Raw genomic sequence first — 288,358 nt, 5'->3', positions numbered from 1 at the left:
TGGATCTGGAGCCTTTTGTCACTCAATATCCTGCCGAGTGGACAGGTATTTTGTGTCCGAAACAGCACTAGTGCTCTTTCCAAGTAGTAGGTTTAGCATATAAAATGCTGGAAACAAAGTAAAACCTTCTGCAAGAAAGACTGGTTATTGCTCTTCCTTAACTTTTGACTGTGGCTTTGTCACTATTTGTGTACAGTAAATAGTGTAAAAAGTGGATTTGTCTACATTTCACTAATTCTGATGTAAAACTTCCATTTTATAGAAACTCATGGGAAAAGATATTCATTGTTAACTTAAAAACTAGCTGTGAAAAGAACACTTTCCACAAAAAATATTTTCAAACTCACACAAAGATCTCTTTTCAAAAAGAGTCTTAACTTGGAATTCCCTAGGCTCAATTGCCCCAGCTGAGAAGTGTTTCCTTGAGGTGTGAAGATTTCTGATCTGATGGCTCCAAACAGGAAACAAGGAAGCTTTGGGAATCCTATTGACCCCGGCTTTGAATAGCTCCCATAGCAAGGTTATTTCAGAGCTGCAGACCCTGAATGCCCTGCAATATCCTTTGCCTGCCGCACAGAGACTCACCAGCACCATTAGAGCAGAGGTCTATATTTAAAAAGGAAAAACAAAATGAAAACAAATCAAAACAAACAAACAAAAAAGTAAGCTTGTAGTCTTTCCTTCTTTAACTGGTTATTAGGGTGGGGTAAACGGTGATGGGGATTATTTATGTAAATTCCTTTTAGATTCCTGGCTTTACATCCAGAACCATGAATGACGACGAAGTGGCTCCTAATCAGTCACTAGGCAAGGTTTGTTATTAGACAAACTGTGGGAAAGGTAAACTTTAGAAAAGGTAAGTACCTGAGAAAGAAGGAAAGCTAGCAAATAGAAAAAAAAATCCAGTTTCCCAATGAAATAGTCACTTAAATGACATGAAATTGATTCTTTTTTCCCCCCTGGAATTGTGCAGCTTTTTCCTGGCATACATAATAAGGGCATGAAAGCATATTTCAGTTTGGTTTTATCTTTTTTTTATCTTTTTTTTTTTTTTTTCCCATGGGGATTGTGTTTACTCTGTAGTTTTCAACCTGAGTTATCAAGTGGCTGACCTAAATATTAACAATCATGCTTCCCCTTCAGAGCTTTGTGAGTTACTGGGCAATTCCTGTGTGTATGGGGTACATCTGTGTGTGGTGCTTTCCAGAAGTGGAGGGAATCATATCTGAAGCACTTGAGTGATTTGGGTTGTGTTTGCCCGGGCAGGCACACACAGGCATGAGGTCTCTGCCTCCACTCAGCACCATCCTGAGAAGATCCACAAGGTTGTGGTTGTGTTGTGTCAGCAGAATTTTATCACAGCTGGCTCCCAGACAGGCTGCTGATACCTATTTTGGCATCCCTGCTCAGAGCTGCAGGGGACGGTGTAAATAGGGTATGAATTCCCAAGACCTGTCAAAAGTGAGATTTAAATTCACAGATGGTTAAATCTAAAAGACATCTTTCCCTTAAACCCTTCTCCAGACTTTTTTTCCCCATTCCTCTCTTTATAGCTAGTGAATTTCCACCTCTAAAACCTTTAAAAGGAAAACAAAACAAGTTCGTAATGCAAAAATTTTTCATATAGACTCCTTTCTGTCTTTCTTCACTTATAAATGAGAAAGATGACAAAAATTTCTATCTGCCCCATGAAGCTGTGGTCTAGGTAAGCTATGTGCTTTTTACACAGAGGAAGTGTAGATGTAATAGGGCAAAAATACTTCTTTTAACATTTGATACTCTGTTTACCAACATACACTTCCTTCTCAAAATCTCTTCTAATTTGAGAAAGGAAGGAGAACAAATGTAAATGTACTTGAAATAAAACCTTCTCATTGCACTCCTAAAGTAAGTGCAAATGTACACAAGGCTTGTTTAGCTTGCAGCAGAGAGGGAACATTTGGAAATAACCCCTCAAGATGGCAAATACATTTTGGTTTGCATTTTGCCTCCCTCTTCATGTGCAAATGTGATCATTAAAATGGGTATTTTACTCCACTATAGGCAATGAGAACATGGTCAGCTAGGACTGCCCTTTCCAGGAGCAGCTATTCTTTTTTGAAAATGGATGTTTTGTCCCTCTTCTATGAACATTGGACTGAGTTCTAAAACATGCTGGCTTTCCCACCTCACCATACCCCAAAAATCCCTGTGCCCAGGTAAATGAAGGACCACTGCAGCAGAATAAGTAACTGTTAGATGCATCAGTCAAGGATGAGGCATGAGGTAACGTCAAGTGCTTCATGCAGCTTGAATCTATCCTTACAGCTAAAATCAGATCTGAGGTAATCTTATGCATGGCTTTAAAAGGCACTCAGGGATACAATTATTTAACCCTTCAAAATAGAGACTGTGTAAAGATAATATGTCCTAAAATTAGAAAATCTACTCAGAAACAGTCAATCTGTGAACAAAGTCATATTTTCTCACTTCCTAGCAACAAGAATTAATTGCAAATTACAGCTTTTTTTCACTGTTCTGTTGAAGCAGTTATCCCCTGCCATCAGCTCTCAGGGCTTCTTCCCACGGGCCTCCGCTCCCAGTAAGCCACTTCTCCATGGTTTTCTGCTGGTCCCAGTCCAGATAGCAGATGCCTGTGCAAATGCTATCAGCTGTACCAGTAACCTTTCCTATGTTGCTCCAACCGTCCCAGGCTTCCAGTTTCCCTCACCTCACCTTGGAAATGAGCGTGCATCTCTCACCCCACTAGAGGGGAGGGGGTGATCTGCTCTCAGGGGTTTCCACATGCTTTCAGTCACAGGGCATCCATTACTGTTCTATCAAGTGATCCACCACCAGAGCTCCTCCAGCCCCTGGCTTCTGCCTTTGCAGTTTAAGCTATGTAATAACTTAGGTGTTTTGCTTAGAAAATGAAAATACTACCCTTGCAGTTTCAATTATACAATGAGTGTTGAGGCTAACATTGGCACTCCACACTACTTAAAGGTAATGCATGCCACTTTCAGGAGCAGAATTTTCTTATTCCCACCAGTTGTTAAAAAATATTTTGTTGCATATTGTTCAACCAACAGAAGAGCAAAGATTCTTGCCAACCTTTTAAAGGAAGGCTTTAGTGTGAGAGGCGCATTAGATAAATACCTTCTTTGTATGGTGAAAATTGTTATTAGATATCCCTGTTTGAGGGAGTCACCATTCCCAGTATTTGGTGTTACATCATGGTTGGGTCAGTGACCTTTTCAACTTGGCTGGAAATCCACTGAGAAACAGCTGTGGTGTTTTTTTCTCTTGAAATGCAAAAAGGAAATTCCTTGCCTTAATGTCTAGCATTGTTAGCATCACTGCAGTAAACTTCTGGGGGACTCTGTAGAACACTCAGTGTTGTTTTTTAACTGTGAAATGCTGATTTGTTTGTCATTTATTGGGGTTACCCCAGGGTGAGCCAACACAGTTTAGTCTTGAGTCACTTTGGTCCTCGTCCCTATAAAAACGTTGCAGACCTTTAAAACTGCAATGGGAAACAGATTACCCAGAGACGTATTTTACTCTCAGATGCTAAAGAGGTTTGAGCAGAAGCAACTGATCATGGGATTTGGATACTGCAATTATTCTGTTCTCATGCTACCTCTGATAAAACGTGCTAATGTCAATCACTGAAATACCAGGGAAATGTCTACCATTTTCCAGGTAAAAAAGTTAAGAGTGTATGCCAGAGTGAATGGGCAAAACACTAAATGGGAGAAACATGAAATACAAGTTCCCAGAGTGGGACTGAAGACAACCGGGGATTTAGAGGAATTATGGAATGAACGATGCAACTGCACTTCTAGCAGTAATGTTTGCAATGGCCAGATTATCATAATGTTCAGTGATAAGCAACTTCACTCTGCTGAAGTCAAAATCTTTTTAGAATTTACTCCAGTGGCAGAAATAGCTTATGACAGGTAATTTGAAAAATTCCCACCAAGACTTTACTGGAATCAGTGATTATCCTATGGACCTGAATGGCAATGCGTATTTTATTTGTCACAGTGGAATGAAAAGCTCAGGTCCATGTTTCTTTTAACCTTGCCCATGCAAATACTTGCTCCTTACATACCCCTGTTGCCTGGGGAATAACCACTAGGAGTAGCACCTGGACTCCTGAAAGACAGAGGCAGAGGGGAGTGGAAACAGTCAGAAAGCCTCGAGAGGAGCTCAGGGTTGTGGAATAGTGCTGGAAAATGGAGCTTGCTCTGGGGTTGCCTCCCCTCAGCTTCCTAGGTCAAGTGAGTGAGCTGCAGGATGGGCTGATTACACTGGGAGGGAAAAAGGCTTTTCATCACTTCACGTGTAGGTGAATCAAAATCAGGGAAATTCATAGAAACTCCAGTTGTGTGTGTCAGAAGGTAGGGAGCCCATAAAATGCAAATTATCTGTTGCTTCCACTCCTCTCTCACCACCCAGCTTCTTGCATATCGGCATACGTGGCCTTGTCTCTCATTTCTGCATCTCTGCCATTGGTCTCCCAGTTTCTGCACCTGCACAATTCCTCTTTGCAGTATAAAACCTTGGCCACTTTGCACTAAATACTGCTACATGCACAATAATCCTGTGACTCTGGAGCTGTGAAAATGACATCCTTCCCATCAATCCTGTGTGAGGTTGTTCACAGACCCCACAGTCTTGCTTCTGCTGGGGGACTAAGACCTTCCCTCCTGTTTTTGAGGAACTGAGAAGGGAATTTCTCATCCTCATGAGGAAACTAGCACCACAGTCTAAAACATCATGGGGGAGGCAAGATAGGGTTTGTCAACACATCAGAATTGCTTAATTTGTGTTGACTGTTCTTTCTCTTACAGTATTCCTTCAGGAAAAAGGCTGTCACACTATGTTACTTTGTCTATGCCACTCTGTGGGGTGCCTCTGCTAATTCAGACAATTTCAAAAGAACTGTGAAATAGGGATGAAAATTCTGTTTTTCAAGGAAAGAAAAGCCTCACTAGGAATCATTTTAGAAAACAAGTGACACAATAAGGATATAAGGTTTGCAAACGACTTGGATATAAATAAGGCAGTCCAAGTGAGACAAGTCTGTGAGGAGCTTCTGCTGAAGTAAAGAAAGCTAGGTGGCTTTGTGGTAGATTAAATTCCTTACAGACAAAGGCAAATTAATGCAAGTTGGAAGGAAAAAATCAGAATGACATATTGCTTGGCTCTAAATTAATCATAGCCATGCAGCAAAAAAAAAAGTCACAACAGACATATTAGCCAAACCATATGCTCTGAGAGCCACAAAATGTTGGCAAACTGATAGAATGTAGGAGGAAAAAGATAGAAAACAATATTGAAAACAATATAATATAATTATCTAAGCCAGTGACAAGTCCTCTCTGTTTCTTCTAGGCCAACCAGCTTGAAAACAGTACTGCAGATATACTAAGGGTCCAGGGAAATACATGAAAAAAATTATTAGAGGAATGGAAATGTGGTGTGAGCTTGTTATGTAAGGAGAGTGTGGAAAGAGTAGAGATGGTTAGATTAGAGAGGAGAAAGAAGCGACAGCATGACGGAAGTGTACAAAATAATTAGTGCTGTAAGGAAGATTGCCTTCCCCACAAAACAAAAGCACCAGGACATGCAACAGAATAACAAGACATTTACAACCAGTAAAACAACCCATTTATATGGTGTTTCATGGGTGACTTAGACATCTACATGAGCAATGGCAACAGAAAGATTTTGTTGGAAAAGAAAATAAATAGGAAAAGACACCTGTGTGATTTCAGTCAAAACAAAACTACAGTGTTAAAGAGCCATTTACCCCTATGGGCAGGTTACGCTCTTAATATCTTTCATGAACCCTTTTTCTGGGAAGAATTTAGGCAAACTTTGAAGCAGAGTACTGTGATCAATATCTCATATCTGCTCTCACTCTGAAAGCAGCTGTATTCTGGCTTTGTGCTGTGGTGGGGACTTGCAAGACCTGCACCGCATATAAGCAACTTAATTAAGGCACTGGCAGGATCTGAGGTACCAAGGTGCCATATCTGAGGCTCCCATGGCACAAACACTTGTGGAGGTGATAATGAAGCCAGTGCTGTCTGGAGTATTTGGTCTCAGTGTGCCTGTCCCTTTTGTCATAATTCTTGATAGGCAGCCCATGCAGCATAGGCAATAGCTTTAGTCTCCAACATTTTCACATCTGTGGTGGCCCATGAAGCAACAAGGCATCCAAAAGCTTGGGACAGGGGAGGCACGTCTGCACAAGCTGGGTGCATGGTAGCCTTATCTAGACTTGGCTGCATAGGGAGTTGTGTGGGTGAAGTACTCCACTGAGAGCAGACATCTGTGGAGATGCATCCACAGAGTTTTCTGTGTGAGTAAGGACAAAAATTTCTAGCAGATGTGGTGCAGCGAGTGATTGTTCGGGATCACTTTACCATGTCTGACATCTTAATATAAACTACACACATTTGTTTACATTAAAAACGCAGAATTATTTCTTGATGACGTGCTGGTGGAGTAATTTTATTCAATAATTAGTGATGATGGCTGTCTTTTGTCTTGCTCCACACAGGAAGTTGAACAGTTGCTTGTCAGTCTTATTGTCTCCTTTTCTAGGTTCAGCTATATGCTAATTGGAATGACATGGAAGATTTTTCCCCTGCAAAATAATATTTTGGGGGATGTTTCCATGAAATTTCTCTGTGAAACATGCCAGACTAAATTGTTCTCCAGGGTATTTCTGTGGTTTAAAGGAGAATAAATCCAAGCCCTTGGCTGGATGGAGATGCAGCATTTTACTCCAATTCCAACTCAAATCAGTGAGTGTTTCCTGTGTTCCCATTAGCTGGCTGTGCCACATTAATGTGCTCAGAGTAGGCAGTTTCATTTTCACTTCAACATGGAAATCATATTTCAAAAATAGTAAATTTTGCCAGAGAAATGGAACAATATTTCTATGGGGTCTATGGACTGCTATATGTTGCATTTTATTGCATGGCTCAATAACTATATTGCATTTTGTTTTGTATGGCCTATTCAAATTGCCACCTTGCAGAAATGTTTTCTCAAAGGTCAGCCTTTCAGAAGAGAAACTCGTGAGCCACTTGCTCAACCCTGTGGGCAAGCAAGCCCAGAGATGCCTGCATGTGTAGTGGTGATGAAGCTGCTGAATTTGTGAGCATTCATTAAATGGTTGGGATTAGAAAGGACCCTTGGAGATCATGTAGTACAACCCCAGTACTAAAACAGGGCCATTGACAGCAAGTTGCCATGGCAAGCATTTTTAGCTGAGCCTATTGTGATAGGTCCAGGAGAAATTCTTTAAAAGGGCAGGATCAGACAAGACAGAGGGAAGCAGATTTTTGCAATAAAGATGGTGAAACACAGGAAAGATTTCCAATTGGTGCCCAAACGTTACTGGAAACGTTCAAGGTCAGGATGGATGGGGCTCTGAGCCACCTGATCTAGTTGAGAGTGTCCCAGCTCATTGCAGGTGCTTGGACTAGTTGACCTTTAAAGGTGCATTTCAGCCCACCCCATTCTATGATTCTGAGTCAAGTTTTGAACACTGTCAGAGATGGAAATCTGTTCTAGTGTTTCATGACGTTAGAGTAATAGTTTTTTCTTCTCTTACAACAAAATTTTCTGCCTTTTGGCTTCTCACTTGGCACCACTGATAAGAGTCTGGCTTCATCTCCTTTACTCCCCTCATCAGATGATTATTGATATTGATAAGGCACCTCCTGAGCTTTTCCTCCTCCAGGCTGAACAATCCTATGACTCCTAGCGTCCCTTTGTAAGATACTCCTGTCCCTTAACCACTTGAATGATCCTTGGCTGAACCTGCTTCAGCAGTTCCATGTCTCTCTGATCCTGGGGAGCCCAGAACCCAGCACAGTACTCAGGGAATTGTGCAGCAGCAGGGAAGGATTACATCCCTCAACCTAATCATTCTCCTAATGCAGGCCAGCATGCTGCTGGTCTTTTTATGCTACAACCATGCAATGATGGCTACTGGGCAACATTTTGTCCCCAAGAATTCCCAGGGTCTTTTCTGCACAGCTGCCTTTCGTCTGGCCATCCCCAGTGTGCACCAGTACTTGGAGTTATTCTTCCTTTGGTTCAGGACTTGAGACTTCCCCTTGACGAAATTCATGAAGCTTCTGTTTGTTTCTCCAGCCTGTCAAGGTTTGTCTGAATGGTAGCACAACCCTCTGGTGTACCAGCCACTGCTTCCAGTGTTCCTGTAGCTGTACTGATGTCTAGTTGTTTTTACAAATCCAGGTGACAAAGGTGAAGAAAGAAATCTTTTCAGGGGCTGATCCAGAAGGCCAAGACAGTCTTCATTACCTCACTAACTTTTAACCCTCTGAAACTACCTGAGGAATCCTGGTGGTAATGAAAACTGAGGTGATTTTACTATTTCCTCCTGCTAGGCCAGGCTTTTAGGTTTTCTTTTCAAACTGATGCTCAATTTTTCCTTTTGCCTCCTGTATCTTAAACTCCGGTTGTTTGCAGCTGCATAGAGGACTTCATAAAGAAAGACACTGGGTAAAACCCTTTTCATTATTAGGCACCCTCGTCTATAGTACTGTTGAGCTCAATGGCTTTCTTCCAGGACTTTGCCTAACCTTTACAATTTTCATGGAGGACCTGAAGAATTACTGTCATTCCAATTTAGGTTTCCCACACATTTCTAGTATGCAGGGGAACCACTTAATTGGAAACACCTTCTGTCTCCCTACAACAAAAGATTTCCTGGCTTGGAAAAAGTCTTCTTCATCAAAAACAAAGCAGGCAATTGCTGCAACAGTGCTTGCTTTAACAGATTATTTAATGAATTTGATTAGATTGAGGTGGGTGTGCAACTTTCTGACAAAGCAGAGAGAGAACCAAATTAAAATTTTACTGTGTGAAATAATACTCAAAAATGTCTAGCTCTCTCCAGACTCTATTAGCTATCAGGTAAACTGAGCAAAAGCTTTGTTTGAAGTCAAGAAAAGAGCTGGAATTCTTACCTTTCTCTCCATCTCTCCCTTTCTCTGCACACATACACCAAGAACAAAGTTTAATAGATAGCATATGCAGTTAGCCAAGGCTTTGTTCTTGCCTCAGCAGAGTCAAGGCACTGCCAACTCTCACTGTGTTTCAGTGTGTCTCCCTGTGCTTGGCTTGGGTTTCCCTCAATTTGAAGCAGTCTCATAGAAAATTCTGATGATTCACGGTGCATTTAAATGGAAAATTCGAACCATCACTCAGAGATTGTGTTTTTCAAATCTGACTCCTTTCAGTGACCAGAATTTGGCTGGTTTGCCTGTGGTCAGATAACAGCAGATAAAAGACGATTTAGCCTCCTCTCCATCTCTGTGCAAAACCTTAAGCAACTAGAAAGTAACAGGTCTCATGAAATGAATGAGTGAGATGTAGAATGCTATGTTTTTGTTTCTTGTTGCTGTTTTTTGTATTTAGTGTTTTTTTAACAATACACCAGTATGGAAGACATTGGACATGCTATCAAGCTTACATTGTTGAAAAGGGGCCTACTCTGTGGTCTTAGAAAGGTATTAGGTATGTGAATAGATATGGTGCCCTTCCCTCAATGGCTGGGTAATTCTTTAACCTGACCCCTCCAGGCAATTTCCCAGATGAAAAAATCTCTTATTTTTCTGTATTTGGCCTGTTTAAATTTGTTACTATCTTCTTTTTTCTTTTTTCATTTTTTTCTTTCTCCTTTGATTCTCCCTGCTTAATTGATGGATTTCACAGGCTTTTGGATCTATGCCTCTTACTAGAGTTGAGATTGATTAAGTCATCACATATTGATAAACCTTCATGAAATACTGTGGAAAACGTGAAGGTCAGGTTGTTGGGATAGGCTGGTCCTGAAAATCTAACAGTCTTCTTTTTATCTCCTCAGTGCAGTCAAGAAGGATTTCTGCCAGCTTTGGTTAGCTGACGAGCATTTTTTATATCAGATGTTTCCTACCTGGTGGTAAGCAATGCTGCAAGGTTCTTGCTCTTTGTGAAATCTGTTCAAGACAGGCTGAGAAAGGTTTTGCCTTGAATCTGATTAATGGAATATGTTTGAAAAGCCTCCAATAAACCTTTATCATTGTGAGTTGTAGCTGGCACATCAAATGGGTGTGATCTTACACATAGGCATGTCTGATGGCTTGTGAAATGCCCTGCTGGAATAGAAGGGTCTTGAAACAATGTTAAGGAAGTACAGCTGACAGGAGCTGAGAAAAGAAGACAGATTGAAGGCTGGGGTTGGCATCCCATCCCCAAGACATCACATTACCCTATAAAATATAACAAATATGAGAGGTCTGAGTAAGGGAATCTCTGATTACTTTTTGTGTCCTAGGCTTCCACTCTCACCATGCTCATTTTTATAAAACCCAAAGTACAAGCCAGCCAAATAAAAGTTACTAACTACCAGTTCCTGAGGACTGTGATCTGAAGTCCTTATTTCTGCCATGAACCTCCTCATATAACCCCATGAAGCGTTGGGTAACAGATACCAACTTTCAGCAGACAAGAGTACTTTGTGACGCCTGTGACAGAGCAGCTGAGCTTGATGCTCTCTGTTAATTAGGACAACTCATAACCCCCTGAGCTGAGATTCTTTCCAACCGCTCAGAGGAAGGTCTTGGGGCACATAAGCCACTTCTCACTCTTCTTTCTGGGTGGCCCTGGGTAACAGTGTTCTCTCCTCTCTCACCCTCCCTTTGTACTTGGATTTCACCACCTGCTTCGATTTCCCACATCACTTCATCAACAATGTGCACTTCATCAACACAGTGCAGCAGAAACTGCTGCTACAGGTAATGAGTCTGCAGTGTGGATCACAGGGCAGCCTTGTGCAAGGTGTTAGTTCCATACAAAGAAAAATACTGTGATCCAAAGATAAGGATGGGTTTGCTGCCACTTCCAGAAAACCATCAGACTTGTGGCAGCAGCTCTAGTAGACTAAGAAAGTCAAGTTTACTTCTGTCCATGAACCAGATTATGACCAGAATAAGATCCCCTTGTGTGTGGCCCTGTGTGAACACCTGGTTTTGAGTGCCATGTTCTGAGTTTTTCCAACAAAGCAAGAGTCACACCTTTGACTCTTGCTGGAGAGAGTCACAGCACATGTTATTGTGGCATAGAAATGATTCATTGCCTTTGTGCCACAGCAAGCACGTGTGAGGAAACTTAATAAATATCCCCCATTCAGCCAAGATAATGGAGAGAATTAAGTTGGTTGGCACTTGGATCAAAGCTCATTAGCCTTGCATCTAACACTTGACAACCAGAGATAATATCAGAAAGGGGTTTTTCTTATGCCATTTTCTCCATGTGTTGCAGGGATTGTTCATGTGTAATGAGATCATATCTTAGTGAAGAATGAGAAATAGCATTTTTGCCGGTTGTCAAAACCCATCTGAACATGAAGTTTATTTTAACAAATTTTTTTGCTATGAGCTCATATTAAATCTCAGCAAGTTTATCCATCTCTAAGTTAGTTATATGGTCATTACATGGAAAATCCCCTTCAGATAAAGCAAAACATTTTCATCATCTAGTTACACAAGTATCAGGTCACAGCAATTACGTGCAAATGTCATATATCTACCATGGCACCACAGCCTTACCATGTGCATGTTCTGCACAAATAATGAGCAGCTTATTCTGCACAATAATGTAGCAGATGTGACATTGCATCAAACGGACGAAGGAGGTGGACAAGCCTAGAAAATGAGCTGACACTTCTCAAAGTCTTTGTCAGAGTGCTCCCATTCTGATAAACATCCCAAGTGACTCCTTCCCCCTGACTGACTTTCACAAGCACCAAAAAAAACAGCACAACAGAGTATCCTCTGCAAACCTCTTGCAGTGTGTTTGACTATCTCCACCACACTGATCTTCAGTCTTTTTCTGTGGATTCCCAGCACACCTCCTGTGAGAGGATGGAGTAAGTGAGACACACCTGCTGCAGCACTTTAGCTATCAAGCCTTTCCATTCCAGCCTTGCAGCCAAACCACTTATACACACCTAATAATTTTCCTTTTCAGCTACTGCAGTCTACCTCACAAGACTTCTTTCTCCCTTTGCTGGGCCAGTGGGATGTTTCTGCCAAAGCCATCTTTCTCATTCTGACCGTGGCAACTGCTTCTCTGTATGTTGGCCTGTTTCCCTAGTGGTCTCTAAAGAGTTCTGATATCCTAGTCTGGAAGGTCTGTTGTGCAGCTCTTCTTGCGAAATCTAAATTTTCTTCTCTACGCCGTTAGTTCCACTCAGTCATACTGGCTACCTCCCTTGTTTCACAAAACCGTACATCCCCTCTTTCTCTGTCCTCACCAAAGCTGCTCCCACAACCACCTCCTTCTGTCACTTTTGGCAGCCAAGGCTATGAAGAAAAAAAATGAGAAGAGCCATTCATATGCCTTGCAATTGCTATTCTTCTTGTTGTCACCTTTGTGATTTCTCTTTCCCATCTAGTCTGCCCATCTAGTGGCCTTAACTTGCTTAACTAGCATATATGCTAGACACATTCATTTATCTGAGAATATAGACAATATTCTCTAGTCTGCTGCATTCACTGGCCAAAGACTCCCACAGGAGAATTCCTACAGCATTATTCTCTTATGGGACAAAGCTCCACCATTAGAGAAGAATTATGTTTATGGTGGGACTCAGAAATATGCAGGAGCTTCTTTAAAACTATATTAAAGTCATGTTAGCTGAAAAGCCAAAGAAAATGGTAAAACAGACTAATTTAAAGAAAATCCACTGTTATAGCAGTGTATCAGAAAATATCTTCTTTTCTGTCTGTGGAAATTAATCTTGGCCTTTCTTTCTGGAGCAATTTAAAAAGCAAATATGGGCTAATAAGTATTGCCATCTAGATCCACTGTGTGAGTATGCTGAACTCCAGTAAAGATGGGTCTTTGACAGAAGAATTTGACCGTGCCAACTGACCAGCAGTAAAACCAGTATGCTCACAATTCTATTGCTATTTGACTGCAGCCCTCTTTAGAAAAATTAGCACAAGCAGTGCCAACAGAAAGTGAGGGAACAGTGAGTGCACTGTGCAGCCACAGTGAAAGCCAATGTTCTCATCATGCTGACCATAATCAAGGCCATCAGTCACTTCCCGAATGTAGTCTTCCTGGCTCCAGCCACATCCATATTTACCAGATCAGTCAAAATCTCCCTTTTATTTCCTTCCTTCTCCTTCAGTGGCTTGAAGAAAACAAAACAAAAGAGCAGCCAAAATCTAATAATTTAGAAAATAAATTTTTATTCACTCCACACGATGAGATCACTCTGAGAGAGCTGTTCCAGTCTCCTGGTTGAAGATCCTGAGAGACAGGTCAGGAACTTTATAATTCAGTTCATTCGTTCACCACTGTAAAACACATCCATTTCACAGATTTCCTCTTGGTGTGTTTGTCTGCTATGACAGAGGATGGGAATGTAGACACCTGCATTAAGTGTGTAATTTACCTAACCACCTCAATGGTTAGTGCACCTAATCCTGTCTAGAACTTGATACTGAAAAGCAAGCTAAGGAGGTTAAGAGAACTCCAGAGCAAGAAGTGCATGGAATCCCATGTATTGGTCACAGCACACATTCCAAGAAGGCTACCATCACACAAGGACTGAAGTACAGTGGACATGCTGTAAAAAGAGTTGTTGTGTGCTGGAAGGTGGATGGTCTCTCTCCCTAAACAGAAGAACAACCTTGCATGAGGAGGTGGCAATAACACAGCCTTTCCAGAATATTCCTTTTTTTTTTTTTTCAACATCACTTTTATATTAACTCAGGAAACCTCCTAGATCCTCGTCTAAACAGATGACCACAAGTCCACTTCTGTTTTCTGCAGGGTCATTCTCAGCAACTTCACAGGGCCAGGTTCCTTAAAAGCATCATGAGCATGAATCTGAGCCTTTACCTGTCCCACACAATATCAAGAGTTTCTCACATTTAAGGTGTTAGTTTCACTACCCCAAAATACTTGCAGCAACATAAAAAGTGTATTGCTATAGCATTTTTCATATGTAAATACATATTTAAATACTTCTCATCCTTTAATTATACATATTGAAACTTATTTTCCATTTCAGACCCTCAGGCTTTTCAAACCAGCCTTGCTACTCTATGTTGTCTCTTCCCAAGCCATGCATTTTGGTATCTGATAATCTTCTGGGTGGTCTCAGGTAAGCTGCTCTTTCTTTGTATGAATTTGCCTCTCCATCTCTAAGCTATACTAATAATATTTATCAGATTCACTGTGCTTCTTTTTCTCAAAGCATGGAGGACATGCAAAGGGCTATGTTTAAATAAAAAGCTGCTACCTTTACACAAGCAATATTGTTCAAATTCTGTCATCAGAGCTGATTTTTGGGGGATTATCAGAACCTAAACCTGTTCAAATACCTTCATATTATTTCTATTTTTGTGCAACACACTTTTTTTCCCATTAGCAGCAAGTTCTAAAACAGAGTTAGATATCTACTTGTTGGTGGTTGGCAGGAGTTCAGCATTCCAATGTAAACTGATCTTTTTTTGTCTGCCAATAATGCAATATTAACAAATTTGTCTTGATATTTATCTGTTGTTATGTCTGTTGTTAGACTGTATGAAGAAAACAAAACTTGGAACATTGCAGCAACCATTGTTTTAAGATATCTGATATGGCACTGAAGACTTTCCTCCAGGGATTACCAGTTTCATGGCAATGGAGAATTATATAATGTAAGAAACTCTCTTGCATGTTTTCTATCACTGGCCATTTCAAAATGCATCTTCTTTCACAGTCCCAAGAGCTCAAATTTCATTTCTGCTGATTGGAAACTCAGCTTTGTCTTGTTAATTCTGGTAGGTTTAACAAGAAATGAAGGGCTAGCTGAACTGTCTGGTTAGAAATCTATGTCATATCCAATATTTAAATTTTCACGGGAAGAGTATTTTAGGGGTTGTCTTTTAGCAACCACAGTATCAAGTTTCCACATATCAGTGCTGGACAAAAAGCATGAAGAATGTCATGGTTTGTCCAACCACATGCTTACTGCTAAGAAAGACCCCAGGAGAATTATGAATGGTCAGTTAGGTTAGGCTAAAAAGAAGCTGACTAAAATGAGCCTTTGTGAATTTTCACAGTCAAATAACATACATTTCATCTGAGAAAATATGCTGCAATACTTTTCTCAATTTAATGTTAGGTAACAAACTAAACTTTTTCTAAAAATGCAAACTAGTAATTCTCAGTCAGATAATTGAGAGTCAGGATCTTATCCAAGATAACTAAAAACCAGGCTTAGTTGAAGGCAGTGGATTTATAGAAAATTCTTGAACTAGGATTTCAGAATTCAATGTTCTTCCAGGATATCCAATTCCACTCTTCAGGAGTAATTGCAGCTTTCTTTCTTACCTTTTTATTTTGCTGCCAAGCATTTGTTTGTGGCAGGATCCTACATGGTTTGCAAAAACAATAAGGGTGAGAAGAAAAGCACACAAAAGGAAAGGATGACAGAGCACCAATTTATTAGCTACAACTGGATCAGATCAGTGGGCTGGAACTGAAAAGAAGTTGTGATTTTTATCCAGATTGATGACTATTTTGATTGTAGTATTTATTGATGATCGGCAGAGAGTTAGTAATGGTTGTAACAGATGTGGCCTCCCCAGTGCTGCACAAAGGAGACCTCTTGCCTAAGCAGGAATAGTAATTATTTCCTGTTTTTCAAAACCTGCAGCCTGCAATTGAGTTGTCACAGTCTCCCAGACACTGCTCCAGGCACTGCAGATGGTACCAGCTGACACACTTTGGGCACAACATTTACAAGCATGAGGAAACCACATGATTTTAGCTCCTCTCCTGATGCCTAATGCATGACAGGGAGTCAAAGAGAGATAGTTGCCTTTCAGGAGGGAATATGGGCTCCATGGAGCTGCAATGGGATTGAGGAGAATGTTCAAGTGAGAACACATCTGAAAGAAATTGCTAGCATGCAGTACAGCAGGGAGCAATCAGCTTCTGTAACAAAACACTTGTTTCCACACTGAAGTATCCAAATTGTTTTTATATGAGACCCAAGTCAATACTATTGAAGACCTTTTCTGTTTATTTTCAGTCCCTCATCTATTGGATTTGCTGAAGAACATTGCTTAAGTTGAGAGTGAATGCATTAACAAATACATCTAGCAGCCCATTACAAATTATCTGTATGCAACGGGATTAATAGGTTTGTGCAGCTGAGAAAAAGAAAACGATTTCAAATGTTCACTTGGAATTTACAACATTTTGGGTTTAGATAATTCACTTTGAGGCAATTGGTTTCCTAAGTCTGACAGTAACATAAATCACAGCTTGGAGCTCACTGCAAGTAAAATTCAGTCAGTTTACTGAAAAATAACAAATACAGTAAGTGTGATAGTGTACGATCTTCAAAAACAACATCTTCAAAGTAATTTACAGTAGTGAGAAATTAACAGCTGGTGCTGAACTTCTGACAGCAGCCATGAAGACTACATGAAGAGAAGCCGAAAGTAAAAAGACTCCATGAAAGTGTACTTCACCTTACTCATTGTCCACAAACTATTTGGAAGCCATATCAAATCAAGTCATTTATTCAAAATTGCGTACATTACTTCTGGGAGATTGTTCTGTTTTTATACAAACTTTGTGTGAACAGTTCACTGCAACAGAAATCAAAGATATCAAAATGTGAAAAATGCACTGCGCTACTTATTTACACTTACACTTGTTTGGAGAAATGATTGTTTGACAAAAGCATATGACAGCTTCTCTTAACACTGAGTTCAGATCCTGACATCACTGTGATATAAATAATACACAAATAAACCAGGCACATGCATTTTGTAGTTTCTGTGAACTGAAGTATTCAAATGGAAGCGGCAACCAAAGGTCTTACACCTCTATGTAATCTTAATTGATATTCAATGTCTTGCAAGCTTTTCCATGTACAAAATTAGAATTAATGCTTGTTACTGATGAGTTTTCAGATGTTAAATATAAAAGGAAAGCAAACTTGGAAAAGTGAGGACCTTAACCAAGTTAGCCATCACTTCTCTGTGCCGCTTCCCACTTTCCTGGTTTTATCCTGTGTTTTCAGTCCTCTTTGAGCCAGTCAGTGTGACTAATAGACTCCCTTGATACCTCCATCCCATCTACATATTCCAATGCATGCCCTACTAGAATTTAATGAAAATTCAAGAGGAATTGTAAGAAGTACTATAAAAAACCTTGTGTCATGTTTCATATTGTCTTGCATTCTTACTAATCTAATGTAAATTAAAAGGATGTCCTGTATACAAAATCTGTGTTGGATCAGTTTATCAAAGAAGTTAATTAGAAATGAATGGAAGTAGAAAATCAACATAATTGACATACACATGGATAAGACACTGTATTACTGAGAAAACTGAGAAAACCTAAGACAGACAAAGCACCTTTATGATTAAATTTGACCCTTTTTTTCACACTTCAAGCTTCAAGCTCCAGATTCTGCTTTCCAGCTGGACTGTAAGAGATCCCTGAGTCAAAGAACCTGCTCAGGACCAGGGTCCAAGTCTCCTGACAGGAGTCTATGCCCTAGGCCACCAGGGACCCCACCTTCTCTGTTGCAATTGTTCTGCTCTGTATAAAGAGCTACTTGCTCCTATATAAATAGGTTGAGTGCTTAAACTGCTGCCTTACTGATAGCAGGAGCCTCTTTCAGAACAGACATTTAAAGAGCAGTTTAACAAAATTGTTTTTCACCATATTCTCATGATCGAAACCCCTCCCCCTCCCAAACCCCCCCCCCCAAAAAAAAAAAAAAAAAACAAAACCTAAACAAAACCACAAAAAAACCCCACCTAACCAAAAATACCCTTACATCAGGTCTCTTCACCCCATGTAGAGTCATACACAGACTAATTTTACATCCTCTTCTATCTTGCTGAATATGATATGCATTCATACTGGTATGAAAGGAGGCTATCCAGAACTTCCATTTGCATTTGTAGTGGGAATTTTAGTTAGCCCAAAGTGAATTGCTCAAATAGATAGCAGGGTTTTATCTCAGTCAAGCTCTGCATGTGAAAGATCACTGTGAGACCCATAATGATCACATACTCCTAAATCTGAGGTTCAGGCTCCAGTAAAAAGTCATTTTCTTTCAAAATATGAAGAACAAACAGTGTTTCCTTACAGTTCACATGGAAAAAATCTAGCACTTTAATCCATATGTGTGCCCTTTTTGAATGCAACTATGTCCATCATTTTAAAAGACTTTGCTTCTTTGCAAATAGTTAATCCATGCCTTTATATCTGGATAATCCTATCTTTCCATAGGCCTAGAAGATACATTTTCCTGGACTACATGCCTGTTCCTTCACACTCAGGTAAGACAATATGTTGAAATGCAGAATGATAAGTAATGGTATGGCTTTGTATGAAATGTGAATTTTAAGTTCTGTATTTTACTCTGTCAAGCAGTCCTGACAAAACAACACCACAGCAGGAGAGACAGGATCTGTGGTTCCCATTTTCCAGCTCTTTGTTGTAGCCATAAATCTCAGTGTGATACTGAAGTCACTTTACATCTCAGGTGGGAATTTAGTACTTGTTTTTTAATGTCCTTTTGTCCATACTGCATATTCTATGACTTTAGGAGCCCTGTCACAGATACGTGATAATTTGATTAAATTAAAATACACAGATGGTGCAGGAAGACTTTCCTGGAAGTAGTTAAGCAAAAAGCTCCGTTCTCCTGCAGAGGAAAACAGGGTGCAGCACAATCTTCACAGAGTTTTGGTGCAAGAACCAGCTGGGGAGGTTGAATCTCCTGAGCCAGAGGCTCAGGTCCTCAGAGGTCTTCCCATGAAGAGGTGCGACTAAACCAGACAGATCCACAGACCTGGAAGAGTTGAAATTGAGCCTGACATCATTGCTCGAAATAGAAAGCACTTCCCAGGAAGTTCTTTTTTTCTCAGCAATGCAACGTTTTAAAATGAGAATTGACTTGTGTTAAGAAGGAAAAGGATGCCTTTTCTGAGCCCACAAGGAGTCTGTTAGGTACACTATCTATCTAGATTGAGGTAGCTGGCTTAGGAAGGGGTCAGGCCATGAGAAACTCAGACTTGAATTTGAGAATTTGATGCTTCAGATAGTTTTATGGACCAATAGCAATGTTTTAAGTTCAGGACTAAAGTGAGCTGTTCATACCCTGTACCCTGTACTCTCCAAAACTGCCAGGTTCTGACTTCTAGGAAAAGAGAGTCTTTTGACAGAGATACTGTCACTATCTGAAAAGCAGAGAGGGTGCATTTTGGAAAGTTCTTAGTAATTTTCCTTGGGATTTCATAATATTAATGTGCAGATAATTGTACAGTCCTGAGATGGGTTTTCAGGAGTGACTTGGGCAGGGCCTCAGGTAAAAATCTGGTGATAGGGCTCACAGTGCATAGAGGAACAAGCTGTTTGGCAAGAAAAATGTTTAATCTTTTTGCAAGCTGCTTCACCATTGTAGCTTCTCACAATGAGTGAGGACACTCATTGTTCTCTACTTAAAGAAAAATAAATTTGCTGTCTCATGACTGATGTTGTTTCTAGGACCTGCTGGGTTTTTATAGTGCACATTGAGGAGGGAGACATATTTCAGGATCAGAGTTCCTCACTACCAATTTTTGGGTTTCACATCAGTCCATTTCAAGTCTTCTGTGCTGATGTAATGAGTTCACCTTGTGTCCTGTATTTGATAGCATACTACAAACATTTCTGGGAGAAAACCAGAAAGGGAAAAAATTGAACAAAACCCATATCAGCGGAAGAACATGGGAACATACAGAAGCTTCACACTGTCTTGTGCTAGGAGCTTGCTCTCATGGTGCTTCCCTGCCAGCCAGCATCACTTAGCAGAAAGATAAAGGATGAAGTCTGAAAGGCTCCCACCTCATGCTCTCTCACAGGCCATGGAAACGATCTGTTGAGAAAGAATGATTTTCTGTACAAGGGACTCTAGCTCCTGTCCTCTGAGGAAGCTGAAATAAATTTGTGGGAAATGGTCAGTGCCTTGTGGTGCCTAGTGGGACACTTTTTATGAAGTGGCTGCTTTAATGAGCACCCCCAGGAATTAGCTGTTCTGTTAATGCACTGCTAATGGATTAGTCCATTCAAAACAACTTGAGTGGGCAGAGGGTGCTGTGAAATGTAACATTGCAGTATGAAAGACAAGATTATCTAGAATATCAGCACAAGGGATATGGCTAGTTTGTGGGTAGAGACATTTGAACAAATTGTGGGGAAAAAGGGACTTCATGAACAGAGCATCAGAACAACCCCCACTAACTGCCAGTGTGGGGGGTTTTATCCACAGTGAACAACAGATAATTGAAGGTTGTTTATCGTTCAGTAGAAGAGCAGCATGCCTCTCTTGTGAATGAAGAATAAGAGCTAATAACAAAAGCAATTACACCTGGCCAGTAAATGTGTTCACCTTCTAACTCACCCTGCAATGACTCATTCATGTGCCTACATCTAGCGTTTTTACCAAAAGCCCTTCAGCTTGCTTTAACTCATCTGTTTCAATTCCTGCTAGTGTTGAAGGCTGTTTCCCATGTCAAATGTTCAACTGTAGAGTGTCACTGTTGTAGCCCTCAGTAGTGTCAGCATGGAGTCAGCTCCAGTGATGCCATTCTGAGACCCTGCAGTGTTAAGTGTATTCAGTAATTTCTAATTTTCTCACCTGTCCCTTTTTATAAATGCTTCCTTTATCTTTTTTACAGCTTTCTCCTACTGATTCTTCTTTTCTTAAGGAAGAAAATGAACATAAATGAAAAATAACCTTGGAGAAACCTTCTACTGAACTTACTCTTGCAAACTGAACAGAATTATTTCTTGGCATACCATCATTGAGACTACCAATGATATATTCTATCTATGATTAGATAGAAATAGCTGCTTAAATGGTACCCAAGATCCAGTTGCTGTTGGAAATGTAACACCATAAATGATCTTAACATAACATCAGAACACAAACCCGTGTCTCTTTGATTAGTTTTCAGGCACTGCCACCTGAAATATGGACCATATCACATATCGTCTGTTTCCAAATCTAACTACCAGCTGTAACTGAAAGTTTGCTTAGGTACCAAACAATATTTTATCTTCCTGAAGAGATTCAATAAGTTCAAAGTAATGGGAAATAACAAGAGATCTGCCCATTCCACCTGGATCCAATTGTTTCTAATCAATTGTTTTGAGTGGAAATTGCTGAGTTACTGGAATTTGATATGAGATGACTAATGTCCTTTAGATAGACTCAAGTTCTGACTCTGGGGACAGAGATCTGTTGAAGTAAGGTCTGACATTTTGCCCTGAAAGTGTAAAAGAGTTTTTGAAATTACAAATGCTTTTATTTGAAATGTTCTCGGCTTCCTCAGCACAGATGGGTCCCACTAAGAACAGAGCCAAAGCAGACTGCTGGTGTAACTCATCTTTTTTTAATACAAATCCAGATGACTTTTCATTTTCCCTTCACTCACCAAGTTTTCTGTCAGCCAGCATGGTTTCTGCAGTTGCTTGGTGTGGCTGCTGAAACTGGAGTGACTAGGAGCAAGCCTTTCCCATTTTCTAATTTACAGACGATATCCCTTTGAACACATGAACTCCAGCAGGAGAAGCCCAAGAAGTGCTTTTTGTGAAAGAGCCTTCACTGTTGAATTCACAGTTTCCTGCTCAGCCTCAGCCCTCACCAGTTGTGATTCCAGGAGCTGGGAAAAGAACATGACCCCAGGAGAAGAGGAGGGCAAAGTCCACTGCCTTTTCCACTACAATCAGAGTGAAAGGCAAGAGATGAAACAAACTTTGCTTCACCAAGTGTGTAGCTCAGATAAAAACTCTCCCCAGGAGACTGAAAGCAGCAGTATACAGTGCTCAGTGAAACTTAAAAGGTTTTCTTGTACAGCTTGACTGTTTTACTATCGTGCAGCCAAATTTTAAGTATCTCTTGAGCATAGAGAATAGGCTGGATAGTGCATGCACAGAATCCTACCTCTGTAAGGGCTTCTATCTTCTGTTGCAAAAGGAAACATCACAGTAATATCCTTGCATGTCTGGGTTTCAAATTTCAGACATAGCCACTTTTCAGAAAAAGATAAGTAAAAAAAAAAAATTTTAACTCCTCTCTCTCCCACTACCTACCCGTAAAAGAATTCGCTTGGAGCTTTGTGAAAATCATCATGCTTTTACATTTGTTCTAGTCATTCACTCCTAGGGAATAGAACACTTTATCACAGGTCAGACCCCATTTTTTCTGGAGTTCATGCTCTGTCTGCCATAACTGCCAATGACTGGGTCAAAATGCTGTGTATTGGCTGTTCACAGAAGTCAGAGTATTCTCTTCCTGCCTTTTGAAGGCTTTTTAAGCAGCCTGAACATTAGCCTTGTGACATCTGAGCCTTGTGATATGTTATTTTAACAAATGTTTTTCAAGGGCTTTAAATTCCTCAGGGCTGTACATCCCATCTGCAGTCACACATCTTCTCTTTACAACCTGACCTCTGTTCCCATTTCTGCCTGCTGGTTGCCACACCCTGCAGCAACTGGAAGTCACTGGCCCCTCTCTTTGTGCCCATCCAACAAGCTGATACCATTAAATAAACCCTCAACGTTTCAGCCCATGCAAGCTGGATTAACACAAGCCCACTACTTGTGTCAAGTCCCATGCACAGGGGAGTTCCTGTGAGCAGAGCTGATCCTGCAGCCTGGCCAGCTGCCCTGAGAAGGGGAGGAGAAGGGGGGAACCCAGGGTTTGATGTCCCTTGGTCAGCCTCCTGCTCCTCCCACACGCTCCAGGGAGGGGTGCCTGACGTAGAGTCTCTGCTCAAACACCTAGCATACGTGGGCTTGTGTAGGGGAGGCTAAATAACAAATTATGCCTTCTCTGGTTTCATTTTTGCTAGTATCCTTTCACATGGAAACTAAAGAGGACTGCAGATTGTGGTCAAATAGCAGCAAAGCCTGCCCTTTTATGAGTGCCAATCCCTCCCTGTGCAGTCCTCTCAGTTTTCCTTATCTAAATCCTCTCTGTAACTTTTCAGTGCCCAGCCCAGTCCCCACTACAATTTTTCATACCCTACAGAGCAATTATAACTTCTAATAATTACAGCTGTGTGAGTAATTTTCCCCTAAGGCAGGCAGAAAGCAAGGATGGCAGCTCACCAGCAATCTGTGTGAAAGAATTCTGTATACTGTGCAAAACACATTAGTAAGTTCAGGGTTACACCTGGGAGAGAAATTTGTTTTCTGTTGGAGAACACTTTCATCCTTACAACATGCGCAGAATGCAAGATGATTTATATCTGTGGTAGATCCAAATATTTGCAAATACAGACACATTCATATTCATATCCCTACAAATATTCTTAGTTCACCTTCCATCAAACCAATACAATGGAAGTAAAATAATGCACATACCCATATAATGGGTAAATATAATGTACAAAAGCTCCACAGGGGCTGACTGTGGTATCTCAATTCTCTTCAAGGCTGGGTGTGCACAGTTTTGGGGATGTTCTCCCCAGAGAGCTCCATTTCAATGCAGTAACTCTTTGTGTACACAAGAGATATTATTCAACACACAAAAACTGAATGTTGATCCCGTTCACGCACAGCACGTAGACCCTGTTAACTCTGTGCAGAAGCAGTGTGGACAGGAAGTGCAAGCAAAAACAAGTCCATGCACAGAGATTGAGAGATGATAGATCCTGTTTATGCAGTGTCAGAGTCATTCTCTTTGAGGATGTCTGCCACTTTGCCAGTTGTTTTTAGAGCTACTCTTGTGTTTTAGGTCTTAAATCTAAAGTAATTGGTAAAGCCTATAAAAAGACAAAATTAAATATGTCCTTCACAATACAGATGAAAATGAAGCTGTGCCTAGCAGGGCAAGTTTTATTTTCTGCAAATGCTGCATGGACAGGTCATATAGCAGTCATTTGAGATAATATGAAGGTACCTTCTTCTATTGAGGCTATAGAGCAAATTGGGTTTCTATATCCTGAAAATCTGTGCCACTTATTTCATGCTGTATATTATTGTATTTGGCATAATATTGCCCTGAAATGGGCAGTTAATTACACAACTTCCTGTTTTAAATTCCACAGTAACTCTTGTCCTACCAAAAGTGGATTGCTTTTAGTGGAATTCTGCCCCTTTTTGGTGGTGTGTTGTTGTGTATGTTCCATTCCCATCCTTGCTACTCATGTTCTGCATCAAGAGACTACAAGCTCATGGGGTGAAATTCAGCCTGTGATAAAGCAAGTGGCAGGCCTCCCAGGCATCCAGGAAAGCTGTGTCCCCACCAGGGCTGCTGCATTCCCACCACACACTTCTGCTAATGAAGCAGCGCAACTAATTGCACTGGAAGGGAAACCCTAAAACAGTCACATCGTTTTTCCTCAAAGCAAATAGGCCTGGTTACATCCTTTGATTCTCACAGCCTCTCCTGCACTTTTAACCTCTGGCTGTAGTCATGCAACATCCATCAGGAGATGCCTCCCCCAGGACAACACTGGAGCAGCTAACAACCCTCTACTCAACCACTGCCTAAACTCACAACAGGTGAAGAGAAACCCTACTGTGGAATATGTGAAGGATGCAGGTCTGACAGCACAAACTTCACTGTCACCTTTTTTTTGTTGTTGTTCCTGTCTGCTTTTATGCTGGATAGTTCTCTTTTCACATGGGGGTAATGCCTGTGGGCATAATCTGACAGGCTTGGAAATTCAAAATATGCCTCCAATAAATTTTCTGCAGGGTTCATGTTCTTTGTTTTCCTGATTGGTTTAATGTGCTTTTGTTGTGAATTTCAAATGCTTTTTGTAGGAAGCACAGTAGGTACCATGCATAAGACTAAAGGCAGATGGATTTCTTAGTGAAATATTACAAATACAAATGTGAAAAGCACATGTATGTATGCATATATAGACACATATTTATATGGTACAAGATAGACTATTCTATTTATCATAGAAACCTAATACAATAAGATTGTAAGTGTAGATCATTTACAAGCATAAACACATTGTGTGCTTAAAAATTTTTACTTACATACTTTGTCCTTTCCTCTGGAAAATACTGTTTGAAAAATTCCCTGCCACTGTAAAACATCTGCTTCAAAGCTTTTTCACAAGCAGATTTTTGTAGCTTTATTATGTTAAACATAAAAAATAATGATACCTTCTTTTTTAAGGCTTTCTTTTTCCCAGAAAACAGAAGGAAAAAGGAAGGGGTATTATTATCTTTCCAATTAAAACATTTTATGCTCTATATTTGAAATACTCTACCTCATAGGAGCTCCTCTCCTTCATAACTGATACTGCTAGTCAGACAAGGTATCTTCTGCATGACAGAATTGAAAATTGCTCTAGCAAGATCCCTTAGTGGAAGGAATATGCTGTGAAACCTTAAGATATGAAATAGAAGTAAGACCAGAAGGGAAATGTTTAGCAGTCAATACAGCAATTATAAAGAAAGAGTTTGAGGAATGTCTCATAAACATCAGTACTCCAGAAAGTGTGGCAACCCATCCTAAGAAGTAGTTGTCTCAGGGACAGCACCAGAAAATGTGGCCGTGCCTTCAGGCGTTCATTTGCCTAGTTTTGGGTCAATAAAATACTGTAAGCATCGTTCAAGGACCACCATCTCTCTTTGTTACAACACTTGACCAAAAAAATACTCAGATTTGAAGAGAAAACACCACTGAGGATCTTGAGGGCTGCTCAACACACACTCTACACAGTGTGGGAACAGCTGCTCTAAGGCAACCAAACACTCAGCTGCCACAGTATTTGATTCACCTGCTACCTGAATACTGTGAAAAGTAAAATAAAGCCTCCCTAAGGGCTGTTCCCCCTGGAGACCCACAGTTATTTTACTTACTACAGGCTATGGGCAATTATGTGGGAGTATTAGAGATAATAAACCCACAGTGCCTATCTCTCCTACTGCAAGCACAGCAGTATTATAAGTGGCATTTGAGAGGGGAAAAGCCACCATACCACCACCCATTTGTGTGGGAAAGGAGCTGCCAAGGGCTGGTCATTACTAGACAAAATTTGATGTATTTACAGTGAAGCCTTCACCATACTCATTCCGGTATAAACAGATCAAAGCAAAGGGTATTATTATATATTTGTGTAGCCCCGACAGTGTGTTAGGCACTTGATTTGCCGTCTGAGGCTGTTCCCTTTGCTGTGATATTTCAGGCAGGATTTCCCATTCATCACACTGATCCCACTATGGGGCTGGAGCACAAGGTCAGCTATCATTGGCTCTGTCAGGCTCAAAGGCTGCAGTGCTCTGGTAATTAAAGCTGTTAGATGGGAGGGCCTCTTTTCCTGCTATTTGATGTAGGGTAGGTGCAGATTAAAGATTTATGGTTTTAATTCAAATACACGACTTGTCTTGGCAACTTAATTGTGTTTGCAGAGAAGTTCTGGACCCTTTCCCTTGCCAAGTCATTACAGAAAGGCCTCACATCTTGGATCTACCAGGAAGCTGTTCGGATTAAAGAAATAACCAAAGAGACTCAGCATTAGTGCTGATAGAAGCAATAAATGTTTGCTTGTCCTTCTGCTTGTAGTAAATATGTTGCTTTAAATAGTACACTTAATACTTTGAGACTGAAGTAGGTATATGTTTTCCTTTCTTTCCTGTGTCTGTATTCATCTCTCTAATCAGAATTTTCTTTTTATAGCACCCCTTATTAAAATCAGTTACTAGTAAAGTGAACAGCTAGACAGAACAGGATTCTAAAACTAGATAACCGTTTCTTTAATAAAAATGTGATTATAAATGACAAAGTATGGTTTGATTCTGTGAGCAAAATTGCTTCTACAGTTGTTTTATTAGATAAAGTCATTGCAACACATTGATAAATATGTTTATCAAAAATATATTCCTTGTACTCATCTACTAAGTAGTAAACACCAGGACCACGTAGAAATTTCCCTAAAAGTCAGAAATCACTCAAGACACCCAGCCAGTGCGTGCAGCTTGGTGTGTAGTGTTTGAGTTCACACAGATTGCTTTGATCATCATCCTTGGCTCCTGGCAGCAGCTGCCAACAGATACAGGCTACTGCACTCTGCACGTTTCTGCCAGCAGATCATGGAATAAATCCCAATAGATGAGGTAGGGAATCCCTTGGCACAGAAGCACCTCTCTTCTACGTCTGTTTCTGGGAGAGGTGATAGATGGACAGATGGCTGGAGACAACACACCTTGTCCATTGTTTGATTCACTTGTTTCTGCAGTGGATCTGGGGCCTCACTCCAGCTCTGTTTGGAGTAACTCTTCGTGCAAACTAGCCCTTTAAAACCAAGGTAACTCAGCTTGTTGAATTTTTTTTTTTAAGAGAGCATCCTAAAAAAGGCTAGGCTTCTCCATTTATGCGGCTGTCATTACAGAGCATCTGAGGATTTGACAAGCATTGCTGCAATTTTCCTGATAAAAAGAGCTGAAACACAGACTTAAAGACCAGCATTGAAAAAGGCATTTCAGCCCCCAAAGTGGCAGATAGTTTCCTGGTGATCCAGAAGTCTCTGGCCAGGCATTTTTCTCAAGCATAGGTGAGTATCTTCAAGCTCATAAAAGCCTTCAGAATGTTGCTATCCAGAGTCCTGTGGGAAGCAGAACAAGAAATTTAATCCCAATTTCGTGAGTTGCCAATATCCAGCATTTTCTCCACATACACACACTGCCAGCAAGGTGCAGCTCGGGGCACAGGGTGCACTCCCTTCCTTGCAGGTGGTCTCCAAAAGGAAAAGCAGAGGCAGCAAGGTGATGCACATGCTGCTGAGAGGAAGCACAAATGAGGGATCCAGAGAGGAGAGGAAATGTCACCTCCCCAGGACCCCCAGCTCCCACCGCATTTGGGCAGTGGTGCTTCACCTCTGATCCCAGCAGGCCAGTGCCTGTGGTAAACATTTAAGCAGCATGGAGGAAGGCCAGGCAACACATGCAGGCAGCTGGAAAAGCTGAGAGCAACTGGACTTACTCTGGGGACGAGGGTTGTTTGTCAGGGTTTCCTTTGGGCAGTTTTTCCAGCAAGCACCATGACTGTGCAGCCTGAGCCTGGTCTTGAGTTCTTGGCTGAGGCCCCGTCCCGCGGCCGTCTCCCACTCCACGAGGCCTTCCCTAAGCCGCTCCCACCCACCCCAGGGCAACCTGCACCCCAGGCAGAGCTGAGCCACAAGAATCCTTGGCACCAACACCCAAAGGCCACCAGGCAGACTGGTGGATGCCCTCATAAGGGTTAGCAGAAGCTGCAAGGGCAGAAATGTTATTTGTTGGAGTGGGACTGTGCACCCCAGCAGAAGAAAGACGTGCCCTCTTTCTTGCCAAATCTGTGAATAATTCTCTCTTGTAGCCTCTGCAACAGATGCACCTCATCACTTTTAGCAGATGGTGGTCCAAACTTCTCCATACATATCTAGATTCAGGCTGTGTATTGATGGAACAAGGCGGGGGGTTTCAATAAAGAAGTGGTTTTACCTCAAGGCCAAGCACATACCCAACAGGTTGCCATGTCACCTCCGCAGGATGCAGCCTGAGGAGAAGATTTATTCACTTTTTGCAAAAAAAAAGGGCAGGTCTTTATTAAGAGGCCTACCAGCTCAATGTAATCTGGGTCAAGGCCATCCAGCAGTGTTTACATCAGAAAAAAACACTGGATCTACTTTTGTGGGTTTTTTTTAACCTCATCACTTCCTTTTAATTTGTACACCCATAGATCTTACATCCTAGCTGGGTCCAGAACCCAACTTTCTTCTTTCTGCATTTGCTTAGTATTCCTAACAATCTGGCAGCACACACTGATTGTACACACATGGTTGCAGGATATGACTTTTTAAAGCAGGGAGCTTTACAGCCCTCGGTTTTAGTGTGTATTTACTGCAATTTAACAGCAGAGCAGAGATGCTTATGTCACCACGTGCCAATGCTTCTGCTTCGGAGAGCACTGCAGAAACAAGTGAGAGCCATCCAAGAAAAGATTTGGCCTGTGTGTTTAAAAGGGACTCCAATTCCTTTAATGAGACAGCACTGACAGAACAAGAAGCACATTACCAGAGTAAAGGGGAGAAATGTCTGTAGGAGATTAAAATTTTTATGGGTTTGAAAGTTTTCTCATTAGAGGGATTTGTGCTTTCTGCAGCAGGAAAGGAGGACTGGGAAGGCAACTTTTCAGCACCTCTGAAAACCTGAACAATTTTTCTTTAAATACCTGAAAGTAGATTTAGGAGCTTAACACTAGCCATTGAGATTTGTAGATGCTGGCCAGTAATAATGACAGATTTTCCCAACTGAATCTTAAATCTATCTCCCTTTGTTATAACCTCATAAAATGACAAGCATGACAGATAGTCCTTTAGCACATCCCTTTGTGTTTCTGTAGTCAGTTGTCATCTATCTGTTATTCTCCACATCATTTATTGTATGTGTATCCCTCTCCTGAGCTCCAGAGGTCCCAGACAATTCTAGCTCCACAGATGTGTGATTTTGGCAGGATGTCTCAGCTGCTGTTCCTCAGAAATAATCCTGCCCTGGCACAGCAATGAAATGGTGTAGCAGATCCTTTCTAATTAGCTGTGAATGTTGAAGGAAGAAGCCCTTCCACGGTGTTGCCATTGCAGTGAAGGACTCTGCTCTCTGGAAGATGTCAGGTGAAAAAATCATACTGAATCAGATACAAATAATGCAGAGATATGTTTGGAAAGTGAATACAATTTCGGATTACTAATATGCATCTTGACTGCTCTTTAGCAGAGTACACTAATATGAATTCTGAGCTGCCATAACAAGGCTATTATCAACTTCAAACCTATTAATTTGAAGCTACCTCAGACTCACTGCACCATCCCTCTCTTCTTGTCTAAATAACTTTTCAAAAAGCATGGTATCACACTCTCTTTGTTTCATCTGCTTGGATCAAATACATGCCCAAAAGTGCCACAGCACATCAATAAACCTTCAAAGCTCTTTAGTTGAATAGTTTAACAATCAGAGTCCCTGGAGCCCTGTGACAGTAGCAAGCAGCAGAAAACCATGAGCTAAAGATGAGAACGTTTTTGACATTGTCACAGCATGTATCTTTACATATACCCTTGTATATCTTTCTGAATTTCCCACACACTCTGAATCAGGGCAGCCATCTGCATCTTGAAAGAATAGAAAATAATACACCAGAAGACAAAATGAAATAGTACAATAATACTGCTGTCAAGAATGTTTTTCTACCAGACTGTATCTAAATCAGGTCTGACTTTGTTTGTACGGACAGCTGATTTCTTTGTTGGAGATATGGCAATTCTCACATTATTGAGCACTATCATTTAAAATACAATTTTGATTAATATCAGTCAAAAATTAAATATTGAGATAGTTCAGTTCCTTCCTTCAAATCACCTGGGGAAGTCACAGACAGCATGTATAAACTCTTGGAATGGAAAATGATAAAATACCCCAGAGCATCATTATTCCTCACTACTTCCTGAAATCAGTTCCTCAAATCCTCCAAACTAAAAACCCTGTGGATTTATGATTTACTGAGAGGTCCATGGGTTTCTCAGACCGTTTACCCAGTTTTGTGAGGAAGTGAGGGATTAGAGGGAACTACACAAACAGGTCAGCCAAGGTTCATGTCTTGACTTAACTGTAAGTTGATGGTGACATTTTCCAGGTATTTATGGGGAGTTCATCTTGGGAGATGCTCATTTTATAGACACAATGTGGAAGTTTCTGAAGCAAGTATGGCCAGTGCCATGTGCATTCTTGCAGAGTAGCAAAACACTTCTGCCCCACCAGCTTTTTCAAAGATATCTGAAACATGGAGGAGGGACACTGTGCTCTGTAAGTTAGAGAAGATGAAGCTGAGATGTGCCCTTATCCCAGGTTCCCAAAGTGATGCAAGAAGGCAGTGAAAGTCTGTTTCTTTCCTCTCCACACCAGGAAACTGTGGAGATTCTTGCTAGCAGGAGGTGGGCTACACCTCTGTAGAGTCAGCCCTGAGGCAGGGAAGCCCAGAGCCTTAACACTTTTGATAAGGGAGGTCTGTGTCTTCAATGCTGGTACAGTTCCTTATAAAGACCTGGAAAGCATTAATAATGTCTTCTGCTGCCAGACAGTGTCAGAGTAAATATTAAGGTTTCTATCAGCAGCAGTGCAGGTAAGTACATTTGCCTACATGCAAATGGTATGCTTGCAACTGTAAACCTTTTGCTATTCTTTAAAAGGCCAAATGGTCAGTTTACGCAATTATCTACTTGCTCCTAATAAAAAGCCAGAAGTGTGCGTGTTGGTTTAAAAGTAGTTTTTAAAAAGATCAGGCCTGTGCCTTCCAGTCCAGATTGGACATAACACAGCAAAAGGGATGGTAATAACCCAGTTGTGAGTGAGGGCTGGGGAGGTGAGGACTAGAAGAGTGAGAGATCACTCAAGACCCTTTTAGCATATACTGGTTTCCATTCTCAGGAGTCATTTTGAGTAGATGTTTAAATGAAGAGATTTTAAGCAGGACAGTGCTATGTGGGCATGAATTAGCTCACCATTAGTTGGAAAATTATTGTCACAGTTGTAGCAGATGCTGGATTTCAGTGCATTCAGATATAATATTCTTTGAAAGATAGGATCAGTTTTCCTTTGATGAACACGTTATTGGTGCTTACTACAGCTGTTCATAAGTGTTTCCAAAAACACTCATGCCAGCCCTCACTTTGCTATCATTCTCTTTCACAGTGTTGAGAAAAATCATGCAGGCAGATTTTCAGATTATCATTGCTCTATTTCTCTGTAGTCTGCACCCACAGAGGATGTGCCTCTCTCAGCTGTTGGGTAACAGTAAGTTCTTTGAGGAAATCTCACAGATATTTGGTATACCTGGGAGCACTATGGGATGCAGACTCAGCTGACCCTGGAGGTTTTACTCTTCAATACATAGAAAGATACAGTCCTCCAGATTCCTGTGATTTTTATTGCAATATCTATAGGTATACCTCTGTAATCTAAATGTAAACTCTGTTGAGTGAGTGATGCTGAAAGGAATCCATTCTTGTTTATCTGTTAAAACAAGGAAGATTTTGTACTGATGTGAGCCCAGGAATGTCCTACAGTTGGCGATACTCAAAGTGACAGCAAAGCACAGAGTTTACTATTCAGCACAGGGAGCACCAGTATACAAAGGAGGAAATGCTACTGTCTAACAATTATAGGTTAGCTCTTCTCAGTTGGACATGCCTGCAGCAATACTATATTCTCTCTCTCTTTCAAAGAACTTTTAATTTTCTTTTTCCTTTTCACATGTGTCTGGCAATTTTATAACTTTGAGAAAAGGAGCAAAATGGTTTTATTTTAATAAGTGTCTGGAGAGTTATTGAATTATTCTGACCATAACCTGCTGCTGCATTGTTGTGCAAGAACAAAATTTTAAAATGTGGATGTTAGCACTGGGGTGCTCAAATCCTCAGTCAGGGCAACAGCATTTCAGAAAAGAAAAGATCTATTAAAAAAAAAGTGATTTGTACAAGCATGACATTGTCTTAAGTTACAGTATCTGTTTAATTGAATCAGTTCAGTTGAAACCTTTTGAAGTCTGGAAATGACTATCATAAATTCTTCACTGTAGTTAGGACAGTATAGCCATAACAGGTTTTGGAAACCTTTCCTAGTCCTCCTGTTATCTTCCTTTCTCCTTTTGGGTCAAAAACCAAAAGGCAGAAACAGTATCATTGAATTTTTTTTTTTCCAATGACTACACTGCAAAAGAGAGATGTCTCTAGCCAGAATAAACTGCAGTGCCAGTGTGAAATTCTGTTACCCACCTAGATAGTCAGCTCTTTGCAAAGGCTGTGGCTGTAAAATGCAAAAGGTGTGCTTGCCTTTCACACACCAAGATGCTATACTTCATTTTCCTGTACAGTACTTCTTCCCAACTTCTTTTCTGCATATACTCAGCATCAAAAAGCCCTTAACAGTTTGCAGAAACGGAGTGCAGGAACTCAATGCACTGTGCTTCCAAGAGAACACAGGGTTGTCTCATTCCCCAATCCTGTCTGTTTCAGCGTATGCTCCAATTCTAAGACATAAGGTCTACCAAAAGAGAATAAGGTGGAAATCTCAGAGAGCTGCTCAGAGAGCTCAGAGAGCTACTAACTACAGTGTTGTGTCTCTGAGGAGGGTGGAAATGTTCAAGGACTCAGTCAGAAATGGATCCTGCCCATCAACACAAGGACCATGTACTGTGGGATACTGTGCCAGTGACATGTGGGAATTTCTTGGCCGGCTTTGTTTGTACTGCTGTCTCCAGGTAAAGAGATCTGCACCTGGGATCCACCAGGGGGTCTGATTGAAGGGTGCTTATCTTTAAAATCAATGGAAATCTGGAAAGTACAATCAATGGAGTCTTAAATGCTGTCATCTTGTCTTGAGCAGTGTGTCTAAACTGAACCAGGATCATTTTAACTTCTGTAAATTCAGAAATATGCCTTGCTAGGAGTATCTGGAGGTTTTGTATCTAATGAGCCATAAGGAAGACATTTCTAGCCTTAATCATGGTGGAGAAGCAATAAGAAAAACAATTTAATAACAGAGATTCTCTGCATCCTATAGATCTTCTGGACCCAAACAAATGGTGCTGAGGCTTAATTACCTTCTCACCTGAAGTTTGTCAGGGTTCAGATGGGTGGATTTGAGGCAAAGCATTTACAAAAGAGCTTTGCTGGTCCACACAAGGGGCATTTGCCAAAAGGATTATTGGAGATATATATATTCACCTGCCTGGGGGTAAGGAAATATTGTGAACTTAAATACTCTCTTTCTGGTTGGGCTTCTGCAAGGGTCAGCTTGCAAAGCTAATGCCTTCAGTTTTTCAAACCTTTTGTCATTATAATGAAATCTAGTTTCAAGAGGAGATTCAAATGGTTGACGATTTTTTTAAAATGGGTTTATCTGGGAAAAGTATGCTTTCATTTTAGTTATGGCAGGAAATACTTTTTTCTACATGAGCTTCTGGCTCTGTGGGCTACGACTCTCTGGGCTGAGCATAAGCAAGGATCTTTTGTTACTTTTAAACTGTCAGGAGTTCCTCCCATCTGGCAATCAGTAAAGTGCAGAACAAAGGGGTGTTTCCAACAAACGCCAGATTAAGCAAAAGCTTTTAGGTTTCTGACCAACTTTGAGCCTGCATAATAAAGCAAAAGGAATGGATGAAAAAAAAATAAACATGTGAAGAGCTGTGCTGCATAAACACTTTGTTGTTGATGTGCATTCCACTGCTGGAGTTAGGGCTATTTTAACTTTTTCTGATGCAATTAAAATTTAATATCCAGGCTTCATGTGCCAGCTGATAAATGATAGGGGACAAATTAAAGCCAATTTTGTTTGTTTGAAACAGCACTGTATCAGGAGTCTGTCAATTAGTTGCCAGTAGAGAACATAGTCATTATATGAGTACCTTTTGGCTATAAAAATTGTCCAGATAGTCTATAAGAAATCTGGGTTTAGAGAATTGGTGGTAGGAGGCTGATTTCAAAGTTCATTAGGCTGAAACTTGGCAGACCAATTCTCAGACCAGATGTGCACCTTTTATTTAAAAAAAAAAAAAATTGTATTAATCTTTTCAAGCACCTTTGATCTACAACTTGGCAAATAGTTCACAGTTTTCGAAGTTTCATGTGGATGCTTTTATTCCAAACTTTAGGTTAACAATGGTTTCCTTGAAAAAAAGAACCACTACCACCACAAAAAAAAAGACTCTATCATAGGCAAAGCCTTCAAGATAGCTGTACTGGACTCCTAAATGTTCCCCCTTCCCCCTCCTCAAATATTGCTTACAAATGGCAGATAACAAAAATGTATTAACGTGCCTAGTAGACTTGTTGCCATGTTTCAGTGCCAAATTAAAACCACGCCACCCAATAACAAACCTTGACCTGCAGTGTAATTGCTCCATTTTTCATGGTTTCCTTCTCTGTCCTAGCCATTTCAAATTGCACTGACCTGCCACCCACTATTTCAGACAAGTTACCAGCCAGGAGTCCAGCTTTTAAATGAAACAGAGTTTTAACTTCAAAATGGCATGAGGAATTTAACTGCTTCAAGATGTACCATGTATTGCTAACCAGAGCCTGGAGTGCTACCTAATACATGACATCCCCATGGAAATGCCAGCAAATGCTACTGCAGTACAGAAATAGCAGAAGCTGACTATAGTAAGAGGGGGAATGAAGCTGGGGGGGGGGAAGATTAGAGATGTTCTACTGGTGAGCTTCAATGCTGAGAGTTTTCCAAACAGGTCTGCAAATACAGCTAGATTTTTACTGAATCATGTCAGATACCCATAGGATTTTGAAGACTGAACAGTATAATTGTCAACACAAAGTAAAAAGGTGCTGGATAATTAAAATCTAGTTTTATTGGACAGCTAGTCTTTTAAAGCAGCAGTGAGTAAGCCTCAGCAGAGACAAAATTTCATGCCACCTTCTGAAACCACAGATTTTCTACAGTCCTTGTGATAGTTTTGGAAATCCCTCTTTGTGCTGAGACCTGGATAAAAGAAGAGGTGCTGCAAACATTCTCCAGAGGATCCTAGCTCCTTCAGATACACAACTGTCCAATTTTTAGTTCCAGTAGTGCTTAGGATATTCTCACCCATGTCAGGATACCTTGAAAATACAATGTTTTTCCATCCTCTGCAGGCATCTTGGGGCAAAGATTTGTGCCATAGAAGCCATCTGGGCATCCTAGGCACAAGAATATTTAACTCCATCATGTACGAGAAACAAGGAGAGCCTGTGGCAGAGGAAAATGCTGGCTGGCCCCAAATACTCTCTAATGCAGACACAGCACATGCTTAGACAGGTTTAGTGCAGACCAAAAATATGGTCTGGCCTTAACAGCAAACCAGCAGTGCCACTCTGGCCAGCCCAAGCATCTTGGGTTGCAATATATAACCAAAAGCATGTATTCTATTCCCAATCTGTTGAAACCAGTTGAAGAGGTGTTTTTTTCTTTTAACTCCAGGGGGGAGAGGGTAAGTGTCAACTGTTAATTGGCAGCTGTTAAAACCAGGTGGGGCAGTGTTTCTTTATCTCTTCCACCACCCATCCTCCCTCCAGGGGATATCTGCAGTTAATGGGCCACCAAGGCTCACTGCATGACTGGTAAAATTACATCATCCCATGGGGAGATGCTCCACCCAGGGAGAGGAGACAAGCTTTCCTACCTGGATAAAACTTGGGATTCAGAACAACAGGACAGTCTGTTTGCACTGGATTCCCAGAGGAAGACCAGACCCATCTCACCACCACTGGACCCTTCTACAGGATCATCTCTGCTCCAACAGAACCACATCTGTGACTCCAGGAGGACTCAGTTGGACTCCTACCAATGCCCTGACCAATAGAGTGTCAGGTCATGTTCTGACTTTGTCAGTGTTTTTCTAGGATTTTTTGTTTGTTTGTTTTCTTCGCTTGGTTTTTAGTGGGTTTTTTTTGTTTGTTTTTTGGGGTTTTTTGGGGGTTTTTTTGTTTGTTTGTTTGTTTGTGTTTGGGTTTTTTTTGTTGTTTTTTACTACTGCATTTGTATTTTTAATATTCTTGGTTAAGAACTATTATTCCTATTCCCATATCTTTGCCTGAAAGCCCCTAAATGCAAAATTATAATAATTCAGAGGGAGAGGGTTTACATTCTCCATTCCAAGAGAAGCTCCACCCTTCCCTGGCAGACACCTGTCTTTCCAATCCAAGGAAGGCTGCTGCCCTGCCTCAGAAGAGGATGTGTGACTGTGGGATGCTAAGGATTCTCTTTAATTCAGACTGCCTGGGCTGGGAGGCTGAGCTCATGTGGCCTCATCAGAGTTCTTAGGGCCTCCTCAGAGCTGGTGGTGGCATGAGAATGGACATTGGCTCTCTGAGCAGTGCAGCTCTCTCGGTTCTTGTGCTATCCTAAGGTAGAACACCATCATTTGTGAGGAAAGGCACCTGTTACTCCTAGCTGAGGTCTGTTTGGCTGAGCCAGAGACTCTTGACTTCAAAGAGGGGCCAGGTTTCTGCATGTCAGGCTCCTCATCATTGTTTCGTGATTAACAGTGTTAATAAGGCAGGTGTTTTAAACTGCCTGGTCAGTGTTTTGTCCCTGGAGAGGTGTAATCCAGTGGAGTGGGAGAAGGATGTTCATGTAGTAAATCTTTTACTATTTAAATAGGAAACATTTTTTATGGGGGATATGAGCAGCGTTTAAAAACTGCAGAGCTAAACACTCCAGGGATCAGATGTAAATGAAGGTTAAGCCTCATGAAGGCTTCTACCTTGGCTTTTTATTGGAATTTCTACAGTGACAGAGGCCTTTATGTTTTATAACCTTGACCATATGGTTATGTGGCCTGGGAGATGAGGGTTTGGTGAAGGGCAAGACAAAGCAAGGTGGGAAGGAAGTTTGGTGTTCTTGCTGCAGTGGAACACATTCAGCTTTCCTGTTCTGTAGGTGTGTCCTAGACTACAGCACATGGCTACCAATTCCACAGGAATTTATGGGGAAATCACATGGGCATCGTTAAATCATTTAGTCTAAACTTTGAAGGTGAAAAGTAATCAGCTGATTAAGGACAACCTGAAGCTACTTGATAACTGAGGAGCTGGAATTGCCTTTCATTACCAAGCTAGAACAGCCTCTATCTCCTGAGTGCAGGGAAAAGGTAAGTGGGGAATTTTTCTGGTTTTCTGGGGTTTTTTCAATAGGGCAGCTGCTTATGTTCTTCTCATTATACAAGACACAGCTGCACAAAACAAGAGGTTCAAGACCTTCTGCAAAGAGCTCTATTAGTTCTGAGCTGAAATTGAACCATGCTAATTTTAAAGCATTGCAGTATAGCCATTTTATTTCCTCCAGCTGTGGGTCTTGAATTTTAGCTAGAAAGAGGGGACAGAAAGACATGGTGAAAGAAGAACTGGAAAAAAAATATAACATACTAGAATTATAAGCATTTTTTAAAGTATTGTACTGCCTCCCCCTGGAAATGGGCACAATCCTTCGTGTACTCTTAATATTTAGGATTCACAATTCAAGAGTTCCTTTTCCACATGAGAAACTTATTAGTGTGTCAGAAAATGTAGAGAGTGTCTAGAGTATCCTTACAGACTGCATGAAGTAAGTCCTGCTATTCCAGTTCTTTTCATCATAGGCATCAGTGGGAAACCTTTACAAAGACACAAAAGGGATTTGGGTACTTACCTCCTACCCAGTGCTTAAATCCCCTCCGTGCCAACGGAGATCCCTCCTTAGACAAATAACCAAAGAACTCTGAAGAATGTGAAGTTGGACTTATGATACTGGAAATTCTCAACAAAATCAAAGCACAAGTACTGAATTTAAAGTTCACCTCTGGATTCTCTCAAAAAGCCTCACTGCTAGAGGTTAGGAGGTTTCTTTAACAATCAGCCCAAAAATTAAGATAGGAAAAAACTCAAGGATTGATTGGCGGTGCCCATATGTTTGCTGTCATTTGATTTGGTGATATTTATAAAATGCTACAGAAACTGAGTATTCCTAAAGTATCAGTTCACGCATTGCAGGAAGTCAACATCATTTCATCCTACAGTGAAAAGAAAATGTTTCTGTTTCTTTACATCTGTAATGAGATGTGATGCATGCTGCACAAGCATTTAAAAGCTAAATGAACTTTGAGGACAAGCTTTGTATTTCTGCTTTTTACCGTCTAGAAAAAATAAATGCAGTTTAATGCATTGCACTTAAATGTTACTTGAGTTTTCACTCTGTTGTTTTTTGAAGCAGTGAGGGTATCTCAGTCACTGCACATTGTCAGTGTACAGCTTAGATAGCTCTAGGGAATTTGGAAATGAGTCATTATTAGCAGTGAAATTGTCAAATGGCTTTGTAAGTGGTAGTGCTTTGATTTTGCCAGGGCAGACACTTACTGTCTGTATGCTGACTGGAGAGTAAATACTTATATAGGGAATACTAATATGAATATGGCAAGCATTACTGAGTAACTTCTGGAAGTCACAGAAGGGTGGGCCTCTCTAAAAAGGAGGAGAGTTAATTGCCTCGCCTTTTAGAAGCCAGAGCTATAGTATTTCTCTCTGACCTGCAGATTTCTGCCAGTCTGTCTACAATACTGCAATGCCAAACCACTAGCAGCTCATTATATTCCTACCAGCAAAGTCTGATCTGGCAACTTGGTGCTTTAGTAGCCAATATTAACTTTTTATCCTAAGCAAAATTATTTGTAACAGGAGTGTTCCTGACACATTAGAAATTTCACTAAGAAGTTAAAATAAGTCCAAGAAAGTGGATTTTGGCTGTCATTTGACAAAGCACACACATGCATATGTCCTTTCAAATGAGCAAATGTCATCACTTTCAAAGGACAAACATGTCTTCTCCTCATTAGCATTTAGATTACCACCTGATTACAGTTGGGTTTTGTCCCAAGTGTTGTAAAACTGCTTGAGCGTCTGCCCTAAAATCTTCTGCCGTGGAGAGGTCCTGGACAGTAAACCCCATGATTTGTGCTGTGTGAAAACTGTGAGAATGCCTGGATCCACTCCTTCCTCTGGAGACTGACTGAGTTGTGCAGTGCACAGTCTCACAAAGGAAGATGAACATCACTAGCCTCCAACATGCCAGTGGATAACTTCAGGATCTGGTGCCAGCAACTGGATTACCCTTGGGAACAGCACACTTCTAAGAAAAGAAATAATTTGTAGAGACATTGCTATGTCTGTAGTACTTTGGCAGTACTAAAAAATTAGTACTACTAGTTTTTCTTGTAGTGAAAATTATTTTAAAAGAAATTTTATTTGGGTCTCCTGAGCCTTCTCAAAGACTTTAATGATCAGCTGGCCTCTGTGTTGTCCAGTTCCTGGGGTAGGGATATACCCCTTACTTAGTAAACTTGGTGGAACAGTAACAACTCCAACAGTACTATAGGAAAAAAAGGTTAAAAATTGTGATTATACAATTTGATCTGAATTCCAAGAAAAGAAGAACATCTCAGATGCTAGTAAAGAAACACTGAGTCCCGGAACTCAGTGCCCTGTATCCTTTATCTAGCCAAATTCCAACTTGCTGCCTTTTAAAATCTTCTGATCCTACCCCACCACATGTATTTTTGAACCTGGTATAAACAAATTTCAAATAATGTTGAGTTGTTTCATATTACGCCAAAATGCCCATGGAGAAAGGCCTCTGCAATGCACCTGCAGGCTGACAGTTGTCATTCCAGTCACAAAGCAATAGTTGTTTGAACTGTTTTTAAACTGAACTGTGAAAGTCCCTGAGTACTTGGTCTAGCAAAACACTACTGTGACAGTAGAATCCTTGCTCTTCATGAAGCTGAAGCAGTTCTCCTTCCTTTAGTAAAAACATGTAGGTAAAAGGGTCAACTATGTTCTTCAGGACACACAAGAGGGATCAGATTCATAAAATCATAGAAAAGTTTGTGTTGGAAGGGACCATAATGATCATTTTGTTTCAAACCCTCTGCCATGAGCAGGGGCACCTTCTAATAGACCAGGTTCCCCAGGGCCTGATTCAACCTCATTATGTATATCACATAAAAAAAAATTTAAAGCAGAAATGTTCCTTTATTTTGATTAGCCGTTCCACCTCAAAGTAAATTACATAATACAACCTTTGGGAAGAAAATAATTCCTGAGAATAAATGAAGGCCCAGCTTTCTAGACCATAGAAATCACACCGAGATCTGTTAAATTGCAAACCAGGCATTTAAGAAGTTCCTCAGAGGCTTCTGAAAGACAGAAGAGATTTGATTATCTTCAAGCAAAAGTTTTTAGGTTAAACAATAAGTAATATTAATAAGACTGTGATATATTATCTAAAATTAGGCACTTCTTATCTCACTTATTTCCTCTGGTTTTCATAAGTGCATCAAGTAAATACCTACTGGACAAGGAACAGATTGACATGACACAAATCACAAACAACACAGTTTCTTAAGAGGCTTTGTTAAGGGCAAGGAGAAGTTTTTGTTCTATTCATCGAAATGCATTTATGCAAGAGCTTGCTGGGTTATGTTAGCAACCTAAAGCTGTCCTTCCAAATCAGTTTGCTTCTGGATTTTAATCACTAAACGTAAATGAGCTATTCTAGTTACCAGCAGGGAAACAGTTGCCAATCATAGTAGAGAAGAAAGAAGACCAACTACAAGGCATGAAATTAAATTTTCCGGCTAGTAGCCAGTAATTGATACCATAATGTGACCTTTGCCTAAAAAAAGCCAATTTAGAGTTCTGTGGAACCACAACTAGGGCAGGACAGAGCCTGTGACCATCAGCACACTTGCTCAGCAAAGAAACTACTGACAGTACTTTCCACCTCCACTGCCATGTAGTTCTGTGTCTTTGTAACCTGCATGAAATGAGAGGCTAATCTGATGCAGACAGCATCCCAAGAGTATTTATACAGATCTAATTTAATAATTAGTTTATAATGTTGCAAAATAAGAGTACAGAAGTTTTGCATACAGATGACAAGAAACTGACTGTTTTCTTTGCTGCCAGGATTATGTGTGTGCCATTAAGCAATGATTTTTTTACCAACCTTATGGCTGAAAACCTGATTAAGAACCTGTTTCAGTAATGCTCATTATACCCCCTTCAGAAATCAAGCAAAGCTTCTCCCAGGAAGACTCTGTACACCCCTTTGCTGGGCTCTCAGTGACCCCATAGCAACAGAAGGAAGTGATTCTCACAAGATCCACCATCAGCCTCAAGCCCTGGCTCCTGAGTGAGGCTCACAGCTGGCCCAGCCATCCCAAGCAAAAGGACCAGGCATTGCTGGATGACAATTTACCTCAGCTGCACGTTCAGGCAGCCTCCAGAGGTGCCCTTATAACAATTTCCAGACAGAGAATCAAGTCACCAGACTCTCAAAATAAGCCCCTTATCTAAATGAATGAAACACAGAGGGATCAGTCTTATTCCACCCACTGAAGCCAACAAATGCTCCTTCCAAGAACTTCAGATGAGGACCAACAGTCATCTGCTACCAATGAAATCAAGAGACGTTTTGCCACCAACACCATGCTGCCCAGTTCAGGCTGCAAAACTGAGAACATACATAAGGGAGTTGTTGTAAAATGGCTTTCTTTCACACTTTGCAAAATGCAGCAGATGCTTAAAAAGGAGTCCTCATACCCATATTACTGAGGGATTTTCTCCAGCACACTTCCCCCCCCCCCTTAAAATTAATAGGAATACTTGTGTGTTTAAAAGTGAGCAGGAATTACCAAATTCTCTGGAAGAGACCCAGTCCCAGTTCACTGGAGCTTCTACACAGAGAGCACTGTAGTACTGAATATCAAACCTGCTGCTGACATTCCTACTGCTCTGCTGCAAGATTAGCAATGCATTCTCTTGTGCCTCTATAGTTTGAACCTTTGCACTGAATTAAAAACTATCAGGCCCAAGAAATGCTGAAAATGTTATCAGCTGGAAGAAACCAGATACATATCATTTAGAAATGCTTCTCCAACCCCAGTTGTTTCCCAGGTTATTTCTTCTTACAAATATGCATCCATAATCAGACATGAAATTCTAGCTATTTGATTAGAAATGCCTTCTATGCTTGGGCTTATTAGAATACAAAAGCAAGTGCAGAAACAGGAAGAGATTTTTTTTTTTTTTTAATCCCCACACAATTAGATTTAGCTCTCTCAGCCATGTCATTTTATGATTGCAGAAAACTGGAAAATTGTGGGTCTCTATTCAATTTAGATTGCAATCAGATATTAATTTTAGATTTCAATTAATATTATAATTTTGGTGGGGAAAAAAAGGGCACAATAGCAAAGAGAGGAATGAGCTACAAATCTCTCCATACGGAATGAAATTAAGGTCGATATTCAGAAAGGCAGGGATTAATAAAAACCCCGTGCTTCTCATTATGACCACTGAATTCCAGGGAAGAGCAATGAAGCAGGAGATGTCCTTTTCACTTTTGCTTAGACTGCTACAAAAAAAACTTTCTAGGTGTGTCTCATCTCACCTTCCTACAAATGACAGCAACGGCTATGATGTATTTCTCCAACATGCTGGTAGCACCAGCAAAGAAAAGCTGAGACTTGGCTGGCAGTCCTACTCTCATAGCCAGACCTCACTCTCAGCCTGCTGTCACTCAGTTATATGACTCTAGCAGAGAGGGCTCAAGTGTCTCTGTACCACACACAAAAGCTCGAATTTGCTGCTTTAGGAGAAGGTTGAAATTACTTCCTGGCACAGGATATGTGTGACATGTTCCCTTCCACTGCTGCACCCACCCACCCACCTGCACCCACACACACACTCACACACCCCAGTCCTTGTTTCCCTCCTGGCACAGAGCAAATCTTCTGCCACATCCCCTCTACTGGAGTGATCCATCTTCCCTTGCTAGGACAGGTCCCAGCACCTCTCCTGCAGCCTCTACTCAGGTGCCTTCTGCACCTACTCTTCTGGCCCAACCAGCTCTGCAATACCTCTTGGCTAAATAGCTAAATCCATGGAAAAGTGGCAACTGAGTCGTCAGCATGTAAAATCAAACAAGCTACTGCTTATGCTTGGCTTTCAGGTTGATTGTGGTCTTCTGCTTGTTCAAGAACTTCCAGTAGACTGGAAGCCAACTTATAGGGCTAATGGAAAATAGAAGTTTTGGGGGCCTGTGTACAAAGTAATAAACATTTTCCCTGCTTTTAACAGTCAAAGGGTCATAAAAAAAGATCTGTGAAACAAACTCAGGATATGTCTAGAATGAGAATTTTGTGCCAATAGTTGAAATTATAATGTGGGAAACATCCCAGGGACTAGACAGATGTTTAAAAGCACAGAATAGCTTTTAACTAATAGCTTAGTCTTATTAATGTGCTGTCCTGAAGCCAGAAACATCTGGGCATTATGGTCTGCTATTTGTCCTTGACTATCAATATTCAGTGTAGGTGAGGTAAAATACCCCCATTTTTAATAAAATAGCCAGCAGAGGTGATACCATGGCACTGCCTGCTGAGGCACTTTCTAGCATGGAGGCAGAGGCCAGGCATTGAGAGATGTAGGAATAGGGTAAAAAGCTAGCTTGCCATTTCTTCTAAGTGCAGCTAACAAGCAATTTGCAAATTCCCATATGGAGCTATTTTGAGAATGAGAAGTTCCTTTAACACAACAGTCTGTTCTGAGGGTGAAAAAGAAATGCACCTGTAATAACAAGGGATTTGTCCCATGAGAATCAGTAAAGAAAATATGTAAACAATCCAAGAATAGATAGATTTGATACACAAGTAAAATTATCTTTCACTAACCAATAGAATAATTAAAAAGAAAGCTATTCACCAATTAGAAGTTACCCTCGAGGTTTGTAAAAACTGTATAAAAGACAGCATGCTGCCATAATTAAGAGCCTTCTGAAAACTTGATACAGTGTCATTCTTTATGTTGTGACTGTCTCTATGACAAGGGAGACTGAGGCCACACTGTGCCTGGGAGCAGGGGTGGATGCCTGCATCAGAAAAATGGAGATCGTGCTTCAACACCAGCTCTGGTGAGGAGGCTGTTAGGGCAGCAATGTCCCACAGTGATAAAGCCTTCCCAAACGCAGGGTTTGTCTTCTGAACTCTGGACTGATAGAAGACCTGAGCACCAGCTCAGCACATGCCATGCTGCCCTGTGCTCACTCTGTCCATTTACTCTCTGTTTCAGAGTCACTTGCTAATGAAGGAAAAGGGAGTTGCTCCTTGGAGAGGTTTGGTTATAGGGACTAAAAATATGCTTTCTGCTTTCACCTCCTCTGCCAGCATTCCCTTCCATCCCTTGCCTGCTGGTTTGGGTTGTGGGAGGGGGTTTTTTTGTCAAGCCATGACATTTCAGTGCTAATCCCTATGAAGGATAAGAAGAGACAACTCATCTCCTGAATTTACTTATCATCAGTTAGATAGCTGCCTCATGAAAAGAAATTCAACAAATTAATTATTTCTGTCCTAATTAAGTCCTTTTTCAGTTGAGTTAAAGGCAGCACATCCTTGGTCAGACTTTGGTAGCCCTGACCTTTTCAAGGTGCCTTGTTGTGGAGATTGACAGCTAGCCCAGGGCAAAAAACTCTCTGCATAGTCAGGCTGGGACCTTCCCAGAGCAGCACAATGAGGATTTCAATAGCCAATCAATAAGACAGACATCAAAATCAACATTAAGGGCTCTCATAGGGAACATAATTAATTTTATGATAACATCTATGAACTAGGAGCAGAGTATCATTAAGGGATGACGTTGTGCTCAGAGATTTTGGTGAAAGCAATTATCTAGCTGTATGGAGGTTATTGTTCTGCCTACATCAAAAATTGAGGGAAATAAAATGTAAAAACAACAGAGTTCCTTTATAAGCAGCAATATAGGCTGTGTGTATCACAGCTCAATGCTTATATTTGTGTGACCATGTGAAGCTTGGTGTAAATTTTTTGAGATTTTCCTGCCTAGTGATTTGCATTTGGTTCACCGTTACAAGTCTATACTGAGCTAGGAGTTAGCATTTTTTTAACTACTCCATAAGGAGGGGTGATATTTCGTAAGTGTAAAAAATAGGCTTGATTTTTCTCATAGTTATGGCTGAAATTAATATTCTATACAAAATGCCACTGATGTCTGTATGTGTTTTATTATTTCTTTATAAGCATAATTGGGAATAAACATACACATTTTTGTACCCATGTAGTATTTTGTGAAATAAACAACACTTTTAACCTCAAAGAATGTTTTGATCTACACCAGCCAGGAAAAGTTTTATTTGGATAAAATCCAGATGTGGTTCTGGACTTCACAGCTGTCGCTGTTTCCTATAGCTGTCGCTATTTTCGCAAACCAAAATACCAGGTTTTAAATGATCTTACATACATAACAATATGCCTGGGTCAGGGTCAGAAATTCCTGAACTTATGGCTTCAGTTTAATCTTTTTTATGTCTCTCAGACAGAGACCAAAACAGAAAGAGGTGTAAGGGATTTTCTTCTTCTCAGGGTGGCAAGAGTCACAAACTTGAAAATTTTCCATGGTGTTTTTATTTTTGGATGAAATCTGGCAATACAGATTTTGAAACTTTGGCAAAATTAGGTCCTAGTCTCAGTTCAGATGTGAAGTCTAAACTCCAGTGACTTTACACAGACTGATCCTTTCCAGTCCTGTTTTAGTACATTACTCCATCCAATCACACAGACTTCTGTGATATTCATCAGTCCTCTCATTTTTCTCTTTAACCATCTATTTTCTTTTTTTAACTATCTATTTCAGCCATTTCAGAATACCATCTGAACCTGTTTTACTCTGAAACCTCAGGCAGGTTTTCTTTTCTCATTGTAGCATCATGGATTTTTTTTCTTTTATCTTATTGATGATAAGTCACCAATTTTTTTAATGATGTTTTTGTGTCATGGTGGCCCTCTTAATAATCTCTTTACTTGTTGATAGAAAAAGAATTGGCAGAAGGTATGATACCTCAGTTGAGGTTTTCTGATAAGAAACGGCCCAGTTCTGACCTGTGACATACCTGAGGGGGGAAAATGTGGAAACAACAGAATTGAAAAAGCATTTTACACTGTTAGAAAATAATAATAATAATAAAGCCTATATCTATACTTTTTAGGATTATAACTTGTTGCTTGTGTGTAACTTTTAGCAAGAAATAGAAATTATCCGAATATAGGCAGCAGATAGTCTTAAATTACTAGAGTACTGCAAGAAGCAAAATCTGCAGGGCACCATCTGTACCATTTCTATTGTTCGCCTGATGAGAATCTTAAAAGCAGCCTTTTTACAAAGAACTACTGTGCCGTCTTAATTACAAGTCTAGAAAAAAAGCCTAAGAAAATCTCTGGCAGCACCTACACTGACAGGAAATTCAAACCTCTTCAATCACATAAACCAACGGAGCTGCTGAAACTGAGCTCAATCGGAGCAGGACTTTGTTTTGATGTGTATGAGATGAGCCTGAGGCTGGAGGTGACTGTGTCAAATGAATGAAAGAGAAGGAGCAGGAGGAGGGCGAGGATGAATAGAGCACCAGAACACGTGGTTTTCTGGGAGTGTATGGTGGGTATTTCCATGCCCAGCTTGAAGACTCCCTACTCCGCCTGCAAACTTGCTAAAGCCGTTTGCCCTTGGGCATGATGCCAATCCCAAACAGACTAGCTGGGATTTTCCCTGCAGGAAATCAGCATTTCCTGATGCCTTTTGGGGCAGACCACGCTCACAGTGCTGGTTTGAATTCTTCTTTCCAGTCTGTGCCAGCTTTTTACGGAGACTGACACTGTCATTTTATTCCCTTTACACGTTTTCCCTCCTTGACACATGGTGCTCTTTCCCCTCAAACTGTAAGTCAACTGTACAAATTCTCTAGGACAATTTTTAAAACCTGCATATTTTTTTTACCTACTTGTATATTTATTGTTCCTGATCTCATTTGCATTCATGCATATACACACAGATTCATCAGTTTTAGAACTGCTATTAACATCGGCTTAAAGTGAATTCTGTTAGACCGACAAAACATAGCCCATTTTGATCTGCCAAGTTTAAATCAGTAATATCTATTCAACTGAAAGCAGTTACTGCAGGGTAACACAACAGGGTCGAAAAAAACCCGCTTACATATTGGATAAGCTAAGGTTACTTGGGATCGAGACACCTGGAAAATAAAAAGGTGCAGAAATCCAATTTGCCTTCCTGAGCAGAAGGGGAGGGGAAAAAAAAAAATAACCAAACCCAAAACCAACCACCAACACACCACGTAAACAGCTAACTTCCCCATCACTGTGCTCTTCAGTCCTTTGCTCACACTGAGGGATTTCACTCAGGTATTTTCTGAGTCTATTTAATTTTCTATAGCCATTGTTTTATTGATATTGCATTTGCATGCTCTGCTTTCTCTTCTAGTGGGTTATTCTTCACAGCTCAAACAAATAGCTGTAAGACTTTGTTTCTGAAATGACAAATCTCTTTTCATTTCATAAAGATTTCTTGGCAAGCACTGAGCATTTTCCTTCCTCACTAATAAAGAAACTACATAGTTCTTTTCCTCCTGACAGAGAATGACATCAGGAGGCCTATTTGAGCTGAATTAGTAATCTTAGCTAGTGACTGACTGCAAAATGAGGAAAACCTTGCACAAGCAGGCTTCCCAAAATGTTCTTTCTATGCTGCTTACTATGCAAGAGCCAGCAGCAGAGTTCTTCACCAAAGCCCCATCAGACCTCTGGAAGGGACACAATTGTGATGACCTGTGGGCCATTCCTTCTCCTAAATAACCAGTTAAGCTTTCTAGGGCAAGAAGGGAGATGCGCATGGAAAAGCAGCTCAGCTTGCACCTTTAGCCATCCGAAATTTGAGGAAAGATTCAACGGCAGGGTCTTATAGCTGGAATGGTTGCTTCCTTTTAGGAAACAGCTGAGCTTGTAATACTGAAGGAGGTCTGCTGAATTTACCACTTAAATTATTACTAGTAAAACTACACAAAACGAAGCATTGCTCCTTCTGCATATAGATGACACTGAAACGCTATCACAGCAGTTGTAATATCAGCTTCCAGAAAATCATGGTTGCAAACCATTGTGCAACCAGATCCTACAGACCAGGATAAATTAAGAGCTAATTTCAGTGTTATCTGAATGCACAAATAGTCCCTTTGACTGTAGAGTGAAAATACTGCTCTTGACTTGGTTGAAACCAATGAACTTGCATTTCTATAACCAAGAAATACAGCCCTTGACCCTTTTTTCTGCTTGGAGCCAAGTGCTATTCTGCTCTCTTCTGCTACTTGCCACTGTAGGTTCTTTTCTCCAGCCTTGAGTGGGCTGGGTTGTCCCTATAGGGATAGTGATAAGCATCAAATTCAGGTAAGAGTTTGTCAAGCTTCTTTCAGGCTCCTTTATCTCGGCTGCCGTTTTCTCAGTGCCCTAAATTGACTCTACCCTGTCTCAATGTTCCCTGAAGGAGCAATCAGCCCTCAGCACTGCCAGTGACTGACAACCCTTGCTATTCTGCAGCTCTCATGCGTTCTTTCCCGCTGTTTGCTAATGGCTGTCTTTTCCAAGTGCTTCAAAAGCAGAATAGCACATGCTTGACAGTTCAGTTTGTATATGTCTTTAATTAAATCTTCCTGTTCTGTCAAACTAATCTCACACTTTCTGCGCCCTGCAGATTAGTTTGCTGTTCATTTCTCCAGCTCTCTGATGAGAAAGGCTTTTTCAGTTCTGTGATATTGCTTTCATGGCTAATTTACTCTGTTAGAATAGGAATTTTATGAATCTACTCACATTGCAAATCCTCTCCATCGTGTTCTTAAGGATTTCCAAACTTCTAAGAAATGAAACTTTTAGAAAGGAATGAAGTTCCTTTCTCTCACTCAATTTCATGAATGTTACCATTTGCTATCGCATAGTTGATGGTGCGTTTATGCAGCAGTAATAAGTATTTATAAGGACATCCATAATTCTATAAGCATTAGCCAAAGGATCAGTGTGGGGAATATGAGGATGGGAGTATATTCACCTACTTCTTGGATTACCCCTCACAGTTCATAAAACACTTGGTGTCCACACCAAAACTTCAGTGGGAGCAGAGGGTCAGTTCTGTAGCCAATAAAAGCAGATGGAGCTCATGTCGATTACAATTCTTTTATTTGTGTGCAGTAGCTGGGACTAGATTATGAGTCAGAAAAATGTTGCTCCACACTGTGTTTTCCGAAACAAACAAAAAAAGAGAGTGTTGTGGGGTTCAACCTGAATCCTTGACTTGACATCGATTTAGTCCCACATATCACTGTATGATTGGCCCAGCAGAGTGTAAGATTAAATGCTATTTGGGATCAGAATGACCTGCCAGAGGCAGGAAAAGGTAGGAATCTCTTGAAACACTTACAGAGAGTCATTTCTCTCTTATGGAAGTGCTGATGGTTTAGCTCAACCACACCCATGCTCCAGCAGCTGTCACTGGTCCACAACATGAGGCAGAGATATAGCTCAGATTTTGTCATCCCTTCCAAAATTGTGACAGAAATCCCCTTACATTTTACCTATGTGTTTGGGAATCAATGGGCAACATCTCATAGAAAGTTGAGGCATTCAGGCAAATTGGTATTTGGGTATGTGACTGTGAAACTAGTGATTCATCACAGTATAGAAATTCTTTTAAGTGTGCTTACTACCTGTTAAGAGCACTTTATTGATGCAAATCTGAAAGTTTGTTCAAAACAGTGACAAGGAGTATATGACTTTGGGCACAACTGAGGCGAGGTCAACACGGAGAAAAACTCCCTGGCAGACCAGAGACATGGAAAGAAGAGATGTTTATATGGGATCCTCAGCTACACTCTGTCACCAGCACTGTGGTGCCTGTAAACCTTCTCAATGAGTTACGCTGTAGCACAACATCCCACTTTATTTTGGTGAGGGTTTTGCACCAGCCCCTGAGCAGCTTGCCCTTCGAATACTGCCACTTGTCCCAGCTGGGCTTCCATGGAGAACTTTCATTTCTGCAGTTCAGCTGGTACAAACTGAAGGGGTAAACTGGATCCCAGTGGGAGACTGAGGGTGGAAGGTCCTTCTGGCCCTTGAGAATGCAGTGCTGTAGAAGGGTAAGACCAAATTATTCATTGTCGTAAAAGCTGCCTCAGATGTCAGTGGTGCAGGTCAAGACCTGCTGTTAACAACCTCCTCTGCATCCAGGCAAACCAGCAGATGTAAAGAATTCCTGGGCAGCAGAAACCAGTCAAGTGATCATGGCTATACAGACACTGTGTTTTCTGCAGGCTTCTCCTGCCCTACAGCCATCTGTGGTTACATCCAGCGTAGGAACTGGCTTTGCACTAGAGAAGTTGACATTGGGTTTGTGGGATAAAATGGTAGTTATGCGTTATAAGGTAGTGCAAGTTTTTCTTCTTGTCTACTGCCCTCAAACATCAAACAGTAGAAGCAGAAACCCTTGATACATCACTCTATGTCATAGAAGAGTTAAGAGCAGTGTCAGAGGCCAGCAGGGTCTGGATAAAACTCAAGATTTTCAGCAGATGAGGGAATCGTAGTAACCTAGAGAATGGCTCCAGAGGTCCCTCCTGCCTATGGCAGGGGTTGCCTCAGCCTGTTCTGGTGGGAACCCATGCAGAGCACTGCATTTACTCCTCAGCTTCGTGAGCTCTTACTGCTGAAGAAACAGCCTTTATGAAGCTACAGGCTTCATTTCTATTCCTGGACATGAGTGCTCCCTCTCAGCAGTACTTATTTATGGGCTGAATTGCTGCTGAGGCTATAAAGGTTCAAGGGTTTGGCTGCTTTGTGTGGCTCAGCTGAGAATGAAGTGGCAGCTTTTGCAGCCCCACAATGGCCATTTTCTTCCAGTCAGGGTGCAAACGCCAGCTGAGGCCTGGCACCTTGTTGTATTGTGTGAAGACTGGATAGAGTTTTCTCAATTAGCTTTGAATTAACTGCCTGATATCATTATGAGTTCCCCGAGGATGGGTGTGAGGCTGTTCTCAAAAAGGTCTGTAGGCAGCTCGTCTGTGTGTCCACTATCTGAGCACTCACCAGACTGCACCTGCCATTTCTCATCCCTAGGTTTAAAGCTTTAATTAGGAACCTCCTGTGTGTCTGGCCTTCACCAGCACCATCTGGTATGCTGCAGAAAGTATGCTCTGTTTTACTTCTTGGCAAGTCCTAAGCAAGTAATTTGTGTGTGTGTTAGAGGCAGGGTCTGTAGGGGGTTAAGATGGAGTTAAATATTTCCAAAGCTTTTTAGACTGGAAAGAATCTAAAGGGAAAATGAAACCTGCATCCAAGTTTGGGTTAGCACTGAGAATATTTGTGAATGTGAAGCTTTATACAAACGTTTTCATTGTTGAGACTTCTGCATATGGACTGTGCTGCAGCATGCTGAAGCATGAACAGGTTTACTACTTCCCAAGCCAGAATTAGAAATACTTCTTATTTATGGCTTTGCTTTTCAGTGTGCATCCTCACCAAGATTCAACATTTTATTTCCTCAAATTCACAGCCACATATTTGAATTTTATTACAAACTAGGGCACGTTTGGTTAAATGCAAATCCTTGAACTCTCTCTGATGCAATTTTGCAATACCCTGCACTCTGGAATGTCTGTAATTTTTCCATATTTATACATACATCATTCATTTCTCTCCCTCTTTCTTGCAGACTGTGAAGATGTAGACTGTAACTCTAAATAACCAGTTGTAGCTACTGAGACATAACTAACACTGATCAATGTATCTGTGAAAGAAGAATATACACCACACTGTCCAAAGCCAATGAGAAAGTGGTTGCCTGCCCTATCTGTCAGTCCAAGAGATGACATTTTCCAGGGTATGTCTTGGAACCATTTCATGAGATGGGGAATCCCACAAACTAATTTGTATTTGCAGTGCCTCTTCATCTAATAATCTGCTGCTGAGATGTACTGCAATTCATCTCAACAGCCTTGCATACCATAAAAAAGTCAAGAGGAATGGGACAAAAGTGTGTCCCAACCAGGTCTGGCTGCTGGGAGGTTAGCAGCACAATGAACAACACTGTCCACGAGACATTTTTTCAGTGCTGCAAAATACACCAGAAGAAAATCTGGAGTTTTATCAACTCAGTTCTCCTTCAACAAAAGCAGCATGGGTCCAGCTAGAAAGATAAAGAAAATACAATTAGGAGAAATGAAGTTTAATGTTACCCTACCAACTGTAATTTTAAAGATGGATGAAGGACACAGAGCCTTGGAAAATTAAGTAGCACTTGAAAGGAACAGTGGCAAATACAGACCTGGTTGGATTAAGTTTCTTTACAATTGCCGGAAGTACTTTCTTAGGTGTCTCTTCTTGAGGTTTATTTTGGACCATTATCTCTTCTTCACAGGGTTAGTGAAGACAGCTTTTGGATATGTCAGCTTTGACAAAAAGTGGCCAAAAACTTCTATTTACTTGTAGCCATTCTGAAGGGTACCAGCAGTGCAAGTAGAAGTGTGCAGGCTAAACTGCAACTGAACACCAGTTTCTCTCTCAAACCTCCTTCCGACCTAGTGTTTAAGCCTGGTTTTTCTAACATCAGCTGCGACACTGCTGTAGTGCCACATTTTGTGCTGGAATTGCCTGCACTTTCATGATTAAAGGATTTTATATGGAAAAGAACTGCATGTTTGATAGCCTAACGTGTGCTAAAATGTCACTAACGTTCAATTTGGGTTGAATTCTGGATGCAAATTCCAGTCAGCGCTTATCCCGTGGGAATCGCTGCACTCAACCCTGAGGATTTAAATCGCCAGGTGATAAGAAACGCCGCACAACCTTTAGCACTGAGGAAACCAAAACACACCGAGCCATTATTCTTTGCTGTTGCACAAAGAGGGGAAGGAGCTGCTCCATTCCCATCCTTTATTTGATTTGCCGGTATTCCCCCGGGGGAGCTTGGAGGGGGGCATTGCAGACACACGTGAGAATGGCACTCTTGCCTTAAGTCTCCAAATTTTACCTTCAGTCTCTCCTGGCCAGAGCGTTTGGACGGAGGCAGAAGCTCCCGCGAAGACCCATCAGGATCTGGTGGAAGCCTGCTGGCTCTGTCAAAATCCGTCCCTAATTGCAGGCAGTGAATGGTCTGGCAAAACTGCTCCCTTCTCTTCCTCTGGAAACTCTCACGCCTTTGAATTGTCTGGACGCAATTACAGGTCAAAGTCTTTGTGACCAGCCCTGACATTACGGTTTCAGCGGCATTTTGCCTGGGGGCATTAGCACGTCCTCCTCCGAAGTCGAGCTGAGAGGACCTTTATTAGCCCCTAACTGTTTTGTTAATCTGGTGAATGGCCCTCTAGGAAACAACAAAGAAAATGCTTATTAATGGTGAACATTTCATCCATTATAAAACACCATGCCTCCAAAGAGATCAGAAAATGACGAAATTTATAAGGAAATGTTACTTTGACCATAACCATCAGTCTTAATGATGTACCGTAGCACAAACTTCGTTGGATCTTTAGAAAAGGTCAAGACCTGCAGCTCACAGATCCATGGTAAAAAGCAGTGGCAGCAAAATAGTTATTTAAGTGAGGATTTTTGTCAAAAAATAACATTTACTGCTATATTTGGCTAGAATACAGCACAGAAATATTGCTCTGAGTGATAAGCGAGCAAAGAACTGGATTTTAAGTCACTGATACCATGACATGGTGTCTTAAATACTTTTAAAAATACCTAAAATGTACTAATGTAATCTAAAAGCTCTTTTTCTTCTTGGAACTAGAGTCATTTTTTGGAACTCAAGAGGCACTTACAATGCTACTCCTATTCCAGTAGGAACAAGTAAAAATTCTCCCTACCTCCTAATCCACTATATAATTTCTCACATCTGATTTATCACATCCTAACATAATGACTCAGCTGCGTTTCTTTCATACACTGTCCTATTCACTCACAAGAGAAAGAGGAAGCAATGTACGTGCTGTGCAGAGACCTCCTTCAGTTACAGCCGCAGAGTAATTAACATTACCTCATTAACTTTTGTGGTTCCTTGAAAGCAAAAAAATCCAGATTTTCCTCCCTCCATCTGCCACTATTATTCAGCACAGACGGTTGGGTGCGAAGTGAGCCGCTTTAATTTGAACAAAATCTTCAGGGCAGAAATCCATGACTGCTAAAATGACTGTTCAGACTGTCTTACTGCTCCCAGACTGAATGACTTGGAAGCCAAAAATTCATTTGTACACTGGTAATAAGACATGGGACTATTTAATTCTCCGTGGTTTCTCTTTTTTTTTTTTTTTTCTTCTTCTTTATCTTTTCTTTTTTTCCTTCTTTTTCTTTTTCCTTTTCTTTTTCTTTTTCTTTTTCTTTTTCCTTTTCTTTTCTTTTTCTTTTTTCCCCTTTGCTTCTTTTTATTTTTTTGTCTTTATCTTTTTTCTTTATCTTTTTCCTTTTCCTTTTTTTCTTTCCCTCCTTCTCTTTTCCTTTCTCTTTTTCATGGTAGCACAAGTGAAACACTTTTGCAAAACCCTAGAAGAGACCAGGCACAGATTGTATCATAGATGGCTGGGAGGATGCATCACACCCCTCCCACACCTGAATCCTGAGCTACAGGTCTTTGGTAGGTGGAAACAGGGGCGTGCAGGGGATGCAATGGACACAGCCAAGAAACGGAGACTTTCAACCTCTCTATATTTATATTTATTTATTTATTACAGGGAATCAGGGACGTCTGAGCTTTTTGAACAGGATCGTCTGCCAGTACCAGGGCTGAAAGGGGAGATGTGTATGTCTCAGCTGAAGGAATGATCGGGCATCAACCAGTGCCTGCTGACCACTGCAGGAAATCCAGGGTATGACTGCACTGCTCCAGGAGCTGGGAATCTAGCACTTAAGCCCTTCCAGTGCCAGTGCTGATGTAACCCGACGGCAGAAATAACATTTAACAGACACTGGCCCAGGTTTAGAAAGCCCTTCAAGATATGCTTCTGTATGGGACTTTTGTTTTTACGGCCCTTCAGCAGGTTAAACATGTATGAGATCACTGTAAATGAAACAACAGGGCATTACAATATATTTCACCCTCTGTCTCCACATTTCTTGATTTACATTGAATTCACTCCAAGTAAGGTATGGCAGCACAGTGAGTTAGGAAAACACTCAGCATATGCATTCCTAGATAAATTTATTATCAACATTCTCAATGGTCTCAGTGCAAGTCTTTAGGTCATTGTCTAGAGACTTTCCCTGGAACGTCAAATAAAATGGTAACACTGTTCCTCAAATGGGACATTTCATTAGGAGTAAAGTTGGTGCTTTTCTGACCTTGGTATGCCACTGGATACAGCTGTTTTAGGTAACCATTGAAACTCTGGATCCTTCCTAACAAGCAGACAAATGCAGCAAACACCCCACGGGAATAAATGTCCCCTGCACAGTAAGGATCAATACCTAAATCTTTATGTGCCAGTTTCTGATGACGAGTGGTGCCTTTGGAATACACAGTTGTCTTATTGGCTATACTGCTAAAAAAATCTATCTGAGGGAAAGTTCAGACCCACTCTTTTACTCCAGTAGAACTTTAACCATGATCAGTTAATTTAGAATGCCGTTCAATATGGCATATAAGCTACCACTTCATTAAAACAAAGATGTACTGCCATTGTTTTTAAAGATTTGGGATAGAGCTCAGGCAAAATAGACCTAATGAAAGTACTCCTTTGAAGAAGTATCAGAATAATTATTCCAGAAAAAAAATTAGACGAGGTTCAATGAAAAATCAAACAGAGAAAATCATATCTATTTCTACCATTCAAAAAGAAATTGTATTGTTACATGTCTGAATTGTAGTTAATTTCCAGAGTTTTTGAGTTTAAAAAAGCAGCTATCATCCTTGATTGGAAAGATTAGACTCCAATCTAGCAGAACATTACTATGGTGACAACTGCTAAAGGAAATATTGTGATAGACAGCTAGATAATTTTTAAAAAGTGAACAAAATTTAACCTTGCTGGGAGTGGGAATAGCCATAGTGACTTAATAGATTACTACTGTTTTCAAGGCTGAAATGTTGACCTAGTGAGTGAAAACTGTCAAAGACTGAATGTCTGTTTGCTGCTTATCTTCCATCATGGTAAGTGATGATCTTCCATCATTTCCATGATTTGCTGCTTATCTTCCACTATGAAAGTAGTATTAAAAAAAAAATCAAATAATTAAAACAAACAAACAAAAAAATTCAATAATAACGAAATGCTTTCTCACACATTCAGTCTGCTGAGAAGCTCTTAAGGATTGCTATAGCCATATTGGGATTCTTCTGTAACATCATTCTCAACACCATTCCTGGGGGAAATGCAGATGAAATTACTCCGTAAGTCCTTCTGAATCTTTCCGAACTGCAGCTTTCTGGATGGTTGTGGTTAAGGAATGGTATTCCCAAATTTAGTGCTCCCAGCAAAACTGTGTTCGAACTCACTTCTCCTCGACCTCTAGATGGAAGCACAATAGGCAAAGATGATGTGTTGAGATAAGAACAATTTACCAGAAGCAGTAATGAGATAAAAAACAGTAGCAGCAACAATACCAAATAACAAAAGAGCACAAAGAGAGGGTGATTTATATGCAAAATGCTCACCAAGGCCAGGACAATGAAACAATGGTGGAGAGACCTTCTGCCTCCTTTCCTCCAACCGAAAAGGAATACCCTTTTTCTAGGATTGGAGAGTCCCTTTCCCTGCCCCTTACAATATAAGATAACTTGCTCCTGCCCACTCCCACTGATCTGGTCCAGAGTGAGGATATGTATATAGACATAGATAGCACCTTTCAACAACTTATCCTGTCGTAACTCTTAATACATCAATTAAGTGTAGCAGAATACTCAGTATCAGTTGGTATCTCAAGACAGCAGGGCTCACAGCTCCTTTATTTATTTTATTTACACAATTAAAAGTTTGGATGTGAGTGAGAAACCAGCAGCACAGCAGCAGCATTGTACATGGCAGAAGACATGCAACTAATAAATCTGTCTGAAAGTGAAGAGGTATCAGCATTTGCTATCAAAACCAGAATTCACAAGAAGATCATTACAATTCAAACAGCTATTTGACCTGACTTTTTGAAAGACCAGAATAAAGTAGTCTGATTGAATTCCCCAGGGAATCTGGTGTTCAACTGGGAGAGGCTTTAGATTTGTTAACTGTCTATACACTGGCAAGTGCTTAAACTGGAGTAATAAGGTTTGAATTCACAGGGTCAGCAGGCCAACTCAGGGTGTATTTTTAAAAGAAAAGCTTGCTTTATAAAGCAACCTATAAAACTCAGAAACTAAGGTGGTATCTGCTCCATTTTTTTCACAAAAGGCCTCGCAGAGTAGCAGCAAAATGCCTTATTTCTTTGTTTGGGTTAATTTGAAAATGTATTTGATTGTAAAAGCATCCTTGGAGGACTGCCATAAGGTACAGCAGTCACATGCAACTCTTTTGGGCTGGATTTGCGTAAGATCCCTAAGAAATATTCCACTGAAACTGAAACCAAACCTGCTGTATGAGGAAGACAAGCACACATTCTCACCTACAGGTAAGTTGGTGGTACCAGACAGAGCAAGTTCTTGTGTGGATGTGATTTATAAAAAAGAACCACTAGTTCTGATTTATTTTTTTTTTTCATTTTCTTTTCCTTTTTGTTATAATAATTCATCGAGTGAGTAGTGAAGTGTCAGTGGAGATTTGTCTTTTAGGACATCTCAGTCTGGTTACAAGTGTAATTACATGGACATTAAATTCTTAATCATCTATGACTTTTCCTCACGTGTTTGAAACATTAATCCCTGGTTTGTTTCCTTATGAGTTACACAGTAACCTTTTATGCAACCCCCTCTAGCCTGATCACATAGGTCCAGTAGGAGTCAAAAACATCTTTAGATTACCATGGAGCAAGCTTTATCTTTGCACCTAAACTGTAAATGTCACAAAGCTTGTATAAATCAAATAAACTACAGCACATTGTCAGTATTTAGGTTTGTACTGCTGCTCTCACTCTTACAGGCTTGCAAAGAATATTTCAGTCTCACAGACTCAGTCAGCAGTTAAAATAAACAGCATTAACAAATCATTACAAATTTGTAATGGAAAGTAAAAAGCAAAATAAATATACATTTGTCATCTTAGAAAATGTTTGTTTAAATTTCCCAACAGCATTTGATACGTTGTGATCACTTACATCACTCATTTCAGGCCCTAATGCATATTTAGCTGCACTGCAAAGACTGTGGAAGTAAATGAACAGTATACATTCAAAATTTTACCTCTACACCAGAACTTGTGGAAACAATACCATGAGAAGCCTGCATGTGTGATCTGAGGGTCTGTGCAGGTGAAGATCAGAAAATAGAAATAGACATAGGTACCCTCTTCTCCGTTAAACTCTCTATAAAAACATACCATAATATTTTCTCACATTTACCTAGCTTATATTACTGTACAAGAACCAAGTATAAGACAGTTCACTTATCTTAATGCAAGGGTTTATCCTATCCTCACAGCTGAATCAGATCCTTAACAGGCCTTGTGTGCAACTGGAAAGGGTTACCATACCCAGATAAAATTTCTGCACAATAACAGGTTCTAGTAACTCTGCAGCACAAATCCATCATATGGAACAAACTATGCCTGAAAACACAAATCTTAAGACCTTCATTTTTATTTATTCTGCAAAGTATAGCTAGAATCTAAACAACTATAAAGGGCTGTTTTTCAAAGAAATTTTTAGCAGTTAAGTCCAACTCCAGTAAAATGTTGCTCAGTGGCTCAAGACAATCCTTTTCCTTCCTTGCCCTTAGAAGATAACTTCTATTAATCATCAAACTGCATTCACCTTAGGAATTATCATAGTTTAGCTGTGTGTGAGCTCATTTGAAAGGTGCAGTTACTACCTGCTAGCCGTAACAGTTTTACCGAAAGCTACAAAGAGTGGAAGAATTTTTATTGCATTTTTTGTCAGTGAAAAAAATTAAATCCAAAGTAAATAGGGGCATGGGATTCCCAGGGTTAACTCACTTTTTATCAATAATTTTTTCATTTGCAATCAATGGCTAATTCTGACAATGATGTTAATGACTCCTTTTCATAGCTAACTTTTTTGAAAATTGTGTATAAAGGGTATACTTTCTTCAGCTATTTTTCAAATCTCTCCCTGTGGGTATAATTGATTAAGCTGCCTCTCAGTTAAGCTCTGTATTCATAAGAAAGAATAACCTCTTGTCATGAAACATAAAAGTACTCAGTGTTCCTCCTCCTTGGGTAAACAAGCATCTCATGCCTTTAGAGTAATCCAAAGCCCAAGGCAAGGCAGGTGAACTTGCTTCAATGTAGTTTCTATTCTAACCACAGTGCATCCTCCTCATCTTCCTGAGGCAGAAGGATGGGGTGTTCTTTGCATTAGATGTCAGAGCAGAATTTTGTCAACCAGAGTCATGAGGAGGTAAAGCAAAGGGTGTTGGCTTGACACCGAGTTATGATTTTCAATCATTATCTTCAAAGCAGGCAGCATCTTGTCACCAGCTGCCTGTTTTACCTGCTAATTAAGGTAAGACACCTTCACTTTGATGTATTGGGTTGGCCAGCAGCATAGCTTCTTCACAGTGTTGCTCACAGTATGAGGAAATGTATCATTCAAAGCTACGCAGTGTTTATTAATAGAACAAAGGAAAACACACCCATGTCTCACTTCTTCATGTACCCAAAGCATTGCTGTGGAATGCTGACCTATAAACTGGCTTTTAAATAGTAAAAATCACCTGATCTTGGGGATAGGGAAATGTCACAGTAAGTTAGGAGCCATTACTTCTCATGACCCTATCTCCCCTCACCCCACATGGAAATATTGTCACTTCCAGTACCACAAGGATGAAGACCTCACTGAATTAGTCCAAGAAATGTCCCAAAATGTCAAAGCTGCTACCAGATCATCCTTGTGTGTTTTTCCAGATGCAACTGCTGCTGCAGGGCTGCAGTTAAGATCACAGCACAGATCACATCTCAAGTGATCTGCCATTATCCCATGTGAGCTGCTGGTTGCTCTGCACTTTCCTGGGCTGGTGACACAGGCACATGTGTAAGACTTAAGGATGGCAATTTCAAGTGAAAATTCCCAGGTATGTTAGTAATAATACTTAATATTTGGAACCTCATTTGTACAGGCTTCAGCAGATAATTGTACCCAACTATGTAAATCTTTTGTGCACAACTGGTGTTGTCTCTTACAGGCATGCCCCTCTATTGAAATAGAACTTCCACAGAATTGAGGAATGACATTATTAATACAGAATAAGATTATTTTCTGAACTATCTCTTATATGTTGGGGGTTTTTCCCACTATAACCACATCCTGTAGCCAATAAAAAATATTCCAGGTTATGACATGGATTTTTGTGTTTAGAGGATACCACAAGTCAGCAGTGTTTAGGATTTGGGGAAACCGAAGCTTCATCTGTGACTAATCCTACAGATTTACACCAGTGAGAAGAGCCTGGTCCATTCTCTTGACATCTTCCTTTCAGATACTTACAGACATTGGTCGTGTCCCCTCTCAGTCATCTGTTCCTGAGGGTGAATAGGACCAATTCCCACAGCCCTTTTGTGAGAGAAATGCTCAAGTCGCTTAGGCAGCTTTGTTGCCTTCCTGGACCTGCTCCAGGAGCTCCATGTCTCCTGAGGAGACATGGAACTGGACACAGCACTCCAGATGTAGCCTCACCAGGGCTGAGTGGAGGGATAGGATCACCTTCCATGACTTGCTGGCACTGCTCTTCCTAATGCCCCCCAGGACACCATTTCTTGGCCACCAGGACACTCTGCTGGCGCATGGACAGCTTGTTGTCCACCAGGACCCCCAGGTCCTTCTCTGCAGAGCTGCTCCCCAGCAGGGCAGCCCAAGGTGCCTGAGGTTGTTCCTTCCCAGAAGCAGGACCCTGCATTTGCCTTTGTTGACTTTCAGGTGGTTCTTCTCTGCCCATCTCTCCAACCTGCTGAGGTCCTTCTGAGCACTCCAGGGTATTGGCTACCCCTCTCAGATTTATGCCCTCAGTGAATTTGCTGAGGAGACACCTGTCCCTTCTCACACGTCATGAATTAACAAGTTAAATAGTTCTGGGCCACAATGATGTTTGCTTTCTTCCAGCCCTCAGCACCTCTCCTGATCTCCATGACCTTTTAAGGAGGAACAGGAGTGGCCTTGCAGTGGTGTCCACCAGCTCTCTGAGCACTTGTGGATGCATCCACTCAGGGCCCAAGGACTTGTTGAGTGTCAGGTTTGCCTAGGTGGCTTCTAAACTAATCCTCCTTGACCAAGGGAAAGTCTTTCTTCCAACATTCCTTTACCCTGGACTCCTGGGTCAGAGAATACTGAGGGCTGGTCTGTCTTTCCTGTCAGTAAAGACAAGGAAAGCAAAGAAACAGCTCCTGCCTCCTCTGTGTTCTCTGTTACCAGGATTACCTCTTCTTTTAGTAATGGGCCCATAGTTTCCCTTTTGTTATTGATATATTTGAAAATGCCCTTTATTTATCCTTGACATCCTTGACCAGATTTAATTTCAGATGGGCCTTAGCCTTTCTAATTTCATTTCTACTTATTCTGATCATCTGTCTATATTCACTCCAAGTGTCTAACCATGCTTCCACCTCCTGTGTATTTCTTGCTTATACTTGAGTAATCAGAGTTCTTTATTCACACAGGGGAGGTTTCTGGCCCTCTTGGCCTGATTTCTTTCTCATTGGGAGGCATTGTTCTGGGGCACAGAGGAAGTGATTCCGGAATTTTGACCAACGCTCTTGGACACCTCTGGCCTGAAGAGTCTATTCCCATGGGATTCTTTCAAGAAGACCCCTAAGGAGCCAAAAGTTAGCTCTCCTGAAGCCTGTAGTTGTAATCTTGCTCACTGTCCTGGTGCCTCTTCATTTCATACTGCACTCTACCATCTCATGGTCCTTATTGTCAAGGCTGACCCCAGCACTCATTGTTTGAGTCACTGGGAGCAGGAGTTCATTGTAAGAGCAAACCACAGTGGACATCCCAGTGGGTATAAAATCCCATCTTTATCTGCATTTCTGCAGAACAACATATCTGTGTTTTAACTGAGGAAAAAAATCAATTTCACTGAAAGCAGTTTGTGTAGTGAATTTCAGGTTTTTTTACATCATCCTATTTGTAAAAGTGCCAGCACCATTGTTGTTGCTGCTCTTACTAGCTAGAAACACTCCTCACAGGCAAAAAAAAAAAAAAAAAAGAAAAAAAAGAAAAAGGTGTGAGATACTCCATGAACTTTATTGTAAATGGATGGACTGGAAGAAGCAGGACACTCTGAAACTCTCATCTTGCAATTGAGGCTGCGTGTAGCAGGGTGGCAATCCTGTGTGCAATTGGGCTGTGAGAGACAAACTTCAGTTCTGTCTAAAGAAACTCACTAAAGGCAAGAGCTCTCACCAGTGTGTCAGGTCACTAGACTAATAACAAGCAAACTTTCTGGATTGAAAAAAAAGTAGAAAAATCCTGCATAAGGAAAGCTGAGTTCTGCAGATAAACATTCCTGTCTAGGAGCCACAGCAGACTGTGTGGTGTTTACCTGACTTCAGATGTGCACATGGGTACAAAGAGACTCTAGCTCCTCTCAGTTAGATTTCACTGTCCTCTGATTTATTGTTGGATTTTTTTTTAATCACACTTTGATCTTCATTTGAGGGCTCATAAATTGCAGTTAGAGCACTCTCACTGGCCTAATATTTTAGGATGGTGACTGCAGAAATAAGTCAATATTTCTTCTTTCAATAATTTACACACTGCCATGCTTCAGAAACTGTGACAAAATTACAGCCAATCCCTGTGATCCTGCTCCTGATAAACTCTGCAGGTCAGTGCCAAAATTAATGCAACCCATTCATTTGGTTCAATTTCTCTTTCAATATGGGCTCTTAGTTTCTTATTGGTCTTCTCTGAAATTAAGCCCTTGACCAGCGAGTAAAGGCAGATCCTCAGCACTGTATCATCAGCTCTTTCCCCAGGACTCACCCCTGTGCCTGTCCTTTCCTCTGTTGGGTGACAGGGTGGCAGCAGATTGGTGCCAGTGCCTGTCCCTTTGATGATCATCACAGGTCTTGAGTCACATGCCCCATTCTGTGACATCACCCATCTCAAAGCTATGGGGACATGCGCAATGACAGGAGCGTTTAATAGCCTTCTTTTTCATACCACACACTGGTGTCACCATCACCACCCCTTCAGCATTTCTACTCTTAGAAAGGAAACCCACCATCTCTCAATGGCTGTAAAAGTTTTAAGATGCTGAAGGCAGATGCCTCATGACTATTCACAGCTGCAGGATGTTGTTTGCTCTTCTTGTGGCCCTCAGTCTTTGCAGGTGCTAAGAACCAAGTGAAAGGCCCTTCACATGGGTAGGGACAATCCCAAACACAAATATATGTTGAATGGAGACTAGATAGAGAGCAGGCTTGAGAAGAAGGACCTGAGTCTTCTGGTTGACAAGAAACTCACCATGACCCTGAAACATGCACTCACAGCCCAGAAAGCCAAACATGTCCTGGGCTGCATCCAGAGCAGTGTGGACAGCAGGGCCAGGGAGGGGATTCTGCCCCTCTGCTCTGCTCTGCTGAGACCCCACCTGCAGTGCTGCATCAGCTCTGGGGTCTCCAACAAAGGAAGGCCATGGATTTATTGGAGTGAGTCAAGAGGACAGTCATGATGATCAGAGAGATGGGACATCTCTCCTAGGAGGATGGGCTGAGACAGTTGAGGTTGCTCAGCCCTAAGAACAGAAAGATTTGGTGAGACTTTACAATACCTTCTAGCACTTCAAGGGAGCTGGAGAAGAACTTTTTACAAGGGCAGGTATTGATAAGATAACTGGAAATTATTTTAGATTATCTTTTTGAAGCAAACTCTTTATTGAAAGGGTAGTGAGGCACTGAAGGTGTTGGCCAGAGAAGTCATGGATGCCCCATCCCTAGAAGTGTTCAGTGCCAGGTTGGATGGGGCTCTGGGCAACCTGGTCTAGTGGAAGGTATGGGAGGGAGTTAAAAGGAGATGATTTTTAAAGTCTCTTCCAACACAAATCACTCTATGATTCTATAACCCTATTACTTCCCCAGCCACTCCAGGGTTGGACCAGAAGCAGAAGTGGCACAGACACATCCCAGTGGGATGCTGGGTTTGGGTGCCAGAATGACTGCCTTGTTTAGCCGTAAGAAAAACCAAGGATTTCTAGACTATGATTGAGGGTTTAAAAAAGGAGCTGATTTTAGCTGGATAACCTTGATTTTGCATCACATTACTGGGATAATGTAAAGATCTCCATTCTTAAATCCTGAAGCAAATGCCTGAAGGACAGCCTCTGTTACCAACAAAGCTGAGGAAAATAAAGAACATGTTAAAAGCTCTTTATGTTCAAATGATTCTCAAAACAGGCTATTTTAATACGAGCCTCAGAGACTACTAGAACAACCTAGAGGATAATCAAATATGTTGTCTCTGCCCCTGTCAACAGGAAAACAATTTCTTGTGAGTTAAAATGATATGTACATGGTGCTTTAACCACTGCCATTACCAAGCACTACCATACAGAGATGCCCCTCCCTGCAGGGGAACATCAGCAAGCAGCCACAGCTCTGCCAAGATGGAGGAGCTCCAGATGAGGAAACCATTATCTGGTGTTTGTATTGGATCTGGTCATCTGAAAAGGGAGAGGAGCCCAGCATTTCATTTTCTTGACGTTCTGGGGAGAAGATATGAGGAAAAAAATATGGACAGACAGAACTAAAGTCTCCCTCAAATCTCCCAACTGTAACATTTGACAGGAGGGGTAATGCAAGAGAAGAGCAATCAGGAACCAAGAGTCCCTGGAGCTGAGTTATAAAATGTCTTGGCTTCAAGTGCTCCCACCTCCCACACTGGGCATAAAGGTGGGACACCGGCCAGGAGCTGTTTGTGCAGGAACAGAGTGGCAGAGAATTCAAACTTACCTACTCAGTGATTTGTAGGGCTTCTGACAATCCTAAAGGTGCTGCGTTTTGAACAGACTGTTCAGACAGCACTGCACCTGACCTTTCCATACTCATGCTTTCCATGCTTGGGCTTTGCTGTCATGACTTTGATCCTCCCTCATACTCTGTCATGCAACAGCATGTTTTCTTTCACAATCCACACATGGAAAAAAACATGGAAAGGTGACCCCGTCTCCATGCTTGCACTTCTTTACTTGATGTTGGTACTTTGGCACATGTGCAGTGTTTGGTCTGAAAGAAAAACCCAGACGAAAGGAGACAGAAACCATGGAGTTATAATTCTTTCAATTTCCATAACCAGCTGTGCCAGTGGCCTTCAAAGTGCATGTGAATGAGATTCAGAGATTTGCTGCTGTACATCCACTCTTCTGCCAGTCAGCATTACTCTGCTATCAATATTCCGCAGGCGTCTGCCCTTGGCTTTTGTCTGTGTTTGCCTGCATTGAATGTCACCACCCCCTTCCCTGGGTATGGCCGTAGTCAATTAAAATTATGCAAAGCAAATGTCAGCTCACACAGCAGCAAGCTCTGAAAAATGCAGTCTCTACACTTGCCTCTTAGCAGTAGGAAGATCACAACTCTTTGGTGTTTGATTCTGATCTCACGCTTGTTCACTGCTAATGGAATTTCCTTGACTTCAAAGCAGACTCAATTTGCACGGGAGTGAGATCCTTGCTCGTCCCCAAGAGTGTAAACTGCTCTCAGGCAGTCATACATGCTGGTCTGGGAGAGTAATAATCACTCGAGTGCAGAGTTCTCCTACTCCTTTCATAGCTGACATCCCACTGAAGACTTGTTAACAGCAGTGAGTGCATGTGAATCCTTCATTTTCCAGTGTCGAATCTCCCATCAACACAAGTGGGATTAACCAGTCAGGCCCATCATATCTGACCAGGATGTCAGATTTTAGACCTTGCCTCAATGTAGTGAGCTCATCTAAGGAGGGGTTAACAATCACTAGTATATTAATAATCTTGATGAGATTCATCTGAGAATACACAAAAAGCTGGCTGATGTCATCACAAGGTCTTTCTCAATAATTTTTGAATGTTCCTGAGAAAATGGAGAGATTTAAGTCAACTGGAAGCTGGTTAATATTGTACCAATTTTTGAGAGGAGTCACCCTGAAACTACAGGCTTGTCAGTCTCACTTCAGTGACTGGTAGAAGTACAGAGAAGATTATTCTGGAGGTATTGAAGAACACCCGAAGAGCAAGTCATCAGTCACAGCCAGCACAGCTTCATGAGGGAAGGGTCTTGCTTGCTGAATCTGATTTCCTCTTATGACTGGGTAATCCACCTAGCTGATCAAGGGAACTCAGTTGATGTAATATATTTGGATGCCAGTAAAGCTTTCAAATACTATCTCTAACAGGATCCTTCTAGATACTTCATCCATGGAAGTGAACAGCTGGAGGATTGGACACAAAGGGTTGCAGTGAATGGCATGATGTAAGAGTGATGACTTGTCACTATTGGGGTTCCACAAGCGTCCTTCAGGAGCAGAATAAAATAGTAGCAAAACAGAAAGAATAGAAAGTGTGCACAATTTTCTGTCTGGGTGTTGGGGGGTTGGGTTTCTTTCCTTTTTACTTGTGGAGTTTTTTCCCACTGAGTTGTTGGGAAGCACTGATGGCTGGGTACTTGAGACAACAGGGAGGTGGCCAAGTCTCAGGGGATGAGGCTGGGGCAGCTGCTAGCTGTCTCTCACTCTTGGTTTTTGGAATAAGACAGTTGGAGCTGGTGCTTGGGAAGGAAATTCATTGCTGCTGCCAGAGCCCAGCCCAGAGCTGTTTCTTCTGGAGCGGGGTGAGCCTCTGCTTGTGAGAACAGCCACTGAACTTAGACCTTATTAACATCCACCTAACTAAAGAGGGACTTTTCACCATCTGCTCGGGTGCCTGGGATCCTGAGCTTGCCCCTCTCTGCCCTGCTGGGAGCCAGGCTGCTGCTGTCCTGCCCCTTCTGCTCCTTCAGCACTGCTCTGAGCTTTCATTGCACAGCAGCCCCGCACCCTCGGCCTGCCGAGACCACCAGCCACAACTCTGGAGCTCCTGATACATCTTGTCCACCAGCCTGGGATTTTTGCTCATTCCTGCCATTGGTGCTCGCAGGAGTCGTGCACGGGTGCCGGGATCAGCTGCCCCAGGGGTTTGTGAAGCAAAGCCTCTCCTCCATTGTCACTAGACAGACACTAAAGAACTACACTCACACCGTTAGGTTGTCAGAGCAGAAAAAGAGAGCTTTGTTATTTTGACTTCGCTATATATAATTTTTGGAGTTTGATCAGGGATTGAGCGAGGAGGTTGACATCTCTCCGACCCCACCGGTCAAACCAGATATCTATCAGTTGTCCTTCCTCAGAGAGGAATGCAAAAACATCTACTGTGTTTATGTTACAATGTGCAAGAACTCCAGTACAAAAATGTAAACATCAGAAGGCTGAAAAGATCGGGGTGATGCTCCATCCCTCCCCATCTGGGCGGAGCCGCCATTACCACATGCTCCCTGAGCCTGCCCCACAGCGCCCCTGCAGCCGCGGGGGAATCATCGCACCTGCCCCGCCTGCTGGGAGCCAGCAGCGCCCCTGCTGGCTGTGCCCGGAACTGCACCAAAGGGGAAAGCGCCTGGGGCCAAGAAGGCCGGGACTGGATTCCTGGTGCCATAGTTGGTGTTGGTTGTTTGCATGATATCTTTCCTCATGACGAAGAAAGACATAAAAAAATAAGCCAAATCTTAATGAGATTGATTATTCTACAAGTTAGGAGATTCCCGCATCAAAATATTTGTTTTTTTACATAAAATGCCCTCTAGCAATAAATGCTGACTAAAATGAGGCATTAGAATATCTGTTTGAGACAACAGTCAAGATCAAGCCTGATGGCTGGAGATTTGCATCAATACCATCCAAGTAAAAAGCAACATGACAGCATCTCAGCAAGCTATAGGAACATGACAGTAAAGGACATCAGAGATGGTTTGTGAGGCTTCAAACTGCCATCATGACCAGATGAGTTTTCAGGCAGCTCCAGACCCCAGATCAAAACACAAAGAAACCCTTTTCCTTAGGGTGAGGGTCTACCTTGTGTTTTTGCAGACATCCACCAGACAGGAGTATGCTGTGTTTCCTCAGCACAGCTGATGAGCTGCCGGTTCACACCCTTACATCACAGTGACTTGTTGCCCCTCCAAGAGCTACTTCTGAGTGTGAACTGCAAAATAAGGAAGGCTGTTTGCCGACCACATGAGAGCGTACCAACATTTTCATGTCTTTCCGAAACATAAGCAATTGTTTGAGGAGAAAGGACAGTTGTTAATGTTCCTTATGGACAGAAGATGACAGGAGTGCTCAGGATTTGATGAACTCTCCACTCAGCCTCTGCCAAGAGTGCTCAAGGCTCCATGGTCTCACTTCTTCCCAAAGCTTCTGGCTTTGAGGGCAATACTGTACAGGCTTCATCACTTGGTAAGCCTTCAGCCTGAGAGACACATTTGTCCATTTACTCTACTTGAGAGCTGCATATTTCTCTGGCACTGCAGCTGGCACCGGTGTGGGAAAATGAAGAATTGATATATTTGTTCTGGCTGAAGAGCAGGAAGAAAATGCATGATAGTCAGCGGGGGACAGCCAGCACAGTACTAACTGCAGTGTATTCTGCTGGTTTTTCCAAACTGGATTAAGCTGCTTGGCAGAAAATATCAGGCTAAACTCCATGCATATTACAGAATATGTATAATTACATGCATTAAGATACATGCATTAAGATATATTCAGATTACAAGGCATGGCAGTGAAGATGCACCAGATCAACACAACTGTAGGAATACTTATTAGAATTTTAAATTCCCACTTTCACCTTTAACATACTAATTGTCCCCTACATACCTCATGCCAAGATCCTAAAAAAAGCACATTAAGCAATTCACTTCCCATTTTGTCAGACACTCTTAGTCTCCCAAATTATCTAGGTTTGATAAATCCTAAGGATATAATTTTCTTCATTTTTCCACAGTGTTTTACCCACCAAAAAGGACTAAAATTTGGATTTCTGCATTGCTGCTGCTGCATTGTATCCTGAAGCCTCATCCAGAACTACAGTGTACTGAAGCCTCATCTCTATGTTGCTGCATAGTACAGTGAGTACTTTCTTTAGACTGAGGACCCCAGAAACCCCAAGGAATGTATGGATTACCTCTACAGACCCTGCAGAAGGCAACTAAGGAAAGTAGGACCATGTCAGCAGGCTAAAGTTTACTATATATGCATTCGTGCAATCACTAAAACCAAACTAAACAAAACTAAACAAAAACACCAAAAACAAACCCCTCCCAACAACCTCGCTAAACCAACCCTAACAACTGCTATAGCCTAAATATAACTATGATGACCTGTTTCGCCTGAGTGTGCATGTATCTAGGATTTTACCTCCAAAGAGGAAATCATGTTTTTCATGTAAGACAGAGATGGTAAGGTTTCCTATTTGTGCACTCTTTAAGGTTGACAATCTAAAATAATCTAAATAATGATAATCTAAATAACCATTAATAATCTAAAAGCAATGTCAGAAATTAGTTCAGTATAAACTACGCTGGATCAAGGACTCTGTGAGTTTTGATGACTCTTCTCTAATTTGAGGATTTTCAAGGTTGAGAAAACTGTGTGTGACCCAGTGCCCCAGAGAGGAGCACATGCTAAGAGGTGTACATGACCACTGGGAGCTGAGCTAGGTGTTGGAATGGCATGAGTGGTTTGAGTGGCACTAGCCCCACACGAAACTGTATTCCTCAAGAAGATAACAATTTGGAAATGGACATATTTTCAGGCTCCATTATTTCTCTTCAGCTCAGCCTCTGCTCCATTCTGACTACAGCGAAGCATATAGAGTCTGAGCAGGCATCCATCATGGAAAGGAATGCCCCTGCTTTTTAGGGACTCATCTTTGCCTCTGTTTTCCTCTTCTGCATTGCTGCCTCCAGCTCCCTCCTACTGTCCTGCAGCACTCCCCTCTCCATCAGCAGAGCGCTCAGCAGCTGGGCTTGTAATCAGTCTGAAGTGACACAGTGTTTACCAGAGAGTTAAAAATAGAAAGATGACTGTTTTGGGGGGGGTTTTTTGGGTTTGGTTTTTTTATTATTATTTTTTTTATTTCCTCAGCAGTCTATACCTGCAAAAATGAAGTGGCTGGTACTTATGTTCCTGTGCATAAGTAGGTAATGTGCCAGGCAGGTAATCCCTGAGACCACGTTTTCTTTCTTAGCCTGCCTGTTAAAATGGATCAAGCAGCCCCTGGTAAGACTGGTAAGGTTGCAGAGTAGATATAAATTTGGGAGATGCAGGAAGGAAAGGACAAGCTGGAGTTCATGCCTCCCTTTGTTTAAATCTCAATACAGAGGAGCCACATGCAAATACCTCAAAGTATGCCAAGTGTGAGCAACTATTTAGCATCAGCTAATGCTCTATTATTACTGAATGAGTAACAGCACACTATCAGGAAGTTATTCATGTTAGGTGGTGGGTGGCAGAAAGCCATTGCATGTTTTGTTATTATTATGACCTTGTGTGGAAAAACTTCACCTTTAACCTTACAGAAGTATATTGTTTTGCCCCAAGATACTCAGGCGTTACTGGCACGCTTCATTTGTACTATGGTCCTTTTGACTTCCCTTCCTCCTCTCCTCTGGCATGTTTTTTGACATGCCTGATGATAGAGATGTGGTGGGGTATAGTGTAAGGGAGGATGCAATGAGGGTCTCACACTCTCAGACTGTGTAATCTTTCTGTCCAAATCAGTATGCTGCCACTTAGTCAACCTTAGGTATGACAACCAGCCTCTGGCCCCTTTGTAGCCTGCTCTGCTCAGCTCTCTGGAGATTTTGGAGTTTGGCACTTGTGTCCCAGCCCCTCACTACTGCTGCAGCTGCCTGAACTGTAAGTTGCAATCACCACAAGTAGGAGGACTCAGAGGGTATAGGCATGTAGAATTGAATCAATCCAAAGGTTTGTAGTTTTGTACACATTGTACCAATTGGTTTTTTTTTTCCTGCCATTTGGTCTTGCAACAAGATGAGGCTCTCAAATGAGGTAATGCACATGGAAGGCATTAATAATACATTGTGACAGGTATAGTAAATTAATTTGGAGACTACCATAAACAGTGTGAGAACACAGATCTTATTGCAGTTTCTTCTGTGGAAAGATGGCAAAAATATCTCTTTTCTAGTAATTTAAGAGACCACAGTTGCTTCCAAAATACTTTGATGAAAACTTCAGCTTCTTAGACAAGAGAGACTCCTCTTGACTGGCCAGAGTCCAGGAGAGCTTTAGCAATTTAAACCAGCTGAAACCATGGCCCATAACATTGTGTTTACACCCTCAGCCCTAGAGAACATTTAAACAGGACAGATCCAAGTTTCTACAGCCAGTGGAAAGACTAACAATAATTTCAGAGCTAAAGTGAGCCATTAGCCAAGCTTTTAGATGAAATGGAGGCATATATGAAAAGAAGTCAGATTTACAGTTCTGAAAGAACAGTTTTCAGAAAGTGAACTGATCAGTGAGTCCAGTGAGTCCAAAGAGTTGTAAGGTACCTCAGCTGAAGGAGACCTATAATTTATATTCAATAAAAGCTGCAGCGATTCTCTGGAATTCACTTCAGAAGAAAAGGAGGAAAACTTGTAGGAAGGGGCTGTAGACCAAAATGGATCCTTAGAAAGTCCAGCACAGTTAATCAGCAAAGAAAACTTAGTTTCAGAGGCCAGGAAGTACAGGGCTGGGATAAACATCGCCAAAAGTCAAACCAATTTAGAAGTTTGCAGAGGAAATTAAATAGTAACAATAAAAGGAAATCATAAAAAGTTATTTAGCTATCAAAATAAAAATATTTTAGACAAGAAAAGAAGTGATGTTTTTATCCTGAGAGGATTAATGCTGGCATAGGTGTGTGAAAACATTAAGTGAAGCTCAGCTTTGGTTTTTTGTAAGAACATTAAACTCTGGAGAAAAGGAGGACAGATATGGGATGAGTGTCAGGAAATTGAAAATACTTCCTCAGGGGAGATACAAAATTCTGAGAGCAGGATGTGCTCAGCCAGCAGAGATCCCTCACTACAGGACACTGGAAGACCTGGCAGCCAGTCTATGTAATTTTGTCAAGCTGTGCAGGAGAGGGATCCACATGACTTGGGAACAGTAAATATAGTAACCATAATTAAGAAAGCAAACTTGCATCTAAAGGCCTGTTAGCTTGATTGTAATAGTATGCAAGAGTACATGAAGGATTTTAAATGAAAGGAATAATTAATGATATGATGATTAATGAAAAATAAAAGAAAGGACACAACAGCCTGAGACTGCCAGCTGGAGGGTACTAGGGCAGCCTAAAGCTTCTGCTTACGAGAGTGCTGACTGATTGCTTTAAGAAAGGTAATTGAAGCCAAGTGAAGCTGTAGAAACATCTGAGAAGCACTTGTGATATGAGAAATCACTAGGTAGAATGGAGAATAAAAAAAAGGAAAAACACGCAAACCATAATAAGGAAGTCAGAAATGGCTCTAAAGGGAGATGACAAGCAGTTGCATTAAAGGACAACCTGTAGCTTTTTCTGGGAACCAGAATCCTTTCACAGCTGTCTCCATAAAGGATTTTGGTTGAAGAAGTAGGTGTGTGTTAATGAAATTTGCCCTTTAGACATTTGCAGGAGACAGCATGGCACAGAATGGCATCTGAACATGGTACAGGCAAAACCAGATAACCCACAGATCTGGAAAAACAGTGCAGTGTGAAGCTTGACACTAATTTCAAGACATGTCTTAAACATCTAACAGGAGGATTTCTGCAGTAGCCTGGGAATTTTCTACAATATCTCTCCAAGAATCTGGGAGAGTGAAAGAGAAGGAGAAAGGGTAATTTTAGTCATTTATAGGAGTAACTATGAGAGCCCAGGGTGATAGGGCTGCACAAAATACAAATGTCTTCACAGACATCTTTAGGGAAAGTACTTCCAGTAGACATAGAGAAGTGTTCACCGTTTTGCACAGCACATTAACTAGAATATCAAGAACAAGGCAAAAAACTCACATCCTGGAGAAAGAAGTTCATACAGCAGAGGTAAGATGAAAAATTTTACTCTGTGCAAAGACTCTCAGAGAGTTCAATGTGTTTAGCAAACCAAGAGCTCTAATGTGATTGAAATACTGAAGAACTGGTTGAGTGTAAGGCCCCAGTGTTCATTTTAGGTTGATAAAACAGCTATACTTGCTTTCATGCCTTCCTACAGACCAGCCCTTATCTTCTAGTCCTAGTTTCCTCAGAAATCTCTGAGGTGGTAGTGACCTGAGGGAAGGTGTACACCTGCTGGTGCTTGTCTCTGTCTCTGGTAAGGGACCTCCTGTTCTCTACAGGAGAGTAGAGAGTCCAGAGTTTGGACTTCCTCACTTATCACACCTGGAGAGGTATGAAGAGACACCATTAAGATAAAAAGCAGCAGTAATCAGAGAAGTTGGTTTGAAATCTAATCTGTCATCCTATCTGGATTTAGGAACCTAAAACAATCCAGTGGGTACAGGTAATAGAGGTCTGTCTGTAGGAGATACGACTCCTACATAGAAGGCTAGATCCTAAGTTGTGCTTTTTTAGTCAAAGAATATGAGGAGGAAGATCCTAGTGAGCTTTTTTCCCCTAAAGTAGCCATCCAGGCAAAGGGTGAAGAGGGCTGAGTACGCTCCTCAGCCTAGAAAGCTCAGTCCTCTATTAGTCTAACATTTCATGAGAGTTCTAACCCAAAAACTGTAGGTGAATCTGAGATAGTAGGTGAATCTGAGATAGTTCATGGAGATAGTTCACCTTTGGTGTTCAAGTCATGTCACTTAGCATCTGTAAACTGAATCTTTGTGAGGCTGTGGAGGAAGAAAGCCAGAGGAAATGAGCTTATTAAAAGGGACTGTCTGAGAAGATAGATAGGCAGGGCAAAGAACAGGAGCCTTGTTCCCTTGAGGAACTGGAATAGTTAATTAAAAGGAACAGTTAGCTTTTTCTGGGGACAGGAATGCAGTCTGTCATGTGGCCCACGTTACAAACAGATAATAATTTCTCAGAAGACCTGGAATGGAAATACCTGTGTCCTTGTGCATAGAATAGCATGACAATGTGAGGCTTGGACCACATCCTCAAAGGACTTACGAGTAAAGACACAGAGGTAGTGAATCCTAGACACACATGGGTGTTGAAATAGATGCCCATCTGTCCATTTCATCTGTCCATCACTTGGGTTAGCTCTTTGGGTGAAATTCCTCACACCTGATCACCATGGGGCGTCAAGTCAAAGCCAGTTCTCCAGGTATCTCCGCAGCCAGTGAAAGGAGGTGGGTGGTTCAGCATTCCAGGTAGAGCAGGATGAGTGTCCCATACTGAGACCAACCTGTTGTCTTCACAGGTACCCCTGCTGGTTACAGGTAGAGCTGGACAGCCAGCTGAGATGACAAACCCTGTGTCTGAGAGCTACCACCAAGGTGGGACAAATCCCACCCTGTGCACCTTCACACACAAAGATCCCCGTCACAGGAGCTTGGGCTCCTTGAGGGTTCAGATGCTTTTGGGGATTGCATCTGGAAAAAGGCAAGACAGAGAACAAAGATCAGTTTGCTTGTGAGAGATTTCAGGCCAAGCAGCTGTGGATCAAAGAGTTTAATAGCACCATTGGCAAAAACGATAGATTTTTGCGTGTTCGGCAAACCTAATCTCTTTATTTAACTTGGAAAGCTTACAAGCTCTCCTGGTGTAGCTGGTGGAGCTTGTAAGCTCTGTGACCAGATTAAGCCAATGAGTGCCAAGTAGTTCAGATGTTCCTTTCCATCCTTCAACCTTTAAAACATTAAAAAAAAAAAAAAAAAAAAAAAAAAAAAAAAAAAAAAAAAAGTAAACAACTACCATTAAGAGTGAAAAACAGAGCTTTCAAATCCCAGGAAATCTCAAGAATCAGAGAGCCCATTGCAGAAATAATTTTGTCCAATTTATCTTCCTCTCTGTGAGATGTCTTTATCATCAAATGTAGCAAGATTGTTACTGTTTTACAGCTGGCAACATACATTTAAGAAATATCATTCCTGTTTCAGGGCTTGATTTCTTATCCTCATTTTTTTCGTTGACTTCAATGCTTCACTTTTCATTATCCTCCCATTAGGAAATGACAAAGTGATTACAAAAGCCAGTCTGATGCAGGAGTTCACTTAAAATACACCTACTCATTTTCCTGTTTGCATTTGTGTAACAGGGCTCAGCAGGTGTAGATAAACAAAGAGGAGTCCTGCAGATCAAGGAATAAATCAAATATAAAGAAATAAGCAGGTAAGCAGATCTAACTCCTTAAAGTCAAATAATTCTGAGTTCTTTGGGTACAAACATGGTTTAGAAAATGCTGAAGTACATTAACAAGGAAAATGTTAAGAGGGAATATTATGTGGCTGTTCCACCTACTGTGCATCCAGAGTAGAAAGCAGTAGAAAGCTTTTGAGCACAGAGCTGGATTGAAAAAACTCGCCTCAGAACAATTCACAGGGAAAAGCAGTATCAAAGCCCTGGGTGTGCTCAAGGTAGAAATTCTTGTACCACGTTCAGAGGTTGCACACTGTGGGAGCCTGACCCAACCACCAGGATGGGAAGAGACTAGTGACAATCTTTTCTGTGTGGGCACAGAAGTAGCCAGCACTGCAAAGGTGCCATCAGAAAACAAATAAGTGTCTCTCACCTTTCCTTCTTTAACTTTTCACCCTCATGAGGGTTGTTTGAAGCAACGGAGTTCTTGTGCCTCCTGTGACCCTTGTGCCAAGGTGAAGTTCTTGCTACAAGAACAACACCCTGAAACACCTCTGGTATTTATGACACAATGCTTAACTTAATGGGGCCCAGGGCCATGGCAGTTTCACAAATACCTGATTTTTTTTTTTTTTTTTTTTTTTTTTTTTTTTTTTTTTTTTAGAAGAGATAGTAAGTGTTGGATTCCAGGAGTCAAGATAGGTGAATATTCTCTGGAAGTGCAAATGTGACTGTCAAACCAAGAAGCTCGTGAGAGATGAGCCATGGTCTTAGTGCTGTGACTTTTAGCTTCTATCTGGAGTAAAATATGAGGAGGAGGAGTAAAATCCCATTAGGCATATCAGGCTCTGTGAGCCATGCTTAGTTAATTACTGAGTCAGGGCATTTGAATATGAATCTAGCTATGCATCATCTTTTCCATAAAGATTCCAGAAAAGATTCTAAGTAGGACTTGGGTTTGATTTTTCCTTAAAAAGTCTTGCTCTTTGGCTTCACTATCAAAGCACTGTTTTGAAGTTATTCTACCATTTTTTTTCATTTTTACCTATGTATACACATGCATATACATTCTTTTTCTCCCTTTTTTTAAAGAACTGCCTTCTTTTAATACCTAGAAATCAGAATGTACACCTGAATATGACAGGTCACAATTGAGGAGCTTGAAAACTGGTTACTTTTATCATTATTTCCTCCTGAGAAAGCTTGATTTTACTACTTTTGTCTTGGATTGTCTGAGCTTTTCCATTCATTGCCCATTGAAATTATATCTGACAAAGGGACAGAAAGTTTAGTTCCTAGTTTTGATAAAATCAGTAACTACTTATAGAAGAAGATTAATTTCTTCAGTAAAGGCATGTTTTAGGGCTACCAATTCCTCCACCAGCCATCCTGGTACTCCCTTGAACACCTTTCTGCTGGTGGGGTGTAGCAAGGAGTTGAAAAGAGAGGACTGGGGAGTGAGTGGGTGGAGAACAGAAGAAGAAACTGGAGTCTTTTGAGGGACCATGACTGTGAGGTACTGGTAGTATTGCTCTGAGGTAAGGGTAGGCTGTTCTCGTATGCTGAAACTTAGAAACATACCAGAGCCTAAACCCATTGTAAACATGAAAAGAAAATGGTACCATACTCCCTTCAAAGATGACATTAGTGTACCTAAACAGTTCCCAGACACACTTTCTATTCCACAAAAAAACTCCCATGTACATCACTATTAGTGGGAACAGAGCAAGAATGAACCACTTGGAAGAGATATTTTTCTATTTCTGAATGGAGAGGAATTTTGCTTTATATGTGTCTTCTTGGCTGGCCAAATTACATAATAGTGTCTGCTGCCTGCGGCTAAACTTGGAGTTCACTTATATGCAGGCCAGCAATCTCTCTCTTTTCAATGTATTTCTGCAGTGGAAGAATAATACAATCCTCACTTCAGCTGACTTCAGCTCTTTTTATAATGAAATGTAGTACAAGTGGGGGTTTTGCCCTTCTTTTGAAACAGGAGGCAAGAGGACATTGCTGATTGGTAGATCAGCTCCAGATCGAGTCTTTCACAAACAGGACAACCCAATGCCAGCAAGATAACATTACTTCAGGTTTGGTGGTTTTTGGGGGGTTTTTTTGGTTGGTTTTTTTTTTTGTGTGTGTGTGTGTGTGTGTGTGTGTGTGAAAGTGGACGCACTAACTCTTGCTGTCTCTGATTGACAGGCTTAAGTCTTTGCTGTTGCCACTCATGATAAGCTCTGATACCTGTCTATATATCAGCTTCAGCACTGGGGCTCTGCCTGCATCAACACAAAGCTATTCTACTCACTATCATTTGGATCCTAGGCCCTTTTTCTCTTAATGATTCTAGCACAATCTTCAGTTTTATTTTCTCCCAGGACAACATTTTTTCTGTGGAGACCTATAACACCCCTGCACAACCACAGGGGGAAACTGGAAACCATCTGTAGCATCTTCAGCGACAACAGTAATGCTGACAATAGGTGCCATTATTGGGCATTGAGCTGTCCCTACACAGTGACCCTGGGTGAAGAAAGTGCAGTGATTTAATCACAATGCCACTATCACCACTCGTTCCCTTTCTGCTATCTGTCCACTCTGCTACAGTTTCATTATGACTCAGAATACCATCAAAGGCAAGTTCATAATCTGCCGTGTCTGAATTAGTGGCAGCACTGTAACAAGTTGTTTTATTGTTACTAGTGGCTAACACTTTGCCACTTTTGTTCCCAGCAATGTCTTTACATCGGCTCCCAGGAAAATACCTTCCTGCAGCACCTCAGGGTACCCAGCATACACATGTCTGGCTGTTCCTTGCATGCTGCATCCTGCCAAGTACATACATTCCCAGTCTTGAGTCAGGCCTCAACACCGTGTGAGAGTCTCTTGAAAAACAGCAGTAATTCGTGATAGTTTTATTCTTGAGGAACTCTTGGGGAGCTACAGCTTGCAACTTGTTTTATAGAAATGTAGGAAGTGTTGTTCTTATGTTCCTGTGAATCAGGCTGTCCCATCCCCATAGGAGTCCCACTGCTTTAATTGCAGCCTGCTTTGGGTCTCAGCTGAAGGCAACAGAGAAGAGCAGAAATCTCCTGCAGCACTTTTTACCCTGACTGGCTCTGAGAACGAAGGCAAGTGAGATGATATAGTTAATCTTTACCAGGGAAGGCTAGAGAGGGGACCCTGAGCTATCTAGCTCTCAGCTAAAGCTGCCTTGGCAACAGTTTAATGGGCAGTGGCCTGTACTTGAAGGACTTCAAGAAGAGATGTAATCAACCATTCACTATCTTTCTTCTTTCCATTAAGTTCAAAGTACTATATAATCACTTCAATTTTCTTTCAGTGGTGATAAGGCTCAAGCATAAACCACAAAGCCTGAACTCTCAGTCAGCCTCCGTGTTTTATCCTGGATTTATCATCAACTATCATCAGATTCTGTCTTTCTGTCTGACCCCATATGGAAACTGGCCTCCAAGGAGGGTCAAGTATTCACTTTCATACTCCTCTGTGCTGAAATGCTTTTCCTGGCAAGATTAGATAGAGCAATTCCTTTTCATTTCAGGCTATCCCAAGTAGATGCTTTATAAAAAATCTACTTTAAAGCAATTATTTTTCTCATTTGCTATAGGTTTATAGAGTGAGAGGGTCAAGCTATTTTTATAGTCACTATGCCAGAAACAAAGTCCAATAATTTATTCTGCTTGTGGGGGAAGAAAAAAAAAAAAAAAAAAGAAAAAAAAAAAAAGAAAAGAAAAGAAAAAAAAAAAAGGTTTTATCTTAAAAAGGCCTTTAGAGGATTTTGTCAAAGACTCTTTTCCCATTCACCACCTGGTCAGAATTTTCAATATGAGTCAGACACAAATCCAGTTAGAGCATTTAAAGTTGTAGTTTAAATAAGCATAAATTAAGTAAAATTTGCATTTCTTTCTACATTTTACATTGATCAGCCATTGATGAAACACAGAGGCAATGCTAGCAGCAGAGGCTGGGATTTTCCCTTCCCTGAGTCCTCAGCAAACAACCCTTCTCTTGCTCACCAGGAGAGGCTCCTAGGTATTCCTTGCAGCTGCATCAGGCACAGCGGAGAGTAATGTGTCATTGGCTTTCCTATAGCCTAGAGTGAGAGCACCAGCTGGGACAGTCTCCTGAGGCATGGAAAATGAAGGTTTCTACCTCTGTGAAGAAATTATTAAACATCTCCCTTCCTGCATGAATTCTCTTGCCACTTGGCTCTCAGTGAGCTTGTAATTTAAAAGTAGAATCACACTTAGGGATGGTTTCTGAAATGTGCCTGAAAGCCTGGGGCACCACCACCTTGCAGGGACCTGTGCGCAAGGAGATGCTCAGCCTGCCCAGGCTGTGACTGCTGCACCTCCCAGCTGCTGCCCCAGAGGTGTGCAGAGCTGCAGCTCCTCCCCCCCAAGACCCAAGTGAGAGTTTGAGGCCATGCAGGTAGGTGTTGGAATTCTATAAACCGAGAATTTTGGGGTTTAGTATCTAGTAATATATGTGAAGCAATATGGAGGATTTAAGGCATTGTCTGAGTCCTTCCTCTTCATGATCTTCTTCATGGTTTTGGGTGTTTTTTTCTTATTGGGTGAAAGGATCTGCATTGTGGACCTTGGGTGGTCAATTATTGGGTCAAAAGTATAAATAATATAGGTGTCATCTTTTTATTGGGTGATTAGGACTTAAATAACCTTGGAAAGAAAGAGAGGCATCGTCATTTCCTACCTTGCTAGCTAGAACTCACAACTTGTGAGACTGTATTTAAATAAGAATTAATAAACATCTGAGTCCGAACATGAAACTGCATCCCATGCATTAATCCCAGCTCTAACACGAAGAAAAGAAGATAAAAACCTCAAAGACAGTTGTTGGGGCTCGTCCTTCTCACGTAACCAGACAAACAGTCACCTGCTGTGGTACACAGCCCATGTCATCAGCTTGACAGTAATGCTGCACCACTCTGAATGGTGCTGCTGTTCTGCCTTACTTTGCTGCAGCTCAGCTCACAGAAGGGATTTCCACGTTCCTGTATCTCTGATACAATGCCTCTGATGTCCAAATGTAGTCCCATTGCCACTTTAACTCAAAAATTCTCTCTGCACTGCCTGAACTGTAGCCGATGTGAAGACTGACACATGCAGCACACTGCTGCCTTGCACACACCTTGCCTCCTTGCTTGGGGGAAATTTCTGAACCCCAAGGCCACGTCCACACCTTTGGTGTAAGGGGGCATTGCAAAGGGACTGCCTTGGGCAGCAAGGGGCACATATTTACTGGGGAGTGGAACAGCAGGGTGAAACCCTCTGCTCTGAAACCCATTGTAAAATGCCTGTCGTAGGGGTGACTTTGTGATGCTTGTATCCCCAGCTGTCTGTTCCCTTTGTGCTGTATGTTGAGTTCTGTGCCTTTGAGACTGGTTTTGAGGGCAAAGCAAGAAGAAGAAGCATGCAGTTTGTTTTGAAAGCAGCGTTCACTCCTCTGCGTTACTTCTCCAGGACTGTGTTTGGCTGAGGCACAGACAGAAGCAGGACAGAGATCTGCTTGGCTCCTAGTTAGTTTAGCTAGCTGGGGCAGAGAAGCTTTCTGGATTGTTCTTCTCCCTTTTTCTTGGGATTGTTTAAACCTGCGCCAGACTGGAAAACCCAGAGGAGCATTGAGAGCTGGCACCTGTGGCCTACCAGGGCCTGGACCTCTGAAAGGACTGATAAGAGACTGAGCTACTCCCATGGCAAGAACTTTCTGAATTTACCATCTCACTTCAGAGCAATGAAAAAATTTATTGTTCCATATTGTTCATTCTTTATGCTTGTGAGCACTTTGTTTGTTGAATAAATAGTCTTTTCCACTTTTCTCCAAGGAAGTGTTTTTCCCCGACCAGCTGAGGGGAGAGGCCGTTTGGGTATGCTCCCCAGAGGGACCCTATTCAGGGGTTTTCTTCCAAATTTTCCCTAAACCAGGACACAGTCATAGCTCTGGAAAGAAATCAGTCACAGGGCAAGAATCACCAGCATCCTTGCACACCTGCTCACATGTATCTGCATAGATACACACGTGCATTTCTTCCTGTGCACAGGGAACTGTAATCCAGTACACAGCTGGTGAACCCCACTGGATAAATTACACCCCAAAAATGAAGTACAGCACATATCTTATATGAGTGTCTTGATCCTGTCGAGAATGAGGGATCTTACTTCTGTGTAACAACAGGACAAGACACAGCAAGGACACTGATCACTTGCAACCTGCTTTGAAGCAGTGAAATTCAATATTACAGATATGGGTGGTAACTTCCCCCATTGTTAAGATTACCAGATATTTTACATTGTAAGATCCTCTTTTCAATTCCTTGTGCACTGAATGCTGACTTTCTGGATTGACATTTATGTATGCCAGATGTTTGCATCAGGTTTCTGCAGTATTGGTTTCAGCAGTAATGGTTTCTGCAGTTGTATAAATTGCAGAAAGCTGTAGTATGGGCACTTAAAATTACGTGACTAGGTGTGCTCATTTCAGCTGGGGTAGAGCTAATTTTCTTCACAGTTGCTAGTGCAGGGCTGTGTTTTGGATTTGTGCTGAACTCAGGGTTGATAACACAGAGATGTTTTTGCAGTTGCTGGGCAGGGCCTGCACAGAGCCAAGGCCTTTTCTGCTTTTGGTACTGCCACACTGGGGAGGGGACTGGGGGTGCCTGGGAGGAGACACAGCCAGGACAGGTGACCCCAACTGACCAAAGGAATATTCCAGACCATAAGGCACCAAGCTCAGTGCATAAAGTGGGGAGAAGAAGGAGTAAGGGGGGGAAATTTGGAGCAATGGTGCTTGGCTTCCCAAATCACCATCATCTGTGACGGGGCCCTGCTGTCTTGGCTGAACACCTGCCTGCTCATGGGAAGGAGTGAATTAATTTTTTGTTTTGCTTTGCCTGTGTGTGGCCTTTGCTTTCCCTGTTAAACTGCCTTTTTCTCAACCCATGAGTTCCCCAGCTTTTAACCTTTTAATTCTCTACCAAGTCTTACTGGTGGAGGAGTGAGTGACAGACAGTGTGGCACTTGTTTGCTAGCTGGGGTTAAACCATGACACTAGGGAAGATATCTTACTTTGCATTTGTTGAAAAAGTCTTTCTGAGCCCTTTGCTTTAAGCAACCAAAGTGTTGTAACTTTTAGACAAGATTTGACAGGGTGAATTATATTGGGTTTTTCCTACACTTCTACCTTTATGGGAAATTGTTCCCAAATTTGTCCAGTTTGTAAGTTGACAAAAGCCATCCCTACCAAATGGAGGCCTTAATTTTATTTATTTACTGTGAAGTTCTGAAGACTACTTATGCAAAAACTGTCCTGCACACACCATGGTGTGCTCGCACTTGAGCTCTTGGGTCCCATGGCTGGCTGGCTGACAAACTGCAGTGGGAGAACGAAGCTCTCCTTTTCCCGGCCGTGACCACAGACTCAGAACCCTGAACATTAGATAGAAGCAAAAAAACCCACCAAAACAACAAAATAAAACAAAACAGAAACCCCCAAAACTCTCTACACAGATGCTTAGCACCTGCCTTCGCCTTATTTGGGATGAAAGGGATGAGACCAAAGAACCTTTTAAGGCTGAAGTTGGAGGAAAGTATTAGTGTCCACAGTAATAAAAGATACCACAGATCTTGGTGGAGATACCACACACTCTTGCTCGTGTGGAATCTCACTCACCTGCATCTTAAGCCTTTCTTTGTCCATTCAATGGATAAAAAAATACCGTGTATTTTTCTTATACTTAAGCATCTTTCTTTAAATTAGACCCTAAATGTATTAAGGGGAAGTTGGTAAATATTTGTTCTCACACCAATGCTGACTTTTAAAGCTGCTTTTCTTTCTTAGGTAAGAAGCTACATTTCTTGGATGCATTTGTAGGTTGCAGAGATATTGGTAGACTGATGAAGGACAGAGCCAGCATGAGGACCTCAAAAAAAGAGACTGGAATTTCAGTGTGGGGAAAAACTGGAGATGAGGTGAGTGGCTCATGATCTAAGCCCTGAGCTGGAATTGTTCACTGTTCATCATTTATTGGCTAAAAAAAAAAAAAATAAAAAAAAAAAATCATCTTTTGTGTAGGGGGACCAAATAAAAACAGCCTAATGCAAAAAGCAGGGGACTGTAAGGAGCATTCTTTTGTCCATCAGAGCAACAACTACAACAGGGTACAAACCTCAGGTACATTGTAACAATTCGGTTTTTGCAACAGTATCTAACTTGCACATTTCACCCTCAAGGGTGAAACATTTGTTGTTCCAATAACAACACAGGAAGTCTGTAGTAGACAGTCTAGTAGCCCATATACTCAAAACTATGTCTCTAAACTCAGGGCATAGTTCTGATTCTACTAATTCTGTACTTCAACTTCCCCACTCTAAGATGGAGATAACTCTTACTGTTATCCTGCAGAGTGGGAGAATATAATCATTATTGTTTGCAAAGCATTCAGTCTTCATAATGGTACGCACCACAGAAAAGCCTATAAAGAAGTTAATAACTTCATTCTTGCAGCAGAATTTATAGGGATGAGTAATAAATAAAGTGTAAAACCTCATATTAAATAGCAAGACTGGAATAAAACACTGAATAATTGCTCACTAAGGGGACTCATCTACCCTGTGCATTTAATGAGGCATAGGCATATGGGAAAATTAATAGAGGATGTTCTCAAAATTGTGCATGCCACATAAGTTAAATGAGCAACAGAAATTAGAGCACACAGGCAATCTTCATTCTGGCATTTTGTGCCTTTGGTTTAATTGATAGAACAATCTTAATAAAGTGCTTTAGCATGGTTGCTTGTCTGTGCCTGTGTTGTGACACAAACATAGACGAAAAAGGGTACCCATAAATTTATCATATTATTTGCACAACCTCAGCATTGCTGGCTCTGTATTCTTCTGGAAAGTTTTATACAGGGTTGTTCTATAGGGCAATTCAGGTTTCCAATGCACTGTGTAAGTGTTCAGGTGCTTATTGTACAGAAACAAACATGTGACAAACTGGGTCTCAGCTTGATCAGCAAATAATAAGGAAAAGCTGTAAAGCTGTAGGTTTCATTGAAGCTCTCTCACAACAAGACATTGGACCACAACGTATTTCGCAAAAGCTAAAAAAAATATGATGTTAAAATTAGCATTTTATCAGTACCTGCTGAGCCAGTAACTTTCCCAACACCAGCCCCTGTCTTTGCCTACACAGGATTTGCTGGTGGTGACATTGGCAGGTGCCCACCCAGCTAGAAATGACCAGTCATTTTTTCTCCTCTCTGATTATGGAACTGACACTGGAAATAGGATTTCTTACCTAGGAAAGACATTTTCAGCTGCTTTCTCTGGGTGAAAAACCTGTGAAGGAGTGAGTGATGGAAGTAATTGATCTCTCTGTTCCCGCTTTGCTCAGGTGTGGAGGCACAGATGGGCATAAGTGCTGAGGTGTGACATCTCCTCCAGCCAGCACTAGCACAGAGAGCAGAACAGATTAGAACTATGGGACAGAGTGATCTGCTGGCTGCTGAGATTCACAATATGTAGGAAATGCCCTATTCCCGTTTGGTGTCTCTTGAGTATCACCGATCTAAAGAGAGCTATTAAGTCTAAAACCACAATGCAACTTGGTCTTCCATTTCCACTGCTTCCCAGTTCAGCCTCATCCTCAGGACTACACTTTTTAGTATCATGGGAAAGCAGCTTGTTAACAATAATGGCAACCTGTAACTCAGGCAGTATGCTGTAATTAAATGATGACTCTTTCCTCTGCTGCAAAAAAGGGCTGACAACTTTGGCAGAGCTCAAAGAGGAGGATACTAGCCCTCTGCACTGCACAGCCTGGACTTCAGGACCTCAGGAGCAGGGATGTGGACACAGTTGCCAGAGTATACAACCCTAGCTCAGGTTTCCAAGGCAATATCCGGAGCTTAAATGTGCTGATGTCACAAAATAAAGGTCCTGAGCAAACTAGTGTGATGGTACAGATGCAACATTATGTTTAAGGTAATTTGTAACAGATTTCCTTTATTGTTGTTCTTTCCATTGTTTTTTCTCCTTCTGTTCTGGAATAAATATTTCATGTTGCTTCTTTGTTTTCATTCCGAATTTTACAGTTTCTTTTCTTTTCTTTTCTTTTCTTTTCTTTTCTTTTCTTTTCTTTTCTTTTCTTTTCTTTTCTTTTCTTTTCTTTTCTTTTCTTTTCTTTTCTTTTCTTTTCTTTTCTTTTCTTTTCTTTTCTTTTCTTTTCTTTTCTTTTCTTTTCTTTTCTTTTCTTTTCTTTTCTCTCTGGTTGTTGACGTCATTGAACTTCCTGCTCTGTTGCAACTTATTAAATTTTCTTTTGTTTTCCTGTCTTTTACAGGGCTGCTTGCATGGTTTCCTCTCTCTCTCTCTGGAGATCATGCTTTCAAGTAATACATTTCATGTGGCTCTCACACTGTTTCCCTTTTTTTTTTTTTTTTTTTTTTTTACCCAGGAGATAAAGAAAACTAGATCTGGAAAACAAAGAAAACATCTGAAGTGATAAATAAATGTGGGGAAGGGCCTCATCCCCCCTGGAGCAACAGCATCACTTCCCAGGAACTCCTGGGCAGGTCCTTCAGGACCAACACAGGAGACAAGGCATTTATAGCTAGCATCACTCTCTACTTAATTTATGAGTTGATGGTTGTGGGCTCTTAGTTTATTTCTGAACTAGTTCTTTCAGATTTCTCAGTAATTTATGTTGCAACAACAAAAATTTCCTTTCATGGTACCCCATAAATTTACTAATGACACTTCAGCTTTTGAAAGCTGAGACCACAAAATGCTCCCAGCGATATAATTCAGTGCCAAACTCCTAACTTCTTGACAGTTTTTTGAGACTTACACGGACAATTTTAATTGTTTAGCCTGGCTGACCAAGTCCTGGATGAAAGAAGAAAACTCCCTTTTAGAGATATTTGAAACTTCAGCTGAGGGCTGCTGGTTGTACCAAGATGCATGACAAAGCTCTGTGCTTTTGTGGGCCTCTACTCAGTCCTTTTTCATCTCGCCACCTTAAGAGCAGCAGGCTATTGTTTATACAACATGACTTCGTGTTGTCTCCCTTTGCCTCATGTTGAGGCCATTCTTTACAGCTGCCAATCAGTATGACAAAGCCTCCCTGACACGAAGCAATGTACCAGCTCTGCAACACAGAAGATGTGAGGGAAATAAATCTCTGCACTTCCTGGTCCAATCAGGAGTGTGAGAGATACATAAAGATATGGCAGGCTTTGTATGAGATCTCCACACTGCATGCAGTGTCTAATAAAATATGAAACACTTAATTACAGTGAGTAATTCTACTCATTTCTTCAGGACCTCTAAAGCTGTGGTAATTTGATGAGGGAGGATTTGACAAATGATGCATAAGAGCAGAAATGATGAAACACACTGCATGAAAAAAATCTCCTACCTTAACAAGGGCACTGCAGTACTTTTAAAAGAAACCTCAAATTTTCACCCAAAATTAAAGGCATTTTCTTTAAAAAGAGTGACATGGCTTTGGATCAAATGCCAACAGCAAATGCCACTGCTTACACTAACAGGCTTCTTAATGGATATATTATTTTTCAATATTAAAACAGTGGCAAAACTGGTGGGATGTGAACTCTGTGTTTAATCAAAACTATTATTCATTCCAAAGTCTTCTACAGTCAGCCTCACTAAATTCTCTCTAAGCCCTGCTCATGCCTTTAAACCATCAGGGTAACAACAAATGCAAGTTACTGTTCTATCACCTAACACTGTATTTCAAAAGGCATGAAAAGAAGGATAGGAACTAAAGAATAGGAACTAAATAACCAACCTGTCTGGATATTTTGCAGAAGAGCTGCCTCCCTTGCCAGGGCTCTTGTTGGAACCCTGGAAATTGAGACTTTTGGACTTCCTGTGTTGTTAGGCACTGACCCTCAAGAAAACACTGCATTTGACCTGAGGCCATGGAAAAGGCTCCCAAAATTAACTGATAGCACTGAGATTGTGGATGTGTAGTCTGAATAGAATTGTGTGATCTCACTGGGTGAAAAACTAGAGTTTAAGATTTTAGTATATAGTAATATATATGGGGCAAGATGGAGACTTTAGGGTGGAGGTTAGCTGTTCTTTTTCACCTTCTTCTTTCTTCTTCATGGGTTTGGGTGGTTTTCTGTAATTGGTCGACAGGGTCCACATTGCTGACTTCAACTGGTTAGTTATTTGGTTTAAAGTAAAAATAACTTAGGTGGCATTTCACAATTGGAAAGATTGTCCTTGAGAAGACCTGGTAGAGATAGAGAGGTACTCCATTTTGCACCTTGTTAACTGGAGGTATTGCAGAACTCACAGCTTGTGAGACTGTAATATAGGTAAGAATTAATAAACATCCAAGTCTGGATGCAAGCTTTGTCTCTCAGGCTATTAATCCCGACCTTGGCAGAAAATGAAGCCAGAACCATCACAGGCTCTGAGAATGGTCTGGAGGGCTATGACCCATGGGGGACATGCAAGGCCACCATGCAATCCTTTGCAGAGGATCCACACTGATGTGGCAGCTCTGAGGACATGGCACCAAGAGGATGGGAGGCAAGGGAGTCATGGAGGATGTCTGCACTGCATCCACTTCTCTCCTTTGATAAGCTTTGCTTTTTGGCCTCCTCTCTGGCAAAAAAAATGCTAACTGAAGACAGCTGCTGCAGTCAAGGGACAGCACAGTCAATTTCTTCACAAGTGACTACTAGACTCACACATATTAGTCTAACATTTGGCACACAGTGGTGTGGAAGGGCAAAAAACACAAGCAGCTACAATTTCTTGCAAATGCCAGTTTGTTTATTCAAATGGAGAATTTTAAATGGGGAGTTGTACATGCTCCTGAAGTAGCCACTTCTATAAATGAGGCCAGTAATAACTCAGCTTTGCAAGCAATGATCCACCTGTGATGGCATCTGTCCAAATGTCCTTACTGCTCATCACCTAGGTTCTAGGAGATCCAATCCCTGTTTCCCAGGGTTTCTGATAGCATCTGAGTCCAGCCATGTCTAGGTACCTTCCTTTTAACCCTGGGGCCTCTGGTATACAAACTCTGCCAAACACTCATATTCCTAATCTCTCTTTCTCACATGCAGTCCTGGCTCTTGAGCATAAGCTCATCCTCTCACACTAGGCTGAATCTTCTGCCCTAAAAAATACATTTGTGAGGCCTGGGACAGGGAGAAGGAAGCAGACATGAAGATATAAATAGCCTTTCCAGTGACTGTGCAAATATACGTCTTAGGTTGCAATGCAAGATGTATTCTGTTCCCATCTGTTGAAACCATCTGGGGAGGTGTTTCTTTATCTCTTGTATAACTCATTCCTCATAACTCCATAAGGGGGCGGGTGTCTTCTGTTAATTGGCAGCTGTTAAAACCAGGTGGGGCATGTTCTTTATCTCTTCCACCACCCATCCTCCCTCCAGGGGGTATCTGCTCTTAATGGGCCATCGAGGCTCACTGAATGACTGATAAAATTACATCATCCCATTGGGAGATGCTCCACCCAGGGGGAGGAGCCAAGCATTCCTACTTGGTTAAAACCTGGAATTCAGAACAGCAGGACAGCCTGGATTCCCAGAGGAAGACTGGACCCATCTCGCCATCACTGTACTCTTCTACAGGATCATCTCTGCTCCAAGAGAACCACATCTGTCACTCAAGGAGGACTTAATTGGACTGCTTCCAACACCCTGACCAACAGGGTGCCAAGTCATGTTCTGACTCTCTGTTTTTGTTTTTTGTTCATTTGCTTTTTTGTACTACTACATTTTTAATATTCCTAGTAAAGAACTGTTATTACTATTCCCATATCTTTGCCTGAAAGCCCCTTAATTTCAAAATTATAATAATTCAGAGGGAGGAGGTTTACGTTCTCCATTCCAAGGGAAACTCTGGCTTTTCCCTGGCAGACACCTGTCTTTCCCAACTAAGACAATATACTATTACATTTTCTTATAAAATAAAACACTAAAGATCAGATATCGTTACAAAAAGCAGTGTAACCCTTAAGTGAAAAATCCCCCAAACCAGCTACCCTCTCCTCTGAGATCCCTGGAACTTCTCCAGCTTAGGAGGATAGCCAAATCTGAGTTGTATGGTCACCAAGCCCATGCCTAACTATGTCCCCAGCTTCCCCTCTGTCTTTAGTTTCCCCTGTGCTCCTCACACTGATATTTTTAGTTGTCTCCCTTTGTCTCAAAGCTGGTAATTTTTTATTTTCTCCATTCCTTCAGACAACATGAAGGCCACTTCACCCCAGTTTTTGTAAAACACCATCCCCAAGCTCTTCCTCTCCTGTAGGTGAGAGTTCACACCACCACCTTTGTCCTGGTTAAGACCCGGGCCAGCTTGTGTGTCTGCATGGGTTGTTCAAAACACCGTAAATGCAAAATACAACAATTCCAGGTGTAAAAATCGTATTGCAGTGTCAGGATCCACCAGGAAAAAGGGGGTTCCCCAAATGCCCACAGCAGTGTTGGCATGTTCATTTTTTCATAGAAGATCATTGACTCAAGCAGGGGTGGGATTTATCAGCCTGTCTTTTTCATTTTCCTCCTGCGTGGGACTTACGCAACCTATCTGATATAAATAAAAGGCAAATAAATAAAGAAAATTATACCAGGGTTCTACATCACAGGCAGTTCTACAGCTGGTTGACCAAAAGATGTTATTCCAGGGACTTGAATTTGTAATCTATTGAAAAATAGTTGATGTCACTGCAATGTTTGCATCAGCTATTTTAATGTATTTTTTAAAATGAAACCAGGAACATTTTAAAAGTGATTTTTCAGATCGTATCGGGTGAATTTTTGATTAGTGAATATGCATTTCATTTTTATGTAATGAGAATCAAAAGACATGGAAAAACAAGAATAAAAATTAAAAAGCAGAACAAAAATAAGTAAAGGGAAAGCTTTTGACTTTTCCTTGATTAAGGTGAGATATTTTTAACCCATGCCTGTGGGTATAATATAAGCCTCTCCATAGGCTAGGCTTTTTGGGAATAAATGTCAGTGAAAAGCAACTTGCATTTTACCTGAATGTAGGTCAACAAACTTTCTCACTGTGAGTTTGTCTCACAGATTAGATACACACACTTCAACTGCAAAATTAATATTACTCTATGGTTATTTGTCATCTGTGAATATTGTAGCACTTGTAAGTTGCAATCCTCAAACAAGAGCCTTGTGGGGGACACAGCTAGCACACACAACTTTATGACAAAAACCTGGTAATCCAAATAAGAAAACAAGAGACAAAAGACATGGAGATAAGTGCTGGCTGCAGATGCTGCTGCAGTGGAGCAGCATCATGCACAGTTTTAAAGAGCTCTCTAAAATTTTAGCTTGGACTGAAGGAGGTAACTCTGCAGCACAGACATAGGTCAGGAAACATTGCAGAGCTGACAGGGTTAAATTTTTGATCCTGGCCATGCATGCTCAGAGATAAGAGCTGTGGAGAGACAAGAAGGCAGACAACAGCAGAGCTATATGGAGTGCTGCAGAGAGCTGATGAAGCAGCAGGATATACCTCACCAGGTAATTAGAGAATGACAAATTGCAAGGTAATCAGAGGAGGATGTTCTAGTTCCATCATTAATGTTGAGATATTTTTTAAATGAAAAAACTTTGGTTTAATGGTTTATAAAGCAGTTTGTTCTGAGAGTGACCCACTCCCAGAGCTCTATGCCAGAAGGTGGTACCATCAAATTCTTTCACATGAGTTTCACAGCAATTACAAAACAGAGAATAACCTGCAGAGAGTGGTTGTTTTTTAACATTACTTCTTGAACCAGTTACAATTGCAGAACATACTTTCTCAAATGGGTTTTGCTGTGGCTTAATTCTAAAACAGAGCATCTAAGCCACACACCTATTTGCCACCATGAAATTCTCTTTCTGAGTCCTATAATGCTCTACTTTCATCCAAACATTCCAAGTTTTGTGCAAGGTTATCAACAGGTTTCAGGGTGTTGTGATTCTGTAATTTGAAAAGTTGAGTGCTTGGTATTTGTTAGTCATGGGTTACACTGAGCTAAATTTGCCTTACCACAAGGAATCCACATAGCCAGACAATTTCCTCCCATCTTTCCATCACATGCCTAGGCAGGCACCCAGTTTTGGAAGATGCTGAATTAGTCATGTGACAATGCCTTTGGCTATTAGGAAATAACTCTCACATCTGTTTTCTTGGCATCAGACAAAAAAATGCACTTACACATCAGAAACTTGGCTCTTAGGTGTGTACAGTGTTTAAATCTAACCACTGCTGTTGAGGCAGTTTTTTAATGCTACTCTTCCTTCAGCTTTGTGTTCCAGCTGTGTTTTTCTCTAGTGGAAGGAAGCCTCACTCTCAACACTAGGGCCTGCTCTTATTGAAGTCAGAAAGGAAGATGCCATTACCCTGGGCTAGAATGTCAAAGGATATAAATCAGCATAACTCCTGTCTCCACTACAAGGGAGATATGCCAATGCCCACGGGTTGTAGATCTGCCCTTGCAGGTTCACACACTATCTGCTCTGTAGTGTGTTGATAACCCGGATTCAGAATGGGAAGAGACAAAGATGCTTTCTGAGGTGATGAGCACTATGTGGCATGGCTATATTTACCTCGCAGTGCTAGACAAGCTGCAAGTTGCTGGAAAGGAAGTGATGTCATCTGGGAGTAAAAATCTGTACAAACTTGCCAGCTCTCTACCATATCAGAGGTAAGGGCTTACATTTCTCTTTCAAGTTTGTTCACTCAATGACAAGCCAATGTTGGAAGACTTCAAAGTCTTCTCTCTCTTCTTTTTTTTTTTTTTTTTTTTTTTTTTTTTTTTTTTTTTTTTTTTTTTTTTTGTGAGGATCAGCAGTTTCTCAGCTTGGGGTGGGATGAGTAATCAAAGCTTTGTAAGCATGCCATGGCATTTACAGGGGATATAATTAATACAGAAATAATACTTTTTTAATATATATATATATATCCATAGATGTAATTTCTGAGCTTTCTGCAGTCCATACATAATGAAAGCAAAGAATTAATGTAAAACATCTCCATGTTTTACAGCTAAAGTTTACTCTTCCCAGAAGTGTAAATCTCTGTATGGTACAGCCAGAAGAATGAATCACATATTGATAACTAAGAATTACTGCATGTCTAAGTCCTAATGAACGACCAATGAATGAAGCAAACTCTACACCTGGCCCCAAAAATCTTCCTGCCTGCTCCAGTAGCATATCTGCAATATCATTTCTAATTTTATAATACATGCAATAGACACTAGGGTGAGTTAATCCAGCACAACAGAGAAAAACAGTGTTAGAACACCTTTCCCTCACACCCAGTGTTTGGAGTTTTTTCATTCTGCTTACTTCATGCCAGATGGCAGCCTTTGCATTTCCCTCATGATAGTTCTTACTTTTCCATGTCAGTAAATGCCAGCAGTGGCAAGATAGAAAATATTACCCTTTCAGAAGCGGTTTTCCAACTTATTTTCCCAGTCCAAATTGGGCAACCACCATTTTAAGAACCATATTATGTTGCGCATCCAGTAATCAAATGCAAAAACCAGTGAATATCTGTAGACTTGTTACTTTTTTTTTTTCTTTATTTCCCCTCAAGCATAGTACATGTAGTGAAAATAAATTATTTCAGACTGTCCCTAAGAAAACTGAAGAGAGTTTTTCAGAGGTAAGGACTCATGTCCTGGTCTGTTATGTTGATTTAAAATTGTGCAGAAAACTACAAGAGACTTTTCCCCCTAACTGAGTCTCTCTCAAATTTTTCAAGATTTCAAGACCATTTTCTCAATCTATACATGTTCTTTGGGAGTTCTTGTTTGGAAGGCAATGCAGGGATTCAGTCCCAGCTCCAAACATGCACAGAGAAGGACATTTCCTCAGGTAGAAACAAATCTGGCCTAGTTTGAGGAGCTGACTAGCTGACTGACTTGCAAAACCAGGACCTCAAAGACCCAACTCAAAGCTTGATCACTTCCTTTTAGGCAATGGCAAAGGCTTGGTCCCCATGGAAATGAGTGGCAATGTTTCTGCTGACAATCTGTTTTAGGCCAGAAGAATCATAACTGGCTCTTCATTTTCTAGGCCATCAATCAAATACAAACACTAAGCCATTTTGCCATGCTGTCACAAGAGGGGGAAAACTGATAAATTAATTTTAAAAGTGTTCATGCATGTGGAAAGAAAATGCTGAGGTGCAGGGCATGCATCTCTAAGCAGATGGGTCAGAAAATGTTCAAACTCTGCCAATACACCCCAGAACTTTTGACTCAGCTTCTGTGTGTGGAAAACCTTTGTATGGACAAAGGGGAATTGATTTCTGGAAGAAACAGGCCTCTGAAATATCAAGGATCATTTCTAAGAGTCTCCTTCATCTCAGGAGCACCAGGAATTCCAAGTATCAGGAAAGCAAGAGTACCAGAAGTGATGCCCGGAAGGTCCCAAGGTCATCAAATTACTGTTAGTATTTTCCAGGATTTTTAAGCCTCTAAAGAGACCTGATGATGGGGGCAAGCTGGTGCTAGCCTTCTTTCTTTCCACGGCACTCATTTGTAGGAGTGTGCCAGGCTCTGCTTTAGGAAACTGAAATGATCCCACAGCCAGGTGGTCTCAGCCCCAAGCAGAACCACAGCCTCACATCCTGGCTGATTATGTGATCCTGGACCACAAGCTTACTCAGTTTATCCCTGAACTCATGCAGATTTACAGCTCTCAATCTGAGCCTGCCCTGCTGCTTTTCAGCAGACCTCAGAGAACCAAGGACCCATCTACTCTCCATGAAGAAAGGATTTTTAAGCTGCTGTTCACTTCCTTGTGGCAAGGCTGCTGCAACACACCTGGCACACCCTTCCCTGGGCTTTCAATATGAAGGAACAGCTCTGAGTCTTCAAGGCACAGAAATGCCCATGTTGCAATTCTGCACGAGGAAGATGTGGGGATGGGACCCTAACAGGGCAGAAATACCCTGTTTGCAGCATCCCATTTTAGAGCTTGGGGGTGTGTGTGTAGGAGGGGGTGTGTGGGCTTCTTTTGCACCAAGGAACAGATAGACTGATGAAAAGGCACCCTCATGTCCCTTACTCCTGCCCTTCTAGCTATTAGATGGAGGCATGCTGCAACTCTAAAAATCAAGCAATTAATCACATTCCTTAAACATTGTCAACAGGGGCTTGTTTCTGATTAAACCGTCTGAAAGCTGATCTCCTGACAGTCTCCAGAGGAAAATAAAGAAGAAAAGTATTTGTTTCTAGAGAGTTCAAAGGCAACAAAAGTAAAAACTGGTGAAATAGAAGCAATTATGGTTGGTTTTTTTTTCTGCAGCCTGAGTTAAATTCACCAAGGGACACCCTACGGAGGGAAAGCACTATGGCAGAGACACTAGTTTGCTATTTCATGTCTCCCACATGAGGTTACAGGAGGTAGCTTGAGAAGTGCCAAACTATTGAACAAATGTGTCACTCTCCAGAGATGTAGACAGGCATGAACTCACAGAGGTCAAAGATAGAGCTACAGGTTTACACCAGCATAAATCAAGACTGGTCCCATATCTGCTCAGTGAAATATGGTCAGACAAGGAAATACAGAGGTGGAGAAAGAGGAGGGAGTGGAGAGAGACAGAGGCGGGGTGGGGAGAGAGAGAGAGAAAGCACCACATATGAATTTTCATACCTTCACTGTCAGCAGGTCCAGCTGACCAGTACAATGCTGATCTAAATCAGCAGAAGGGAGAATGCTTATAGTCAGAAGGATTAGCTTTCTTTTGCAAATATCAGGCTTAAACCCTTGCAGCTAGTGGAAGTACAAGAGGTTTACTGTTGGCCGCGTTTTCTTCTGATTTTTGTCTTGTTGTCCTATGTATTTTCTCTCTCTATTAGTAAAATGCACCCGTTTGTGTGAAAGGACACAGATGCAGGACATTGAATTCATCGTTTTCCAGAGTGTACCTTATCTCCGTGCTTCCCCAAAAATTGCTAATCTAGCATGCCAAAAAGCTAGACTGTGATCAGGCAGATAGGAGAGTCTTGGAAAATCCATGTTGAAGATTTCCTGTCTGTTAGCCCTTCAATGGCCTCAAGAACTTCATTACAACTTTCCCAGGCCATTGCTTTTACAGCATTCATGGCCTCCCAGTGGCTCTGTGCTAGGAAATGTTGGCTGCATTGCTCTGTGAGGAATAGGACCAGACCTTTGAGATCAGCCATGGGTGCTGAAAACCTTGTCACCACCTGCCTTAGGCAAACAGTTCTTGTTCAGCTCTCAAGCATACAGTGAAAATGAGTTTCCCTTACTCCTGCAGTTGCACGCAGTTTGGTTTTGCAGCAAGACATCTATGTCTACAACCTGCAACCCAAGGAAAGATTAATCATACACCCCATTTCCCATAGACAGCTAGAACTGGTGAGAGAAGAGTTGCACAAGGAATGGCCAGAATGAGGTAGACCCCATCCTTCCTGACTCTCTACAACGACAGAAAGTCAGGAAGCATGATATCCCATACTTCCCTCCAGCACATGGACAGCTGAATGTTACACCACCACTAAACCACTTCCCATTTTCTCTCTTTCTCACATCTTAACCCACTTGGACTCCAAGGGGAGAGGCACACAGTTATGTAGGCCAGACTCCCAAGAATCTTTTAAGTTTGTAATTGCTTTTGTTTTCCAATTAATTTTCCTGGCTATCAAAAGGGAAAGTCACCCAGATACTGATACTAGAATATCAAAAGAAGTGGTAAGAAACTGAACAAATGGGTACATCATCCTCAGATATGCCAGAAGCCAGACATACTCCCATTACCCCTTGCTCTTTTTTTTAATAAGGTTGAAAAAACCACAACTTTCATGATTAATGAGAAAAAACATATTGAAAATGCCAAATAATACCTCATCTCAGGCCAGTGCAGCCTTGACATCTGACTCTTCATACCGAAGAATAATAGAGGTGACTTTATTGTCCAAAAAGTAGCTACCAATTGCTCACTGTCTGTCAAACAGCTCATCATCTCCTCCTTGCCATGATCTGTTAATCTGCTGCATCCATTCCTAAAGCCTATCCTTAAGACATCAGCTAAGAACAGGGCAGTACTCTAATGCAGGGGTCTTCTCTTGCATGCCCTGAGCCTCAGCACCATCTCCTAATGCTAAACCCCAGTGCAGAGGGTGCACACTGTGGTGGGAGGAGTCTGAAAATCTTCTCCCCATACCCACAATGCAGGATCAGACATTCCTTTTGCTAGGTGCTAGGTCCAGCTGTCAAGATTTGTCTTTCTGAACTGGCCAAATTCTTTAACCTCCTTGAAGAACTAATCCCTCACACGCACTGGCCAGCTGGTCATTAAATAACATGACTTCATCCCCTTCTGGCAGCTCCGTATGGGAGCTAGGGATCTCTATGCTGCTCCTGGGAGGCAGAAACTCACCCCTGAGCTGTGGCTGCAGCCAGCAGTCCCAGGCAGCCCCATTGAGGACAATGGAAGAAGGACGAAATGCCCCTACTGTCTTTGTCGCCCCTATGTCACCCCTTTGTCACATGTATAGTCTGCAATGGCTTTTGCACTAGTGCTCCTGTCCCTGGGTAGATAAAGGGATAACTGTGTATCTGGCTGACACTTACCCTAAAGCTCACAAGGGTATTTGAACTGGGCTCGTTAAAGCCAGTGTGACTCTTCCCCTTTGTTTGATCAGATTTCTTAAAAATCTTAAAGAAAACCCTACATAACCTCAAACTATATGTTAGTGCAAGTGAAAGGACTGGAAATTCAACACTCTGTTTTGAAGATAGTTAGTAGGATTTAAATGATAAAAAAAAAGAGACACAAATTGCTTTGAGTATATACCATAGCTGGCATGCAAAAATGCCTGTTTAGATCACAGGTTTTCGGGAATAAAGTCTATGTTAGCTAAGATTTTATTCTGTGAAACAATGCAGACTGATGTTTATCATGTCACAAATGCTAGGTTGCCTTAGATATTATTTCTAGATAGCATGCAAAGCCAAGGCTTGTGTTCTTGAGACCAAAAAGGATGTCTTAAGAGAAAACATTCCAGTCCATGTCCTGAATCAACTGCCCTCAGAAGACTAGCAAAACTGAAGGTGGAAAAAATATATCATCCAGAGAAGCAAATCTCCTTCTTGGCATTATATTTAAGGTAACACAGTTACATATTGTCCCCAACAGAGAACAGTGAGTGCATAATAAAATCCAGGAAAAAGAATGGTGACCACTAGGATTGTATTGATAGAAAATAGTATTCTGTGTAGTTGTAGAGGATGTAATTAGAAATGAGAGTAAAGACTTACCTATTCACAGTAGTAAATGTATGTTAAACGCCTTCTAAATCATTATCAGTTAGGGAGGTAGTAAACCCCCAAAATGGAACTTTAAGGCTGTAATGGAGCAATACAGATAATAAAGCTTTGATATGATGATACATGGCATGGGACAGACTAAATTTAATAGCAATTCCCACAAAATCAGAGAGTAATCTTAGTGGAAGGAGTTCTCTAGAAGCACTTGATCCAATCTCCTCCTCAAAGTGTGGCTAATTCCAGGTTAAGTCCTGCTACCCAGGATCTCAGCTGCAGATATTTTGAAATTATCCAGTGATAGAGATGGCACCACCTTTCTGTACAAGCTGTTTCAGCATGTGTTCTCCACCTTGGTGAAGTTTTTCTTTTAAATACAGTAGGAATTCTCCTTGCTGTTGGTTTCTTAACTTCTTTTCCTCTTGTTAGAGCCGGGATTAATACATCGGAGTCACAGTTTCATGTTTGGACTCAGTTGTTTATTAATTCTTATCTATAGCACAGCCTCACGAGTCATGAGTTCTAACTAGCAAGGTAGAAGATGGAAGCGTCTCTAACTCTTTCCAAGGTTATTTAAGCATAAACTATCCAATAATGAGATGACACCTATATTATTTATATTTTTGACCCAGTAATTGACCACACAAGACCTGCAATGCAGACCTTTTTCACCCAATTAGAAAAAAACACCAAAACCAAAAAGAAGGTGGTGGAGGACTTAGATAACACCCAAAATCCTCCATATTGCCCCATATATATAACTATAAAATCTTAATTTCTAAGTTTTTCACCCTGTGATATCACACAGTCCTATTCAAACTACACACCCACAACCCCAGCGCTATCACTCAATTTCAGAAGCCTGTTCAACTGCCCCAAGTCAAATGCAGTGCCCACCTGAGGGTCATTGCTGGGTCAGCCCCCAGCACAGAAAGCCCTCAGCTCTCAGCTTACAGAATTCCAACAGCTCGCTGCTGTTCCCATCTGCTGTCTCCTATCCTTCCACTGGGCAGCTCTGAAAGAAGTCTAGGTCCCCCTCCTCTTTATTTCCCATTAGGCAGGTGAAGACAGCAGCAAGATCCCAGCCCAGTTCTGTCCTCCATGGAACAAGCCATCAGGTTTACCTTAGACTCCTCTCGTACATCACCCACTGCATCCTTCCCTGGACTCCTGAACTCCAGTTTCCAGTAATTATCTTGTGCTGGGTCCCCTAACTGGACACAGTATCTTAAAATAGCCTCACGTGTATCAAATGGAGCAAAATAATTGCTTCCTTCGACCTCCTGGCTGCACCACTGGGGCCCACCACTCCTTTTCTGGGTTTCCAGGTCCCTTGGGTCTGGATCTCTCAGATTTCTGCTGCTATTCAGTAATATTCCAGCACAGATGCAAGGCTTTGAATTTTTCTTTACTGAAAAATACCCCATCCATTCTGATTTTAGGAGTAACATGAGAAGTCATGTCCAAAGCCTTGACAAGTAAGTCCAGTCATAAATTTAGTAATAAGTGCCAGGGAAAGAAATTAAGGCATAAATACAGAACATGAATTCCTGCCCTATTTAACAGTTTTAGCACCAAACTACTTCTGAGACATCCCTGGGCTTTTTTTACATATAAGATGCAAAATGCCTTGCCAGTATTCAAGCTCTATTTAAGTCAGTTAGTTTGGATACCACAAACATTGCAGACAGAGCTGTAGGGCACTCACTACAGCTCACTCTCCCTGCCAAGGCACATAGGGCTCATAGGCTGTCACAGCTAAAATTTGTCTCGTTTCCCAGCTACCTGTGTTATCTGAAGGTTTCTAATAATTTAAAAGGTGTTGGCTGGTATAGGTATATTCCAAGGACCTTCAGATACAGATAATTTCAAGAGTTATCATTCAATTACTGTTTAATTACAGAAGACAGACAAATAAGGACCTCAGGGAAAATACAGACTAGTCTGAAGGCCAGGAAGGAAGAGGAGTATATTAGCGTGATCTAATAATGAAGTCTAGGAAGGCTTTCCTGAAAATATTATAAAAATATAATAACATCCCACTGTGCATTCCTAATGGAAGGGGAAAATAGTTCTTTACAGAAAAGATGGCAAGTACCTGTAAGATCAGCCAACAACATACAAAACCCCAGAGTCAAGGAACAGGGACCAGGGCAAAATTTTGTTTGGACATTTACCTAAAACTGAGAAAACATCTAAATTATCATTGAAATAAAGTAGGTGGTAACTAAATACATGTGTTCATAATCTAATCACATTAGGAAAGCCTGGAGTAGGAACGTATACTCTGGATGAAACTGTTCTGCATGTCCAAAGAGACAAGTCTCACATGTACTTATAGAGAGGGTACACATTTCATTTGCTTCAAAGTTCAGAGCTGGGTCAGAGACAAGTGTAAATTTGCTTGAACTAAATTCACTTGGATTTCATCACAAATCTGGGGATATTCTTCCTAGATGGTTCATTTATCTTCTTACTTTCCTAGTGACATGGTAACTGAATCAATACCTCCAGTCTATTCCAGTCCTTTGTATTTAAAAGGATGTCTATGTTTAATTTAAGCATGTTCATTTGAACAAAAGCACCCAGACATTTCTGTGGATTTTTCAACTTTCTCTCAAACATTTTTTTTTCACATTGTGGATTAGACTATACTTTTCTTTCTGAAAAAAAAAAAAAAAAAAAAAAAAAAAGTTCTCTAAATAAAAGCAAGAACAAGCGAGCCTCTCATTAGCAAAAGAAAAACAGAAATAAATCCAGACTCATTCAAAAAGCAGGCTGCAATCTTTTTTAATTACTTCCATAACCCTAAGCAAGCCACATTTCCCAAGAGAGCATATGAGATAATCCTTAAACATTAAGAAATGTGAGGAAAATGCGGCAGATTTAGCAGGCAAATTAGAGAGAGAGAGAGGATTGAGCACCTGGGAAAGAAACATGCTTCAGCATTCATTATACTGACTATTCTTTCTCACAATCTGGAGAAAAACATCTCTTTTCATTCCACAGTCACACAAGGAATTTAGAGAGTTTTACACTGCAAATAATTTTATTTAAAAAAAAAAAAAAAAAAAAAGTCTTTCAAGACCCTAACTGCTACATAAGCATCAGGCTGAGGTATGAAAGTTCGCCAAGAGTGCCTAGAAAGTGATTTTTTAAAATAGGATCCACGATGGTAACCATCCTACAGAAATATTTCATTTAATAGAACTCAGCAAGTTATTAACCTTGCTTTTGCCCTCTACATATTTAGATGAAATTGCCTGATTTTGTCTTACTACTAGGACTGGTAGGAACCCATCTTCTAATCATAAAAGGCTGGAAACTTGTCCTCCTAAAACAGGGAGCTGTTGGGCTTCTACAAAATTTCACTTGGAAGCACTGTGATGACTTTTCTTCCACTGTAAAAATGTGTGCAGTTTTGAGAGATTGATTTATTTTCAATTGAATACTCATAGAAAACACTGTGAGCACTTTTTGCATTTCTTTTTCTAGCGCTGTGATTCCAGTGCCACCAGGTAGTCACACAACAACTGTGGCTCCTCTGAGGTAATGTATTCCCACTTCTAAAAGCTCAAAAGAAAAAGTTCATACAGTATTTTTTCATGGGATAAGTTATCAACCTTTTTCCTCTCTTGTTTTTGGACGAGGCTTTGAAAAATTTGGGATCTCCACATCCCTATGCAAAGATGGAGAGAGAACAGGAGTGGCTGTGGAAGAGTAAGTGCCCACCACCATATTCACCACTCTCCTTGGAAGGTGTTGCTCCCATGTATGATCCTTTACATCCCAAAAAACATTCCCTGAGAAGCTCAGGGGGTGTGCTGAAGCACTCGTAAATAACTGGGCATTACTCCCTCATCATCAGGCAAAGCAGAGAAGATTTAACATTGTCTTAAAGGTTTCAAGCCCTGCTACAACAACAGCAAGTGCTTACTGAGCACAGGGAAAGTGATTTGAAATTTTATTTCACTGCTGCCTTTGAGCTCAGCAGCTCAGACTTCCAAAAACTAGAAAGGAGGCCTAACTTTACATATACACTCTTAAAATAATCTATCCCCTCTCTTTGCCTGCATAAAATTGTGTATGCATAAAAATACCCCTCAAAGCGGCAGTATGTTTTAACTTTATAGAATAATGTTAGAATATACTCTTTAATCCTAATCTGTTTCAGAGATGATGTGGCTCTTTTGAATTCCTAAATCTTGTACAAACAAGGAAGGAAGTTTGTATCATTGGTTCTGGCATTCTCATACTAAACATAGTGACTCAGCCAAATGATGATTTTGATGAACCCTTTTTTCAGTTGGTTTTTTTTGTTTATTTTGTATTTTTTTAGTATGTGTAGAGGCACCGCTTTTCATATACCACTAACTCATTTTACCTGAAAAGCTGTCACACAAATTAAGGTGGGTATATCTCCCTTCCCTTGTTTCTCACCCTGCACACATGCCCATTAATTACAAGGATAAAGCCCAAATGACACCACATACTCCAGAGCATCTGCTCAGGCCTTAATTAATCCAACCTTTACACAGTCCCCATGGCAACAGTGCTCAATAGACTACCCTGATTTGGAATATTCAATAGAGCATTTTACATTCCATATTTTATTTAAATTGTGGCTGCAGAACTACTCCTGTGCCAGCAAACTAGAGTCAGTGCTGATGTGAACAGAATGAGTCCTTGCTCAGCTTGACCCCTCCTCATCCATTACCTCATTAAAATGTGTAATAGCATTTGAGCTAAGTCACATTAAAGCAAACACTCCTTTTCAAAGCTTAGAAAGAAGTCCATTACCACTTTTTTTTAAATTGAAAAAACAAAATTCAGGCTTCATAAAATGAATAGGAATATTTTGCAGTGCAGCACCTGCAACTCATATCATGAAGGTGATTATGAAAATATTAGTAGCAAATACGAATTTCTTCGGTGTATTTCTTATCTCACTAGTCCTCTTATCTTATCAGCTTAGGCTCCAAACACATGTTCTGGCAAAGTGTGATCCCCATCATTTAGATGTTAATAGAGCCTGGAGAAAAAGAGGTCGTTTCAGCTAATGGAAGAGCTGTTTATTTCAGTTATTCTGTGGGCAAGGGGCCCCCATTCTCAGTTTTCTTTTGTACCCAATTATGTAGAAGAAGGCACTGGATTGGATTTCTCCACCATGACAGTGCCAGGACTTCCTGCCAGGAATTAAAACTTTGTCTCAGCCCCCACCTAGGGAAGGTAGCTCTGATGGCTAAAGCTCAGTTGCAAACCATCATCCACAAGCCATCTTTTCCCACAGCCAGCAAAGCACTGGGAGGCTGTTTGGATAAAGCCTCTTAAATTCCTGCCTCAAAGCAGGGAACCCTGCTATCTCAGCTGTTTTCCACCTCACACATGCCCAGCTAGCCCTTTCCTCAGGGACAGCTGTGGGAAGGGACCAGCATATGACCCCTGTGCCTGTAGGCCAGGCTCCCCTGGAGGAGCTAGGGGACATTAAAAAAAGCCCCCAAAAAAACACTAAAAAAAAGCCCTGCCAAAACAAAAAACCAACCAACCAGCAAAAACCTCCATAAAACCCCATGACAATTGACTCAAGCAGGGATTTTTATAAATTTAGTGGATGGGAAGGAGGCAGGAGCAGGCAACTTTAGTTTGTGACTGTGCACGAGTGACAACTGGATGGATGGAATGTTGGTTGGGAAAACCTCTGAGTGTTTGCATCTCTTGCACTTCCATATCTGTCCTCTGGGTATTAAATTACAGCTTTAATCACTGACAGCATAGAGAGTTTAAAAGAATTATTTTGCTATTGTATGCAGACAAGTTGGTCTGAAACTATGCACAAATTAAATGTTAATCTGAGTCCAGGCATAATCTAATTATTGTTTCCTTTTGAAGTAAGAGGAACAATATTTACTGAGTAAATTATGGACGTCTAAAGGTAAAGCTTGCTTTGAAGATTAAACAACACACATGTTGTTAATTATTATAACCATACTTGACCCTTGTTACTTTGCAAAAATTTGAACACATTTTGAATTTTCACGGGGACGTTTTGTTTTAGAAGGCAGCACTACATATCCTTGACAATTGCCTTTTATTACATGGCAACATGAAAGAGAATACTAAATATATGAGAGGTTGAGTGTGTGATATATGTAGTGAGTGCATAGTTTCTCTGAAATACAGAGTAAAATCCCTCTTTTAGCACAGAGGGGCTGCTGGCGGCATGGGGTAGCCATCCTCACCAGCATGGGCCACATCTGTGGGCTCCCCACACCCTAACACCTCTGTCCCTGGGGAGACAAAGCCAGACCAGATGCCTGCTGCCAAGGGCCCAGAGCATCCCAATTTTGTGCTGGGGAGGCCATTGTGACACAGCAGCAGAAGAGAAAGGCACGACCATCTCCAGATTAGACAATGTAATCTCATTTTCCTTCTCTGCCCACTGTGGGTTCTCGATCCATGAAAACACTTCCTGATAACTGGAAAATTTTATACCCCAGTCCATCTTATTCAGCTTTACTTTCATCACTAGAGCTATCCAGTAGTTTAATTATACACTAAACATACATTAGCAAAAGGCCTAATCAAACAGTAAGGCATTATTGTCACAATAATGTAATTTCACAGAATACCTATATAGATATTTTTGTCAGTGACTCCCTGAATGCTGTACAAAAGAAACAGTTTCCACTCTTGCTTGTGCTGCTTATTTATATCCTCACTTATTTTTGAGTGCCTATCACTTTGTCTGACAGTTCACAATGTAAGTTTGCATGGAAGTGAAGCATTTTCTCTGAATCTGTCAACCTTGGATCCAGGTCTGCACATTCCAAATATATGACATCTCTTTTATGTTCAGCTATGTTCTATAATTACCCCAGAACTGCTGATGGTAGTGGCAGAAATAATAGGTTGGAAACATCTGACCTATGTTTAGGGAAATGTTTCTGCTTCTCAGAAGGCATTTGTGAAATTAAGTGGTGAGCATAGTTGACTTCCATCTAATTGAAATTGTTAATGGAAGGACTGCATTGTGATGAATTTCAGTAGTCCAGGTGTTCTGAAGTTCAAATTTCCTAGAAAGAAGAATATTTTGAGTTTGGTGTCTGCAAATCCATGCTGTTACACATGAACAGTGTCCTTTAGAAGTATGTTGGAAGTATGCCATTCCATGGGGCTTTTAGAGACTCCAACAGTCTTGCCTGTAGGACAAGCAGAAGTAATCAACCATTTACCAATAAACTAAACTTCTCCCTCACAGTTTGGTGGTTCTATATCTTGTCCTTGAAACTTGTTATCCCAATCCCTTTGAAGAGTTAGGCTGTAAATTAAATGAGAACAGCTGGAGTCAGGATTAGAAATTGAACTTCTGCTGTGCAAATTGTGATTCCCAGTGGAACAGCTGATGCACCCCACCTTCTGTCAATAATTACTTTGTGTGGAATATCCTTTCAGAATGTATTTTACATGCCAAGAGAGGTTTCCCAAGGCTGCAAGCCATCTCTCACAGCCTGCACAAGCCCTCAAGGTGGGCACTGAAGGGATAGGAGGCAGGCAGGGGGGCGATCTGAGCGATGCACAGGCTACCCCAGGGCCCCACCACACTCTGCTGTGTGGCAAAGCAGGATTGAATATGCAGCCAATGCTCCCAGAAATCAGTTTCAGTGACACCAAATGTCTTGGTCCCACAGCCAGGTTTGGTTTTCCAGATTACCAAGCTACCAGCACCATTGAACTGATAATATCCATGTACAAACCCCAGAGCTGGGACCCTTCCTTCAGCATCCAGCGCTCCTCTCAGGGGCCATCCAAAAAATATCCTTGTAGCTTACCTGGAACATTATCAGGCACTTTCTGAGGGAATCATCCACTCACCATCCAGAGATCAGCCACAAGCACATTATGCCTCCTAAACCCTGAAGTTTCACTTCATGGTAACAAGTTCTGCACTGCCAGACACAGAAAATACCAACCACACCCTCTAGTCTGGAGATGTAGATGTTTACTGAGAACTTTAAGGAAAATTATTGTAGCAAATCTCCCCAAAGAAAGCCTTGTCATCAGCTGGAAGGTAGTCAGATGTATTTAAGACATCTTCCACAGCAATAGGATTTCCTACAGGCTCATGACTTACAGCCCAGACATTTTGCACAACTGTAGTCTAAATATCAAATGCAAGTCAGCTGAGGCAAGGACGTCATTTCTGTGGTAGGATAGCATTTTCAGGCCATCTGGAAGAAGGAAGGGAATCTTACTCACAGACACAGCTCTGTGCCAGTTTTCTCTTCATAGGACATCTGGGGGTCAGCGCCAGATCTCAGAGTAAATCATTAGTTCGATGAGTGCCTCAAAGGAAATCACAACTAAGCTTTGTATCCTCCAAATCCTACCTTTACATGCAGCATTGTCACTGTCCAGCCTAGACAAGCTGGTTTTATACTACACAAGGATCAGGCACTTGGAGATAATTTATGAGGTCTGTGCCACCTTGTCAGTTTACTTGGTGTCCGAACGTGAGTTTAAAATCAGATCAAATCTGGTCATGTGGGACTTTGTGAAGGAAAGTAGCATCAGCAGAGAGGCAATTTCACTCTTAATGTTTTCCCTTTCACTGACAGTTTGAGTATGTCACTGTGAAAACTTGCTCCTGATTTAAAAGCTGGGAAGGAACACCAGAGGATAAGGATAGTTACCCTCCAGTGACTGAAAGTTTAGGAGATGCTTAGTCAGTGCTATTAAAAGGTATTTTTGTCCACCTGGCTGCTTTGTGTCTGGAACTGACCTATAAAAGCTTGTTACAGAATTCATTGCTAGGACAGCTGTGTTCATGTAGGAAATGGGGACAGTTTTCATTTCAGATGAGACATTACCAACTTTAACCAGGAGCAACACCAATTTCTCACATTTCTTGCACTACTCAGAAGGAGCTCAAGTGGGTTCACAGCTTGGCCTTGAGAATCTTCCATGAGCTGGACCCAGGGAACACAGTCATCCTGTTCATCCATCTTCACAAGCTGTCTTCAGTCCATGCAATTGTTTATCCCTGTCCACCTTTGTTACCAGCAGTGGTAACCTGGGTGAGTGGAAGGTTCATGGCGCTGCACAGTTCTTGCAGTATGACTTGGCAGTTTTACAGAAATCTGGTAAGAAATTTCCCTCGGGTCTCTTAAGCTGCCACAGGCTTTATCTGAACTTACATGCTTCACTGCCCCTTCCGTGCATACTTGGGTACTTGCTCTCTCTGGCACTGGAATTAAAAAATGTGGGATCTAACTTCTCAAATTATCAGTCAATCAATAAGTAGTATGATAAATAGACTTTTTTCCTCTGAATTGACTTTTTTTCTCTGAAGCTTTTTCCATGAAGGAGTTTAGAAACACCTACTTAGAGTGCACACTCTTTCAGCCTTTTCTACACCCAGAGCAACTTTTTTATGTTTCTTTTCTCTTCTCCTGGTCTCCACCCAGGATATTTCAAGACTCAAATTCAGAATTTGGTGGTGCTGTAGACCTCTCTGTGGCAGAGCCTTTCCATGTAAGAGGCAGCAACATCCTGATCTGAGCCTGAGATGGAGTGAGGAGAAGAGGAAGAAACTTCAGCACAGATGATCCACGGAATAAAAAAACATAGCTCTCTGAGAATCTGGGAGCCAACTACCGACCTGAATTGAGCTGCTTCCAACACTGCTCTGCATGTCAGGGAAAAACACTGACATTCCCAGGTCATCCCAGGAGTTACTTGGGTCATTTCCCCCCCACAGCCTGCAGAAGCCTTGCAAGCTCTTCCACAATCTGTGTAGCCTTTGATGAGCTCCTCATAGAAGTCCAGTAGATCATTGCCTGATTCACTTTTTCAGAGCAAAGGGCTGGACTGATGACAACACTTCAGAATAATGCCAGCCTCACTTTAGGATAATGCCTCAAAGGTTATCCTTTGAGGGTTTTCCTTTATGTTGAAGAAATGAAGCATTTTTTGACATCTGCCTGCCAAAGGGAGCCCTTTTCACAAAATTCAAGCCACTGAATTCAGGCCATCTTCATGGAATTATCTCACTATTTTGCAGCAAAACAGAAAAATCTTTTTGGAGGTTAGCACGTACCTTATGACTAAGATTATCAAGAACACTCATAGCTGTTTCTGCAGTGCTTCTACATACAAATATTTACTAGGGATGAGAAAACAACAAATGCATCCATTTGCCTTGGAAAAATGGCAGAAATCAACTGGCACATTCTGAAGTTCCACAGTTCTGTAAAAGCAGACATCCAACCTGTTTCAGTATGCTAATGCTCCACGACCTGTGCTGTTTCTACTTCTTTAAATAAACTGGGCACAGTGAAGGCTTTGGATGGGAAGGATTTGGGGCTGGAACTCTCATCAAACAGAATATTCATTAGAAGGTATCCAAACAGTCACACTATTTCCCCATTTTGTCAGCAAACGCACAAGGAAAACTGCTCCATCTGCAACTCTCCATTGCTCTCAAAATTCAGCCTGAGCAAGTTGTACATCACTTACCACAACACAAATGCTTTTTCTTTGAATGAACACCATCACACTGCAAAAATGTTTTTAGCAGCAATATGGCACATTACAAAATTGGCACCTACTTGATTAAGATGCAGCAAAAAAAAATTGTACTGACTTTTTTGAACTAAGTGGGTGGCATATGAATTAATGCAGCTAACAGGACTCTCCAAGTAAAATGATTTGTATTCCTTACATGGAACATTAACCTACATTTTTTTCAATCATTTTAGTAAACAAACTTTGGGGAGTCTTGCTGATAGCCTAATCAGTATTTAATTTAGTAATTTGAAAATAACATGGATGACCTTTGTGAAAAATCTCTTAGAAATGCAGCTGTGTTGTTTACCTTAATACTCAAACAGCATTCAAGTGAAGAATTTGGTCCCTTTTGGCCTCATTCTACAAATGATTGAATGCACAGATCCAAGTGTCTGGATCCACACTGTAAGCTCAAGCTCCTAATGAATTTCTTCTCTACCATTACTGTAGACTTGCTGAAGAAAAGATTAATTGCAAGATTTCCTTAAAAGTCTTTTAAAGTTGCTTGATATGCCAACTTTACTAGCATACAACATTAAGGAGGGAATGCTGGAAAATTGAAGGCATTACAGCAAAGAAATCCCTACTTTGTTAAAAGATGGAGAAAAAAAATTAAGAGAAGATAAAACAAACAGAAAGCTCATCCTGGTGCCATGGATATTTGTAGTACAGCAACTGTTCCTTTAATTTAAACACTGAAGTTAAACACTTACTAAATCAGATTCTCAGCTTTCAGAGTCAAGATGCTTTGAGAAGCATAGCAAAAAGAAAACACAATACACAGGATAAGTGAAAAATAACAGGCTTTGCAAACAAGCCAGCTTCAAAATAACATTAATAAGGTGAAGAGAATTTCTGAATATATTTTTCTAATTAAAAAAGAAGATGCAGCATTAATACATTCCTGATGATAACTGAAAACACAGACTGCTGAAATAGCTGAGTCTCACAGGGGCTGTGTTTAAATTCTGCTAAGTATTAAGAAATGCCTAAATAATGGATAGAGAACAGGGGTGCGTAATACATCTTATTATAAAGAGCACCTGCCGAGACCATACTGGCCTATACTTTAAACATTTTCTACAATTAAAATACCTAAATCTAGAGGCCACCTGTTTCCTGCCTTTGCCTTTCTGAAATGCCAGAAGTTTTACTGTAAACACAGGTGAGCAAAATAAGATGCTGCCTGACTTTTAAGGGACTTAAAGGAATTTACACAACAGCTGAAGTCTGGGCCAGCCAATTTTCAGCTCCCAGCCCCTCAATTAAAGCTGATGAGAGAAGCAGTATCCTCTCTTCCTCTCCCGGTGGCAAGATGCTTGTGTGGGAATTCCCACACCAAACTGGGACAGCAGCTATCCATCCAGCAGCTTGGATCTGACAATAACCAATACCAGATGTTTCAGCCAAGGCATAATGAAATGCAGAGAGAGCAACTGTGGAGGAAACTGCTCATTTTTTCCCAGTTTCCCATGGGTCTCCAGGCAAGGCACATATCCTGGGACATACAGCATCTGAAGAAATTTGTCTGGCTCCTTAGAAATTTGCCAAAAAAGCTGTTCGGGTGGCTACCCTGAATTCATTGTTGACTCACTGTCTTTACTGCAAGGCCCTTAAGAGAAGTTGGATCCACATTTTAATTTTAGTCTAACTGTGAGAAGTAAAGAAGGCTAAACAATTCTGGAAATTCTTAGAATATTTTTTTCTCTTATAAAGAGATATACTTTTGAAGTGCTGTCATGTTAGCAGGAGTCTTGAAGGCTGGACATAGACACTGGAAACCACACCTGCAGGCCCAGGCTTCCCCTGATGGCATTTGCACATTATCATTTATACAGCAACAGATGTCCTGCTCATCATGCCAGGTGCTTGGTTGTTTGCCCAAGATATCAATTGAACAACTACTCTGGAGTCCAGTAAGATGCAGCTCAGAAAGCTCTGCTTTAGGGTGTGCCCCATAGCACCCAAGAGCCTGGAAGAAAATCCTCCTCAGTCAGGAAACCCATGCTAGTAAATGCACTTACCTAAAACTCTGGCGCCTTGCAAAAGGTGTTGCCCAAAATAAGGGTAAGGGTAAAATGGAAACCATTGGCACCTGGGACTTACCCAGACAATTGGGTGGGAGCAATTCTGCGCTCCTTTGCTCCTTGAGGTGGGCAGATGTGAGGCAGCTGAAACTCCCAGGGGTCTGAGCCCAGACGATCAGATCCCTTTGAGTTTCCTCAGGGCTTTGCCCCGCTGGCGACTTGATAGAGAGAGGGATCCTCGATCCAGTTGTCCAGAAATGGAATTTAATAATCCCAAAATAACAAATAATAAGGTGTCTACAATTTACGGAGTGGACTAACAAAGGGCACTAACAAGGGGCAAAAGCCAAAGCCCAGGGTCAGACAGTGGTATTTACGCTGCCCGGTGTGGGGAGGAGTTCAACCTGTGGTAACACAAAGTACGAGGAACCTTCTAGCAACGATTTGCACGCTTGAACTGAGGGACCATGTGAGTGAGCCTTTTTCTTGCTGGGCTTAGAAAGGTGTTTCCCAGGGCACCGATCAGGGGTTTTCTTCCTCCCCCGGGAAATCACTCCTGTAGGCAGGCCTGATTCAGGAGCTGTGCAGCTGCATTCCTGCTGCACCTCTGCCATTCCTGCTGCACCTCTGCCAGTGCCATCAGCCATGCCAAGTGACGACAGGCACATCCTTGGTTTTGCCAGCTGAAATACACAGCTTTGGCTACACTGGGCCAGAAACACACATCTGCAGCAGAGCTCAGTGCAAACAAGGTCTGGACACTTCCCCCCCACCTCCCCCCTTCCTGTTTTCTTATTTATTTGGAGGATCTCACAATGAATCAAAGTTACAGTTTTGCAGAAATGTGCAGGACATTTATTCATTTTCACAGAAGTGTACAAATTTTTCAGAAAGACAAAAAGGCACAAAAAGGTACAAAACAGGTTTCTTCCTGCGTAACACACAGACAATCCCGTTAATCTGAAAGCAGAAAGCTATCTGACTTCTACACAGGAAAGCAGTGGAGTTTCGGAAGAGTTCAGCTAGCTGAAGCCTACTATTTATCCCCTTTCTTTACTTTTCTTTTTACTAGTGAGATGGATTCATCTGGTAAATTTTAAAGTGTAAGGACACTTACTGAAATGAGGAACACTTATAATACAATAACTGATTTAGTGCATCTCTGCACAGAAACTGGCAGTAGTATCAAAATGATAAAAGGCTTTGGGACATGAAAAAAAACCCACTTACAGTTAAGTAATTATGCTCAGACCATAAAAGACATCCCCTTCTGAGCAGTTCCTGAGCTAGAAGATAAGGAAAATGACCCAACAGCTAAGGGTATATAGCACATTTCAGCGAAGACTAGAGCCATCATTCTTATATTGCTGTCTTCTCATGTTATATCACAACTATTAGAAGGTTACTGATACACACTCTGAAATCTCAAGTAGCAGACCCATCTCTCTCAGCTCATCCTTGTAAAGGGAGGACTCGAGAAAATCAACACTAACTTTCACAGTCCTTGGTGGTACCTTTACAATTTCAAAATGCTAGGTTCTCCCCTGCTACTCGCTGCTTCTTGCAAAGCATTTGAAATCATGTCATAAATTAAAGATTACCCAACAAAGGCTTCAAAATAACCTACTTGCTATATTTATCATGGGGAAAAATTTGCATTTACTATTAAATACTACCCTAAGAGCCAGATGGTCATACAGAATGACTACAGAGATTTAGAAAAGCAAACACAGTTACCTTTCCAAAGTGCTACTGAGATTAGAAAACAAGTTATCAGAGGTAAACAATCTTTTCTTCTACTCTGGCTCCATTTTCTGCATCCTGCAGGCTCTCAAGCTGGTGGTTCAGCAGCAGTTCATCTACCTGTGGTGACTGGATGGATCCCTGGTTTGGAATGCTTGTCTGGAGACCCTGGGTCTGTGGTGCATTCAGATCTGTAACACACAAGAGAAGAACATGTGACAATGCTTTTTCTGCTGTACCCATGCCATCAGAAAGAGCAAATTCTGATTTTTTCATTAGCACCTTTTTCTAGTTTGCTGCATCTGTCTAGAAAGGAAAACACTACTCCAGAACAAATTATACTACAGCCTGATGAGAGGTACCTTACCCAAAGTTAGTGAAATCTATTCAAGTAATAATAATAAATGTGTAGTCATTTACTAAACAGACACACAATAATGAAAAGATACAAGCAAGGTCAGAACTGAGCTGGAGGGAAACACACAGCATATAATCAGAACCTTTGTTAGTAATAATACAGTTGTAACATTAATACAGTTTTCATCATTACACAGAATTTTATTTGTAAACCTTCCTTTTATGGATGCAAAAGAATTAAGTGAGCAGAGTTAAAAGTCTACATGGCTGGCATTTGCATTTAGCTTTTTCTACCAAGTTTACCTGTGTTTATTTGCACAAACTGCCTATTCTATTTTGATCCTTTTGGTATGACGTGGAGAGAAACACTTGCATCCAAACAATAGAACATTATTTCACAATGATCTTGTTATCTTTCCAATTTTCTCCCACAAATGCAGAATTGTTTTGCAGCATTGCACAATAAGCATTTCTATGATGATCCATATATAGCTTAAAAACCCAAAACAATACGACTACAGTTGGGTTTTATCCCTAGTCAGCATTCTGTAGCACTTTGGGCCCTCAGGAACTGCATCTCAGTAGTTGGCTTTTCTGCATCTGTATTCCTTCAAAGCAACTTTACCATAGAAAAAAGCTGCATGACAAAGAATGCATATCCTCATGCATAGCGATGAAAAAGATCTGTAATGGATATGCTACAATATTTTTCACTGTAATTTTAGCCTGACCAACTTCTCTATTACATCAGGAAAGTTTAATTTTCATTCTTCTCTCTCAAAAAAGGACTCTGCAGAAAGAAAGGGAGCTTGGAACTCCTTGTACAGCATGGTAATGCTAGAGGCATGCAAACCGAGAACTGGGGTTCTTTGAGCCTTGATCATTCATGCAGAGCTGAAGAGACATTTCATGCTTGCTCCGGTCCCTATTTCTCACGTGTGTGTGCAATGGAAATCTATTATGAAGGGTCTATTTGGGTTCTTACACGCCATGTCACTTAACTGGTGGCAATCCGTAGTGACACCTGCCCACATTTAGCATTCCCCAAATATATGTGGCTTTCATCAGACTTGTTCACTGAGGCAGGAGTTCAAGGCAAAACAAGCTTTCTGGCACCCTGAAAAGCCTAGGCTCTCTGGCTGCTCCCTGGCATGGGGTGTGTGGAGCAGCGTGGGGTGATTATGCCATGGGCATGTGGGAACACATTATATCACAGCCTCTGCCCTTCAGCATCTTCTCCTCTTTGATATTCACACAGCTGGGGGGAGCAAACAGGCTTTGGAGCTGCAGCTCCCAGCATGAGCCACATGCATCTTATTCTTGCTGCCAAGACTGCAGGGTCAATGGCAGGAGCAAGGTATTTATAAATGAGCTTAGTCATAGTGGGATGACACAAAATGTTACAGAAATTAGTCAGTTGTCTTTCTTTTACTGTTTTATACTGGATTAAGTTTCAGCCTTGATGAAAATCCAGAGTAAGTCTTGATTGCAAGTGATTTATTTGCAATATGTAACACAGCAGGACTTGACTCCCTAACTTAGTCAAACAGTCCTGATTTTTTGAAGATGATGTCAGCATTTATTTCTTTTTGATGGTCATGTTAGAAAAACAATGCAATTTGCAGCCCACAGAAGAAAGCAAAAATATATCTGTCTGTCTTTATGAAAACTGGATACATTTGGGTTGTTTATTTACTAAAAAGAGCCCTACGAGCAGAAGTTCCTCAACTTCTGAACACTTACATTTTGGGATAATGTTACCTACATTAATATTCCTTTTAAGTCCTGTGAGTCTATTCACATTCCCCAAGTCATGTGCATAAGAATACCAGGGAGTAATCACTTATTTGAAAGATCTCTTTCCAAAGTTTATGAAGTACATAATTTGAGAAGCCTAATTACAAATTTGAAAATACACAGAAAAGAAAGAGAAACACCTTACATGCATTTATTTTCCACCATCAAAACTAAACAGTAATTGCTTCACCAATTAAAAAAGTAGCTGTTTCCAAACCATTTCTCATTAACTGTTACAACTATAAGCAGCAGACCTGAGCAGTGGAAACTGTCAGCATTCTGGAAAAACAAATCAGATCCTGTCACTATCAAAATAAATGATTTATCACTGATTTAGCTGCCTTCCCCCCCCCCCCCCCCCCGCCTGATCTTTTTCCTAAATACATTGACTCTGGAAAACCTGAACAGCAGGAGAGCATCCAGGAGGTATAGAGCACAGCTGCTGCTGGGGTGGTGAGTGGCTTCAGGCGGGAAAAGTTGAGTTTAATCCAACTGAGGAGAGAAGGGGCTGGCTTTGGTTTCACTTCAGGTGGCACTGAACACAGACTCTGCCTAATAAAAGCTCGATGTGTCCCCAAGGCCAACATACTCAGCCTGCCATCGGGGAGGGTGGCTGCTGTTTCCCTGCCCAGTACCATACTGGAAGCAGCTGAGCCTGGAGACCAGCTGGTGTCACAGGCGGCAGCAGCGTGGAGTGCCCTGAGAGCACATGCATGTCAAGTGTGGAAGAAGTGCTAGAAATGGTAACAACAGTTTCAGGTGAAGGAAGAGTGAGAAAAGTGGACTGAACTGCCAGTCAGCCTCGGTTCCTGTAACATAAAACAGTGACAGCAGCCAAGAAGCCTCCCCTGAGCTCTCTGGTACAGCATGGGGAAACTGAGTTGCCCTGGTCACCAAGCAGGAGAAAGGTGAGAGAAACCTTCCTCCTGAAACACCCTACCAAAACAAGGAGGAAACTTCTGAAACCAGACTTGAAAACATCAGCTGCTGCCTACTAAAGAGCTCTCAGAGCTGAGGATGCTCAATAAAAACAAAAAAAGGAAATCAAACTGATTTTTTGTGTGGACAGAAAGGCAAAGGGGCTGCTAGCAGAAAGTGATATCCAAGAAGATCTTCCATGCTCCCCTGGCTCCTGGGGCACCCATGGGATCTTCCCAGCCCGTTTCCAGGCCTATTCTCTGCTACACTGAGGCAAACATCAGAATTCATTATGGATCAGGAGTCAGGTAAATACAGAGTACTGGCCTTTTAGGAGCTTCCATCAATGTGATTGTAATTCATCTATCAACATCAGCCATAAAATGAGTTCTGTGTTACCTCCTTTGTTTAAATTCAGCATTTACTTATCCTTTTCTCTGCTCCCCTCCCAGCTACCGACAGATGACGTCCGGCAGGCTGTGTTTGGCTCAACAGCACACCCACCAGACCAACCCCCGGCAGAAGCTGGGTACAGCCCCTGCCCACACCCTTCCTACCCGGGCTGGGCTCTGCCTGCTGCCTTGCTCCACACCCTCGCAGAGAGGACAAACAAAAGGACTGTAATCTGGCCACAGCCATTCACTTGCTCATTTACACTGTTTTTCTCTCATAGTTAGATAAATACTCCCTGACTATTTCCAAAGTTTTAACAAAATTGAGCTGTAGCTCAGATTCTTCCACAGTCTGCTCTGACACAGCTTTCTGCTCCCTCTCACTTTTGCACTGGCCAAGAGCTGCCAGCATCCCTCCATGCCCTGGACCCCAAAATTTATGTGCAAACTGTAACCCCTTTTACCTGTTTCTCACTTACATAAAATATATTTCCCCTACAATATTCCAAGTAACTCTTTCCCACAGAACAAGCCAGATCTGCAGCTGCATCACAGATATCCAAGGTAAAAGTGAACAGTAGGCCAGAGGAATCCACTCTTTCAAAGCTGGGCTGGTCAAACACCCAAGGCAAAAAAGGGTGTGCTTGAGACTGGTGACCAAATGTCAGGTAATCTGTGACAGCACTTCAGCCTTTTGGGGACCTGTTGCCTGTGCCACATCTCAGTATTAAATACTCCTTAAGTACATCTTTTACTCCTTTTAATCTCAGCTGAGACCATTTCATTAAATAAAGAAATGCCAGGCATTCCCAGCAATCTTCCCCACCAATTTCATTGCAAAAGGAGTTAGAGGCTGTTTCTAACAAATTCTGGATCCAATCACAAATTGTCTCACTCACACAAACAATTCTCACTCACACTGTCAAATTCAACACAAAAAACAATTTAAATTTTTTCCCCATTTTCCTTGAATTTAGGTCTGGTACCATGAGGACTGCAGCATCAGGAAACTGCAGGGAAGCACTCTACTCTTTCCATACTTTTTCAGACCACCTCAATATAACAACGGCAGATGGCAGGCCTGTCGGATGTGGGATCAGTTCTCGTGAGAGTTCATAAGGGCACCTCATTTTTCCAAACAGGGTCTGGGTCCAAACTCTGAGAAACGACAGCTCCTGGCTAAAAACATGGTGCTGTTGTACAGGAAAAGGAAAAAAAAATCCCATTCTGCATGCTAACTACCCTACCTTTTCCACAGCACTAAGAGACAGGATTAGTACTATCTCACAAACTGCTGACAAGGTGAAGGACAAAGGAATGGTATTTGCAAGGATCTGAAATCAATACATATAAAAAACAAACACAGCCCATGTACCTGGGGGGGTGGGGGATACAAAAGCCAAGTAAACAACTCATTAGTCACACTGATTCTCACCTCCTGTCTGTTGTCATAGGATGTAAGAACTTCCACATCAAATAAATGCCACAGATCTTCTCCTGCACCTCCTTCACCTCTCCTCTCTCTCCCCCAGGATCAGAGCTCTTGATGTTAAGGCTAGAGTGCCCACAGTGAAGATTACGGGAAGGACAGGAGAACCAAGGCACAAAGAAACACTCCGGGCAAAAAACCCTCTCATTTCTCTGTGTTTTGAACAGAAAGCCCTTAGTGTTACTCCTTCAACTCTGACCCTGGTTTCACAGCATCACAGGATAATTCAAGTTGGAAGGGATCTCAGAAGGCCTTGGATTCAAACTCCTCCGCAAAGCTGGGTTAGCTCTGAGGTCAGGCAGGCTAGATACTTTTTTACTTCTTGATCCTTTCTAAAGAGGACGAAAAGAAAAAGAAAAAGAAAAAGAAAAAGAGAAAGAGAAAGAGAAAGAGAAAGAGAAAGAGAAAGAGAAAGAGAAAGAGAAAGAAAAAGAAAAAGAAAAAGAAAAAGAAAAAGAAAAAGAAAAAGAAAAAGAAAAAGAAAAAGAAAAAGAAAAAGAAAAAGAAAAAGAAAAAGAAAAAGAAAAAGAAAAAGAGTTGAAAAAAACAAGGGGAAGGGGGTGGAAGGAACACACCGCATGGATTTTGCAGACAATTACCTTGCTGTGACTTTCGAAATCTGTCACATTGACCCTCTTTAAAAAATAAAGCCACATTAAATGATGAGTGATTTATGCCACTTTTAGCGATAAATATGTTGAAGAGTCGCAAAAGCACTAACCTTCTGAAATAATAGAGTTGGGTTTTGGTTTTACATGTACTTATAACAACTGGTACCAAGTTCATTTGGACTGACAGCTGACACATCAGCTTCAGGCCACAGCTATTTGAAATGGCAGAGCTGCTCTATTTAATCCCCACACTGGCACTCATGCATAATGCAAAGCACAAGCAGACACCTAAAAACCAGTGCTAAGTCTGCCGGGTCTGGGATATTCAAAGGAATTCAAGGGTAACAGGCTCTCATTTGCCATCACAGTTCAACAGCAAACGGCAGCCTAACTCCCTTGGGCTCCACTGAAAAACCCACTGGCAAATCCCACGGCACCTCTTTGTCTCTAATGATGCTCCCAGTGGTTTCCATGCAGATTCATTAGCAACAGAAAGCAGATTCCCCAGGGAATTCCAAGCACCTCAGCCTCTTTCCCTTTCCTCACCATGAAAGGCACCATGACCAGTTTTGATTGCTTTTTTTAAATGCCTACTAAGACCTTCCCAAATTGCAATGGATCTTCCATACTGCAGGTTCAGTTGTTTAAAGTTGGTGGAAGAAAGGGAACACCATGCAGTGGTACCGGGTGCCTGGAACGCCAGGGCATCACCCTGGAACAACCAAAATACTGCTGCTACCAATTCAGAACAGATGACTTGCTATAGAAAATTCATGTGTAAGCCTTGAAGATTTGAGGACAATTCCCAGCATTTTCACTGGCATTTGAGATCCCCCATACCATCAACAAACCAGGCCCTTCACACCTCAATAAAGCTGATTTCATAGCAGGAACCTAATTTGGTATTGGGTCTCAAAAAAGCACTGGGAAAAAATATTTTGACCCTAAAGCTACCAAGGAAAGAGTAGCCTAGTCCATTTCCCAGCTGACTGAATAAGGCAAGAAAATCGGTCTGGGAATTGTAATGCTGTTATTTACTTTTGACCAGCCCAACCATGTGAAAAAGCAGCAGTTGCATTTCTTAGGCAAACAAGCACCTTCACAAATAAGAGATCTTTACACAAAAAAAGCAGATGAGGAATTATTTCAGAAGAGATCCTACATCAGTTAGAGTTAGCAGCTTTTGGCACATGTTTTGTTACAAGACAGAGAACAGAAAGAATTCAAAGTCTATGATGAATAAGGTCTGCAACATAATTCTTCTCTACATCTCTATGCTGTATTTTTGATGGTGGTAAAATTACTGGGATTGCCATCATTCTGCATGTTTCTGCTCTTTGAGTAGTTGCTGGCTTAGGCAAAACAATGCAGTTCTGTTTTCAGGTTTTGCCCCATAAGTATTCAGAGAAGTTTGGTCTAGGCAATTTGGACCTCATTCTTGGTGCAAGAAACACAAAACACACCTTTATTCCACTAAAACAGCATTTATCATAAGGTTCCAACTCATACTCCAGGTTTTGGAGTAATGTGATGATGCAGTAATTCTTCTTTTATTAAAGAAAACACAGTAAAATCCAGTAAACACACTATTTCTAACACTGGTGTTTACCAAAGAAAAGATTTTAAAACTAACAGAAGCTCAGATACTGACAGTGTCACTTTGACATCAAATTCATAGCATGCTGATTAAAATTGATTATGTTGATTGAAATTTTAACCTAGTTACATGGCTATGTTATCAGCTGTATTGGTTTTTAAAGCACACGGGTTCTGAGCTATTTTTGGCATGCTGTTTTTCTAATGCATATCAATAAGAGAGACTTAAAAATAGGTCTGACTTGAAATCATAATTTGTCTGTGCATTAAATACCTACAGTCTCACCTTGGCAGGGCAGACTGCCTGACAGCTGTCTGCTTCTGCTTAATACTAATTTATTTAAGTATGAATAACCTATTACATTGTCTTTGTGCTAAGCTTTGAAGCTCTAGATGGTCAATTACAGACAAACATGTGGTCCAACAGGTATTCTGCTAACAATGAACACATGTTTTATTGACCTACTTCTTTTTCCAGCTCATTAAACACAGCTGCACTCAAATGATCAAGAGGAAAAAGAACCATAAAACCCCAAGAACTCTCTTCCTACACAGGATCATAAGGAACGTGACCAGCTGCTGCTCCGGGGCCACTGCCCCACCCAGGGCAGCAGCACACCCACACAGAGCACCTCTCCAGGGGTAGGGCAACTCTGCCCACTGACAGCAGGGGTGGGGAAGCATGGAAAATGCCCACAGCCTCCTCTTCCATGTGTCCAGTGTGAACAAAGTGGGCTGCAACCATTTCCTCCCAGCCCATCATCTGCTGGAGCCATTCGTCCAGCAGGCTGAAGTTGAAACAAACTGCCATCGGTAGGAAACGCTCCTGCTGGAATGTTTGATGGAGAAACAGTAAGCCCATAAAGTTACAGACCCAAACAGCAATTCCAAAGACTTGAGGGACAATGAACCAGCTCCCATTTCTGCTGCCAGCCAGCACATCCCCAAGCTTTGTTCACTCACTTTCCCAATTTGCACCCTGAAGATAATGCACTGCAGTGAGGCTTTATCTCCTTCGCTCCCAAAAAAAGAAAAACAGCTAGCATTAACCCTGAAAAAACAGTCTCTGGAACATGAAGTCATTCCCTTTGAAACAAAAGGGGACATTTACACAACAAAACTCTTCTTCTGAGCTGTTACCACAGACAGATGTTAGTGTGTTGATTAACTCTGCCTCATATTTTATGGGTGCTCTTTGGTTGCGGGTTGTTTTGTTGGGGATTTTTTTTTTTCACTTTGAAATAAACATGAAATCAAAGACCTTGGCAAAGAATCAATTTAGTCCCCAGTGTTTGACCAGTCTTTCAGGTGCAACATAAAGAAGTGTTCTCTGGACTTTGGCAAACATTTTTGTAAGTAGCAGAAGGGTGCAGCTCTGTTACAAAAGCCAAAAGGGGGAGGTAATTTATAAAACACTCGAGTCTCCTCCTAACCACTTTGGCTTTATAGGGTAATTTCCCAACAACAGACCAGATCCACCACTTCTTACTCATAAAAGCTGATGAGATCAAAACTCAAAGAGACCAGAAGAAGAACACTAAGTCAGTATACAGAATTGCTGCCGAAGAAAAAAATCGGGCAAAGCACCTGTTTCAAATCAATTACATGCTAATCTTACCCTTTAATAGAAGCTGCTGTTGTTGATTAATACAGGAAAAAATACAGGCATTACTACAAGAGTGAGCATCTGAGAGAAGCCTCTTATCTCATAGTCACAGAGATACTTATTCTCTCCTGAGCTCAAAACTGAAGGAAACATTCACTAATTTTTGATTGCATACTGAGTATTAGCACAGCCATTTTTATTCATTTTTGGCAAGAAGTATATACACTCATGTTTTCTTGGAGTCCTTGAAAAAAGTAGAATAAAAACTGGAAAGATGTATATTCCCCCAATTTTGCATTGTAAGCATAGGAATTTTCAGTGTGATTGAGTATTTTGAAATGAATGCCCTTTTTAACTGTTTGCTAAAAGCTCTGTGAACATGTAACTGCTTTGAAAACAGTTTGCATAAAAGATAAAGGAAAAACTCTACATCAAAGCCATAAACCCCCACAATTATCAAATAAGCATGTCTGTCCATCCCTTCAGCCAAGAGCTTTCCATGAGTGCATGGAGAGCACTTGGATCCACTTTCCTTACTTCTGCTCCCACTTCTCCCTTGTATGAGCAGCACTGGTCTTACTCTTAAGGCCAAATTCATCACCTCCTCCTACCTCACGTTTTCAACAAGTTTTAAAACACCTGTCTGTATTAATTTTCACTTTCAGCTCTAAACTGCCTGTGTTTAATGCAGGACCCTTCCTCAGACCTTTATCCCCTCCCCAGTGGCACTGTGCTTCAATGTCAAGTTGCTCTGCACAGAAGACAGCTTCCCTGCAGGTTTTCTGTCAGCAACAATTATCCTTCAATTTTCAAGTTCATTTAATAAAGAGAAAAAAAAAATCTCTTTTCATCCTTGCCAAATACCCTGCTTTCCCTATCTGTCATGTATTCTTTAGCATATGGAATATGTTCAATGACTTTTAAAGTACAATTTTTCTACAACAGACCCTAAAACAAATACAGAAAAATCCTATCTAATTTTTTATCATTTATGTTTCAGTTCTAGATCAGACTTCCAAGGAACTCTCAAGGAATCTCAGCAGGTGACTGTTGGAAGTCTTCCCATTTGAATAAACTATAACCAACTTCCATATCAGCACCAAGACTCCTCCTCTCTACTGTCCCACTAAAAATTTACACCCAAAAGAAAGTTTTCTACAGCACCTGGCAAGGGAGAACAAGAAACACCATGAAATCTCCTCTAGCAGTTTGGTGACAGCCAATGAAATTTATTGGAAGGCAGTTGGATGCTCCTGTTATGAATACCAGCAGAAGAAGACAGACAATCTTCCCCAGGGTCTTAATAAATATTTAACAGCAGATGATGCTGAGGAGGTTTCAGATTACTAACACTTCATTATTTTTGCACAACATGCTGCAGGCCATTTCTTGGAATACGTAAAGTATTATACTAAATAATTTAAATGAGATTGTACTTTTCAAAATAAGCCAGGCAGATCCACTTGGTGATTCAGCTACATGGTTTTACAGGGTGTGTTGGCATACTCAGTTTCTTGCAAAATTTGATCATCCATAAACAGCTTCTCTCAGCTATTAGGATGAATTATTTATTTATACTAGTGCATCTATTTTAGGCTCTAACTTTGTTACAAAATATGTACAAAATATTTTAATGTACTAAAGCAGGGCACTGCAGCCACGTCTCCACCCACAGAGAGCATTTCCCAAGGAAAACAAAGACCTCCCAAGGAAACTTCTTGACATCAAACAGCCAGCAAGACTCTTGTTTTGTGACCCTTTTCCTGATAGATCACCTCTTTCCATGCAGACTTGCTATCAGAGTCACATCTCTGCACATCCCTGAGAGGGATTTCAGGATCCAACTCACTGTAAACCAGTTTTCTGGCTAAAAACCCTCTGCCCATGGTTTTCTGCTTTGAAATGTTCTCCTTTCATCATCCCTCTGCTTTCCTGAAACCTCTACCCCAACATCTACCTACTGGAAAAACCCAATCTAAGTAAAGAATAAACTGCATATAAGGTGGGTCATCCACACAATTCCAGTTTCATTGACGTCAGTAATTCCACCGACTCCAAAAACCACTCACTGAAGCTGGTGGAACCACAGGTCTGAGAAAAATGAAAAAGGTTCAGCCATCATCCTGTTGCTGTTTAATAAGTCTGCAGTCCATGAAAGCCTGAATGTGGTCTGTAGATTTACACCAACACCAGTGGTACCTCAAAAGACAGGGGCAGGCAAACTCTTCTACTCCATTCATAACCTTAATGATGTGCATTATTTTAAACTTCCCTCCACAAATGAATGAACTCTAAGGGAGAAGATAATAGAAAGAATAAAATCAGACAGGCATTACACAGAATAGGCATTACTTACATTAATGTACAAAATACAACCAGAATGTCATTAGCTGCCTTAATTAAAGGGTTATTTTATAGTGCTGCATCTACTGTGGTTATTTTCAGAAATGAGAAAAGTGTTTTGAGATGAGAAAATCAGTAACAGAACAACAAAATCTGACTGCTGGAGAGGTGAAAAGCAAGTGTAAATCAAAATACACTAATTGCAGATGACACATAATGACTTATTTTTCACTTTGATATCATACCACCGTGTGATTTAATCCCTTTTGCAATTTGCTTTAAACAAACAGCAGCGTCATTCCTAAGAGGAAAAAAATCCTTCCTCTCTGATTCATTTCCACCAAGTATCAGATACACAGAAGTATTTCAGCAAAGCATAAAAATCAATGTTTTGTGCTGTGGAGAAGAGGCAAATTTGCTATTTTCTGTTGCAGAGCCAAAAGTAAGAGCTTAATTGTTCTAATAAATTAATGAGATTTTGAACTTGGAAGATGCTGGTGCTGATGTTGCTCAATTTCATATTCTCATATATTTCCATTTAATTTTATTCTCATTATAACTTACACTGAGCACTGTGCTCACCTATGTAGCCCTCCACGCTTCGAGTAGTAGGGATATGTTGAACACAGAAAAATCAGTTTGGAATTGTTCTCAGTGTGGCATTTACCCAACAAAAAAAGACAAAAAAAATTTTAAGTAGCTCAAAATACCACACCTGCTGGGAGCTCCTTTCATATCATCTTCGCTTTTTAAAAGTTTCTCTCTTTCCCTCTTCCCAAGTGAAGGAAAAACAGAAAGAATTTGCTCACTGTATATGGGACGGTGAAAAAAACGGCACTATTAAAATATTATTAGACATACCTAAAAAAAAAAAAAAAGGTTGAAACATATCTTCACATGCAATTCTGCAGGTGGTGCAGGTGGTAAGGGCCTGGCATGTCACTGACTCCAAAGGATGCTCTTACAAACTGTGTACGGGACACAGTTACGTTCCACCTCAGAAAAATCAGATGTTTTCAGAAGGAGTTATTTCAGCAACAGCAATATAAAAATTAACTTACAACGATCACATATGCGGAACTGTGGCAACTTTCTTGGGGGTGTTGCTAATTATTATTTACCAGGATCCAAGCGATGAAAGTAATCTTGCTCAACAAAGACCTCGACATGGGACCCCATCAGCCACCTCCAGCGCTGGCAGCAGTAGCTATGCTATCTGAATTTGGCAAGGAGGTTTGCTCCTCGCCAAAATCCAGTCTCCATAGTTGGAAGCATAGACAAACAGCCTGAACCACTTCAGATGGCTTTTTAACATTGTAGTGCAAAGCGTATTTCACCTGTTTTGTATCACACTTACATCAGTTTTACATTGTGTATTATATCTCTCCTGACTGCCACAAATTTACCTTAACACAAGTATGAGAAAAGAGCCAGACCTATTGTTATCAGCCTCCCTGATGCAAACATAGAGCAGGTACTTTTATGTAATGTCATTATGCCACAGCTTATGTTACTTAAGGTAGCCTTAGTGGTGGTTTAACCCCATCCAGAAACCAAACCCCACACAGTCACTTGCTCAGTCTCCTACCAAAAGGATCAGGGAGAGAATCAAAATGGTAACAACTGAGCTGAACAACTCATGGGTTGGGAAAAAGGCAGTTTAATAGGGAAAGCAAAGGCCACACACACAAGCAAAGCTGACCGGGGAATTAATTCAGTGTCCATGAACAGACAGGTGTTCAGCCATCTCCAGGAGAGCTGGGCCCCACCATGCACAATGGTTACTTGGGAAGACAAATTCCATCACCACAAATGTCCCCCTCCTCACTCCTTCATCCCTGTACTTTACACACTGAGCTTGGTGCCACAGGGTCTGGAATATCCCTTTGGTCAGTTGGGGTCACCTGTCCTGGCTGTGTCTCCTCCCAGGCACCCCCAGTCCCCTCCCCAGTGTGGCAGTACCAAAAGCAGAAAAGGCCTTGGCTCTGTGCAAGCCCTGCCCAGCAACTGCAAAAACATCTCTGTGTTATCAATCCTGAGCTCAGCACTAATCCAAAACATAGCCCCATACCAGCCACAATGAAGAAAAGTAACTCTACCCCAGCTGAAACCAACACATAGACAAAAAATGCACTGTTCTAAATGACATCTGAATTAACAATGGTAAACCAAAGCAAATGAATCTGATATTAAGTTTTAAGAACAGGCTCAACAGAGTAACCACTATTAGCAAAATCTACCTTAAGGAATAGGAAGGAAATTTCATATAAACTATATGGAGTTGTAGGATACTACACACTGTTTCTGGAATTTTTGCTTTTTCTGTTGCAAATGAAATGTTTTACATCTCTAGAAACCACTTACTTTGATGAGAAACCACTATAAATAAATTATTTTTCCAAAATCAAACTACCTCATTTGCTTATATGCATATATGGACAAATTTCTGTCCTTTAAAAAAGAATGAAATTACATTAGTCAAATAGAGTCCTATTTTTGGTGCTTGGGTTTGCATTTGGCTGTTTATGAAGATCACAGGTTCTCCTATGGTTCTCCCCATAAAGATTTAAACAATGTTTTTCACTGCATCACACATATAGATCCTTCATACTAAAGGTCTGAGGTAAAATATTCCCACTTTCAAGTTTCAGAGGTTTTCCAGATCAATCACTTCTCAGTTCTATTTCTGTAGCTACAGTGTCTGAATAAATGAAGTTAAGGTGGCGGCAGCAAACAACGCTGTTCACTTCAAAGCTTAAAAGAATTAAAATTGCACTGATTCCTGAAATCAAAGAGGTGAATCCATAGGTAAATCCTTAGGCATCACTTCAGCTAGTTAACCTGACATGTCAATTAAATGCAAGACTAATTTATTCAATTCTCAGTCTAGTCTGACACAAAACCTATACTTCCCGTCCTTCCTAATTAGCCAAAGTACTTGCTTCTTTCATGCAGATAATTTCATAACCATTACTGTAAAGCATTAACACATTTTTCTTTCCATCATATTTTCCTCCTGTTGACTGACACACCTTTTCTGGTGAGCTTACTTATGCCAGTTTCAGCTTTGTGGGAACTTGCCTGAAGGTCTTTATTAAAGTTCCCTCCCATACACATAAAACGATACATAATCATGATGATAGCTATGTGAAGAGACCTATGTCTTACCTTAGGAAATATGAATGGAAAATTATGCACTGGAGTAATGTAGCCGTTTCCATTTCTGTATATTTATGAAGCTTAATTGAATAGTACTTAACATACAGTAGAATGCAGTGTGATTAACCCCTTGGAAACAAGTTCAGATGGTGCTTCTCCTTAAATAATTTAAGGGGGTTTTTTTGGACAGAGCTGACTTCTTAAAAAATGCCTAATAATTCTGGGAAAGTTAATCAAATCCAAGGAATTCCTTTTGTATACACACAATACTTTAAATATTTATTCAGTCTGGCCATGTATATATGGGGTACGTGGCTATATGCAGTAAACTATACCCAGTATTTGTTTCATAGTTCTGTGTTGACTAATTATTTGAGAATGTTTTTTCAAAGACGATTATGAGACTTTATACACAAAGCTAGTTGGAAAATGCATGAAAACACATGAAAATGCCAGGAAACATTCATCCACATGAAAATATTGAAGATTTCAGCTAAGTATTAAGTTCTTTCCCTCACTGCATTTAAGTTGATCTTCCCTCAAAGTGACTGGAACTGACTATATCCTGCAGAGGTCTCAGAAAGTGGAGGCACAAGGTTGGAGATTTTCTGAAATTCCGCTAAACCCTCTGGGGAAGAAAACATGACCGAAACCACTCAGGATAAAGGAAATCAGTTTCCTATTATGAAATGTTTGTATTGTTTGATTTGATTGACATTGCTTAGGAACAAGTGATTTGCATAGTTTCCATGTGCAGAGTCCCCTAGGGAAGTTCAACACCCTTCTCATTCCCCAGTCTCTCCCTGTACAGGGGTCCTGATGCAAGACAGAATCATGCAGACTCATTCACTGCATGATCAGAGCATAAAATTCATGTCACCTTCTGAACCACAGATGCAACTGTGGAATGTAATGTCCCATCTCTCTGGGGGGAGGCTTCCAGCCCTGCCTGCTCCAGCAGTGCAGTGGTGGGCTTCACACAGCATCCCCTGAACCATCAGAATGCTCCAAGGATTTGCTTCCCTCCTTTGCATAACGTGTCTCGTGGCACCACCCAGGCAGTAACTGCATATTTTGGCAACACAGCTTGGTCAGAGAGACTTACACTGGCCTCTTGGGCAGGCTCTGTAGCCAGAGCTTGTCCCCAAGGGTGCTGGGGCTGTCTTGGTGCCCTGTTACCAGGTCAGGATAAGGATGTCTACACAGCATGCATTGACAACAGCTGAACACAAAGCTGGTCCGTTGTGTCTTGAGACACAAAAGCTCCACCAGCGTATCTTAGAATCGGTGCAATTAAACTGGTACAAGCCAGTTTAATTAAAAAAGATGCTCTCATGTGGGCTCAACAGAAAGCATCCTGGTTAGCTTCTATCTGTACGTTTGCCAGTGCAAGCTAAGCCACTTTTGAGAGGTTTAAACCCACATATGTGTTCCTTTTCAAATTTGCACTAACTTAGCTAACCTATAACTAAAATGACAACCTCAGTCAAACTAGAACAAGTTTCACCAGGCTACTTATTAGGGCATTTTTAGAAATATTAATCTCTTTTACTAATCAGCTTGGTTTGCTGATTGTGGTGATGTGACTAGCCGGCCCTACCTTTGATTATATTACATGCTATTCTGGCAATCCACATACCAATTACTAGTAAGGCTGTACTGGATGTCTGTTTAATATATTACAAGGAGTACTAAGGAGAAAGTTCTTTAATCATGGATATAAGACAATTAACCATTGTCCCTGTGTACATTTTAAACTCCTAATTCTGCTGTCCATTGGTCTTTGCTGTGACCTGACCTGCATGAAGCTGGAGTGGGAAGTTATTCTGCACTGCCAACTGCAGAAAAATGGGAGCTCAGGCACTGCTGCAGTGTTGACACACCACATCTCCTAAATTTCACAATTTTGCAGAAAACCCCACCAGATTATTTAAACTAATACAACCAAAGTGCACCATTGGCCCCCAAGATGTTTAGTTGTTGTGTTTTTACAATGTGCTCTACCACTCACAGTAATGAAAGAAGATAGATCAAAACTAATATTGTGCAAAATGAGGAATAAACCCCAAACAGTTTAGAGTTTCTCATAGGTTTTTAAGACCTTTGAGGAATTTACAGTGCACGCAGTGTTCAGACAGGCGTCCTCTTTCCACTCATTTTGGTAGCCACGATCATGCAGCCAATGTATCATTGGGGGTACTGGTAAAATGCAAGAATAAAGAAAGATAATGCAGCGAGAGTTACTAATGTAACTTATTTCAAAGATTACATTATTCCTTAGAAGTTATACAATTGTCTGTCCACAGATTTTTCAAGATATTTTCATCCTTCGGTGGAACAAGAAAAGGGTGTTTGAACACTGATTTTCATTCTAAGACTTTAAATCAAAAGCTATTCTAACCAGAAATCACCAAGTAATGCACATATGTTCTCAAACAATCAATAAAATGCACTTGAAAAAGAATGATTTCTGCTTGCAAAAAAAAGGTCAAAAAGCATTGGGAAAAGACTAAGAGAAAAACACATTCTGAGTACTATTATGCAGACACAAAAAGGAGTTTTGTGGGGGTTGTCAGTAATTTTCTGTATTTCTGTTTTGCTTATTTTCTCACCTATCATCAAAAATCTTGCAAAAAAGCATGCAGCTGTTTTATCAAAATCTTTTGCTTCCACTACCAAGCTGTCTTTGTTTCTAGGACTATTCAGCCAGAGAGGGGGAAAACTGCCTGTACCACTTCTTAATTAAATAAAGCATTCATTACCATTATCCTTGTGGCTTTTGCAGGAAAAAGACATCTGCTGGTAAGGTCTAGTGGATTTCCACAGTGCACTAGTTAATGTTGGCTGACAAGAAGTGTCCATTTTGGGGTCCACGTGATTTTCACTAGTCTCTGCTACATCAGAATTTGGGATATTCATCCCATAGACACCATCCTCATAAACGAGAGAAGAATCTGATCTGTTGATTCTGCTTAGAGACACACACACTACAGCTTCATTGAAGTAGAATGCATTTTCACCACATAAGTTGTCCAACTGATTATGTCCCATTATCTGCAGAGGGGGAAAAAAAACAACAAAAAACAAAACAGAGAATTGTATTTTCACCTTTGTCAAGTAACAGAACCAGAGAATCACAGAGTATGTCAAGTTGGAAGGGACTCATAAGAATCATGGAGTCCAACTCCCGCTTCTCACTATGTAAAACTAAAGTGTATGACTGTGAGCATCATCCTGAAGAATCCTTATACCAGGATGCAGAAAATTAACTGCTAAAAAGAATGGGGATTCATAGAAAATAGTCATCTAATCTGCTAGAAATTAGCCTCACAACACATTCAATCTGATGTGCACTCAAGAATAAACAGCAATAACCTAGCAGATCTGGTCTTAGCTCACCTCGAAAGAAGTAAAAACTGCCAAATAACAGATCAAACAGGACCACTAACTGGGGTGCATTGAGCTCTGCTGACTGCTTCCAGAGGGTTAATATTTTGCTTCATGGCTTAACAAGATACCACTTCCCATATGTAAATCTGTAATCCAAAAATCTGCAATCCAAAAATAACATTGTGCCTCACATAGACAGGCAATCACAGAGAACAGGGCTGCAGCAGTCAAACTGGGGATGGCAAACAGTTTTAGCAAACAAGTCATGGCTCCCAAGGGCAGAAAATGCAACTCCTGCAGACAAAGAGTCTGCAGGTGTTTATTAAAGCCTATCTCACAAAAAAAAAAAAAAAAAAAAAAAAAAAAAAAAAGCACAGAAGTATTAGAGTGAGTTACTGCATTGTTTGGTCACACAAAACTATCCAGGCTGAGTGTAACACAAAAACACTGGGCTGGGAATACCAGCTGACTGACAATCACTCAACCTGTTCTGCTGCTGCAACGAATATAGTAATGGAAACACGGGAGAAAGACAGCCTTAAGATCTGGATGGATTCAAAGCCATGTAGTCTACTTGAAAAAAAAATACAAGTAGCCCCACAAATAAAATATTAGATTACAAAAACTACTACTCTCTGACCCTCAGCAATCAATTATTTTGCCTCTCTGTGCAATCCTGATATCCCTGTATCAGATTCTTATCTTTCAACTTCCCCTCCTTGAAAGATTTCAGAAGTCACATCCACTAAAACTGATGGGCAAGTTCAGCTTTGGTTTTATAATCCACTTCTTAAGCATTGCCAAACAAGTCAAAACTGCAGCATGTGCTATGCTAGTAAAAAGTGTCTTCGCTGTTTGGGCTAGCAAGAACGTATGGGTAAGTCATGTTCACACAGTGTTCACAAAAGCTGGATGAAAATGGGGAAGTCAGAGGCCAATCCTTTACCCCCTCACGCAGGCACAATCTTAGATGCCAAATGGTCTCTGCCTGTTATGGGTGAGTTGCCAGCTGAAAAACTATGGAGGTGATGGCTTGAAGAAAGCTCTACAGATTCTCTCGTGAAAAAAAGAACCTGAGGGGGGGAAAAAAGCTGTTTGGGTCAGTGAGCTTTTCATACGTGGAAAAGCCAAACAAAATGTGTTGATTTTCAGGTATTTTAGAGAACAGTTACGGAAATCAAGACCACACCCATCAAGCAGGTATTAGAGATGAGGACCTGCCTGGCAGGTGAGCACCCAGACAGCTGAGTTCAGAGCCAGACTGCATTCTTCACCCTCAACAAAAACTTTATCATTTTTAGTATTAAACACTTAAGCAGCTTTGTGGCTACTTTAAATTGCACCCCCAAATAATAAGCATCTCCAAAGATTTATACTGTCAGGGATGGAGCCACACACCAACCTCTTCCCCTAGGGGTCTGGCTGTTTCAGGGAACAGGAAAGCAGGGTCTGATATGTGGGGTTCACCAGAGCCTGGTGTTTGTTACTCCTGGAGGTGCACCTTTTCCTCCCTGGAGACAGTTGGTCCAGGAAAAGGAACATCAACCAAAAACTTCATTAAGTGCTTTATGTGCTTAAGCATTACAAAAATTTAATTTTCCTACAAGATGCAGAGACACAATGTATCTTACACACACAGCAGCAAAGCAGAATAAAACACATAATCTCATATATGTAATTTCTGCCTTCTCAATTTAATAAACATCTGCCTTAGTTTGTGTTTGTAGAGTATCCAGCTTAAAATCACAGAATGGTTGAGGTTGGAAAGGATCTCTAAGACTTCTGGTCTAACCCTCCTGCTGAAGCAGGGCCACATAGAGATAGTTGCCAAGGATGATGTCCAGGTGGCTTTTGAATATCTCCAATGATGGAGACTCCACAACTTCCCTGGGCAACCTGTGCCAGGGCTCCATCACCCTCACAAGAAAAAAGTTTTCTGACCTTCAAAACGAATCTTCTGTGTTTGTGTTTGTGCCCATTGCCTCTGGTTCTGTCACTGGGTGCCACTGCAAAGAACCTGCCTCCATCTCCTTTAGAACCTCCATTTAGGAATTTTTATACATTAAAAGGAACCCTAATTAATAAGAACCACTTTTTCTCCCGGCTGAACTGTCTCAACTTTTCCTTACTGGAGAGACATCCCTGCCTCTCAAACAGATACTTCACCAGATATTCATCCTCCTGTACAGCCCTCTGCCTTTTTGTACAGGGAGAGGAAGAGGAATGATCCATCTCCTCATTTGACCTACTAGCAATACTTTGGCCAGTATACATACATGACTTACTAGCAATACATAACCCTGGAGACTATGTGCCACCTTCACAGAAGGGCATGCTGTTTGCTCATGTTCTACACCAGGAACCCCATGTGCTCTTCACAGAATCATAGAATCACAAAGGCTGGGAAAGATTCCCAAGATCATTGAGTCCAATCTTTGACCCAACACACCACCATCACATCAAATGAACTAAATCAACTAAATCATACCTTGTCCAGTCACTTTTTGAACACTTCCAGGGATGGTGACTCTACCACCTCTGTAGGCAACCTGTTTCAATGCCTGACCACTCTTTCAGCAAAGAAATTCCTCCCGATGTCCATACCAAACCTTCCCTGTTACAGCTTGAGGCCACTTCCTCTTGTCCTATTACAATTTGTCTGAGAAAAGAGGCTGATCCCATCTTGCTACAACCTCCTTTCAGGTAGCTGTAGAGCTGATTTCCAGTTGATGATCCCCAGCATCTAACCTGGGAAGGTTGCTCCTTCCCAGGGCCAGGACTTTGCACTTTCCCAGCTTAAACTTCATGAGGTTCAAAAAAACTGCTTGGATGTGCCTGAATCTCAGCTTCCCACTTGCTCACTCATTACATTAAGAACCAACAAAACCCAGACATCCTGGTCTATCCATCAAAGCAGGTCTCTAGGAACGCAGTCAGGGATATAATCATAATGGGGAAGCACAAACCTCATAGTCCCCTGTGTGTGACAGCAGGCTGTTCTGCTGACGGTGCTTCCAGTGCCACATGAGCTTCTTCTGCCTTTTCACACTGTCTCTTTCTCTCTCCACCAATTTCTGGCCCTCCTGGAGCCTCTTCAGGCTCTGCTGGTACTCCTGCAGCTGCAGTGCCAGCTCCTGCCGGCTCTGCTCCAGCAGCTGCTCCTGGTACTGGCATTCCCGTTCCCGCTGTTCCAGCTGGCTGTCCCTCTCCTCCTGCTCCCACTGCCTCTGGTCACATTCCCGCAGCCACTGCTGCTGCTCGTGCTGGAACTGCTGTCTCAGTTTGTGCGTGTCGGCCAGTTCCACCCTCTGCTTTTCCAGATTCCGGAATTTCTCCTGTTCCAGGACGAGGTTGAGCCGAGAACCCTGGCTCCGGCTGGTCTTCTCGTTCTCCTGCAACAGTAACCTGTGGAGCTCTCTGTGGCTGTCCTGGATAGACAGTGCTGCCTAGACAACAAAATTAACAAAAGCTGAAGTACCAGTATTAATCCATTTCTGTGTTTTTACGTTGAATTGTTATATAAAAATGCTTCAACTTTTTTTGGGAGGTTACTCTTCAAGCAAATAGAGAAAATTCTCTGCTAACACCTTCACATAGCGGTATTTCTAAAATAAAACTCAGCTCTTCTAAGCATTTAAACAAAGCTTCTCGTTTACACTTAGTGTTACTATACATGTTCATGTTACAGCTGTGCATGTGCACTTCAATTACAGCTGGGGTCCTGTTCTGTCAGAGGATGTAATGGCATACAGGAAAAAAAAAATGGTATTTCATGGTTTAAGAGGGCAATAAGCCATTGGGAATGCTACACTCACCCACATGTTCCTAACACAGCTGTGACTTATCCACATAAAACTGTATTGTTTCCAGCAGAGTCCACTCTGACTTCATGGCTCTCCTTGCTAACACACAACACTGCAGCCCAACTAACATCAGTCCTACAGGCACCTGCCAACACAGCCGTGTCACCAGGGCTGCACCGCTGCATGCATCTGACAGAGGTGTCAGTGCAAGCATGAACCTGCAGTACAGTGGTTTCAGGTTTGATGTTCCTATTTTACAGCTGAGAGCTCCAAAATCCATCCTTCACAAGAATGTTGTGACATTGTTTGCATTAAAGGTTGTGACATCCTCCAATAACACAAAAAACAAATAGCTGGGATTAAAAAGAAAGAAAAGCAAGTGCTGAGGCACTTATTGCACTACCTGTGCTCAAGAGCTGACATGGGAAGCTATTTCAGCAGACATTCCCAGAGAATTCATGTAGCCTCACTGCCCTGTGCTGTCCACCCCAGAAACTTCACGCAATGTGCCATCTGCACTTTCCTTGGCTCTTCCTCCAGTATTGGGTCAGTTCCAATGATTTGCAAAGAGTACAAGATCCTCTGCTTTTTTCTCAGCATCTGACTGCCCATTCATGATCTGAGCAATTAAGGCATGATCCTAAACCTTACTTTACTACACCTGTTTGTTTTCCAATTACTCAAAAATCTTTGCCTCAATTACAGGATTTTTATTTTGCTTTTGCATTGCTTCAATACACTTAACCCTTAACTTCTAAGCCCAAGGTTTCCAGGATTATTATGAAATATGCTAAGGTCTAAAAATTAAGTATACTTAAATGAAACATTTAAAAATAGAATTGTAAAACTGCAGCTAAATAAGAAGACACTCAAACTTAGCATAAAAGAGGCAAACACTTCATACTAAGACCCTATAAAATATACAAACTAAGTGAGATTTAAGCATCCAAAAAAAATGGGCTGAGTTTGCTGCCTGAGCTACCTGGCAAAATTACTGCTTACTACTAGCCAGGAGAACAGTCTAATCAAAATCATTTTTTTTTTTGATCTGTAATTTCAAAAATCTATATGTGGAACAACAAGAGTTCAAGTGGAGCCATCATTTTACTTTCCTGCTAGGCTTTTGGACTGTACAGACATCCCCTTTTGGGAGGAGGGGCTGATCTCTAAGCAGGTTAGTATTATTCAGTTCTTAAAAGAAATCTATCACTGATGTAGAATAAAACTATATTCTGTGACAACTTGTGCAACAGTCAGTAGAGATCCATATCAATTAACATAATGTCTAAAAGCAGGACAACATGAAAACAAATCTTTAAAGTAAATTATTAGGACAAATTAATTACTCTACAAAGCTAGTAGTGGAGTAGTCACCTGCATGCTGTATAAGAGACGGGTTAAGTTCTGGATTGCTTGTACAATCTAGAAAATAAAAGAGAAGGATTTTCAAAGGTTTGGCCACTGTTAACAAAATAGTTACCACATTCTGTCTGAGGGTTAAATTAACTCACCTCTGTCCCTGTGGATCCTGAAAAATTCATACTTCCTCCCTAAAATAAACACACGTAGCTTTAAAAAGTTGTTTTAAGTTTTAAAACTGTGTCATCTAGGTAATTTTTTTTTTTTAACTAATGAGGACATATGGCCAGGAAATGTGTACTGAGTCAACCCTTTCTGTGGGTATATGAAAAAAAGACAGAAGCAACAATCTATGAAGACTACCAATTCATCAATAATGGAGTTTCCATGGAAATTACAAGAGATTCTGATATCAACTGTAAAAATAAAGCGATTTCCTCCACAATTTTAATTCCTTGTGAGCAATGCTACACAGAAAAGACATTTCAATTCTTTCTTTGTTTACCTGACAATTTTGAGACACAGTAACCAGACTTCTGTATATACAGCACAGTGGGTTTAGATTACTTACAGTAGGATGAAACAGCATAAGACTCTTCAAAAACAGACATAATAAAGTACTAAGAAACTAGCAAGAAATCAAGTTAATGGATTACAAAAAATGTCTTGTGTGCCCTGTGAGATGCTGTGCCCAGTATACTCTACGAAAGGTACCAGCATGGTCACCACTGTCCTCTGCAGCAAGGCACAGCTGCTTCACACTTTCCATCCTGCTCCCTTTTCCTAAGAAGCTCTCTAAATTTATGGGGTGAAGCTACCCATAATCCCTTCAGCATGAAGAACAGCTCCTCTGAGAAAGATAAAATGAAATCGTGGGGCCTGTTTCAAACACAATCCCTTCTGAGACTATGCTGAAAAGACTTCCTGTAGGATTTTTCTCTCTCTCTCTCTCTCTCTCTCTTTTTTTTTAAGAAGCAGAGGGGAGTTTGGGGAATATTTATTTTCTCTCTGATTCTCTTAAGTTCTCTACTGAGTCCAATTTTCCACAGCAGAGAGCAAAGCACCTGCTACATTTAGATGCAATAACTGAAAATGAAAATGAGAAAGACCAGCCCCCTAAACACAACCCAACACAGACACCCATGGGGCACAGTGAGTACCAGCTGCATCATTTCCTCCACTACTCTTTCTCTTATTATCTCTCTGCAGTATTTCCTTCCATTCCCCCTCCACATCTTCACCTCCTCCTCCTCACTACCATAGAAAAGCTTGGCCCTGCTGTGAAAACAGAGAATTTTGCAGGGTTGTCTCTGTGCAGCCCAAGGATGAACTCGAGATAGCTCTGCTTTTCCTTAGCTGGAAGGATGGTGAGCAGCAGGCAAGGAGGCAGCACAGGACCAAGAGGGAGAGAAAGAAGGTAATGCTGGAAGGGTGAGGAAGAGTGTACAAAGGAGAGCCTGCACATTAAACAAGAGCAGGGTTTCTTTCAGGTTCTTAAGCCCTTTTTAATTTGAAAACAGATGTGCACAGGGAGGGTTATCTGGCATTGGCTGGACCAAGGAGGTGCAAGTGGCCAGTCCCAGTGCCCAAGGTCCCCTCACTGCAGCACCACTTGAGTGCTAGGGACACGAGGGTGTGACAGGTTTAGCTGAGCTGGCACATGCCCTGCAAATCCAGCTAGGAGTGAAGCAGGAATTTCAGGTGTTTAATTGTGCTGTAGGCCAGCACAACCTCCCTGCCACTGTTCCTGATCACCTTGGTTCAGAGATGAGGACGGTGAGATTCCAGAGCAGGCTGCACTGTGCTTTGGACATACAAGGCAGGGGCAGGGGAGACAAGATGGGGATCACTTCACACAACTGCCCACTGAACATCCCTCATGTTTCAGGGACAATGCTCTTCTTTCCAGTGTCTTCTTAGCATCTAACCGCCAAGTCGGGAGCTCTTTCCCCCCTGTCCAGCTCCTGTTTTCCCAAGCGAGTTGGGCTGAGTCCAGAGCTGGCACCCACAACCCTGGGACTGCACACTCGCCACCCTGGAAAGCCCTTTCCTTCCCTCTTTTCTTTGCTCATTCTGCCACCTCCTGGTAAGTCTGATTCTGACAGGGTATCAGAGAATGTGATATATGCCTTGCCCAAATAGTAGGCCATAAATAATAATAGGACAATGACCATTGGTGGAAGAGTTGGGTGCAGGTCCCTCCAGCTTTATGACTAGGCATAGCTTCAAAGTTAGAGCAGGTTGCCAAAGGCGTTCTCCAATCAAATCCAGGAAATCTCCAAGGGTAGAGACCCCCATAACCTCTTGGACAAACATTCCTCCTTGTTCATTCTTGCACTGATTATTTTCCATGTATACACTCAGAATTTCCCTTGCTTCAACTTGTAATCTTGGACACTCATGCATCTGCTCTGCAGCTCTGAGAAGAGCCAGGCTCTACGTTCTCTTTAACCCCAAAGGCACAGTTTTCATGTGGAGCTACTGCAATTTTTAATGGGCTATATCTGTGCTTCTCTACCCTCTCTAAGTTCTATTCCTCTTCAACTAGATTCTCTGCTCCCTCACTTAGACTTTTGTTTTCAAAAAAATTTTTCCACTCACATTCTTCCTCCTGCTCCCTTCTTTCAGCAGTCTGATAAGTAAAATGATCTAGAGCTGAGCATAAGATGAGGTTATAAAAAGGTTAGTGTACTAGCAAGAGTATTCCCAGTATAGAAAAATAACAAATACAAAGTTTCAAGGACAGAAGCCCTCTTTCAGACCTGATGCAGCCACAGTATGTTAATGCTAAACTTTCAAGCAAAGTTTTCTTTCCATTTCAAGTTCTGTATCTCATATTCTTGTCTCTCCCCTTTATTCCTTTTGCGATTCTTAGTCCTCACCTAAGAACTACACTCTTAGGGTTCACTTTATTTCCACACAGTAATCCACATTGCTTACTCCAACACTCTGTTGCTACATAAAATTTGTCATTCCTAGTTTTGTCCAGAACTGGTTTTTGGTTCTGCTTTTCCCCCCAGATTTGCTTATCAGCTATAGGATTTTGCAAAATGGGCACTTTCTCTTATGTTCTCTAAATGCTCCATTTTGTTTTGATTTAAAATTCTGAAGCAAGCTGGTGTAAAAACATCCATCCTATTTTATGTGGTTGTTCTCAGGACAAAGTTCTTCCAGTGCACAAGTCTTCCTTGCATTAGCTGAGGACTGTGTCACTGCAGGAGACTTACATCATCTTGTGAACAGGAGGAAGGAGGAGAGGGAATACTACTGTCAGCTCCATAGATAATCATCTATGTTGAATGATGACAGCAGAGACTCAGCCCATAGAGGTGGTTTGAAAACAGCACCTGTTATTACAACTCACTGATCTTAAGCCTTGCAGGAAAATCATTCTGTGCTTGGATTGTTTATGACTGCTTTTTGAAATTTTATTATTAATTGCAGTGACCTCTGTTAGACTGAATTATCTGGATCTGAGTGAAATTCCCCATAAAAATTTGAGTAGCATGTACATGCACAGTGCCCAGACTGCTGTGTGCAGTGCAGGAAGAAAAATGGGTTACAATACCTTATCCTCAAGATTGCCACCTGCCGTTTCCTTTTCAATGCCGAGATTGATTTCTGGTGATTTTTCAATTTCTTCTCTTTCTGCATCTAACAAATAAAGCCCCAAGAAAATGCAAAAGAAAGGTGTCAAAGCATATCCTGACTAGAAAAACAATGAGCATGCTTTTTGCAGCTACTCAGGATGATGAGACAGTGATTTTTATAGTTTGTAGTTACATAATGGATCCTAGGCTGAGGAAAAACAAATTTGCAAGCCAGGATGGCACACATGGCAGAATTCAGTTTTTCCACCTTACAAATTAGCACTATTTCATTTATGAAAGGTTGGAGTTAGCTCTAACTGTAACACTAAAAGTGCTCTGTAGCAATGTTTTTTACACAACTTCATTCACAATTTTGTTGTCAGAAATTAAAGCTACCCCTTGCAGCTGAAATTATTGGAATATCAATCCTGATTTTCCAAAATGATTGACAAAAAGGGAAATGGCCTATATTGCAATATAGACTTGATGCAGAGCTGAACAACAGTGACAAGAAAGTGTACTTTCAATAAAGCTATATAACAATTTACACTGCCTGAACATTTGCCCAAAGACAACTTTTATTACATTATTTTCTGTTGATTCTGTCCTACCCCATGGAGGCTTTCTAAAAAACCAATTTGGTATCAATTATTTTAGCACTCTAAAAATGTAAAAGCATCAAATTCTACTCACCACCTGGATCAGATTCCAGCATTTTATTGGCAGTGAATCTGTGCTTCACACTTAATTCCTCAGTGCTTTCCTCCGGTGTTCCGTCTGTTTTGTTCACTTGTGATGATGTTGTTTTGTTCACTTGTGATGATGTTACAGCAACATGGAGACTTTCAACTGAAGAGAAAAATATGCAGAATTACAGAGGCCTCTTAAATAGTTCCTTAGTGCATGAATCAATGACATGGAATTGATTGACCATGGAATAATCTAGCTTGTAAGGCACTTTCAGAGGTCAACTAGTCCTAACTTCACTCAAACCTGATCTCAATTGTGTTGCTCAGAGCTTTGCACACACAAGTCTTTAAAACCTCCAAGGATGGAAACTTCAAAGTCTCCCCAAGCAACCTGTTCCACCTTTTTAACACTCTCATGGCATTTAATTTTTCATTCCAGTTAACTGGAATTGCCTGTGTTTCACCACAGGACTATTGTCTCTTGTCCATGTGTGTTTTTATCATCATGTGCCTCTGCAGAAAATCTGACTTCTCTATGTCCTCCCATTAAGCTTCTGTGGACAGTGATGAGATCCTACTGTCATGGGTTTTGTAGACTCCAACCCTCCCTGGCAGATACCTGTCTATCTAAACCAAGACACCTACCAAGCCAGCTACCTCAGCTCCTCTTCAGACACCGTGTCCTCCAGCCCTCTAGTCATCCCGGTGCCTTTCCCTGGATTTGCTCTACTTTGCCAGTGTCTCTTGCCCAAGGGGAAGCACAGCATTTGTCATGGCAGACCAGATAGGGCTCACCAGGGTTAAGTAGAGGAAGAATCACTTCCCTTAACTTACTGACAGCTCTCCTCCTACTGCAGCAGCCCAGGTAGCAGTTGGCCATCTTTGCCACAAGGGCAAGGGCTGCCTCATGGTCAACCTGCTGTCACACAGGACTCCCAAGTCCACTTCCTCAAAGGTATTTTCTGCCTATTCAGTGTCCAGCCTGTACCAACACACAGGATTACATCCCCTGAGATGCAGGACTTTGCCTTTGTCTTTGTCAAATGCCTAGATGTTCCTCTTAGCCCATTTTCTCAATCTGTAGAGGTGACTCCAGCTCACTGAATGCTCCACCTCATTCGATGACAGTCACAAGCTTGCTAAGAGTGTACTCAATCCTGAGGTTAACTGCATTAATGAATATGTTGAACACTAATGGTCTCAGGAGAAACCTCTAATAACATCCAATAATATACAACAATGATCCCAGCAAAAATAATCCCAGGTCTAAGAGAATCCCCTGATAACATGATCTCAACTGAGCATCAAATGACCAAACCCTTCGGCCCAGCAGTCCACCCAGTTCAGTAGTTTACAACAATTCAGATGTAAGGACACTACAGCCAGTGCAAACCTTGAAGGTCTGAGAGATGTCAAGGTAACCAACATGGTTACCAATCTCTCTCACCATAAAACCAGCCAGGTTAGCCAGACACAACTTGCCCTAATTAATCTCTGACAGCTGTTCCAAATCAACTTCCTGTCTTTCAGGTTCTTGGAAATGCCTTCCAGGAGGATTATCTCAGAGATGCTGGTGAGACTGACTGGTTTTTAGTTTTCTGTATATTCCTTCTTGGAGTGTGAGGTTTGCTTTCTTCAAATAATCAGGAACTTCTCCTGATCTCTGTGACTTTCAAAGTTGAGAGAAAAACAGCCTCACAGTGACATTGGCCAGCTTGCTGAGCAGTCTTGGACTTATCCCATCTCATCTCAAGGATTTGTGTATATCTAATTTGCTTAAGCACTGTGTAATTCTGTCCTTCTGTTGCTATGAGCAACACTTTATTCCCATAGAGTCTGCTATTAGCTCAGGGATTTAGTATTTCCATCCTGGAAAATAATCCCCACAAATTGTCTACAATGTAAACAGCTGTAAGATCCCACAGAGTGTTGTAGTGTCTTGAAATCAAAGACATCATCATCAACAACAGCATGAGTAAAAGTGAAAAATAAAGAAGTGGGCAGAAGAAGGTGTGTAATAAGAATAGGCTGCCATTTAAAGTATTTTCTGTTTCATCTATGACTAACAGTACCCCACCACAGGTTTAATCAATTTTATCAATAAAATGCTCTTTGACTTTATAATAGAGATGAATACCAAGCTCCACTGCTTTATAGGTTCAAATGTGGTTAGTAGCACACAGTTCTCAATTTAGGTGATACTAAAGTCAGGACTCAGTTTACCAAGGCCTCTTTTCCACTGAGTTTAGGAGAAGTTTAGTTGAAGTTCCAGTTAGGCAAGGTATCTACAGATACCACTGCCTTCCTTTGTAGGACAGCAGTGTACATGGTACAGTGTCTTGCAATGCAAGACATAACCAAAAGAATGTATTCTGTTACCATCTGTTGAAACTGGTTGGGATGGTGTTTTTCTGTTCTCTGACCCATTCCTTATAACTCCAGGGGGAGGTGGTGGGAGCCTTCTATTGATGGGCAGCTGTTAAAACCAGGTGGGGGAGTGTTCTTTATCTCTTCAAGGACCCATCTACCCTCCAGGCCATATCTGCTGTTAATGGGCCATCGAGGTTCACTGCATGGCTGATATAATTACATCATCCCATTGGGAGATGCTCCACCCAGGGGGAGGAGCCAAGCATTCCTAGCTGGATAAAACCTGAGCTTCAGAACACGACGACAGCCTGTTTCCACTGGATTCCCAGAGGAAGATTTGACCCATCTCACCACCACTGGACCCTTCTACGGAATCATCTCTGCTCCAAGAGAACTACATCTCTCACTCCAAGAGGGCTTGACTGGATTTCTACCAACACTCTGACCAACAGGGTATCAGGATGTATTCTGACTCTATCAGTGTTTTCTTTTTTGTTTGCTTTTTTTGTTGTTTATTTGGGGGGTTTTTTGTTGTTGTTGTTTGTTTTGGGTTTGGGGTTTTCTTTTGGTACTACAACTTTTTAATTTTTCCTATTCCTAGTAAAGGAATGTTATTCCCATGTACTTGCCTGAAATCCCTTAATTTCAAAATTATAATAATTCGATAATTCGGAGGGAGGGGGTTTGCATTCTTCATTCCAAGGGAAGCTCCAGCCTTTCCTGGCAGACACCTGTCTTTCCAAACTAAGACATAGAGCCATCTACCAACTCCCTATTAATGAAAGGAAAAAACAGGGCTCCTCCAGCAATTCTGGCAGGTGTTTCTTGTTAGAAATTTGATTTGCTCTGTGTGTGACCATACAGAATTATGATCTGACATCAAAATCAGCCAAGGTAGGTGAAGGTTGGGGGCCAGGTGCAATATTATACTGCAACCCATGCTGTGCTTCACAGATCTGTACTGTAAGGACATCTAACAACCTAACACCATGCCCCTACCTGCTTATATTTGATGCTATGCCCTAAACATATCCGTTATTTTACAATCTAGCAGGTACCATTTCCTGTATCTGACAAAATAAACATGACAGATTTTTCTTCAATGCCCTTTGGTAATTTTGGACACTACCACCTCTTGAGACTTGACAGAATTGCAGCACAAGGCAACACGGCTGCACTTGGTTACCTTGAAATACTTGCCCACATGAAGAGCCACCAATCCCATGCAATCCTCCCATGCAAACTCACCTTCTCTGAATGCTGCTGCCAGCAGTGGAGCAGCCTGTGGAGTTTCTCCAGAATCAGGTTTGATAAGTAGGTGAGGTTCTATATGGACATCCCCAAACCCACACAGATCTCCCAGTTCTGCATAGATATGCAACTTTTCTTCCAAGTAACTGCAGATTTGCTGGTCCAGGTTACTCAGTGATTCTGCCAACCAAAATTGAACAGTGTAAAATTGAAGATTGTATTATCATTTTTTATCATCAGGGAAATCGTAGTTCCCATTTACCTTTCTCATATTTATTCTGTGTCGAGAGTGCTAATTCAAGTTAAAGAATTAGATACTTCTTTTTTTATTTATTTTTTTAATTAATTAGGCTACTTCTTTTAAGTAGCCAGGACTCAAATTCATCCAAGTTCATCCCACAGTTTATTCAAATGAAAGCTAACAGACAGCTTGGCAGAGTCTAGGCCAAAGCCCTCCCCTGATGAGGTGGCTTTGGCTGCCCTCTCTGGCCCTCATTACTCCTGTTGCACTTACAACAACATGTCAGTTCTACCTCCTGGAAAAGCACTTGGCTCATGTGTGTTAATAATTCAGGGTCTCAACATCAAAGAAGACCTACTTTCAGCAGAGGATGCCCTTCCCTGTGCCTCTCAGTAGGATAGACATTGCTGCAATTTCTCTCCTTACAGCAGTATAAAGATGTGGGAGTTAGGTGTAGGGGCACCAAGGAAGTAGAATTTATTCCTATTAGCTATATTTGCAGATAAAAACAATAACAGCAAAGGACAAGGTGCCATAAACAAGCACAAAGCCACACAACTTTGAAGATTCAAAGTATTTTCACAAACTCAGGTATTTCACTCCAACCTGGTCCTGATGCAAATCTGTGAAATTCAGTGTTTGTTTTGAAAACAACCTTTTTTTTTTTTTTTCTTTTTTAGTTTTAGTAATGTAGCAGAAACATTGAAGTGTTTGGAGAAAACATGCTTCTCTTTCACTGCATTCACATTATACCATCAGACCACCCCATCTGTGTCTGCTGTGACTGTGCTTGTTGAGCCACCTTGAGTGCACCAGACAGTATGAGTGCATGACTAATTCATTCTGAATTCTGAGGATGCCAGAGGTCCCAGAGCGACAGGAAAAAAAACCACACCTTGATATTTCTGAATTCTGTATGCCTTGGCCTCAGCAATACGTCTGTCCTCATCAGATTCACTCATTTTTACCTCTTCTTCTTCCTCTGGACATCTTCACAGATAAAAGACAAAGGTGGATAAAAAAAAATTGCAAATTGTCTATTCATCTTCAACACAATGTTACATTCATAACAAACAGAACACAACACCAGCACCTTTTGCAACAATCCAGAAACATGCCATTTTTCTGCTTCTTTATAGACCAGTAAGTGGGCATCAAGCAGGCTGAAAGACTTCTTTATACTCTGGCAAGGCTGCACTGCACATCAAGAGAGGGGCTGGGGCAGACACACAGGTCTGCTGTCCCAAGCATAAGCTTGGACCCTATCAGAAGCAGTATTTTCCCCACCATTCTTAATGAGTTGATTTGCAATTTCCTCAAAATAGTTGTACGGACACCTGCAGGGCTCCGGAAGGCAGCCAGTGCCAAACGCAAGGGAAGATTGGTAAGGATGTCTAATGAGGAAGAGAAAGGGTCTGCTGATTCAGTCTGGGAAACCAGAAGGAATATGGGAAGTGTGGCAGGAGTGATGAAGAGGTTTTGGCACCTTGAGCTCAGGGGAAAACCCAAACTCACAGATGGACCCAGTGCAATGCAGAACAAAGAACGTGCTGCCATGAATATCCAACCAACCTCCCATCGGTGTTGGACTACCAGCATGAAAACCAAACCCCTTTTTCCCTACCTTTCCGCTGCCTCTTGGATATGCCTCATCCAACTGTTACGTTCTTCTTTGGAGCTGGTATGAATCTCATACATCTCAGGCCCTGAAGATGAAGCACTGATCAGAAACATCCCCCTTTCTTCATTGGCTACTTCTCTTACTATGAGCTTCTGAAGGGAGATAACTGAAGGTTTCTGGTCCTGGAGGAAACAGTCAAAGCACACAAATAATAAATTACCTTCTTATAAAACACCACACTCTAGGAAGACCATGATTTTTCAATTCATTGGACTAACACTACTCCTGGTATAGTCAGACTACTGAAAGTTTTGAGTAATCAGACGTCCTTTTAAACTATTCTTTAAAACATGCTACACTTTTAATGAGCAAATTAAGCACTAGGTATGTGCTAAAAAGAAAATCTCAGAGGCTCAATGATACTGAGATACAATATTCATAAAATGTTTATATTTCTATAGTTTGGTAACTTCTTTCTATGACCTGTCATATCTTTTATGTGTGTTTACTACCATATTTTCAGTAACAATTGTTCTTCTGTTTGCTTTATGGAACAAAAAGTTAAAATTTATATTAAACAACTGAAAGAGCCTGCATTACTTCCCACCTTCGCAGTCATGTAAGATACAAAATTAAAGATACAATTCTGTTATTTTCATCCTTCTCCAAAAAATTATTTACTTTTGAAAACAATCCTTATTTGCTATATACTGATATATTGCAGTTCTGAACACAATGCCAGGATTTTAGAAAAAAAAAGTTATGTGGGAATGAGCTTGATAAGGACCTAATTTTTGAGAAATATACAAAGAAATGTGCAATGTGTTCAAATATCTGATAATATACTCACAACAGCTGCAAAGATGTATTTTTGATCCTTTTCTTGTAAGAACAGTAGTACATCAGTTAGGAGCAGAGCTAAGGTGTCTTAAAATCAGGAAAGGAAAAGAATGTCTTTTAATTAAAATCAGTGCAGTGAGTGTTATTATAATTCTTACTTTATAAAGGGAGAAGCCCCAATGAAGAAATATCTTGTAGAATCCTACAGTAAACTAAACAGGAAATATCTGAATTAGACCATGGTCTGCATGAAGCACTTGCACATCCCTGCTTTGTATCTCTCAGGAAAGTGCACCATGCTGGAGCACAGACCCAGGGAAAGAAAAAATCCTTGCACCAATGGCAGTACAGCTTCCCTAAGCTATTCACCTGACAAAGATTATTTCACATAACCTTGCTTTTTCTGTGCTGTTGCATACACTCACAGCACAGTACTGCACTGGTAAAAGTGTTTCTAGAACAATGATCAACAGACAGCTTTATAGAGTTGAAGAGTAAACACTAGTAGGCTCCCAAAAAACTCCAACCTCTAATACATCATTAACACCAAAAGTCAAAATCTGAGCTTGCATGTAAAAATTGTGCTCCAGCCAAATGTGGCTTCAGAATTTCTTTTCTATTACGGATGTCTCATTATCTCTGAATTGTTAATGACCTATTTTCAATGGCAAGCACTGTGAACAATAAAAATTTAGAAGTCAAAGCACTGTATTATGAAATGAAATTGAAAAGCAAAAAAAAATGGAAGGAGGGGCTGGAAGAAGAAATGCAGATGGCATTTTATGTGCACTTATGTTCCAATGCAGATTACTCACAAACCACGGCAGCTTCTGGAACTGATCATCCAGAAATTAGTGGGACATTTGCAGTACCATTACCTCAGACACTTATTTGCAATGGAGCACAAGAAAGTATTTTCATTCTTTAACCAGTCTTTGAATGTTATTTGCAAATAAAGAGTTAAAGGACCTTACTGCTCAGGTGAAATACCTTTGAACCGACCAGTCGCTGTCTTCCAATACACTAAACCTTCATGAAGAAGTATCCTCTCTTTCCTCATCAAGTCTTGCTTCCTAAAAACATGGCCATTTTTCATCTTTGTATATGTTTTGTTTTCAGTTCTACAGAGAATTTCCAACAGCTTTTGCTTTTTCTCATACTCATTCACTTTCAAATCTACTGCTGTTATTACATCCTTAATTAGACGAAGGGCTTTGCACAGGTCTTTATGTTCTTCTGTTCCTTCTGTATGAAATAAAAAATAAACAACATGACACTAGTCAGCATGTTCAAGAGAAGATATAATGCCTTATTTTTTTGGAAACAATCAGCATGATGCAAAGCTTGAATTGATGAATTTGTTAATTTAAGTTGAACCTTGCAACCATCTTACTAGAATTATTGAAGGTATATACCTTTGTTTGACTCAGCTATTAAAAAATGATCAGTACCTCAGATTTATTCATTAGCCAAAACAACACGTTGGATAGTTTCTGACATATTTATGAGGTGCAAGCACTTAAAAAAAATTAGCAGCTAAGTAAATCATAGAGTGTATTATTTTTCTGGCTAAGCAAAAGAGCCCATGAAACAGGATTGCAAGTACAAAGGCTTTGCATTGTATATTCAACTTTCTACAATGCTCATTTACTGCTCTTTTGTGGGGCAATATCTATAAGTAAATAGTAATTGTAAAATGTTCTACTAAGTTCCAGAAGGCATTCAAGCTTTGCCTGAAAAAACAGAGAGTAATTTACAAAATGTTTGCCTAGTCCTACTTTGAAAAGATTCCTCCAGAATTGATTCCAAAGGAACAGATGTGTATCTGAGTGAGTTCACATACTTTAGTCAAGGTCTTTTCCTAAAACAAGTATTCTCTTTTGGACTTCTATGGCCTACCTGGCTGGAACTTCAGAAATCTTCACAATCCAGCCTTGACAAGACCAGACAGCCCTGTTCAGGTGACATTTGCCTGAGCACTAGGTATTTATGTCACTCTGGATATATCTCAACAGAGCACTGAATTTAATCTTTTGTGATATTTCAGCTGTGCAAACTCCTTATGTTAGAAATGGGCTAGGATTTCAGACATGAAGCAACACTTTAGCTTTTACTCACCTTTTGAGTACTGCAATATCCTTTCAACCAGAACAGGGTATTTGGTGATCCGCTGGGTGACGAGCAAAATGCATTCAGGGATTCCTCGGCGTCGTGCCAACAGGTTACTATTCCTCAGCTGCACAGATACAAATACATACCTTAAGCAGTAAATTACATATTAAACCACCAATTGACTAATAAGAAATATGATCTAAAAGCATTAGAATAAGTTAAAACAAATGCTGGGTAATCTGAACCATCCCCAAGGAACAGTTGCTGTGCTGAGGGATGAGGCGTACTGTAACAGAAACATGTGTGTAATACACACTAGATGCCAAAGCATTCGAAAATTTGAAAGAAAACTGTGATTTATCAGCTCACTAGTTAAGGAGGAAAAACTTCTGGCATTTTTACTAGCCATTAAAAGTGAGTTACTGAATATAATTTCCAACCCTAAATCTAAGTAATAGCTATATATCTTTTTTCCTGAGCGTTTTGTCAATAGTGCTCATGATTACACATTAACTTACTTTAATAAAATTCTGGAACTTCTTGTTTTGTTGCAGCTCTTTGAAGAGATTAACAGCTTCTTTCTGATGGCCACAAAACTCTCCATATATTTTCTCCATTTTAGTTGCATTTTCCTCTGAAAACTGAAGAAATTAATAAGTGAATTGTGCTAAACATTCTGTCTGACAAGAAAGTGTATACCTTTAACTAGTGTATTTTGTACAAATAGGGAATTTTTACATTACTGATTTATCAAGTCCTCTGAATTTCACTAACAAGCCCTGCCACTACAGAATGAAAATAGGCTAGCTACTTTTAGGAGCAAGAAGAGGAACACAGACTGGAGAGAGCACAAGCAACCTCCACTGTAGTCTTGCCAGTAACAGCTAGAACATCACAACAGCATTTCCTTCACCTTATTTCAAACACAATCCTGTGAGGTTCATTTACTTTTGTCTTACCTCCACATTGCTTCTAGACAAGGTTTTTATTTCAGTGGAGTAAAAACAGACTGACCAATGGTGAAAAGCTACATCTCCCTTCCACAAGGAACTGAAGTGTGAATGCCAAGCCATCAGTTAGCTATTCTTTGGCCACAGGAAACACCTTGCAACCACCCCTTCCCTAGTGGGCAGTATCCTGGGATGTAACAGGCCAGATCACTACAAGAAATTAATGGTTAGTTTCTTTTCCATCATTGGTTCTTCACATCTCAGCTCAGCTGATAAAAAAGTGAATCCATTGCTTCCATTTTTTGCAGTCCATAGTATGACAGCAGCCTTCTACTGCAAATATGACCAAGTTCATCACTTTCCTTGTGACTCATACCACATACAGAGTAGTCCACCCCAAGTTCATCACAGTTACTGACAATAATCATATTTTTTTGCATTGCTGAGTATCAGGGGAGGACAGGTTTTGAATCTTTTTGAGGCAACTGTAACTGTCTTCTTGCACACAAAAATTTGGAGTAAAAAAAAAAAGTTTAAATTTGGAACCCTGAGCACTTAAAGCATTAACAGAACTGGTGCTTCTACCTGCTGCACAAGGATGTCTCCAATTCTGCTGATGACAAAATTACGCTCACTCCCTGCCTCACATGATTCCTGCCGTCTGTCCTTCATTCTGCAGAAGAATTGCCTGTGCATCTCCAGTAGCTCATCTAAGCAAGGAAATATTCTGTCTACCATGCTGTGGTCAAGCTGCAGTTCTTCCTTCATCCCTTTCCTGAATATTTCAGACATAATGAACAGGGTACGGATGTGATGTACTTCTGTTTGCATCAGCTCTGCGGTACAAAAGAAAAAAAGCATACTGTAGTAATCACCTGAATATTTTACACGCCTTCTAAGATAGACTTTAGTCTATCAAATACACAGTTATAATTCCTTTTTCTGTGTGAGCCTCAAACCTAACAGATTATGTCAGTAGGAAGACTAAATTTATCTGGCTCTGACACAATTCTCTCTGTATCCCACTGAACAAGCTGTGGTTGTAATTGCTTGAGCTGGTGATCAGATGAGGCCCCTTCCAATTTCAACCATTCTGTGAACAGGCTAGGCATGTCTCTGGTACCCACTGCTATTCATTTCCTTAGTTCTAGGAGACACTGCAATTTGTGATAAAAATGTTCTGTGATCCTTCTTGTTGTTTTGAATTGAAGCATTCATTCTTCTGGACATAAAGTAGGTTCCCTCTCTATTTGATACACCAAATTGTGTTTAAACATTTGAAATACTGACCAAATATGACATCCTGCCGCTTGACGACATCCTTTTCTTGCTGGCTGCAGAACAGAGGATCCACAACAAGACTCCAGGACTCTGCCTCAAACTCTTCTGCATCTGTGCAGAGACCAGTCCACTGAGACAAATCCACATCATCTATGACAAAATTTATATTTCTTTAACATCACACATATAAAGAGTAAGGGAAGTCCCCTGGCACATGCAGATCTATTCATATAGTAAGGGGAATAGATTAAGTAAGGGGAATATTCTTTCCTCAGATTAAATCCTTTTTATAACTCTTTGCTTGAAGAAACCTTTTAAAATTTAAAAATAAAATCCAGCATTTCCAATAGCAGATGTCCAATGAGTGGTATGTGCGCCATCCTATGTGAGTGAAAGCCCTTCAGCTTTCAAATTCAGTCTCACACCTAGCTACAAAAAATATATATATCTATTTGCTTCATAAGGCTGTGTAGCTACTGTAAGTACACAGCTCACCAGTAGGAGTTAAGAATTTGGGCTACTGAGGAAATACATGTGTTGCAGGTTTACAGTTTGCAATGGACACTGTCAGCAGAGTCAGCTGGATGAATGCAAAAGAAAAGTGTATTACTGTTCTGTTTCTGCAAGGATGCCAAGTACATTTATCCCTACTACTTTAAAATGTTAATGACATACTAAAATATTCTAAAAGTTATAAAATAGTTCATTATAAGGAAGAAAGGGAAAGTTCTCTTTTAAGACTAATGTGTTTGATTTCAATGTTTTAATGAAGGACACAACTGTAATTATCAAAAACAAGTGCTCTACTTTGAGAAGATGAAGTGTCTTCTTAAATCGGCTAAGGAGTTTCTCTGGTTTTCACTTTCCAATAACAGTTAAAAGATGGAACATCTGTGCAATATTCTCACCTTCCATCATAAATGCATCCATTGAAGAAAAGGTCCCTAATGTTTGTAACATCTCTTCAGACTGTGACTTCAACCTCCAGGTGCTAGTCTCAGAGTCTTGTTCAGAAAATTGTGTAGTTCTTCTGCAGCAGAAATTAAAAAAAATACCACATTTATTTCAAGGTTTAAATTTTCCTAGAAATGCTGAAGGGTGTATTTTGCATAGTCCATTGGCAACTGCCCCTCTACCTTTCCAAACTGGCACTGGGGACACTTTTGGACAAGAGGAAGGGCTGCTGTGAGGCTTCCCTCTTTCCAGGAGGCAGTCCAATAGGCACAGAGAAAGAAGGATGCACTGAGGATAGCACCATCTGTGAAATGTCTCCAGGCAGGGAATCTGAGAGGCAAAGCACAACGCAACATTTTGACAAACAATGAGTTTGTCATTGTATTGACAGAGTATGTCATCAACAGCACATTTATGATGAGAAATCCTATCTGGTGCTCTTATTGACCTACACCACACATCAAGAGTGTCCACTTGCCAAGGTACACAACCACAATGCTCTCTCGCAGAATATAAAAATAATTACCATTCAATAAGATATTATCAAATCATACATGCTCTACAGGTGTGCAAATACTTGTGCACCATGATAAATAACATAGACAGAACAGACTACTTTTTGGTTTTGTTTGCACTGAAAATATAGTAAATTCACACTCATTTTAGTAGAGGATGAGTTAATTCAACAGTGATCTCTAAAAAATTCCATTCATAAATCAGAGACACACACCCTTTCTTACAGATACTGAAACAAAAATTAAAAACAGAAAAATGACATGGGAAAGTTCCTGCTGTCAGTGCCATGGTTTTTAATCAAGGCCTACCTTAGAAATGCTAGGTTTATACCTAACTTACTTGTTACGCCAACTTGGAGCTTTTTATTATGGTTTCTCTCCTGGGATTTCTGAAAAAAAGGATTTTTTGGAATCACATAGCTGATAATATACTTCACAGCCAAGTCAGTAACTCATTCACATATACCATCACACAAGGGGCTACAAGAAAGTGGTCCAAAAGTACAGTACTAATTCCTTCCAATAACTAAATTTATTAATTATTGGTAGATAATAATATTCAAAGTAGAATACTATTTGTACTACAATACAAAATTATTTCTTCTAAGCAGACTAAGTTACAACATTCTACTTCTCTATATGAGTATTGCCTGCAAAGGCTGCAAGAAAAGTGCACATTTGGGGCTTTAAATTCAAAAAAGAACAAGGCATTTGTAGTAGCACACTATCTGAAGCACGGGTACAAGAGGCAGAACCACTTCCCCTTCCAAAGTGGACTTTTGCAAAATCTATAGCAAAAGCCTGCTGTGCTTGGGCACGTACTTCACTACAGGCGGGTCAGTGAACATTTCCTGCACTGCATTCTTGCTGAGATGAGTTGGGGGCCCTTGTCTCCTCTTGCAAATAACCCACCATCCCCAGGGACCAAAGCTGTCAGTTCAGCAGTCTTAATTCCAAATGAAAGTTTCCCAGAAATTAGTGCAGGACCATGATGTGAAAATTATAAACAAAATTAAACCCACTTGATTTATGTAGAGTTCAAGGCTTGTTCATGCTAAAGAATCAGTATGGAATCATGCTCTCCATGGAAGTCACCATGATGCAAAACCCAGCCACACCAGAAAGACGCACTCCACTAATGTGAAAATTGACCGGCATCACTGTGGCACATTTCTCTTCAAGTCTCATTTTATTTCTTGAAGGCAGTAGCCTTACACATCTGGTTTTCAAGATGATGTCTTTGTTATGATAACCTCACCATGCATGCATTCCTTCTGAGCAGTTAAAGTAGTATCCATCAGCTTAGTGCTGGTTTTGCCCTGCTCAGAAGCAGCTGAACACTGGGAGCAATTGCCTAGGCAGGCAGCCATGGAGTCTGCTCCTCCAGAGATTTTCCAGAATGGGTGAAACAAACATCTGCCCAAGTTGTTACCTAGAAGTGAGCCTGCCCAAGGGTGAGGAGGTGGATGAGGTCACCTGCCAGAGCCCCTTTCATCTCTGCTTTCCATTACTCCAAACATATGGAATGCCCCCCCAGTACACAAAGGGTTCTTTCTCTCCGGGGTTTTGAGAAGCCTTTCTTTTCAATCTGTTCTGTAACCCTCCAGGCACACCATTTCACAGTCTGAGCCTGCAACCCTTCAAAAATATAAACACTTCTTGAAATTCATTTTCAGCCCCCAAAATAGTTATTCAAGCACAGCATTTGCTTCGTTGCTCACATTAGCCATTCTGACAGCCTTGCAACCCTTCTCATACAGACACAGGGTCTGGGCCGTCTGTGTGCATTTTCTTATTTCCTTCGTCATGTTTCCAGCCCCTTGGAAAGCAAGCATGCTCTGTTAGATCAGTGTAGGAGGTTACCTTAGTGCACACAGAAGAGCACTCCTTGCAGCTTTTATGCACAACCACACTGCAATCTGAAAGAGAAGGTACATTTCAAAGCCTGGCACCAAACAGGGACTCCAGTCTGCAGAAAAGGTACTCAGAGGCTTCAGGTTTTGCTTTTTCAAGTTCACTTACCAAAGTAATCCTCAGGATTCTTTGATGTATGGATCCAGGCTACAAGGAAATTTCTGTCTAACATGCTAGGGCTAGGAGATGCACGAGGTTCTTTCCCAATCTGTTACCTGCTGTCCTTCCTCCCTCTCCCTTGTCAACCTCACCTCATTACATAAAGCAGGTACATCCCAAAGTAGACAAGGTTTCAAACAACACACTAAACCAGGATTTTTCAGAACAGCATTTAGAGCACTGTAAATTCACATGTAAAAACCAGCAGCTACTTACAAGAACACTGCAGTGACTCCTTTCCTAGGAGGGCCTTTTCACAAACCATACATGGGATAACTCCTGGGAAAGTCCCATTTGTAAAATTGTGCCTGGTTGGTTTCTCCTTATTTTTGGTATCTTTTTTTTTTGTCTTCATCCCCAAAAACAGAGACAGGAAAATAAACAAGTTAAATTAATAAGATAAAGTTATTCAATCTTAAAAATAATAAAATATTCTCCTGTAAAACCAAATTATTCTAGAATATTTAATCCCTGTCCTGGAAGACTTGCAACAGCTTACTGTAGTCTTACACCCAATATTGCTGAAGCCCTAAAATCATATAGGCAATACTTTTACTGGCAGCTAGGCCTGGAAGCATTATCAAGGAAGACTGGCAGAAATACTTTTATAAATCTACAAAAAGGGGAGGGATAGGAAACAAAATTTAAGAAGTGTTCTTGATTCATTCCACACACAGGTGTCAACGCCTACATCCTCTACATGTATACAGCTCATACCTCTGCAGATAAAGGTGCAGTTATGCAAATTTAGGTAAGCTGTCTCTAGAAGACATTAAAAACAACATTTTTAATGAATGGTGCAATTTTAATAAATTCTGCCTATTTTTCCAGCACCCTTGTTGGCATAACTATACATATACTTATATCTACTGACTGTTATACTTTAGGAGAACACACAGACACAGGCTGCACCACCAGACATACATGTTCAGGGGCAGTTCTGACACTTGAAGGTACCACCTCAGACAAACACCTTCACATGTGTTCCATGTATGTGAGGATGTCTTGGGGCACAGAAGGGCATGCTAGGGAGCCTGCAAAACCATCAACAGGCCACCTGGAAAGAGCATGTAGGCCAAGCCTGTCTTTCTAGCTGGCTTTTTGATGCCATTAATCTAAAATTAGGGTTAGAATTAAACTACAATGTTATAATCTACTGTTGGAACCCTGGGCACTGAGAATTTTCGAGTTTCTGTGCTGACAGGCACTGACCCCCAAGAAAACACTGCATTCGACCTGAGGCCTTGGAAGAGGCTTCCAAAATTCAGTGACAGAGCTGGGATTATGGGTGTGTAGTTTGAATAGAAGTGTGTAATATCACATGGTGGAAAACTTAGGTTTAAGGTTTTAGAATATAGTAATATCTATAAAGCAAGATGGAAGTTTTAGGGCATAGGCTAAGTCCTTCTTCTTCACCTTCTTCTTCATGAGTTTGGGTGGTATTTTGTAACTGGGTGAGAAAAATCTGCATTGTGGGCCACAGGTGGTTGCTTATTGGGTTAAAAGTAAAAAAAATTTAGGTGTCGTTTCATAATTGACAGTTTATCCTTAAGAGGCCTTGTAGAGAAAGAGATAGAAGCCATTTTTACTTTGTCAGCTACAAGTTCTGTAGAACTCATGGGTTTTGAGACTGTAATATAAATAAGAATTAATAAACATCTGAGTCTGAACACGAAATACCATCACCAGCATTTAATCCTGACTTTGGCAGAAAAGAAGATAAAGCACAACAATCTACCTTCCCATAGTAGGCCTGTTTGACTGTGCAGGCCTCAAATCTCAAACTCTTTAACACTAAGCAGTGTTTACTTATGCAAGAAATCCCATTAACTTCAAATAAAGCAAATTCAACTAATTACACCCTAATGTAGAAGTTTACATACTCAATTATTTTTTGAGAGCAATTCCAAGATCAGGCCTATATCTCCTAATTTTATTTACCAAAGAAAATATTTCTTAAATGTAATTCATACATTTAAATGTTGGCTAAATCACCAAACAGAATTACCAAGGACATCAAAGGAAGGCTGGTTTTTAATATGAAGGCCATTTCAGGTAACCTGCATATGTTTTGAATTTAAAAAAAGAAAAGTGAAAATAGTCCTCCTATGACTTTTGTGGTTTTGTAATAAACAATTTCTCTTTACATAAAAATTCAGCTTCCATCTATAATTCATTCAATTACAGTGACATAATCATACATAATAATATGGACATAAATCCCAAATTACCTTGCGCTTATTCCGTGTGCTGGTCATCCTGTTCATCAGAAAGCTGAAAGTCCGACTCACTTTGTATTTTTCAGACTCATTCTTTGAGGGTGCAACATATTTATTCCATTCCTCTTCCTGACCCCTAAAACAGAGCCCAGTGGAAAAAAAAAATGTTCCTCATTCCACTGGCAACACTTCTTTAATTAACATACAGCAGAATCTGGACAGTGCTTATTTCACCTATGATTTACAATTACATGTTTTGTTGTGGGTTTCACACACCATGAAAAAGATTGCCACCCCTATATAAAAAGAGGTAGCACTTGCCAATGAGCACTCTCAATTGTTACTGTTATACTTTGCACATACATTATATATATGTATATAATGTAGATATTACAAAAGTATAACAAGTTTGCCTAGATTACAGTTGGTATCAAAAGCTCCCCTGCTTTTACTGCAGTGGTCTGGACATTCCTGCAGTGGACAGGAGCCCCAGGAGCAGACAGGAGTCCGTCCCTACTTGGAAGGATTGAGCAGATAGCCCAATCCCTGCTGCGGGATGTGTGCGGTGAGAGCTGGGCTGAGCTTGGCACACGGTTTAGGCATGAGTTCACAGAAGCCACGGGGCTCTACACAGCTGCTCGAAGCCCTCGTGGAAGGTCTCCTGCCCACAGGCCTCCCTAGATGGCATTCTTGCACAGACCTGCTCCCGGCTCTCCGTACCTTTGCTCCCGGCTCTGCTCGGGCAGGGTGCAGGCTCGCTCTGCAAGACACAAACAGCCACAGGGCACTCAGACTGCAAGGTCGTCGGGTTTGTTTGGAACTCGACACCTCCACCAAGCCATCAGCTTACCAAACCACGGGTTTGCAATGTCATTTGGAAATTAGGAAGGCAAAAACATGCATACATACATTAGAAACAGCTTTTTCTAGGTTAAGACCTCTTCCTACGAAGCTTTTAGCAGACGGGATCTGCCAGAACTGAGAAGGGTATCACTTCTGTGATACCAGTCTCTGCAAACAGGCTGTTTTTAAGAACAGCAAAAATCATTTCTTTTGTTTTTCCTAACAACACAGACTTGAATGACTCACCTTTCATATTACTTTTTACATAATAATTTCTGTAAAATATCTTAATCACATTCTTCTAACATTTCCAGTTACACATCTTATGCAGCTTTATCATTAAAAAAATTTTAATCCTCCTAAAGAGGAATCCTATTACTCCTCTAAGTATTGCCTAGGATGTTTAATGTGCTACAGATTTGTACCTTCTACAATTCCATGATCCTATAAAGAGATGACTCAAGGAGATACTTTTCACTAACTCTCTAAAAAGCAAAATAAAAGATAAACAACTCAGTTGGGTTGTTTTGGAAGAAAATAAGCCCAAAACTATAGGGAGCACCACCATTTTCAAATTAAAAGTCACTCCCTTTTGCAGACATTTTTAGCAAAGTTACCACAGGTAGGGTTCAGAAAGATAAGCACTTGCCTAAGTCAAAGCACCAGACTATACTTTCTTTGAAGTTAGACACTGGCTTAAACACTCTTTACTGAATCAGCATCTCTTTGGACAAATCAGCAAGAGCCAGAGTATTTACCAAAGAGGCAGCAAAACAAAAAGGGCATTTCAGTTAGTTGTCAGGCGCAACCTGTGCCACAGGATGCTTCTGTAAGAAACCAGCGCCAGGTATCCATGGGAGATGAAGACAGCCTCATGCAAAAGAGCACTGTGGAGCTGAGACACTGAATCAGAGTGTAGGGGCCTGGAGGAGGGAAGGATCACTGTTAATGAGCACACCATCTCCAGCAGGTACAAATCCTTTACTGTGACAGCCTGGTAATTCCCTCTCAAATCAAGGCAGGTCGTATGTTTTAAACCTGAGCATATTGAAGGCGTCTTTTAAGTGATGTGAGCTGTATGAAAAGCACAGAGTATGCTTTTCACACTTTGCACGGTTTTCAAATATAACCCGTACCCTCACTAAGCAAAGGATGTCTTGTCTTCTAAGTATGAAACTGTGTGTCTGAAAAAAAAGCATGTCAGAAACAAGTCATAAAAATTTACAAGTTTCATGCAGAGACATCTCTGGCTCCACTTGATGAAGTGGATGGGTTTTGCTTCCCAGCCTGTAGATACCACACCCCACCTCTGTTTTAGAGATTCCCTAGGATCTCTGGGAAGCTGGAACCATCTGCCCTGTTTGATGCCTCTTCTGTGTCATCCTAAGCTTCCTCTTGGTCTATGTCAGACACTTAGCAGGAGGCTAGGCCAAGAATCTTCCAAAGAGAGGATCACTGCCCTTGTCTGCATTCATTTTTGTGGCTATTGCTTTCCCTCTTTGTATGCCCTCTCAAGATCAGTGGCTGTATCACGGGCATGACAGAGCTGTAGATGGGAGAAAATTGAGCGGTGATGGTAGGGCTACCTGAGGGCTACCTAACATATGTTGCAATCCTAGAAACTTAGAATTTGGGGGTTTAGTATATAGTAATATATATGAGTCAAGATGGAGGATTTTGGGTGTTGTCTGAGTACTTCTTTCCCTTCTTCCTTCTTCTTCATGGGCTTAGGTGGTTTTCTGTAACTGGGTGAAAAAGACCTGCATTACAGACCTTGGGTAGTCATGATTGGGTCAAAACCATAAATAATGTAGGTGTCACCTTCGTATTGGGTACTTATCACTTAAAAGACCTTGGAGAGTGTAGGGATGCATTTCCCACACCCAGTGGGGGAAAAAAAAATTGTTTTAATGTTTTCCATATAGGGAAAATTTTAGACTCACCCCTTAAGGTAAAGAACCCAGAAACTTCAATATCCTCCTGGCAGTGATTGGCTTAGTGCCAAGAGATAAGCATCTATTGGATATTGTAACCGTTCTTCAAACCCTGTATCTCCCTCTATTGGCTGCAAGCCAGGTTATCCCTCCTAAAACATTCAGTATTTAGGAAGGAGCACAAAAGGAAGTAAAGCTTTTTGGGGTGTCTTAGCAAGGTGTCAGAGATTTCTCAGACACCTGTGTGCGGCTTATCATTTGTTTTCTGTAACATTTGTTATTTTGGTATTTTTCCTTATTAAACCTTTTGATTTACAAAGCACCTCGGAGGAGCAGCCTCGCTCAAATTAATTATAGGCACTTCTCTACAAAGGCTGGACCCTCAGAGATTGATACACTAGCGCCTGGCTTATTATACTCTGGCCACGTGTTCATCTGTATCAGGAGGCAGTTAGAAGCACTCAATTCTACCTCATTTCCCTAGCTTGCTAGTTAAGCTCACAGTACCTGAGCCTGTCAAAACTGTAAATAGATAAGATATAATAAACATTCCAAGTCCAAACTCGACATCTTCGTTTCCCGTGTTATTCATCCTGACCTTGGCAGAGAAGAACAGAAGCCAAAACCGTCACAAACATGCACACTGTTGGGCTCTGTAAAGGAAAGTCATCAGCACTGGGCCTGAAGCAGGCAGGTATTGAACAATGCAAAGCCAGAGAACTGACCTCCGTTTGAATCCCCAACTGCAAAGTCACAAGGAAGGCGATGTCTCCCTGGCAAACCTTTGGGTGAGGAGCAGGAATAGGAGCGTGACCGAATCCCAAACACGGCACATTCCTGTGAGAAATTACAGCAAATCAAACCTCATGTCATTTTGAAATGCAGCAGCAACAGAAACAAAGTAAATGAGGAACAGCCAGCCACTCGCATGAATTTTCTTGACTTCAAGTTGAATTTTTGACAACTTCCTGTGAATTCTAAGGAAGTCTGTCATACTTCCACCATGATAAATTTTTTTGTACTGCAGGAAATTAGTTGTGGGTGCAAGTTAGACTAGGAGACTAAAAGAAAGCTTACATTCTTCTCCAATTTGGTAACAGGTGACATACACACAGTATTGTTGGCCATTATTTCTGATGACCAAACTATCTTCTTTTTCCAAGGAAGGGGCTAATCTTAGTACTTTAATACTTCAAGAACATCTCATGGAGACTTCGGCCATGCCTTGGTAATTATTGATGTCAGAGTTTCCAAAGAAAGGAACTGACTTCTTTCTCTTTTCTCTATGTTGTCTTTTGCTTTTTTCATCATTATTGTATTTGAAAACATTTTCCAGTTACAAAATATCTCAACAGGAAGACTTGAAAGGAAATCCCCTAACTTTTGATATATCATTTACACTTCAATAGAGACTATTCCTAAAACTCCTGTAAAATGCTTGCTTATTGTTTTTTAAAGTAGCCCTACTAGAATTCATGTTTGTGCTGAACTCTTTTTCTCCCTTCATGTAATCATTTGCTGAAGGTCAGAAAAAGTTTTACAGTGGCAACAAGTGGATCTAAAAAACCACAAAGAATCTCTGCAAACAAGAAATAACTCTATGTATGTGTCTGAAGATCTCAGAAAATTAATATCGACAGGATACTTCAGAAAACCATAATGAAGAGATTTACACTGGTCAATGGACAGCCCAACTGAATTTCCCTGAGTTTAGAAATTGTTTTAAGACGAGAAGCAGGCCAGTTTTACACTTTGCAAATCACTACTCTTTCACATAACTAGAGCTGGTTAAACATTTTCTCACTAAATACATTTTGGTTAAAAAATGCTGATTCACTGGACCTGAAATACTTCCTTTGAATCACTCCTGATAAATGGTGTCGTTTTGAAAGCTGGGACAAATCTCTGATGGACACTTCCTTCCCATTGCTGCTTTCTTCCCAGCCCAGCCACACCCAGGGAGTTCTACCTTCACAACTCAGTGTGAGAGGTCTCAGGAGAGACTAGCACTGCCAACTGGGAACTCATCTTTTCCCTTCAGGTTCAAATGTCTCTTGCATAGTTTCAGTGATTTACTTAAAAGGAAAACAGTTCAAACCAAGACAGGATCAAGTACCTTGGGCCGAAGACTGGTAGGAAAGTCCAATCCATCTCTGCTAGAAGCCATAGCCTCTGAAGAGCTGAGGGGAGGGTAGTGAACATGAGATCTGTCTGACACACCTCCACTTCCATTGTCAACCTCAAGGTCATCGAGACTGGAACTGAACAAGACAACAAAGTCTTTAACTTCCTTGAATTCCTCATAGCAGTTTACTTAAACCTTCATGCAACAAGCAAAGACACAGCTGAATCCTCTGAACAATGACAGCCCAAACCACCACAATTATGTCAAGCAAACCATGCCCTGAGGCCTCTCTCAAGTCTGCAGTCCCCCGTAAGGTGCTCAGTTTCTTTGTCCAGGACTCCTCTGACACTGTGTCATGGACCTGCAGTGCAGATATCTGCAGATATCACCCATGATCACACATACTCCCACCACAGCCAGTCACCTCTGGATTATGGCTTTTAGACACGTGTTCAGCACCTCCCGAAAAATGAGATTTTTTTTTTTTTGTTCCACACATGAAGCTGTCTCACTACAAAGAAGATAAGGAGAACTGAGACAAGAAGTGGAACTGAGAGAACTACCTTAGATTTCAGTGCCAAGATATGTGGGTGTAGATGGATATTATATGTGTGTGTGTATTTGGAAGGTTTGACATGGCTGTTCACAGACATATTTTTATCTTCATCTGTGACTTCATGACAGAAGATGGAAGAGAAAAACACCAAAATAGATTAAGGAGGGTCTTGAGATAGTTCATGAGGTTCAGTTCAAAAGATAAACATTTAAAAACATAGAAAGCAACAAGCAGACTGAAAAATCTCTCGCTAAATCAATACGTCAAACACATAGAGACTATTTTATTGGCAAAGGTTCCTGAGCAGGAGAGTGCACTGAGGTTGTTCAGCAGTATCAGAGTTTCTTAGGATGAGTCCTGTTACCTGCAAGAGCAAGTTCATGGTCTTTTCATCAGAGTGACTGGAAGGAATGGTTGACTGCCTGCAATAACATTCCAGCCTTAGAACATAAAACTTTAAATTATGTGTGGTATTTCTAAATAGCCGGAGTTCCTACCAGGGATAATAGCTCAAAAATTCCTTCACACACCACTACTTTTTTGAAGCACATATCTATCTCTACTGTCTGAAATACTTCCTTATTACAATTCTGGAGACAATATTTTGCAATGTTTCTGAGTAATAGCCCACGTGACATCTCAGAAACAAGTTATATAAATGCATTATCAGTTACTGTCACACATTAAAATTGAAAAAGAAGTACATGTCTTTGTCAACAGACAAGCATCCATGACTTACTGTGGTAACTTCTCCAGGGAACTTTTCTGACATAAAAAGCCAGTTTAAAAATAGAATTACACACTATTAGTCTTATTTTATGTGTAATATTTGTATCACTTACATATGTCATATGACATATTAAGGCAAATCACATGTCTCTGCAAATTTATATACACTCCTAAAGTTCTCATACAGGTACCTAACCAAGGTCCTAAAAGGGGTGGGACTATCTAAAAATATGTAAGATAAAAATGTGCCTGTCTAGAGGCATAGGAAGATTATAGTATTCTACATGACATCCCTAAAATTAGCAAGGAAAAAAAAAACCCCAAAACAAAACAAAATAAAACAAATAAACAAAAAAACCAAACACCAAAAAAAAGATTGTGAAAGAAAAACTCTGTCTGGCATTTATTATATTATCTGTGTTAAAGATTCCTCCTAGTTGCAAATGAAACTCAGAATTAAGGAAGAGAAAATTTTATTGCCCACGTTGAATAATAATTGGATGAGCCTTCTATTCCTTACTGTTTTTAGATAGATCTGATGCTCTACCTCCAACTAGCCCTAATATCCTTCAAAGGTGGGAGCAAGATTCAGACTTCCTCTGTCATAAGAGGGAATCTCATCTGTTCAAAGAAGCAATAAAATCTTTTCATCAAGAAAATTTATTGTTAAATCTTTTTAATTTTTAAATTAATTGTTAAAAAACTAATTTTAATGACCTAATTTTAATTTTAAAACTTATTTTAATTTTAATTTTAATGAAAATTATAGTTCCATCTTCAAAACTCTCTGCATTTCTGAAGCCATTTGCAGGAGGGTCTTCAGTCAAATGGCAGCAACGTATCAGCAATGGAGAAGAAAACAGCCTGAACCAATCATAAACAGCAGCTACACTCTGCACTGCATCTTTTGAGATAAGAAAACCTACACAATCAGGAATAACACAGTCCTTCTACAGGCCTCTTTAAAGACTTGAAAGATTCCCAGAGACTTCAACAGATTTTGAACTATTTTCTTAATGGAATTTATAGCTGAGGAGAACCACTGTGACATTCTGTTATCTGTTAAAAATGCCCCAATGGCAGTGACAGTGAAGAACTGACTCTTTCTTTTTATTTTGTAAAGAATATTTGCATACAAGAAATAAAAGTATGAAAGTATCCATTTGCATTCAAAACACATTTACTAAGAAGACAATTTTATATGTTAAAAAAGTCTTCACAGCTATTTTATGAAAACAGATTATTAGGACAATAAATATTAGTGATGTAAACCAGAGAATTCACCCCAATAATACTATTTATTAGTTCAGATTCTGCTTCACCTTTTTAAACAAAAGGTGGTTATAAATAATCCTTGTTCTGGGCATAGCATCAATTCAATTCCATACCTTCTTCTTTTCATGTCAGCATAAAGTTGGCCCCGATCCTTAATAAATCCATGGGTCTTGAATGGAAGATAAGAATCTGCTACATACTGATGAGAAGGTGAAATGGTGTGTCTTGATCCTGCATTTTCTTCTTTTTTTACTGGCCTTTGACTTCCTTCATTCGGGAGATAGATAAATTGATCATTCTCCTCAAGGGAGGGGGATGAAGAGCTCTTAGCCATCAGGACTGAGTTGGTGGGATTCAGACACATTTCACTGCTATCACCATCTCCATGAATGTAGTTAGTCTTTAAGTCTTCAGCCTGCAGGTAAAAAATCAGTGCTGGTAAGACATTTTGTCAGGAAACAAGGACCTGAGAAGTTTGCCATTTTATTTATGGCCACGTATTTTGTGGGTTTTTTCCCCTATTACTTTCTACACCACATTAATTAAGGCAATTCATATGACTAATAGATTCTAGACTTTGCATTACTTTTCTCCCTGGTTAGAGCAGAAATTAATTGGTATTTTCAAGTCTACGGAATTTCTTACTCATATTTACATCTTTTATTAAATGTACTGATACATATATTTATAGATTTTATTAAAAACTACCCTAGAGTTGAGCAAAAAATATGCATAATACATTAGTGTGGGAGACATATGGAAGAGAATTCAAACATTGTGCAATTTAATTTGGAAAAATCAGCCTACACATCATGCACTTTTAATTTTTCAGCACCAGTTTCCTAAGCTTTGATATAAATATACATGACCTGAAACAGAGTTTCTCGAGGGAAGGAAGGGAAAGGACTCTTATTTTTTACCATTAAAAAATTCAGGGCCTGAAGCACCTCTCCTTTTGCACAAAGACAGGAATGGATTTGGGAATTTTATTTTCTCAGGTACAAGGATTGGGATTTAGACTCTAGTTAAAAATAATTCTTTGAATTCCCTGTTGACTCTGCAGAAGACACTAAAATACAGTTCACTGTTAGTCTTTTAGCTAGAGGCAACAGTCCTGTAATAAGATACTGAATCATATTGAAAAGTCACATTGCCAGTTAAAACACTCAATGTCCAAAACAGCACCTGTAAAAAAGCAAGGATAAAGGAAGGATTTCATGAGCCTCCAAAACCCTGGTCTTTCTGATTGCAGACTTCCTCTTTTCCAGTTCCTCTTGAGATGTGCTTTCATCCCCATCTTAATTATGTTTCTCTTAGTTAAAGACAGGAAGAACTGCTGGCACTTTTACAGCAGGCCACATTTGCATTCAAAGACACAGCACATGCAAGTCTGGAAATACTTCTGTTGCGCTGTGCACATGACATGCATGAAGGTGAAATGCTTTTCCCAGCTCTTTTGCAGATGTTCCTCCCTGAAAAGTTATTCCTGTCTGGGCAGTGTTCCTCCTCAGCACCAGAGGGACCCTCTCCAGCAGCCACTCTGGCTCCTGCTGAGTGGTGCTTAAGGGAGATTTTGGCCTCAATCAGCAATTTTAAAAAGTAGAACATGACCACATACTGAGCAAAGGTTAGCAACCCAAGCTGAAGGTCCCCTGAGCAGCACACTTGGGTAACATCTCCATCTGTAATGGAGATGCAGTTCTGCAGCTCTGTCCTTTCCTTCCAACCTTGATATTGCTCAAATTAAAGATTCAAAGACTGCACTTTATAAATTCCCTGATAGCTGCCCACTCATGGGTCATTATCACACACATTCATCTCTTAGATTCATCTCTAATACAGATTACATCTCTTCAGTCCATTTTGAACACACTCAACCTCTGACTTAAAATTCCATCTCAGCTGAGGGAATGGATGTGCATGAACTGGATTTGCAGTGAATGCAGTGGGTGAAGCATTTCAGAGAATGGGGTAGGGACGGGCAGAGGGCAAAGAAGGGGGGGTAAAATCACACTTGCAAAATCTCAGACTTCTAACATTGTCTGATAATTTCTTACTCCTGTATTCCAACTTCCAGGCAAGGGAGAGCCCAAACCAGGTTACAAATAAATAAATCATTTAAAGCATCACTGAAAAATAGCTACATACCACCAGAACCTGGCATCTGTTTAGCTAGACCCAAGCACCAACACATGTTGTGACTAGTCAGATTCATGCCCCTGGCCTAAATTATGGTATCTGAGTGTGACCATGGAAGAAAGATTCCAGGTGCTACACAGTGATGTAAAATATAATTTGGTATGGACACTTTAGGTCATTTCAAGTGTTGGGAATATTAGCCAGGATCTCCAATATCAGAATTTTCCATGACAGTTGTAGGACATCAACTTCACCTTTTCATCAGTTTCTTGTTTTTGTTGACCCTGTAAGCTTTACTGTGAGCTTATAATTAACTTCTGAAATTATCCAGCAAAATTGTGAATGTACATAGAATTCAGAAATCTGAAGTGAGCAAGTAATATTGTAAATGCTTCCCAGAAGGAAGCACATTTGTTTAGCTCAACAAACACACAAAAGGGACAGTGACACCTGCCTTAGAGGTCTTCCTGCAGGCTAGGGAGAATAATTCCTATAATTGACTGAATCTTTTAAAAGAAACCTCATAAAAAAGGTCACAAAATATAGCTGAGTAAGATATTACTGGTTTTGGTTTAGAATTTTATTAATTGATAGCACACCACCGCTGACAGATCCAGAAGATCCTACTATCATGCAAATAAATTAACAGAAGATAAAGAAAAATTAGCCAGAAGATCAATTATAAGCTTACTTGGTCTACTACCATGCAGTTTGCATATACTTCATCACTTCCACTCAGCATGGGAGAAAGTCTGGTTGCAGCAAAGAGAGTAGGGGGAGACTTCAATTTCCTAAGAACATCAAGAGTAGAGTGTCTGTGCTCTGGAAAAAAAAAAGTATGGGAAATTTGCCATCAGATCTCAAATAATTTCCTTCTTTTGTACATATACTGCCATAAAAATGGCTAAGTTAAGCATTAAACACCAAATCTTAGCATTACAATTTGAGTAATATTTGTGCAACTACATCAAAACCTGCTCATCTCATAACTGCCCCCAACATTTGCTATATGTTCAAGGAAGCCTACAGCTGACAAGACTCTCAAGAGTACCACAAAATCATTCACATAACTGAAAAATAAGTGTTCCTCTATCTTGGTTAGCAAAAGCTTTTATTTTCCACCTAAGCTAGAACTTTGCAGAGATTTGTGGTTGCAGGGGGACACAGGACAAGATTAATGGCCTGGTAAGAATTATGCATGATTCTGCTTTTACATTAAATACCTGACATCTGATACATTAAAAAAATGAAATACTGTTCAATTGCAGTCAAATAATGATTCTCTTAAAACATTCTACCTACTGGCAGCCACATAAATACTAATCTTAAATCAAGAAATCAGATTACTGTTCTTGAAACAAAACCAACCAATCAAACAAAAAGAAAAAAAAAAAATAAAAAAAACCCCACAAAACTCCAAAAAAACCCCCAAAAACCCCCAACAAACAAACAAAAAAACCCAATAAAATTGCAAAAGGGATAAAAATAAAATACCACTAATACCACTCTGCCTTTACAGAGTGACAGCAATCCAGCAAGACCTGATCCAGGGACAGAATGTTTAGGATGAATACGGCATGTGATCAGCTTTTGATAATTTTCACCAAAAATCATTAACAGAAATCCATAGTTTGGTTTTCAAAAGTGTGCTCATGACTACAAATATTAAAAAAAAAAACAACCTGGATGGGCTGTGTATTTTATGCCTTTGGGATGCAGAAATCCTGTCCTGCCGGCCCACTTCTCTTAAAGCTGGCTGTAAGAATGAAGAGCACATACCAGACCAGCATTTGAGCTGGACTATCATTTTCATGGAAAACAAATAAAATTTAACAAAGCAGAAACCAGGCTTGTTGTAGACTGTGTGAAAACAGGCTAAAAAAAATCACAGTAGTAATGTAGTTTTCCTTAAAATGCAGTAAGTCAAGCATTGCCATTGGAAGTGAATGGAGACACACTAGAGAAAAAATGATGTGATAGAGGAAACTACCGCACCCAGCAAAATATCCAAAATCAAGCCACTCAATTAATTTAATTTGAGTTTGTCTGTTATGGAATTTTATTTTTTAAATCTTTTTTATGCTGCATCAGAAATCTATTTTCTACAGAGGTGTAAAGGAAAAGATACCACTGAAGACTTTCTCCACACTATATTAATAAAGCAACACAACTGTTTTGGAAGGTCACAGAGCCATATAGCATGGTTTGGGTTGAAAGAGAAGTTTAAAGGTTATGTAGTCCAACCCCCCAGCCATGCCCAGGGACATCTTTCATTGGATCAGGTTGCTCAAAGCCCATCCAAGATGCTTATAGATATTAGATTGCAAGAAAATTCATAATGAAAAAATACAACTGGATTAGAAACAACACGTGTTAAAATCTGGTGCATTTGTTGCTTTGAAAAAAAAAGGTCCCAGACTACTGCCAAATCTGCAATTATACACCACAGCTTTTATTTAATTTTAAGATGCTATCTCATAAAGCCAAAGAACAGTAACCTCTATGCTTAGAGAAATATGGAAATTCCCATTTAGAAATGGCACACTATGAATAGTTGGCTTTGAGGCCTGGCAGGCCTCATGGGATCTCATTCCATTAAAACATCCTTACACATCTCATTCTGTTTCTCTGTCCTGCAGAATCTTATTGTCATATTTTTTTTAGCTTGCTCAAGCTGCAAACCATTTCCTTATGTCTGACAAGATCCCAAAGCCTTTGTTTATAAATAATATAAAAGCCTTGTTTTATACAGCAGATCAGCAAGCTCTGGCAGCTCACATCATCCAAAAATGTGATTTGGCAAAATTGGCAGTACTTTCTTGTGGCAAATAAAGCTTTCCAAGGGTTGGTCTTAAACTAACAATCAGGCAAAAAAGTAAGTCTCAGACTCTTCATTCCTTCTTGCATGCTTGTTACCCTCCCCAGCCTGCACTCCCTCTTGTATATAAACCCACTGGTAAAACAGATAAGGGTGGCATACACCTCCAATGCTATGCTGGCAAAATTCTACACATACCCCCAAAAAACAGCCCAGGCATTAGGGATTCCCACATCACAGTGTAAACCTGAGCCTAAAAAGTCAGTTTCCTGACTTCAGCAATGGCCCCCACTGCTGGGGTGCAGAAACCTCAGAGATAAAGGGGAGTGATGTGCATGTCCCAAACACTGACAGACAGACAGCTGTGGAGCCAGCCAAGGATTGCCAGTAATGACATGATGTAGGAAGGAGCAGGATGTGGCTCAAGAGTTGGGGCAGCACTTTCCTGAGACAAATATCCTTCTTCTGGATCCTGGAGATAAGCACAACACAATACAGCTCAAGTGCAGGAATGGACTATCGAGGAGTCGTCAAAACAACCCAACATCCCCAAAGCCCTCTGACCCAGTTCCAGAATGGTCTAGAAAAATGGACTGTGCATGATTACTCATTTGTATAGAAAGCAAGAAATTTAGATCCAGGGTATGAAAAAAATTAAATAAACATACTCCTCAAGCTGTACATGAACCCCAGGACCCTGGACAGCCCACTGAAGCCAGGACAGGTGATCTCCCTTTTTATCTCACTCCCCCTCTTTAATACATCTCCCTCTTTCTCTTCCCTTCCAACCCACCTCTTTACCCAAAACCCACTGTTGTGGGTGTCCTCCTTACAGAAGGATATCACGAACTACCTTATAACAATTTCCATGCCACGTTGCAATTTACTACTACAATTTTTAAGCTTTTGCAGACTCTCTGACTTTTTTTTTCATTTTGACCATGAGCATCTATGAGCAACTTGGGTGATCTCTTCCCCTTCAGGGTGGGATGTCACATGGGGTCTCTACAGTCACTTAGTGGACTGCATATCCCAAACCAGAAAGAAACCAAATCCCCCTTCTAACAACGTTACATTGTTTTAAAATTCTGTACAAGAGTAAAAACCTAATTCTGGAGAAAGATGCTGCAAGTACAAGCTGTAGCAGAATACACTGCCTGCAGCATCTTCAATCTGTAAACTTTTATTAATTATCCCCGTTAAATGCCTTATGTTTTCCTGGAGATGCTCCAGTTAGTCTGTTGTTAAATGTGAGATGACTAAATATTCATTGGGGTTTTAAATGGTAACAAATTATTTGAGGCTTCATAGAATCATAGAATTATGTACAGTGGAAAAGACCTTCAAGATCATTGAGTGCAATGGCAGTGTGACAGTGGCAGTGACCCCACTGCACCTCTTTACTCCCACTCTGCCCCCTCAGCCCCTCAATTTCAAACACGTGAAGGAATGACAACATCAAACTAACTTTAACATGAGAAGTTTAAAGCCTTGCTGAATGTGGGGGAGACCAATATTAATTACACATTGACTGTTCTTGCTTCCACCAGAAAGGCCCATGTAGTTTAAAAAGTGACAAAATCATTGCATATGTCCAAATACCACACACTGCATTCCTACAACTCCACTAACAGCCTCCTCTTGATCTTACAGGGACCATCAGCAGACCTTTCCTCCAGGTTAACATGGCAGCAGGTAACAGCACACTCTATTGGGTACCAGCAGGAATATGCAACAAGGCTGCACTTGCCTGAAAGATGAAGAGTACCAACAAAATCCACTTTCAAATGAAATGTCTCAGAAATCTCTGCTAGGCATTCAAAAAGGTTATTCACACTGCAGATGCAAAAATTCAGCATAGTTTGTGAAATAAACAGGACTGCCAGAGCAAACTGGCAAAGGTGTCCCCAGAAGAGTTTAGGTTCTGGAAGGTACCGGAAATGGATCTCAAGATGCTTACTAAAGTAAGAATGATCTAAACAGAGCAGAGGAGAATTGGCTTTGCTACTGAAACAACCTAGCGAGCACAGCTCAACAAGCTAATCTTTCTGCCAGAATTGAATACCCTCTGGCTCTACACTGTGATCACAGAAAAAGAATAAAGACATGCCTACTTTAGAAGAGTCTGTGGCTCTCTGCCATATGCCTGATAAACAGTCAAGATGTATGTATGTGTCATTTAGATCTCATGCTGGGAAGAATAATCTCCAAACATGGGTAAAATAAAAGACCTTGACCAAAGAGTAACTAGGCACAAGTTCTCTGCATCTTCTCTAATATTGTAGAGTTACACAGCAAAGGCGGCACATTTTACCAGCCACAAAGCTTTTACAAATTCTATAACTTAAAAAAAGCATGTTATCATCATAGCAGTAATTAAAAACATGTTTTATGTTAGTGTAAGGAAATGTATAGCCTTGAATGATCTGTGTCAGAAAATGGCAAGAACACAACGCTGATTTTTTTTTTTTAATTTATTTTTTTTTTTTTTACAAAAATCAAAACTTAAATTGTTTCATGAGAGAACACACAGCAAAAGAGCAGTTAAATGCATCAACATGACCAAATCAAGAGCCAGGAAAGAAATTACAAACTCCCTTCTCTAGATACAACGAATAGTTTTCAGACAGCTCATCACATTTACCCCCAGCAATCTGTGCAAGGATTAATGTATAATTGGAAGTCAGTGAAAAATAGACAGTTGCTGAGGTCATGAACATGAGTCATGTAGGACTGCAGATATACTGCTCTAAAGCCAGGTCACCTGAATTTTAAGAAAGAAGTTCCTAGCATGGTTCCAGCTGAAACAACATGCACATTATGGATATGAACCATACAACCCATTCCAGGGGAAGAAATGCACCCATAATTGAGGTGTCTTCATTCAGACAGCACAACTGCTCATGACAGCAAAATTAAGCAAGTACTTGATGATAACCCTACATGGAGGGTAAATGATGCTATTGTCATAGATAAACATTTAACTGTCTCAAATCTACAAAGTAGAAACTAAAGCACTGTGTTACCTATATACTGAACAAGTGGGAACAGGCATGTAGATGCTGCAAAATAATACCAACATGTTCAAGATGTAGTCCTAAAGTAGCCGCTAAAGATAAAAGCACTTGTCATTGTGACTTTGGTCTTGGTCACCTAAATGTGGACTGTAAAAAAGTATCTGTTTCCAACATGGGATTCACAGTCCTGACTCTCTCCCTGAAGAAGGCACCTTACCTACTACACAAATGAGTGTACAAACAGAAATAAATTGGTGTCTCATTTTATAGAGCAGTACACACACAAAAAAGGGTACTTTCCCATGGTACAGGGCGTACCCATATGGGATGTTCACTTCACACCTCTGCATCAGTGGACTCAGTGTATAACTCCCACCTCCCAGTGCAGGACAGACTCATCAGAAACAGATATTCTCAGCACCCCTGAAGGTTTTTAAAACTCCCAAAAAATGCTGAGATCATCACTTTCTCTGAGTAGGTAGGACTGTGCAGAGTAAGGATTATGCCTTGTGACAATTTCACTTAAAATAACAAAATAAATACCTTTAGTGTCTTGCAGCAAGAAAAAAAAACTAGATTGTCTCCCCAGTCCAATCACTAAGACAGAATCAAGTTCACACTCGCTGTACAGCCTAATTACCCTTTAAATATGCCATGCCCAGCAGCTTCAGCAGGAGGGAGCAATCTGCAATGCATGTCCCAAAGGACTGAAGTCTGCACTTGGCTCCTGACAGGCTCCAGGAGTTCAGGGGAAGGGCAGAGGCTGCACACTCAGTCTGAAAAGTTCCTGAGCAGCCATGAAAACTGACTTCCACCTTAAAATGTGAAGACACTGATGTATACAGTGGGAAGTGGTGTGTGATAACTTTGACTCTCCATTCCAACGAGTGGGACAGTCTGCACAACTCCCTGGCCTCCCAAGAGGAGCAACCTTAGATCAGAACAGCCTGATGTTTCAGAGGAGAAGGGTGACAGTTGGAATTCCCTGGTCCAGAACAGCTGGAGCACCCAACAGAGGTGCAAGATTTCATGATTTGTGGAGTGGCTGGAAGAACTGTTTCTTGCCAGGCACTGCAAGTTTCTTGCTCACTGAGACCCAAACCCCTGAATGAAATGGAATGAAATGCAGCTATGGGCTAAGTGCCCCACACCTGCATGCCAGGATCAACTGGTCATGTTCAGGCACTTGCAGAAAAAAACCCACAGATCACGAGCTTACATCATGAGCCTGGTCTCCCCTCGCAAAGACACTTCTCCCACCACATCAACACACAGAATTTCAATCCCCCAAGCACAAATGAACCCTTGAACTTTACTGCTGAAATATGTGCAGGTACCCAAAAGCACCTTCTTGCTCCAACAACCCCACATATAAGGTCAGCTGTGTGTACAAGCCACGTGTGTGGTATGCTGCTAACAGGGATGGAAAACAAGGTGCAATACTGTAACATACCAACACCACATCTGTATCCAGTGCTTTAAAACTGGTGGAGTATTTAAAAAAAATCTGTCTAAACAAAAGTGAATGAAGGACAGGTGCACAGCTACAGCATTTACAGATAAAATTAGTCCTCCTCTGAGAAGGAGTAAACATCCTGTGCAACTTGCAACTCATTTCATCTCTGCAAATTGCATGTGCATCTATACACACTCCAGAAACTCCTGTGCAGTTGGGAAATACTGATTTTCCTCATGAAAAGAAGGAAAAACTTGAGGGAGAGCCTTGCACATTAAAACATGCATCCCGTATACAATTTTCACTCTAAACTGGGTCAAAGTCTCAGTGTGTGTAAAAATTATTCTCTTGGCTTACTGAATTTAATGACACTGATGCATCTTACATCTCTGATTTGTTTTTTTCCCCTTCTGAAGCACAAAAACCTCCAAATTCCATGAAAGGAAACAAAAATCATATTTTTTGACATTCTTTGTCTTCATTCTTTTGCTTTTATAAGTATTAAAAATTTTTCTTTCCTCATTAAAACTTCCAATCATAATTCTTTTTTACACAAACTTACTGGTCAGTGTCTTTGAGCTTCCTTAAAACCCCCCTTTCTCATACTGACAGCATTTATAATCCCTACCTCACAAAGATTTCTCCACAAAGAAGGATAATGTCTAACTGTGCAAAGACAGTAACTGACCCTTTTCATTTTCTTTTGCAGAAAGCAAAAGATTTTTCTTTTCATTCTGGTATGATTTTACTCATAACTTAAAAAAAAACCCAAAAACAAACCAAAAACAAAAGCAAAAAAAACCCTACCAAAACCCCCACCAGTTATCTTTTGAGACACAGTTGAATTGCCGAATTCTCCCTAAATGAAAATAACTGCAACCAGCAGAACATTTACAGCTGCTGCCGCCTTGCCATGCAGCTCCAGGGTGTCAGAGTTGTTCAGTGAGAGTTACACATACATCAAGAAGCAAAAAAAAAAAGCCTTGAGAGAGTAAAGAAGTGAAAACAATAGTGAAGAACAGTACATAATCTGAGCAATAAAAATACACTCTTTTTACTTAAAAGAATTCCAACTCCATTGTCTAAAAGGCATAAAAAACAATGCAGTGGACTTTTGATAGAAAGAAAATCTGCCTCACACTAGCTGTTTATAGAGCCACCTTCACAGAAGCAGAAAATGAAAAGGAGGCAGAGTTGTAAAGAGTCCTTTTAAAAGAAGATAGTTTTTTTCTACCTGGTTTGGATGCCCTTCTTCGAATCCTCATTTTAGGTAAGGAAGGCCAAGAGTAATTAAAAGGTGAATCAGAGTCTGAGTCCATTTTTGTGCTAAATAAACAGAGAGCAGATTCCCAAAGTTGCACTTTGTTGTTCTCAATAGCAAGTCAAGCCTAAGAGTAATGTGGAATAAACGAATGGACAAAGAAGGATCAAATTGCCCACTAAACACAGGGGAGGGAGAAGCTGTAAATGTTTGCTCTCTTCAGGCGTCCAGGCATGTAGACAGATCAGGCTGCAAATATTAAAGCAGAAGCAAGAAGGTTAAAGTATGAGAGCTTCGAGCTGAGCTGCTGCATCGTGGTCCAGAGCTATTTAAAAGGTCACTGTGTGCCAATGAATCATTAACTCACCTTTCAATTTTGATGCAAATGAAAACAATAGGAGCCGGTTAAAGGAATGAGAAAATACTTCTCAAAAGCAAATAAACTATTGCAAAGCTTTGTTTCCATGTTAAAAAGTACGGGTTAGAAGATCTCAAATCAAGGTCAGGCAAAATGCTAGAACTAAAGAAGGCAAAGATGAACACCAAGCTATGAGTATGAATCAATCTGCTGGGCTCTATATCACTCCAGAGCAATACCCCTCTTCTCAACATTTATAATTTTGGCAGACCTTAGGATGTTGCAGCTGGAAAAGCAGTGATAACCCACTCAAAATCTGTCACTACCATCTTTCTAGCTCAAATGAGCTTAAAGCTTAAGTGTCATGAAGAAAGATTACACTGTCATTAGAGGAGCATTTTTTTCCAATAATATTTAGTCTGCGCAGTAATTTCTCCTTCACACAGTCACCAAGTTAGACAGTGAATCATCAGGATTTTGTAGAGCTGGCACCTTTACAGCTCTGGTCTAACCTCACTGCAATGCACAATACAGCTAGTGACTAATTTACAACAAATCTTCCATTCTCATACAGTCTCCCTGAACAACTCATAGGCAATTAGTATTCAGTAGGAACTCATTATCCCTTCCCCCAACATCTTTACGCTACACAAACTACATTTTTTTTCAAACAGGCTTATATGTGGCTATACAACACCTAATACAAAAATAACAGGTCCACTGTTTCTTAAACAACTCCAGCAAACATTTCTTTTAGTTACCCCACAATGTATGTGGTTTTGTATTCCACATAAAGGAGGAGAGGGAATGTGGATCAGCTTAAATGTCAGGTTTTGGAAGATGATGACATTTGAGCTTGTTAACATTCCTTACTTCATTTCAATTATTTTTCAGGCTGCTAGGGTCTGCAGTGCTACTTCTGTATTATGTTTCAAGTGATTCTTTGATCCACATTTCAGTCAGAGATAACAATGTATTTGTTGAAGAAAATAATGCAATTCAAATGCAAATTTAATTCAAAACCCGTTAGAAAAATATCCATCATATTTTCAGGGATAAAATAATTATACAAGCCCTTCATAAAGTGCACAAATTATATAAAACACAGTTGAAACACATCATTGTTCTGCCCTTCCCTTAACTGAAGTTCTGCCAGCTTTGTTAGGCCTGAAAAGAATAATTCACCCCAGACGCTGGAAGCCTTAGACTTTCACTTTAAATATTAGACACTCACAGAGACTTTGTTTGATTTATATGTATAATTAACAGCCCCAGGGAATTGCAACAGACAATGGAAAATACAGGGAGGATATAAATCCATGCTTTAAACATCCACTTCAAAATATCTCCACTCCCTGGAATGTCAGGTTCAAATTGCACTGATAAATCCCCCGGGCATATAGGAATGCAGGAGCACTGACTTACTCCTTCCCACCTGCACACCACCCAGGCCACCCGCCTGCCTCCCACCATGGCCATGGTTTGAGAAAAGGCCAGGACAGAGCACATCAAGGAAAACCTTCCCAATAGCTCCAACAGAGAAGATTTCCCCTCTACACAGCAATTTTCCCTACACAAGTGTGCTGTCCGGCTCACTGGATATATTTAATGCCAACCAGAATAAAAGTTTTCATTTCAGACATGCACAAATGGCAGTTTTCCATGGACAAAGGGAAGTTTAAATTTAGAGAGCTGTTTTAAAATCTCACCTTTCAATTTTATCAATTATTCTTTTGTTGTATATTATGAGAAATAGTAAATTTTGCTTATTTCTATGATATCTCCATTTGTGCATCTTTTCTGCAAATCTGGCTTTTTTTACTTGTAGATTCAGCTAAAAAGAACTCACTCTCATTGGTCTTCCTAGACTTCTGTTTAATCCAGGGAGGGGTAAGTAGAGCTGAACAAAACACTCACCATGAGGAAATGCAGCCAATGTATTTAATGGCATTAAAATATTTTACATGCCGAGACATTTACTTTCTTGAATGACCTCTGTACACTGCATAAATGTTTGCACTGCATGCTCAGTTGTTGCCTGTCCTCCCTCCCTTAAACAAGCCATGTTCATTTAACATTCTAACACAAAGGAGTAATTAAGACTGTTAAATAATTTTTCAACAGCAGCCCTATTACATAATTCTCGGAGAATCCAGCAACTAAATTTCTGCAGTAATGACCTGGCACCCTGACCATGCACTCCTGCTGTTTATCATCTCTTTTTTGTCCAAGTTCTTAGGCTTTTCACCTGCACACTGCAACCTCTCCTGAATAGGATCTTGTACAGGAATTTGTCAATCGCACTCTGAAAGTGCAGATAAATTATCAACCTTAACCCCTACTTTTGAAGGGTTAATTGAATATCACTCACATTACTTACTCTGTTTGGGCCTTGTGAAAGGCTTCTTTTTTTTCTTATTTGTAAAACTCCTTTATGCAACCATGAAAGATGTCATGCTGTTCTTTGCCACAAAGAAGGGCTTTGCCCTACAGTCTTTGACTAAAAATATTTTGTTTCTTGCACTTTGTAGGATGATCCAACACACTTTTCACCTGCCACTCCTTTTTCCCAAAGTGGAGGCATTTGCAGGCAGCTACTGCAGAGATCCGGCTGCTTACAAGATAAAAGGTGCTTTTAGCTGGAAAATATTAACCTCACTTCCCACTGAAAAAATATTTTTCATTGTATATACCAAGGTACAGATGTGGAGAAAAAGAACAACGGGGGGGGGGGGGGGGGGGGGGGAGGGTATGTGCCTTATTTAAGGCTAATGCTTTTGACAAATAATGTAATGCCTTAAATTCCTCCAACCAATGCTTACCAAAACACATCCATAAAACCTAAATGTTTTTCAGAGATAGTACAGTGTATTGTCTATTGTCTGACCATTCCTGTGGCCCATGGCAATGCGGAAGGAAGCAAAGGAATGTCACCACATCCGCAGACTCCGTGCAAGAGCACTGCTGCCTCCCTGCACCAGCAGTGAACAGCACCGTGCTACCCAGTGGGTGGGCTGCCTCTTCCCAAAACCACAGCTGGCAGTTCTCTCTCTCAGGCAGGGGACAACCCTGAGCCACCACCCCCTCCCCAGATGGAGAATATGGGATGGAAATTGTGGTCAACGACTCCACAAACAGAGCTGGAGGGGGTCACTTTTGGCACAGGTAGGATGAGAGTTGCCTGGACAAAAGCTCTGCCAAAAATACCCTGTTCACTCTGCTCCAGGAAAAGCCTCCCCCTGATATCAGCAATGAAATTGATTTCCCCCAGCTTGATTCTGTCCTGGGCTCAGCAGAGCCTGGAATCCTTTCCCAAAGTACATCAAAGCATCGGACAAGATAAAACGGTGTAGAAAGAGTTAGGTGATCTCTGTGATCCACAGGCACACATGGCTTCCCTACCTTCTTCACTCCTTTGTTCTTACTAATTAGAGCATATCTTCCCACAGAGAGGATCAGACAATATACCTAGACAAACTATCTGCTTTACCCTATGTTAGACTTAACAAGACTCAGCAAATATGAATTAAAGGCAATTAAAAGGAAAACATGACCAACCAGAAGCCAGCCAGCCCTCTGACTGTAACACTCCATTTGCCCACAACAATGCAATGGCTATGCAGACTGCAGCTGTCAACATCCTCATAGGTCTTGAAGGATTGCTTGTCACAGACATTATTTTTACCATTTCTTTTCTCTACTAAAGACTGGGGTCTTTCTTACACAAGTTTATACAGGAATAGTTAGAAAAGCTTTGCCACATTGCTATTCTCTCCCTCTTCCTTTCCCAAATCGTTGAATCACTGAAGAACAAAGAATCAAGCCCAGATCCTTGAGATCTCAGTCAATATCCTCCTCCACTTGTTCTTTTGATCCTCCCCATTACTAAGTTTCTGATGGGAGATTCAGGCATTTGGTTTAAGGAACTGGCCCATTATTTTCTCATTTTGTAAACAGAGGTCTCCCACAAGTAACACAACAGTTTGGGATTTAAATTGTTCAGCAGTGGATTTCAGATGGTCCAGGCAGGCAGTCACACTCCATAATCACCACAACATTATGGCAATATTAGGAGGATTCCATCTCCCTCTCCAGCACCTTGTGGCAGCCTACCCACACTGCATCACCCAGAGGGGATCAGAGCTGGGAAGGGCAGGGTGCAGGGCAGGGGAAGGAGGAACACAAGAGTTTCTTGCACTGCATGCTTTCCTTGCAAACGGAATCACAGAACCCCAGGATGGGTCAGGACGGGAGGGACCACAATGGTCACCTGGTCCAATCTCCCTGTTCAGGCAGAGTCATCCCAGAGCACATGGCACAGGATTGTGCACAGATGGTTCTTGAGTATCTCCAGTAAGGGAGACTCCTCACCCTCTCTGGTCAACCTGTTCCTGTGCTTGGTCACCCACACAATAAAGAAGTTGTTCCTCATGTACAGGTGGAACTTCCTGTGCATCAGTGTCTGCTCACTGCCTCCTGTCCTATTGCCAGGCACCACTGAGAAGAGCCTGGTCAATTCTCTTGACACCCACTCTCTCATAATTTGTACACGTTAATGAGGTACATGCCTGTTTTCCATGCCTTCAACCCTGATGAAGCCACAGGTTTCAACACAGTGAAGAATCACAAGCATTCAGCATCACAGAGCCTCTTTGTCCCACTACAAGTTTAAAGCAGCAGAATTTGCACCCCCAGAAAAGTGCAGTCCTGAGTGAATTAGGTATCCAAGCTGGCCACAGTCTGGCATGAGATTAAAAGGCCCTGACCCTCAGCCGACAAACCTCTCAGTCACATGTCCCCCTCATGCCCTGTTCTTCACTCTTCCATTCAAACAGCTGTTGACAAAACTCATCCACATTAGGGACCTCTTTCACCCTAACAAGCAGATCTTCCGTAGATCTTGGGTAGACAGATAACAGAAATAATAATGCAAAAAGTAAGGAAACAATACAGTACTAGAAATTTGGGTCAATTTTTCATTGGCTTATTTGAACAATTTTTGGACCCTAGCCAGGAAAGGAACACAGAGCAGCTGCTGCCTTCACAGACACTCTGCTGAGAGCAGCAGAGCACCCTATCCATCCCCAAAAACACTGTTCTAAAACTCAACAAGTTTACGGAAACATTCTGCAATCATGGCAGGCTGCAGGAAAAGCAGAGGCAATTCGTGTGCAGTGCTTTCTGGATTGCTTTAAGATGGACTGCCAGTCCAAGAGTTTTTATGCTTAACTGCACTTACTTCCAGATGGATCTATCTTTTTATCATTCCCAGACAAGGCATATGGAATCACTGTTTTGCAGCAAACCATCAAGACTAAGAGAAGACCATGCCATCTAAATTTCTATTGACTTTCTTACTATTCCAATGTCCTGGAGTGACTTTCCTCCCAAATTTGCCCTAAACCAGGACACCCCAGCAGATCCATTTCTAGTTGTAATGTGAATTACTAAGTTAATTGTTAAGGCTACTTTTTTAATGCTTTCTTTGAAAGCAGGGTGACAACTACACTTAGAACACCTGTAACAAGAATAACACTGCTATAAATGATAAAAATATGATGTTTGTGATATTCAATGAATGACACATTGAGTATCATCACATCTCTCCTACAAAGAGATTTTAGCCTTAGGTATCTTTTTTGGAAAACTGTTATTAAGTGGTGGTACTTCAGGCTTGTTTCTTTGAGAAACTAAAAAATAATGTACCATCACAAATTTAAAAGAAACATCTTTGCACAAACTGTACTAGTACTCCAAGATCCTTGGAAAATATTCACCAGACTGGGATATAGAAGGGTTTAATATTTTTACAAAACTTAGGTAGGAACACGACCTGTGCCTAAAGCTCCAAAGAGCCCATGGGCACACACACTGGATCATCTTGGGTTTTGTCTCACTCTTCATGTTGCCCACTCCACTCACATACTGTTAGGATTTCATAGCATTCCTCCAGCTCAGACCTTCCTGATTTCTGGTTCATAACTGATGGCAGGCATTTACTTTTTTATCCTTTCTATAAAATACCAAGATCACTCTAGGGTAACAAGCAAACTCAGTTTAGGGTGAGAAGCTCATTAATACTACTTTCATATGGCAGGGGTCAGTGTGCCCCGACTCTTGAAACAACCAGTAAGCAAAGCACATATAGAGATAATTTGCCTAAATTATCTCCTTGTCCAGCATCTAGTCAGATCAAAAGATTACTTGGGAAATACAGAACAAATGTGGGTGGAAAGGTCGTCACTTTTTTGTCCAGTGTCCTGATGAAAAGCACCCTGATGAAAATAAGAGATTATTTGCAAAAGCCTGAGGACTAAGGGATTAATCTTCTTTGTTTCAGCTCCACGGAGGGCTGTGAGAGCAGGAACAGGGACCACGCATACTGCCTCAAACTGAAGTTTGACTTGGGCCTCCCTTCTACTGAAGCTGTGCCAGTGACTTGGTTATTGAGTTTACACTCACACTGCCAGACTGTGATGCCAAAAAGTTCACCAAAGACCCACCTCATTAAAAATTCAATTTTCTTTGTTTCAGAGAAGATTATCTCTTGAGAAGGAAGAAAGCTGAGAAATGTTTTCTTGTGTGCACTCTCAAGATTACAACTGTTTTCTTAACAATGTATTTCTAGGTTATATTTAATATTTAAGGACTAACTTGACATTAGATACATCCTAGATTACACATTTATGTTAGCCCAAAATGAAACTGGAAAGAAGATAGGCTGAAAAAAAGGTTGTTTAAACATCAATTTTTTAAAAGCGCCTTTATGGAGGGTTATTTTGTTGAGCAAATTTGTTTTGGATTTTAGGCAGAGGAAGAGAACAAGTCCTGGGAAGCCAGAAACCATATGTTTGTAGCTTTTTGGTCTTCCTTCCTTCCTGTCTTCCTTCCTTCCTTCCTTCCTTCCTTGGTTAGCTTGAATTATAATGCCTCAGAAAATCAAGAGTGGAGGAAACTCCAAGAGACAAGAACAAGCTTGTCTCAGTGTCTAATGCTGCTTCTTCCAGATTTCTCCCTAGCTGTTTAATTAAACTCAGTTCAGGTTCACATCCCAGGAAAATTTGACTTCCCATATCTTCTGCAGCTCTTGACTATTCTGCAGTCTTCAATATTGCATTGTTTATAGACACTCCAAACAAATGTGAGTATTTTTATCTACTGAAATGAGTTACTGTCACGTTTATGTGTTGTTTAAAGGTTGCTGCTGGCAGTACCATGACAGATCAACTCCAAGGTACGTATCTAGTGCAAGGAAACACGCAAAGATTTTTGCCAAGTGGAAGAAGCAGCACAAAGGTGCCAAAGCTGCAGCCCAAAATCCCAGAGTGCAACTGCCACCTTCATTAGCTGCAGTGGCAACTGTGCAATCTTCAGTTGTTGTTTCTCTCTGCAATTTTCAAATACCTTTTAACTGAAAATTAGTGGGTTTAAATCTTCCTTTACCACAAACTGAACTTCTTTGGCACAACCAGTCTGAGTACTTGCATATCTCAAATCATCCAGGTACTGAAGTGCTTCTTAATCTCCTTGCTCTCTGTGGTCTTCTTTCTTTCAGGAAAAAATGAGTTGCAGAGGACAGGTAAGTGACATGCTCAAAGTCTTGTTAGAAATCTGTTAAGGAGAGAAACTGAAACAGAAATCTGCAGGTCCTGGACTAGAAATGCTATGCTGGGTCACTCTGCCTCTCTCAAAGCATACATAAAGCAAAGATAGGATGGAACACTGCCAGAAAAATATAAAAATGACTGAAAACAGAAAAGATCTGCACAGCCTGAATCAGAGGACTCCTGTAACTCTCTCAAATAGGCAACACTTAACATGTAACTTTCACTCTTACCTAACAGTAACCATAAAATTTTCCTGTAGTTGAAGTGTCAAAACAGGCACACTTGACTCCAAGCACCTCCAAATGCAAACATTCTACCTTAAAAAACCCAGAAGCAAACAAACACAAAAAAAAGGAGCAAAAGATATGACCACAGTAAGTACAAAAAAATAATAATTTTACAGACATAACAAAAACTGCACAACTCCAGAAAGCAGGACCATTTGTTTTTTCTATCTTGACAGAAAAAAATTCTACCACTTTTAAGTCTTACCCACCATGGTGAAGAAATCTAATCAAAGAAAAGAACAAAACAGCAACACTGAAACCAGATTTTTCTGCAGATCTCAGTACAGGCCCACTGGTTTACAGAAAAGAAGATAATTATGGCAATTATATTCTGTTTCTTAAACTGATCTGTGGTTAAATGGGGATTTCTGCAGAATCATAAAAATCAAAGGGCAGACTCTACTGAAAGTATTGTGTAGCTGCCTGGTCACTGTGTGAACTGCCAAAAATTTGGCATCAGTAATTTCATCTCCAGCAAAACATGGCTTCCAGGAGTTTTTAATCACTGGCAGAGCAAACAGAATAGAAGAGAGACACCACTAGATTTCTGGTCATGTAAGGAGGAGATCATGGAAATTATTTTGAAAAATTATCATCATCATCCCTTCTTGAAGTTTGGGGGGGGCGGGGCAGAAATAAGCTGTATATCCTTGGAAGAAAAACTGGGTGTTTGGGTCACTTTTCTTAATGAAAAAGAGAAACATTTGCAGCTTTATAAATGGCCCTGTGAACATTATCTTTCCCAAACAGCTATGCAAAACAGGAAGGAATTATAAAAGTTTAAAAACCCATGCCTTGCTCACACTGTTACATGCCCAACAGTAACAGAATACAGCTGTCACCTCCTAGACTTTCTCCCAAAATGTACAGGGTTGCTGATTCTGAGGATGACAATGCCTGGCAATAAAACACATGCATAATATTGAATGGGGAAAAAAACCCAAAACAACCTTTTTTGTTGCTTTCCATTTATTTCTTTTATTTGTTGTTCCCAACTAGATATTGGTTTTCTCTCAATATTTTCCAGCATATTTACCTTCAATGAAAAAAAGAAAAATGTGCATGGGGTGGGGGTGGGGGGGGTGGTTTGGGATTTTGTTTAGCAATTTTTTTCTATTGTAAACATAAAACAGATTCCTAAGCATTTCCAAAGGAGACAGAAAGAGGGGAAGGAATACTGGCAGGTGTGACTAGCGCTGTAGTGCCTCCTGTTAAGCATGGTCTAGCATCCTGTTGTGCCCTACTCCTATTCCTTCCATTCTTAAATAGTGCAAACCCAAAATTCATCATCTTCTTGGCTTCTTATTGGCCCATCACAATCCCTGGACTGATATCCCTGGGGCTTTCCAGAGATCCTGGAGCATGAGAAACATCTTGCACCAAAAAAAAAAAAAAAAAAAATTGAACTACAGTTCTCAAAACAAAACTACAGGACTCACTACTAGACCTGGTGCCAAAGGCAGCCAGGTCCCAACCCAAAGATGAAGAAAACAGGGAGCAAGGAGAGTTGGTGTCCTCTTAGCATCCTACCAAATGCTGAAAGCACTTCTGCAAAGGCACTTCTCAAACTTTAAGGAGAAAAAGCCGTAAGGATCAACATGCTTGAAAGGGATGTCCAAGGAAGAACACAGAGAGCAGGAACAGGAAAGCCCTTCCAAGTAGCCACTGCTACTTCAAAGGTCCCTTCCAACCAAAACCATTCCATGACAACATTGATTTTTGGTAGAGATTTCTAAAGCAAGAACCACATAGAAAAAGAAATGGGAAGCAGAAGTGGGGGACTTTTTATCCCCATTCAAAGAGCACTCACATTCTCACTCTTACAAGTCCTGTTTGATTTACACATCCAGCTACTAGTGAGATTCCAGAGTTTGCTTGTTTCTATTCATTCTTTTTCATTCAATCCCCCTTAGCTGTTTCCCTCTTCTCTACTGACAACTATTTGAATTTCTCTTCTTATCCCCCACTGTGTTCTTTTCCTGCCAAAACCACTGCCATTTAACAGGAATGCCTAGCAATCTTTTTTTTTTCTTTTTTTTTTTCTTTTTTTTTTTTTAATAGTTTAAAACAATTCAGGGTAAGAAAACTATGATATTTAGCATTATGGTGAAATGAGTCAGGTTAGAACATATGCTGATTTTCACATTCAAATAAACCAGTAAACCCAGCTTTGGTCAACTTACAAATTTCTGGCTGTCACCAAACTCTATTTCCATCCTTCTTCATCCCTCCCCACTTCCACTTTTTACTGCACACCCATCAGTCCACTCATTCTCTAGCCTCCAATTCAGCCCCATCAGATCTCATACACTGTGCTCACTGGAAGCCCTTCAGGCCCTGCTGAGGTCAATGGCAGAAAGTCAATGGATGTCCATGTTGTTTGAACCCTGCCACTGAGACTTTTAGACTTTCTGTGCTAACAGGTGTGAGAATACACAAGACAGAGAGTAAGACAGACTTAATTATCCCAGTTAGTCTGATGACTAGGATGCCATGGCAAAGACAAACAGAACTTTGAGGTTATGAGAAGATGGGATTAAACTTGCCTAAGAGAAGAGATTCAATCAACCCCCTATGATTAAGATGTTGTAAAATGCATAAGTTGCTTGTATGATCTTTTAACCTAATTATTGTAGTAGAAATTATTAACCTTACTGAAATAGTATATAAGTTCTTAGAAAACCTGAGTAAAATCAAATTCTGATCACCAAAATCAGTCTTCCCATCTCTCCATCAATTGCCAATAAACAGGCACTGACCCCCAAGAAAACACTGCATTTGACCTGAGGCCGTGGAAGAGGCTTCCAAAATTGACTGACAGCACTGGGATTATGAGTGTGTAGTTTGAATAGAAGTGTGTGATATCACATGGTGGAAAACTTAAGAGTTTAAGGTTTTAGAATATAGTAATATATATATATAAATAGCAAGATGAAGGTTTTAGGGTGGAGGCTAAGTCCTTCTTTTTCACCTTCTTCTTCATGGATCTGGGTGGTATTTTGTAATTGGATAGAAAAATCCACATTGTGGACCACAGGTGGTTGGTTATTGAGTTAAAAGTAAAAATAATTTAGATGTCATTTCTTAATTGGACAGTTTATCCTTAAAAGGCCTTGGAGAGAGAGAGATGGGGGCCATTTTTTTAGTTAGTTAGCTAGAAGTGCTGTAGAAACTCTTACAGTTTGTGAGACTGTAATGTATTTAAGAATTAATAAACATCTGTGTCCGAACATGAAATACCATCTCAAGCATTTAATTCCAGCCCTGACAATAAGAAGATAAAACACAACATATGTGATGAGTGTTTTGGCCAACTTGAGTGCACAACCCCAAGACGGGCCAGGACAGCCCACACTGTGGCCAGCAGAAAGTCCATGCTCCAGTACTTACACAGGGTAGCCAAACTCTCAGTTACAGAGACTTCTAAAACAAGTAGAACTGATTTCACTGCAACTTTTTCACAAATGAGTCAACTTCTTCTATGCACTCTGAAGTAATTAAGATACAGGTGGCAACAAAGAGTTGTTTCTTTCTTATATAGGCACGACAACAAGGAATTTTTCTTAGTTTAATATAAGATGATCCCGTGCTCAGGACACACTTCCCACACATACATGTATGAACATATATATGTATATCTACACATTATTATCTGCAAAAAGGATGCCTAAGAAAAATTATTTAAATCAAATTTTAAGCACCTAAACTTGTCCAAATGATACGCAAATTCACCACTCTTTTTACCCTTTTAGCTCCTCTAAAAATCTGCACTACCACTCCTAACAGTGCAAACCATGGCCAAAGTCACTTCCTTGTTCCTCCAAGAGGACTCAGGATCTGATACAGCTGTCCAACCAAACATCACAGAATGAGCAAGTCTAAAGCCAGAGGACCCGGTTTCTGCTTCAGCTGTTGCAAGCAATGCTGTGCAAATGACACCTTAGAAAGAAAAAGCATTTCAGGAGTAAGGAAAAGAAATATCATCTATAATTTCAGGGTGGAGAGCTGCTACTTTGTCAGCTTCTAAATTACTTTATGTTCTGTCCAGATGGAATAACTGTAACAAAGGCTGGAGCAAATGTGGCTTTCATATTAACAAACCATAATCACTCCCCAGTGTCTCAACACACTCCTACACTGAAATGCAGTCCAATACTTTGGTCCTGCTAGACAAAATATTTTGATCTGAACACATGGGCACTAACATCCCACATACCTTGCATTTTTGAGCAAGGCAAAGAGTGGTACAGCATCCTATTCTCAAAAGCACTAAAGTTAGAATGACTGTGAATTTTAGGGGGTTTGCTACTAGTCCCAATTTCCTTATGGAGATCTCATATTCCCGGTATGGGACAGTGAGACAAACACCATTAAATAGTTGAAGTGAAGTATTTGGCATAACAGTAACAAATAAAATAAATAACTAGATGCTGATTTAGTGACAGATAATAAAATAATCTGCCAGCTTATTACCTTAGAACTGTCTCTGAGTTTATGTCAGCTCATTTGCCCTAACATCTATCCCTCCTATGCATGCACATCTATCCCCTTCATTTCTGCACACACAAAGTGAATCTTCCCTTTGCAGAACCAAAACCTGTGTGGAGAATGCCTCTATCTGGGCTGCTCTTTCTGAGCTCATCACTGGACTACAGGCCAGTGATGTCAGATTGGCAGTCTCTGCCTGGCACAGCAGCTCCCACTCGCTACTCCCCACTTAGTTACTCACCATATTTTCCAACCTGCAGTGCTTTCCACGGTTTGCATATTGCTCTCATAGCTTTCCACAAAGCTTCAAAATACCTTTGCAGAGGAGTTTCAGTCTCTCAGTGTGCTCTCTAGCACAATTGGCTATATTCTCCTACCAGGCCCACTGCTCACTGTGGCATTTAAATATTTCTGCAGACTTCATTCCACCTTCAGTCCCACGTATGGCTTCAGTCACATATGTTGGCTATATCAGATATTGTTTCAAGGCAGTTGTTCCTACAACACCTAAAACATTGCTGAAAAGTCCTGGTATCAAAATACTGTTGGACATACCACCTATTGTGTGCTAGAGACAAAAGAGGTTCCCTCTCTGACATTGATACAACTGGCTGATCTCTCCGCATGTCGCTCTGCAACGTCAATTACCTTCACCTCTTTTAAAGAAACTGCCTTGTGTGTAACTGACATGACACTACCTATCAGTAGCTTTTGGGAAGTCAGAATTTTTAATTCTTTCTTACCTATGCCCAACAAGACACAATCTTCATTTTCTTTAGAAGGAACCCCCGAGTCTTGGAAAGGCTATAAATAGAAAAACTGAGCTTTATCTCTGAAGACAAATAGTTGCATTTATGCTTAGTTGCAAACTAAGCATAAATAGGCTTTCATAATTCAGTTCAAACACTAACAGCAGCCACTTCATTTTAGCCATTTTTATAAATGTAACTGATACGGCATGCTACTTCCACATGTAAATGAACCCTAAGAACTCAAATCCTAACCATAATCAAAAAAGAGAACAAACTATATCTTACTTCCCATGCAAACTTCAATTTTCAGCCTGTTTTCCTCTTACAAAGATAAACTGTGCTCTGACTAGCCAATATACAGTGCTCTGGAGAAAAGAGCAGTATTTTCTAAGATTAGAAATGTTTCTAATGCCTGAGCTGTTCACAACTGTAGAAGTGTTACAGTTCAATTCATTCATTATAGATTCATTATAGCCTTTCTGCTAGATCAAAACAAGAGACAATCAATATGGGACCAGAATCTTTTCCCCCCCCCAGCAAGACTCATGAACTGCAACACTCTGCTCCAACACTCTGCTTTCAACATAAACTGCAAAATGAGTGCATACTGCAGATTTAATTCTGAGATGTCACGGATTACAATAGCAACATGTGAGTTCCAAACAAATGTTCAATCTTCGGCACAGCTGGCAATAAAAATTAAAAAAACTCAAGCACCCAAACAAAAAAAAAGCTTAAAGAGGTCACCACATTTATAAAAATTACCTAACGTGTCAGCTCAACAATATTCCACTACATTCAAATGTTATTAAAAGAACCCAAAACAGACAGTAGTCACTTAGTCTTGATAGCCCTTTTACCAGATTCACCTGGTTTGACCATATTTTGTTTCTCTCAATCTAAATTACTATTTACCCACTGAGATACTAATAAAGCTCCTGCTTTAAACAGTGTTTAAAAAATACCAAGACAAAGATTTTCAAGTTTTGTAAACAAATACATATAAATAAAAACAGAATATAAGACTAAAGATCAAATACAACTGACAGAAATACAGTTGTAATGGCACATCTCACATATTTTGGTCTCCCCCAAAAGCTGTTTAGATACCTCCCAGTAGAGGACAAGAGGAACTTGCAGTAGTTTTTGCAACAAAGCATTATTCCCATTTACATCCAGTTAAGGATTCACAGTAACCCACAAGGTCTCTCTCAGAGACTAACTCCTCAGATGTAATGAACCATGCTGTCTCAAGGATGAAACTTATGCTAGAAAAAAGTCTGGTGCTGACCCTAAACTGGCAGCTGCAAGTTCCCAAAAGGCACTAAACTTCACCATAAATACACAAGCTTTCTGGTCCAAATGCAGAGCTTGCTTCTGCGACCCGGCTTTCCAGCCCACAATTACATAACAGAAAATAATCATCTACACACATTCCTGCAGCATAGAAATAGCCAGAAATGTTGCCTGACAGTCTAGAACTTATTTCTTAGCTCTGGTAGGTGCTCAGATAGGCATGCAGAGGTTGCTGCTTATCAGCCTAAATAAAGCTTAGCTATTTGTAAAGGAGAAATCTGTACCTTCGTATCATCCAGGGACAACTCATCAGATGCCAAGCTCACAGGACCTGCAAGAGCAAAGATTGTTGCCTTCAACAGCAAGGAGAGTCAGTTTGGGTCTGCCTTGGTTTCTGCTGCTGGTCTTTCTCCCTTTCCAAGTAGGAAAGGGGACACAAGAAGCAGGCAGGCAGGCCAGAACAATGGGCTTGGGCAGCCCATGCATCTCCCCGTAGCGGTGATCCCGTGGGCAGCGTGCAGGCTGGATGCACAACAAGTGCTATTTACTGTCACTGTTATGTTTGGGCTCATTAACCCCCACAGGCTCAGAAAATCAGCAGCTCCAGGACTGTGCCTCATGCCACAGAGCAGCTGAGCTCCACTTTTCTTCTGCAGGGATGTCACACATTTTCTGAAATTAGAATTGCAGGTTTTAACTCAAAAAGTAAAAAAAAAAACTTCACTTCTGCTGCTCTTTTCGGTTGTTTGCTTGTGTTTTGGTTTATATTTTCTTCCAAGGGACATGGAGAAGGACACAGCAATGCCAAAAAAACACCAAAAAAAGAAACATCTCCAAAACTTTTACAAGTTTTGCCCAAATGCAGCCCGAAGGACTACCGTGAAACAGCAAAGAAGAGTAATTTGGATACCAGAATGTAAATGAACACAAGCATCATTCATGATTCTAGGAACATTATTATTTCACAAACATATTTTAAAATAAAATGAAACTGAAATTATATAAACAGAGTCATCACAGTAAATAAGCTTCATTTTATACTGAATCTTTGATTCTGGGATCATATCTTTTCTCAGATATCCTCTTCATTTCTCCAGCTCCAGCAAACAGTTAAACTAAGTATGCTTCAAGAGTCAGCATAAGGTGCCTTGAGGTATATGGAGTTTGGAGACCTTTACTGGTATTGAAGAAATTATGCACTCAAGTTTTTTTTAAAAAGAGCTGTATCAACACATCTTGGGAAAAACAACTCAAAGATGGTTACCTAAAATCACACAATCCTCAGCAAAAAAAAAGAAATCCACCTGACCTGCAGGTGTCCTGGACATGAAGTTCTGGGATGCAGTTATGGGCCCACTGAAACCTGCTGTCCCTGACCTCAGCAGGGCTCCTGGACACTGGGAGGAGTTAGGACTGGGTCCACGCTGATCAGTACCACAGTCATTCATTTTGAATTAATCCATCTTCTTTAATTAATCTCCTGCAGCACTCACGTATATATATCTCCCATTGCATTCTAATACAGCACAAATAATAAATACAGAGCACAAAATCCCTGGTGCTGTCAAACTACACATTCCAGACACCACCTTTCAGCTAGTAGGAACAGACTATTTCTTCCGTAAGTACTGACACCTACTTTAAAGCTTCCATGACCAGATTTTTTTTTACAGTACTGACATGCATTTGGATTATTATTCAGTTCCACAATTCTCAGAGATAAAAAGCCATTTTCTCTATACCACACATGCCGTAGCAACAATTGGCTTATCTTCCAGGTAACAGCATTCAGTCAACCCATGGGGATGGAATTTCAAAGTCAAGAAAACAGAAAAGAAAAGCACAGACTATAAAATTACCCAAAATACCACCTATTTCACTTATTATTCTGTATCCTGTTCAGATAATGTATCACTCCATATATTTGAATTTAAGTTGCTATGGTAGATCAAGCTAGCAGCAGCACCACCTAACACAGACCTACTGCTTTCACAGGATGACATTTCACAAGAAGCAACACACTGCTAAAGCAACCTCCTCTTGTTAACAGCTATGGGCTTCTGATAGGATTGGGTTTTAAAGGTCTGTTGATCTTGACTTTAGAAGTGAGTAGCTATTACTTCTCAGAATGGCAGCAGTTTTAAAATCTGAATGGGAAACTTTCATGACATTAGTGTGCCAAAAGTCTTGAACTTAGCAGACACTTTATAAAGGAGTTCAGGGCATGCAACTCAGAATGTAGTAAAAAGTACAATCATTTCATGTAATTTTTGCTTCCAGCAGCAATAATTGTAACTCAATCTCGAACAAAGTTCTTTTGCTCTCCTGAATACTGGCAAATGGAAATTGTAAGACAAGCTACTAGTCACGAGTAATCACCATTCAGTGATTTTTCATTTTTTTTGTCTTGGTGGTTAGAAAACAGTTTTCCTTACAGAAATATGGTAACCAATTAAATATTGAAATATAAAAAAGCTTTGCTAATACTGTACAAACAGTAGTTACAGACTTCTTATGTCTACAAGTAGATACCATGTTTACTACAACCTGTTTGTGTTGGTCCTGAATACTTACAAAATGTGGCATACTTTTCCAGGTGTTGAAATGAAATCAATATTAAAAAAAAAAAAAAAAAAAAAAAAAAAAAAAAAAAAAACAAACAGGTACAAAGTAACTCTGATGCGTGAAGGCACAAAAGTATATAGCTTCCATTGAAAACACAAGTAGCTAGGTGTGCCTATGCCAAATATCTCTGCTGCTCATCAGAATCCAAAATGAGGATAGATGTCCTGAACTGGAGACTCTCTCGTTCTCTCCCTGGGCTAGGAATACCCACTGATGTTTGCATTCTGCTTGTGCAAGCCAGACAAAGTTAAAACTGCTTCTTGCAAAAAATATCAAAGTCGTCATCACCTACAAGTCACACTGGCCAAGTGACTGCCACCTACGGTGCGGCCAATGAAGGCCATTCACTTTCTATCCCCAAGGAGCAGCATAAAGATCACCCTGATCAGAGTGAACACCCAGAGTAAATAAATGCATTTTCACACTGTGTCACCAAGGTCATTCACAAACCCCGTATAATAAATTCTCACTTGCACTTACAATAACAGACATGTAGCTTCTAACTGCTAACAACTGCTTATCAATCCTCTGCAAACTTAAATTCTAATGGCAGAACACTTGCTGCCTGAAGACCAACAGAAAAGCTGGTCATTGTTTTCAGCACAAACAATGGCAGCATACACATTTAAATACATGACTGTGTCCCTATTTACCCATTCACTTGAAGTTACTAGCTGATGCCCCTCAAACTAGTCCCCATCCTTTTCCTGCACCTAGTCCTGATCCTGTCAGCAGTTCGTGCAGGTGCTCACATTTCTGCTGCCCTCAAGAAAGGTTGTCTTCAGCAGACACTGAAGAGCAAGACCAAGCCTCTCACAGAGCTCTCAGTTTTCAGCCTGTTGCTTTATCCAAATATACAATGCCAGACATGTAAGCAAATGCACAAACTGCTAAAAACTTTTAATTAATTCCTAAGAATCACATGTAAGTCCCCAAGCCTCCCCACTTCTGATGATGAAGAAAAATCTTTTTTTGTGATTTTCTCTTTAGCTCTAAGACATGCTTGCTCTGAGGTGCACAGGGAGGTATTTTGGTAATGAAATAGCATTCTCACCCACAAGTGCAGTCCCACAGTCCCTGCACAAGTAAACTGCTCACAAAAAATTAGTGAACATCTAATAGAAACAAATGAGGATTTCGCCACATTAAGAAGTCTAGGCTGGATTCCAAAACTACCCATACAAATCATTACTCTGCTCCTATCTTTATTAACTTATTAGGCTTTACTGGAATGTGCAGGAGTTCATTCAGTTAAACACTGCCCTCTCCTGGAACCACCTGACATATTTCTGGCTCTTAAAATGGGATCAGTTAAGGCTTTTCCAGTCACTATAAACGTCATAATATTTTGTGAGCAGTTTCAGTCTGACATTGGAAAACCGCTGCTCTGTAAGGAGTATCATGATTTACAAAACTCTTGTAATGTATGATTTACCTATTCCACTGTTCTCTACTAACAAGTCTCTAAAACCATGTGAAACATGTTCTTTCTGAATAAATAAATAAATAGTGTGTGAATCTGGGCCAACTTTCTAGAGCTTTGAAAGATTGCAACACTATGGAATAAAAAAAATGAACCTTCTATAGTGTGTGTTATACTGCAGGGCGTTTTTGGACCTTCCACTGTCTCAACTTCATTTGAATTAAAACTCTATTAAAAAAAAAAAATCAAAATTACAGTAACTGTATTTGATGCCCACGATCTTTATCTGAAAATTCAAGAACAATATCAAAGACTAGCAAACACTTATGTAATAAGCAATACTAAAATGACTGAGAGAGATTCCACAAGGACAGAAATCACCTCCTGCTTACAATACACAAAAAATCTAAAGGAACAGATTTACCATTTGCACTTAACTGCTTACAACCCTCTTCTCTAGAAGAAAAGTAGCACAACATCTTTGCACAACAGCTCTGTTCAGAAGTCTAGTTTATGTTAAAATCATCCCTGTAAAGCAAGCAATCTTCATGGATAGGTAGTACAAAGAGAACCAACTAAGACTAAACACTAACTACATGATAAACCCAATCTGGAAGCCAAGAGACAGTCCCCATGGCTGTGGCTCCAAGCCAGGCTGCTCCCTCTCTCAGATACACACCAACCATATCACTCCTGCTCAAAAGAAAGAGGGGGCTGGGATACAGTCTCCTATTTTAGAAATTACCCTCAGAAATGAAAAACAGAGTGGGAGGAAGGAAGAATGGATTCTTTTGTGTCCTTTCATCTGCTACTCTGCTTGCTTCTAATCTATTCCCCTAGTAGACTGCCTGTGTATTTGCCAACTAGCAAGAGCTGCAAAACAAAGAGAAGACATGGTAACCTGAACACAAAAGAAAAAGCCAGGGATGACCCCTGGGCTGAGTACTGCAGCCAAACTAATTTGAAAGCCATGAAGCCCCACCTCACTGGGGCAAGTTGCATTTTTCTCTGCTCATCTCTTGCGGTGCTAGGCAGTTTGCCCCTCCAACACCTGTCAGGCAGAAAAAGTCAAAAGAAAGTTGGGAAACTATTAAATCTGTCCATTACCAGACAAAAAAAATTACTTAAATTATGATAAACTATCTTAGTAATTTTAGATGATTATCCTGGCCTGCCCTTTCTGGTTTCTTCACTACTCTGACACATTTCAAATGTGTCCATCAGTCCCCAGATCTCTCTTCCTCTCACAGCAGACCTCTGCCCTGTGCTGCCTCCAGCAGCCAGGACAACCTCGTGGATCACCTTCTCATGCTGTCTAGGTCTCCACTGCAGGTGCACAATGAACCAAACACATCCAGGCACCACTACCACACAGCAATCTCTGCCCCAAGAAGGTCACACAGAATTTAAGCAATTCCACATTCTTTCTTGGCAATTTCAGGTATCTCCCCCATCTCTGTTGCCTAAGCATGGCCTTAAAACCTGTGGGTTTCCACTTTTTGAACTGCTTCATGAAGGCATACATGCACAAAGAGACTTTAGCCTACTGACAGCTTTTTTTTAACTTTTCCATTACTTCCTTAGGCTTCTAAGAAATAAAACAGAAACTGAAAGAACCAACACAGCAGAGAGTGAAGAATATACTTTGGAAAGATTATGCCTTTCTTACATGAATAGGTGTGCTGCTGTCTGAGGTAATAATTTTATACAAATCCACAAATTCGAAACTACATGCCACCACAACTGAGACAAAGCTCTCTTTCTTCAGTTCACGGCTTTCTGACTCAAGTGTGAAGTAGCAATGTGGTCATTTCTACAGTCTCAAGACACCTTAATGTCTTGACACCTACAGCCTTAGTCTGCTGTAGATGAAATGAGTGCTCCAGGACAGCACTAAATTCTACTTCTATTTTTAAAAGACTATGTACTGTGAAATCTTTAATACCTACCAAAAATTTCTTATTGCTTCCCAGTGCTTTGGATACAACTGAAGAGCTCAAAATTCTTGTTTGCAACAGAAGGAAAACTAATTTTACCTTTCCTTTTGTACATAATACCTGATCTAAACACAACAGCTTGTGTATAAGAAATTAACCAAATAAATCAGGCGATCTTCACAATTATTCTGGTCTATTTCTAGTTGATTGAAAGTGCTTCAACACTGATGCTGAGCAGGAGGGGAATAAGGTCTCCACAACAGAATCTAGACTGCTGCAACTAGAGGAATGGCAAAAGGGGAACTAACAATTCCAGGGCAGTAGGCTTTTTCCTGAAAATACCAAATGCAGAACTTTGCATCCTTTCAGAGTCTTTGTCTTTGAGAATACCTAATATGCCACACTTTCTTTTTCCATTTCAAAGACAGAACGAAAAACAAGGACTTTGTGAGCGCAAGAAAAAGCCAATAATATAAATAACAATGCGTTCTTGATCATAGTCTTGGTTTTCCTTTTGAGTTCATTATGATCTCAATGGAAAAGCCAAACACAAGTTGCAGAGATTCTGCAAGCCACAAAGAGTAACTTTTCTGTATTGAAACAAATCAAAACTTCAAAAATGTAGTTACTTGAGATTATACATAAGGACTATACAGCATGCCACACCTTAAGTTTCTATATTAAACATAACAAATAATTTTCTAGGTTAAAAAAATGCAGCACGCAATAAAGGTAACGCAAGGAAAACCAGTGCACAAATGAAGAAACCTGAAGCTAAGAATGGAAAAGCTGAATTTCAAGACCAGAGAAAAGCCAAATTTAGTGTGTTTTTAGCTCATTAGTTTTACATATATTGTGTAGTATCAATCCAAAAACAGAGGTAAGCATCTGCATCTATCAAAGAACTTATACATTCAAGCATTCTCTTTATTTTATTGAATCAAGAGATGTCCTGAAGGAGATGACAACAGTGCTCCAGACATTTTACATTAAAATAAGAAAAACTAAACTAAACTCTGTAGAACAAATATCTGTATTTCTGCTGTAAATAATAGACCAGGGTTGGCTCTTGATAAAGGCTCCCAGGCACTACACTACCGGAAGAATGGAACTAAATTAAGTATTTCAAAGTACAAACATGAATACAATGGCAATGCAATTGAAGGCACAGAGATTTCAGGGAAAGATACTCACTTTACAGTCCACCATGATTAAAAAGACACTTGGGAGGCAAAAGAGGCTTTGACAAAGTTCACAGCACCTCTTATGCTCCAGCTTCAGACATACAATGTGCTACACCTACACAAAGTAGAAGCCCACAAGAGTAATCACAAAATTATGCTGGTGATCAGTGACACAGCAGCTTAAATTAAAAGGAAAACAAATCAAGCCTGAAAAGCCTGCAGCTAGAAATTATGAAGAAAATCTGTGGTACCTGGTAAAGAAGAGGTCTTCCCAGAAGTATTTTCTGAAGAGCTTAATGTCTGACTCCAGCAAGTGCTGTGCAGTGTGGCTGAATTGGCAGCGTCAGAGCTCCAGATGAGTGAACAAACTGTATGTAGGCACCCTCGCTGGTCTCTGCTCTTGAAATATCAAACAACTGACTGCCCTGGAAGCTGAAATGACACACTCTTTTAGCCAAAGAAGATGCTCTCTGCACAGGTACAATGAAAGCACGGCCACAGCGAGCTTCCTGCTTGCCTTCAGCACAACCCACCAGGACCCCAACACTCCCACTGCAAAAACTGGAGGCAGAAAATCTGAAACATCCACTGAAAACACAGTTGGGCAAACAAAAGCCCACCAATTACTCTTTTCAGCCTTAAGAACACAGAGCTACTTCTAGATATCAACAGGGAAAAAACAATGCTAACTCTAGACAGTTACTCACCACTAAAGGCAGCCAGAATGAGCAAGCTGTGACAATACCTGTTTCTCCTTATTGCTGTAAATGAGCAGTAGTACCTTTTCCTGTCAATGCTGCCATATATAGCACTAGGACACAACTGGCAGCTAGCAGATTTGTTATCCCACAAGAGTGAAACACAGAAAGTTTCTCAAGGGAATACAGTATTGTTTGGACATAACAAACAAATGAGACAGTCATAACATAATGTACTGTACCCATGTTATAATTTTTTTTTAACTGAAGTACAGATAAGTCTCACATAAACTACAGGCTGCACTGAGCTAGAACTGACAGAACCACACACCAAAATAAAAATGTAACCCAATTCTTGCGTATTTCTATTTGCAAAGAAAAGCCTAGAGTAAGAAGGGGTGTCTAAAGCTTACCATTTGGTATCCACATTGCAAAGACAGGTACATGCACCCCATGCAGCATCTCAGGACTGTACAGACAGAGCTCCAGACAGCTGAAAGGTGCCAGAAAGCACTTGTCCTTTAGGTCATTTGTCAGAGTGGCAGCTCTCAGGCAAAACGGAGTCATGACTGCAGCCCTGTCTTTGTTGCTGATTCTCCCTTATTTGTTTGTTCAAACCTGAGTTTTAGAGGCGTCACAAAGTCTCCTGAGGTTTTGGGGAAGTCAGGCCCTATGGTTCTGTTTATATATAAATATTTCTTTATAAATATATTTTAAGGAATGTCCTTCCTTGTTATTAGTGTCTCAGGAGTCAGCTGATTTAGTGCTGGGAGAGCTACCTGATGGTGCAGCTGGTCCTCTATCATTTAACTGACTATTAATTGACTTCAAATGTAATGAAGAACACAAATAATAAACTTCCTTCAATTGTAAATGCAAATTTACCATTTAAAAGGATAATGCTGGCAAAAAGCAGCAGAAACCACCACAAAATAGGCAACTCTCTCCAGATAAACAATGCAGTACTCCCCACATCTCTTAACTGACCCAACATTTTCATAGAAAACAGCAAACAATTATACTCACTTTGTAAAGATCTCAACAAGTTTGAAGTGTCCATTTTGTAAAGCCAAATCTAACAGTGTTGCTCCATCCTTATTAGGTAATGCTAATGCTGATGACCTTCCAGGCTGGGCTGCCAAGAACAGGGAAAGCTTAACCAAACCCAACTTCATCACAAGGTGGAGAAGAGTTTCTTTTTGTTCAGGCTCTTAAAAAAACACAGCAAGCAGATCAAAACCATCAGTAACAAACTCCAGCATTTTACTTGCTAGGAAGCATCAAAAGACACTATCATCTGCAGAAATAATACAGCTCAGGTTCAGACCTACAAAGTTCTTTTGGCAGAAGACTTTACATCTTTCACTGAAACCAGCAGTTATATACTTGATTGCATACGCAGACCTAAAGGATATCTAAATGCCATCTAATTTCTTCCATCAAAGAAAACAACTGGAATGTGATAATCTTACTATTTCTCTCATTCTCTGTAGGCAATATAGCATTCAGCACCACCCCAATGGAGAATAGAGTTAAAAAGCAATTTTCCTGCAATTTGCCTTGCTTCAGCAACACAAACCATCCAACAGCACAGCTAAGTATTTAAACTAAAAGAATTTAAGAAGACAACAAAAGATTTCTCAAGGCAGCCTGCTTATCAGGACAGTAAGAGATCCATATAAGCTATAAGCTTATAAGATATAAAATAACACACACATACATGGAATATGCTGGATAATTCCTGGTTCTCCCTTCTCAAAAGGTGACCTCATGTGCCAAACCTTCCTCTCCTCTCTACTTTCTAGCACACAGTTATCAAGTTCAATGGGATGAAGTTTAAAATAAAAGAGTACACAGCCATCACTTAGTAACTAGATGCTAAATCATCACTCTCACCATTCCCCGGCCTGTCTTCAAGGAAGGATTTGTCTGCCTTAACACATACATTGTCAAACAAAAAATCTCTGCAACTTAAAGGCAATAAAATATTCTCAAGTGCCACTCAACCAGTTCTTTACACCAATATTTTGGTACAAAGTTAAACATAAGGATTCTTCCACAAGAGTCAAGTTTTTAGGGACCATTGCTCTACAGATTTTAGAACAATGAGCTAAAATACGTTAGGTTTCCAGTGATTTAAAAAATGTCACTGAAATTTCCATTTCTTTCCCGTCACAGCTTCCTTTTACATAACTGAAGGCTGCTGTCATGTCACAGCCAAGTACATCCTCTCTGGACAGCTTTACAGGAGAGCTGCCTTCTCTACAGCTGAATGTCTTCTCTGGGGGCAATGGGGAAAAAGTCATCAGCTTCTTTTGAAAATGTTGGACTTAGAGTGTTATTACATTCCAAGAAATTCTTTATCTCCACATCTCATAGAGCCAGAATGGTACGGAATTTAAGGAACTTTCCCTCCCAGTACACAGGGACAATCACTGTAGGATCTCTGCTGGTGATACAGTTTTTGATCTGAGGATTTGGTATTGGGTATTTGGTGGCAATCCATCCAAATTTTGTACATTTCAATTTCAAGTGGAATCAAAACTTCCAGACAGTCAAATCCCAGAAAAACACAGCATGCTTCCTTCAATAAATGGAAGAAATTCCAGCCATCAAAGCAAAAAAGAGCTTCAGGGCACAGACTCTAACAGATTGTAACAGCCAGCACACCTGAATGTAGTGTCTGAAAACTATTTTTCATTGCAGTTCTAGCAGAAGCAGACACATTAACAAGATGCAGGGAGAATTCTTTACACTAAAATATCACTAAACATTTACATAATACGCACCTAAGTATTTGTAGAACACACATATAAAATGTCACACCATTATTTTTTAAAAAGTCATGTTCAAACTTCATCTTACTGTGGCTGGCCAACATGAGACTTGGTGCATTAGCCTGCCTATGCAACAATTTTCTCCACAGTTTTCAGTCTTCAAAATTTTCTCTTGGTCTTCCCATTTCAGTTTATAGGAAAATAAATTTCCATCTGGGCACAGGATCTACGGTAGCATCCAGGGCCACAGAGGAAAGTAATGAATTATGGGGTTTTTTTCCTCCAAGGTCTAAAAAGTGTTTCCAATTTCAGTCTTTGGAAACAATGATCATTTTAGTCACCAACATTTACATTTGCCTAATTTTAGTTACCAGCATTAACCTGAACTGTAGTGTTTACACAACTATGAAATGAGATATCATGTGTATTTCAAAGTTTTTATGCCCATGCAACCTTTATGCCACTGAATCCAACTCAGGCGTTTGCAGACTGCTTTGCTAAATGGAACCACAAGCAACATGGAACCACAGAAAGGCCTGGATCAGAAGGAAACTTCAAAGACCACCTATCCCAAAGACTCTGCCATGGATAGGGACAGCTTCCACTGGAGAAGGTTTCTCAAAGCACCATCTAACCTGTCCTTGAACAACTCAGCCCAGAAGATCTGACTGAAACTCACAGTTTCAAAGCCCAGTCAAACACTACCCATCAAACACCTTGGTCTGCCTGGATCTGAGGCCTTCTGTGGAGGAACATTTAAATAAGCAGGGTTAAGGCTTCCCATAATCTGCTGCTGAAGCGCTACTTCAAAAATGAGAGACTGCAATACAACTTCCCCCTCAGCCAGATGTAATTTGAACACACACAGCTTCAAATTTCCCCTGATCACTCATCTGATGGAAGCATACCCTGTTCCCTCCATTGCAGAGCAATTGAAAATAGGACATGGGGCAGAGGGAAATCCTGGGGATGCAGGGCAGACCAAGAAAATAGCAGACTGACTACAATACAACAATCAGCTAGGAGAAGTCTGTGCTGCTTAGACATGGATGCCTTTCTCGTTATACTGTCATCAGAAGTGAAAAACAATGCTCAGAGTCCGGATCTCTCGCTTGCTCAGAGGATGACCTAACAATTCAGACACAGTACAAAAATGTGTGCCAGTATCTTCCCTTCCCCTAGCCGTATTTCTGAAAAGAGACTGATAACATCATCCGTGCTTTGCACAGACAGCACTGGCCCCAGAGCTATTTCTGTACTTCAGAGAGTCTTCCCTGCAAGGATTTCAGCAGACTCAAGACTGTGCCATCCATCTGGACCACAGCAGAGCACCTTGTCTGGAGTGTTTATGTGTATACCAGGGAGTTCAAGTTTAAACACCCAGGAAATCATGTGGTAAAAAATGTACACCCTGAACAAACATTGTGCATTCACAGGAAAAAAAAAGGTTTCATAATTGCTCCTTGAACGGGAATACTGAAACTCCACTAAAGTCACACTTTGGACATCAAGCTGTGTTCTTCAGAGGCTTCCAGCTAGATCATGCTACACTACAGTGTTAGTAACAAGACAGCAGACAAATTAATCTAATTAAAACACGTGCAAATACATCAATCTAAACATCTAAACATCCATTAAACATCTGTAGATGCAACCCCAACCCTCAGACTAAATGCACTGAAACAAAAAAGCAAACTTTACTCTGACCATTGGCCTGTGGCCAATGGATTTCACTGTATACAGTAACAATGCAAAAAAAAAAAAAAAAAAGTCAGATAAGCTTGCTCTGAGGATGGTAAGATTAGGACTTTCCCACTCAGCAAAAAGGGAGCCCTTAGGATGCCCTTTCCCTGATGAGGAATAGCCTTCTCTCTGCTCAGACACTGCAGCAAATAAAGTTACTCTTCTGGCAGCCAAATCTTACAAACAATGCAGTATGAATAAGTCTGCTGCAAAAGAAGGGGGTTTAAAAACAACACTAATTAATCTTTGTCTTCTGAAACCACCAGCTAAAACAATAACTTCTAATATCTCACCACAAATAGTCTAGTAAGATCTTTATCTGCCTAACCTAACAACCCCCATCTAACCTCATGCTAAATTTGTTCATGGCCAGCTTGAATGCACATTGGTAGCTGAACCACCCAGCAGGTTCACTGTCTGCTTTTAGCCCTGATGCACTCAGAAACAGCCATCATTTCTCCCTGTCCTTTACCTCTCTAGATGATGTGTTTTCTGGGCTACTCTTTTCTTACTAGTCCCACATGGCTTGTCCAGGAGTGAACAGAAATTGATGACATAAAGCAATTACAATGCCTTCATGACAGTAAAATCTGAAATTCAAACTGTCTACACAGAAAGATAAACGGAAAGGTAAATATGCTGTTCAGCACAAGGATTATTCACCACAAGGACAGTGAAGCACTGGGACAGGTGGCCCACAGAGGTTACAAATTGTCTGTCTTTGGAGGATCAAAACCTGATCCTTAGCAACCTGATACAACTCTTAAGGTAGCCCTGCTCCAAGTGGAGGGTAGGACTAGGTCACCTCTAGGGACTCTTAGATCCAAAATCTGCTGTTGTTCTACTCCAGAATCAGCAGTACCAAAAAAACACACACAAAATAAATAAATAAATAAATAAATAAATAAACACAAAACAACAAAAAACCCCCCCAAAAAAAAACCACCAAAAAGACACAGTGATTGATAATAAGCTTTTTAAACAGACTTGCCTATAAAGAAAAGATTTTCATTAAAAGATGGTATGTTCTGAAACAACAGGGAGTTAGCAATTCTTTCCCTCAAGAACAATTTCTACTTTCAGTTCTTTTCTTTTACCACCTTCTCTTATACTTCTTCACTGTGGCAGAACAAATGCACTTTTTCATACACTTTTCACTTTATTTTCCCATTCTCTTGGGGCAGAATTCAAGTGTGGCATAAAGTATGAGAGAGGGGGGAACCACAAAGAAAACACAACAGAAAGAAAGCGATCCAGAAATAAACATACACATACACACCCATTTTGTGGAAAAAACCCTAACATACTCTGCATTCTGTGGCAAACTGACACAAAATAAGGAAAAAAGGGAAAACACAAGGCTTCTTCAACATATTCTTATTTAAATGGTATAAAATACCATTTAATTTAAATGGTATAAAATGCTGTTTTTCATCAATGCACAAACCAAACAACTCCTATCATTTCAAGGACACACTGCTGGCTGATTCAGACAGGGTCAGCCACTGCAAGGCAGGTGGTGCTGTAAATGATATACACTATTAAGAATGTTTTGCATTGTATCCCAATTCTCCAGCCAAAACATTCTGTTTCGGTTACACAGAGCTGAGCCAAACAGTCTGCTTTAAACATTTAAAAAAATTCTTTTGCTCTTCCTTGCACCTGAATCCCTTCCTATGTCAAAAAAAATAAACTAAAACCAAATATTCCTCTCTGACAGAAATGACTAAGCCCTTTCTGGGCTCTGAATCTCATTCATTTCCTGGAAGGAGACTGAAAAGCAGTGGGAGACATCAAAACTGGCTGACAAATTCCATTTTTTCATGGCTTCCTACTTTAATACATTACTGCTATTTTTTTTCATTTCTTGATTAGGAATAAGAATATTATAAAGCTGTCTTCAGTGCACCCCACTGGTGCAAAGACCCACACAAGTGGTTTTGTGGAGGGACAACAGGCTGCAATGCATGAAGTCAGGTATGTGACAGACCGTCTGAGAGCATACCTACACGAAACAACTCCCAGGGGCTGGCATCAATCACCCTACAGAAGAAAAGGGAATGGGAGAAGGTAAAGGTCCATTGCAAAGGGAGTCCTGCCCCAGCAGTTTTAGCAGCAGGAGGGTTAGAACAGGCTTACATCCACCAGCCCCATGCATCATGGTGCCACATCTACACCTCAGGTGAAGCTCCAGCTGACTCTACTGATGGCATGACCACAACCACGAACCAAAGCCCTAGAGGAGATGGTGCCTGTTGCTGGGGGGGACATTACTCATCCTTTAGTTCTCCAGCCAAACACTCCCTGAAGGGGTCTGGCGTAAGACACTTGTTTATTGAGTACCACCCAAGTGCACAATACGAGCTGGGACACCCTTTGAGGCAGGAGAAGGGCAGGGCTCCCCAGCCCAGTGCTGACTGAGAGCTGAGGTCTGGGTCAGACCACAGCTTCCCATCTGGTTTATTCAGCAGTAGAGTGGCTCCAGAGCCCCACCACTTTTATGCTGCCTTCAGTAGGAAACTTCATCCCTTGTATCTCTTACAGTACTCACTCTCCTGTCACTCTGCATATCTCCAAGTGTTCAGTGCTTTCCCCAAAAAGCCCCTTCAAGTTCAAAGGGATCTTAAATGCCTCCTGTCTGCTGTTACTACCACTGACCAGGAGATGAGAATCATACATGTGCTGGAAACCCACAGCTTGAAGCGTGCTTCACAGTATCTTCCCCCATGCAGGTTTCTGGGTAAACAGCAGGCTCTAGAATACACTCACTCATCTGCTTCACAAGGCACAGGCTAGCATCCTCCTTCCCCTGCCAGACACAGTTTCCAAAAGGACAAACTCCTACTGAGCCAGGGATTTATCTGTTTCTCTAACTCCCTGAATTCTCTGACCAAAATACAATTACCTCTCCTCACAAATCTCACCAGACCTAGATACACTTATCTACTGTTCCCAGTGTTTTTTCTAATTCTGTGAAGGAGGACAGGAACTTTGCACTCCTCTCCATTTCCTTCCATGGGAAAAAAAGTAATCTAAAATTCCAGCTGAAAAGAAGACAGAGACAGAATTTTCTTTAATTTACATCAAAATCCTGAGATGCATTAGTCAGGTTTGAGTTTGTGCACTTTAGAAGGAATGTGTATAATACCAAGTGAAAAGAGCAATGTTAGCTATACAGAAAAGGTTAGGGTGAATACCATAAAGTAGAAAGTCCCACAGAAAATGGAAAAATGTTCCCCAAAGGCAGACTATAAAAAAATCACAGTTTGGTAGCTCAGTTCATTCCACAAGACCTATCTCTAGAAAACAATTATAATGCATTTATGAAATAAAATGAAGAATCTCCTTGTTCACAAAAGGGAGCTGATCATCATTCCCTTCTCTATGATCCACAATTAGTTTTCTTAATTCAGTAATGTTATTGTCTATTAATAGACAAAAACCTAAAAGAGCAGTCTTCCTCCTGAAAATAACTGTAAATGGTGGCAAAGCTGGCAGCAACTGTTCTTCATGTTCTAGCACAGTTAAGTAACTCAGACAACCTGAACTCACTCTCTTGGCAATGCCCCTAAAACAACCAGAAACTGAGATGCCCTCAGCTTCTTGTCCATAAAGTGCCCTCCTGTGCTCCCTCTGACAGATGAGAAGTGTAAACCTGTGTGTGTTAAGGATAAAAAAGCTTCAGGGAAGAAGCTGAACCTGTGTCTGATGGTTCCTGGGACAGTACTGGAAGTCTGCCATAACCTGATGGTGCTAAGAAACAAAGAGTTATTTGGAAGTAATTTTTCTCATTCAGACTGATTTCTTCTTACTCACTTTTTCTCTTTTCTTAGTCTTTCTTTCCTCCCTTTCTTCTTTGCATCTTTCCTTTCCTTTTTTTTTTCCCCACCCTTTCTCTTTTTTTGGTAAAAATTACTGAGGGAAAATTCTCTTCTTCTTTTTTTCTGGCAGCACTAACAATTATTTAGCTTACTTTTTAATACTGATTGTCTCCAAACTGAGTAGTCCAGTTCAGAAGGAAAATATCCCTTATCAAGATGCAATAAACAAGAAAATCAGCTTCTCCCTCTCCCTCCTCCCTACCCCTACTTCCCCTTTCCTGAAACCCACCAAAAAATAAATGTCAAAGCACAGCACCTTTGCTGAGTACCCAGTTTACTCTAGCAGCAAGATGCTAATCTCAATATCTGACCACTCTGTGGAAATGAGCAGCTTCTGTCACAGCTATCACACAGGCATGTTACAAGTGAGGATTACCAAAAGGGTCATGCTTTCTTGTTTTCTTTTGTTGAACTTTCTGTAATGTGGCCAAAAACTCCTGACCTGCAATTACACTAAATTCCTGAATTATTTGCAATGTTCCCTAGTCAATCTCTTGGCTCTCTTTATCCAATGCTTCTTATACCTTTTAAAAGGAATACAAATATTTTTCTGAATACCAAAACTCCTGTGAATAAAGAGTTCCTCCATCTTTCCATCAACCCTTATGTTTCTAAATCCTCATAAAAATGTATGTGGTCCAAAAACACTAGATGGTGCAATAGTTTTCTCCAGCAACATGTCACTCAAAAGTATTTTTTTCCACCAAAGTAGCCAGCCCCACAGCTTTGAATATTGACAGAATACCAAAAGCCTAACATCCCAATTGGTGATGGATGACAGCACCCACAATTTCGTAACATTCATATTAAGAGCATCCTGACAATGTCAAGTGTCAAGACACCCCCAATCTTTGATACAAGGAGTTGTAGGGACAGCAGATAGGGAAATAAGGTCTCATTCTACTTCTAAATATTCATAAATTTCTAGATCCTGTTTCTAACCCGTTTTGATCTTTCAGAGCATGTAGAAGAGTACCAGGGATAACCCTCACGGTTGAAGATGAAGGACTTCTCCTGTTCTCATGTGCTGAGAGAGCTGAAGCTCTCCTGTCTCAGTCCATCCTCTTCTCCCTCCCTCTCCTTCCCCTCCATTCACGGGCCTCCCTCAGCCACAGCCAACCCTCAGCTTTGCTTGGCTTTCCTGGCTTTGGGGACAAAAACACAGAGAAGGGGACAGCACAAGGAAGCAACTCCAGTCAGTGCTTCTCAGAGTTAGGAGAGAGGATCAAAACTACACTTTCAGAAAGGAGAGAGAAACGATACAGAACTTAAAGAAAAATTATATAAACTGCCTAAAGGAGACCAAAATAGATATCAGGACCAGCCCAAGCCTGGACCTCAGAGAGGGACAAAGTGATGGGTTAGCCTCCCTTGGGCTGGAGGAAAAGCTGTCCAGAAAGCTTTCAGGGTGGCCTCAAGGAGGAGTGCACTGACAGATCCCACTGTAAATGAGCATTGCTACCAGGTCCCAGGAATTTGTTTTATTTGTTCAGAAACCAGGCAAAAGACCCTGGATTTTTTTAAGAGCAGCATCTCTTGTGCAAAAGGAGAGGTCACTTCTTCAAGCACAACAGTGCCAATGAGGCAATCCCACCACAGTGTGCTGAAGACAGGCTTGTCTAACGCTTCAAATGTTCACAGAGACTCTGCATGGCAATGGGGGCACAACAAAGTATGAAAAATACATATAAACAAAAACACATAGAAACAAAAACTACAAAATCTATCTTGTCTTGCAAGGGCAACTTATACTTTTTCTATATAAACATTGCAGTACACCTGAAAATCAGACATTAGCACAACTGAAAATTAAAGGATTTTGCTGTGGGGATAGCAGTTGCCCTGGCAGAGCTTACTCTGATACCTGCTGAGATGATCTCTGACTCTTTGGACCTACAACACACCCAGGATAACCTTTCCACACACTTCAAACAAGCAGGTACCCAGCTGGCTATGCCCAAGCATCTCTCAGTACCTCTGGCGTCCTGCTGATGCTTTTGGGTTGGGTTTCAGCTGGTGAAAAGGTTAAATAAGCCTGCAAACAAAACTAAGCTGATTTCTTCAGGCTTTGATACAAGGTCCTCATGGCTAAAATCCAACAGTTTTTCCAGAAGCTGAACAAATATTTACTCCACATCAAAATGAAACAAGTAATGATCTTTTTTTTACCCTCTCCTGTCTAGCCAATATTTGAATGAGACTTGGTATTTGCTTTCACATCTGTTAAAGGGGTTGTTTACAACAAACAGACAAAAAACATTCTCCAGATATTAAGTTATCTGTCATTAAGAATTAGAAGGATTTAAGACATGAAAAGCCCTTACCCAAAGAAATGAGCTTAATTGATGTGTTTTTATTTCCTGAAAACTTGCATGCATCTCTTTCAGTTTGGCTCATATGGAAAATGCCTGTCTCCTAATTTTCAGCAATTTAAAGTACTAAAAGGAAAACAGCTAAAACTACTGAAATTTCAATGAAAAACATGTGAAGCCATGAAGTGCAACACAGTTTCCACCCTCAGCTATAAATGAGCTGATTCTGCAAAAAAATATATATTCTTCAGCAAACCCTAACTACAGCTTTCTGTTTGCAATGAAACCTGAAACTAGAAAAATCTCACTTGATTTTGTTATGAACTTTTTCAGTAGCATACCCTAACGTAAAGTTTCACATGTATTTTCATTCCACCTCCTCTACAATTTAAAAAAGCCACTTATAAACTTGTTTAATGAGATTTTCCCCAAAGAATGACCATAGTAATAAATTAAGGATAAACTCTGACAAAACAATGGCATAAATTATGTCTACTCTGCACATTGGAATGCCTACAGTAACATACTCTTCTCTGGCTACCACTTTTTCCTTCCAAGATAAAATACCTCACTTGGTTAGAATTATGGCTCCAAACCTTCATGATACAGCTCTTGTTCTTTTTAAACAGACAGCTCTATTTACAAATAAAGAACTGCATTCACAGTGAGTCAAGGCAGAAAAACATTATAGGGAGACAGAGTTACAATAACCATCATTATCCTTTTTAACTCTCTGGGCACAAAACAAATCTCTGATTACCCCTCTCACACTTGAACAAATTTTCATATTAACCACAAAACAAAGCACAAGAGTAGAGAAACTGGACAAAACAGTGGATATACTCTGGTCTGAACTATGCACCAAACCACTGTTAACAGTTTTCTAACTTCAAATAAAACTCTACCACCTTCTGGGCAGTTTCCAAGGATGTTCCAGGTTGAAGGCAAATTTTCATAAGCAACAGCCATCATCAGGTCATTATCCAGTGATGGCAGATCTTTCATCCTTAGCCCAAACTTATCCAGCAACTGCTTGTGGCTAGTGTTGGTGGCACATTCTGCATGATCAGCCAGAAAGTGAGACAACTTTGCATGACAGATTCTCTCTGTAAGTGACAGGACAGCTGCCAAGGACCACAGGCGAGAAACCCGCCATGTACATTAACACAGACACAGAAACTGCTTCTTGGTATCCATGGCCTGTAATTATAATGTAAATTAATCACTGACATCATCTGTGTTTAAAAAATACATTTGATGTTTTTGATTCTCGTCCACCCCTATGAGCTGTGGCTGCTTATTCAAAATTATTTTATTCTTCCCTTTCATTTTATCTATTTGTCTTAGGACGTCCACCAAGCATTTATACTGATGAACTTGGATTAGACTAGACTTGAACTGAGAGTGCTCCCAGTTATACCAACTCAATCAATTCTAGAACCAGTCTTTTTAGTAGCAGGTTTTTTAACCACCATGGAAAAAATTGAAGATTCTTGGATAAGAATTAAGAAAAATTAGATGCACATGAAAAGAGTGGAATTGTGGCCTGCCAAATGAATTTGGAGTAATACATCTATTTATTAACTGATTTTTTTTTTTAACCCAGGCTAAAACCCAAAAACTTTTAACTAATGCACTCTTCAGGCTCTTTGCAAATTTGATTAAGTGCTGTATCAGTTCTGTAACTTCCAGCTGGGACCCTCAGAGTCCAAGGGAGTTTGTCTCTTTAACCTCTTCAGCACTTTGTATTTCCCTCCTACTCCTTTGACATCTAAGGGAGAATAGATGCCATAAAAGAAGTGCAAGCTGTACCTCTCACTGTAGAGTTAACCATGATGTACTAAGTGCACAGGTTTAAATTTTCCAACATGCTCTGAACAGCTATGAGTACCTGTGCAATCTAGTAACTGCAGAAGGAAGCATGTGCTTACCACAGCTGTAGTTGTTTTTAAAGTGCTCTGTGTTTCCTTATGTGTAATTTGGCTACCATAAAAAAACACTAACATCATCAGCAGCGATACAGTTTAACCTCACATTTTATTTTCATCTGTTCATGGCTTTTGTCATGATTAAGTGCTGCCTGTAGCCTTCTGATTTTGTTCCTACCCCAGAAGCAACCATTTAACAGTGTGAAAGAATATGCTGAGACCTTAAAAGCAAAATTAAAACTGACTTGGAACAAGCCTGGCATTGCATTTTCTCCAGTTGTAATCCATGACAATTACTTAGCATTTACAGGTTCAAAGGAGCCACTATGTAGCAGCGATGAACTTCCCTTTTTTATACTCTCCACTTATTTTCAGACTCTAAATCCTCTTTAGAACACAAGAGAAAACAAGGAGATCCTATTGCACAGGTACACCATGTCTTAGAGCCTCCTACTCACACAAATGAAAAGGTCACAAAGCACACAATAAAGGTGACAAGCAGGGTGTATGTTACATCCATGACGGAGACAAGCCCAGGGCAGAGAGCCAGCTGGGAGGCAACACATTTATCCCTTGTTTCCAGTGAGGCACCCTGGAACAGTTTCCCAGACACTTCTGTACCACATGCAGCTCCAGCAGAGCTCTGAGCATCACAGGCAGGAGGGCCTTGCTAGCCAGGCTGACAGCTGCACCAACAGAAGGCTCAATAAAAACAGGACTTTTTCAGGTGTTAGGATTTCCAGAGGCAAACAGTTGTGGCATACAGTCACATTAAAAATTATGCCATCCCTGAAGACCGCATTTTAATGCATGCAAAATGATGCAATTCCAGTAAAGATTAATCTGATACTACTTTATCCAATTGCTACAAAAGGCGGGATCACCTATGGAGAGTCAAACTCACCCTGGATCCTAAAGGTGATCATTCAAATCCCTGCATTTTCTCCATTACAGAGACATAAAACAATTCTACCAAACTGTCCAGCCATGCATGCCCAGCTTTGAAATGGGGTTGGGGTAGAGCAAAGAGTGGAAAAATATAAACATGAGTTAAGGCTCCCCTGGAAGTATGGACTGAAGACTGTGGTCACTAACTCACTCAGCAAACACTATGTGTCTCTTCAGGGACCCATCATAAGCAGAGTAAAACTCAGCATCCTCTGGGAGGTAAATGTGTTTGCCAATTTTGCATGTATAGTCACCTGTCCTGTCCTGTCCTGAAAAATGAAAGTGCATTCCGAAACATCTAGTAAATTTCTCATCTTCAACGGACCCACTGATGTATAATTGAGATCCAAATTTATTGTAACCTTTATAACTCTACTGCACAGAGGCTGTGACACAATGACAAATCATCAGTTTCCTACTTCCGCTGGGAAAATAACACTGTTTCTATGCCCGCGAAAGCAAATCTGATTTTAAAAAATGCCTTTTAAATAATGTCTCTCAGGCAATTCCTTTCACCCTACCCCACACAAATATAACTGGCTTTTTATTTAAAATGCATCAGATTAACCTGAACCCAAACATTTTGTTATTTACAAAAGCAAGTTTTGTTTTAAAAACTAAAAAAATTCAGAAGTGATTTAAATTACTTAGACTTAGTTTTCAAAGAGAAGCACCAATGCAATTCTACAAACGGTTTCAAAGAACACTAGTTCCCAGATATCTGTCTGCAGATTTCTTCATAGTAAATAGAAAGCAGCCAGCCAAGAAAAGCCTGTCACACAATAGCTTCAAAAAAGAACAGGAAAGGGATCTAAGAAGCAGCAAACAATAACAAATATCTGACAAGTTTGAGGGAGGAAATTTAGATCAAACTGCATTTCCTTGAGGAGGAGGACAGTGTGCTACAGCAGAGTTCCAGACTGCCACAGTTATTCTAAATAAGGCAGAATTGCCCCAACATCTGGCAGAAAACATGACACAGAAGAATATCTGAGCCATATTTCCAAAGATGCCTGCCCTGCTCTACTCAAAACAGTCACCACAGCACTGACTCCACCAGCTCTGTAAACAAGTCTTGTAAAAAACAAAGCACAACACGGTAGCACAGAAAATTCTGTGGCTGAAAACCACAATTAAGCCTCTGACTGTTGTTACCCTGTCCATTATAAGCCAAACACTCCACTGCAGCGTGACTCTTGACACCCACCACATCACACCTTGGCCTGCCTTCCCCAAGGAAATCTTTCTTGTCACTTATAGCAATGTGAATTCTGCATGTGTTTTCTTCTTCAGTGCAGACAAATCTAATGAACTGGGGTGAAGAGGCAAAGGCTGGTTTCAAGCACAAAATCTTCCACAGATAGGGGTGCTCCCGTAAGGACAGATGTAAACAACATTACGAGTTCAGTACCACGAGCAAACATGCCTGTCATCCCCAAACACTTTTTAGTGGCCTAAAGTGTTATTATAGCTGCAAAGTGTTTTCTTCTACTTCTCTTTGGGTTTTGCACTACTATAACCAGAATGCATTATTATTATTACAACTTCAGTTGCTGTTTTTAGTGTTGTTATTAAAACAAACGTTTAAAAAAAAATTATTGCAGTTGTGAATAACCCTTTTTGATCTGTTGAATAATAATATGTGTTGGAACCCTGGGGGCTGAAAACTTCAGGCTTTCTGTGCTAAAAGGTGCTGACCCTCAGGCAAGCAGCACATTTGACTTGAGGCCTTGGAACAGGTTCCCGAGACTGAGTGACAGCACTGGGGTTGTGGGTGTGTAGTTTGAATAGTATCGTGTGATCTCACAGGGTGAAAAACTTGGATTTAAGATTTTAGTATATAGTAGTACATGTGAGTTAAGATGGAGGACTTTGGGCATTGTCTGAGTCCTTCTTCTTCCTTCTTCATCCGTGGGTTTGGGTGGTTTTCTGTAACTGGATGCAAAAGGTCCGTATCATGGGCCTTGGGTGGTCATTTTGGGTCAGAAATACAAATAATGTAGGTGTCACCTCGTTATTGGGTAATTAGTGCTTAAATAACCTTGGAAAGAGTTAGAGGTGCTCCATTTTACCTCATTTACCTAGACCTCACAGCTTGTGAGTCTGTAAATAGAAAAGAAATAATAAACATCCAAGTCCAAACACAAACAGCGACTCCCATGTATTAACCCCAACCTTGGCAAAGGAAAAGAAGCCAGAACTGTCACAAATGTGAATGGCTATTCTGGGAGATAGGAATAGGGTAAGTCTCTGAAGACTCTCCACAGTCTGCTCCAGTGGGTTCTTAGCTGACAGCTGCCTGGTGCACAGGAGCACAGCAGAATTTCTTCCACACAGGCACTTGAGACCAAAACTCCTGAACCATCTCTATGCCCTCTGTGTCAGACAGCAGATACATCCACACAGCTTTCATGTTTTCTTTGCCCTAACTATGCAAAACAAGGGAGATATTCCGTGGAAATGTCTGGCACTTTATTAACAGCCATCAGGGGGAAAAATTTCAAGCCAAATTGTAGCCATACTGCTCCTTTTTAAAAAATGTTAACTTAGGTTCACTAAGAAACATAATAAACTAATTACATTACATAATGTAAAATGAGGGAGAATTTCACAAATCCTTGTCTAGAGGAAAAAAGGCAGTGGAAAGCTCACGTGTACATTAAAAAAAAAAAAAAAAAAAAAAAGTTTTATACAGCTCACTCCTTACAACACTCCAGAAAATTAAAGTCATAGTCATTTATGCAAAGATTTTACAAAAGGAAGGCAAGTTGGCAGCTAGCTTGTATGTGGCCAAACAATTCAGTGATTCAATTGGAAAATCTCAAATGATCCAAAAAGAGGGTTGAACCCTGTATTACAGTAGATAATTCAGAGATAACACAGAAGGAAATAGAGGAATATTATTTTTGATGCTGTATGGTTATCACACCTGGCATCAGAAACAGTTATTTCATGCAAGCTCCTGTCATCATCTCCAGCACTTTCTATCCTGCCTTCAGATATTCTTGTTTCATGTTGCTCTATTCAAATATATTTCTTCTTGCTGCTGCTGCTGCTACTGAAACATGTATCAGTTTACTTTAAATTGTCTCTGCGTGAAGCCAATTATATTACAGGACCTATTTAATAATTTTTTTTTCTACAAAGATCACTTGCATTCTAGAAAACTCCTACACAGAAAAATACTTTGAGAAATTAATTCAAGTTTTATACACAATCCCTGCAGAAGTATTTGTATCTTGAGTTGCTTAGGCAAGGTCAGTCCAACCCCAGGAGCAGGCTGCAGCAGAAACTACCTGAACAGATCTTTCCACCACAGACAAATTAACTCAGAGTCACAGGAGTGGGAGCAATTCCAGCTCCCATCTTCCACCTCCTTTCCTAAAAAGCCACACAAGCAAGAGGGGAGCGGGCTGGATCTTGCAATGAGATGCACTAATTTAGTCCTCCACCACAGAAATATCTGCTTCACAAGGCTTTCCTGGAGTTTTTTGGGAGATAACACCGCTTTTGTAAAAGCACTGCTTCCTGGCAGAGCCAGCGTGCTCAATCCAGGTTTTCAATCAAAGCATATTCACCTAACTACTACAGCAATTAAATGATCTACATAAACAACAATGAAATGCTTTTTTGTGACTTCCATGAGAAATTCACACTTAGGAAACTCATTTGCACAACATCACTCTCATCACATGTGAGAGAAGGGCTTCTCCATTGATTCACAACCCATTCTGCAAGGAATGACCAAAGCACCTTCTCAAGTCTGCAAAAAAGACTCTGGCACTGACTTACTACTAAAGCACAAAGAAACTAAAATTACAGTTGTTGGCATTTAAAAGTAAGTAATTAAGCCCTAACTCAGATATCAATACTCAGATATCAATACAAAAAGAGCAAAATCAACAGAAATAAACTACAATATACACAGCAGCTGAAATGAGACCACTGTGTCCTACAGAATGATGTTTGGTCTGAGTTTGTTCCAGACACCAAAGCTGACACATTCCAACAGTTTCTTCTGCATTTCTAAATATAAAGTTTAAGCTTATCCTCTAGATACCAAAACCCAAATGAGATAAGTCACTCTGGTGCCTCACCTTTGGAAAAGGGACCAAGTACACTGAATACCAGGCAGCTGTGAGAGCATGGATCCAGAAGGGCCAGATTCTTGACAATCCAGTTGCTAGATGTCTTTGACACCATTTTCACAGGTTTATTCATTTAACAGCCTAACCTCTCTCCCAACTCTTTCCTTGCCTTACTAAGGTTTTCTGTATCCTCACAAACTTGGGAAAAATGCAACAGAGAGAGCTTGATTTCTATGTGTAGGTATGTTCAAGCATGCTTTCAGGGTCCAGGTGAACCTCAGATAGTTGAGTCCCCACTTAATCAAAGCAAGGGAAAGGATGTGCCACTTCACCATCTCAGCAAATGAACACAGTCCCTGGCCACAGCTCATTTCTCAGGTAGATGCAGGGGAATCCCACCCTTGCCTCAAACTCACACTGTGTTGATTATGATGAACTAGTTGAGAAAACAAATTTTAAAGTCAAAGGGCACTCACTGAGACCAACCAGCCATTATCTTACTTAGATTTACACATATATGGCTAAAAAGAGGTATTCAGCTCTCCAGAACCACCACAGGAACACATGGAAACTGGAGACGTCTCAAACACCACTCAGGCCTGGAACCGCAGAGAACCTCACGCAGCTGCATCTACACCTCTGACTGCAAAAAAGATACCAGAAAACAGAAGGAAAAGAACATGGGAGAAGCCCTCAGCCTATTGCAGCCAAGATACGTTTTGACATCGATTTTTTGAAAGCTAAGATCTCAATCCTTAAAATTAAAACCAGAAAAGCATACAGGGGAATTTGGGAGAAGACACTGCAGTCAAGGGGACCTTAAGAGAAACAGACTCAACTCTGAACACATTAAACCTGTGGATGGGGAAGTGTTCATTTTCACCTCTCTGGGATCCATAAAGTAAAGCCTACCTCTTATTACCAGGGAAAACACTCTCCTGACACTGGCACCAGGGAGAAGATTTGAAAAGTTTGTATTTTTAACAGGATTTATAGGTCTATACACTCTTTCAGTGACACCAAACAGTTTTTTCAGATACACATTTTCCCTTGGTTTGTCTAGGGTACTTGAGAGGTGGTACTTTCCTGGGTGGGAAGTAGCAAAGGCCAGACTCGGGAGAAGTGCTTCTACCTCCTGGCACTCATCTGACCCTGTTCTGCATCCCAGCAAGGGATTGAGGCAGGCTCTTTGTGAGGAGAAGAGGGAAATGTGGGTAGCAATCCCTCACAGCTGCAGCATGGTAGGATCCAGGCAGGCAGGAGGGGCTGGAGGTTTGACCGTGGCACTTTCACTATGCCTCATCCCCGGTCTGCTGCAAGACAGTCCATTCCTCAATAAATAACTGCCTCAATAATTAACTTAACCTGAACTGAGTTTCTTCCACTTTGAAACCACCATTTTTCTCACCAGGAACCTGCCCCAGCAAAATAGGTGCAACACAAAAAGATCTTGAGAGGACTTCCAGATCCAGGCCACCATGCTTAATTTCAACAATTGCTCTCTATCGTTGCATACATAGCCTGGATAAATTTGCTTTCCCAGCAGCTATTTACCATAAAAGTAACACATTCTAACGTATACTAGAAATTTCTTTACCAAACTATGCATGTAGCATAACAGCTTAAGAAGTGAAGTTTTATACAGGGCTTTCAAGAATATCACCTCTGAATGCAACAGGACAAACAAATACCAGATTTGTAATTACATGCTGTAAGAAAAATATTTACGTGCTGGAGTAGAACAATGGCTTAATTGTACCCAAAATGCAAGTCCCAACCCATTAAAATAAATGCAAATCCCCAAGTATTGCCAGCAATTATAGGAATATTTTCCTCTATGTCAGCTGCTACTGGACACTGCAATTTCACACCAATATTTTTTCACTGTTGAGAAGACTCACTTCAAAAAATATTTATATTTTACCTGTCCTTGGACAAGAAGAGTAGCATCCATACAGTTTTACTGACCCTTCTGCAACTCAGCTGCAACTGTGAACACTTCTACGCAAAAGATGCTAAAATAGGGAAACTTTGGCAGTAGGGAAATTCCAAATTAACACAAATCAACCATATTCAAATCTTTAATAGCAAGAAAAAAAGTTATAAACATGCTTCTCTGATGTTCTGTTATATTTTTTATAGTGTCCACCAGACAGACCTTGTCTATAGATTGCAGTAAATGCAGTTATGGATTTGCTTAAGTCCATAAGCTTCAGCATGCACCCCAACTGAATTGAATGCAATGGGATTCAGCACACATTGAAACAGCAACACTGCATGCAGCGAAGGAAAGAAGTTACAAACTGAAAAAAAAAAAAGAGATAAAAGACAAACATTTCTCTAGAAGCATTAACTTTCTAACTGTATAGCTAAAAATATCCTAAACAAAAACAGGGTGAATTTTTCCCCCGTTTAATAACTTCAGGGAAGAAACAACTGAATATGAATTTTTTTTTCTATCCAGAATAATGCAATGAGCATAATTCCACACACAAAGTTGGAGACGAGGTATGTGTTGATAGAGTCACATTTAATACTACATTTTGTCCAAAAGCCCACACATACACTTCTATTAAAATAAAATATGCATGCAGAGTTGCTTCTAGAAGAGCCAGTCCTCTGCTGATTCACACTGCAAAACTCCACCAGCACGCAGACAACCTCACTTTTTTGCACACGGCTGGTCTTCAGCTCCTGAACCTGTGGAAAATAGCACTGCCAACATTTGGGAAATGCACCACAGCAGGTTCTCCAAATGATATCAGCTTTATGCACCAAATACCTCTAGGTACTTCTTCAGCATGCGGCAGGTTTCTGAGAAATGCAGAGGATGCACTTAAACAGGCACCTTCAGGTCACGCCTTAAGTTTTAGCTTTCATGTTTTTCAGATTCTGTGCTGACTAGGGGTGCAGTTCTGAGCCTCATATTAAGTGTCAGTGAGCTTTCTTCACAGAGCAGGTAGACAAAACAAATCCTTTTCCTGCTGAAGACCAAGGATAACATTCAGGCCCAAAAGCACAAACAAAGGTGGACTGAGAGGAGGAACAAGAAGGATGAGACCTCACAACCTGGAGTTGTAACTGGACACTTAAACCCCAATATGCAAATGTACAACAACATACAAAAATGTGAGACCTCGTGACTGGTCAGCCATTTTGTCACCATTCTTTGTCCACCTTGGGGGTAGCCCTGGTCAGGCCCTGTCCTGCCCAAGGTGTATCCTAGAGGCCTTTCAATAAATATCTACTTTATTCTCTAGCTCAGTCTAGTCTCTGTTTTGGGTCAGCCTTCCAAGGCATCACAGGCAAAAGAAAGAAACATCACCCCCACATGTGCTTAAGGCAATACAGCACACAAGAAGCCCACTGACTAGTAGCTGAGGTAGTTCACTGTTCTTGTCAAAGAAGCAAGAAAAGAAAGTGTTCAGTGAACACCAAAATAAAATCTGAAGGATGCTGCTAGCAAGGTCCCAGCACTATCTTGAATAGAAAAGCACTAGAAGAGGGATTTCCTGATGAAGGCAGATAAGCTTCCCTCTTTTGATACGAAGTTCCTCACTTTGGTTCAGATGCAGTGACTTTTTAGGTGGAAAGGTAAGTACTGGTAGAAGCTACAGCCACCTTTTTGAGTAAGTAGCCCACATAGACTAGAAAAGAATTAAGCACTTTGTTACATCCAAACTGATGACAAAACTACACTCCAAGCAAAGAAGGATGGATGAGATACTGACAAGCTGACTCCCCTGCCTCACAGCAGGATCAAAGCTGCCCAGGTTTACTCCTCAGAGATGGATTTTCCCCACCCTGTTTGAAAACACCACTCACATAGCCCCCTAACACACAGCACTGTGAACTTCCTCCCACCCAAACAATCCCTGTCTGGCCTCTCCCACCTTCTGCACCTGGTACATACTTTGTTCTTCTTTCAGGGCTTAAGAAGTCCTTGGCCTTGATTAGGGGAAAAAAGATAAAGGATTGTTTTATGTTGTTGGGGTTTATAGGAGACCGTCCTCAAACCTTCTGGGTTTTTAATCAATCTTATTGCAATACTCCCCCTTCAATGACGAACTGAAATATATCTGCTGTGTTGGGAGTTTCTGAAATGGCATACACTGGCTTTTACCCAAAGCTGATGTCTCAAAATGAGTTACTCCTTCTATCTCCTCACTAGCCTCAGCAAAGACATACTCCCTTCAGAGACACAGACAGAAAAACAAGGAATTTGGTGAGAACAGCAAGATTCGCCTCCATCAGAAGGAATTACAATCCAACAGAATTTAAAAAAAAAAAATCTCTAAAAAGAAGAAATAAAGTAACAGGTCATGACATACATATGTCTGCAAGTCTCTATGTTACTGCACACTGTTAAGTTGCCTTTAACATTACCCTCTTTAAAAAGAAGCATGCAACAGACACATGCTTTTCATTCAGCACACGTGCAATATGCCCAGATGCTTTCCAGGTTTTTATTTTCTATGGCATTATCTTACCACAAAAAATTTTTCCTCCTCAGTCCTGTTTCTTCTATTTAACCCTCTCAACCAGGCCTTTACTCAATTTAAGATACAGCTGGCAGCAACACCACTTCCACATCACCATAAGCAACATCCACCCACATTAACCCGACCCATGTCAGACGTCAACACAATCTCATTTTTGCTGAATTAGTGATGACACCTTGTAGGGCTACCTAAAAACAGAGGCCAGACAAAATTAAGGTAATAAAAAGCAGTTATATTTATTGAAGGGCCTTCGGGTACATTTTGGGCAGATGAAGCCCCCCCCAGGGGCTACACCCAAAATGGATGATGGGGTCTCAGGTTTTCATACTTTTATGAGTTTGGTCCATTTGTATTTTGAGGGTGTCCTAGGGTGACTTTATGACATTTCTACTGTGCTTCATCCCTAGTCTGCTGCAAGACAGTCCATGCCTCAATAAATAACTGGATATTAACGTGGACTGAGTTTCTTCCACATTGAAACCACCACCTTCCTCACCAGGAACCTGCCCCAGCAAAACAGGTGCAACACAAAATGATCTTTGGAGGATTTCCAGATGCAGGCCACCACGATTGGTTTCAACAACTGTTTACTGTTCTGTTCTTTATTTGTTGGATATCATGTTCTGTACATTTAAGACTGGTTCTGAGAGTGAAGGGGGAGAAAGAAGTGCCGAATTTGTTTTCAGAAGCTGCATTCATCCCTCCACATTCCACTCCTGGACTGTGTTGTATGCAGCTGTCCTGGGTTGAAGTCTATTCTATCACCATCTTCATGAACTTTTGAAACCAGGTGAGGCAGTGCTCCCTGCCTCCTCTACTCTGGCTTATCTTCTGTTAATGAGCCCATCAGCACCTTTGCCACACAGCTCACAGATAACCCCCTCCTGGACTACCTCCTGTTAATGGGCCCATCAGGCCTTATCACATGACTCACCATCCCATTGTGAGATGCTCCGCCCAGAGGGAGGAATCAAGCATTCCAGCCTGGATATAAGCTGAGACTCTGAACACCAGAGGGGCGCTTACCCACTGGATTCCCAGAGGACCCGAGCTGCCAGACCTTTCTACAGGATCACTGCTTCAGGAAGACCACCTCATCTGGACTGCTTCCATCACTACGCTCAGGTTGTATTCTGACTCTGTCAGTGGTCTTTTGTATTATTGCATCTATTCTAGTTTACTTTCTTTCCTTTCTTCCTATTAAATTGTATCTCTGACTTGGAGCCTCTCATTTGTTTTGCTTTCAAACCACTACAGCAGCATGGACAGACAGCAGGACAGAGATCTCTTTTACTCTTAGCTGGTTTAACTAGCTGAGGCAGAGGGGTTCTCTGGACTGTTTTTTGTTTTCTTTCATTTTTCTTGGAACTGTTTACACCTGATCTGGACTGAAGGCCCAGAGGAGCACCGGGAGCTCACACCCGCGGCCCAGCAGGGCCTAGGCCTGGGCGTTTTCCAGCACCGGAGGGACTGAGCAAACTGATCCACGCTCCACAACAAGGACTATCTGAATTTGCCATCTCTTAGGGCAGCAAGAGGTCTTGTTGTTTAATATTATTTGTTTTTTTGTGCTTGTGGATACTTCGATTGTTAAACAAATAGGTTTTTTTCCAATTTCTCCAAGGAAATCTTTTCCCGGACCAGTATGGTAAGGGGCCGCTTGAGTTTGCTGTTCTGGAGGGACCCCATTTGGAGGTTTTCACCCAAATTTGCCTTAAACCAGGCCAGAGGGTTAATCTTCGAATTACAGCTTCAGATAATGAAATAACTTACCCCAAGTTTGCTCCCCACAACTCACTTTTGTGTACATTTCTTGGGGCCTGAGACAGTGAGGCGTCCTTGGCCCTCAGGCCTAGAGAGGAATTTTTTCTGACCAAAATGGGAAAACAGTAGCTAACACTCTTTATGGAGTTTAGAGTTATACACTAAAGAATTGCAGGATTACAAATGCATGAAAAAAAAAAAAAAAAAAAGCTAAAACCCTGAGGCATCAGTGAGAGCACATGATACAGAGTTTATGCTGGCTTTGTGCTTTTTATGCCTGCTCTATGTCAGGAGCAATGTGAGAGACAGACATGGAACTGACTGTTCATGCAGAATTAATCTAACAGTGTTTTTAAACAATCTGAGCCACAGAGCAAGTCTATAACAAATCAGTACTTTACATCAAACTGACTTTATTTTCCTTACCTTGCCACCACCAGCCTTAAAGCTGTGTTTAGCTTATAATCAAACTGTGACAAACAGCTAAGGTGGAGAAAAATTTTCAGAGTCCCATATGGCAAAGTAATAAACAAGTAATTAATAAATAAAGAAATGGGATATCTTTTAATTCTGGAATGACTGGATAGAAATAAAAATATCTGGAATGCTTTTATCAGAAACAAGAGGGGGAAAGGCAGAAGAAACAGAAAAAAATTTTAAGCTCAGTGCCAAAACATACATTAATGTTCTTGCTTGTCTATCACTGAAAGTATTATTCAGTGTTTTGTTGTCAGGGACACAACAACTTATGCTCATGCATAAAGTAATACAGAGGAATTTAAAAGCTTAAGAATGAGCTGTTAACATAGGTCAGAAAATTTCTGCAGTAAGAAAATTGACATCCCTTCTGACATGCAACTGCTGACACAAAGAAAAGGAGAAATCTCTTTCAGTTGACTTGATTTAAAATACACAAATCAGACTAGTTATTATTCTCATGTCCTATGCAATATCAGGGCTCTACTGTTGCTGACAGTACACAAAAACATGTAAGCACAAAGCCCCTGCCTAGGAAAACCTCAATTTAAAGACTGAGAGGGAAAAAAAAATATATACAAGTGGAAAAAAAATTATCTGCCTGCTGATGGACACCCTTTGAAGCACTCATTTTTTCTTTCATATCTTTTAAAATAAGTCCCATTCTTTTAGACACATTTTCTCAGCCTCATTCTGGCAGCAAGCCTGCATCCAGAGGCCAGCCTGTGCATACTCTCCTGTGCATCCCCATGCAGGCTTTCCCATGATGGACCTGACCAGGCTCTCAGAGCAGACAACAACAAATTACTCCTGACTCCAGCCAGAGCTGGGTCAGGCCAGCACAGCTCTGTGCATTTGCAAAGGCATGCTGAAAGGCCAACACACATTTACATTTTAAACCACACTTCTTTTTTCTGTTTTGAAGTCTAAGTAAGGCAGCTATTTCAGCCTCACTGAATACACAGATAGGCCCAGAATTATGGCCGGACCCACTGCAAGAGCAAAAAACGTGAAGGCACAGAACGGACAAGACAGGCTAGAAACCATCTTCTTTCCACAAAGGGCTGGCTAGAAGATAACAAATACCTGGCAAGAGCAGCAAATACAAAAGTTGTATCCAACCATGGAAAATTATTCCTTTCCACTCTTCTTCAAACATCAACTACTGCATGGAGGAACTGGGAAGGTAAGCAGCTTGGCAAGGGAGACAACAAACTACTCACAATCAATACCTGAGTCCTACTGCCACTTCCCACTCGAATCACACAAAAGCATTCTGGAATAGTGTTTGACACTTTGCAGACCCATCCCAGGCAAAGACCATCACTGAGCTTAAAGTCTGAGAGTCTCCAGGGCCTGAGACACTGTGGCTGCAAGCAGACTGTTTGCCACATCTTACTCTCTGCCCTTCCCAGCACAGCCAGAGAAACCCTCCAAGACCTCCCTGTAGGAATAATTCCATTCATTAATATTAAGCACCTCTCTCCTTGGCACATATGCTTCACCCAGGAAGCTGTAAATGTCAGAAACAAAACTGTCCTCAAGTAAAAACATGAGGAGAGACACCTTGAGATGGAGAATTTGTATTACAGAGTACAAGACAAGTTAATTAAGCTTAGACCCTGAGGACTTTTAGCCAGCTGCAGTGGTTGGCAATAGGAGCATAGAGCATACTATTGAGAATAGTAAGCACATTGCAGCACAGGAGCAAGTGGAAATTTTAATTTCCAAGAGATCTTGAGTCTCAGAGCCAGGAGCCTGTGTTTCTGCCTCTTCCCAGAGAATTAATATCCAAAAGTTTCTTTGGAAAGACAGACACATAACCTTCAGCACCTTCTCCTGGGGAGATGAGGTCCCTTTGGTGTCTCCACGAAACTCTGTGGCTCAGCATTTCTCTCCTGCTCCCATGGGAAACATTCAAAAGGCTCCCAGCAGAGAATAATTTACAAACTTCTGAGAACACTTATTTACTGCTCTTGGGAGCTCACTACTTCCACAATATGTTTGCCCCATGCCAGCAAGGTATTTCTTTGCCTATGTCAAAGATCAAAGTCGGTAATCAAAAACAATTCTTTAAAACAAACAAAAACCAGTTACCTACCATTAAATAAGAAGGAATGATTTTCCATGAGGGAGATTTGTTTCTCTACACCAAAAATTGCTTACAATAGGAGGAACAACTGCCATACATAAGTTCTTTATTATCTGAAGAGTACTTCATTAAATATTTTGCTTTTTATCTTCCATCTTTCATGAATAGTCTTTATTCCATCTACAATGAGACCAGTGTCTGCCTGAAGACAGTGAGATCTTATTCCACATGCTGTCTTTAGTACACAGTGAAATGAAAAACTCAACTTGCTGCTCTTCTGACAGAAAAAAACTGGCTAAATATAATTTTATTTGTTTTGGTTTAAAAAAAAAACATAGTTTGGGAGGGGGAAAGCTACTTACATTCAAGTTCCAAATACTTAAATGATGCATTATTAGCACTGAAAGAATAGATGTCTGAATTGTTGGTGTATTCTTGGCTAGTCAAACCTGAAAACTAGACTGGCTTATAAAGACTAATTTTATAGAGTGGTTAACAGTAATTTGCTGTCTAGAAGCCAAGAACAGGCTCCTCAAATTAACTGAGGAAATGTACTTCAAATATTTGATTTTCTGTTTCATTACCATTTATTTTTTAAATCATGGCGTTGATGTGTGTTGTAATTAGATTTCAATGCACTGCTGCCTCCAAAATTAAATACAGAAGAAATGTATTAAATAATGCATTTTTCAAAATGGAGTAATTGCGTGGAGTATTCTTAAATAATATTTCACAAAAATTATATTAAATCAGCATGATCCTAGAGCTTTCAGAAAGCATTCCCTCTTACATAACAAAATAGAACAGCCATCACTAGGCCAACAAGACTACACATACTATTTCAGATTTGCCAAGAAATTCAGTGCTGAAGGGTGATAGTTTGAAGTAGCCACACTGTATGGACACATCCTCCAGCTGTGCCAACATATGTGAATACATACAGTGAGTCAACAGTGTACCCTGCATATAATCTTCAAAAATGTGTATTATAAACACAAAACTGCAGTTACTCTCAGATAATCTGACATGAAATACAAGCCTCTCAAAACAAGCATTCTTACAATGAGGAAGAGGGCAAAATCCAGTGGATATAGATGCTAAGCATGTTTACATACAGTCTGAAAAGCATCCTAATCTTGGACTCAGCATACAGCAAATTTCTCCCTCTCTCAACGAACAAAACCTATGCTTTCACAGAGGCTGGAAAGCAGAGATTACTCCCTACCTTTTGACCTCTTCCACTTCTTGTGGAAAATAATGTGTTAGAACCATATGCTGACATCTCTGAAGTTGCATGTGAACAGTGTGCAGTTGCCACAACATGGTATTCTGCAGTTCCACTGTGGTCCTTCAGAAAGGACTGGAATACATCAGAGAAACACCTAAATTCATGGCAGTGCAAATATTTGTTCCCTTCATTTTCCAGAGATGTTTTCTCTATCCCTGTTTATGGGACACGAAAACAGCATTTAGACAAGCTCAGCTTGTCAGAGAACTGCTTAATGAAAACTGACTAAGGAACTGAGTAATCAGAAGAGGCTTTCATGTTTAATTTAAATGCTGATTTGATTGTGTTTTCCAACAAAGTCATGCAAATAAAGCAGATGCACTTGGAAGGAGTTTCCAGAACCGATGACATTATTTGATCTAACTAATAGGAGATAACTGCTCTGACTCAAGGACTTTTTCGGGATGGACAGAACTCTGATCTTCCCAAACACACTGCAAAGGCACTCAGATTATGAACAATACTGTGATGGGTAAGATCGTGAAGCTGCAGCACTTTCAGGCAGCAACTCATTAGACTAACTGCATGAACCTCAAATGATCAGTGTAAGGTCTGCTAAAATTTCTCCAAGTTTCAGATGGGGGTTGAAAGAAAACTTTCCATCTTTCTCAGGCATACACACAGAAAAAAATATAGGAGGCTGTCAAAAAATTACTACAATCTCATGTTCTGGGAAACCCACCCCACTGCAAGTCCCTGGTAGTCCATGTTTCTCCACTAAGCTCAGGCATGTTAGGACACTGGGGACCCAGAAGAAAGAAACCATCTCCATCTGCTGCCCCCACAAGAAAATGAGTTGGTGACAATCCAAACTACTCTCATGGGGTTCCTAGCAAGTTAGGAGCCCCCTCTGGGATTTATACACCTGGGTTGGTGAGAGGCTGAAGACCACAACTGGAAAATTACCAAAGCACAGGACCACAACCAGCAAAGCTTAGATCTGGTACAGACTCACTTTTGTGCAAAGCTTGGGGTGAATGTTCACAACTAAAATCCCATTCTCCCATCCACCACACTACAAGTGATTAATACATTCCAAGTCTCCCCCTGGTGAGACCCTTGTTCATAAGAGATGTACCATGATTAGTCTCCAAATGCACAGTTTTGTACCATTCTTTCCACTTTTTACTGGCATAAATAACAGGTGGGAAAATTCAATCTTCTCACATAGTACTGAATTCTTCTCAATATGTTGTCAACTATGATGTCAACAAATTTACATATATTTTGCAAGCCTACATCTGATTTTTAGGCTTATAATCAAAATACTATGGTAGCCTTGAGTATGACACTTAAGGACTATCACTTGTAATATCTTTCTCTCTACCTTAACAGTTTGTGCAGCACCTTAAAAGCTTTATCTTTTTATATTAATCTTCCCCTTCCTTATTGTCCATAAGAATTTCCCATGAGACACAGTATCAAATGTTTCATTTTCAACAACCTGTGTGAAAACCACTGCACTGCCCTCTGCAAAGTGGTCAGCTACCTTATTATGGGAAGCTACCAGATCAGTCAGATCAGATATCACCATGTCCCTGATTACTTTTCCTGTAAAAGTTCATTTTTAAAGCCTTGCACCACACAATAAACATCACATGAGCATGCCTCAAAAATACTTTTCACTTGATGCCTTTAAAGATAACGGCATCTAATTTTTGCAAGCCAGAGGTTCCAACTCTGAAGCTGACAAATACAAAGAAAAATCATGCTGGTGCATTACCAATCAGTACTCCAAACACTCTGTATCTTCAATACAGATTATTTGTATTCCTCCATTTCCATCCCCATCTCATGACAATAAGCAGATAATTGTTTTGTTTCTGTCTTTGTTTCATCTTTTGCCACCCCTTTAAAAACCATTCAGTGTTCTCCCATTTTCCCCCTAGGCATCTTCCATGTGCCCCTGCTACCCTCATTGCAAAGCAGCACAGGTATAAGAAAGACAATTATGGGGTTTTAATAATAACTACTAGAGTTCCCAAGTTTTAATACTCACAATCACATCCCCTTGAGGGCACAAAATAAATAAAGTTTATCTAATATACATCCCCGCTCATGTTACTATTTGTTTTATAACTTGGAGTTTAATGTTACTATTTGTTTTATAACTTGGAGTTTATCTATTTTAAGCAATTATTTCAGGTTTTGAAGAAAAAAAGATCCATTTGGTTACAAATTCCAACTTATTTTTTTACATACCACAAAATTTCCTGCTTTGTGGAAACTGAGAGAATGGTAGTTTAGAATTTTTTAGGTAAAAAACTACCAAAAATTGTGTGAAAGCAAGTGAGAGGTGTCTCTTCACAGGCAGTAAAGCTGCTTTTGGAAACTGCAATTGAGAATACTGAAAGAGAACAAAATAATGATCACAAAGGGGAAAAAATTGAAAACTTCCTTCAGAGAGCTGAGCTGCACTACTGAAAATAATCACCTCCACACATGCCTCATCAGACAGCAACATTCAACAGCCTCCAGTCTCAGAAAACCAGAGAATGTTTTTTAGTTTCCTTCACCCTGCTTTTAAATGAGCTGTTACCCAAAAGAAAGCAACTCTCCAGGCAAAAGCCTGGTGTTGTAGGACTTACATAAAGAGGTACTTCAGAGCAGCTCAATTCCATTGTCACAGCATCTACAAACAGAATAAACCAGCGAATTATTACACACCTATCATGAGGCATCGATAAAATGTGCAATTCATGTCTGCAAACCAGGTCAACATCCACCAGAATTGGGGTGGGGAGGGAGGATATTAAGCTTATCAGCTATCCAATTGCCCCAAATCTCCCCAGAATGAGAAAACATTGGTGTAACCATGCCTTTGTAAGGCTGGAGAAGGGGTGGCTGGTATTAGTTAACATGTTGCATGCATTTCAGGTAATAGAAACAGTGAACATAAACAGGTCAGGCTGAGCCCAGCCGCTGAGATGCTCCTAGCTGCAGCCAGTTAAGTAGTGGGAATTTCAGCATTTATCTCTAAAAGTAAAAAATTGAACTTGAACTGCATTGTAGCAACTTTTACTCCCCACCAATATCCCGAGCATCTGGTGCTGATTTTTTCAGCAGCTTCATAGAAGTCATCCCCAAGGCAGGTTGCCTTAACTACTATAAAACAGCAAACTGCTGACACAAATCATCACCAGAACTAATACAACAGTCTTCACAGCAACTCTAATTTCCATAACTATATTTCAGATTCACTACAGCCTCAAAATTCAAAAATTCATAGTCTAAAAGTAGTACTCTTTTCAAATGAGAAAAGTATGCCAGGAACAACATCTTTACAGCAGCAAGGTGGGCTCAACAACTATTCACAAGTCTTCTTCAACTTGCCGAAACGGGCTACAGAAAGAGACTCTGTCTTAAGGGAGGGGGCTGTGTCAGCTCAGATGTGGCCTTGTTTTTACAGCTGAACAGTTTCCAAGAACAACACAGTTGTGCAGCTCATTGCATGTTAATGCGCATGTACAGCCTCATATGAGTCAGATGGGATTTGAGAAGTTCCCTGCTACAAATGCAGAAATTAAATGCATGGCTTCAATTGAAACCAAAACTGACCCACCCACCATCCATGCTTATGCTCCTTTTTAACCACAAACTTGCTAATCCTCATCTCCTGAATCCCATCAATTCAAGTATGTTCACAAGGCCACACATTCCTGCAGCTCTAAAACAAGACAAAATCCTTTACAAAATCACTGGCCACAAACATTCAACCAAAAAAAAAAAAAAAAAAAAAAAAAAAAAAAAATCCAAACCTTTCATACTGGAAGAAGAAGATATCAAGGCGAACACTAATCCAGCCAGGCTATTCAGCAGCAGGATTCAGACAGAAGTGTTTCTTATTTTCTGTGTAGAAAGGAGGTATCCTCCAGCTGATTCAAAGGCATCTCACTTCAACAGACAAAGCTGTTTCCAGCAACAGCATCCTGAACCCAACCTCAAGAGCAGCAGAGCTGGAAGCACAGCCCTGTTGGTACAGAAGAAAACAAGGTTACAAGAGAAGTTAAGAAACAGTAACATTAGTTCCACTAGTTGTCTGAAACTAGAGACACATCAGTCAACCACCTGACACCATTGCTCTATTCCAGTGTGTCAAACCCCTCCACCTAAAATGGTTCTCAATCTTTAAAGGAATACACCCAAACTGAAGTCCACCATCTGCACTGCAAGAAAATAAGAGCACATTCAAATCATTATACCACGCCAAGAGAGTAAGAGCCACTCTTGGATGCTTTTGCCAAATGATTATCCAGACCTCCAAAGCCTCAGGAGATGTATCTCAACATCTTCCTCCTCTGCAAGGATGAGATAGGCAGGTATCCAGTCTAGCCTACCTAAACTACAGAAAGTGTGAGCAAGAACACGTAGCTCCTCCTTTGGAGGATAAAAATTGCATCACCAGTACCACAAACTTCTTTAGTATTGGCAAACACAAACACAACTCACTGGAGAGATGGTGCCATCCTGGCTTCCCTTAACCGTTTGTTTGCATCACACTGTGGACCCTCTGGGAGCCTGAGCCGTCGGAAATACCAAGTACCTAGCTCAACATGAATCCTGAGTGGATGAATAAGGTCATCAGAACCAACGAAGGTTTTTCATACAGAGCTGACTAGAACTGTGCTGAAAGATTATCAGTGCTTTCCCTGCGTACTTGCCTGACAAACCAGCTTATAATGGTGTTTCCTGGATACAAAGGAGTACCTAATGGTACTTACTGCTTTCTGCAGAAAAATCAGTAAATGTCAACACACAGCACTAAGAGGCTTCTTTTGCTTTCCTCACACTCTGAAGAGTGCCAGTTGTTTAGAAAAATATTTCACATCAATGCTCACGTCTTTCCTCTGTCTGGGGCTTACAGTAACTCAGCCTGGCTGCTGGAAGTGGCTGGGAGAGGCAGGAAGAAGAGGATGCACGTAGGGAGGAAATACTCAGCTCTGGCTACAGCACAGCACTCGTGCAACTTCCATTTCAGATCGAGGGACTGAAAGAGACACCCCCACATGCACCTTACCACTCACCTCCTCTGTACAGCAAAGAACTGCCCACGTCGACCAAAAGCAGGGGGTGACAAGGTGGGGACAAAGTGCCAGGCAGACAAATCCTCTCCAGGGCTAAGGCAGAGTCCTACCCCACACAGCAAGGGGAAGGTCGAGCTCCCTCGTGAATGCACAGAATTTCACAGAGCAACACCTGATCCCTTCCTCTGACATCCGCACCTCTGACACAGAAACCAGCACGACGGGCACCTAACAGACAAACAGGTCTGGTTTCAGGCATTGCCCACACTGCCAACGACAGCAGTAGCAGAATTCATCTATACACACACACACACAAAAAAAAAACCCTTTTCAGCATCCAGTTTAGCAGTTAATTTAATAGAATCATATTTTGTGGTGTGGTGCAGACTGGAAAGACCTGCAGCCGAGGTTTCAGCCAGGCAGAGGTAAATATACAAAAATGAGCAAAAATCTTGACCATCATTTAGTTAAGTAAACTTATTTTCTTAGTTTACAATATCCCCTTAAACCTAGTGAAAAATGCTATTGCCAGTTCCTAACCAGCTCAAGCTAGTAAGAGGAATAACAACATGCAATTTAGGTTTTATTAAAATTGCAAGACATTCCAAAGCATAGTTGGAATACATAATTCCAGTATTCTTCACCCAATATTTTATTTACTGGTTGTCAATTACGGGACTGTCACATATTCAAACTTTTCAACATTACAAATTTTAGGATCTTATTGCATGGGTTCTCCAATTATCATGATATGTTAAAAGGCCCACAATAACAAAATAAACCAATGGAAAAATAAAAAATCTGTTATTGGCTTCACTGTGTTGTAAGATGTCAGTTATCAAACAACCAGAGAAGGAGAAGCATTATTTAAATATCAGCAGAAAGGCATTTCTATCAATTGACAAGGTGACCCTCCAGACAACACTGTGACTACTCCTGGCTGTCCCAGCACTTACTGTCTATCATCAGCATTTTCCTAAACACAGAAGGGCACTTCCTGATCCTACAGCAACCCAGTTCACAACCAGCAACTTGGCTCTCTCCTCTTCCCTGTAAATAAAGCATATCACTGTGGAAGAGGCAGAGAAGGTGAAGACAGGGCTCTGGCTTTGATGCTGCTCTGCAATCCAGCAGTCACCTGTACAAACTTCACTGAAGTTTGTGCTCTGTGGCTGCTGCAGCGAGCCTCCACAGCTCATTAAGCTGCACTAGATCACAGTTTGTGCAAAAACCTGGGGCTTACAGACAGAGGAGAAGTGTGGTATAAAACATGAATTTCATACTCCCATATATCAATTCAAAGGTAACAAAACATAAGGTCTCTGCTTGTGCTCTGTTTGCTACATTCTCCTTTCATATCACAATCCCACACCTCTGTGCCACAGACCTGCAGCTTCATAACAGTAAAGCAACTGACTGCAGGTCAAAAATATGTAAATAAACCCTAGATGATGCTGCACTGGTGCCTTGGAATTCAATTCCTCCTTTTTAATTACACTTCTTTTTAGTGATGGTCACACTGAAACTCATGCCTATAAAACACTGAGAATTAATTTTATTACCACTACATCAAGACAGGTGCATTAAGCTTCTATTTGTGGTCAACTAAAACAATAAAGCAAGGATGCATCCCACCCAGAGGCCACTGGAGGGCAGGCAGGAATCCCCAGAGAATCATTTGTGATGCCTTAAAATCCAACATATTTGTCTTAGCAAAATATCTTGTAGAAGTCTAGCAGCACATGCAGATCAAGAGGTCTTCTACTGAGCTCTCTTCTGCTTGTCGACTGTGTAACTAACCATTACCACCATTTCATTATTTTTGACCATGCAAATAGTCTGTTTATATTTCTGAGATCTTAGTACTGTTCAAAGCCTGTGAGATTTCAGTATGGTGCTCACAGACAAGCCAGTGTCCATTAATAACATCCCACATCTCCCAGTATAAAAGCAGAGCAATGGAACTAAACTGTGTACCTGAATTTATAGATTCCATATGAGTTACATCATATTAGTACACCAAAATCTTGCTCACAGCTTCCCCAACACCAGGAACTACACTGCACAGACATCAGGTCAAATGTGGTACAGAATATTCTTTTACGTACAGATCTTTTTTCTGACCCTGATGAAAATACCTTGGACAAAATAAATGAAAGGGAAGAAACTAGCAAGTTGAAAATACATGCATAACAAATACTACATTCCCAAAATCAGAGATTTCACTTTACAGCCAAGGTTTTTGACATGGTCTTTCATTTTTTCCACTAGGGTCTCCTGAACATCTAGTGCATTGGGGAATAGGGAGGGGAAAAAGCACAACCCTCAGCTCCCAGCTTCACAAGCACATTCATTTACTGCCTTCTAACACTATTCAAACTGAGAGGTGAAATAAAACTTTCCCAATCACATTTATCAGGAAGCAGTTTGCACTAGTGTTGATTATTTCACCAGACATTAGCTGGCCTTGAAGGCAACTGAACAGAAGAAATGCAGCTAACCACCTTTTAGAATATCACTCTTTTCAACAATTTGAGACAAACAGAAGCTTAAATCTTATTTCAAAAAATTCACCCCATTCAGGGCTATTGAAATACCAAAATATATCCAAATTAATTTATTAAAAGCACAGCCATTCTGTGACCCTTAGAAGGGAATTTAAGAGTCTCCAAAAAAAGGATCACACTTCTTCACCTCTGAGGAACAGTCTTGGGTTTTAGAACACAGAAAAAACTCTAGGAAAAAATGCCTCCTCTGACAGAAGCCTGCTGTTGAGGTTGGCAAAATACATTCTTTATGTATTCCTGCATCAACATTCTTAATGTAGCATTTTCATTTCAACTAAAAAGAAAATGGGGTTCTAGACTTTAGAAACCTTAAAAATGTGAAGTGTTGGTTATACATTACTGAAAGGCAAAAATAAAATCAAATGTATTACTATGGTTACTGAAACAAAATATGTTTGATAACGTTGTGGGGCACCTGCATTACTCCTTTTAACACCCATTTTGACAGAGACAGCAGCTTTCTAATTACGAAAGTTTTAATGGCTTTAGCATTTACTACTCCCTAGTTTGGGCACTGTGAAACCATGGGACCAGAACAAAAGCAAACCCTTTAAAGAGTTCATGCAGCACAGCTGTACCGTTTAATGACAAGATAGCAAAGAAATGGACCAGAAACATTTTGGTTCTACTAATGCATTCAAGTGGGGGCTCCAGTGCTTTCTTGTGACATATCATCATCCCCCAGGCTTGGCCATACACCAAACTGCTATAATTAACAAAGCAAGAGGATATTCTGTGTATATAAAGACACTTTTGTAACTGGTATTCCACCTTCATGGACAACTAGAGCTGTGCTACAGATTCTACACTAAGAACTAAAAAAAAAAAAAAAATTATACCAAAGGTCATTAAACATAATTCTAATAATCAAAGCCCTTGAGAAGGGCCACTATTCCACCTTAAAGCCCTCTTTCAACTACTAATGTAGTTTGGTGGTATCTGCTTGTCTAAATGATGCTAAGCCTGAAAGATACAACTCAATTAGTCAGCAGGAAAATCTGTAAGTTTTTGAAAATTCTGTAAACGATCTAATTTACAAGTTAACTGAGAAGCCAGAGGAGTTGCCTATTATCAAGATACACCTACATGATCACTTTCTTTATTTCAGTGAATATTCAAACATCATTGTGGAAAAACAAAAGCAATTAAGCAGTCTAATATTTCCACCAGATACTGTCCTGTCAATTTTTCATACCGAGTTCACAGAATACAGTTCGATCTTTACTTATGTGGAAAAATCCCTCTTAGTTAAGTGCCCCCTGATATCCTATTTCTACAATGTGCAGTAAAAAGCAAATTATTTCTGTAAAATAAAACATCTGCTAAGTTTTCAGTCACATCTGTGTGCCTTATAAGATTTATGAGAAAAACTTCGTCCGTTCTTGTACAGGATCAGATACAGAGGCAGGAGTTAAGTCCATAAAAATGAAGTAGGATTTTAGATCCTGGCACATCTCTAAGATGTGCACAGCAGTGCCCCAACAAAACACTACCACAAACTGCTTTGAAAGGTGCTTCTCAGAATTTTACCGTTAGAAAAGCTTTCATTTCCTTTACGTCTTTGGCTATTAGAGAAGTAAAGAGTAATGAAGTTAAAAACTTCTTTTCCTCTGTATGAGAAAAGCAAGCACCTTTTCGGTCAAGACTGAATACCTTGTCCCCACTGGGACAAAAACTGGGGCGGAAAAAAAAATAACCTTTAATAATGAGTATAAAAAAATATAAAGAGTAGCAAAATAATTAACTTAAACATTAAAACAAACTACAACATATTTTTAAAAACAAAACCACAACAAAGCCCTGCTCAAAATCCCTCTCCGCCTTTCGGGGCTTTGAAGGCGAATGACAGCGCTGGCAAAGGCTTTGCGCGGACACCAGCGGAGCCCGCCCGGGCGCACCGAGTAGGGCGGCACCAGGACGCGGTCCCGGCCGGCGGAACATCGCCGCAGCTCCGCGGAGCTCCGCGCTGCGCGCCGGCGAAGGTTCGGGACAATCCACCGCTCCCCGCCCGGCGCAGCGGCCCCGGAGCCGCGGGGCAGCAGGTGCCGCGGGCCGCGTTCGCCCTTCGCCTTACCTACGCGCAATGTCCCGGGCTAGGCTCCGCCGCCGCCGCCGGGCACGGAGGGAGTCAGCGAGGGAGGCAGGAGGCAGGCAGGGAGGGAGGCGGTGCTGCCGAGCCGCCCGCGGGAGCGCTGCGGGACGCGCCCGGGCCCGTGGATGCACCGCCCCCGCCCCGGCAGCCCGCGGGACGAGGGAACAAAGGCGCTTTGTGACAGCCCCCGGCGCAGGGAGGCTCCTGGAGAGCAGATCCCAGGGCGGCCGCCGCAGTTCCCCGCCGGCAGCTTGACGGGACAGGGAATGGACGGCGGGAGCCCCGCGGGAATCCGTGCGCGGCCCCGACGGCCGAGGGTGGGGGAGCCCCCGGCGCCGTCGGGAGGGGAGCGCTGCCCTCTCCCGGCGGAGCGCAGGGTGCTCCGGGCGGGGCGGCCCCCGTGTTCCGCTCCTCGGGCCGCGCTCCCGCAGCCACCAGCTCCGGGCTGGGCTGGGAGCTGCCCACGCAAGGCGTTGGTTGATCAGCCCGGCCCTGCCACGCGTGCTCGTGTTGCAGAGTGCACGGATCCCGACAAACCACACCGTATCTTAGCTTCTCAGCTGCCACGTATGTATGACACGTAACTGCAGCTGTTCTTAAAAATATTTTATGTTGAGTCCCTAAGGCTCTTCCTCCAACCTGCTTCACGGGTTAAGGACAGTGAAGCACTGAAAATGTGGAGTTACAAGTACCAGACTTGGGGGTACAGACTTATAGCAAGTTTCCTCTTGCTGCACTGTAACCTAATTCATAACTGTCTGCCGTAGATAGACTGCACACTTCCTTTGTAACAGCAGCGTTAATATGTCACTATTCGGCATTGACATCCTAGGTCTACAGCTGCTACAGATGCACTTATGTTTATATTGTTTTCTAGGATAAGATGCAAATTAGACTGCTGTAACAGAGCAGAGGTCAAATAGATAGCTCCCTGTGAGAGATTAAACAGGATTTTGCTTCAGCCCGGAAGAACTACAGAGTAAGCTAAAGAAAAGTGTTAATTCTGGTTTCTACTTGTTACCTATGGCTTAGGTATGGTTTATTTGATCTGTTAAGTGCTCTTGGGAACCAATAAAGAAGCAATGTTGAACATATAACCAAAAAAGGAGAAAGGTGAGAAGGGAGAGGAAAGAAGAGTAGGTGGTGGGGAGAGAGTTTTAAATCATTAAGTACCCAACCAATGGAAAAAGGGACAGGGACCCTCCCCCAGTCGGCGGGTGAAAGGGTATAAAAAGGTTGTCATCGAAGCAAAGCGTTTTGTGTTCGTTTTCACCTGCCGAAGGAAGGGAACACGCCTGACTCAAATGACTCGTTCATGTGAGTATTTTTGCTTCAAAGACATTGTCCCATCTCAGTCCTATGGAAAAGTGAGTAACTTCTCAAATCCCTGAAGGAGAGAAAGAAGTCAGTAAAACCCCATTACCACCCCATGTCTCTCAGCAAGAATTTAATGGCTTTATATACATGTGTGTTCATTTCTAAAATTTGAAACTTTTGTTTTTGTGTGGCTGATCACATAAAAAACTGTCTATGCAAGGAAGCAGGGACAAAAGTCCTGAACTCCAAAATTACAGAGAGAATCTGCTAGTTATGGTGTGATCAGGACTTCAGAAAGTTAAACTAAAGAAAGAAAAGAGGTACAGGTTGATGGGGTGCAGCCAGGTTAGGGATGGCATCTTCTCGCACCTTTGCTCTTCCATCCAGCCCCAGCATACTTTACTGGAAGCATACATAAGGACTGCTTTATTTCAGTTGCTACATTGACCCGTGAATATAGCCAGATATCCACTTGCATGTTATCCTAGAAAAGAATAAAAACGTAGGTGCATCTGCAGCAGCTGTAGTCCTAGGATGTCAATGCCAAATACTGACAATTGAAAAAGATACGAAAATTATTATCTAAAGGTTTTCCCATACTTCTGCTAGCCACACATCAAATTTTAAAGCACTGAAATGGGTACATACTATAAGACATGGATACTGTTAGTAAGAACTAGCAGTGTATTTTATGTCAAGGTTAGTGGTTTTCAACCCATAGAAAACTATGCTGTCATGAGAAAGGTGCTCCTTTAACTCCAACCAATACTGGTTCACAGAATAAGGGGGCTCCAAGATGAGTCTGCCTACCACCCCCACTCCCCAAAATTAATTCTGAGAAATCTAAGTGATATTGCCTGATTAAGACACACGATGAAAAGAAGTACACCGTCTTCCTAAAAGACAAAACAAGGTTCATGTCTATTAATAAAACAAAAACTAAAATTAGTGAAGTAAGCAGCAAGGAAACTAGAAGTTTGAAGTTTGCATGAACATGCTCCTCATTATTACCTGTTATTATTCTAAGTATTCAAAACCAGTAAATCCCAGTGGTCAGGAACACAGATTGTTCACATAGTAATTTAAGGGCAGACCCCACAGCACTCCATCTTTTCAATCACAATTGTTAAGATTTTAGGTAGAACTTGCAAAACTGTTCTAGCTATTTCTACCACTGATATCTGCCTTTCAATGAGCACACATGAGCAAATTAATTTTGCAAGAAATTCTTGTTACATCTCCAATTCCAGGCCTGGGGGAAAATTCAAGCCATAGAAGAGGTTAAGAATGAAGTTCTACCCTAGTGTCATCAACAGCCTTTAGCACACCTCTTTCCAATGTATTCATACTGATCCAACCCTGCTCGAAGTTAAAACAAACCACTACCCTAGAATTCAAACAATAGATTCAAACTCCATCTACATGTGGACTGAAAGTGACAGACTTACACAAAAATTGAGTTTTGATATTTGAGTATTTTCTCACTGGTGTGCACTTTACTCATTACATTAATTCAAACTAAATTAATTCCCCTTTGGAAGAATTACCTATTTTCTAGGAAATTGTAGTTCATAAATACATACGAATCATTAAAAAAATTAAACTTTTTCAATATACATATGCATGCACTTCTTGAGTCATTCTGCTGTGTGCCACAAATTCATAGAAATCTTAAATTAAGATTAATCTTAATTAATCTTAATTAAGCAGAAAGAGAAAAAACTACGTAGTCAAGTCTTATCAAATGTGTATGCTATTTTCCTTGTATTTCCAAGGATGTGAGATTGGATATTCGCCTTAAATAATGACAATGACACATTAAAATTACACAAACATCTATTATTTTCTGGTAAATAAAAACTGAAATTTGTTGATTGCTGATAGTACTGCACACACAAATGTAGTGGGCTGGTGCTGGCCAGACACCAGGCAGTCACCAAAGCCTCTCACTCACTCACCCTCCTCTGCAGCTGGACAGAGGAGAGAAAATATAGTGAAGGGTTCATGGGTTGAGATAAAGAGTGGGAGAGACCATTCATCAAATACTGTGATGGGCAAAACAGGCTCAACTTGGAGATATTAATTACATTTATTACTTAACAAGATTAGAGCAGGACAATGAGAAGTAAAATAAACCCTTAAACACACCTTCCCCCCACCCCTCCCTCCTTCCCAGCTCCACCTCCTCCCCCAGTGCACAAGGAGAGAGGGAATGGGGGTTAAGGTCAGTTCATGACCTGTGGCTTCTCCCACTGCTCAGGGAGAGGAGTCCTTCCCCTGCTGCACTGTGGGGCCCCTCCCACGGGAGACAGATCTCCATGAGCTTCTCCAGTGTGAGTCCATCCCATGGGCAACAGTCCTCCCCAGACTATTCCACGGGGTGCAGTCCTTCAGGGACAGGCTGCTAAAGCCTGGGAGCAGGGCTCCTCTCTCCATGGGCCTCCCACAGGGTCACAGCCTCCTCTTAGGCATCCACCTGCTCCAGTGTGGGCTCCTTCATGGGCTGCAGGTGGATCCCTGCATTCCCCATGGATCTCCATGGGCTGCAAGTGCAGAGCTGTCTCGCCATGGGCTCCTCCATGGGCTGCAGATGGATCTCTGCATTCCCCATGGGTCTCCATGGGCTGCACGGGAATTTCGGCACCTGGAACACCTCCTGCCCCTCCTTCTTCACTGACCTCGGTGTCCACAGGGTTGTCCTTCTCACATGTTCTCACTCTGCTCTTCTCTGGCTGCAGTTACAACTGCACAATAACTTTGTTATCACCATTTCTAGTTGGCCTAGCCTTGGCCAGTGACACATCCATCTTTGGAACCACCAGGGATTGGTTCTGGCAGCTTCTCACAGAAGCTATGCCTGCAGCCCTGCAGCTACCAAAAATCAGACCACGTTAATCTTAAGAAGTTATGTAACTCTGAAATAAAACTTTAAAGCTAAATTGTTTGAAAAATATTGCATGGACAATGTTGAAAATGTCCTCTTTCTCCGCTTTCAGTAACAAAGCCTATTCAGCAACACAGTTTAAAAGACACAACTTCAACATAGATAGGGTTATTTTGAAAGTCCCTATGATAAGAAATTACCAGGAGAACAGGCCATGTCTTTCAATTTCACAATTGTGACAATTTGTTGTGATGGGTGTCAGTAACTCCTATTTGTTTCAATGATCTCTGTAACACCATTACTTTTGTTCTCTTCTAAAGATGTATCTCTCTTCTTGGTAAAAGTAGCAAACAGTGTATCCATCATTCCCAAAACTTCTAGTAATTCTTCCTGATAGTCTATTTCTTTTCCGACAGCTTCCTTGAGTTTCAGGAACTGTTTATCAACTACCGCTGACTGCCCAACCACAGGGTGATAAATGTCTGGAAAGAAAAATATCAGTTAAGAATCCATAGATGTATAAAAAGGCAAAAATTTTATTAGCTAGTTAGAGATACATTTAAGGATTCTAGCACAAGTCCAACATTCTGAAAAAGTAAGACAACTTCAATATTGTCTGTTCTGAAAGCAGTGGTTGTATGTACTTACAGCAGCAGTACGCCAGACTAACTGGAAGAGAAGTTTTTATGACCTCAAATACTATTTTTACCTCATTGAATAAGAGGAAGCTATTTGTACTATGCAAACACAGAAACATGAAGTATCAAAGGTACTTAGAGACCAAGAGGAGCTTCCAGCAGCCTGTGAAAATCGAATACTAACTATCGTCAAAATTATCTGGAAGTATCTCTTTTTTGGATCACTCTCTTGACAAAGTCCACACATATAAACAATGCCATAAAGGCTCTGTAGCACTCTCAATCTTATTTGCAAGGTAGCTATATGGCTTTGAGAATCTTTTTTGTGTTGTCTTACCAGTGATCATATCAGCAACAGTCACCAGCACAGGAGTAAATCTAGGCTCAATCACACGCCTGCAAAATCAGAAGACATTCCAATTATACTGGTTTTGTCAACTGCACTCCACCACCACCAAGGAGCTTTCTCAAACAGGCACACAGACAAATTTTTCCTGAGACGTCACAGAACAGCAGACAGAGATGCAAATCAAAAAACCCCACATATGTGGTATTTACCCTCTTCCTTTCAGGAAGGCAGTGGGGGTTGGAGCAGCGTAAAAAAGCCTCGAGTACGCAAAAAACACAAGTTTCATCACGGAGAAAGAAAGTAACAGACTAAGGGTAAAATGTCTGGCAAACAAGTAGAGAATCTCGTACTACCAGCAAAACTGTGCTGTACTAACATGTAAACTGCTTCAAACCCATCCCAAAACCTTGGTATCAGAACAGAAAAGGCACGTGAGATTTCAGGAGTACCAGCGTTCTACCCGCGATCTATTGAAAGTCTGCAGCAAACTACTGGGAAACAGAAGTGCCAAAACAGCCAGAGGGAACTCATGTTAAAACAATACCTTGCCACAAAAGTAAGCAGGAGATTAACTTGCTTCTCATCCCGGCCTGCCAGGGCACTTCTCAGCGTTCCTCTGCGATGCAGCTCCTGCATCACTGCAACCGTGACTTCAGGGGTGTGAAGCATGATGGGGGGCTGGACACACACAGAAAGAGTTTAGACCAAAGCAACATCTTTACACACAACACAGGGCTGGTGTTAGCAAATGGAACCCAACTTAGGCTCCTTTCTGGTTATACATTAAAATTAAGTTATTAGTATGACGTACAGGGAAAATTAACATCAGGTGACAGCACAAAACTCTGACAAGAAGAAAAACCAATCAATGCCTCACCTCCAGTACTGCATCAAGAGCCTTGGAAGACTCAAAGCTCCTCAGCAGTTTATCATATTTTCTCAAAACACGTTTTACAGGTTTACTGACACAGAAATCTTCCTAGAATTCAATAAGAGTTAAGAGTCAGACAAATACACACACACATAATGGGTTAGATACACTACCATTAATAATTTTATATATACCCTCCCTCCCCTTTTTATGTCAAATTAGCACATTCCAAGAAACCAATTTTTCAGAAATGTTTCAGCACTTATTTTCTTACCACATCATACCTGTTTTGGCATGTAAGTTCTTCCTTTCATATAGGTTCTATATGCTGGTTGTCTCTTCTTTTGAGAGCTTTCATTCTTTTCTTCTGGTTTTCTGTGCTTAACATTCAGCACCCCATTGGTCATGCCTACAACTATGGTTTCGTCTTCAGGCTAGCACAAAGAAATCACAGAGTTAGGACCCAGTGTTTTATTTGTGCTCTATCATGTATGAATGTGCTCTATCATACATATTTTTATAATTTTATGCTTTGTGATAAGGTTCAAATCATAGCATCACAGATGACTTAAGGTGGAAGTCACCTCTTTGATGTTCTGTGACTGAATGCTTTGCTCAAAGCAGGGACAGCTTCAAGGCTATGCTTGTACACATTACAGACTGACTAGTGAATCAAGCTCAAATATGCATTAACACACTTCTCCAACTATGAGGTTTTGTTTTTCCAATGGTACACAACTGCCTTTGGCTACTAGGTACCATACAGCAGGAATGAAACCATGAGAGAGCAAAGCTATCATGGAACAGCAGGACTTTGAGAAATAACTGGAAGTTGGTCAAAACAACAGTCACTGGCACATGTAATTTCACTTATACAATGAAGCGGGTATAAATTTCACCCAGAAAAATTATGAATGCCCCATCCCTTGAAGTGTTCAAGGCCAGACTGGATGGGGCTTTCAGCAACCTGTCTAGTTGTTTGCTTTCCCAGGGCAGGGGGGCTGAAACTAAAATATCCCTTCCAACCCAAGCCATTCTATGATTCTGTGATATGATAAAAGCCTACAGAATTATGACAAGTATAGATGGAGATCAGCTGGTGAATGGTTCATTTAAAGGCATCACTTGAAGCTTATGAAGATTCAAGTGGAACAATAGCAAGCAATTCTTCACACAAGTATCAGAAATGTGGAATTATTCTAAATTTCCCTATTCTAAATTTCCCAACAAATTAACTACTTTATTTTTATTGCTGCCATGCAAAAGAACTTACAGCATTCCTGAAAGGCAAAAGGTCAGTAAAATCTTCTTGAAGTCAAAGGACCTCCTTTCCAAAGTGAATACTTTCCCTACGACGTACACTGTCATTCATAAACAAAAGATTTTGTACTGATCTAGTCATGTAACATGGTATTTGAATCCATTACGTTCAGAACCTCTTAACTGTTTGTTACTCAGCAGAAATATATTCAATCACTCTACTTTGCATGTACAGCATTCTTCTGGAGCACCCAACAGCCATGAAAGCAACAGTTATTTACTTTAGTGACTTAGAAGGTATCACGAATTTCCTTTTAGAGGGACTTCTAAAGCACATACCGACAATGCCAAACTGAGGATGGATGTTGCATAGTTGAAGCTGTGGACTACTTTGTAGGATGTAGTACTGTAAATCTTCACATGCCTGCACAGAAGAATAAAGATAAAAACATTGTCAGTAAAGCTTTACTGTAGTACTTCACAGGAACTTCATCACTCTCATCTTCTACAAATCATTTAAGGAAACTGAGTATTAATACCATGCATTCCTCAGGCTACCACTGAGCTTCTTAAGCATTACTCCTGCAATGGTAATGTTCTGTTAAAAGGTATCCACAAGTCAAGTCAGGATTGCTCTTACCCCAAAAAAGGTGAAAATGGGTCAAGAACAGAAGAAATAGAAGGCAGGTGTAGTGATTATTTGAATTCAGAAATACATATTAGGAAAACGCTAAGAAAGTATCTCTTCAAATTTGCTCTTAAATTTTAAATACAAGATCTACTAGCAATTTGTGGGAGTAAATCCACAGACATTCTTGTATCCAGGTGCCCCTTAAGGATTTGGTTGGAAGTATGAAATATTTAATGAACAGGAAAAGAAACTATTATTTCACAAGGATAACATTTAGTGTTATGTAATCACAAAGCCTGAGGTAGCCTAGGAAATACAGGAGGGAGGAGGAAAACAGACCCACTGTCACTTCAGATCACTTTGTATTTCTAATGTCTCAGAGACAAGACACCACAAGTATCACCAGTACTCATCAATTGAAACCAAACCAAAAAGCAAAGAGGTCATGCTCCCAAGCACTCTTGGGTACAAGCAACAGCAGAGAAACACAAACCCCAGGCTTTTAAAAACTGAATACACTTTTAGCTATCTGAACTGTATTAAACTTAAGAACAGTTAATTTACAAAGACTAGAAAGGTCAGTTTAGAGATTTAAAAAACTGAACACTTATTCAGAAGTTCCCAATATGCATTCCCAAATGGCACACACAATCCTTACTGATACTCAGATTAGTGACAGGAAAAGGTTAGGGTGTATCATAGAATCATAATACAGTTTGAGTTTGAAAGAACCTTTTAAAGCTCATTTAGACCAAGGCCCCTGCAAAAGCAGGTACAGCTTCACAGTAGGTACCTTGGCCCCAAAACATATTCTCAAATAAAGCTCAAAAACCACACACAGGTTAACGGTGATGTGAAATAACACCTTAAAAAAAAAAAAAAACCACAAAAAAAACCCCCACACTCCTAAAGAATGCAAACAAATGGAAGCCACAAAATATACCAACCTGTCCAGGGATCCTGACAATAACCTTTGTCCAGAGCTGTTCAGGCACAAACAAGTTACAGTTTTATGGTGATTTTTAAGTGACACTAGTAACTGTCCACCTTTCAGTACATCCCAGACTTTGACATATCGACCTCCTGTGGAGAGGAAGCACACAAAACAGTCTTACATATGTACACATCTATGCTTCTCTTAAGAAGTTTTCACAGAGTGATGCAGTATCCCCTTCACAACTACCTTCACCTCCCAACAGTTTTCTGTACCTGCTCACCACCCTCTTCCCTTCTATCTCCTGGCACAAGCCTGCCCTTTTTTTAGGCCATTCTGAATGGAGCTATGGATTCAACCATTCTCCAACCATATTCATTACAAAAAAATTTTAAAAATCTATAAACTATGCAATTACAGGACTTCTGATGCAATGGCAACAAGAGACTAAAAAAGCTTGTCAACATGAACAGAGAGACACAATCCCATCTTTTCAAAACCTAAGTATGTTAATTCCTTCACTTTAGAAGTGGGCCAATTAGAGTCTGTGTTTTGTTATTAAAAATAACTCTGTGGATAGGAGGGAAGTAGAAACTACAAGAATATCAAAACAAAGACAAAAAGGTAAGACTCCTCCTACTTGCATCCTCCCGATAAACAGATTAAAACAGAAGATATTTGAGAATTCCAATCACTTACCACTTCATTATCAAACTGAAACACTGCACAAAAAATAAGCAGCTGAAGTACTTCTCAAATGAGGACGACAGGGAAGATATTTATCTGACATTTACAGAATTACCTGCAGATACCAGAAGTCCCCCAGATGGGAAGAGAAGCACACTCTCCACAGGATGGCCGTGCTCTATTGTCAGGACACTGCTCTTTGTCCGTGCATCAAACAGTTTCACAGTGTGGTCATAGGAACCTGCAAACACCAGCAGAAATCAGCTGCTTAATTTCAGCTAGCTCAGGAACTAAAACAGCCATGTCCTACCAACTAAAGGATTTCCTGGCTAACAGCAATAGTTTCAACCCAACACATGTAAAAACACCTTGTGGTTTACCTTGGTTAATTTACAGCCTTGAGGCAACACAATTTTTCTAATTCTAGCCCTAGCTGCATGCCAGTCTGTAACAGTAATCTGTTTTCATTTCATTTCACTTCCATTTATCAAGTGTATTTATAACAATAAATATCAAGCCTAGCCTGTTGTGCCTCTTGAAAAAAGGAATACTAGGTTTTTTTCAATTTTCCACAGATTGATACAAAGCGACTGCTAGGAAAACCAAAAGCAACTGGGTCCAAGTAACTCTACATGTCTGCACATTTTTGAGTCTGCCAGTTATAGGCTGTACAGACTAATGTCCTGCTCCAGAAACTTGGTACATTTCAGTGACTTCCAGCCAAAGGATACATTCACAGTATTTTCTTTCACAAGTTCTGTTAACCCTAGCAGGCTAAACCAAAAAGATGTTAAAACTCAGTTCCTGGAGTTTTCCCTAAAACATCAGTGTCAAGCTTAAAAAGCAAACAAAAAAAAAAAAAAGGAAACAACAAAGTAGGCATTGCACAGACAGACTGATCCTTCCTGACTGTAATACAGTAAACACGACCCCACTGTATCAAAAATTATCTTTAATTCAATCCAACAAAAAAAAATTATAAATAAAAGACAAAACCAAACCTGTTATGAAGACATCTGCATTCACTTTACTTGCACAGCCACATCTCACATAGTCAGTATGTTCACTGTAAGAGATGATTTCTGTGGCACTTGGAATATCCCACAGAGCTGATGAGTAATCATCACCACCAGAAAATATTCGGTATTTATCGGACAGGAAGCCCACCACATGAACTGGTCTAGAAAACAAAGCCCACAACACCCACAGTTAAAATACATTCATGCTTCAGGAAGAGCTACTCTGTGTGACAAGTTTATTAAAGTTACGTTTAATATCAGAACTTAAAAGCCTTGTTTTATAACAGCAAATTTCAAGCGTGGCTGCTTTGAAGAATCTTCCTGTCCTTTAAAATCACTGTTGAAGTCTTTATATTATCACCAAAATATCCCAGCAGATGTTGGCAGGACACACAGGTATGCACATGCAGGTGTGCACAGGGATGCAGTTGACATCAGAATGAACACCCAATTTGCAAACAGACCCCAAACAGAAACACTCTCAAGGTCACTCTGGGTACTTCCCACTGAAACAGGGATTCTTTTGGTTCTACATAAATAAAACATTGATCTTTCACAGCACAGAAGTCTGCTGAAGCGTTGTTTCCTCCTCACTGATACACCAGAAATCCTAATTGCTTCCCTACCCTACCATAATGCACTTTTTCTGACTTGTTTTTGGAGCTTTTTCATAAGGAATTCTTGCTTTTCCTGGCATGTTTTTTTCATTGTTTTTGTTTACACACATCTTTTCCTACCAGCATCAAATACAACATGCTTATCAATGCCATGTACTCACAAGACTGTACCTGCACAACATATTAAGAGATGCCTGCATGAAACAGAAAATGTATTTACTCTTCTACATACTTGTGTCATATTTAGAGTTTTTTGAAGCTCAATCCCATTCTTAATTTAACTTTAAAACCTACTTTCCAGCGATATCTACACGAGAAAGTAAATCAGCACTACTCGGATTTTCAGCAGCCCGTGAGGAAAACATAAAATTACAATTTAATATAAATATAGTATATTGCTGAGGCACTTGAACAGGCTGCCCAGAGAAGATGGGGATGCCCTTTCCCTGGCAGTGCTCAAGGCTAGGCTAAGCAGGGTTCTGAGCAGACTGCTCCAGCAGCAGGTGTCCGGGCTGGAACACGGCGATCTTTAAGGCCAAAACACCCGGTCTGCGAGGCGCAAACACAGCAAGGAAGCACAAGGAGAACGAGCTGGCTCTGCCTTACTTGGTGTGACCCTCGAACTGCCTCAGGGGCGCCTTGCCGCCGACGTCGAAGAGGCAGATGCCGCCGTCCTCGCTGCCCGCGGCCAGCAGCCGCCCGTCGTCCCTGTAGGTGGCACAGTACGCCGCCTCACGGAACCGGGAGAAGGTCTTGATGGGCTCCTGGGAATACCGCCCGTAGATGTGGATCTGGGGAAAAAAAAACAACAAAATCAAAACAACCGGGAGGGCGTCGCGGCTTCTTTTCCCGCGCGGGACCAACCCAGGAACAAAAGCCTCAGGAAAGGCACTCACCCTGGAGGACGCCGTGACAGCGTAGTTATACGGCGGGGCCGGGGAGAAGTCGATTTTATTCACCGCGCCGAACTCCTTTATCTGCACAGGCGTCTGAAACAAGGGCGGTAGAGACCATTAAATACACACCACCATATCGCGGTAAAGATCATGAAATGTACGGAAGCACACCACCAAGTATGAAAACAGCAAAACAAAAGACATTTTCCCCACAAAGAACGAATCAAAACGTTTATCAAATACAACGATAGTGAGCTACACCTGTAACAGCACTCCTGCTCCTGTACATTTTTTCCAATTCACTCATCACGACCCACCCGCTGATTATGCGTTTTGAGGTTAAAAACTAACTCATGCGCGTTTTTTAAAAAAATTTAATTCTACGAAAGTAGTGGGGGGAAAAAAGGCATTCTGTGGCAGTAACCGCGACTGTTGGGCCGCTCCCGCCTACCTTGTATCCCCGCCAGTACAGCGTGTCCTGCGTGATCCTCTCCCCGAGCTTGGGGCATGCCTGCACCACCACCGGCTTGTAGGCGGCCATGGCGGTGCGGGGCCGGGGCTCGGCGGGAGAGGCTCGGGAAGGGCGGGAGAGGCTCGGGAAGGGCCGGAGAGGCTCGGGAAGGGCCGGCGGCACTCGGGACACGCCGCGCTCCGGCGATGGCAGCACCGCGCCGGCCGCGAGGGGAGATGGCGGGCGCAGCGGAAGCGCGTCATCGGCAGGGCGGGGGGATGGCGGCACTTCCGGCGGCTGGAGGCGGAGGTGAGGCGAGGCCGGGCCGTGTCCCGCCCTCGGGCCTTTCCTCACGGGCTGTTTCCGGGACAGGGGACGGCTACACCCCCACGCAGGGCTCTCTGCGGTACTGCGAGCAAGCCGCGGGTGTTCTGCGGGTAATTCTGATTGATTTATTATTATTTCGGTAATAAAATCATTAAGTTTATTTTACTCGGGTTGCGAAAGATGTAAAGGAGTTTAAAGTCGCTTCAACCTTTCCCTCAAGTCTAATGTTTCTGGGAGACAAACTCACCTTCTTGTAGTTTGTCCCTGGCTTGGTATAAACCTTTGATTGGTAAAAGCCGATTGTCGCGTGGGGTTTTTTGTTGCAGCCAGGCAGATATTCTGAAGCGTCCTTTCACGCGGATGAATTAATAATGGGGTTTGGTTCAAACATCCAGGTGCTGGAACGTAAATGGAGATTTTGGCCACTGATTTGTGACAGCAACAAGGCTGATATTTCGCCAGTGTTTTGGCTGACAAAACCAAATGCCATAACCTTAAATTATGTGTTTCTATGTGTTGTTTCACCAGAATGTTCTTGACCTGTGTTACGTCTGTTCAGGTGCAGGTTGCCCAGAAAATCGGGCGTTGGCTGGCCAGAATTTCTGCTCCTGCCTGGCAACAATGAATCTTCCTCCTGCATGAAACCGGCACAGGGCTGAGACCATGGCATCTTCAGCAAACCTGGATGTGGGGGCCCAGCTGATCGTGGAGGAATGCCCCACCAGCTACAGCCTCCCACCCATGCCAGATATTAAAGTGGAGCATCAGCTGGAGCCCGGCCCAGAGGAGGGGCCGGCTCAGAGCGTCACCATGGGGATGAAGTTCATCCTGCCCAACAGATTTGACATGAACGTCTGCTCACGGTTTGTGAAGTCCCTGAACGAGGAGGACAGTAAAAACATCCAGGACCAAGTCAACTCTGACCTTGAAGTGGCATCTGTCCTATTTAAAGGTTGAATTTGGGGTACAAAGTGTTGTCTGTGGAATGTGTCGTCCTGTTGTTATGTTTCCTAAAAAAAAAAAAAAGAAAAAGAAAAAAAAGGCTTCTGTTTTATATGTGCATTGATCAGTTTTCTGAGATGTGTTCCTCTTACATGCTTAATGGAGTATTAATGTAAAAATTTTCTCCAAGATTAATTTTTATATGTCTTAAATATTTGTATTAACTGAAACATCAGTGGCACAAAAAGCCTCCAAGATTAATTTTTATACATCTTAAATATTTGTATTAACTGAAAAATGAGTGGCACAAAAAGCCTCCCAAGGTAGTAAGAGCTGATCCTAATTAGGAAAATGAGCTGCATCTGTAGGGCACGTCCTACAGCAGTGTGCTTCTTCACAAAATACAATTTTGGTTTTTTTGTTACACTCTCCTTCTTTTAATTAGTTCTCTCCCTGAGTTTGTGCTTGCATTTATGACCACAAAGTTCTCCATGGTGTTAATTTAATGTGTGTGTCTGTTAATTAGCTTCTGGTCATTAATTACTGGTGCACACTGGTGTCGAATCAATTAAGCCAATATGGAGTTTAATCCTTCAATATGTCTTTCCAGCATTTAATCTAAAAACCAAAAGCTACTTTTGAGAATTAGAAGCCAAGACAACATACAGATATAGTCTGTAATAAAGTGCCATTAGCTTCTAGGAGAAAGCAAGAAAAGTTAGTATGAAGGAGCACATCAGCAGTGAATGACTCCCTGAATTCTCAGCAGTGACCTGCTGTCATTTTATCTAAGTTAGTGTGGAACCTGTCTTCCTGCTGGGTAAGTATTCTTTAGGCATTCCTAATGCTGTTAAAATTTTATCCTGGAGTGGGAAGAATTTTATCCTGGTGCAGTGGACTAGTTAGGGAGCAGGCAAAGGCTGAGCAGTGCCTGAGTGCATGTCTGAACAGAGCTGCATCACGTTGTTGCCTTGGAGAGTGTCTATGAGAAGGTGAACAAGTTAAGTAGAACTTGTTAACTTTATTATGTACCTTCTTATGTAATAAATCCATGCCAGGCACGTTGAAAACTCCAGACAAAGACTTACCCCATTCAGACAGTAACTTGTCTTTGGGTGACATTGTGCTGTGCTGAACATGTGAGGTGGCATAACTGTTCCATGCTGGAAATTAATGCAGCCCTTTATTCAGCTGTCACAATACACAGTGGGATAAGCACATGTCACAAAGCTTTCTTAGCGTGGATTTTAAAGGTCTTGTGATAACTTTACAGTTTGACTCAGAATCTGCGGCTTCCTTTTAATGCTCTTATTAGCACTGAAACACTCTCTGTTTTTTGTTCAATGTAGCTGAATGCAACAGCCACACTTCTCCTTCCCCTGGCATCCAAGTAAGACATGTTTATACTCCATCAACCACTAAGCACTTCTCACCAATAAAACAGTCAACTACACTAACTAACAAACACAGGGGAAATGAAGTCTCTACAACACCTCTACTTGTAAACTGTGAGTATCCTTCTGCCTTACTATTAATAATTATTTTGTGAACCCTGTGTTGGATGCCTGACAGATTTATGCAGTGTTTTTTTTTTTTTTAATTTGGTGTTGCAATGAAGTTTAAGGGAGGAGGAAAACACCGAAACAGTCTTGTCTAATTTCACATGGGTCCAACCATAAAACAGTCATCCACCTGATGTATGAAATTCACCACTGAATTTTATTTTCCAGAAAAAAAAAACAACCTGTAAGTTAATGTACTTCATGCCCATGTTTTCAGAACCTGTGCACCTTAAAATTAATTGTTAAATGCTGCAAGATACTTAAGATACAATGTAACGTAAATACAGAATACTGCAAGTGTCGTGATTGTCACAGATCTTGAAAATCAATGAAGCATTCCTGGTGACTTTTTTCGTGATTTGTCAAGCATTTCCTTTATGAATTAATTTGCTGTAATTTACTTTGTCAGTAAATTATTTTCTCTATAAATTACAAGTCAGATTTTTTTAAAGAAAAATGCTACATGCATGGAAAAAATTAATTGGCAGCTGCAGTGTAGGCCACTGGACGAAGTACCCGATCTTTCTGAACAGACTAAAGTTTCATGTAGTGGCTTGGAAGAGGACAGTGAACATTTACAATTAATGTAATCATTAGCTAATTTGATTACTACATCATGTGGATAATTTATTACAGATAGCCTCCTGAGCACCTTTCAAGCCTGCTCCAAGTTATCAAAACCATGCAGCCATGCAGTTTTCTGTGGGATTTGAGGTTATTTCTTCATAATCTCTGAAATAACCAAAAAAAAACCCACCCCTCAATCTTTGTTTTCCCCTCTGTATGTTAAGTTGTGTGTAGTTTTGTGATGTCTGATCTATTCCACGTTGTAGTGAGTGGGAGTCACAGTAGAGGCTTTCTTTGTTGAGTAGCAGGACAGGCCTTCTGGTGATCCAAGTGTGATTTTTAAATTAAACATCCTTAATTTATCAAAATATGTTTATTTTCATTTGATAAATGGGTCTTAAAGTAATCTTGGGTTGCTGACCAAGTGGCAGTGAAGAGAGTGTGTTACTTTGTAAAGAGTCAGTGTGGGAAGTATCCTTACTTTCAGGAATGACTGCTGCATTGGTTTAAAAATTAACTAGATCTGTGAAACACTGTGGAAAATTTTCAGTTTTTAACCATGATTTAAGTTCAGACTGTAAGGTGAAATCATCTACACTCTAAGTTCCAAGTTCTGTACTGCTGAAGCCAATGGACATGTTGTGCTCTGCTCTAGACAGAGCACAGTGAAAAGTGGGGGATGTAACACATGCTTTTGCTTGCTTTGTTGCAGCTTTATCAGTCCATCAGCTGGCTGCTCAGGGAGAAATGTTGTATCTGGCCACACGTATTGAACAAGGTGAGACAGGAGGTTAAATGCTTTTTTTTTTCCTTTGGGCCACTTATTTGCTGTTGTGTTTGACCTTTTCCCCAACACTATGAAGTCCTTAATTCTGGTACAAATTGGAGGACATTTGAGGTATCTGTTCTTTGCAGATGTGAAATGTTGGTTTGTGTCAGTCTGTTACTCACTCAGTTTATGATATCCATTTTAAATTAAAACATTAATAGTTATTAATAATTAGTAATAATTATTGTATATTTAATAATATAAATTTTATTATTCTAATTATTTACTACTGTTATTTATTAATATTAATAATTAATAGTTGTTATTTTTATTATATATGATTTTTAATAATCCCTGCTCTTTTGCTATATAGGTAATCCATGGAACTAAGAAAGGAATATGTTCTGTCACAGGATTTTATTTTATTTTATTTTATTTTATTTTATTTATTTTATTTTATTTTATTTTAATCTTTCTCATTTAAAACATACTTCTATTAATGGTGGTTTTCCAATTCTGTTTAATCAGTCAGCACAAAGATCTGCATGTCATTAATTTAAGCCATGGCCCACACCTGCAATGTAATAGTACCAAACATTCTGAATGGTGTGGCAATTGTGTGTCCATAATACATGGACAAAATTTCAGCTCTACCTAACATAGTTATGAATTTAGTAACTTTAATGATAGTAAAATTAATGGTATATTCTTACTGCACTCACAGTAATCACCCATGCTTTCAGTGCATCCTTGTTGCAGTGTTTACTGGAAAACAGATAATGAGTCACTGAGTCTAAACACTTTGTAGTGAGCCATGTATATGAAAAGCAAAGCAGTTCTGGAGTGTCAGTAGCAGTTCTGGACTGTCAGTAGCAGTTAAAAATGCTTATTTTGGTGCTATGATAAGCATGGGACTTTTAAAGTACTTAGATATTTAAAAAAGATCCAGCTGAAATATTTGTCAGCCAGTTGTTAAAAGAAGTTCTTTTGTTTCTTCTTCCAGCTGCACATTGTGTAGACCTTAATTGTTTTCACAGACCATCTTGATTGCCTGAACTTCGTAGGGAATGGAATTCTTTTATCTATATTGCTGTACAAGTCCATTCTTTACAAAATTGTGTGGCTCACTCTATTGGAAAAACACAGTCTACAGTATAATACAGGATGTACCTATTTATTTTTCAAACATCCTTTATCTTCTTTACAAAGGTGAAGCCCAGATGACAGACAATTTGTAATATTTCTGAGTAAAAACTGAGTTGGATTTACAGAGCTTAAAACTTAAATTCTAAAATATTAAACTTTATAAAGGCTGAAATTTTACTTTGGTCAGTTGGATGTGTTTTTCTTTCTTGGAAAGAGATACTACCACCACCACTGGGACAGAATTTTGTTTTTAACGTTGAGAATGACTTTTAGGTCACACTGGTTCCTGTTGAATAAATGTTACCATCAACACATTTCACCAGTTGATACAATGCATCATGGAATGGATTACTAAGTTATGTATTTTTCCCTGAACAGAAAATTTAATCAATCATAAGGATGAAGAAGGATTTACTCCTCTGATGTGGGCTGCAGCTCATGGGCAGATAGCAGTGGTGGAATTTCTCCTCCAGAATGTAAGGAAAAAATCACAATTGATTTTGAATTAATTTACTCTTTAGTTTGTTTTGCCTTCCTAAGTTTGCCGATGCTGCTACAAGCTTAAAAGTTTTAAAGTTAAAGCCTGTGTAAAGCCTGTAATTTTCTTCTTTTTTTAAACGGATACTTTATTTCAGGGTGCAGATCCTCAGATTCTGGGCAAGGGGCGAGAAAGTGCCCTCTCACTGGCCTGCAGTAAAGGATACACAGATATTGTCAAAATGCTGCTCGACTGTGGAGTTGATGTCAATGAGTATGACTGGGTAAGACTCTACCTTGAATTTAGTCAGAGGGTGCTTTGGTCAGAAAACTGAAGCAGGACGTACCACTGGTGGCCTGAGTTTAAAAATTGTTCTGCCTCTTCGGAAATACCTGAAAGTTTCATAATTTCCATAGGGTAGGAGAACTTGATGCAACTAGTTCTGACTTCTTGGTAGAAAGAGAATGAGACTAATGCTGACTTCTTGTGGGAGTGCGATCTTAGCATTTGAATAGCAGACAAAAATGATGAAAGCTGTGAAGATCTAAAACAGAACACATCATTTTTATAAAACCTAGGAAGTCTCTAACTGGTACATGAAAGCATATTTGTGTGTTAAGGAATTACAGTTGCAGACTGCTTAACTAAGTGTCTGGAGCATTTCTCTGCTTTTGCAGAATGGAGGCACCCCCTTGCTGTACGCAGTACATGGGAACCATGTGAAATGTGTAAAAATTCTTCTCGGTAAGCTGACTGTCCAAACCAAATTATCAGTAATAATGTACTCATTATTCAATTCTCATCGTCAGAAATACAAGGTTTTATTCCTGTCTTACACAGAAAATGGTGCTGATCCAACTGTCGAAACAGACGCTGGCTATAATTCCATGGATTTGGCTGTAGCCTTGGGCTATCGGAGTGGTGAGTATTGCAAATGTTAGCCCTTTTAAAAAGATCTTTAATTTTTACAGCTCCTCATTTATGTAGCTGCTGTAAACTGCCTAGTAGAGGTATTGCAGCTCTTAACATGTTACCTGTCCTGCAAGTCATAAATAATCCTAAATGCATCACGCCAAAATGGGTAGGAGCTTCCATTCTTGTTTCAGAAAGTCAGGTACTTAGTAAGAAAATGTCACTGACCTGGATCTGTACCACTGGACTCAAATAATGGTATTTAGGGCTGATGTAGCCACGACAAGAGCTCAGACAAGGGGAGCTGAGCTGCTCCCTCACCCTGTACAAAGGGGTGTGTTACTGGACAGTGGGAAGAGGCCTGCAGCCCTCCTGAACACCTCCACCTTACTTGACTGACATGATGTCATGTAGCTTGCAAAGCCTTCTTCAGTCGGATCATCTCTACCTCTAGTTTGTCTTGGAGGTAGACAGTAATCATGAATTATACTATCTGGCTTGGTTGTAGAAACCAGAAGCTAAGAATTGACCCCTTGCTGTTTTTTTCCCTCATTGCTGCTACATTTTGAAAGCTGTGAAGTGTCTGTCATTACAGAAATGAATGGAATCAGAAAGTTAGCCCAGCACTGTATGTGTAGCTTCTCTAAGCAGAGCCCTGTGCTTATGAATGAGCCAGTGTCATGGTTTAACCCCAGGCAGCAGCCGCTCACTCACTCCCCCACCAGAGAGATCAGGGAGAGAATCAGAAGGGTGAAAGCTGGAGAACTCATGGGCTGAGAAAAAGGCAGTTTAATAGGAAAAGCAAAGGCTGTGCACACAAGCAAAAAAAACCCCAAGGAGTTAATTCAGTGCTTCCCATGAGCAGGCAGGTGTTCAGCCATCTCCAGGAGAGCTGGGCCCCACCATGCACAATGGGTACTTGGGAAGACAAATTCCATCACCACAAACGTCCCCCCCTTTCCTGCTTCTTTCCCCTGCTTTATGCACTGAGCTTGGTGCCTTATGGTCTGGAATATCCCTTTGGTCAGTTGGGGTCACCTGTCCTGGCTGTGTCTCCTCCCAGGCACGCCCAGTCTCCTCTCCAGTGTGGCAGTACCAAAAGCAGAAAAGGCCTTGGCTCTGTGCAGGCCCTGCCCAGCAACTGCAAAAACATCTCTGTGTTATCAACCCTGAGTTCAGCACAAATCCAAACCACAGCCCCATGCCAGCCACTGAAAAGAAAATTAACTCTACCCCAGCTGAAACTAGCATAGCACAACTTCACAGAAGTGAAGCCTACATAGAAGCCTTCATAGAAGACTGCTTCAAGAGCTCAATCCCAAAGTTTCCCAGAAGTTTCTAAGAAATGTTTTTGCCAACTTTCTGTTTGTAGGCTGGTTTTTATCTGCTTTCCATGTGCTGTCAGCATATTCAAATCAAAGAACTGATAATGGCCCCCAAAACATTGTTTGCCTAACCGGGTGTATTGTTTTTGCGTTATACAAGGCTTTTATTTTCTGAAGGAATGCTGACTTTATTCACAGAGTGAATTTTTACATGTCTGGTTTTTATTAAATTATTGCACAGGACAAGCAGGTATCTGCCAGAAAAAAAGTATAACCCTAAAAATACCCAAAAAATCAACACTAATTAACCTCATCTCTTTCTCTGCTTTAGTTCAGCAGGTTATTGAGTCTCATTTATTGAAGCTACTTCAAAATATCAAGGAATAATGGTTGGCTGCTCTGCAGATGCCACATCTTGGCTTGGAGATTTGAACTGCTGTTGAGCTCCAATCAGTGACAAGAGTTGGTTGTTTTGTAACTTTACCTCAGTGCAACTACTTGGTGGCTTTAGTTAAGCTTTTTAGTGTTCTTCCTCTTCTTTTACCGTTGATACAAATGTGCTATGTCATCCATTTCTTAAATATATTTTATATAATTTTAGAAGAGTCGTCGTGCATTAAAAGCCTTGTAAATAAACCCAGTTTTGACCATCTAAATGTTTACACTGAGTGCAGTGGGTGGCACTATGCTAAGGGTCCTACTTCATCACATCATGGATACTTATTCACAGGAAGAAATGTGTTTAGATATTGAGGGATATCATCACAGAAGATAGATACCTGTTTTGTAAATAATACCAAAAATGTGTGCTCTGTGTGAAGTTTTTTGAGATCCCCAGTTAATATTTATCCTGGCTGGAGCCCCAGAACAGGGCTCATTTTTGCAATAGTGAGGAGGGGGCTAGGACCCAGAGGTTTTTCTGTTTCAGCTCACCTCATTGCTGAGAGAAGGAGGAGGTCCCTTCCAGGGAGAAGGAGTTCTTCCAGTCAGGGTGGACGGGTTTCAGTGGGGTCGTGGAGCTCTGCAGTGAGCATTTTTATATGTGAATCACTCTCTCTTTTGTACATTGATGCTGTTAATGTTTGTTTTCTTATCTCATTGCTGTTTCCAGTAAATTTTTCTTATCTCAACCTGTGATCTTTACCCTTTTTGCCTCTAATTCCCCTTTCCATCTCTCCCCAGGAGAAAGCAGAGTGGGAGTGGGCCAGTGGCAGTGTGGTTTGAAGCATCTCAGTGGGAGCACTAAACTGGGCAGTACCATTCCTAAACTACAGCAGTCTTTTTTTGGCACCCACTGTGGGGCAGGAAGGATTGAGATTACAGATAAAAACCAGAGGGGATTGGAAACAAATTCAGTCTAATCATTTGCTGTATTAGGTAGAGAGCCACTGGTCACAGTGTTGCTTCATCTGTTGGTGTGGGTGTTGTACCTTACCCTTTCTATATTCTGTATGTGCTCCTCCTGATGCTATTTCTCAGAGGAAGGAGGGGGATCAGGATTGTTCTGTAGCTGTACTGTGTTTTCACTTTATGGCATGATAACATCAAGGGCAGTGAGGGTCATTTGGGGTATGTATTCAGTGCTGCTCTCCTACCCTTACCTCAGGCAGTGTGTTTTGGGACTCCCATTAATGAATAGTCATGTTGTATCTTGGAGGGGGAACTGGAGAGGACGATTTTCCCCATCTTTTCACTCCTGTTAAAAGAGCTTTGAGAATTTTGAATTGCCTTTGGATGTTAAGAAGAGCATGTTCTTGTTGCTAAGTCTGGCAGGTCTCCTGAATGCGGTCTACATCATGTTTAGATATTTCTAGGGAGGTTATTCAGACATCTGCCCTGAGGGAAGATAGTCATGAGTGGCATGGAATGTGGGAGAAAATGAGCCAGGTTTTAAAGGATTATTGTGCTTCAGTGGTTTGGAAATTCACCCGTGTCAGGAAAATCCACAAACACCAGAGGTTTATGTCCAAAAAGGAGACTGAGGAGTCCTGCAACTTTATTCAAATAAAGGGAGAGGGTCCTCTGGGGCACGTACCTGCGGGATTTCTCTCTTGGGGTTTCAGAGGGTGCAGCCTCCTCTTATCCCAAACTCCAGGCTGCACTTTTCCCTCTTCATTTCCCTATTGACTGAGGTACAAGGAAGGTACAGCCTTCCCAAACCCCATATGCCCCCTTGAACCTGTCATTTTACCATAAGGTTCGGAAAATTCACACCTGTGCAGACCCTTGTCTATCTCAGGAACCACGCTGTCTGAGCTCTGCAACAAACCTGCTGCCTTGAATTCAGCAGAGACGGTAAGACCCATTTCAAAGATGTAAACACTCAAACCTTCACTCCTACCTTCAGATTATTTGTAAAGACATTAGCACACATTATTCCTCTCACTCCTGGACAATTATGGGATCCTGACAAAGGGGCAGAATATGTGATGGAAAACTGGTGTGGCAGTTCCAGAGAGGCACAAAGTTACACAGCATGCTGGGCCCTGGCTACTGTATCCTGGGCACTGCTTGACCCTAAACAGCACCCCCAGGGGAGAGGGAAGAAAGCAGACCATCAGCCAAAGTGGCCATTCAAACCAGAGGAAGCAGCCTCTGCTGCTAGTGTTGCAAAATATACCAAGTTTAAATTTTTTTTTTTTTATAACTTTAGTCAGGTTTGTTCACCTTTGCCCCGGGGGAAGGGAACTGAAGTTTGTTTTCAGGGCATTGTGCCACTCACTAGGTGAGGCCTACAGAGCTTAACATCTAAACAGACTAGGAGCAGCATGGAAGACACAAACGATAACAGCCATCAAGGGCTATTAACGGGACATCGATTCCAAGCAACATGGTCGGAGACACCTGGTTTGGGAAAGCAGAGATAAGAATAAAGACCTAATTAGCATCGGAGGCAAAGATATCTGTAACCAACAACAAACCAGATACTAAGAACAACGTAACTTGGAACCAATGAACATTGAACCAAGGAATCTCTACGAGTTTTGACTGCATGAAGCTTGTGAAAAATCTGCTAAAATTCATAAGTCATGGAATTATTTTCTCTGCACACCCAGGCTATGTGTGGTTGAAGTGATTTCTGTTGCACACCCTGTCCAGAAAAACCTGGCCAGAAGTAAAGTAATGCCTTGATTATCTAACACTAAAAATGTTGAATAGTTTGGGTTTTTCCCACAGTTTCGGTGACAGAAGCAGTTGCCCCTATACAGAAGAAGAAATGCAAGATAAATCAGTTCACACAGGAAGGAATGAGGAGGAAGCAGGGTTGTCCTAACAGTAGGAGGAGGGCCAGAGATAATCACCCCATTTCTATCCCTGGGTGAGCTGTGGGATACACAAGAAGATTTCAGCCACCAGTCAGGAGAGCCCCTGGTAACCTGCCTGGTCCAACACTGGAATACTGCAGCCCCCAGTGTGAAACCAGATGGTAATGAAGCCAGGCAATGGGATCTCTGTCCCGGGATGTGGGCATTGACAAGAGGATTGGGAAGAGGACAGAAACTCAGACCCTGGACGTGACTCCTGTCAAGCATGAAGGAAAGGTCCTGTCAAGGATGTCTAGTAATGCACACAAGCAGGTGGAATGCCATGGAAAAAGGTCTCCAGTACCCGAGAGAGTTAACTGTGCTGGACAGAGTCTATAGGGGTTTGAATAACGAGCAGGTAGATCCTTTTGAGCAGATTAGAGTGAAAAGACACTGAATGATTGGTGGTTTTATATATATGTGCATGTGTAGGGTTTGTTTTAGAACAGTTTGGTTGTAATGGAGAGGATGCAGGTAGCCATTTTGATTATTGTTATCTATGGTAATAATGTAAATAATATGTAATAATAATAATAATAATAATAATAATAATAATAATAATGTTTTACCACTTAGGAAAATGTATGAGGCAAAGAACGAGAAAGAAATTGTAAGAGTAGAAGGTATTAGCACACTGAATCCAATGACTTGGATTGAGACTTGATTGTTGCAATCTAGATGTCCACTGGTTAAACTGATGTTCACAGTCTTCTGGCACCCTGACTGACAGTGCTGGGATGGATGTTCAAAGGGGAAGTCCCTCCTACATGTCATGCCACCAAACTTACATGGAGTAAGTGGGTCTCATTGATCATACAGCTTGGCATGCCTACAATTCTCTCTAGTCTGCCACAGAGGGAAGGGAGTCTTAAGGAGCAGTGTGTGGCTTTGGTAGGAACATTGACAGTACCTGACTTCTTTCCATCTGCTTTCTGCTGCTAGTCCTGGAACAACTTGGCCAACTAGGCATCATAGTTTGAAATTTCCTTGGTACAAGTCTAATTATAACTACAAAACTCCTAGCTTCCAAATATCCTTCATGCAGTGGGTAAAAGCAAGAATGAGCTGTTTAGGAAGAAAAGCCACAGCCTCCTGCACTACAGCCTTCTTCAGCCACCGCAGTCCTTTGGATCATAGAGTATCTCAAGTTGAAAGGGACCATACAGATCAGGTCACATTCCCTGCTCGTTGCTGCATGATCCCTATCAAGATGAGTCCCTTCCAACTTGAGATATTCTATGACTACCTCAGACTAAACTATATGACTAAGCATCATCCAGATGCTCCTTGAATGCTGACAGGTTTGGAGACCATTTTCCTGGACACCTGTCCAGTGACCAACCACCCTCTCAATATGGAGCCTTTCCCTCATGTTCAGTCTGAACTTTTCCCTGATGCAGTTTCATTCCATCTCCTTATGTCCAAACTCTGGTTACCAGAGAGGAGATCAGTGGCTGCCCCTCCACCTCCTCTCATGAGGAAGATGTAGGCTGCCATAAGGTCACCTCAGTCTCCTCCAGGCTGAACAGACCAAGTGACCTCAGCTGCTCCTCATACGGCTTTCCCTCAAGGCCCTTCACCATCCTTGTGGCCTCCTTTGGACACTCTGTAGCCTCACTGTTGTGGCACCCAGAACTGCCCCCAGCACTGGAGGTGAGGCTGCCCCAGAGCAGAGCAGAGCAGGATAATCCCCACCCTTGCCCAGCTGATGCTGTCCCTGATGCCACCCAGGACACAGGAGGCCCTCCTGCCTGCCAGTGCACTGCTGACTTGTGTTCAACTTGTCCCTAATCCAAACCCTCACATCTCTTTTTGCAGGGCTGCTCCCTAGCCTCTTGTCCTCCAGTCTGGGGGATGTCCCAGTGTAGCTGTTCAGTCAAAACAGCAATTAAAATGTTGAAATTAGTTGAAAAAAATCAGACAATGTTAACTGATCTTCTGGGACTTCTGCACTTAGTCAAAGCTACAGTGAACGATAGGACATAACAGTTTTGCACAAATAATAGATAAGGTTTTGAAAGAGACTTTTCAGCAGCTCTCCCCCAGCAGTACACAGGGTTTTTCCCCATGTAATGTTCACGGTTCCAAGCGTTTCTCCATTGTGTCCACTAGAGGTCTGGCATCTACTGACATCCGTACACTACCTCCATGGGTAGTGAGCCCAACCTCCAAGTTCCTGTATTTCTTATATATTGTCTCTTGTATGCTATTTTTTTTTTCTGTTTGAAAATAAATCCACACACAGAGAAAAGGAGTAGTATTTAAAGAGCATGCATTGTGATTCTGATGAAAGGGCCTGCAAGGCTGGAGAACAATCCAGCCAAGTTCTCTGAGTCAGAGAAATAATGAATTAAAAAATGCTAACTTTGAAATAACTAAGTGCCTGAATATACAAAAGGGGGAAATGTCAAAAAAATTTCCAAACCTCCATGGATTAAACCTGAATTCCTGGCCACATTTCCCTCTCACTCTATGTGCTGAAACATCTGTGATACATAGAAGGCATACACTGGGCCAGAATTAACCTCTAAAACGTTGTGTGAGAGCCAGTGCAGAGATGCATTTCTTTCATGATGCTGAAATCTGAAATGAAATCACCCTTAGGGGAAGTGGAGCAAAAAAATGTAACTGACCTTGCAGTTCTTGGTGAAATCCTTGTTCCATCATCTGTCTCCCAGGCTTTGACACCTGTATTCTTACACAGCGTTCACACCAGTTTTATTGCATCATGCATGATTAAGTCAGATGAAAGAAACAGCAGATATGACACGCCTTGGAAGCAAGAGAGAAAAAAGGTTGCATAATCAAAATCCAGAAAAATATGTCTCTTGTAAATTTTAAAGCAATATGTCTCTTATTTTTAAAGCAATATGTCTCGTTTTTAGAGCAACATGTCTCTTTGAAACTTTAAAGGAAAATAAGATGAAGTGGCAATTACTCTAAAGTTGCATATCAAAAATACTGAGATTTAATGTCCTTTGTAAAAATAAATGCTGAACTTCCGCATTTGTTGAAAAGTAGTGCAAATAAAATGTGTGAGAAATGACTGCTCACTTTGAAATTTTAGAAGGCTTATTAAACCTTTACAATATACAACAAAATGACTGAACTAGGAAAATTACAGCGCAGGGAGTGTGGAACTAAACCACCATGTGCTCACCCACAAAATGGCTGCTCTGCCTTTTATACCCCTGGTGGTGCATCAGGTGACTCTGGCCCCTCCCAAAGCCTGCCAATCAACTCTTCCTCGCTGTCCATTGGTGGAGTCTGCATTCTCGCAGCTTGATTGGATGTCAGGTGTTGCCATGCCACGCCCCCTGGTACCCAGCCTGCCCTGCTCCCAAATGTCCCACCCAAGGGGCACAGGCGCAGCCCTCCCTCCATGTGTCCCCACTACCAAGGACATCCCCTGGCCACCACACAGGGGAAAGGGGACTGTGGGGAGAACAGAGGACATCGAAACCACAAATCACAATGACAAAACCAAACATCAATAAAACTCCTCTTAACATACACATAATATTCATCCCCTAATTGCGAGAGCCAGTCATGTTAACTATGTATAACAAAATGCAAATTGCATTTCCTTGAGGTTCCATAACCTGAGCCATTTTTTCTTAAATTGTAAGACGTCTCATATACAGACAAAACTACATCAGTATACTTAAAGAACAGGATATCCTTTTCCGGCATTATTTGTGTTACAGGAAAGTATTTGTTCTAAATAATGAACCTTCAATATCTGCTCTGTATTTTGTCTTGAATTTCAGTCAGTGATAATATATAGGAAATAAAACTAATTCTTTGCTATTGCCTCAAAACATATCTAGAAAATGCATTTTTTAATTATATGTGAAGACATTGGAATAAAGGAATGTAGATTAAGAGAACACAAATTACTTCCATCTTTTTGCTGCAGAATTTCAAGCAATTGTCAGACAGTCATCACAACACCTCCCACAAGAGTGAATACAAAGGTGAAGATGGTAATCTTTCAGAAGCTGTTTCCTGCATCATAAACCCATTCTACTATGTAACATTATGCTGCTAAGGGAACATGGAAATGAAATCTTCTGTGGCTTCTCTGAGGACCCTGCAGGGACCAACCAGCACTATTTCATAAGCTATGATTAAGACACCCTGAGGAAAACTTAGTCAAGAGTTAGCAAACAGCGAAAAAAAAAAAATCTATGCAAAGAAAAAGCTTTACTCACAGGAAAAAAATCCCTGTGTAAAAAGCACAGACAACTGGTTATTTTGCAATATTAACACCATGCTTCACTCCACATACTTTGTGTTTCTCTGAGGCACAACAATGAATTCTTGTTTCTCTTGGTGTAAATACTTCTCGGCATTCATTTTTTTTTGTTTATAGTGGCAAAAAATTTAAGTGGTGGGAACTTCAGCATTGGTTAAGTGTTTTGAAAGGTCAGTTTTCTGATTTTGTTCCAGTGAAACATTTCTGTAGCCTCTGATGGCACTGAGAAGACACTAAGAAAGACTTACCTTGGAACCACACCCATGAGTCCAAAGGCAGAAGTGTTTCTTTGTCACAAGACCAGAGGAGTTTGAAAATTCTGCAGATGATTTTCTCCAAAGGCTTTACCAAAAGCTCTTGCCAATGTAATTTCTTACAGTAATTATTCGTCTTTTACATTTGAATTTGAACGATAGTGTGCACTCTTTTGGAGTATTAAGATCTGTATATCTATAGTAAGTTGCTTTTCCTGATTAACTAAATTATTTTTTGCCAAATTCAACGTGCAGCATGTAAACACAGATGCCATGAACTCTGCCCACAAAGCAGATTGCCAGCAGTTTCATGTAGTAGTAACAGCCAAATGCTTCAGAGCTGCACAAAGTCTTTGTCTTATTCATTCCCGTTTGACTTTGCAGGGTATTCTGGTTAATCATGTACAATGTTAGCATTACTATTTGCATGTAAATTTGATGAGCACTTTGTAACACTCTTCCCTGTCTGCTCTGGTTTTCCCTGAGGCTGTTACTAGTTCCACTCTGTTGCCTTCTTTGTTCATCTGTCTTGTACTTTGAATTCCCCACTTGTATTTCTGAGACAGTTACAGAAAGCAGCAACCTCCTGCCAGACCTTCCCAGGGTAGAGCATAATCTTCCTTCAGCCCTCCTGTGGGGTTTTCCTTGGTATTAAAAAAAAAAAAAGTCTGTATCCTACACCTCCTTATGCCACACACGGAGCAGGTGCCCACAACAGGGAGCCAAGTGATGGAAGATGGGGCTTCTGCTCTTCACCTTTTCCATGATCCACTCGAGACGACCTCAGCTCCCCATTGTGGCTCTAGAGACCAGCTCTGTCCCAGGGCCATGATCGAAGTGCCCCATGACACCTTTTTCCCCCCACTAAAAGAACTCAGCAGTTGTTAACCCAATGGTATTCCTGCAGTAAGAAATAATGTTGCACAACTCCAAGATGAAAATCAGCCACTGAACCTTACTCATAGCTGATAAACAACACGAGACTAACTTTTACGTACAGCATGCACCAATTTTGCATTTCCAGAGCAACTTCATTGTGCCTTGGTCCTACAATCTGCCTTTAAGCAATCTTGAATCTTGCTTCTTTAAATCCTGATGATCATGCTTAGCTCAGCCTGAGGAAACAGCTGTAAACTAATGCCAGAACTACTACTCATCTTCAACAACTGTTTTATAACAGTACCTGGAACAAAAAAATGTCAGAAGTAGAGCAACTGTGAAAGTTTATCCTAATTCTAGGTGACTTGTTTTGGCTAAGCAGTTCACATTCACAGCTCTAGCCTACACCTAGCATCACCCAGATGTAACTCCATATTCTCTGGAAGGAATAAGGGAAAAAAAGACAGACTGTATTTACTGAAATGATAGCGACTCAAATATGTTCTGCATTTTTAAGTAGTAAGTTAATATTAGGGGCCTTCCAGTAGATTTTCCTGAACACTGTGGACCAGCCTTTTTTTCCTTCACAACAACAGTATAAATCACTGGAGTGCAGACACTGCCCATCACTAGAATGATCATCATTAGTATTGTTATAGCAGTTCCGCTTGCATGCACCTCCTGCTGTGCAGCACATAATGCTTTCAGGAAGTACACTGCTCCATCTGGCAATGAATGTATAACTGGGTGAATTAGGAATCCAGTCGCTTGGAACTTTAAAGATCAAAGATATTGTTAGGGGTTAGTCCTAGGAATGACGTCTGAATAGATCTTTCTGTTGAGGGTTATTTGTCACCAAATTAAGCTAGCAAATCTCCAGGCATACAGGACTGTAAAGCATGTCAGTCCATCTTCTGCAGATGAGCAGTGATGAGGACAACCATGTACGCAGAAATCAGCAGGGAAGGTTGCAGACCCCAACAGAAAGGAAGATGTAAACTGGACACAGCAACAAGGTGGATTACAGTTGTGGGACTGCACTGTACAGTTCATCCTTTTCCTGCAGGAATAAACCTAAGTAATCCCTAAATAATCCCCAGAAAAAAAAAAAAAATCCTGACCTGCATTGTGGGAGATATTGTTTTGATTCATTATGCAAATCAACTGTACGTGCTCTTCTTTTAGCACTGAAATCAAAGCATAGCAAATACAATCACATCACATGCTTTTCACAGCCTACAAAGTTTTCCAGCACATCAGCATTTCTATTTCATAAATAGAAAGTGAAGCTTTACAGAACAGCATCACCTTCACACCAGTTCTAGCATATAGCATTGCCAGGCATTTTACCTGTCATACCATCCAATGGCTGGACTCAACCTCACGTATTATTGTCAGCTAAAGGACACTGAATGATGTGTCTGTGGTGATGTAGTCTGTGGGGACATTTGATGTCCAAGAACTTATTCAGGCTTCTGGCACCACAAAAAAATAGGCAAGCTTTAGCTAAACCCCATAGATCCTTCCACCCCACTTTTGTAGCCACTAGGCTACACCTAGACCGTCTAAATGTTACAATGTAAGGGATTCAACACAATTGTTTCTGAAAATGCATCACAAAAATAGCTTATCTACTCTGCAACTGTGGTATAATGTCTATCCCAAATATGGGATAAGATCACAGGCATAACAACACCACCATTGTCTCCAAAACGGCTTTTGTTTAGAATGATTATGATCTTCTCTTCACACAAAACAGTTTCCAGAAAGTCCACCGCACCCCAGAAAAATGTATCAGTGCATCCTTGAGGCCTTGCATCCCCAATGGAATTTAATCTATAGCCTGCTTACATAGTTTGTCTGTCAGATATACTGTATATCCTGATAAAACCAGAGAGTTGCCAAGGTGGGGGACATAATCAGGAGCAAAAACGCCACCAGGTTTTAAAATAATCATCTATTTTCAAGGTAAAAAATATTAAAATAGGACAATGCTAAAATAAGAGGAACAAAATTAATGTGAGTAAAGGGTCTGTTGTACAAATGCAGAGGCTGATGCACCAAAGCAGAATGACAACCCATCTAGAATACAGTTCCTGACAGAGGTCAGCCTAGACACCAGTGCATACGTGCACAAGGTCACATCTGAGCAAGTCTGAATTTTGTATGCTGGTGGAAGATGATGACTCAGTGAATCCTGAGACCTGTAAGCTAGTCTAGCTTCTACACAGTAAAAACACCCCCACCCCCAACCCCCCCAAAAAATCTTAAAGATCATTACCCCCGGGTAGTAATTACTGGAGCATGAAATGCTGCAGATGTACATGGGAATTGTTTATCCAAATGTTGCCCCCAACATATGCTAAAGGCAAACCCCAGCTACATGAGCTGGCTATGCTGGTTTCACACTGTTTAGGAGCTTCCCTAAACCAGAAAGAACTGCACTAACTACTGATTCCTAACACTAACTGGTGCAAAGCAGCCGGGAGGGAAAAAATGAATAGTCAATTTAACTTCCTGGTGCTTACCAACTGCCCCTGGAACAAAAACTTGTAATGGACATCTCAAATCAATAAACCTGCCACTTTGCTGACACAACTGTTCATTTTTTTCGCTTCATCTCATTTTTAGTTTAGGTTTGAATCCTACAAACACTTATGTTCACATTACCCTCACTATATATTTATGTAAGGCTTATGCTTGGTGGGGGCAGATGAATGCCCCAACTCTAACAAAACAAAATGAGTTGACTGACCTGTACAGGTGAAGCCAAACACAGTTAGAAATCAGCACAAATGCAGAAGTCTTTAAGATGCAATTGTCCAGAAGTATTATAAAAATGGCTCCTAACCACTTAAGTCTACTCACCGTGCCTCTTAGCTATGTTACTTATCTACGTGGCCCTGATGAGGCATTATCACTCTTAATTCCTCCTAGTTCTGCAGAGGCAACAATACTGAAGAGACATGGAAGATACTCATCACCCCATACATTTTAACCTCATTCTACTCTACTGTGACTACCAGTGACAGTGTCTATGTAATACCACAGATGTCATGTCAAACACTAATGTCACACAGGCATAAATTGTGGCACCCCCAACTATCTTATCATCTTTCTTTTTACAGGCACAAGAGGGCAAGAAGCCCTCCTACATCTCAGTTGGGTTCTTAAAGGTGGCAGTAGTCTTGCTTACACACAGTTATTAGAAATCCATCACAAAAGATCAGATCACAAGATCCTACTGTTGAGAGATCTGACTGTCCAGTCACACTCAGTCACATCTGAATTTGACTGATGCAGTTACTGGAAGTAACAGGAAAGGAGGACTAGTCAGTCCCTGGAGCTGCAGGTTAAATCCACAGCTCCCTCTGCTTCAGCTGATACTTTAAACAACTTCAAATCTTGCCTAATCTTACTGCATAATTTTAAACTCGGAGGCAACATGGAGGTGCAAACACTTGCCGAAAGTTATATATGGGTTGTGAAGCAGGATACTGATCAGGTGCGCAGGGCTGAAATTTTTGACACTCCAGCAAAAACCTTACAGACATTATTAACTCAGGTACAACTTACACAGAGAATACTAAGACTTCTTAACTCAACTTCAGGTGTTTCCTAAAAATTTGGAGTAGGATACAACCCATTACTACATTTCTCCAGGAAAAATAAAAAAAAAACCACTGTCCAATAGAATTGCAGAATAAGGATCTCAAGTGCAGCAGACACTTCCACGTTTATCTGCCAGGATCCTGCAGTGCACATCAAATCCCCATATGAGACATGTTGCAAATCTTGGTTATTGGGTATCAAAGCCAAAAGCTCTTGCATGATCAAACTGACCTTCAACCAATCTGAAGAGCAGCAAAATACTCTAGAATTCTGCCTTCCACCCATATAAGAAGTTCTAGACATAGGCTATAATCATTAGTGCCTTTACAACACTACTTGGTCAACAACTGTTCTGATTTGTTTGGATTCACTACCAATGCAAAATACTGAGCTGTAACTCCTCTGTAATCCCTGCATTACACAAATATTGTTAGGATGCCTTTTTTTTCACTACCAGGAGACCTTAGATGTGATGTAAAGGTAGTGTAAGTTGTGTTAAATCTCTTACAAAAAAAAAAAAAAAAAACAGATTACAGCAAGACAGTACAGTAACAGTATTACATAAAATGTCTTCCTTCTCTTCAGTAACATTATTTTATGATAGCCCCTGCATGAAGAGAGAGTATTAGCTGAGCAGTTAAAACTTTCATGATGAGACTGTAGGTACCATGTTACCAAGAAACCACAGCTTAAAGTCAGTTAGAATAGACAGAAATAGTTATACTCCTGATTCTCAGAGCTTCCATATACATCCACTCTTCATCCATCTTTACAACTCACAGTCAAACTAACCATGGTACTCCCCCATGCTACAGACAGTACACCTAGGCTAAGTAAGCTTGGCTCAGCTGCACCATAAGCTCCTTTTTTTTTTTTTGAAAATAAGACTTCCTCTCAGAGTCTAATCTCTTTTACTGGTCAGGATTTTACAACTATCATATCCAGAAGAAAACATTTTCAGAAACTCTCACACGTGCGGCTGAAATGATAGAAAAGGAAAAAAGAATAACTCAGAAAAATTGGAAGCCACATTACATGTATTACTGAAGTGCAAAACATGTTCAGTACTTACTAATATTTTAAAATATGTAGCTAAGAAATCTCTCCTCTTTACATATACCACCATCTTGCCAGTCACTTAAGGCTGTAATCTAGTCATCATCAACATGGACTTCCCTGTATCTCTTTGAATATTAACTGTCCAGTTTCATGTTCAATTTGTTCAAATCTATTAAATCTATCCACATTTAAAGGACAGAATAGCTTGTTATTCCAACTGTACCATTACACATTTAGGTTTTCAGCAGATATAGTAGAGGAAAAGTAAATTGTATGATGTTTCACCCACAAAACACAGTATCAGCATAAAAATTTCAGAGGCAGCAACTACACTGAACTTCCTCCACATTCCATCTTACAATGGCTGTAAGATACACAAGCATCGATTTCACATTTGAAGTACTGACCTGAGAACATTTTAAACCAAATGTTCTTCGTCATGTATGTTAAATGTGCACTACGAATTATGTGAAATTCTCAACGGTTACTTTTCCTGAGACACAACCACAGATTCATAAAACTTTCATGATAAGAACAAACATGTAATAATAATGCAAGGTGGCTTTGAGAGCTTTAAAACCAGTATTACTTTAAGACCAGTTAGAAGCTTTTCATATGTACACCACTAGCTTAATAAAACACACAGCTCCACCATCTCCCAAAGGTGTTAGAACATACTAAAACATTGCAAAGCCCTTAAAGCATAAGATTAACAATTATGAAAATATTTCCAAAAATCTGTTCCAAACATTATGAAAAAATCTCACTAGAATCCACCACTGCATTGAGTTAAGATATTTCAGAGCTTAACGTGACAGAACCTGAACATTCCCGTAGCCTTCAAAAAAAAAAACAAAGCTCAGTAGAAACACAGGCATCTGTTTTCACTTCTCCATTGTCCAAAATATTTGGAATGGAGAGCCATTTCCTTCGAGTAAAACTACAGATAGGAATCAGTAATAGCATAATTACATTATGGCTACACAGAAGTTCAACGTGACGAGAAACATCAGCACAACTATTCTCAGTTTCTAGTAATTAATGGCAGTTTAGGAAAACCATAACCAAACTCCTTACCAAGAGCAAAATAATCACACCATTGAGGCCAGGACTGAACACTAAGTTAAACATGAAGAATACTATAACCTTAACAGATAGGTACTTCCATTAAGACTCTGCTATACTCAAGAACACATTTTGCTCATACCTTTACCTGCAGTCTGAGTCTGATGATGCAGATTATGCCAGTATTTCCTGATTGGGAGTGTACTGGGACCATACCTTGCACAGACTTACACAAGCATGTCACATAGCTGTTTATTACTAGATTAGCCTTACTTTGCACTTCAAAAACACTGCTTTAGTAAGGATCTTATTTTTTTAAGTACCAAATGTGTATCTGTTAGACGGAAAAAGGCTAACACTGTCTAGAACATCCAGGCAAGGCCCGAAGTTACTTCATAAGACAGAAACCAGTAGAAAGTATTTCAGAAAGGCTACAGTGTCTTGAACAAGTATTTATGTGGACTAGCATATCTGAATCACAGAACAGGTAACACACTGGTAAAAACCCAGCATGCCATTTATTTATTCAACAGGTCACAGAAGTCTGGCAAGCTAGTCTGCGGAACTTGGTTTTTCCCTCACACATAGCAATTACATTTGCCATCCTCATTTCATAAGTCAAACTCACACAGGCCTAGTTTTTCTCCCTCATGCCATAATTAAATGATTGCACTTTTTTAGCTGATTCAATGCTACAAGCACAGTTCACTGCTGAAGTACTTGTAAACCAAGACAAGTGCTCTAAAATTGTTACTCAAAGTTCTTGTACCTGACTTCAGCCATGCCATGCTCACATTAGTCTGCTGTCTTACCTCAGACCACAGGAGTTTTATAGGGCTTGAACAAGCTCCTCCACTGTTTCCCAATGTACACCATGACAAACACGCTTGGCAAGTCAGACACGGACCCACCCTTTCCCAGGCACATGGAGACCTTTTTCACAGCTATAGCAAATCTTACCCTGAACTTTATCCTTGACAAGTCATGGTGAATCCACACTTCCTCAAGTATCTGCTCTAGAAACAACCTCAGAAGGTTGGGTGCTCCTCTGTCCTAACTTACTTTCTGTAATGCAAGTGTTCTGATCTATCATTAATATCAATGACTCACAAACATGAAATTTAGCTCCTACCCCTGGAAACTCCAGCTATACAGAGGTCAGAATGGAATTTAAAATGTCTTTCTTGTGCCCTAAAAGGTTATCTTTTTCTCTGAAACACAACAAAAAACCAAAAAAGCAATAAAAACAACACATTCCTGAAACATTCAAATTATTAGTTAATAGATCTGAAGCTGGTAAAGGCAGACTTAGTTAAGAGCCACTATCTACTCTATTAATGCTTTTTCCCTTTTCTGTACTACATTCCCCCACATAACTGATGGTTTCAGATAAGTAAAATTAAGATGGTAAAGCACTGTTTAACCCATTAAACAGTTATGCCAAGCAAATACCTACTCAACACTCACTGAAGATAAAAATTTAACACTCACATGTAGCTCCCCAAGGCCATGAAGAACAGCAGCAAGCAGCTAGCAAGTAAATTCTTCCCTGACTTGCACGTTTTGTGTTCATATTAAGCCACCATTACTCCTGCTAAAATACAATTCTATTTCTTAAATTCAGTAAGTTACAAAATGACTTGCAGCCTACCTAGCTCTAACCTGTAATACCAGCAATTCACCAATTAAGTCCAGAAGGTTTCATTATGCACAGAAAGATTTTTAGAGCCAGCTTTTAAACACAGCGAAAGGAAGCAGCTCTGCAGAAAAGTAAAACCTTTTAAGATTGTTTAGCATTTAGGGCCTGTTGTTTAGTATTTCTGTCCCTGATTTTCCGACAGAAAGTCACACCAGAAACTTTGTTTTATATTTTTATTGTATGCCAAAGTTCATTAAAGATGAGTGTTTGCTTGTATACAAGTTACTCAAAAAATGTGTCTAGGCAGAAATTTGTTAGCAATCTGACTTATTTCAAAGCATAGGTTTGTTCAGTCAGGCCACAAAAATAATATTGTGTACAAGCAGTAACTAAGGAGCTGTAGAATCAAGGAGTTTCCAAGTATCACAGATCTTGAGATCATCAGGAAAGAAAATCAAGGCAGTCACAATATAAAATAGCAGCTCCATGTAGCTTTTTCAAGTTTTAATTTTATTCAGGAGGTGACAGTTCAGTTTGCCTCATTCTTCGAAGCTTCATCGAAGTTTTCAACGAGATCTAGAAGAAGATTGTTGGAATTAAAGTTTGACCCACTTCCCCTTTTAAAACATTCTGGTTTTGATTTTTCTCCAAAGTACTATTTCATATCAGGTTTTTACACCATGAAAACTTCCAGCTTGTAAAATACAGAGCAAATAATGTTTAAAGCCTTAAAGGTTCATCCTCCTTGCCCAACCAAGGAAATTTTGGATGGTTCATGAAAAAGCACAATTCTAAAAGCATTTAACTTCACTGTAACAACTGGGCAGTGATTCTGACAAGGTAGTTTCTTATGGAAAATTAAATAATTATTTTAGCTGTAGCTATCACTTCAACAGAGAACCAAAATGCTAGCTCAAACTTCGAAGTCTCTTGTGGTATCCTGAAATTAATGAAATAATCTGCCCATAGAAATTCTGTGACAGCAAGTGACTAGATAACACTTTTCCTATCCCTGGCCGGATCTTATGCTATGTGTAAGATCTCTCAGCAAAATTCACTTCCTTTTCCTCCACTGCACGTTTGTTCTTACCTGGAACTTCATCATCATCATCTTCACCAGTAGCAAGTGGTGCTTTTCCATCCACAGCTGCAAGAGCAAGAAGTTCAAAAGCTTCATTCAAGCTCACCACAGGCATTTTGATTCATTGTTTTGCTTTGTGTTTTTGAAAGAAATTATCAAAGATTCTGGGCGAAGCTGCAATGCTTTATCCAGTTCTGTAAATAAAAATCTCTATCCAATGTAGGAAGTTCACACTCCCTTTTTGTTACTGATACTGTTCAAACAGCCCAGCAGTAAAATTAGAAGATGCATGCTAAACAGCATACTAGTCAACATCCTGTATCTAGGTGTACTGAGAGCCCTGCATGACAATAATTTCCAAATACAAATGGAGAGTCATATTACCAGTTTTTCCTAGAAGTAGGTTAGTTTATGCACTACCACATGGCTCTTAAATGTATGTATTTTACATCATCAAGTTTTAAGGAACAGAAAGGATCTTATTATCCTAGACACCCAAAGAAAGCTGAGGGGTAATTGTGAAGTTGGAGGCAGACACACAACTAGATATTTAAAAGGTATTCTTTCTCCCTGGCAAAGTCAAAGGAATATGAAACTGGATGCACAATTTTACACTCCTTAGGTTACAGAGATGACCTGGTGTCCTGGTCCACATGTTTCTGACTCAGTAATTTTTTTAACCATTCCCACTGCATTTAACAGAGGCAATGAGACTTAACCATCTCCACTGTAGCAGATCAGTGAGCACCTGCTGAACTGCGGAGAAGTAAACAGATATCTCAAGTGTCTGGGTGCCTACAACTATTCTTGGCTGCACTGTCAAGTGGCCTGTTACTCTACTACCTCAGCTTTATTCTAATTAACCATTCTCAGTTTTTAAGAAAAATGTGAGGAAAAAGATGGGTTCTTACTAGACCTGTATATTAATTTCTAGAAAAGCAGAACTGATGAATAAACTTTTCTTTGAAAGGGCTTGGGACAAGGGCATCACTAACCTTCCATCTGTTTTTTCAGCATCAAAAAGCTGCTTAAGCTTGAGTGCATCTTAATGTTAAAAATAACATCTGAAAGGCAAACCATGTTATTTTGCCCTAAATTACCTGCATTTCTCTCTCATCCCCAAGACCTCTCCAAGTTTACTTTAGCATCTGCAATCATCACTGCTTCACTCACTGATGTCAGGATTCCAAATCAAGCTGCCAATGCTGAATAGAAAGTTTTGTGCAACTAGTCTGGCATCCACTCTTAGTGGAAAGAAACAGCCATTTACTACAACATAAAAAGTACTCACTTCAAACAAGCTTCCCTCTTTCTAAAACTCAACAATTCAGCTTAGAATAATACCTTACAGTTAGCTTCTCATTGTCATCAGAAGACAGAACTTCAGCAATCCTTCTAAATCCTTCAAGCACTTTTTTCTTTCAAGACCTACTACCATCATTAGAAAGTCACACAGGTGACATTAGAAGAAAGAATTTGAGGATCACGATAAAGAATACTTCACCCCACATCTTGGAAGACTACTTCTAGCAAAATTTTTTTAATTCTTAAGTTGACAGGAGGGTACCATCAATTTTAGGAATGCAAACAGAGGCTGCTTTGTTGCCAACAAAGCAGATGAAGAAAAGAACAATATCCATCAAGTTAGAACTGCCAAAAATTGGGCACAATGATTATCTTATTTTTTCCATGTTTAGGATGTTCCATATCTTTAAAGAAATGGGCTTATGATATTTCAGGAAGTAGGAAGACTGTACACACAGGACACAAGGAATGTTCCCATTGTCAACAAATCTTTCACTCCAAATTCCCATCCTGTAGCAGCAGCACCTCTTTCAAACACTACATACTTAAATCCCTCCTCTATTTTTCCCAGTTTTAGAAGGAACAAACGTTCATGCTTTTTTACTGTTATAAGTATAGAATAGGAAGTTGGTGTATCTAGATCAATGTTCTTATCAGCCCCGTTCTCTACAATGTTCTACACACACTGAAATTATAATGTGTTTATAAATACCCCATAATTTGTTCCTAATTATCAAAAAGCCCATGGAGAAATACCTTCACCACATTTGTGAGGGAGAAAAGCAATTGCAAGCTTTCCCCATTACTTACATTTCCATTCAAGGTGTCAAAAGAGATATATTCAAGCCCGTATTTCTTTAAAAACTAACACTTACAGAGTAATTAATCCACCCAGCTCTAATGAACAAGATATGTCAAAATATGGCAGCCACATCAAGAAGGAAACTACCATAAAATCAAGTCTGGCTACAGTTTTCCAGTGCTAACCCCACCAAAAGACAACACTAACAGGTAACTTTGCTTCACTGACTCATACTTGCCATCGGATTTGAGATATAACTAAAACAGATTTTAAAGAGTTTGATTTCTTTATAGCATTTTATAACATGCTTGCGGACAAGAAGAGCACACAGAATGTCACTGCTGCTACAGAAATAAGCCTCATGTCAGCTGCCAGCATGAAACACGTTAAAATTTCAACCTACATTGCTTGGGTAGGGCTTCTGCCAATCTCCTGAGGCTGGTCAGGCTGTCAGCTCCGAGCTGGTTGAGGATGCTGGGCAGCATTTCTGTCAGCTGCTTTGTCTCAGCATGGCCGGTGATGGTGAAGGTGTTGGCAGCCAGAGATGCCTGAACTTTGGGGTTATTGAAGTGAATTACTGTTCCTTGATTGGTAAACATGTTTACCTGCAAGAAAAAAAAAAATCCAGTACTTGAAGCAGTCTAACAGGATTTTACAATTTAACAGGAAATCAAAGTTCTTAAACCTCCACGAAGACCTATTGATAATTTACAGACGAGTTTAGGACCTGTGCTACTTAGCAGAAAATTGTTTTTAATACATTTTCTATCTATATATGGATTTTTTTTTCCTTTGAAGCAATTACCTCCTCAATTCCAGAAATATTGTTGACTCCCAGTTTCTTCAACGAAAACTGAAGTTTTTTATCATCTGCTGTAGCTGTCCTGTGAACAACCTTCTTCTTTCTGCGGGCAGTACCCTTTGCAAAAAAAATAAAATATTACAAGGTAAAACTTAAGTAGTTCTGACAAATTGCAATCCTAAGGGCTCTGTAACTACCTTACAAAATCTACAAATCAACTTAACATAGTGCTTCTCTGGTCCAGTGCATGCAGCCCTGCTGCCCAACTGCATTGCAGCAGTCTTTCTCTTGCACCAAGGTAGGATTTGCACACGTGGGAGAAGCATGAGGTTTCAGGAAGCAATGACATCAGAGAATATTTATTCCAAAAGTTTCATGGTTTACTGCAGCATCTTAGAAACGGGAAGCTGCAAATTTACCCGTGTTAACCCAAATTATCACAAGACATAAAACTGAAGAATGAACAGTTTTAAGCAATTTCCAAAAGTTACTAGTTTTTCCTCAGATTATCCTTCTTAAATTATAGCCAAATTTTGGTAATAGTCAGAAGCCATAAAGCTATGAACACACCATTAACAAATGAAAACCAGAGAAGTCAAAACACTACATTTTTATTCTAAATAGACATCTCTCATCTGATGAACTTACATATTTGAAGAATGCCTACTTTTTCAAAATATTTCATAAACACATCTTAAAAAATACTTCTGGTCTTCTAGACCAACGCCGTTTAGAAACCAAACAAGCAAAGGTTAAGTTGTCCTACAGACCCAGAGCTCTAGATTTCTCTAGGGAAGGAAATGTCCCACATTAGAAGACACCTATTTCTATGAAAAAACAGAAAATGCCACTCTCTTAATGCTTGCACAAGGGCTCAGGAAAATCTGACATAGAATGTACTTGAGTAAGTGAAACTAAGTTACTTTTTGACATAATGTAACTACTAATCTAAGTCCTCCCACTCCAGCTGCTCATCTATGCCACGCTAATAAGAAGAGAATGTGTTGATACCTCGCCATATGAATAGTTGCAATTCCTTTTCAGTTTACTGCCAGAAGTTTGAAAGTTGACTGGACACTAACAACTCTTAACATAATTATGTTACCAACAGTGAGGAACACCAGCGGCAAATTCAAATGAAACTAACACTGGGAAGACTACTGCTCAAACATTTAGGTTTTTGTCTAGAAAACCTGATACTCACACCCTGCTACTGTCAGGTTAGTGCACACAATGGTTTGGAAACTACTAAAAGTAATAAAAATGCTTCATTTTAGTGCCTTGTCTACTCAAGAATTGAGATAGATAAGGTATAAGATAAGCCCCTCTGGAGGAAAGAATTCTCAGTAAATTTCAGAACATGATGCCTTGAATCAAGGGATATGGAGGAATATGTACCCATCTCAGCTTACAGGGAATGCCATGAAGATCCCAGGAATAATTTCCCATTATACAAAAAAAAAAAAAAAAAAAAAAAAAAAAATTAATATGGCAAGTTCAAGCATTCCAACTATTTCACAGGCCAATTTTAAAACTAAATGACCACTCTAAGCTTTGTTGAATATCTCTAAAAGCCCTAGACTGACCAGCAAGCTGCAGGAACTGTAATTTGAATGCATGCTCTCACATGACATTAAAAGCCTCTATAGTCAGTAAACACACACTGGCTAACGTGCACACAATAAGCAATACAACACAGGAGTTCTCTAATGAACCATTAACATATAACAAGAATATGCAAAAAATTACCAGGGCAGTTAATTACTACATAAACCCTTTTTTAAGGCTGGCTAAATCTCCAGCAATTGAAAAAAAAGAAGAAAAGAAGGAAAGAAAGAAAGAAGGAACGAAGGAACGAAGGAACGAAGGAACGAAGAAAAGAAAACACCACCACACTGGAATGAAAGCTCCTGGAAATCCTTGCCAGCAAGAGTTCTGATGAATAATTGGCAATCTAGAACATTGTGTATACTTCCTTTAAGTACAAAAGATTCCTGACAAATTCCTGAATTAAGACTGACACTGTAATTTAAGTGTTTACTGTCATATGACTATATTAAACATACTCTTCTCAGACTATAAGTAAACACACAGCACAAACACATACAGTCAGATGTAACAAAATAAAAAGTTTATCTGATTATATTAGTCTGCAATTACAGAAATATGACAAGAACAGAATTTCCAACTTTGGGCAGAAAGGCAAAAAAACTGCCCTGAGCATCCCCAGTACTTCTGACAAGCCAGTAACATAACTCTCTATGATCTGTTATAAAAACTGTACCCAGCCTCACCTGCTGTAGGGTATACTCACTTCAAATCCCACATTTTCTTAAACAGCCCATGCAATTATCATGGAACAGCTGGAAGAGGACTACAACAGCCACCTAGTCCCAACCCTCCTGCCATAGGCAGGGATACCTCCTACTAGATCAGGCTACTCAGAGTCCCACCCAGCTTAGCCCTTAACACCCCACAGACATGGCATCCACAGCTTCTCTGGGCAACCTGTTCCAGCACGTAACCAGTCTCACAGTAAAGATTTTTTCCTAATATCCAATCTAAATCTTCTCTCAAGTTAAATCCATTTCCCCATTCCCCCTTGTCATGCCACTATGTACTATGTACTTGTAAATATCCTTGATGCATCTTTTCTGTAGGCTCCCTTCAGGTACTAGAAGGCCACAATAAAGTTACCCCAATGCCTCCTCTTTTGCAGGCTGACCAGTTCCAATTATCTCTGGTGTGACAGGAGAAGTGCTCCAGCCATCTCATCATCTTGCTGTCCCCTCTCTGGACTAGCTCCAACATCACCACGTCCTTCCCATGCTGGGGACCCCAGAGCTGATGCAGCACTGCAGGTGGGGTCTCAGCAGAGCAGAGCAGAGGGGCAGAATCCCCTCCCTGGCCCTGCTGCCCACACTGCTCTGGATGCAGCCCAGCCTCCTGCATCCCCAGGTCCTTCTGGGCAGGGCTGCTGTGATCCGTCCATCCCCAGCCTGTGCTGACACCAGGGTGGCTCTGACCCAACTGCAGTGCGCTGCACTTGACCTTGCCGATGAAGAGATTCCCATTCGCCCTAATACACAGTATCAAGCCTGCTGTAACATAACACACGCACAGGAAAACAGCTGGAGATTCAGCTACTACATTTTGCATCTACATAAGTGACTTCAGAGGGGGAGCAAGCTTCCCTTGAAGGCAGTCCAGCGAAGCTGAGAGCGCTCAGGGCTGCTCCCCACACCCGCTTCCAGGACCCACTGTGCCAGGCCCGATTTGCGGGCAGGGACACGCAACCCCGATGGCAGCGCGCGGAGGCGGCTCCTACCTTGCCACCGATGCGCACTTGGGCCTGGAGCTTGGCCAGCTTCTCCTGGTTCATGATGGTCTCCTTCATCTGCGAGAACAACAAGAGCGCCCGGAGCAGGCGGGTGTGGGCACACAGGCGGCGGCAAGCGGGCGCAGGGAGCTCGGCGGCCGCCCCTCACCACAAGCCCACAGGCGTGCCCCGCGGCAGGCGGGCAGCCCCGCCGCCGGGCCGGGAACGCTCCCACACCGCGGGCAAAGCCGCCGAGCCCAGCCCAGCCTCCCTTCAGGCCCAGCCCGTACCCCTCCCTTCCTCCAACCACCGCCGCCGCCCGCCGCCCCCCGGCCGAGCCACGCTGCCCTCCCGGCCGCCCCCCGCCGCCCCCGCGGTACCTCGGCGAGGGGAAGGGGCGCACAGCGGGGCCGGAGGCGGCGGGCGGGACGCGGGGCCGGGATCCGCACGCGGGCACAGCGAGATGGCGGCCGGAAGGAAGGAGCGGGCGCGCCCGGGCCGCGCGTGCGCCGCGCCGCGCCCGACAGGCGGCGCCCCACCACCCTCAGGGCGGGTCCCGGAACCCCGGGATGGGTTGGGATGTGGGGTTGGGAAAGACCTGCGGCGTCATGGGGCCCGCCGAGCGGCCGGACGTCACCGTATCAACCAAACCGTGGCACCCACTGCTACGGCCAGTCTTTCCTTAGACAGCTGCAGGGATAGTGGCTCTGGCATTTCCCTGGGGAGCCCATTGCGATGTCTTGTCACCCTTTCTGTGGAGAAGGTCCTCTTGATGTCGAACGTAAAGCTCTCCTGGTGCAGCTTAAGACTATGTACCTCATCCTGTTGGCTAGTTGCCACTCTCCCCTTGCTGCACCTCCTTTAAAGTAGTTGTAAATAGTGATAAGGTCAAACCTCGGTCTCCTCCAAGCTAAACAACCCTATTTCCCTCAGCTGTTCCTCCTAGGACTTGTGCTCCAGACCCCTCACCAGCTTTGTTGGCCACCTCTGGTCTTCTGCCACCACCTCAATGTCTTCCTCCTAGTGAACGGCCGAGGACTGGACACAGCACTTGAGGTGTGGTCTCACCAGTGCCCAGTACAGGGGCACAATCCCTGCCCTGCTCCTGCTGGCCACACCATTGCTGCTACAGCCCAGGATGCCATTGGCCTTCTTGGCCACCTGGGCACTGCTGGCTCCTGTTCAGTCACTGTCACCAGCACCCCCAGGTCCTTTTCCTGTGGGCAGCTTTCCAGCCACTCTGCCCCAGCCTGTGGGGCTCCCTGAGGTTATTGTGGACAAAGGGCAGGACCCAGCACTCTCCATGCCTCCACTCACTATGCCTCACATTACCGTGCCTTTCTCACTTTGCTGCTCTCTTACCCACCATGCTACCTGCAGCCTCACCAGAGGCTCCATGGTCTGGGATCACAGAATCGCTGGGGTTGGAGGGGACCTCTGGAGATTATCCAGTCCAACGCCCCTGCTAAGTCAGGGTCACCCAGAGCAGGTGACACAGGAACATATCCAGATGGGTTTTGAATGGTTCCAGAGAGAGGCACTCCACAACCTCCCTGGGCAGCCCATTCCAGTGCTCAGCCACCCTCACCACAAAAGAGTTATCCCTCTTGTTGAGGTGGGATTTCTTGTGTTTTAACTTTTGGCCATTGCTCCTCATCCTGTCACTGGGCACCACTGAAAAGAGTCTGTCACCATCCTCTTGATACCTGCCTTTGAGATATTTTATGTATTGACAAGATCCCTTCTTAGTCTTCTCTAGACTGAGCAGGCCCAGCTCCCACAGTCTCTCATAAGAGAGATGCTCCAGCAATTGTATTTGTGTGGCTGGACCCTCTGCAGTAGTTCCTTGTCTTTCCTTTAATGAGGAGTCCACAACTGGACATGGCATTCCAGATGTGGCCTCACTAATTTTGTGTTTATTGTTTTTCATGCTAGAAAACATGTAAGCATTGTGTTTCTTTCATATTTGTGTAGTGCAAGCCACCTCTCAAAGACCCCAGCAACTCTCCTCCTTCCTCCCAGCTGGCCAGTGCAGAGCTCTGTGGTAAAGCCCCTTAAGTGAACCCACGCCTCATGCCCAGCCAAACTACTGAGTTTTTTTCCATCACCACTGCCTGTGTGTCTGTTCTTGTTCTTTTTATTTCTTCCACCTTGTGTATTTTTCACTGTGGCTTTTCTTCCTATGTTACATTATTGTAATTTATAAGCTACCCACATGTGGCTGCTTCCTGCTGGCCACTGGATACCCCCTGTGTGCCCTCACTGGATCCCTCAGAGATTTTCCCCCTGTAGCTGTGTTTTCCCTCACTGTGGCCTTAATATGCCCTTTCTATGTATTGCCAGTCTCTGTGTTTTCCGAACCCTATCCTGAGAGCCAAGCACACACCTCCCAGGCCCTAACTCACGCTGATGCTACTGCCTTTGAGCAAATGTAAATCCTGTTCCTCAGTTTGTGTTTCTGAGGCAGAGACCTTTCACAGCCTGCAACTTCAATCCCCTGGAAGTTTTCCAATGCGTTTGAGTTTCCTCTGTCTGATGAGTGGGAGTAATCTCACAGCCATGGGGAACACAGAGGGCAAAGCGATCCTTGCAGGACCTGTATTGCACAGCAGAGGGCATGAGCAGATTAATGGGGGAAGAAGCCTGGCATTCACATCGGTGCTACATCGGTGCTCACAGGGTGATGCAAGAGAGGAGAAGCCTTGCTGCTCCATGGTCCCAATCACCACCACAACTGAACCCGACGTGCCTGCTGGCACCAGTAGAAATACTACTGACTTTGCCATCTCACCCTGTGTTTTGATGCCTTTTGTACTGGTTCTTCTCTGGAATATCCTCAGTTAACTGTTCTCTTTGGTCTTGTTTCTCTAAGACTATGTTAATAATTAATTTATCCTTCTTTATTGATTAACGTTGTCTCCCTTGTTAGTAATTCCCAGAGCCAAGGTTTTGCCGAGGCACTACTTTTTATGTCTGCAAGTTTTGTTTGCTCTTACGTTACCTTTTCACTACACCAGAGCTGAGTGTTAATTTGTACAAAAGATTTTGATCTTGTTAAGATCGAGGCTTTTGTAATTAGTGAAAACTGATGATAATCCCAAGATGACTCCATCTGCTGCTGATAGAAATTCTCAGGGAGATGATGATTCAAAAGGTGATGCTGAAGAGCACCACCTTCTATGCCTCCCCTCAGGTGAATCACAGATGAAAATTAGAAGATGATCAAACAACTGTAAAAGATGGTGGAGGACCTCCAGAAAATTTGGCCCACCATATCTGGAAAATTTGAACAGTTAATCAGTTTAGAGAGAAAAGGTGGTGGGGGAAGACCGTATTATTTAATCTGAACTAGCAAACCCAGTATATCATTCAGAAGGGGGTAGGGTGGGGAAAGCAGATTTAGGAGAAGGGCATGTTTAGTGATGGTTTAGAGAAGACAGCATTTCTTAGGAATTAAAAAGAAAGCTAATTTATTGCAGGATGAAACTGCCAATGTACCTGCAGCAAAAGTGAAGAGAGATGAGATGAAAAAAACACAAAAACCCCCTGACTCACTGCAAGCTATTGAAAGTAAAAATTTATCTGCTTTAGATTTATCACAGTCTGTCTTCAATACATATGAAATATCCTAGAATTCCTAGGCCAAATGATGATGACAAGCAAACAAAATATTTTATTAGACTCAAATACTGAAGTGAAAATGATTCACAGAAAGATTATTCCAAGACAGAAACTGTAGAAAATGCTGTTCCAGCTGGCATTTTAGGATCAACTGGTCTAGAGATATGATCTCATATGCCCTCTTGTGAGATTTTTGAGACAAACTATGATGAAAACCACATTGCTGAGTTGTATCAGGACTCAGCTAAAGTGATTCGAGAGTGGCAGTTCAAGAGATTCTGGGATTTGCTTACATTTCCTGGATCAAACAGGAGACCTTCAAAAAAAAAAAAAAAAAAAAAAAAAAAAAAAAAAAAAACACCTTTACATCTGAGAAAAAGCATTTTAGCATGCTAAAATAGTAGTGACTTGTTTTCTTAAGTTGTTCTTTTGTAATTCCATAATGGGAAACATAAACCTAAACCTGGACTTAGTTGCAGCTGTTGAACTTTTGTTGAGAAATTAAGCAGATCCAAGGGCTGTACCCCTGAGAGGGACCCTGAGTTCAGTAAGGACCTTTTCAGTTCTGACAAGTCATGACCTCAAAAACATCAACAAATATACATTGCTAAAGGAAGGTTCATTAGCTACACAGAAGCAGCATAGGTGTGGAGGAAGATCATTAAAATTGTTACTTGGAAAATTTTTTCCTAAATTTTATGGAAGTTTAAAGGCAGAAGAATGACATTTGCTCTCAAAATGCCAATGGAAAAGCTCTGCTAAAAGTCGTGGCCAGTGCTGCATAAGTAATAACAGGGCATGTTGAGGAGAGGTGTTATGATTATATTAAGGGAACTAATCACAGGTCATAAACGTAAGTGATCAGGCTATAGTGAAGTAATACTTGTCCTCATTATCAGAGACAGCAAGGGAAAATTTGTGGGTTTCGGCAGCAAAGGACATCTGATAATCAAAATTTAATTTGGTGACATTTGTTCAGAAGAATGCTATATTTAACTGCAGGACATAAGGGGAAAAGCACTAAGTAGTTTTGAAAATGCCCATGTGTGTTAGCAATTTAATTAAGGAAAATAGCATTATGGAGTAGAGAACCAAAAGTGTTGAGAGAGAGAGATGAATGGAAAAGAAACCATCTCCAGATATCTAGACATAAGACTCACTGGAGAATTAGTAACTTTTTAGGGCATATAAAATATGTAAACATTGATAGGAGCCAAGAAACACTGAACATTAGTCTGGTGCTGTTTTCATCTCATGTATTACTGTGTTGTGTCATGTGCTTCAGAGTTGATCTGTATTAGACTTTAGTGTCAAGGAAGAGAGGCTGCTGCCCAGCAAAGAGTGTCCTTTTCTCACCATACCTGTAGCTTTTAAACTCAGCAACCCAAAATACCTGGACTTCAAGCCATATCACAAGCCTTCCATGACCTCTGTGTTGCCTCTCTCTGTAACATCCTGCAGAGTCCTTCTGGAGAATAGTTGGAGAAGTGCTACATCAAGAATCCCCTGCTTCCACTGCACAGGGTTCAAACAGGCTTTGCAGGATGTTTGGGAGTTCATGTAAATAAAACTGCTAAAAGCTCTCCAAGAAAGGCTTGCCTGTTAGTTTAATCAATAACAAATATCTTGCTAGAAAATAAGTAAGAGGTAGAAGTCACTATATTCTTTGCTAGCTATGTGTGAAAAAGGTGTTACCTTAAATTTATGCACAGATGTTAGAGAGTTAGATAAACAGTTTATTCCTACAGGCATCCTATAGGCAGAATTCAAGAGGACTTGTATCCTTCAAGCCACGATCAGAAATGTTTTGACCCCTGCCAAGACAGTGGCCTTTGTATAGTCTAAAGACGACAATTAACACAAGTCGAAACATTGTTGAGACACCATGACCAAACATCAACATGTAAATGTGTAATGTATCACATTTGGCCCAAGATGAATCAGGATTAAATTTGGCCCACTCTAGAAGTGTAGGTGCCATCATGCTACCTTTGACTAATGCCTTGGCAGCTGCAAAATTCTTATTCATTCTGGATTTGATGTTTTTGATTTTCTAGACCTCCTGGTGCACCTGGTGCTCGGCAGGAGGTAAATGGTGAGCAGAGGTGGCAAGAGGTGGAAAGGCTGGGCAAGACAAGGGTCCTTTTTCTGCAACAGCTGGCTCTTATTTCTGTACAAGTCCTGGCAGGAACCCATTGTCCACTCAGTTCCAGAGGGAAAAACTGATCTTCTTTCTCTTTGATCACAATATAGCTTATCCCCCAAGGATTTCTAAGTGAACAAAGGATATACCTGCCAATACTCTCTGCAGTTATGAGTGAATTTGTACTCCTTCAGGGCTTACTTCCATTTTTACAGAATGACATGGAAAATATCTCAAATATTTGAGACACTAATTATGAGATCTCCCTCCTAATTTGCTAAAAATTGTCTACAACAAAAAATTAGGGCTTACGTGGAAAATTTTAGAAAGGTTTTCAGTAGTTGGTGAAGTTATAAAATTAAAGGTAACCTAAACAAGCATGATTTTTTCGTGTGGAAAGTACTCTGCTGTACCAGCTCTGGCAGCCAGTGCTTCATTTTGTAAATCTGATATCCTTCCACCAGCATTGGAAATAATTACTGGCTTGAAAGAGTAGAAATAATAAGTTGAAATTAAAACTGGTAAAGCAAATTTAAGCATCTCATGCTGTTTTGAAGGACTATTACAAAAATAATAGGGGTGAGATGAACAAGGGAAAAGATGGAGAGATTGACAAAGATTGTCAGAAATACATAATTACTTCTGTGCTAGTCCAGTGATTCTGAAGGAGAACTCCTCAGCATGTAAAAAGGTGACCAATGAAAAAATTTGTGATAGAATCTACAAAGTCATGAACAGAAGGGAGAAAGTGTTTGATGACACTTGTTCCTTGTCTCTTCTAGTACAAAAATGGAAGTTCATCACATTTAAATGAGCAGGTGACTTGCATGAAGCAAATGAAAAGAGACACTTCTCACCACTCATGGTTAGAGCTTAGGAGCATTTCACCACAGGATATGTTTAGTGGTGTAAATGTACATGATTTCAAAAAACTGACTGGATAAATTCATGGAATAAACTCACTCACAAGTTATTAAATTCAGGTATTATCTCTTCTTTAAAACAAACAAACAAACAAACAAATGACTTGAAACCTAGACTTCTGGCAGCTAGGAATCAATTTTACACTTATTTTGTTCCTGTATTCTTCCCTAAACATCTGGTCTGAGCTGATATTGAAGTCAGTTTACGCTGCTAGATGGGTCTTGGTCTAACCTGATAAAAATGCTTCTTATGATCAGAACATCGTGAGAACATTAAATCACATTTTACAGAAATTAGAAGCCCAGAGGGCCTTAAAGGAAGTGACTGAAGTGACTTTCACTTGTCAGAACAGGTGTCCATGCCCTGCAAGAATTATAGAACAAGAAGGGAAAAAAAACCCAAACCGACCAGCAAAGCAAAACCCAAACAAAATCCAACCTAACCAAACAAATAAACCAAACCAACTTGGTCAAGAAGAAAAAATGTTTGACAAGGGTAGAGGGGAGATCACCTACAAGGATGGTAAACTGTTCTTCAGCAGAAGACACGGCTAGAACCCCAGATTTTTCTTCTGTTTTTCAGATGACTGCTGCCAACCCTCTCCAATGCATTGTGGTCACACAGACATTGCAATCCCAGCCTCCACAGAAGGCTTAAAGGAAGTGTTACCTTCCCCAGAACTATATGGCAAGAGTAGAGGAAAATAAACACCCAAAAACGGTGAGATAAAATGGCGGTCACTGTTTTACTGGACAAAGAAGACAGTTTCACTGTTACTGCCTCTGTCACGGACACCACCATCCTTTTGCAAGGTCATTGCTGGACAGTTTATTTGATCCATGACTCAAGCAGTTCAGAATTCTGTCCAATCTTTGACCCAAGAAACAACATCCACAGCAAATGTAAATTATTCAAGAAATGCTCCTATACGTTAAGAAAAAGCACAGTTCTGCAGCTCTGGAAAACTCAGAGGACCTCAGCCAGTGTGCCAGTGTGGCTTCTTGAAAATGCCCTAAATAGTGCCCAGGGTAATCTTTGATTTAATAAGGGCCTGGACTGCACTGAAAAAATGTAAATGTTCTGTATATGCACGCAGGAATTATATGTATAATATATAACAAAAAATTACATTTCATATTAATTTAAAATTGATGATTGATTTTAATATGCCCAAACAGAAAAAAAAAAAAAGTATAAATTGTAGCTGGGTAACTGTATTTCTCATCTTGCCTGTGTGCTACTGTGGTTTTAGGTGCATGATATATCAGATCATTCACAACTAGCAGGAGACCCTAGAAGACACCCCCCGAGATCCTGGGTCAAGGGTGGTTGGTTGTGTGGGCAGAGAACCCCTGGACTGTGGTGGTAAGGTGGTCGAGGAAGTCCCAGCCATTTCGCGGAGAGGCTCTTCTTAGGTCCCCTCCAAAACTCTGCTTTTCTTTGGGTTCTCGGGGTCCCGTTCAGATCCCTCCCCGACCCTCTGGGGCTGCTGTGGGCAGGGAGGTCACGCCGTGCCCCCTGCCCCCGCACACGGCGTCCCACAGCCGGCGCTCCTTGCCGGTAGATGGCATCCCCCGTCCGCGCAGAGCAGCGCCGGCAGCGGAGCGGCGCGGAGGGACCGGCCGCGAGGTGGGGGACGGGGCAAAGCCCGCGGCCCCGCCGCCGGCCGCCTTCTGCCAAGGGAAACGCCGCTCACGACTGAGCCGCCGTGCTCGCCTTCCTCCTCTCCTTTCTTGTCTCTTTGAAACGGCACCTGCCGGGTTTGGGGCGGGAACGATCAGAAGAAGATACTCAAAAGACAGGTCGCGATCTCCAGGGGCTGGAAGTAATATCAGGCCTTAACTACACTGGAGGCTGACTCGGCTAACCCCCAAAAAGGAGCCCACACACACAACGTACACACTCAGCAGCCACAGACGAAAGCTTGCTGTGTTGCCCAAGCCTTCCGGAGGGGTTCCCCACCATCACCCTCCCGGAGGCCACCCCTATCGGCCGCGTCCAGAAAGACCCGTACCCCGGCCGAGACTCCCGAGAACTCGATGCTATCGAAGAGCCGCCGGTGTCACACGCTCAGTGAAACACCCGTGAGTTCCGCTAGCAGAGAGAGGATCGAGGGCAGATCCCGGCTCTTTTGGTTTGTCGCTATAGTGGTTCCTCCCCGTGCAGTTTTAAACTTCACTGTTCTTCAAACTTAAGAGCACGATTTTTTTGTTTGTTTATTTTAAGACGGTTTTAAACGTTCAGGCTAGGAGCAGAAAAAGAATAAAAGGGGGGAAGGGGGGAAAAAGAAGCAGAAAGCTAAATACTATCTCTTTGTAAAGATCAAAAATCTCTTGAAGACGAAAAATCCTGTCTACCTTTCTTTTGATACCTTGTCCTAGGACCTCAAAACTAATTCGAAGAGAGATTTTATGAACTCTAGGAACTTTAAATATCTATTTTTTTCTTCAGAAAAAATAGTAGTCAGTTGCTAGATCTAGAGGTTTGTGTTTTTCTTTTTTCTTTTCTTTTTTCCCCTGTTTTGTAACTTTCGGTGGTATTGTCTTGCAGGCGCCTTAGTAGTGAACAAAATGTAAATAGGATTATTTGGAAATAGTAGAAAGGATTATGTTGTAAATCCATGGAACTGGGTTTAAAACAGGGTGGCTTGTAACTTTGGGTTAGGACGATATATCGAAAACGTATTTCAAGAAATTGGGTGTGTACGTTGTTTGCAAAGTGAGATTTGATCAATTAGACTTTATGCATCGGTCTGCCCGTCTCACGACTATTTCTGCCTAAGAACGAAATGCTCCCCTACTCCTATCCCAGTCGAATCCTGATTGAGGTTTATCCTGCCAGAACTAGGAACGATGGGATTTTTCAAAGCCTTTCTTTTTAAGACCGTGGTAATTGCATTTCTGTCCAAATTTGTGGGAGTTTTATTTTGTTTGGGTTCTTTGGTGGAGTTTTTGTTTCTTTTTTTTTCCCCTGCCAGCCCTTACATAAAGGGGGCCCCGGTCTTCTGTCGTCTCGTAGATCACCTGAAAAGGAGAACGGTGCCACTAAATTAGCAAGCAATCCTCTGTCTCTTTCTCAGGGGTGTTGCTCCTAGTTAAAGCAAAAGTCCCGTTCTAAAGGCCAGTGAATTTATTTCCTTTGCATACAAAGGAGGTAACCCTAATTCTCTGTTGGTGTTTCTCATAAAAGGGGGGAGCTGCCTCTCCCTCTTTAATAACCATAGCCTTACAATTAAACTGAAAACAGTTGGGTGTTTTTGAGGCTGTTCTTTTAG

At 40.9% G+C, this 288,358-nt stretch overlaps 4 protein-coding genes across 8 annotated transcripts; 1 reads left to right on the top strand and 3 right to left on the bottom strand.

Moving 5' to 3' along the window:
- Positions 1-111,706: 111,706 nt before the first annotated feature.
- Positions 111,707-234,484, bottom strand: ARHGEF28 (Rho guanine nucleotide exchange factor 28). Of its 3 annotated transcripts, XM_066180737.1 has the most exons (30): positions 234,417-234,484; positions 228,510-228,721; positions 227,340-227,383; positions 166,436-166,566; positions 163,719-164,020; positions 161,037-161,181; positions 159,646-159,757; positions 156,864-156,903; positions 156,156-156,279; positions 154,141-154,273; positions 153,715-153,770; positions 152,192-152,240; positions 151,519-151,666; positions 151,291-151,412; positions 150,392-150,532; positions 149,687-149,937; positions 148,670-148,792; positions 148,158-148,275; positions 147,030-147,284; positions 146,050-146,126; positions 145,203-145,381; positions 144,474-144,568; positions 143,335-143,517; positions 139,721-139,876; positions 139,006-139,091; positions 135,590-135,628; positions 135,453-135,500; positions 133,242-133,721; positions 129,648-129,939; positions 111,707-112,808 (listed from the first exon to the last, which is right to left on the bottom strand). In XM_066180737.1, the coding sequence occupies exons 4-30, from the start codon at positions 166,484-166,486 to the stop codon at positions 112,648-112,650; spliced, it is 3,966 nt and encodes a 1,321-aa protein (XP_066036834.1). In that variant the 5' UTR covers positions 166,487-166,566; positions 227,340-227,383; positions 228,510-228,721; positions 234,417-234,484; the 3' UTR covers positions 111,707-112,647. The 3 variants fall into 3 exon arrangements, with proteins under 3 accessions (XP_066036834.1, XP_066036835.1, XP_066036832.1); XM_066180738.1 differs by lacking the exons at positions 227,340-227,383; positions 228,510-228,721; positions 234,417-234,484 and adding an exon at positions 196,505-196,653; XM_066180735.1 differs by lacking the exons at positions 227,340-227,383; positions 228,510-228,721; positions 234,417-234,484 and adding an exon at positions 174,270-174,407.
- Positions 234,485-237,569: 3,085 nt separating this feature from the next.
- Positions 237,570-247,221, bottom strand: UTP15 (UTP15 small subunit processome component). Of its 2 annotated transcripts, XM_066180732.1 has the most exons (12): positions 246,989-247,221; positions 246,538-246,630; positions 246,248-246,432; positions 245,007-245,185; positions 244,121-244,246; positions 243,332-243,467; positions 242,093-242,177; positions 240,778-240,927; positions 240,500-240,601; positions 240,167-240,300; positions 239,611-239,669; positions 237,570-239,117 (listed from the first exon to the last, which is right to left on the bottom strand). In XM_066180732.1, the coding sequence occupies exons 1-12, from the start codon at positions 247,076-247,078 to the stop codon at positions 238,894-238,896; spliced, it is 1,563 nt and encodes a 520-aa protein (XP_066036829.1). In that variant the 5' UTR covers positions 247,079-247,221; the 3' UTR covers positions 237,570-238,893. The 2 variants fall into 2 exon arrangements, with proteins under 2 accessions (XP_066036829.1, XP_066036828.1); XM_066180731.1 differs by having other exon boundaries at positions 246,248-246,630.
- Positions 247,222-247,294: 73 nt separating this feature from the next.
- Positions 247,295-256,146, top strand: ANKRA2 (ankyrin repeat family A member 2). Of its 2 annotated transcripts, none has more exons than XM_066180733.1 (9): positions 247,295-247,425; positions 247,875-248,267; positions 249,607-249,765; positions 251,099-251,164; positions 252,680-252,777; positions 252,937-253,062; positions 253,457-253,523; positions 253,620-253,700; positions 255,348-256,146. In XM_066180733.1, the coding sequence occupies exons 2-9, from the start codon at positions 247,979-247,981 to the stop codon at positions 255,401-255,403; spliced, it is 942 nt and encodes a 313-aa protein (XP_066036830.1). In that variant the 5' UTR covers positions 247,295-247,425; positions 247,875-247,978; the 3' UTR covers positions 255,404-256,146. The 2 variants fall into 2 exon arrangements, with proteins under 2 accessions (XP_066036830.1, XP_066036831.1); XM_066180734.1 differs by having other exon boundaries at positions 247,295-247,454.
- A 15,160-nt stretch (positions 256,147-271,306) lies between these two features.
- BTF3 (basic transcription factor 3) lies at positions 271,307-278,886 on the bottom strand. Its single transcript, XM_066182265.1, has 6 exons — positions 278,777-278,886; positions 278,406-278,474; positions 275,081-275,194; positions 274,679-274,880; positions 272,178-272,234; positions 271,307-271,663 (listed from the first exon to the last, which is right to left on the bottom strand). The coding sequence occupies exons 2-6, from the start codon at positions 278,472-278,474 to the stop codon at positions 271,617-271,619; spliced, it is 489 nt and encodes a 162-aa protein (XP_066038362.1). The 5' UTR covers positions 278,777-278,886; the 3' UTR covers positions 271,307-271,616.
- Between the last annotated feature and the right edge of the window lie 9,472 nt (positions 278,887-288,358).

The sequence above is a fragment of the Chamaea fasciata genome, unplaced genomic scaffold, assembly GCF_029207755.1.
Source record: "Chamaea fasciata isolate MVZ Bird 193981 ecotype frontalis unplaced genomic scaffold, bChaFas1.0.hap1 SCAF_4, whole genome shotgun sequence".
In the NCBI taxonomy this organism is placed as follows: Eukaryota; Metazoa; Chordata; class Aves; order Passeriformes; family Sylviidae; genus Chamaea; species Chamaea fasciata.
The sequence above is the reverse complement of the archived record's forward strand: the minus strand, read 5'-3'. Positions and strand labels throughout refer to the sequence as shown.

Bases quoted from the DNA above. Each gene is read 5' to 3' on its own strand.
- ARHGEF28 (XM_066180735.1), bottom strand. From the start codon at position 174,354: ATGGACTCAGACTCTGATTCACCTTTTAATTACTCTTGGCCTTCCTTA. The intron at 159,758-161,036 runs GTACTTGATCCT...AATTTCTCACAG, and splicing joins CTACCAGTCTTCGGCCCAAG to GAATGTGCCGTGTTTGGGAT. The intron at 145,382-146,049 runs GTGAGTATATTA...TGTTTCCTCCAG, and splicing joins AATACATCTTTGCAGCTGTT to GACCAGAAACCTTCAGTTAT.
- UTP15 (XM_066180731.1), bottom strand. From the start codon at position 247,078: ATGGCCGCCTACAAGCCGGTGGTGGTGCAGGCATGCCCCAAGCTCGGG. The intron at 246,631-246,988 runs GTAGGCGGGAGC...CCCTTGTTTCAG, and splicing joins TGTACTGGCGGGGATACAAG to ACGCCTGTGCAGATAAAGGA. The intron at 245,186-246,247 runs GTAAGGCAGAGC...TTTGTTTTCTAG, and splicing joins CAGTTCGAGGGTCACACCAA to ACCAGTTCATGTGGTGGGCT.
- ANKRA2 (XM_066180733.1), top strand. From the start codon at position 247,979: ATGGCATCTTCAGCAAACCTGGATGTGGGGGCCCAGCTGATCGTGGAG. The intron at 249,766-251,098 runs GTGAGTATCCTT...GCTTTGTTGCAG, and splicing joins AACACCTCTACTTGTAAACT to CTTTATCAGTCCATCAGCTG. The intron at 251,165-252,679 runs GTGAGACAGGAG...TTCCCTGAACAG, and splicing joins GGCCACACGTATTGAACAAG to AAAATTTAATCAATCATAAG.
- BTF3 (XM_066182265.1), bottom strand. From the start codon at position 278,474: ATGAAGGAGACCATCATGAACCAGGAGAAGCTGGCCAAGCTCCAGGCC. The intron at 275,195-278,405 runs GTAGGAGCCGCC...TTTTTTGCAAAG, and splicing joins AAGTGCGCATCGGTGGCAAG to GGTACTGCCCGCAGAAAGAA. The intron at 271,664-272,177 runs GTAAGAACAAAC...ATCTTCTTCTAG, and splicing joins TGATGATGATGAAGTTCCAG to ATCTCGTTGAAAACTTCGAT.